Source organism: Engystomops pustulosus, chromosome 8 (genome assembly GCF_040894005.1).
Source record: "Engystomops pustulosus chromosome 8, aEngPut4.maternal, whole genome shotgun sequence".
Classification (NCBI taxonomy): Eukaryota; Metazoa; Chordata; class Amphibia; order Anura; family Leptodactylidae; genus Engystomops; species Engystomops pustulosus.
Genome location: NC_092418.1, coordinates 94,344,758 through 94,592,561, shown reverse-complemented (window position 1 = coordinate 94,592,561; position 247,804 = coordinate 94,344,758). Strand labels below are relative to the sequence as shown.

The following is a 247,804-nucleotide window of genomic DNA, read 5'->3' as shown; positions in this document are numbered from 1 at the left end:
GTCAGTGGCTTTGTGTCCCAAATCACCCTTTACCGAGGCCCTATGTGTCTGCTAGTAAAATTTAAAAAGTTTATACTTACCTCGTTCCAGAGGTCACGGGGGCGAATTGGTAAAGGACAATTTTGGACACAAAACCACCGGTCCATAAGTACTTGTGGGTGGTTCAGTGTCCCATAACTCCCTGACAGGTCCGCTTTAAGTAAATTTATGAAACTAATTTACACCATGAATCCGAACATAATTTGAATTTTTTTGCACAAATCCTATGTTTATCGTTCCTGTTTCATATAACATAGTGTATAAAAGTGAACAAGTGATCAAAAGGGGGACAGTACTGCATAATAAACTGAGTGCTTAGCGATGGTTTACAATTTTATTTCGCTTTATTTGGTTATATTTATTTGTGAAGACAAATCTATTGAGTGTTTTATTCTATACAAAAGGGAACATAAAAACGACCCTAGAACTGAAATGGAAGCTCACATTTAAACAGAACATGTAAAGTTATTTTCACTATTGTTGCTGAATATTTTTTCTTTTGGTACAAGGACAGATATAAAAAAGTAAAAATTTAAAAACAGTGAAAACACAGAGAGTCCTATTACCATGTAAATCACATGAGAATATCAGAAGTAACAATGTGTGAGAGTATGGGGTAAGGTCTTCTCCTTCTTGGTTTTGCATGCAGGACTCTCCAGTGAAACATGCTTGCATGCGATTCATTTTATACATAACTTTTTTAAAAAAAAGTGGAAAAAAAAACAATACCCTTTTTGCAGTATAAAATAGTTGTAAAAAGAAAAAAAATATTCTTGAAATTTGTTGGATGCTGACAAGTCACCATTGGATACCCAACATAAGGCTCCTTGATAAGTAACAAAAGTGAAAATTTAAGAGAACTAACTACACATTGTATGATGCACAATAAATCTCCCAATATTCATTTATCAAAAATAGATGTGCATGTAGAAACATTCAGAAAATTTCACATTACACAAAGAATTACGAAAGTTGTATTAATAAGTAGAATAAAGAGAACCACGTGGCCGGTAGATTGAGATTTTTTCTTTAGCAAAACTTTTTTTTTTTATCTCACTCTTGCTCTTGATCCACGATAGATGGCAAGGAGGCTCCTTTTTCATAGCCTTTATCTCCTAATTTATCATAATCTTATGGGCTTGGATCCTACCATACAACTGTATGGATGAAGCAGAGCTGTGTGTGTAAATGTATGGATGAAACAGAGCTGTGTGTGTAAATGTATGGATGAAGCAGAGCTGTGTGTGTTGATGTATGGATGATGCAGAGCTGTGTGTGTAACTGTATGGATGAAGCAGAGCTGTGTGTGTTGATGTATGGATGATGCAGAGCTGTGTGTGTAACTGTATGGATGATGCAGAGCTGTGTGTGTAAATGTATGGATGATGCAGAGCTGTGTGTGTAAATGTATGGATGATGCAGAGCTGTGTGTGTAAATGTATGGATGAAGCAGAGCTGTGTGTGTACATGTATGGATGAAGCAGAGCTGTGTGTGTAAATGCATGGATGAAGCAGGGCTGTGTGTGTAAATGTATGGATGAAGCAGAGCTGTGTGTGTGTACATGTATGGATGATACAGAGCTGCGTGTGTAAAAATATGGATGAAGCAAAGCTGTGTGTGTAAATTTATGGATGAAGCAGGGCTGTGTGTGTGTAAATGTATGGATGAACCAGAGCTGTGTGTGTAAAGGTGTGGATGAAGCAGAGTTGTGTGTGTAAATGTATGGATGGAGCAGATTTGTGTGTCCTGTACTTTAGTGCGACCAACAGGGATATTTTAATTGGTGTTATATATATTTTTGCTTTGTAATAGAGAATTTTAAATTTTACCACCATTTTAGATAATACATATATAGCATATACTCCGTTTACCATAAACACAAATGTCATATATTTTGCTATTTTCCATATATTTCTAATCTCCTGGAAACATCAGTTCATAAAAACTCTTTGAGCTTCATATATTGTCTACATATGTGGCTTGAAATTGTAAAGGATTGTAAATTTGGTGGGAAAAAAATAAAAATTCTACAAATTTGCATAGCACATGACATACTGCAAAATATTTTGTATGCTAATTGTGGTTAATATGTATTTATAATGTTTGATACCTTCAGGTCAATTTTACTGTAAATTATGGATTATGGAATTCTGCAAGGACACTACAAAAATATATAGAGAGATATTTAATTTACATCTTTTTAAGTTACCAGATAAAAAGATTATAAGCCAAAAAATAAACTGCAAATCCAAAAACAAGAAAAGGATACAAATAAAAGATTACATTTACCAGACTAAATATTTGGTTGGCTAAAGCAGGTTTTGATATATCAGTCCTGTAGTATATGATACTTTATATATATACAGGCAGTCCCCGGGTTACGTACAAGATAGGGTCCGGAGGTTTGTTCTTAAGTTGAATTTGTATGTAAGTCGAAACTGTATATTTTATAATTGTAGATCCAGATAAAAAAAAAAATTGCCCCAGTGACAATTGGAGTTTAAACATTTTTTGCTGTAATGGGACCAAGGATTATCAATAAAGCTTTATTACAGACACTTTACAGCTGATCATTGCAATCTCGGACTATAGTAAAGCATTCAGAAAGCTTCACCAGAGGTCAGAGGGGTCTGTCTGTAACTATGAGTTGTCTGTAAGTCGGGTGTCCTTAAGTAGGGGACCACCTGTATATATATATAAATATATATATATATATATATATATATATATATATATATATATATATAGTATATGTAAACACTTTACGCCAAACTGGATTTAAGGACAATTGATCACAAATAGATAATTTACATCTACTTGCAGTTGTAAAATTAGATTTGGATTGTGAGATTACTATAATAGATTACTATATTTCCTTGAAATATTTCTTCCAAAATAATAGGTTACATTAAATATGTCATTTTATCCCACCATACTTCATACCTACAACATGTAATAAAACGATATTGGGTAAAAATATCCTTTTGCTATAAAAGGGTAGTCCCAGTGAGTGTAATTCTTGGCCATATTTTAACAATGATAAGACAATACAGGCAGACCTTGGCGTTACGTACAAGATAAGTTTTACAGGTTTGTTCTTAAGTCGAACTTGTATGTAAGTCGGAACTGTATATTTTATAATTGTAACCTCAGCCCAAAACTTTTGGGTCTCTGTGACAATTGGATTTTAAAACAATTGGATTGTCATAAGAAACAGTATTAACAATAAATCTTAATTGCAGACACCTTCGATAGCTCTTACAGCTGATCGTTGTAGTTTTGGATTAAAATGCAGTAAATTACCAACATCCCGAGGTCCGTTTGTAACTAGGGGTTGTCTGTAAGTTGGGTGTTCTTAAGTAGGGGACCGCCAACAATTCTGGTTTTTCTTTTTATATTTTTTATAATTATGTGTTTTATTATATGTATATTTATCAGCAGCTGTTAGAAGCCTTTGGTGCTCCGACAATACGGAGGTGGCTGAAGAAAGAAAAGTCACTTCCTTTAACAAATTAAAACTGGATACCTGGTTTGGTTATGTGGATGAACATGCCAAATTTTTGACAAAAAATCAACTTCTTCTTAGACAACACTTACAACATGAAGATGATTTCAAATTTAAATTTTGATTCCCTTAAATAATAAACCATTCCACTATATGGGTTGCCAATCACTGAAATTAGAGACTCTTTCATTATTAGATTTCCAACAATTTTGTGGTAGCTGTTTTTTTTTTGTTTTTTTTTTTGCTGTGCCTTGTGCACCTTATTTATTATGCGTCGGCACCAAAAGTTAGCTTCTGTCTGACACTTATACCATTTTTTTGTCACTCTATTTGGGGCGCAACTTGTGAATCCCGACACTTTGCCTGCTCTTCTAGTTTCTCTGACCCTTTTGTTGCCACAATTTTTGGCGCAATACAAGACCAACCAAAAGCAAGTCTATCAAGCTCTATTTCACCCTCATAAATGTGGAGTCAATTAGACACTTTGCCTATTTATTAAAGGAAATCTACCACCAGGATGAAGGTTTGTAAACCAAGCACACTGACATGGTGGTGTGTGTCCCCTCTATCAGTATTTGCTCTTCTTTTAGCTTTTTAAGCTCTTGTTTTTACAAAAAACAAAAGGTTTTAAAAATGAGGGATTCATTGTCTAATTGTTTATTGTCTAATGCAGTAGCCCAATATGGTAATAACTGTCAAGATATGTAGATACTTGTAGGAGCACAATTTAAAGTCGCTTTAGAATTGTAATTTTATAAAGGATATAAATATTCACTAAAATAAACACGTTGAAATAGCCATCAGATGCTTGTGGAGTACTGACTCGGCTACAGTGCAGGCAGTCCCCGGGTTACTTACAAGATAGGTTCCATAGGTTTGTTCTTAAGTTGAATTTGTAGGTAAGTTGAAACTGTATATTTTATAATTGTAATTCCAGACAAATTTTTTTTTATGCCCCAGTGACAATTGGAGTTTCAAAATTTTATACTGTAATGGCACAAAGATTATCAATAAAACTTCATTGCAGACACTTTACAGCTGATCATTGCAGTCTGGGACTATAGTAACATCCAGAGAGCTTCACCAGAGGTCACAGGGAACAGAGGGGTCCCTCTTTAACTAGGGGTTGTCTGTACATTGGGTGTCCTTAAGTAGGGGACCGCTTGTATCTACTTTTATTTTACAATTCCTATCAATCAACTGTAAACTTCAGGAGAACCAGCAGAAAATGTTCAAGGCCACTTCAAGAGAAGGTGACTCCAAAGATTCCTCCAATAAAACTTTATTTTACTACTAATTGATTGGAGTCCTGAACTAGGAACTATAGATTGTTGAGTGTCACAAGTTTTAGATTTTGTTCTTTTAATTAATTTATTATATTATATAATAATTTATTTTTATCAGTTAGTATAAATTGTTCACATTAAATATTGTATTTCTGAAGGCTCAGTGGTTAGCACTGTCATCTTGCACTTAGGTGGTCCAGAGTCTGAATCCAACTGTAAGGTAACATCACCATGGCGTTTCTATGTTTTCCAAGTGTTGTCCATGTGTTTCCTTGGTACGACAGTCCAAACGCCATTTTCCATAAACTTATTTTAAAATTTAGTTACATGGATGATCAACCTCAACTGTTTTTTTTTGGCAATTGTGGCTGTTCCTTGAGGCTTAAATGTTCTGAAAATTTTTTATAAATATTACAAATTATGAAAAAATTCTTCTGTTGACGGTGAAAATCAGGGATTTTATGTCTCTTTCCTGTAAACAAGCCCTAAAATAGTCACAATTGCTGGCACACAGCCAGAGGTTGGGACTATTTTTCCCCTTCATGGTGAAGGGATAGTTTTCTATGATTGAATTCAGTATTTTATATAAATTGCAGTACAACTTTTGTTGTACTTATGATTTGTTCTTAAGTTGAGTTTGTATGTAAGTTGGAACTGTATATTTTATCATTGTAACCCACAGCCAGAATTTTTTTGGTCTCTGTGACAATTGGATTTTAAAAATGTTGGATTATCATAAGAACCAGGATTAACAACTAAGATTAATTGCAGACACCTGTGATAACTGTTACAGCTGTTTATTGTAACCTAAGGCTAAAGTACAGTAATATACCAACATCCAGAGGTCCGTTTGTAACTTACAGAGGGTAAGTCGGTTGTTCTCAAGTAGGGGACCGTGTGTACTGCCAGGACTTTGACTGACAACATTGTTTGTAAGAGTTTTTAAGTTGGTAGCATGGTCAATCGCCCTATGCGGGTGGGTGGAGCAGGATCGAAAAGTTTTCTTTGTGGAAAGGCAGAACTAATATGGTTTTCTTAATGTATGGTTAGGATGAAGCAGGGTATAGGCTTTCTCTATGTGAAGGAGACTTCTCGTCTTGGTAGAATTTAGTCTTTATATAACCATTTCTTAGCTGTTGTCATCCTCCTTTTTCCCTTACAAATCCTTTTATCACTCTAAAATCTATGCTGAATTCCATCTTGCAAACAAGACAGACAGAAACTCACAATATAAAAGTAGATCCTCGGCTCACCTGGCGGAGTGCATGGCCCAAGGGAAATCCACTTTCACCAATTGAAAACAGTAAGAAGCCATAAAATTAAATTTACTTAGTCGTTAGATTGCATAAAAGCAGCGAGGTCTCCCCCATGCAACACAAAGAGGGCTCTAAGTGGGAGATACTTACTACAGGCATGAGAAGCTAGAAAATGCAAGTGGCCGGAAACAGACTCGAGTACCCACACGGGACTGATTTCTGCAAAGTTTGTTAAGTTGCTAGACTTCTCACATGAAAACAGTAAATATGACCATAGTTATAATTACTGCAGCTCAGTTCTTCTCTCTTAAAATTCGTCCGGACCCAAATTATAAAAATCTCTTTGGGACCCGAACCGCCACCGGCACTGATTGAGGGTGTTAACTGTTTAAGTGCCGTTGCCAAAGTCGCCATTGCTGTTCATATAACTGCGGACCCCATTTTGGGGAGCGCCTTTGCTCCTGATTACATCATCAGGGAACCACAATCCTCCACAAAAGTGGCAGTTCCCTTCGCTGCCGGCATGCCAGTGACTTAAATGCTCAATCTTGATGTTCAGGGTTGGGTCCGGGGGACCAGAACCCATGAAGTTCGGTACGAACCTGGGTCTGTTCAACACTATTCCTCTCCCTCAGTTCTAGAGCATAGGTTGGGTGAGCCAAAAGATTGACTTTACATTTTTTAGCTATCAAAGAGCCGGATGCACTAAATTAGATATACTGTATATACTTGAGTATAAGCAAAAAATGTGCTGAAAAACTTCACCTCGGCTTATACTTGAGTCCTGAAAAAAAACACTCTACTCACCTTCCGACACCCCCCAGCAGGTCCTCTTCTATATCACTATGCTGCCGTCACAGGGATCGTGACGCCAGCCGCTCGGCACACACTATGATGTCAGCGAGCAGCTGACGTCACGATCCCTGTGACGGGCCGCGCGGGGACACAGAGCCGATGCCGGAGCACCGCGGTATAGAAGAGGATCTGCCGGGGGGAGGCGGGGGGGGGGGGGGGGTTGGTTGTCGTCGGAAGGTGAGTACAGTGTTTTGTTTTTTTTCCTACAGGAACAATACTGCAGGCATGGGTTGGGCAGGCTATATACTACGGGCAGGGGCTGGGCAGGCTGTATACTACGGGCAGGGGCTGGGCAGGCTGTATATTATGGAAGGGGCTGGGCAGGCTGTATACTATAGGGGGCTGTATACTACAGGGGCTGGGCAGGCTGTATACTACAGGGGGCTGCCAGGCTGTATACTACTGGGGGCTGGCGGACTATATATTACAGGGGCTGGCTATATACTGGGAGGCTGTGACCAATGCATTTCCCACCCTTGGCTTATACTCGAGTCAATAGGGTCTCAGCTTATACTCAGGTCAGCTTATACTTGAGTATATACGGTAGTTACCTTATATATAGTATCCTTCAAATCTTTCCTTTAAGCATGTAAATGGTAACACATGTATAGTATACAATAAAGATATAATAATATGGTCACCCATCAAGATTTTTCACTAATACCATAGATTAAAAAAGTTATAAATATACCAAGGGGATAGCAAAGCTATTTACTTGTATGAATACTGCCAAGCATGGACTAAGCTCATTACTAAAGGCCATGGCCCTTTTGTTACTCACTAACGACAAGACAAATTTGGGTTAATAATTCACTTTCAGACCTGTACTTGAACTTTAAAAACTGCTCTTAGGTGTCCAAATGGACTGTTTGCTATGTGCCTTATTCCCCCCCCCCCCCCCCTTCCCCTGTGCCTACTGTTCAGTGGCAGATCTGAATATTTGGTCACAGATGGACAGCTAAGGTACAATTTGTCATCTAAAATCAGAAACATGCATTTTGTACTTTAGAAACCTGGTAACCTTTAAAAATCTTTTGTTTTTATGATAAGTACGCCTAGTAAGTGTGACCAGTCTGCCTTTAAATCAGATTTTCACCAACATGACTTATCAGAACATATTGAGCTTGGCAGAAGTCATTCAGTTTCTTTATCTCAGAAAAGTTAAAGGAAATCTATCACCAGGATGAAGGATTGTAAACCAAGCACATGCCATACCGGTGTGTGCCCCCTCTGGCAGGATCTGCTCTTCATTTAGCTTCTTATGACCAGGTTTTTTTTTAAAGGCTTTTAAAATTATGCAAATGTGCCTGAGGGGCTCCGGTTCCGTAGGTGTTAATATAGCCTCTCAGGCTCATTTGCATAATATTAAAGGACAAGGATTGTAAACCAAGTTCCCTAACATCCTGCTTTGTGCTCCCTGTGGCAGGATCTGCTCTTCTTTAAGCTTCTTATACAGTTGTTTTTAAGAATAAAAAGCTTTAAAAATTATGCAAATGAGTCTGAGGGGCTCCAGCTTATACAGCTGATAAGTGTCGAGTTTGGGTGTCAAACTCCAGCAATCTCCAATTAAGGAGAATAAGCCTTAAGAATAAGCCATGTGTTATCTTAGGGAATTCTTCAATTGAGGAAAAAAATAGCTAACTACATTTTACAGTTTGCAATATAAATTAAGTTGGACAATAACCCTATGTAAAACAGTGGTGTTCACTGAAAGAAAATCATGTGCTCGGCTAATTATATTACAGAGACCAATCAGAGCTGTGTGTTATAACGAGCCGTGCACCTGTGTGACATCACATGGCCAGGGATATAACAAGCCGTGCACCTGTGTAACATCACATGATCAGGGACTGTTTTATCCACAGGAAGTAAACGATGAAGCTTCCTATAAAATAACAGCAAACAGAGATCTAGAAAACCTTGAGGAATTGATACAGAAAGTATTTTGGAAAATTGTATAACTTTTGGCAACTCCTGTAATTGTGGGGTGATTTCACAGCTTGTAGACTACCTTTGTGGCAGAAAAAACGGTCAGAAAACAAGTAGCAATTATATAGCAAAGGAGTAGAAGCAGCACTCTTTCTCTGGATAATATGATGTTCGGTGCACAGCCAAGGATCTGGACTAATAGCTCCTCCAAAAGTCAAAAATAACAAAGAAATGGCAGCACTCCTCGGAGTACATATATATATATATATATACCAAAGAAGAAGCGGCAGCACTCTCTAGGAATCTGAGATGCTCGGGTGCACAGCCAAGGATCTGGACTAGTGATCCTTCCAAATATACAAAATAACAAAAAAGCAGCACTCCGAAGTAACTTGCGTGAACAAAAGTACTGATTTATTCCCACATGTGCCAAACGTAGCTTGGCACATGTTGGAATAAATCAGTACTTTTGTTCACGCAAGTTACTTTGGAGTGCTGCTTTTTTGTTATTTTGTATATGCGCAGACGGCAGGATCATCGCAGACGGCAGGATCATCGGACGTGGGCGCACAGCTACGACGAGCTGCGCGCCGAAGATTTTGGTAGGCGGAACAAAAAGGCTACCGGGGCGTGGAGTAGCCACGACGTGTAACCTCAGCTCCGGCTACTCCACACCCCAGTAGCCTTGTGCGGAAATTTACATATATACTGAATAAAAGTTTGCTAAAGATTGCAGGGACGTGAGGATTAGCCCTTAAAAGGGCTTTTCTCAAGTCCTATAGGTCCACCTACCACCCTATCTACCTTTATAGGTAGATATGTGGTGGTAAGTTCCCTTTAAGTTAAATTTGTATGTAAGTCAGAACTGTATATTTTATAATTGTAGCTCAAGGCAAAATTTTTTTGTCCCTGTGACAATTGGATTTTCGAAATGTTGTCCTGTCATGGGAACAAGGATGTATAACACTGTATTACAGACACCTTAGAGCTGATTATTGCAGCTTGCGATTAAAGTAAAGCATCCAGAGAGCTTCACTAAACGGTCACATTGGGCAGAGGGGTCCGTCTGTAACTATGAGTCATCTGTAAGTCGGGTGTTTTTAAGTTGGGGATCGCCTGTAATCAAGGGAACAAGATAAATGTATCTTCCATAATCTATAAAACCTAAATCCTTAATCACCCTACACTCAACCTGTTGAGCCTTAACTAGAATCAAAACCCAAAGACAAAACAAGAATTATGTCACATACCCGAAATTATCAAGTAGCCAATACATATTTCTTTATTTTATTGAAACTATTAGCTGAAATAACGAACCTTAGAAAATGCCACATAAAGTTCCAGATTTTAAGAGGTTTAAAATAAATAAATAAATGAAAATATGACGAGTGGGGTCCCTGTGTTATATGAATGTAGAATCTGTCCATATCATGTACACTGTATCAGAGCAAAAATATAGAATTAAGACACTTTGTATGGAATATACTTTGAACAAGTCCCATACAGTGACATGCTAAGTGGAATACAATTGCTGATTTATCTACAATGTGTACATTCAAGACAGTTTGTTAATATATTATCAAAAACACTTGCATTTCTCAAAAAGACCGAGTCTACATTAACATTTTAAGGTACTATCACTTTTTTTTGTAACACAGAATTGTTAAGACAGTACACGACCGGATTTGGCAACAGTGTAACACAGCTATTTTGTCATTCACGAAGCGACAGTTTCTCTCGCATGACTTAAGGTGTCAAAAATAATTACAATCATTCAGGGAAGACGCCCATTTATTGGTTAACTCGGTTTCACCAGTGAAAAAGAATAAATGATACACCTTCTTCATCTGTGTGGACACTTCATCAAGTGATATAACATCAGTCTGTTGTCTGCAGACGCAAATCTAACCCCCTAACGTTGTTGATAAACTGGTCGTTGAACGTTGGTTGGTGAAGTACACATTGGCCGTTCTTAAGATATGGTTCCCGAAAAACATGATATTTACCTTAATCTACAGAGGGTCCTGCAAATCAGTTCTGTCCAACCATCGCAATGGATGGGCCCCTTTTGTCTTACACCCACTTTTTATTGTTTACAAAATGTGGTGCTCCTCACAGGGAGATATGTTTTGATTCCTCAATTATTTTTGTCATACATTCCACTATGGAACACTTTCGAACTGAGTGATGTTGTGCTTCAAGTGGGGGCAGTCTGAATCTTCGATGCCTACGGCCAGACGGACCAATCGGGCAAGCACAATAGGCGTTTCTGTCCTTTGGCAAAACCCACCTAAAAACTTTCCGGACTACAAAAGGCTTGTGAGATCTCAGGCACATTATGGGTCATAGAAAAGCCTTTAACTTGCTGAAACGATTGAGATGATGCGTCGTCTTCAATGACTTGCTATAGACTAGTGTTTTTTCCATTTTAAACTTTTTCTTTATAATACAAAAACCTTTATTATATAGTATCTTGCCATCTACTCACCACACTCCCTACATTGTTATATAGCACACAAATGTGTATCTTTTAAATAAAATATCCCTCTAGAAATTATATATTTATATTGAGAAGACATCATCTTCATTATACCTTTCTATCCACTTTATATATTTTTGATCTCTTGTCTCCATATATAGTACAACCCCCCAGCCACTGTATAACAATAGTCATCTCTAGTCGTGTCGTTTCATATTTTTATTTCAAATAATTTCAGATGTAAAGATGTAATATAACATGATCTAGAACTTTCCATAGATATAGACGGGAGAACTTTGTGGTTATCCGCACCCTGTGCATCAAGATGACCTTAGCGTTGGACTACTATGGTCTTTGTGTTCCTTTTCTTCATCTCGTTGTGACTTCCTCTCAATAACCATGGACACATCCTTCTATACTAATCCCCATAGAGGTGTCAATATTAAGAAGTAGCTTAGGTGTGCCTGCTTCTTACCTACTCGTGCCATCGAGTCAATGTGAACGACTTCTTCACGTGTACAGTGTGTGGTCGTCTGTATTTCTTTTTTTCGTAGACTTTGAATAATTTCCTTAAAGATTGTACTCTATCCCCGGCATACTGTAAAACCCATTTACAAAAATAGTCACATATATAAATAAATGGCCTACAAATTAAATTTTAAAAAAATGATCGAACCACTAACACAAGTCCTGTAAACATATGGCGGAATGGTAACTGAAAATGCAAACAGTGGACACAATTATTGTACTACAGTGTTTTATGTGAAACACACAAACAGTATAGGTTTGCATTCCCTTGACTGGTCCCCGACGGGCTGAGAAGCCGCTGGTGGCTTCCAGAGTGAGTGTCAACTGGTATTGAAACAGTAACCACCAGTCAAGTTTGATACACCATCTCTTGACAAGAGGTCACTGTCTTATTATAGGCACTGACCTTGAGTACATATATGCAAGAACTGTCAGTTTGGCATAGATCTCCTAAAGGAGTCCTGTTGACACAGATGGGTCATCTTCACAGGTTGTAAACAATTTGTCACACAAATGAAATAAAAATGTGCAGTTTTATTTTTTATTCTCCCTGGTATCTTTGCTTTTGTCCTCTTTTTCTGCTTTGTCCTTTTCATGTTTCTCCTTCTCGGGCTTTGTTACGCTATCGTAAGATGGAGGTGATGTTGTCGAGGGAGTCATGTCTGTCTTGTCAGTGGTTGAGTTCCCGTTAAGCTTATCAATAACCATATCTTCTTTAATAGGTAAGCTATTTGCTTCTTTCATTTTATCTTTTTTATACATATATGAAGCTTTTTTAATAGTTTTCCTTAAAAGATATTTCCGGAAACATCTCTGAATAATAAGAGCAGACAGTTCCTCTTGTTTTCTCCGTAATGTGGATGTAATTGGTTCATAAGAGACTTTTGAAGGATTGGAGGCCATAAACCTCTCCTCCATTGGTTGTCGGAGATTATCCATTTCATCTCCTTCACCCAATACACGCTTTGTAAAGGCAAATAAGATGTCGAGGCAGTGAATTCTATCACCGCTTACCATGGGAAGATCCATTGCAATAAGCTGTACATTGTTTGGTTTTGGTATACGAAGAGGTGGATCCAGTGCATCAGCAAAGTCAGGCAGTTTACTGTATTGAATAAATTGTGTTGCATCTGGATCAAACTTTTCCCAAACTTCATAGAACATCTCAAAGTCATCTTCTCCTAGAGGTTCTGCACTTTCCTCTGTAGCAACACTAAAGTTCTCCAAAATGACAGCAATGTACATGTTTACCACCACTAAAAATGATATGATGATATAACTTACAAAGAAAAAAATCCCAACAGAGGGGTTACCACAATCCCCTTTGACAGAACTTCCTGGATGTTCTGCATTTGGGTCACAGTCTGGTGCTCCACTGTTAAGAATCGGTGCTAACAGACCATCCCACCCGGCTGATGTAGTGATTTGGAACAGGCATATCATACTATTGCCAAAAGTTTCAAAATTAAACATATCATCAATCCCAGCTTCTTTCTTGACATAAGCAAAATTAGACATTCCAAAGATGGCGTAAATGAACATCACTAAGAAGAGCAGAAGACCAATGTTGAATAATGCAGGAAGTGACATCATTAAAGCAAAAAGCAGAGTACGGATCCCCTTTGCTCCTTTTATGAGACGCAAAATTCTTCCAATTCTTGCAAGTCTTATGACTCTGAATAATGTTGGAGAGACAAAATAATTTTCAATCATGTCCGCCAGAAACATACCTGCAGTGAAGAAGGGAAAATTAACATTAGAGGCCAAGTCTATTTTCAATTTTTATTTATAGTGTGACATGTGACCTTGCTGTGCCTTACCCGGTTTGTATACCAGCGGAGGAGCATAGGGCCCCTTTGTAAGAATATACTGACAGTCCCTTGCGCTAAACAGCTTATTTGCTGACTCAGCATAAAGTTATTCTACTTTGGTTCCTTGTGAAGAACTGTTATTTCCTAATAAAAATGTGTTCACTGCTTCTCTGGCTTAATTCATGGATAAAAGGTTAACAGATGGTTTTATTTTCTACCCTACAAAGTTTATAGGTAAACTTGTATTTGCACCCAAAATAGATAGGGGTATATTTATCATACACTAGCGCATCGTATGCCCGCGTATCATAAATGCCCCACCCCAGCAATTCTCTTGATACTGGCGGACAACTGCGCCCATTGTACAATTGTACGCCAGTTGCAGGCTATAGCGTGTGCTCAGGTGCAGGGCAAGAATGACCCACGCCGGCACACTCTGCCGCCGACCATGCCCCTCTTCCCGTGGAGGTGGCATGAGGGAAAAATAATCAAAATTCCTAGCTGTCTGCAAAGGATTTTGATTATTTCAGGGCTTGTGCACCAGAAAACTAGTACACTAGCCCTGATAAATGTACCCCAAAATCTCTATCTCTTGAAAAAAATAATCAAAGTACATTTAGGTAATCTGAAAAAAGTCTATGGTAATTTACACAGGAAGAAGCACCAAGTAATGCTTCAAATATTCATGGCCTAGCCGTAAAGGTCACAGCTCTATGTCCATTACATTGGATAGTCCATATGAGTGACTGTTATTGCATCTGCATGTAATAGTGGTCACCCCTTGAACCCCCCAATGAAGCATATTAAAGAGTTGCTCTGTATAAGAGACTCCTATGATGGTAGACATGAGTGTCCTCATATTATAAAGATGGTCAGTCTTCAAGAGCCACACATAACTCTACGTTTCCTCTATAACAGCCTCCGAAAAGGAAATACATTACTGGCTTATAGCATAAACTATTCTGTTGCCTATGTTGAAGAGGATCCAAGTAGCAAACCTATATTGGGGGGTCCTCATTCGAAGTGGACATTGTAAGAAGAATCAGAAATCCTCCAAGAGGTGCTATAAGTAGAATGAAACAGCAATATCCAGAAACAAGAATATTCCAACTAAAAAGATGTTAGATAAATAAATAGGGAAGTAAGAATAAAAAATTCTTGGGTTTATCTAATTCAAGGAACATAGAATTTGACTAATACCAAAGAGGGAATCTTGAAACCATGGCATTTGCTTTGAAAAAATGTACTTACATAAAAACATCAACGTCATATTAATTGACAAAAATAAAACAATTCTTACCTACAATGGACAGAATAACAACAACAAAATCAAAAATGTTCCATCCAATGGTAAAGTAATAATGGCGAAGGGAAACCAGTTTCATGACAAATTCACCAGTGAATAGGATAATGAAGACCATGTTGATCCAATACAAATTATTCTCCATCTCATCACTTTGTTCGTCTGTCTCTATCATCATTGTTACCATGTTAAGGCAAATAAGGATCATGATGGTGATGTCAAACGCCTGCCTCGTCACAATGTCGAAAACGAAGCCTTGGTATTTATTCTAGGAATGAAAATAAGGAAAGTAAGAAAATAAGAGAAAGAAAGAGTAAGAATAAAATACAAAAATAAAAAAGGAAATAATGTATTGTTCTTGTACTTTTCTTTTAATGATCTGTGAATACAATATGAAATAATGTGAAAACTACAGTAACTATTAAGAATGAAAAAATCTCCAAAAAATGTAAAAATCCTAAATGATGGCAAATAATGAACATTTGCTAGATCTAGATATTTTTATTCAGGAAATAGATCTCCAAAATGGAGTTCCTGGATCATGCGGTTAACAGCCTTTACGGACCTAACACTGTGCCAGGGGCAGAAGTACAAGTTTGGCGCTGTCGTTCTGTAAGGAAACAGAGACCCCTTGGATCATAAATAACTTTATGGGGGGAATTTATTAAGACTGGCATCTTAAACCAACCCCTTAGTAGATTCAGGAACAATCCCTGCCAGATCAGACCTAAGACCTGGTCCAATCTGAGATTTTTTCTGTAGTCTCTGCTGGTTTTTAGGGAAGGGGCATTCACATCCCTGCCAGCCCACCAACTGCCCCTGCTCCCTGCCCCATTTTGGGCATAGGTGAAAACAGCCTGAACTAGTAGGGAAGGAGTGATTTATGTGCCTTCTCTAACAGAAAAATGGTAAAGATGGCATAATAAATCTCCCGCCGTGTTTGGTCCATAAAATCTGGCCACCACTCGGTTCAGCCATCAATAAATGATTGGTGGATGTCCTAGTCCTGAAATTTTACATTTCAAATTGAAATCACTTTTAATATCATCATGCACTGCTTGCTTTCAGAGATGAAGGGCACCGGGAAGGAATCTTTTGTTTTATAAGAGCCGTAGTTATATAATATGATGACCTCACCGGTGGCCTTGGAATGGGCTTTTGTGGCTTTTTCGACCCAAGCTTCTTCATTGCATTGTAGTATTTTTTCTGTTCCTCTGTCATGAAGATGTCTTGACCTCCAAAGTAAAGAATTGAAATAAAAACTGGTTATAACCTTGTAAATATGTGGAAGGGAACTTGTTAGGAGAAATTGACCTAATAAACTGCCAGCAGTATGTTGTCAAGCAGCTTAAGGCCTTTCAAATCATGTTCCTTTCAAGGCCCAGTGTGGTGGTACACTGTAACTGATGTCCTTGTGTTCAGGGATATAAAGGAACTTGTTACCACATTTCTTACTTTTCTTTTAGCTAAAAATTGTTCACATCACATCCCCATAAAATCAGCTCTGTTATATTAACTGGCATACATTCAGATCCTCACTCCTTTCTACTCCTCCCCATGCCCCATTAAGTACTTTGTGTCATGGCACCAGAAAGATGTAATCTAAGGTCCTTTACCTATTAACATATGCAAAAATGAACCCCATGGATATATCTGATTGCATGAAATCACACCATGTCTCCATGGACTTCTATTCTTTCCCATCCTCCATGGAGGCATGCTGTGATTTCATGTGATCAGATACATAAATGGGGTAGATTTTGCAAAGAAAACTACAATTTTGCAAAGAGAAGAGATGCTGAAAATGGGGCATGGTGAGGAAAAGAAGTGAAGGCGAAAGAACATGCACTTTTTGACTTGCTGAGGACTGAATGAATGCCAGAGATAACAAAGTTGATTTTATAGAGATGTGAGGGAAACAATTTTTAGATGAAAGAAGGGTGGCATCCTGAAGGTCATTCTTGATGTCAAGGGAGCTGCCTTACAAGGTTGCTAAAAGATGTGTGGTATTCCTTATCCCATCCTCAAAAACCAATATTTTCACGGGATACACATCTAGTTATTTATCCATGCATCTATTCATGAGGAATAACAGAAATGTTAAATGTTAAAAGAAAAGAGGCTCAAACTAATTTGATACTTATCTTCTTTTTCTGTTGGTTGAAGTTGTCGATGATGACACCAATGAACAGATTCAGAGTAAAGAAGGAGCCGAATATGATGAAGATGACAAAATATAAATACATATACAGGTTGTCTTCATATTTGGGCTGATCCTCTAGCTGCAAGATATAAAGGAAATGTACATTAAATTCAGCAGTCAAATATAACATTTCATTGTCTGGGGTTTAGGTTACTCATTCGTTGTCTAGAAGAAAAAAGGAAACATTCAGTAAGTCAGTTGTAGAGAAATCTAAAAATCAGGTTTTGACAGATCAACCAATTGAACGGTTCCGGTAGCTTTCTATTAGTGATGAGTGAACTTATTGAAATTCGGGTTTGGCCAAGTTATTTCAAAGCAAAACTGTAAAATGCTGGTTCAGGCACCGATCAAGGCGGTTAACTGCAGTGGGAAGTTGAGCCAAACCCGGAACCAAACTTCTAATGAATCTGAGGTTTGGGACTGCTCAACACTACTAACTAAATTTAAAGTCCTCAGTGCTTGTTTTAAAGGAAACCTACCACTTGAAGAGGCAGGTTTCAGATGGAAATACCGAGGGTGAGGTGGTGCCGGAGCTTATTTTTGTTAGTGTTTTAAACCGCTGTATTGTGGTATAAAACACTTTTTAAACTTTATAGCCGGCGCAGGGAGGTACGTGCTCGGCGCTTACCATGCGTGCGACCGTGCGCGCGGCTACATAGGAAGTGAAGGAGAGCCGTGCACATGGTAAGCGCCGAGCGCGTACCTTCCTGCGCCGGTTATAAAGTTTAAAAAGTGTTTTAAACTGCGATATAGCGGTTTAAAACACTAACAAAAATAAGCTCCGGCACCAGCTCAGCCTGAGCTGGTGCTCGGTATTTTCTTCTGAAACCTGCCACTTCAAGTGGTAGGTTTCCTTTAAGTGAATCTACCATCAGAATTACCGATGGTAGACTACTTTCACTTACATGTGCATTATTTCTTCTTGTTTGTGGAGCTGTGTCTTATATATATCCTGAAATCCCCTAAATTTGCCAAAAAATAGCTTTTAAAAATATGCTGATTAACCTGAGGGGCTCAGATGACATAACCATGAGCCCCTCAGGTTAATCAGCATATTTTTAAAAGCTATTTTTTGGCAAATCATAGGGGATTCCAGGATTGTGGTGCCGCCTTCTTTTTTCATTTATTCAGGTGCCCACCTTGTCCCGTCCGTACTCCATACAGGGAGCCAGTGACGTCAGCCGACTCTCTGCAAATCCAGCACATGCGCAGTAGTATCTTCATTGCGCAGCTGGCTAATGTCACTGGCTCTTATTAGTATAATTTTTAATGTTGATCTTAGAAGGAAGAAGACCATGGATAATAAATAAAAGAAGATTACAACCAAATAATAAAATGTATCAGTTTTTCTAATTTATTTTTATTTTATAATTATAGATTGCTTTCTCTCTATTTACTTCCATGATTATCAAGGCTGCCATCTTGCTAAAAGGGGTTTTCCCACAAAGCAAGTTAGGCCTATCCACTGGATGGGTGGGGTTTTCAGTGATGGGACTTCCACCGAGCACTAGAATGGGGGTCTGATGTATCTCTGTCGCAACCCTGGTAGCTCCACCGAGATGGCCAGAGCAGCCAGTCGTGCATGGCGTGGCTGCCCTGTTCATCGCTGCCCTGTCAGCTCCTTAGAAATGAACAGGGCATCTGGGTGCTACAGCCATCTCGGTGGTACTACAATGAGTGCGAAGGGGCCACATCGGATCCATTCTTGTGATCCGTGGGGGTTCCATCACTTAGACCTCCACCAATCAGCAAGTTAGGCCCTATGCTTCATGGGAAAACCCCTTTAAGCTCTAGAAACAGTATTAAGTGATGTATTTCATAGCAATAGGCAACAATAGGAGCAAACTCATTGAGGTCTATAAAGAGTTTTCTAGTCATGGGGAATAGGTAGCAGTAACAGCAGCCGGACTGCCATTGCGCGTAACAGCCAGCCTATGCATAGAAACAAAAGCTGTAGACTCAAACTACCTCTGGCGTCTGTAGCCAGCAGTGATGGGCGGATTTTTATTTTAAAAATAAAATCCAGCAATATAATAAAGAATTCCTACCACCAGGATCAAGGATGGTAAACCAAGCACACTAACATTCAGGTGTGTGCCCCCTCTGGCAAGACACACTTTTCATTTAGCTTCTTATGCCATTATTTTTTATGAGAAATGGCTTTTTAAATTATACAAATGAGCCTGAGGGGCTTCAGGTTCCATTAACATCTATGGAGCCCAGAGCCTCTCAGGCTCATTTGCATAATTTTTAAAATAAGAGCATAAGAAGCTAAAAGGAGAGCAGATCCTCCCAGAGGGGGCACACACCAGTATGTCAGTGTGCTTGGCGTACTATCCTTGATTCTTGATGTCAGATTTCCTTTAAGGACTCCAATTCCAAAGGAGACCAACTCAAAATAATATTGTAGCTATTAATAACCTCAAAAGGCTGCAATTCACAACACAACCACTGGATGACGGCATAAAGGTACTAACACGATGTGACATGAAATGTGTACAGTACGCGGTGTCGTTGCAGCTTCAGTGTTTTTCTTTTGCATATGAAATCACAAAGTAACAGAACATGAAGCCGCAGTCGTGGTAATGACACAAATCATTCATAATTCATACAAACCTTCCGTGAATCGACCGCAGCGTACATGATATCCATCCAGCCTTTAAATGTGGCCTGCGAGGAAAATACATTGAACATCATTATAACGCGGTAATGAAGCAGAGAATGTGATTCACAAAAAAACCTCAAAAGCAATATATATGCCTGTAGTTATACAACTATGCACGGAAACATACAATATTATACTACTGAACTACTGCCAAACAATCTGACATTAAAGGCATTTTCACTGTCTCCTAAAGTGATCCCTGTAGGGACTGGGGCTCCACAGTGCAGGTAAAAACTCAAAATTGCCCGCTAAATTTGACCCTTAAAGGGGTTGTCCAGGGGTTTAAAAACATGTCTGCTTTCATCCAAAAACAGCTCCTACTGACCATACAGTACTATACTGACCATACTGAGCTAAGCTCCATTAATCTCTATACAGCTAAGCTGCAATACCCGCATGAACCATGGTCAGGTGTGGCGGTGTTTTTGTATTTTTTTTTACAAAAGCAGCCATGTTTTTCAACCTCTGGACAACCTCTTTAAGTTGTCATGATAGGTAGCGGTTCCAGTGGTCACCACCAACTGGTCATTTCATACTAGAATATTCTAGTGACACCACTTTAGAATATGTGAATACCCCTTTAAGGAGGATAATTTAACCCATAAATGAATATTCACCCATTAAATTGATTATGTTTCCTATCAACTGTCTAAATATAGATTAAATATCGGTTTAAATTCTATAGATGTTGTACAAGGGTAGCAGCCATAGCAGCTTCTATGGGGCCTGCAGTGTTAAGGGCCCCCGACATCAGGAGTATTTGTGTGTATTGGGGTGTGTATATGCTGTATGTCTGTATGAAGTATTATATGTATGTGTGTATTTGCTTTATGTATGTATGTGTGTGTATATATGGTTTGTGATTGTAAGTCACATGTGTGACATGTGAGTTACATAAATATGTATTTTATTTAAGAGGGGAGGGAGGCCCCATTTATAAATCCGCTAAGAGGTCCTGCCTCTCTGCGTTACACCCCTGTACTGTATTTTTTGTTGTGAATACATTTGGATATGTCATTGAGATTCAACTTTATACTTAGCAGAAACATTTAAGGAAACCAAATAAGATTGGATACACACAGCAGGTTCTGATGGAAGCAAATCATGGACCACACTTACCACTTGAAGTAGCGCAAGATAACCTGCTCCAACGTTATCAAAATTGACTTTTACGTTTTTCCATCGAGCGCTTTGATTGGCTTTTATTAGCTGAAAACATTCTGATTTATTATTAACGTCTGTATCGAGGAACATTTCACCCGTCGTAGTATTAACACAGTGGTAATACTTTCCCGCAAAAAGATTCACTCCCATTATGCTGAAAATCAACCAAAATATAAGGCAGACCAGCAGCACGTTCATGATGGAGGGAATCGCTCCGATCAACGCATTCACAACCACCTAGTATAATGATTAGGAGAAAAAAATTGTCAGTTTTGGGCAAAACAAATGATGTTGCCAGGTCACTATCAGACATGGAAAAAAAAACTAAAATAAAACTAAACAGATGGGTCACGTGGGAAGAAAACGAACAAATAAAAGTGTAACCATTTAGAAAAATAAAGACCTGATAGTGGAAAGACGGACGCACAGACATGTAAACTGCAGAAAAAAAAGAGAAAAATGTTAAAATAAATATAATAAAAGGACACAAGTCAAATCAAAAGAAACCAGAAATCATAGAGACCAAATAATAAGAGGTGAAATGAGCAAAGACAAAATGTGTGCCGAAAAGAAGATGAAAATTGAAAAAATATAAAAGATTGGAACCATAAAAACATAAAGTGTATAGTGTAGTTAGCAGACAATAATCTATAACATGCACTTATATCCTAATATATTCACATGCTCTAAAGTAGCCAGGGGAGGGGAGATGTTAGGATCGGGAAGGACATGCATTATAATAACATTACAATAATATTGTATAACATTTATGTTCAGCAGATTCTTCTCTCTGTTCCTATTTGTTACGTGCTGTTCTTTCTCATAAGGAAGCCCACTAGGCGTTTCTTAGAAGCACTCCAAGTGGGTGTGTTGGGGACCCAATTTTAGGATCCACACCAAATGTCTCTAAAATGTGGAGGTTTAGGCTGGTGCAAGGTTTAGTCTTGATAATTATCCCTAATATCAGATACGTCTAGAGCAGTGGTGGCGAACCTATGGCACGGGTGCCAGAGGAGGCACTCCGAGCTCTTTCTGTGGGCACTAGGGCCATTGCCCAAGTACACCAGACAGGAGTCAAAGAATCTTCCTGCAGTTCCAGACAACTTAAAAGATGCTGCTTTCAGTGATATTTTAACCCCTTAACGCTCTACGGCGCAGAGGTATAAGGGATGTATGGAGAGGGCTCACGGGCTGAGTCCTCTTCATACAGAGGTGGGGGTTTTTGCATTTTGCACAAAACCCCCACCGCTAATAACCGCGGTCGATGCTTGCACCGATCGCGGCTATTAACCCTCTAAACGCCGGCGGCAAAGTCGCCGGCGGCGTTTAAAAGAAGGCGGCGCCCGCCTTTTTCCGATCACCACGCCCCCGAACGTCATCGGGGGGCGGCGATCGGTAACCATGGTAGCCTCGGGTCTTCTTTTGACACGAGGCTACATGGCTTCTGCAGATTCGTTACAGTGGCTCATTGTAATGAATGTGCTGCAAAAATGCCATATATTGCAATACTGTAGTATTGCAGTATATGGTAGGAGCGATCTGACCATCTAGGGTTAATGTACCCTAGATGGTCTAAAAAATAGTGAAAAAAAAAGAAAAAAAAAGTTTAAAAAATAAAAAAAATTAATAAAATATTAAAAGTTCAAATCACCCCCCTTTCCCTAGAACGGATATAAAACATAACAAACAGTAAAAATCACAGACATAATAGGTATCACCGCGTCCCAAAATGCCCGATCTAGCAAAATATAAAAACGGTTATGGGCGGCAGTGACCTCCGAGGCGGGAAATGGCGCCCAAATGTCCGAAATGCGACTTTTACACCTTTTTACATAACATAAAAAATGAAATAAAAAATGATCAAAATGTCGCACAGACCTCAAAATGTTAGCAATGAAAACGTCGCCTAATTTCGCAAAAAATGACCCCTCACACATCTCCGTGCGCCAAAGTATGAAAAAGTTATTAGCGTCAGAAGATGGCAAAATTTTTTTTTTCTTTTTTGTACACATTCGTTTAATTTTTGAAAATGTATTAAAACACAATAAAACCTATATAAATTTGGTATCACCGCGATCGCACCGAACTAAATAATAAATTAGGCATGTTATTTGGAGCGAAGAGTGAAAGTCGTAAAAACTGAGCCCACAAGAACTGTGCGTTTTTTTTTCAATTTTTCCACATTTGGAATTTTTTTTCAGCTTCGCAGTACACGGCATGTTAAAATAAATAACATCACAGGAAAGTAAAATTTGTTACGCACAAAATAAGCCCTCACACAGGTCTGTACACGTAAAAATGAAAAAGTTATGGATTTTTGAAGTTGGAGAGCGAGAAATCAGCCGAAAAACCCTGCGTCCTTAAGGGGTTAAAGTGATGCGTCCATGGGACTGTAGGAAGAGGGAGAATGTGTAGACAGGACCAAATTATCTTTGGAGGACCTCCTGCTGGCCCCATGATTCTCTTTGTACAGAGGGACACTGGAATAAAGCTACAATGAAAAGGGAGCAATAAGTTACTGCTTTATTTTTGGTTGGCACCTCGCGATAAATGAGGGGGCTTTGGGGTTGCAGTTTGCGCACTCTGTCCCTAAAAGGTTCACCATCACTGGTCTAGAGGGAGAACATGAAATGGGGATTAAAACTGTACCAAAAAGAGAATCTGAAGCATATAGAAAATTGGATCGGACTAAGCTAAAGGGACAGCATTCAGCCGAAACCTTTATTATAGAGACTGAATATTTCCACACCTGGACCCCAATAACAGAATTCGGTAGGGTGGTGGTGGAGAACCTATGCTCATGTGCAGGAGGTGACACTCAGACTCCACTCTTTGGGCACCAGGACCATAGTTTCAGGAGAGGCTTCATCAGATAGGACCCAAGGCCCCTCCAGCCGGTCCAAGCAGACCAGATCGTGCCATTCTCAGCGATATTTTGAAGCAACATATCCTTGGAGGATGCCTGGGACTACAGGAAGAGTAAGAAGGCGCCGACAGGATCGGATTATCATTGGACATCCTGTTCTGGACCCTGGGATTGTTTCTGTTCAGGAAAAGGGGAAGGACTGAAGGGAAGCTCCAAATTTCTCCTCCTTCTTTTAATGCTATTGATGTCGTTCAGAAGCTGAAACCATTGAAAGTTGTGGCAGAGCAAGGAGCGTTTTCAATAAGTTTCTCCTTGACTTACAATCTTTGTGATAAATAAGTGGGTTTTGGGTTGCACTTTGGGCACCCGGTCTCTAAAAGGTTCACCATCATTGGCCTTGATCAGAGTTTTGGTTTAGATTTGGTCCCATATAGACTATACGTAAAGCTGCATTGTGCTTCCGTCATCAGCGTTATATTAAAATTTTGGAATGGGGTTCTAGGGACCCCTATTTTGTCCGTCTGTTCTACTCTGTCAGGGCTGTCTACATAGGATATCCCACTATTTGCCCACATTGTTTCCACTAGGTTGAATTTGTACACAGGGTCATTATATTAAGAGAAAGAGCAGCACATAATTCCATACAAATCACCAGCAGGGCCAAGTAATAGCAAAAGAGACATTAATAAATAAATCATAAAACTGGTTATGCAAATGATCACCACCCCAGCACTTACTAAATGAGGGGCCCTGGTATGTGTGCACTGATTTTTTTGACTTATTGTCCCCAATGTCTCCTCCCACAATGCCTGCAGCACGCGGATCAGTACAGTCTACGAGACTCCTGCACCCTGCAGTCCTGTTGCTTGCGTCAAGGGCAGCACACGGGATCTAGTGCTAGTATAAAGAGTATTAGAAGTACTTTCTGTGATCCGTGACACTGCCAAATCTCACTGAGTAAATGCTGGGGTACTGTTAGTCAAAGCTCTATTTGGGAGAATTCCTTTACAGAGAACCTGTCAGCCGAAAATGGCCACTACCATAATGTCACCAAGCAGCTTAACACATTCCAGATCATGTTTCTTCCATGACCCAGTGTGGTGGCATCATCCAGAAAATCTACTTTGAAGTGAGATGTAAACTAGTTGTATAAAGTTAAGGAGAAGGGGATTATAATACTGAAGTCAAGCTCTCTCTCTCTTCCTAAGAAAGCCCCCATCACTGTAATTGATGGTCCTGCATCCAGAGACATCACTATCCAAATCTCCTGAAGTCCAATGCATGATGTCCATCACAGAGGAGGAGGCGTTCAGAGCTCCCTATCTTGACTTCAGTGTTAAATTCTCCGCCTCCATGACTTTATACACCAATTAACATCTTTCTTCAAAGTTGATTTTCTGGATGATGCCACCACACTGGGCCACAAAAGAAACAAAAACTAGAAGGTGTTATGCTGACAATACTGGTAGTGGTTTATTAGGCCAGTTGCTGATGACAGGTTCCCTTTAAGAAAATGTTTCAACCATGTCATACATTTTTCAAGAATATTTTAAAGGAGGATTATTGGAAAAACCCTGCAGAATCACCATGAATTTTTTAAGCAATAAAAAGTTATATGCAATTTCATACATGTATAGGGGGGGGGGTGCAGGGCGGTGCCTTGGCTATCCCCAGAGAACATGATTCCTATGTAATATGTTGTAGTGCTGCAAAGTTTTTCCTTAATAGTCCTCCTTTAGATCAACACCCTTCATTGAATGATTACATACAGTGTCTATATCTAAGACATAAAGTGAAATGAGAATTCAGTATCTCGTATGACGGTTACAATGTGCCGCATGCATAGGTAGAAGCAGAGATTTGTTATAACTATTGATACTGTTAGAAGCCGTGTCATGCTGTGGTGCTCTCAGTTTACCGAACATGCAAAATATTAGTAAGAAAAGGTCTTTATCCCATCAGGCTACACGTCTGGAGCTTGTACCACAAGGATCAATACACATTAATTTTTATTTATTTTTTGATTGAATTGTTATAGATATTAGAACTCGTTTAGTATATACTCATATTACAGTTCTGTATATAATAATATACTAGAAATCAGTGTGCTCCAACCTTATACACATCATATACAATATTATAGAGGTTGTATATTGGGCCCACCACTATATGCAACAATATGCGGAATATCTATATTTTTTGTAGAGATGGGGGGGAACTATCTCAGGGGTGCACCAGGGGATCCACCCCTTGACCAGACCAGGGTATCCCAGGGCAGATGCAGGGAACTGTAGTATAATATGGCGGCTCTCTATTCTAGTTCATACAGTGGGAACCCCGAAATGACACCTTTGTGTCCTTATTGAGACAATGGGGAACATTTACTTACCCGGTCCGGAGGAGTTTCCGAAGTGCATTGTCCAAGGACAATGCACTGGGCCGCGATTCACAAAGATTGTACGCCCAATATTCTGCATGTGTCGCTTCCCTGCTCAGATCCACCGGAGTTCACCTTTTTCTTCCTGGTGCATGTAAGTGCATGTCTTGCCACACAATTTTTAACCCCTTAACGCTGAAGCCACTTTTCACCTTCCTGACACGGCCCATTTTTTAAAATCTGACATGTGTCTTTTTAAGTGGTTATAACTTTGGAACGCTTTAACATATCCAGTTGATTTTGAGATTGTTTTTTCGTGACACATTGTACTTCATGCTGGTTGAGAAATTTAATCAATATATTTAGTATTTATTTATGAAATAAATGGAAATTTGGCAAAAATTTTGAAAAAAACAATGTTTTCCAAATTCAAAATGTTCTACTTTTTGTAAAGTTGGTCATATCACTAAAATAACTTGATAACTAATATTTTCCACATGTCTGCTTTAACTAGGCATCATTTTTCAAACCTCTTTTCCTTTATTTAGGATGTTAGGAGGCTTATAACTTTAGGTGCAATTTTTCAGATTTTCACGAAAATCATCAAACCTACTTTTGGAGGGTCAATTTAGTTAGAAGTGACTTTATAAGGCCCACATGACAGAAAACCCCCACAAATGACACCATTTTAGAAACTACACCCCTCAAAATATTCAAAACAACCTTTGGGAATTTTGTTAACCCTTTGAGCGTTTCATGAGGGTGAAAGATAAATGAAAGTGAAATTAGAGAAATGTAATTTTATCTTACTATAGATTCATTGAACACTAAAATTTGCACCTTCACAATGGATTAAAAAGGAAAATGCATTTTACAATGTTGAGGGCAATTCCTCCTGAGTATGCCAATACCCATTTTGTCACTGTACCATGCTGTACGGGCACAGGGGGGCACCTGGAAGGGAAAGAGCGTTGTTTCGTTTTTGCAGGGCAAATATGGCTGAAAAAGTTTTCATGTGTCAGAATACATTTGGAGAGCCGTAATGGTACCAAAACAGAGGAAAGCCCCAACATGAGACACCATTTTGGAAAGTACACCCCTTGGAGAGTTTAGCAACGTGTAATTTGTGTATTTTCCCCAACAGGTGTTTGATTCAATTAGGCCCCAAAAGGGAAAAAAGGTGAAAATTTTCTAAAAAAAGTCACTTTTACCCCAAATTTTTGTTAGCCACAAGGGATAAAAGATTAAACAACCCCATAAATGTGTAAAACTATTTCTCCTAAGCACAGAACTGCACCACTTTTGCATATAAAGTGTTGTATGGGTGCACAGTGAAGCTCAGAAGGGAAAGAGGGGCTTTGGCCTTTTAGAAGCCAGATTTGACAATCATCCTTTACATGTGTCAGGATGCATTTGGAGAGCCCTAGTGGTACCAAAACAGAGGGGAACCCCAACAAGTGTCACCATTTTGGAAAGTGCACCCTTTGGAGAATTCAGCAAGGTGTAATATGTGTATTTTCCCCTACAGGTGTTTGCTTCAATTAGGTCCCTAAAAGGAAAAAGGTGAACATTTTCCCAAAAAAGTCACTTTTACGGCTAATTTTTGTATCCCATAAGGCATTAAAGATGAAACAACCCCAAAAAATGTGTACTAGCATTTCTCCCGAGTATAAAATTGCCCCACACATGCAAATAAAATGTTGTATGGGTACGCAGTGAAGCTCAGAAGGGAAAGAGGGGCGTTGGCCTTTTAGAAGCCAAATTTGACAGACATCCTTTACATGTGTCAGGATGCATTTAGAGAGCTGTAGTGGTACCAAAACAGAGCGGAACCCCAACAAGTATCACCATTTTGGAAAGTACACCCCTTAGAGAATTTAGCAAGGTGTAATATGTGTATTTGTCCGTAAAGGTGTTTGATTTAATTAGGACTTAAATAGATAAAAGGTGAACATTTTCTTATAAAGGTCATTTTACTCCTAATTTTATATAGCCACAAGGGATAAAAAAATGTAATAACCCCCCAAAATGTGTAAACCTATTTCTCTCAAGTGTAGAAGTACCCCACATGTGTATATAAAATGTTGTATGGGCGCACAGTAAAAGGAAAGGGGAATGTTTGCCTTTTAGAAGCCAAATTTGACAGAAATGTTTGACAAGCATTTGGAGAACCCTAGTGGTATAAAACAGAGAAGAATCCAAAAAGTGACCCTAATTTTTGAACGCACACCCCTTAGAGAATTTTGCAATGTGTAATATATGTATTTGCCCCTACAGGTGAATGATCCAATTAGGCCCTAATCATTAAAAAGGTGAAAATTTTCCTATAAATGTCACTTTACCCCTAATTTATGTAAGCCACAAGGGATAATATATTAAATAACCCCAAAAAAGTGTAAAACTATTTCTCCTGAGTGTAGAAGTACCCCACATGTGCATATAAAATGCTTTATGGGCGCACAGTAGAGGAAAAGAGGGATGTTTGTCTTTTAGAGGCCAAATTTGCAAGAAATCCTTCACATGTGTCAGGATGCATTTGGAGAGCCGTAGTGGTACCAAAACAGAGGAAAACCCGAAAAGTGACCCTAATTGTTGAATGTACACCCCTTGGGGAATATAGCAAGGTGTAATATGTGGTGTAGTGTAATACACGTGGTGAAATTAGCATTTTGAACATACAGGTGGTTTCCAAATATGATGTGCAATGGAGTCCAAGATGGAAATTTCAATTATTTCTGGAGAGTTCAGTGCCCGTTATGTGGCGCCCCTTATGAAATAATGGAGGGGTATAGGGAGCAACGGGACATAACAGTTGTTACAATTATTCATTTTACCAAAATTAATTCACAATAGGTTGGGCGTGAATTGTGAATGTCTAGTGTATAAGGAGGTAGAATATATCAAGGGACCAACTAAACTTTTGTCACTCTGGAGTTGTCGCAGGTCTCTTAGTAGTATGTAGTGTCCATCCTTAGTATATAGTGTCCATCCTTAGTATATAGTGTCCATCCTAACTCCTCTTTTGGAACAGACTCTTTATTGAGTCTTATCTTTAGAAGCAGCAGAATTCACCGGGAAAATGCTGTCCTGGCAAAACACAAGAACATCTAAACCAGAGGTACTGGGGCCCCGTCCTTCTTGTCCCAATATTAGTTTCCTAATATCTTCCTCTTGAAAACGGAGAAATGATACGGCAGGACCTGCACATTGGAACAGCTCGTAAGAGTTGTACAGCATCATCTGTACAATGTGCACAGCCAGCGCTTTTGTACCATATCTTCGTTTTTCGTAGGGAAATTATCGCCAAGTGTTGCTCTTATTCACCCTAGCAATGCCCATTGTGACGAATATTGCTGCTTTTGGCTGGACCAAATCGACCAGCCAATAGCGGCAAACATGGACAGAGGGGGGCAACAAAACCCCTCTGGACCGCAAGGCAAAATTGGTGGCTGTCAGGAACAGCCGCCACCCTGCCCCGATCACCGTGTCTACAGACATGGTGACCGGTATTACTGACGTCATAAGTAAATTCGCTGCTATTGGCTCATCTGAATTGATGAGCCAATAGCAGCAATAATAAACTGGGGGTGTGTGGGGGGGACGTAACCCTTCTGGTCCATGGGGAAGGATGGATGGCTGTGAGGAACAGCCGCCGTCTTACCCCGATCAGTGAACAGCTGCCGTCTTACCCTGACCGGTGTTGGAAAGTCACTACCCGCCGCACCGTTCTATAACAACGCTCGTTGGCTATAGGCTATACAATCTTTATTTATTTTTTAAGCAATTTAGACAAATAAGGGCTTATTTTTTGCGAGACGAGATGCACTGTAAAAAAAACTTTATTTTAGTGGGTTTTTAGCTTATTGAAGCAATTTTATTAACTTTTTACGTGTGGAGGAAAATAAAATCATCAATTCTTCTTTTGGATTTTTAGCATTTTTTGGGGGGGGGTGTTCACTGTAGCATAACAATAATATATTATCTTTATTCTACGGATCACTACGATTACGGTGATACCTCATTTATATAGTTTTATTTTTATTTGTCCAATTTTATTGAAGGAAAACTAGAATAGAAAAAATTGCATTTGTTTTAGTATTGCCATTTTTATAGCGGCATAATTATAGTATTTTTTGGTTTACGGAGCTGGTTGTAAGCTTATTTTTTGCGTGACAAGTTGCTTTTTTTATTGGTATCATTTTGGTGCTTGTAACTTTTTCGGATCACTTTTTAGAACATTTTTTGTAAAGCAATTTGATAAAAAGTTTTAATTTTTGACAAGTTTTTGGGGTTTTTTTTTTACCACGTTCACCGAGCGGGTCCAATTATGATTAGGATTTATTGTACAGATTGTTACGGACGCATCGATACCAAATAAGTGGGTTTTTTTTGTGATTTAGTGTTTTTTATACTTTATTACTTGTGTAAAGGGAAATGTGGTGTTTGGGGGGACTTTCACTTTCTTTTATTATTTATTTTTATTGTAAAAAACGTTTATTTATTTATTTTTCCTTTTTTTACGGTTACTGACATCTAAGCTTGAACAAGTGATCTTCTGATCACTTGTTCAAGCTTTTTTACAGGTTACACAGTGCAATACAGATGTATTGCACTGTGTAATGTAAGACACTGAGCATGCTGCGCATGCCCAGTGTCTTACAGCCGGGTCCTGCCAGGAGGCACGGACCCGGCTTCCGGAGGGAGATCTCGCAGCCCCGGGCACCGGCAGTCCCGGGGCTGCGATCGGAGCAGCGGACCCCCCCGGTAAGCGCCGCGGGGGGGTCCGATTCAACTTCAGGTAACTTTAAATGCCTCTAACACGCCGCGGTCAGCGCGACCGCGGCGTGTTAGGGGTTAACACCCGCGAACGGAGAAATCTCCGATCGCGGGTGTTAGAGGCGGGTGTCGGCTATAATATATAGCCGACACCCGCAGCTTCTGGCGCCGGCTCCGTTCAGGAGCCGGCGCCAGAAGCTTGACGTAATAGTACTGCATTTTGCGGGAACGCACCTCCCGCGATGCAGTACTATTACGTCAAATGTCGGGAAGGGGTTAAGTTAAAACCTGCGATTTGTGCGAATCTGTTGGATCGTACGACGGCCCGCCCTCCCGATTTGTCATATGAATGGCGGCACGATTGTGCCAAAATCCGATCGTGTGCAACAATTGCCTGCTATACCTATCCCAGTAGCGCGATCCCCGAAAAAGTCGGAAAACCCGACGGAAATGCGATCCGCTGACCCTTAGTAAATAAGCCCCAATATCTTCAAAGACTTGTCTGTGATTAATCCTATTAATCCTCTCCCAACCCCAACGTTCTTCTCATCTTCAAAGACAGTGAATACAGCAGATTGTGTATTTTATGTCCAATAAATTGTTGTGGACACCATTATGGTCACTGGGTGCAGTGGTTCATATTGGTGAACAAAAGTGAACAAGACGTAGACTGAAGATGATTTACACCTAAACCTTGGAATCTAATCCATCAATAAGTTACATTATCTTCCTCGGCCTGAAGAAGGTCAATTTATTATATCCATAAACCAACATCAACTTACTCTCCATAGCCTCCAACCTTCTAAAAATCAACTTTGAAAATCATGCTAATGAGCTGGAGGGGCTCTGTGGGCATTACATCCTCTATGCTGTAGCTTCACAGGCTGTTACACTGTCTCCCCCTGCACCCTCAGCACTACCCTCTACCTCTGCCTGCTATAATCTCACACAGTAGGAGGGGAAAGTGCTCCTTGCACCACGTAACTGCCTATGAAGGTACAGCACCTAGGGCCCCTGGCAACGCCCCCAGAGGCCTTCTGGCTCATTAGCATAATTATAAAAGTTTCATTTAGAAAGAAGGAGCCCATGTATAACAAATATAAGAAGATTACCACATTTAAGGGGCCTGGATCTATGAGTAAGTGTCCCTGGTTTATCATGATGGATTTTGACAATTGATTTCCCTTAAGAACACATCTGAGGACCCTCGATAATCCAAGGTTTAGTAATATATATAAATAGATCTGTGTGAGTCTTAATTTGTTTTCCATGACTCTGCTCTACGGGGTTGTTTTTCCAACTCCTGACAATGCAGCACAATCTTATTCTTATTCTAGCAATGAAGTTCCTGGAATTTCAAGACTCTTAGAATTTTGTTGCTGCGGGAAAAACATACTTATTTCTGAAGCATCAAGTAGAAAAATAAGTCATATCAGCTTTACCGTGGCTTGGTTACCATGGAGCTGGATATCTGAATTATAATGAACAGCCAGTTTAGCTAATATTCTTCTAGTGGGGAATGGCTTGTTGCTTGTAACAAAGCCAGGAATAGAAATCTGTATTGTCCTTGCTTAAAGGGGTATATGAGGAATTAAAGGGGTTGTCCACTTTCCGCAAATAATTGATATGGTTTGTGTAAGGAAAAGTTATACAATTTTCCAATATACTTTCTGTATCAATCCCTCACTGTTTTCAAGATCTCTGCTTGCTGTCCTTCTATAGGAAGCTTCTATGTTTACATCCAGTGGAAAGAAATCTGACCATGGTCACACAGGTGCACGGCTCGCTATATCACACAGCTCTGATTACTCTCTGTGATATAACGAGCCGTGCACCTGTGTGACCATGGTCAGATTTCTTTCCACTGGATGTAAACATAGAAGCTTCCTATAGAAGAACGGCAAGCAGAGATCTTGAAAACAGAGAGAAATTGATATAGAAAGTATATTGGAAAATTGTATAACTTTTCCTTACACAGACCATATCAATTATTTGCTGAAAGTGGACAACCCCTTTAACTTCATATCTATACATGTCGCCCCCAGAAATAAGGGTTCAGGGCTTATTTACTAAAGGCCCTCAGCCACACTTTTGTCGGGTTTTCCAACATTTTGCAGCTTTGCGCCGCTGGGACAGGTATTTAAGAGGGGATTGTATTGCACGTGATCGGATTGTGACAGAAAAGGGGGGGGGGTTGCTTTCGGACGATCCGACTGATTCGGACTGAGCGCGGGATTTAACTTTCAAATTGTGTCACAAGACAATGCACTTACTTGCACCGGGAAGAAGAAGGTGAACTCTGTCGGACCTGAGCGGGGAAGCGACACATGCAGGATATCGGGTGCACGATCTTAGTGAATTGCGGCACAGTGCATTATCATCGGACAATGCACTTTCGGGGAACGCGTCAGGACAGGTTCGTGAATGTGCCCCTGTGTCTTCTTCATTTTACCAAGCACAGTGCCATATGTAATAGAGTGGCTGTGGTTGGTACTGCAGCTCATCCGCATCATCACTGAAATGGACTACAAACTAGGTCATGTGAGTGAAGGAAAGAAAGGGTTCACCTCCACCTTTAGTCGTGCTCTGGAGTGCGTTTGTTGCAAATGTTTGTAAGTAAGATTCACTCCGGCACTGACGTGGCTTTTAAAAACTTTCAATCTTTATTTTCTTCCAGTTTCGGAAAATATATGATAAAACACGACCATCCCAATGGCAACACCAGTTATTACATTTGGGGGGACATAGGCCTACGCGTTTCAGGTGCTACCCTTACTTACAAACATGTGACTGAAGGACCTGGCCCCACAGGAATGGGAAGGAGAAGTGGCTGGGGTGCCAATGGTCCCCTACCATAGTGATATTGATAACAATTCAAGCAAAAATGCATTTATTAATATAGTTGTACTATCTTAAAGTGATATCTAATAAGCCAGGTACATTCAAATCCTATTAAAATGGAAGGGACCCCATTGCAGGCGTCGTATGCTGATGTCAGCAATATTGGCAAGTCTTCATCATCAGTCATAGTGCATGACCTTATCACATAAATTACCCTGATATAGTCAGATTATTGAATATATTTCGAGTTAACCTTTCTCCAGTGCCTAATGATTATTATCAATCATAAGTAGTTACTGAGGAAATAATCGCGATATTGAGTTTCTAAATATAAAGCCCTCCGGCAGCTGACGTACTTGGTTATAGCGTCTGCCCCTCTGACATTCTTAAATAAATGATGCACTGGATTTCTAAAGTTCATTCCAGATATGACTTCCCTGAGGACCTGTATACACACTGGTATAGCTAAAAAAAATTTCAGTGCGTCGATTTAGTAATATTATTAACACTAGAATATCTCTCTCTATATATGAACTAATGGGCATCAGCATCTTATTGGTTTAATGGCTCTTATAATCAGGAAGTTCTGTAATTATATGCATAGAAATGTGCAAACTGCCCGCACAGGTATTTAAAGGAAATCTACCATTTGCTTTTATGCATTATGAGCCAAACATACCTTGAGAATGCTGTAGCTACACTGATGCAGAAACATATCTTGTTTAATGTCTGATCTAAGTGGTTTTGCTGAAAAAACATAAAATTATGATACGGAGGCTCTGTGGCTCCTGTGGCTGCCCCTGCGTTCTCTTATACAGTAGTGGAAGTTACTAAGGGAATCTTGTGTTTTTGTCCCTACACTAGAGCCTACATTTTATATATTGCAATACAAGACACAACCTATGTACATAAAATTGCGCCGTTTCTCCCAGAAAATTTTATAGCTTTTTTTTTTGTCACTCTCAGACTTCCCCCTCACAATCTCTATGCATTCGAGTAACTTAGATTTGTCATTAAATCCGAACACAACGCACACTACAGTTACAATAAATGCTACATTGATAAGAAGTGAGTCATTGTAGTACAAGCTCCAGAAGCTCATTGTAATTGATGAATAGTAATAAAGTCAGAAATAAAGTTTTACAATAGCAAAATAAAAGACTATACAATATTTTTCTGCAGTGACGATAACTTTATGTTTTACACAGCAGCCGTCACCCAACAGATTATTACAACTGCTTTAGATGAAGAATATTGTAATTCTGGGGGCCAGATTTGCATTCACTAAATGCAGCCTTTGTGTTATAACAATAACATTGGCTATATCTGTAGATTCCTAGCGTCATAGGTCACCGAAAATGTCACAACATGATTTGCAAAGACAAAGGGGGAATTCTATTTTTCGGACTATAAGGCGCACCGGAGTATAAGGCGCACCATCAATAAATGCCTGCTTAAACGTCTAGGTTCATATATAAGGCGCACCTGATTATAAGGATGAATGACCAGCAGGTGGCAGACCTGTACACAGCTCAAAGCAGCTGTTGTCTGTAAGTACGGTTCATATATAAGGTGCACAGGACTATAAGGCGCGCCTTATAGTCCGAAAAATACGGTAATCTGTTCTGGAAGTTAAGGTCCATTGGCGAAAGGTCTTTCAATGTCTTCTTTAATTTTCTAAATAATTAGGTTTTTAAAAAAATATTATTTATTTAAAATAGTTTGGACAGATTTTCCCTTAGAGCAGTGGTCCCTAACATTTTTTACCCTAGGGACAAGTAGAATACATGTCACAGGAACCTGGGTGAAAAGAGGTCATGGTGGCTGAAGTTTGGAAGAAGGGGGGTAGCGAGTGGTATAAAGGGGAGTTACATGTGGTGCTGCGAAAGCAGCTGCTGACTTGCCAGGTACCTCCTCCCCCAACCAGTGGTCACTTCTGCCGTGGGAGATGTGTGGAGCAGATGCACTCCCCCCTAGGTAACTCCACCACACCTTCAGCCAAGGGTTGCTCCTGCTGTAAGTAAAGGGAAGTGTAAGGAGTAGAGACCCCTTACACTTCCCATTACCGACAGCAAGAACAACCACTGGCTGCAGCTGTGATGGTGGTGCCTTGGTGGCAGTGCATCTGCTCTTCAGAACTCTTATTACCCAAAGTAGGAGCAACTACTGGCTGAGGGTGTGGTAGAGGTGCCTGGTTTGCAGTGCTTCTGCTCCTCACACCTACTATTACCCACAGCAGAAGTTACCACTGGCTGAAGGCATGGTGGAGGTTCCTGGTGGCAGTGCATCTGCTCCTCTCACCTCCCATTACCCACAGCAGGAGCAACCACTGGTTGAAGGTGTGGTGGAAGAGCCTGGTGAGAGTGCTTCTGCTTCTCACTTATCTCAAATGACCAGTACACCTTCAGACAACTGCTGCTCCTCCCTTGTCCCCTACCACGGCCTGGTACTTTATGATTCCTGATCCAGCATTTGGCAGCTGATCAGTGGTTGGGAAACACTGCTTAAGGAAGACAGGAATGCCATAATATGAGTTATCCAAAATTCCTGGAATAAGGGGAAAAGTGCTCAGCCAAGTGTGGACTTCTTCAATTATGTTCCACTCTCCTTCTTAGCTGCAGATGGGCCCATAGAAGTTTATGACCCAACTTTCAGCTAATGAGGATAGCCAAGGGAGCCCAGTGCCCCAATCAGGGGAGGTATCAACATCCAGACCCCATACAAAATGTATAAACTGAGCTACCCCAAGTCATCTCTACAAATCAACCGGTAACATTTTTGGTGACATTTTTGGAAATATCATAACATTTACCTATATTGGTTTTACAAATTCTTGTTTTTTTTGTAATCTTCAGGCTGTAGCCAGACAGTGAGGCAACTGCACTTGATCTTGCCTGCAAAATTAAGCAGCCAACGGGTGCTGCACATATATCGGTCTCGACCACATACACTGTCCAGCCATAGCCTATGACTATCAACAGAACAAAAGACTTTGTAGCTTTGTTACTATGAATGAGCAGATGATCTTCTGTTCATGAATGTTACTGGACTTAAGAATTTGAGTGCAAGCGAAGTTGGTCTATGGCTGCAATGATATGTAAAGCAATAGTACAGAGCTGGTTGTTCATTCCTTATGACATACCACATGCATGTAACTATACATGCATTAAAAGTCCTTGTTTATCTTACCCTCATCCCTTCAAACCGTGAGAGGGCTCTTAGTGGTCTCAATGCCCTTAGGGTCCTAAGGGACTTAATAGCCCCTAGTTCTGAATATCCCAAGGCATTAGCTATTAAGCTAATAAGAGAAACCTATATGAAAACAAAAGCAACAGTTCTAATTTCTGCACCACATTCTACTATAAAACATGAGGCATCCTTTGGTTTTCCGGATAAAGATCTGTCCATTTTATCTTCTGGTTAGCTGCAAAATGAATATTTGGTTAGATCACAGCACATGATGTTCCACCCGATGACAAAGACCTGTTGACACAATGGAGTACACACCCTCAAAATCTTACCGGCTTTAAATTTGCCAAAATTTGCCAAATCTCCAGCTGCTTTTTGAAGAGTAAAATTTTACCCTGACAATAAAAACGTACCTACAACAAAGAAAATATGTGAACCTACGTGGTGTCATAACCTTGGTCTTAGCCTTACCCTTATGCCTTCAAATCTTGATAATGCACGTAGAGGTCTCAGTGCTCTCAAGGTCCTTAGAGACTTAATAGCGGCTAGTTGATCATACCCGAGGGCCACCGCCAAAAGGGATATGATTGAGATCTGTTCAGAACCAATGGTACGTTTAATTAATCAATAAACTGGTTGATAATTCGGTGTTTATTGTGTTGTCATTATTTTTTCCTTAAAGGGGTTTTCAAGCCAAAAACATTTATTACTTTTCTCCTGGATGGGTGATAAATCTAAAATCTGAGTCTAGCCACTGTTACTACTTCCTATGGTCATGGTGCATTGTCATCAGCATCCACTGTTCAAGCAATTAGCTTGGGTCCAAACAGTTAGACCCCCATCATCTAATCTTATTTCCTGAATAGAAGATAAGTGGTTTTGGACAGAATACCCCTTTAATAAAGGCCATACAGTGCAATTTTTTTAATTTAAATTTTCATTCAATTTATTTATTTTTAATCCAGAATTTGGAAGTGGACCATATATACATAATACGGCCCCTTAATGCTCTCTTGATATTATCCTAGTACTGTGGGGGTCATTTACTAAGGGCCCGATTCGCGTTTTTCCAACGTGTTACCCGAATATTTCCGATTTGCGCCGATTGTACCTAAATTGGGGGGCGTGGCCGAACGAAAACCCGACGTATTCAGAAAAACCGCCGCATTTAAAAAAAAAATAGTGTCGCGAAAATTTCACTCACCTTCATCCTGGATAGGCCGGTGTATTTCGAGGCATTCCAGCGGACTTCAGCGCAGCAGCGCCACCTGGTGGACGGCGGAGGAACTGCTTTGATGAATCCCGGCCGGACCCGAATCCAGCGCAGAGAACGCGCCGCTGGATCGCGAACGGACCGGGTAAGTAAATTTGCCCCTGTATGTTGTTGGCCAAGATGTGACTCGTTTAGCATATAATTGAGCGATGACCACATCACTATAATCATATTGGGGCATATTTATCGGACATTTACCATTATTGTTTGTAATTTGTGACCCATTAATGTCTTAAATTGTATTTATCAAGGGTTATAGACAGGGTCATTGACCCGTATTACAAATGGGGCATTCTTTGGTTTACTTTTCTGGCATACTCTCAACAAATATGTTATTGTAGACAGTCTTAAACTATGTCATATGTATTATCAGACACTTTGCTAAATGCAGTTTAAGACTGCCCTACTGCAACACTCATTGTGACTGGACAACCCCGTTTTGAAATATTCATTGTTTGGTCACCCACACACTAGACCTCATCCATACTACTTTGAGAGGGCCATCACTACACAAGGTCACTTCCATTGTGAATTCAACAAAAATCTGAATAATGAAAGTTGACGTGGTTGAGAAGCCACCAACAAACATATTTATTATTATTTCAATTGCAGTTGAGATAGTTGTGTCATTCGACATCAAGTCTACAAATTGCTCACCTTGCACTGCAACGGAGAAGTAATTCTACCGATTCCTGAAAATAGCTATTACAAATTAATTGCATATTAACTGCTGTTGGTTTTAGCAAGAAGATTAAGTAATCTAAAATCTGACATAAGAAGAAACCCAACATCAAAGGAATATCTAAGAGGACTAAGATGTCTTTACAGTGGTAATCTCAATGAAGCCTCTGAAATTCAGATAGGTGGGTATGGACCTAGTCCTTAGAAAAGACAGGTATGTTTGTTAAATTGTCCCAGACACACATACTTATCTCCACTGATGTCTTGGAATAATAATCAGCAATTATTTTCTAGAAGCACTTTAGAAATCTTAGAATTTCAACAGCCCAATCCATCAACTTGTTATCAGCCTGTGGTAGAGGCGTGCAATTGCCTCGAAACACACAGCTTTGAGATAACTTGTAATAATTCTTCATAAATGAAGATTCGATTTTAAACTATATAATCAGAGTTGCTAAATTCCATTGGGCCATCCATAGAAGGTTTGGCAGCACGGCATTGAGAAGCTCCAGCATCGCAGACAGGGGTGGATGAAGACTTCCATGGGCCCTGGGTTGTATGAATATTATTGCCCCTACAAGTCTGGAATCACTTCCCACATCTGGTTCTAGAATCATTCTTGAAGAATGTGACCCTTCTGATGCTTTCAACCTGCAGTTTCAGGACTTTTGGAGGACCTTCATGTGTACTGAGAGCATTTGTAGAACAGATATACAAGGATTTCATGGGTGAAGCTCCTTCTGATTATAAAACGTGGTAGGTGGTTTGGGTGTCCACGAGTCCCCCAGAAGACTTGGGCACAGGGCTACTGCCCAAACCGCCTTAATTATAAACCTTATAAACATCTTCGATTGAATAAATGAAGGGCCTCCAACTAGAAAGTATCATGTCATATGGGTAGAGACAACTTATAGGCCTAATAAGGCTTCTGGATCTGGGTGCAACTGTACTCTCTTCATGGCCTCAAGTTATGCCTGGCCAGTCTAAGGTCAAACTATTTATACTGATTTCTCTATGCTAAACCTCTTCCCTTTCTGCTGCCTCTCTGTTTTGGACACTACCAAGGACCCTGCTGCTCTCCAATTTTTTGGTGTCTCTCTGGAGATAGGAAATATGTTGACTTGCAGCTTGGCGTAACACTGGCCTCAACGATTACCTGCCTAGACCAATGAATGTGAATAAGTCGTCCCAGGCATTTTCATGTGGGTGTCAGACTGCAGGAAGTAAAAATCTACAAAACCTGAGCAGTGTGTTATCCAGAGCTACCATATGGAGGACCAGGTAGAGGTTTTCACACACACACACACACATATATATATATATATATATATATATATATATATATATATATATATATATATACACACACATATATTATATACACATATTATATACCCCTTCAGAAAAAAAAAACAAAATTTAAATGTATGAATGTTGCCAATACTGATATTTTAAAAAGAAAAAAAATTAACTAAACATTTAGAGAATAAAATTAATACGCAGCAAATGTCACTTCACTCAGATTAGCAAACGGGGCGAGATGAAATAATTTATAAAACAGAAGGTATAGTTCATCACAATGGTATTCATGCTGCCATTAAAGCTTCAGAGAACAGCCATCTGTTTCCTGTTGAAAGATCGATGTGTCATTAAAAGCGGCGCTGCGCAGTATAAGAAAATGTGTGGTTAGAATTGAATCACATAGCACTGGGGTAATTCAATCTACAGTCTAACTACGATATTACCAGCTGTTTATGCACAATAATATCCCCGAGGACGGCTCTGGGCACTGTCTAAGTGCCAACAGTCCCTCCACTTCCCACACGTTTAAGATCGACACTCGGGGCACATTTCTAAAAAGTGTAATTTTGTTATATAAAATGTTTATCTAAAAGTAGTGTTCTATTCAAGCGTAGTAAACCATTTTAAAAAACAAGAAACCATCTAGGGGTACTCACCTGCGCTCCTCTTCATTCCGATCCCGGCGCTGTCCTCCGCTAAGTTTGACATGTCAGGATCACCTGGCGAACTTGGGAGAGGGATGTGACATCACACGAGAGGTGTGAATTCACCATCCATGCTCCCAGCGTGGGAGAGGGAGGTGGCGAAGGCGTGCATAACCAGCAGCCTGGAGCGCCGGACATCTTGTCCCCGCTCTCCATGCTGCTTTTTATAACTTTCTTTTACCGGCATGTCAAGACTAGCGAAGGACAGCACCGGGATCGGAATGAAGAGGAGTGTAGGTGAGTACCCTTACATGATTTCTTCTTTTTTAAGATGACTGATTTCCTTTAAAACGGTTGAGTATCTCCATGCACTTCTGTATGGTGCCATGGTCAACCATATTATGGAAGTGTTTTACCATGGGAGCAATAATACAGTTCTGTATTATAATATTGGTTGCACTTCATGTACTGATTTATCATATGACAATGAACTAAATGATATAAATGTTCTGATCTAGAAAGACTTTTTCTGTAATAGAACATCTGACCAGTTTGTGTTTGTCTCATTCCATCCCCAATACTTTCAGATGCTTAATGCTGTGTCGTCATCCTCTGTTCATAGAATGCAGCTTTAGATGAGATGATATTGTTTTTTGTTTTTGATATTCCTTGATATTCTTTGTGTGAATAATGTTTTTGGTGGCTGTGTTGATTGTAACGCACCCAGTGGCTTTGCTCCAATTCATCAGCCTGTGTACCAGGATTCTGACACCACATAAAAGGTCCTGGGATACTTTCCTCAGTGCTTGTTATAGTTTACAAGCTCAACTGTATTCTGGCTGCTAATATCTGATACCTCATCACCCCTTGGCCTGTCTCCTGCTATTCCTTTAGCCTATCGAGCCTATCCTATTAGCCTTTCCTTTAGCCAACTTTGTTGGCTCTCTTTATTGTGACCTGGCTCTTGTGACTATTCTTATCTGGTTGTTCTGTCTTGTATTGTCTCGTTATTTTGGCGCAGGAAGGGATCATCCTCGGGTGGCAGGGACAATAGGAAGGGACAGCTGGGATGGTAATTACCTCACTGTATCTGACTGTATCAGCTTCAGCCATTGTGTTAGACTTATTTAGAAAATTGGAGGATTATGTTCTTGTTCACACATTTTTTTACAGCCTCCCTATAAATAAAAAAAATGAAGAGCCATGTGCATGCACTTCTACAGTGTACAACTAGACTGACACACAGAAGTGTCCTTGATTAACTTTTCTCTTGGCTTGGCATGTAGGTCATGAGATAAACAACTGTAGAACTTATTCTACCATACTGAGTCTCTAAATGATATGCTATATGTGTTTAGGTGCAACCACAAAGTGACAATCGGTGACATGTCAAGAGATTTTATTTCTTTAATTTTTTTTTTAAAAGGAGTAATTATATGTCAAAAATCAGTCTACGCTCCCCAAATGTAGCTTTGAGGTTAAAAAAAACCAGGTGACTAGATACTTAAAGTGGGCAAGGTGTTGTTATTTTGGAATATTGTTGACAATTTTTAGAAGTGTACCCCATGATATGATCAGCAAATATTAAAGAAAATCTCTACCCAGGAAACTAAATTTGACAATACATTAGACAAGAACATAAGTGGTGACTTCCATTCTGCTCCAGGTTCTTTTGCAGAGTATCTCGTAAAATGGAAACTTATTTCTTAAGGGAAGTTACCTAGTGGTGACAGAAATGTCCCCTACTATATTAATCAGAATTCAGACAATGAAGGAGTCTTCCCTGAAGAAATCTGAGTCCTTTTAAGGAGAGAATGGATCAGGAGGTGAATAAAGCAACAGAGACACCTGAAGAAGAACATAAGGCACGAACATAAGGTTGATTATTCATTCCTAATACACAGGTCAATTTTGTTTTTTGGGGGGGTTGAAGGTTATGTCCACTCTTTAATTTAAAAAAGTTACGCAACTTTGAAGATAATGTACTAATCTTGTAATGATTCCCAGGAAGAGCCTGTATTTGGCATTGATCTGCATTCAAAATCTCTTACAAGCAGCTCAATCTTGCATATAGCTTTCCCTGATTATAAGAATTCTGGGAGATGTTTCCAATGATGACCAGCAAAATTCTGATCTAAGCTCTAGGACACAATTTGTACAAAGTAAGCAATGTATATATATATATACCATATATACTCCAGTATAAGCCTAGTTTTTCAGCACAAAAAAATGTGCTGAAACCCCAAACTCGGCTTTTACTCAAGTAAAAAAAATATCAAAACTCACCTTTCCAGCTTCCCCCGTGCTGGCTATATACTGGGGCAGGGACTGGCTATATACTGGGGGATATGGGCTAGCAGGCTACATACTGGGGGGCAGGTGCTGGCTATATACTATGGGGCAGGGTCCCGCAGGCTATATACTGGGGAGGCTGTCACCGAGGGTGCATTTCCCACCCTCGGCTTATACTCGAGTCAATAGGTTTTCCCAGGTTTTTGTGGTAAAATTAGGGGCCTCGGCTTATACTTGGGTCGGCTTATATGCGAGTATATACTGTGTATATATATATACATATATATATATATATTATATATTTCACCCAAGGGATATTTTTAGCTAAACCCTCTTGCATGAGGGCAGTCATCCTCCCTAAAGACATCTCTTTACTAAAAACTAATAGTTAAAAGGCACTTTACGGCACACCGGAATTTAAGTTCACCCAAGAAAATGACTGCATGCACTAAATATTATATCATATTTTAGAAAATAACTGGTGCAGGCTTCACTGAAACACTCAGGAACAACAGAAAAGAAAGAAGGGAATCTTTGGTTTACTAAAAATTCATTAAAATGCTTCAATTATAGGCATATTCATAATTTCGCTAATTTTATACTTTCAAATGGAGGAAGTTACTTAACTTTAACCATAGAAAAAAGGTAAGTAAAAGAGAAAGGAATCCCATAGCTACTTTGGCACAATGATGTTAGGTGACTTGGACAAAATTTCAATACCACTAATACAACAAATCCCCAAAAAATCCTGATACCAACCTCACACCATACTAATATTACCCTCATATCAGAATCTCTTTCTTAATATCATTCAATCTTAATGCACCCCTTTAACAATATCATCTTAACACTGACCTCATTCCTTATAGTTTTAAAACCACTTCGATATAATGTCATCCTAATACAACCCTGATATCATATTACAATAATACCATATTATAATATCCCACTTATATCATGTTATATATATTATACCTATCTTTTATAATGTCATAATAGAATCCTCAAGCCAATGTATCTTAATTAGAGATGAGCGAGCACTAAAATGCTCAGGTGCTCGTTATTCAAGACGAACTTTTCCCGATGCTCGAGTGCTCGTCTCGAATAACGAGCCCCATTGAAGTCAATGGGAGACCCGAGCATTTTTTTGCTAAAACAGAACAGTAAAATTCTTTACTTTCCAGGTGTGCGTGCGTGTCTCCCGCTAAGTTAGGAGATGTTCAGAACATCTGGAATGTGAAGAATAGTGTTCTTTCAATGTGTTCTGCACTTAAATGCTCCTGTGTTCACTGTTTTTAATGTTTTAATTCTATTCTTCACTTTGCGGATGTGCGCGCGTATCTCCGAACCTATCGGGAGACACGCGCGCACACCTGCAATGTGAAGAATAGAATTAAAACATTAAAAACAGTGAATACAGGACCATTTAAGTGCAGAACACATTGAAAGAACAATATTCTTCACATTCCAGATGTTCGTGCACATCTCCTAACTTAGCAGGAGACACGCACGCACACCTGGAAAGTGAAGAATAGTGTTATTTCAATGTGTTCTAACAAGCAAAACATCAGGAAACATCTGTAATACTTTATTAAACAATAAAAACACTGTTCTTCACTTAATTTAATGCTCGATCGCGAGCAGGGGAAATACTCATCCAAGTACCGAGCCGGTCCGAGTATGCTAATACTCGACCGAGCCGTATACTCGGACGAGTATACTCGCTCATCTTTAATCTTAATACCTTTCTCATTCCACATGTTAATCCCATCTTCATAAGATTTCAATCTAGTACAGACCTTATACCATACATTCTAGTACCTACCTCTTATCCTCCATTCTAGTACCAACCTTATACCATACATTCTAGTAAAAACTTCAAACTATTTAATTCTAGTATCATATCATATTATTATAATACAATATATTCTAATACCATCCTCATACTGTATCACCAAACATCTTAGGGCTAAGACTTCCCATAGTCTACTGTCTACAGTGTCCTCCATATACATATCATGTATCATATTTTCTATATTTGGTGTTATTTTCAACCTCTTAGCCAGCAGTTCATACATCTCCACAAATTAACCATTGATTTCCTAAGCATATACAATTATTCAGGTATTACTGTAGAAGTCACTATTGATACATGACCCCCTGGAGGCTAGAACAGGAGGTAATACAACACTCATTACCCGAGACAAGCCACTACAGGAGGTGACAGCAGAAGTTCTGCTTCTATGGTCGGAGGGTGGGATTGTCTATGACATAATTCTTCATTATGTCTTTTTATACTGTTGAGTTTTTGTAAATTGAGTCTCTACTTTAGCGCATTGTTGTCAGCCCTGACTGACAGCGCTTCCAGGCTTTAGATCTCCAGTCTGACATTCACTAGTTTTTTTCACAGCTATACCTAACAATGTTTTACGGATCTTAAAGGGAGAAAAAAAATCACAGTTAGGAAATTTCTATCTACCTAATAATGCGTAGTAAAAAAAAAAGCAACAAATCCTAAAATAATTCAATTTATAATAAGAATACTAAATGTTTTCAGTAAAAACCTTCCTCCAAATATGTACATTGCATGGACAACTAAGCAACAGTCTATAGAAACCAAAGAGAACCCAATACCTACATCAACAATCAGGAAGTCCAGCCAGCACCAGGCATTGGTGAAATATTTTACAAATCCATAGGCCACCCATTTCAGGAGCATCTCAAGAATAAAGATGTATGTGAAGACTTTATCTGCATATTCCAGCATGGTCTTTATGGTTTTCCGTTGCTCAATGTAAATGTCTTCAAAAGCCTAAAGGAAACGATAAGGGTTAAAGTAGCACCCGAGATTTCAGCCAAGGTAACAGAGTTGCAGGTGTCGGTGCATGACCCAACCCAACTGCGGTGGTGGAAACCGACTTTCCCTTTTTCAGATTTGTTGCCTAGCCCTGTAGTTAAACGCCATGGCCAGAGCAACATAGCTCATCAGTACCACCCCAAACATACAGAACATAGAGAAAAGCCCTTTTCCCCACCTACCCCAGTAACTTAACTAGTAGGTAAAGACTCATGCATAGAGTGGTATCCAGCTTTAAGACAAAGCTAATGACCGGTTCCCATAACACTATTTTTACTATTTGTCACACTGTTTTAGCTAAATAATTGGAAATACAAACAAAAATACCAGAAACTGAACCAGCGCGTTGCTCAGTTTTGGCCAAAGTTTATTTCATAGCCAATGAAATAAACTTTGGCCAAACTATGAAATAAACTTTGCCAAAACTTAGCAGCGTGTCAGTGTATCACTACTAATAACTAAGATTCACATGTTTTGTAGCCTTATGCGCTGTGTGTATTTTTTCTATTTTGTTATATGTATGTGCATACTTTCTATCCACAGAAAATCTACTTTATAAACCTACCTGGTACCCTGCCAGAAAGAGCTGTGAGCCACAAGGGACGTAGCCTATTCGGCCAAGTTGCTGTGACCCAGTCCACATCTTTAGCATCTCCCTCATTCCCCCTTCCTTCAAGAAGCCACACCTGCACTGTGAGTAGACGGAAGATGCAAACCTATTTGCTGCTCACCGCACATGACCGATGTTGGCCATGAGTGCACAGGTGTGGGAATTGAAAAGAAGCAGAGAATGACATTGGCCAAAGAAAGGGGCGAAATGAGGAAGATTCCAGAGATGAATAAGCTACCCCCGTTGTTACTCACTGCTGCTTCTGGAACGGTGCAAGGTAGGCTTACAAAGATGATTTTATGGGAATAGAAAGTATCCATTTTGTAGATAGGAGCAGTGTGGGCAAGAGGTAGTATAGTCCTATGGGAACCTGTCATTAGTTTTTTTTTTATCTGCTGATAGGATCCCTTTAAAAAAAGTGGCAACCTCTTTGACTTGCCCTTTGCCTTTGTCTTGCTCTTGTATGCTTTAATCACAGAATTTGGTTTATTCTCATACCATCAGTGATTAGACTGGGGTTGGGAAATAAAAACTAAGACTCATTTTTGAGTCTGCCCAACATTAAACATCTGAGGATTGTTGTATTTATCTGCATTAAGTATTTGACTTGAATCTTTACTTATCTTCACTTGTGAGCGATCCATATTATTGCCTACCAGGCCTGACCATTCTGTTATCACATTGTGGTTGGGTTGTGGTCTATCAATAGACATCAATGACTTCAATGTAAACCTGCACTTACCAGAGCTCCACTGCTGAGAAGAATCATGAAGATAATGAAGGTTTCAAACCAGTTGTGTTCCACAATCGTGTAACAGGTTTTACGAAATGTCCACCATATCTTGCCATTGTTGTCATCAATGTTCACATGGCAAATTGGAAATCTCTTTACACATCCTAAAATATACGAACAATGTAAGCACAGAGAATCTGATATGAATATCTAAAATTATATCACCTCTTATTGTTAAATGAAATACAATGTTACATAAAATGAGATTATACAAGAAACTTTGTAAAATAATCTGATCAGAGGAAACATTCTTTCTCCACATATTGGGCTGTCATCACCTGCTCTCCTTCCTGATTTTGGAATCTGTGTTGAATTCTGAATTCACTAAAATATCAGGTTATTTATCTCTATTTGGTCAGTGCTTTGAAAAACGGCTATGCAGTACAAAACAATCTGTTGTCTGTTGTGACCAATGTCCTTCCCTTCTACTCCTTTTTTTTAAATAAAGGCGACGTTTGCACCATTGGTGAGTGCTGCCCCTCTCTCTCACCCCTCCAAATCATATGATATAAAAGCTTTATGAAAAAGGGTAAGGGAGGAGTGAGCAAGAGTTGAGTCACAGCAGCTAGGTTTCTATTATATAATTTAAATATGGATACAATTTCAAGAAGAAAAAAGCTATTTGTACCGATTAAAGGGGTCATCCACTTTAAAAAAATAATCAATATTGTTTGTGTGATGAAAAGTTATTCAATTTTCCTATATACTTTCTGTATCCATTCCTTGCTGTTTTCTAGATCTCTACTTCCTGTTATTCAACAGGAAGCTCCATTGTTTACTTCCTGTGGATAAATCCGGTTCCTGGTCCTGGCTGTAACACAGGTCCACGGCTCGTTATATCACACAGCTCTGTGATACTAATGAGCCGAACACCTGTGTGACAGCACACGACCAGGGATGTTTTTTTGTCCACAGGAAGTAAACAATGAAGCTTCCCGTAAAATGACAGTAAATAGAGATCTAGAAAACGGCGAGGAATTTATACAGAGAGAATTTTGGAAAATTGTATAACTTTTCATTACACTAAACATAATGGGGCAGATTTATCAAGCTGTCTGAAAGTCCGAATGTTTCTAGTTGCCCATGGCAACCAATCACAGCTCAGCTTTCATTTTACCAGTGCTCATGAATATTTTAAAGGGGAGCTGTGATTGGTTGCCATGGGCAACTAGAAACATTCAGACTTTCAGACAGCTTGATAAATCTGCCCCATTATTTGCTGAAAGTGTACTATCCCTTCAAATGGAGTATGATAACATCATGTAATTGGAGTAGTAATTTGACTGTATGAAGTATGCCGTAATTGAATACAACAACACACAAGCAACTCCTTTACGCTCAACATTAGATTACAGTCCACCAAGCTCTTTCTCTTGGTAGACTGGTTATGGTGGTATCTCTAGTGCCCCCCTAATGAAGGTGGTTCCCCTCTGCTTGACCCCTTCTATCTTACCATGAATACTATTCCTTTGAAATTCATTAGATAGCATTAAAACAATATCTAGATGAAGTTTAATGATTAAATCTGAATAAACACGATACTCCCCAAATAAGAGGTATTTCCCTGGAGTTCTAGAAGCCAATAATTTGTTTTTTTTTAACTCCACACAACATGTGTGATTTTCTGATTTACCGTGAAACTTGGGAAGTTCATCTCATTATATAATCTTGCTGTGTAGGCCAACTGCCAGCAACAAGCCGTACACATTGCCTTTAATGAGCAATGCTCTCCCACTCACCTTCTGTGAAGCAGGCATCTGGCTCCAGAGCCTCCTCTGGTTCTAAGTCCAGCAGCTCTCCTTCTCCTTCTACAACTACCCCAGGGGGTCTGATATCCACGGTGCTCCCTTCAGATGAACTAGTTAGGTTCAGCTTCTACAGATAAATTCCCACAGCAAAAAATAAGCATAAAATTAACTTACTGTTTACCGAAAACAAATACATTCTACTCAGCCTTTATCGTTACTATCGCTTTTTTGTATGTTTTTAACCATTCGTTAGACACGGCACCTGAAATGATAGCTTTTTATTACATTTGCCTTACCTTTTAGTTATAGTCCACACTTACATTAGCAATTTTTAACTTTTCATTTGTATCTATTTATTATATTCATTTTTTAATATATTTATTTATTACATAGTGATTTTGTTATGTTCTACTCTTACAAAATGGCAGACAAATTACCTATTGTACAAACCTAATATGTCTCCATTAAGACAATATAATATTTTTAATATTTAAAAGATGAAAATTTATTGAACACATGGAAGAAAGAACATGTATAAGTTATCAATAACCATTTGTTGTTTTTCAAGCAATTGCATCCATCTCTTTCAATGCACCCAAGGTCACTGTGCATTTTCAAACTACTTGTCAATCCGATATTCATACTTATTGGCATTACTGCAAAGGCAGGTCAGGATTTTAGGCAGTGACAACTTTGTCCATTTTAGGATCGTGAAAAATTGCAACTGAATTTTTTAAAATTTTTTCATGGTAATTGGTTATTGGGAAACAAGTATGAGTACCGTTCTATATCATAGTAGTTTATCTGATAGCATACACAGTCCGCATTCGCTGATCTGGTGTAATGTTATTACTGTGTAATGTATAACATCATTAATGGCGGCGCTGATAAGTAGCAAATGTACATAGAGAATGATGGAAGCATACATGATTGAAAACTGGAACAATATAAGCCATAAAACATTCCAAATAGCTGCTAACCATTGAATGAGTGCTGATTGTATTTAAGGATTCAAATATTATATCAAGTTAAATTTCATTTAAAAGGAAGTTTACCAGTAGTTCTGACCATACAAAGCTGCCGACAGTGTTAGACCTTGGTTCTGTGAGCTTACAACAGCAGGACTGGAAAAATATTACAGGTGGAATTGAGAATCATTAAACTGCTTTGATCTTTGATCTCTGTGTTCTAATTGCCCCTCCCTTCTTCTGTAATATCTAACCAGAAGCTTGCTAATCCACTCCGCTCCTCTGCTACCAGCCCTGACCTTCTGCTCCAGTACTGACTACGATTCTCTACCTCCTGTCCTGACCTTCCGCTACGTCCTCTGATCCTGTGCTGCCTGTCTCGGCCTCCTGCCTGTCCCCGTTGTCTGCCTCACAACTCTGGACCTCGCCTTGGCCACTACCGTGGACAAAGTCGTGCCTGTGGAGCGACCTGGTGGTACCACGCCGCAGCAAGTCCAATCTGCTTTGCGGCGGGCTCTACCACACTCCCAGGTGTCGGCTTACGTCATAGTCATCGTCCCCGGTGGTCATCGTCCCTAGTGGTACAGTAGGTCCACTAACCCTGATCCTGACCAGCTCAGTCTGTCTGCAGCCTTGTAAGGTCAAAACTGCTGGTAGTTGTGTTAACCTTGTTTGGTAGTGGTAGAGTTGGAATTCCCATCAACCGTTATTAAAAAAAATATTTCCACCAAAGATTAGGGGATTAAATAATTTGATTCATTATTACTGCTTTCTATTAAGTGTCCATCAAAAGAATTGTTAGTGGTCAGGTATGGTATTGGACAGTGAACAGTTCTAATGATTCCAAACAGATCCCTACTGTACAATGCATGGAATGTGTATGTTACACAAATTTGTAACAACCTTAAGACTTTAGCAATTGTAATGCTTCCATCATTTCCACAAATTAACAAACTCTGCCAGAATGCTGTAGCCAAATCAAAAGTTATAAAGGAGTCAAGGGGTCAAAAGAAAACTAGTCGCAAAACAATAAGTTCCAGTGTTTCATAAGAAAGTCAACGGATCATCTGCCTGATTACACTGATGCTTATTACAATATGGCAGATGTACATTACAGTGAAAACACTTCTATGTTCATTGTCAATAATTGAGAAACAGATGAGAAAGTTAAAGGGGTTGTCCAGGGGGCAAGGCGGGGATTCTTTTTCAGCAATCACACCACTTTTGTCCATGTGCTTTGCTGGGTATTGCAAGTCATCCCAATTTACCTAAATGGTGATTGACGGACATACAAGACACAGACCATTGGACAATAATGGTGTTTTGGTTTTGATGGACAACCTCTTCAAAAAAATGGTCTCTTAACAGCACTTCCTGAATTTTTGGAAGTGGTAGAGAATTTATTTATCACCCATAAATGCATAGTTTTCTCCAACTGCTACAGTATATTGATGGTATAGATTAATATCCAAGTGACACTTATGGTTTTATTAGTTATGGAGATTGCTAAGCATTGTATGCAGAAATTTCCATCAGCTCCATAGAGACGAACAGGGCAACTCAACCATGCATGACCGGCTGCTCCGGTTGTACTATAAGGGGTATGACAGTGGTACAGCAGACCCCATCAGAACCCCATTCTAGTGATCTGTGGAGGTCCCATCACTGAGACCCCCACTGATCAGCAAATTAGGCCCTAACTTGCGTCGTGGGAAATCCACTTTAACTGTGCTTTGGGCTCTAATACACAACACGGAGAACAGGAAGCCTCTTTCTTCCCACTCCACCATAATCTTAAAGTACAAATGGGAAGGAATGTGAACTACTGGTTGAGGAGAACCTGAATCCTAAAACTATGTAGAATTCCCCCTGCACAGGATGAATTAAGGGCCTGTCCACAGGGTAAAGTTTTGGGTATGGGTCCCAGATGTGAATGGAAAGATGGGTGTAAATTAATTTCCGAGAGCATAATAGGGGGAATTTATAAAGCCATTTTGGTCAGACTTCGACCATAATTTGTCTTATGACATATTTATAAAGGCTTTTAAACCATTTTCCCCCCTTTTCAGTCTCGTCCAACTTGTCTAACAAAGAAGTGTGATCTTTATAAAGGGGCGTGGTCTCTGGGGAAGGGGGCATGGCCAGTCTGTGCAGCAAAATAAACTAGCCGATGCTTCACATTGGGGAACACAGTTTAGACCAGCTAAAACCAGGACACCAATTGGGAGTGGTCCCTACATATACTGACAATGTCTAATCAGTGCTGCCATATCTGAAGGTTTAGATACACAACCCTTTCAAATAGGGGAAAAGTAACACCCAGTGTTCAATATAATTACACATTTCATAGCAAAATCATACAGGAACACTGTGTTCTGGAAAGGGAATCCATGGATTTGCTAAACAAAACACGTCAGTAGAGAGTCGATAGAGAGGCAATAATATAATCGATACCAGTTACTATCTTAATAAGGGACAGTTACCATGTGTATATTGCCTTGATGATGTCATTGTCTCCTAATGAACTGGTTGATTATAGAAGTCAAAGATGGATAAAAGGTTTTACAAATTCCAAATACTTCTATCCTATTATTAGGATAGTCCAGTGATATTAAATTGATGGTTGCCCACTGATTAACTCGTTAAAGGGGGAACAACAAAGGTGTGGGAACGGAAGCCACTTCCTGTAGATGGAACAATATTTACAAATATTTAAAACATCCCATTGCCTGGTTTCTGGTAGTTGGTCACAGCTGATCTGTAGATAACCCATCAATATGTTGAACTGTGTAAATCCGTTAGAAACACCTAAAAGGGATCTTGAGAATTTTCTCCCTTCCACCCCATATATCCATGTAAGTTATTTCAAACTGATTATATTAACCAAGAAGCAGAACATCAGAAATACCATTTAATTACAGAAATGTAATGTCTTAAAGTGGTTTTCCAGAAATATAATGCCCCCTTTAAGATGGCGGATTGTCTCCATGTTTAACTGTCTGTATTCTAAATATAACAATGGACCTACCACAGTTTAACTGCACCAAGTTACAGCATCAGAGATCCCTATAGTACAGTAAAACCAGGAATCCAGGTGTTAGATGAAGAATATAAAAAGATAAACAGCGCTACCAAAGAAAAGGCGTGAGGTCAAAATAACAGAACACTAGACATGTTCATATTGCCCAGTAGGGTTGTAGTTGAGTCTGGGTGGCAGAATTTTTTTTTTTTTACAAATGCTTTTCCGTAATGCGTTTTCATTCATTGTTCAGGACCAAACGTGAGCTCCCAATTATAGTGCTACTTAACCCAACCACCCAAAGTAGAACAATGGTACAGGTCACCAGCTCAGAAAGTTCTCCTTTTCCGTCTACTATCACATGCTGAGGTAGCAAGATGCAACCGGATGGCCTGATTGACTGCCGGACCTACAAGTTTTCAGCGGCAATGGTCTTAGTCATCTAAGAGGGTTGTTGCTCAAAGTGTGTAGGCCCAACGTCTACCACTCCTTGCCAAGATTTTAAAGGATTTTCCATAATGAAAGGATTTACTCATGGTGATACTACTTACTGTTTTCCTTCACACCACATACCACCTCAAACTATTTACACATCAGTCATCTCTGTTTTTTCAATTTTTGGGTATTTACCCAATAGTAGGAAGAAGATTAGAGCATGTGGTTCTTCCTTTTGGGCAGTTTTTAAATCTCAATTCATCAATGAGAACTTCTGTAATTAATTCACTTACAACAGGTCATGTACTTTTTAGTGTTTTTACCTGAGCCAGAAAAAATCCACTAGCAGAAACATACCCTTAAACCTACGAATCGAGCCAACCGAAACTGGGCCATATGTACCTACAGGCCCCATTGAGGCAGAATGGTCTACCTCGATAAAATTCAATTTGGATCAGCATATGTAAATAAATAATCACCCAAATTTTTGGATGCCACATATATTACGCTTATGAACATGTTTATTGCTTTGTGCCTAATTTTTTTTTTATATTTCTTAGAACCCCTTTAAATACAAAATATAAGTTGTCCTAAAATTGAAGCAGTGTTATTGTCTAAAAAAAAGTATTATGTAATTATTATTCTCAATCAAAATGGTGCATGCTCCATTTTTCTTTACATTTGTGATTTTTAAGCAGTATAAGTTTAGAGCATGCATTAGAAAAATGCTGAAGTTAAAATAAAATATAATAATGAAATCAAACATTGAGAGTCTTAGTACAATATTTTTATCGGCCATCTTTTTCGGCAGACCATGCTGTGAAGTGAGTCACATGACTCGGCCTAAGCCTATTAGCTGTGCATGTTTCATATTGGATTGCAATGGACAGGCAAGGGAGACAGCTGATTTGCATGCAAGCCAATCAAAATTAATCGTAATCAGATATTACTTCATTTAACCTTAGAAAACGTGGTGATACGTTGCTCTGCCTTGTTTAAAAGCACCAGAGTTGCATTCTCAGTAGCTTCTGCTTGATTTTACCCCTGTGAGAAGTAAAAAAAAAAGGGCAGGCACAAAAAAAGAAAAAAAAAAGATAATATTAACAATACCCCTAACCTTTAGGAGCCATTTTTTAAAGCGTTTAAACTAATTGTCAAAGTAGTTTTTTTCTTAAACCTTAGGATCCTGTCAAAAAATTACAAAAACTTTATGAAATTAACATCTATAATATGTTAAAACTTTGAATCACTCAGTTGTAATATATACAGTATTTTTCGGACTATAAGGCGCACCATCAATAAATGCCTGCTAAAACGTCTAGGTTCATATAAAAGGTGCACCTGATTATAAGGCGCACCTGATTATAAGGATGAATGACCAGCAGGTGGCAGACCTGTGCACAGTTCAAGGCAGCTGTTGTCTCTAAGTGCGGTTCATAAGGCGCACCGGACTATAAGGAGCACCTTTGATTTCTGAGAGAATCAAAGGATTTTTTGTGCGCCTTATAGTCCGAAAAATACGGTAGTATATTTATCTACTACTGATCTCTAAGGAGATCTAATGCCTGTAGTCACATTTGCCCTGTCCCCAATGGGCTCACATTCTAATATCAGACACACAGAGGATATTTTTTAAGAAACAACTGAATTGCTATCTAAGAGGAAACCATCAAACAGTAGAAATATTATAATACATTATAAGCAAAGTTAAAATCCATACAGGTGCTTGTATTAGTCAAAATGTTACCCAGGTTATTAAACATTGAACACAAAGATCATAGATATTGAATGTACAAATGTAGAGTAGTTTTGTATTTAAGTAATATACAATTATCCATGGCAATGTTTGTACTTAATCCAATCAGAAAACATGGCATATTCTTATTTCTGTTTTTTTATTTTTCAACAAATTTTTCACATGATAAATCCTTCACCATAAAGCAACAAATCAGTGAGGATTTTTCACAAGAAACAGATCAAAATTACGACGGTTCGGTCATCCCGACCTTTGTCAAGTTAGATCTGATTGTAAGTTGTGTAGTAGGAGGTTTTGGTGAGGCTGTTGAATGTGCAGTCACAACACGCACATTAAACAGAGTGTGAACCCAGTTCAAGTATTTCTCACTGCTTGTTTCTGTTTTGCATTTTTTTTATGCTTTTATGTTTTTAACATGGTTGTAAATTGTTGGCTACTGCAAACTAATGCAGGAAAATTATTGGTTAGTGAATATCTGAGTAATAGAAAGTAGAATAAATAAATAAATTGTTTTTTATTTTTACACTTGGGCCCAAAATAAAAAAATATACGTTGAATCCCTTTTTCTTAACTATTTTACAGTGAAGTCTAATGAATTATATTTGTTGTCAGTATGTTCTAGAAAAGTCTAATGTGCATGGCCGTATTCTAGATCAATATTGTAGTAGACCTTTGATACAACACCCATTAAAACCTTGTTATATTTTTACACGTCTCCTTGGAAACAGCTACTATAGATTTTAGGCAGATGGAATTGTGGGTCTCAATATAGCAATTGTTATTTCTTTCCAGGGTTGAGGTGTGTGTTTATTTTTTTTGAAGTTATATATTTTTCCCTTTCAAATTTTCTGAAAAGTTTGTCCACAGCCGCAGAAAATCTTGTTTTCAGACAATAGTAAAAAAAAAAATCATCCCATCTAAGACAACAATGGAAAAAAATAAACTGCATTAAAAAAATAAAAAGTGAAAGATTTTTCAAAAATGATTTAACATTTTTTACTGCAACTGTAAGATTATTTATTCAATTATTCCATATTATGCGTTAAAAATCATAGAGGTTCTGAATTACATTCAGCAACAGGTTTAGCACATAAAGGACCTAAATTTTTAATTTTTTTTTGGATGGTGCATTCTTAGGATTAGTGGGAGTCTGGGTCTCTGGTCCCCAACAATCAGTTGTTTAAAGTAGCTGTGGTGCTGGCATCTGACTCCCAAAAAATAGGTCAACATCTAAATTCTAGATGTACTCTTTGTTTATTCAGAAACATTACTTAGAACAAACCATAAATACTTGACCTGTGGAACCAGCAGAATTAAGATGTCAGGTCCATTTTACATAGTTAGCGTTCTGCACATATGCTTCTGGCTGTTCCTGGTGTGATCAATATTAAAGGCATCCTGTCAATAGGTTCTGGATCATGAAAGGACATCTACCACCAGTGCTTCAGGCTCCAAAGGTGTTAATAAAGCCTGAAGCCCCTCAGGCTCATTTGCATACATTCCTTCATCCTGGTGGTAGATGTCATTTATACCATCAGCTTGCCCTATTGAAAACTATAAATTACTACGTTTTTTTAAAGAACCATTTACGGTTATTTTCAGGACCATTTTTCTTAAAAGAAGAATTTAAGAAAAGTCAATACCATTTATTTAAAAAACTATTTTTTTTTTTTCATATGGGAAGATTGTTCATCTCCTTAATGTCTACCCTCCTCTGGTTCAATAATGTGGAGAATGGAGTATAATAATAATAATAATAATAATAGAGCATATAGTTTAACTTAATGGATTGAGTCTTAATTAAGCCTAATCTAAACTATTATTTTTGATTATTCTCAGAAAAATATCATCCCTAAGAATCATGTATTTGTGAAAACAGTAGTCAACGCACTAGTTAATACTCGAAGAAAGCAACTGTAGAAAATATGGTCCCAATAATATAGTACATTGACAATCATGTAAGCGGTGCCTGCGGGAAAGTGAAAAGTAATTAGAATTCTCCATAACCCTGAGGGGATATCGTTATGATCTCTGTTTTTAAAGGGAAGACCGATAATAATATTACGGAGATAAAATTCTTCTAATACAATGCTCTAATATGTTTAGAGTGGCTCCACCATAACGCTTCCCTTCTAATGATATAAATATAAACCTCTCCAAAATGTTCTCATTATTTTCATGGAATAGGACTATTTCAGCTCTTTCTGTACTTTGACTAAAAAGATAAAAATTGAATAAACGGGATAAATGTAAAAGATATCCCTGTAATGAACATACAGTAGTGAATTTAGGTAAGAATGCAGATGTTTTGTTTTTAATGAAAAAATTTAAAATACCATATATACTCGAGTATAAGCCTAGTTTTTCAGCACAAAAAAAACTCGGCTTATACTCGAGTAAAAAAAATGGTTTTTCCAGGTTTTGTGGTAAAATTATGGGCCTCGGCTTATACTTGGGCCGGCTTATACTCGAGTATATACGGTATTATATAAATGATAATAATAAAAATAATTAAGAAGCATTTAACTGTAAAAAATACATTTACAATAACAAATAACACAGAGGTTTACTTGTTCCTGGGCCAGATGGGACTAAAATTTGTATGCTACATTTCCAAAAATAGAAAATATTCATTTAATTAGAATTAAAGTAATAAAGTAGTAGAGTAATAATAATTAAAACTGACTTGCTTTAAAAAAAATTGCACCTATTTTTTTTTAACTATGGTATTTAAATTTTATAAAGTATAACTCCATCATCTATTTTAATGTGTACAGTTTAAAACTTAAAAGAAATCAACCACTCAAAAAAACCCTAAAAACCTAGAAACTTCTGCTCCTCTTCATCTTGATTCGGGCGCTGTGCTCTGTTAGTATTGACACACCGGGATCACCTAGAAAAGAAAACTTACAATTTGCAGCAAGGAGCTCGGGGACAAGATGTCCAGTGCTCCAGTGTACTAATCATGCATGCCCTTAACACCTCCCTCTCCCATGCTGGGAGCATGGGAGAGCAACGTGACGTCACAAGAGAGGCATGAATTTATGCCTCCCGTGTGATGTCTACTAGCATGGGAGAAGGAAGTGGTGGAGGAATACATAATTAGCAAACCTGAGCACTGGACAGAGTTTCGGCCTGGTGTCCCAGAGTTTCGGCCTGCTAATTTTAAGTTTTAATTTTCCTGGTGTTTCAAGCTTAGCGACAGACAGCACCGGGATCAAGTTGAAGAGGAGCAGTTGTAGGTATTTCTAGGTTTTATTTATTTATTTTTTTTGAGTGATTGATTTTCTTAAAAACAACATCGGATTAAAAAACTATCGTTTCCTACTTTTTCTTACTATAGGTTATAGTAGGTGTACGTTCCCTCATGTAAAACTTTAAAATGTGGGTGCTATTATCTATAGTTGAGCAGGTGAACTCAAATAACGATTCCATAAAATATTAGTTTTAGTTTTCCATATCAAGCAGGTAGAATCAGTTCTCATTCTGTCTATAAAGAAAGCCTTGTAGACTAGACCTATCTAACAGGACACTTATGGTTTCACCTGAAAGATTGTTGCATATGAGGTTCCTTCAGGCAAGACTGGTAGCTTTAATAAAGGTCCAGTCAGTGTTTATAGTACAATTAGTCCTCAAAAAGGGATTGATTTCCAACACAAAGAGAAAACTTGCCCTCCAAAAACCAAAGAAATCTGAGTCTCTGTAGGCCACCTTCACCTTCTACAGTCCATTGATGGATAATTCTTCACAAACTAATTATCTAATGGAGAGAGCATAATTCTACCAAGAAGACGTTACTCAAAACATTGATAGATACACAAAAATGTTAAAAAAGTTTGAAGCCTATATTAATATCACTTTAAAGGATATTTGATCTAGTAATGCAGATCATAATTTATTGAAATCCCAAAAATACATTTGAAAAATCTAATATAATTAAAAAGTAAAAACCATTTCCTTACCTCTTTACTTTCTTCAAGGTCAGACTCGCTGCTAAAATCCTCCGTGTTGAGATTTTCAAAGTCAGATTCGCCGACAGCAATGGGGACAGTAACGGTGAGGCTTGGATTATGTATGAAGGACATGTAATCGCTCTCGTCGATAATGTACTTCTCCACACTGCTGCCGACTCCACTGGTAGTTCCGTTGCCACCTTTATGATAATCTAGGTCTTTATTTATATCGACTGCATTATGGTTATAGAGGCAACTTTCTTTACGGTTGTGAAGCTCCTCCAGTGGTTTGATTTCATCTAAAGCTTTCTGTTTCTTAACAAAGGCTTTTTGGAGGCATTCACGGACTGTTTTTTTAACAAAATCTATCCCCCTCTGTATCCTTCCCACAGCAATCTGAAGATTGTTCATTTCATTATCATCGTCTGTAGCTGTTAGGTTGTCAGAACTAAATGAGCTCAGCAACAAGGCCAGGAACAAATTCAAAACCTAAGCAGTACATAAAGAGATGAGTGGTTACGAGTTCATATAAAAGGTGTACCAAACCCTCGAAAGCACCGAATGCAGTCAGAGGCCTAGTACACATTTGTCATTCAATTCATGATTCATTGAATAGAGACTTTGATAGTACAAGATATTGCAATACATAAAAACCAGCCGATATTGTCTGAATTGTTGGTTCAATTGACCATCTAAAGGGGAGATACGTTGGAATTCAACTGCCGATTTCTTTTGTTGTGGTGAGGTAATCTGCTGCTAGACGATAATCATCTTCTTGACAACCTCTATCTAAAGTAAAAGATGGCAATGGGGGCAGTAATCAGCTGACCAGCCATTTCCACAGTTTCAGGCAGGACAAGGAAGAAGAGCCAGTGTGGTAGGGGGTCAGTGACATAAATATTCAAGTCTTTTAGATTTTTTATTCTACACTGATGATTCTTAAAAAATGTGCAGCTTTTGGGATGTAAAACAACTTTGCCTATTATCTTTGTTACCTCTATGCAACATTTCCTTTGCTATCCCCCTCAGATTATCTCAGAGTTGCAGTAGCTGCTTCCTCTCCATGTGCTGACAAGCCCTATGAATCCGTACTTTGTTTACACTTTGTTTCTCAGATGGTTTCATGGGAAGGGAGGGGCTGTTGCTCCCTGCTCACAGGGGAGGAGGTCACGTGACAGTGAATGCAGCAGAGCTGGATGTGTATGCAGATGTCTCCTGCACAGAATAGTGAGGTACAAGATCTCTCTGTTCCCTATAAGTCCCTCCATCCCAGTCTGTGATTGTACAGAACGTTGTCTGTCTCTGCTTGTCATGTTGTTCCCTTCCCCCACCTTGTTATCGCCAGTATAGGCTCTGTGCAGATAAGCTATTAACCCTTAGTGCTCACACAGCATAGGCTATAGACTTCATGTACTATACATCCTTTATATTATGTGCATGTCCTCTGCTCCTCCATGTGATGGAAAGCTGCCAAGCTGTCACCATATACATCCTGTATGTGCTGTGCATGTTCCCTGCTCCTCCATGTTTTGGAAGCTGCTGGTCACCACATACATCTTGTATGTGGTCAGTACAGTGTTCAGTGGATTTACTTGTGGGAAACTAAATGGATTTAATGCTAAATTACTTTGAGAGAGAACACAAGGCATCATAGGATCTGTGGGCAAGCTAACTGGCCTCAGCCTGAGGGCATAGACTGACAGACATTAGTCCCCGCCTACTTCACCTCTGGTGGGAAAGATTTCTGTCAAACACTTTCAGAACAGAAATGCCAGCACTTTGGAAAGAAAAGGGCGAGCAGCACAATATGGGCATCGTTCTGTTTGTTTTCAAAGGGGGAATCACATATAATAATTAGGTAAAATCACTATAACTTTATAGTTATGCTTTAAGGAACGTTATATCTTATACTTACCACAAGATTCCCAATCACCATCACTAACATGAACACCAGTAGGCACATGGATTGTCCTGCCACCTCCATACAGTCCCACATGGTTTCAATCCATTCTCCACATAGCACTCGGAACACAATCAGGAAGGAGTGGAAGAAGTCGTTCATGTGCCATCGGGGAAGTTCACAATCATCCGAGATTTTACAGACACATTCCTTGTAGCTTTTACCAAACAGCTGCATGCCGACCACAGCAAAGATGAACACGATGATGGCCAACACCAAGGTCAGGTTTCCCAACGCTCCCACTGAGTTTCCGATGATCTTGATCAGCATGTTCAGGGTAGGCCATGATTTTGCCAACTTGAAGACACGAAGCTGTGAAGATAAAATGCTAGTATTTTATAAACCCTTACTTAAATTACATTAATTCAGTCGATTACACTGTATATTGTCTATCATCTCCAGTCTGGAAACATCTAGCAATGCTTTTATAATAGAGTAAAAGAGTTTTATAATAAGAGTAGAAGCTGCAATAAAGAGACAGTGGAAAAACTAGTGGAAAACTGCAATAGTATAAAATAACATAATACTAAACTGTAGATGTCTAGATATCTGAAAATAACCTAAAGTAATAGCTTTTTATCCAATTCAGTTTTAGAACAAAGGAATTCTTACCAATCTGAATGATCTCAAGACTGATAATCCTTCCACATTAGCAAGGCCCAGCTCCATCAAACTCAGGCTCACTATGATACCATCGAAAATGTTCCAACCTTCTTGAAAATAATAGTATGGATCGAGGGCAATCAGCTTAAAAACCATTTCCGCTGTGAAGATTCCGGTAAAAACCTAGAATAAATGGAAATAGATCTCGTTAGTCTGATTTACCGGTCATTACATGTAGAAGGGCAGAGAATCATCTTGTAAATTACAATCTACATTCAATGCATAAAAGGCAGACACCAGACATGTGCTTTACATATGTATTTTATAAATCATTTAGCAAAATTTTCTCATTCAGTGTCTTTTGTTAGAAATAGATATTGGTAGAACTGGTAGTCAGTGGAAAAGAGCCAGTAAAATTACAGCATTTTTTTTTTTGTAATTAATAACATGTTTAAATATCATAGTGTAGAATGTGAAAATTATAATAACTACTATCACAGTTATAGAATTTCGAACAACCTTTGCAACTGATCACATTACCGTAATACATTGTACCATATGTCCCTTAAAGCAACATTAAAGAGAACCTGTTACTTCTTATGTGGTTGTTTTATCACACTTGGTCACAACAGCTATAAGTGGTTAAAGGGATTGTCCACATTTTATATTGTTTTAATCTAAAAAGTTGTATATACTTGCCTCCCTCCCCCCTTCCGGTTCAACTGCAGAGGCGGTCATGGCCACCAGGTTTCTGTTTGTTTAAAGAGGCTGGCAATGCCATACCGACCACAGACACGCGCCTGCTACATCATTAGTTAATAGATGTGCACTGTGGTCAGGATGGCCCTACCAGCCTTTGTAAAGAAACAGAGACCAGGCTCTGATGGCCGGTGTCACTGCTGAACAATAGTGGCAGAGAGGTAAGTATGTTATTATTTTAAAAGCTCCCCAAACACATATTTAAAAAAAACCTGGACAACCCATTTAATAGACTGGTACACATTTTGTATGGTTAAGCCTCATCCCCTGAACCCTTTATATATACCATTCTAGAAATCATGTTCGGGAAGGGAAGGGATCAGATAACTGCATTCCAATGAAACATCTAGTCGAGGACATTAAAGTCCCCATCAAGCAACCCCAATAGTGTTACATTGTGTTGAGGTTGAAATTTCTTCAGAAGCCATTTTGTACAGATCTGCACGGACCCTAAGTGTCTTATTATCCTACACATTCTTGCAACTTTAGAAGAATTTGTAACTTTTCTGTTTCCATTTTCCATCTAGCACATCTTTCATTGTCTTCCGATTTCTTCACAGCATCTCCCCACGCTGGTCTACACAAATTAGTCTTGCCTTTTAGAATAATTTCTTGTAAACTACCTTTCTTTGAATGAATCTTCAATATGCCGGTGGGATGCCGGATAAAGACTTAACAATTATTTTGGTTTACCCATCTACTTATCATTGTGGGAACATTTTGTTAATTGCTTCTCGAAATTACCCCAAACAATTCTAAATACCATAGCTATGTAGTCACAATGAAAATGTTAAACTTCTATACAGAACTTCTAAAAGATCTAACAGTATGGGTGTCACCAATGGGCTGTTAGCCGGCATGGTGTGTTTTACATTAACAAATGGCTGGAACATTATATAAGCCTCCTTTGTGTGCATCAACCCCACCACGTAAGACTTTAGTGAGAATGGATGTTCATAATTTTCAAACAACTGCCAATGGTGGCCATAAAATCTTAATTATAAGTACATGTTCCTACACACTTCTCTAGTCCTGATGGCACCTTTTGTATTCTCTCTTTGTTTGGCATTTGCACAGGTGACATTCACAAGTATTAAAAACACCAGATTTGCTGCTGCATCCTTCTTTGGTGCATCAAGTATCCAGAAGTTCAGGCGGGATACGGAAACACAAAAAAATGGACCATGGAGCACTGCCGAATGGTGGGCCCTGAGAAGAGCCAAGTCAAAGGAAAAGTTTTATCCACACTATAAAAATGCATACAGATATAGTACCAATTTTATCTCAAAAAACAATTGAATAATCTATCTTTTGACTTGGCTCTTCTCAATAGCCCCCATCATGAAGTGTTCCTTTGTGTATGCTTTCCCAACCTAATATTTATGGTCAGCTTTAAGCTGCCCAAAACGTTAAATATAAGTCATCCATATCTCACCTTACCGGAGCCCGGGGGCTATCTAATCTGTATAATGGACTATTTAACGGTGATAAGATGTTGGAAGGAAGAGGGATGGCATCAACATACACAAAGCTTTGTACCCAAGTGGGATGAGTCAATTATTTTCTCTGAAGCTCAGCTGAGTTGGAACTATCAAGTATATACCATAGGTAATACAGAATCACGTAACAAGGGTGTGTATTAAGTGCAATAACACTGATATCGTTATCACTTTACAAATCGGTGTAGATCTTCCTATTGACAACTTTTTTCACCTGGTCTTAGGGGATCTACTTCCACTTCCATCCTGAAACTGGAAGGTGCTTCCTTCTTCTCTCTCTGCTAAAATGTGCTAAAAAGTGACCGACTGACTCAATTGACGAGCTAGACTAACACCCCCCTCCATCATGGCTAACGAAGCGACAAGGACTAGTCCCTTCATCAGGCCACTGAAACACGGAATTGGGGGAATGTTCCTGTTATGTCATAACATGTAAGAAAGTGAACACCTAGAATCGGGAGAGGGGGTCTACAATAGAAGAATGAATTCAAATCTTAAAAACAAATTATATTAATAAGTGCAATTCTATAATATTTTACACACAGTAGAATATATATTTTTTGCTGGACAACCCTGGATGGATACAACTTCCCTGAGGTTCTTGTACCATTCATAATAATTATTTTCAAAGATAATTAAACAGATCTCGTTATAACACTACTGCATCTAATCCTTCTTTCTCATTAGTATTGAACACGTTCACATTCAGTAATATGCACTAAGAACTTAATCTCATTTGCTTTTCACCACTGGCCCTTTGTACTGCTGTAACTCCGCTGGCTCATCATAGAAAGCGGCACTTTCACAATTTGAAAATGCAGGATTAATGGGGGCTTTTTAAGTTAAAAATTGATTTTTATTGGGGAAATCCTGATTATACAATTGCACAAAAAATCAGTTTCATGTCCTGTGTATACAGAATAAACAATGGACATGCAAAACTCAAGAATCTTATCACATTGATCCAATCTTGGAGCAACATCATTAAGGGGAGAATGTTATATACTTTAGAAAAAGATTCCATATAGGCTTTAGATAGTCCTATTCAGCTGTTATTCAGTCCCTTCCCAGGACTAAAGTCTGTATACAGAGATACCTGTCCGCCACTTAGTAGGAGCATCCACTACACTCCTACGTTCAAAATGAGCAGAGATTAGTTGAATGTTTTTTCAGAAACTCCTTGTACCAAACACTTGCTTTGGAGCTGTATAAACAGACCATATAGTTGGCTCTGTGCAGGGGCATAACTACCAGGATGCTGACATAGCTGCTGCGGGGCCAGGAGTGTCAGGGGGTCCGGCCAAGACTGAGACACTGCAAACAATGGAGGAAGTGCATCAGTGTATACATATTCTGCTGCACGTCTTCCAGTAAAGCTATTTTGTATCCAGCTCAGATGTAGAAATACTGAGAGAGGTGGTATGTATATGATGTGTATATACTGTATGAATATGCTCTGTATGTGAGTGTATATGATCTGTATATACTGTATATATTTGTATAAATGATGTCTATATACTGTATGTGCATGTACATGATGTATTTATACTGTATGATGTCTATACAGTATGTGCAATGATACATATGTACTCTATGGGTGTATATATTATGTATGTGCATATACATGTAGTGTATATGTTGTATGTGCATATATATAATGTGTATCTACTTTTATAGGTATATACTGTATGATATGAATATACTTTATATGAGTATACATGATATGTATAAACTGTATGTGTTTATATGAGGTGTATATACTTTATATGAGTGTATATGACATATATATATACTGTAGGCACTGAATATACTTTATATGAGTACACAACTGTACTGTTGTATGGGTGTATGGGTATATGATTGTGTATATGGTGAACCTTTCAGAGACCAGGTGCCCAAACTACAACCAAATCTCACTTATTTACCATCAAGTGCCAACATGACAATTTAAACAGTAACTCATTTCTCCCTGTTCTTCCACAACATTCAATCGTATCAGCATCCTGAGTACACCAATATAGTTGAAAGCAGGAGGACAAAATCAGATGTCATTGTAGCTTCTCTCCAGGGTCTCTCTGTACAGGAAGAATCATGGGGCCAGCAAGGGGACCTCAAAAGATAATCTGGCCCAGTTCACACCTTCTCACTCTTTCTCCAGTTCCAATCAGTCAAGGATGTGTCACCTTAAAAGAGCTTTGAGAGCAGCATCTCAAGTTGTCTAAGACTGCAGGTAGACTTGAGTCTTCTCTGATGAACTCTGTCCTGGGGCGACAGCCTGGGTGCCCACAGAAAGGGCTCAGAGTGCCACCTCTGGCACCCATGCCATAGGTTCGCCATCACTGGTATAGAGTGTATATGCTGTACATATGCATGCATGATGTGTATAAATATCTGAAAGTGTATAAATGTGTATAGAAATATTTTTTTTGAATGTTTAAGAGGAAGAGGGGCCCCATGCACAGGTCTGCTATGGGGCCCAACCACTCCTAGTTACACCCCTGGCTCTGTGTCATATCAAGGTTCCTGCCAACTGCTTCTGGCTCTGTTTATGTGACTCTAAGCAGCTGGCGAAGAGACTATGTGGCGACCCCCTCTCAATCAACTGTCGATGGCTCATCCTGACAATGGACCATCAATGATAATTTCTGGAAAGAAATTTAAATTCAAATAAGCCAATCAAGTGTTAATTTCTACTCATAGGGTCTCTAGAGAAATAACTTTTTTTGCTTACCAGGTTACCAGCAGAGAGGACATAGTTAAACTCATCTGTCATCGGGTAATGCTCCATAGCCATAAACAGTGTGTTCAACACAATGCAGATTGTTATGGCCAAGTCCACAAATGGATCCATCACAACCAATTTCACTACGTGTTTTATTTTCAGCCAATCAGGACTACAATCCCAGATGAGGAACACGTTTGCAAACTTGTACCAACATGGTGGACACTTCTGCCTGGATTCTTCAAGTTCTGCGAAAGAAAGAGGATGGGTTTATTACTTTTTATTCTGGTTCTTATTGGAATTCTTTTGGTAATTGGTGATGACCCAATGGGGCAGATTTACTTACCCGGTCCATTCGCGATCCAGCGGCGCCTTCTCTGCGATGGATTCGGGTCCGGCCAGGATTCACTAAGGTAGTTCCTCCGACGTCCACCAGGTGGCGCTGCTGCGCTGAAAAGCATCTGAACGCACTCAACTTCACCGAGCCGGACCAAGTGAAGGTAAGCGCGTCCCAAGAGACACTTTTATTGTTTTAAATGCGGCAGTTTTTCCGAATCCGTCGGGTTTTCGCTCGGCCACGCCCCCCCGATTTCCGTCGCGTGCATGCCGGCGCCGATGCGCCACAATCCGATCGTGTGCGCCAAAATCCCGGGGCAATACAGGGAAAATCTGCGCAAATCGGAAATATTCGGGTAACACGTCGGGTAAACGCGAAGCGGGCCCTTAGTAAATGACCCCCAATGTGTTTTACTTTCAAGTACATTGCAGCTTCACATAATATTGATAATGCCTACTAAGAAGTGCCCTGCACTGAGCTTCTCCACAACCTGGTCCCTGTTCTATGACTACTGGCTGTGTCAGCCAATGGTGCCATACCAGAGTAAGGGGCAGATTCAGGAGCATTTCCAATTTTTGATGACAGGTTCCCTTTAAGCATTAGGGATCACTTCGGTAGCACTCAAACCTTTTGAAAATGCCTTATGCAATACAGTAAAATGGCAGGTCAAGAGTCAGCCCTGATGCTCAATGTCCAGGGGACTGTCGAAAATAGTCCAGCACCAGGGGCATAATTACAGGGATAGCAGCTATAGAACGCTGCTACAGGCCAGAGTGTCAGGGGGCCCAGCCACATTAACTAACGGAGGAGGTGCACCATTATTTACAGTGTACTGTATGTAAGGGTGTATATTCTGTATGTGTAATAATAAGATGTATATAAACTATGGGGAGTATTTACCAAGGCTTCGGCAGCACACTAGCTTATTGCTAGCACTTGCAATTATTTCTCTCTTCCCACCATCTGTACGCCAGGAGAGCGTGGAGGGGTATGAAGGAGGGAGGCATGGCCGGCGGGCCATGATGCATTGGCAAACGAGCATCGGCGTGTGATAAATATCCCCCTATATGTGTGTATACTGTATGTATCAGTGTATAGATATATGTCAGTGCATAAAATTTTTTAACCCCTTAACGCTCTGCGCTGTAGCTCTACGGCGCAGAGGTACAGGGAATGTATGAAGAGGGCTCACGGGCTGAGTCCTCTTCGTACAATGATGGGGGTTGTTGCATATTGCAGCAAAACCCCACCGCTTATAACCGCGGCTGGTTAATGTACCCTAGATGGTCTAAGAAATAGTGAAAAAAAAGAAAAAAAAAAGTTTAAAAAGTAAAAAAAAATTATAAAATATTAAAATTTCAAATCACCCCCCTTTCCCTAGAACTGATATAAATCATAATAAACAGTAAAAATCACAAACACAATAGGTATCGCCGCGTCCCAAAATGCCCAATCTATCAAAATATAAAAACGGTTACGGCCGACGGTGACCTCCGAGACGGGAAATGGCGCCCAAATGTCCGAAATGCGACTTTTACACCTTTTTACATCACATAAAAAATAGAATAAAAAGTTATCAAAATGTCGCACAGACCTCAAAATGAAAGGAATGAAAACGTCAGCTCATTTCGCAAAAAATGACACCTCACACAGCTCCGTACCCCAAAGTGTGAAAAAGTTATTAGCGTCAGAAGATGGCAAAAAATTTTTTTCTTTTTTGTACACATTCGTTTCATTTTTGAAAATGTATTAAAACACAATAAAACCTATATAACTTTGGTATCACCGCGATCGTACCGAACCAAAGAATAAAGCTGAGGTGTTATTTGGAGCGCACAGTCAAATTCGTAAAAACTGAGCCCACAAGAACCTGACGCACATGTTTTTTTTTTCATTTTTTTCCACATTTGGAATTTTTTTCCAGCTTCGCAGTACACGGCATCACAGGAAAGTAAAATTTGTTACGCACAAAATAAGCCCTCACACAGCTCTGTACACAGAAAAATGAAAAAAAAAGTTATGGATTTTTGAAGATGGAGAGCGAGAAATTAACGAAAAAACCCTGCGTCCTTAAGGGGTTAAAAGAAGAGGGGCCCCATTCAGAAGTCTGTTAGTCGGCCCTGTCTTTCCTAATTCCACCCCTGCCCAGCAGATTGCAAGTAAACGAAGCACTAGAATCCATGCTTGACCTGACACCTCTAAGTTATGGAGAAGAGAACCACTGTTCATGTGACTGGTGGTGGTTCCAGCGGCTGGACTCCCTCTGATAAGACTATTATCCTCTCAAAAGGATTGAGGATAACATTTAAAATTTTAGGACCAACAAGTGGACAGCCCAATTCCACCTCTGAACCAAGTAGAACCAACCAATTCTTAGTAGGCATTTCACAAGCTCCTGCCTCTGGCAGATTGGGGAACGTTTTTAAGCATGATATTCCCCAACAATTCCATGAGTGTGTAGGAAGTTTTTCATGCAATAACGCCCATTCATTGCAGCTGCCATAAAGCTCACTTACCTTCCATGGTATTGGTCAAAATGCTGGCAACGCTCAATGCTCTCTGCCTCATGGCCGTGGGATCTTCTAACAGATCCATAGATACCTGATAACAGCTCGATTTCCTTTTCCTCATCTCCGTTTCTGTCGTTGTTCCCTGAAATAAAACTATTCATTAATAACCAAAAGCCATGCAGTGCGATGTGATCTTTGCATTCAGTCTCTCGTATCCGTTTTTTTTTTGCCTTGTGTTTTATATAAGTTTTGTCATCTTTACTGACTACAGTAGTCTCTGCATATAATACAGAATGATCTATGAAGCGTGATGGGCTAAGCATGTGGCAGGGAGGTGATGAACTGTGCATATACATATATCTATATGTATATCTTTTGAAGAGCAAGAACAATTATGATGTCACATATTTTGGATATTCAAAATATTTTTTTTTTTAAAGCGGAATGTATAACATAACCGGCAACAATGGAACAAATGAAAATCAAGAAACGCACACTGCATTATGCTGAAAGTTTCTATTTTTTAATGTAATTTGTATAAATCCCATCCACTTTGTTGGCACTGTAAGTCACTGTGGGTTAGCCATTGGCAATGAAACCTACATACAGCGATTACATTGTGTCATCTCAATAAGCAAGGGCAGGAGAACATTGCTTTTTGTCCACTGGAAACTTCTCCCCCTTCCATATTGGGTAAATGGAAAAAACTAAAGTCCTAAATCTACCCCATATGGATTTAGGGCAAGTGTTCCTGCTCAACTATTTCTACTTTCACTTCCATTGAAGTTGTAGGATTCTTACAAGATGGATTCAAGAGATGAGTCCAGGTCAAACTTTTGCACCTACGCTAGATTCAGGACTTACGATCCCCGGGGCCTTTAGGATTCCTAGCAGTTAGACACCACATTGACCCCCTATCCCGAGGGATTGGTTTGAGTATCTATTGCATCCAATAGACTTTGAGGACTCTAGATGCCTATGACTTAGCAACAAAATACCACTGTTTTGTTAAAGGGGTTAAAAAAACATGGCTGCTGGGATATGGAATCCCTGGATCACTTTGCAGGGCTCCCCTACCCTTGAGAGAGCTTTAGTATTATCACCCTAATGATCTCTCAGTAATTTCATGGTTCGGATGCGTCCTCAACAATTAATACCATCCTCACACACTACATTTACACCAATTTTGTCATAAAAATTTTGTTTTTTCTTGCCACCCCTCCCCCAGTGTGACCCTACCCCACCGCTTACCCTTATACTTTATTGCTCAATTGATACAGTAGCTGGCTATGTATCCAATGAGACTGTTGTATATTTGATCTTTTCGCTTATTGATCAATAAAGTTTTGTTGAAACTAAAAAAAAACATGGCTGCTTTCTTTCCAAAAACTGCTCCACCTCTGACCTAAGGTAGTGTGTGGTATTACAGCTAAAGAGCAATACCTACACAAACTATGGTGAGGTGTGGCACTGTGTTTGGAAGAAAGTAGCCCCCCCCCACTGACAACCCCTTTAAACTACCTGTGATGAAGCATTTTGAAACGGCAAAGTAATGTTCTGCAGCCAAAAGTTAATTTGTGGATATAGCTGAATCCCTGCACTTGCCATTGATGAGTGTGAGGTATGAGATTTGGAAATTTCACATTAAACGCTGTGATACATGATAGCTACTACTTTAGCCGAAAATGAAGCAGCTGCTTAGCAACAATGAGCAATTAGCGGCAACCATAGAAAATAATAATTTGCTTCATTTTCCCCTTAGGGAGTTCTCTCCACAGACACATAATCTGTCATAAACAGTTGTACTGTCAGAAAGTAGGGTATTTTTTAAAAATATTGTTTTATGATCGTCATTTAGATATGCAGTAATTGTAGTGCCTGAAAGTGGAATTAAGGGCCCCCTTAAAGGGGTTCAACATTAGGGTCCCTGGCAGTGACTGTTACGTGTTAGAAAAAGTTAAAAAAAAAACTTTTTAATATACTTTAATATACTTGTATTTAGGAATGTGTTTCCAGTTTCCACATTCCCTGCTGTACACTAGAAGCAATGGTCGGGGGGAGGGGGGGGGGGGGTTGTGTGAGAGTTGGGGGAGACCAAAGGCAGATCAACATTGCCAATGGCCTTGGTTATATGGTAATTGTGGGCCATCCACTATTGTTAACCATCTACATATGGTACCAGAACTGAGCTTCTAGAGAAAGTCACTTCTGTCAGCTTTTAATTCTTGAATTTCAAGGAAATCCATCAGAATCCATTAGGATAAACCAGGGACACTTTCTCATCAGATTTCATTTTATAAACTGTGGGAAGATAAAAGCTGAGCTCTGGTTGGTTGCCATAGGCAGCTTGAACAGTTCTGCTCTAAGAGACTGATGATAAATCTTCCCCATAGAGTAGACTGTGGATGTAACTTTATGCATTAATGTCACCTTTTAGTACCTAAGGTTTTATTTCCACTTTATGCACATGTATATCCAGCATGCAGACACTCAAAAAGCTACCAAATAATGTTAATAGCTAAAGCTGATAATATGATGTTAATGGGAAACTAGTAAAATTCATATTTTGCAATAAACACATTTTAGATTAAATGAAGGTGCATAACTATGCTCTGCCCAATGTTTGATGCCATACAGACACGTGTCCAGAAACTTTAAAGGGGTTGTCTACTTTAAGCAAATAATTCACTTTGTTTGTGTAATTAAAGTACAATTTTCCAATATACTTTCCGTATCAATTCCCCATGGTTTTCTAGATCTCTGCTTGCTGTCATTTAAGAAAAATCTTCATTGTTTACTTCCTTCAATCCACGGTCATGTAATGAGTAATCAGAGCAGTGTGTTATAATGAACCATGCACCAGTGTGACCTGACATGACCAAGGATATAATGAGCTGTGCACCTGTGTGACATCACATGACCAAGGATATAATGAGCTGCACACCTGTGTGACATCACATGACCAAGGATATAATGAGCTGTGCACCTGTGTGACATCACATGACCAAGGATATAATGAGCTGCACACCTGTGTGACATCACATGACCAAGGATATAATGAGCTGCACACCTGTGTGACATTACATGGCCAAGGATATAATGAGCTGCACACCTGTGTGACATCACATGGCCAAGGATATAATGGGCCATGGACCTGTGTGACTTCATATGACCAGGGATAAAATGAGCTGTGCACCTGTATGACATTTATATGGTACAGCAAGGTGAAAAACTTATAAAACTTAACATTTATTACAAAAATTACTTAAAAACCACTATATTCGTGAAAAATATTACATCAACATCAACAACAATGGGTCACTGTGCTGTATATAGTGTCAAAAAGCACAGGGCCCATAAAGTAGTGCCATCTACACCACTAGTCACAAGTAAAAACTATGTACACAAGGTGATACACGCCAGGTATCATGCCAGACAGCATAAAATAACATACCTGGCGTGTATCACCTTGTGTACATAGTTTTTACTTGTGACTAGTAGTGTAGATGGCACTACTTTATGGGCCCTGTGCTTTTTGACACTATATACAGCACAGTGACCCATTGTTGTTGATGTTGATGTAATATTTTTCACGAATATAGTGGTTTTTAAGTAATTTTTGTAATAAATGTTAAGTTTTATAAGTTTTTCACCTTGCTGTACCATATTTATATAACTAGGTGATTGGTATAGTCCCCTCCTTATTGTGGATCTAAGAGTAAGCATAGGGCCGATCCTAGCACCTGTGTGACATCACATGACCAGGGATATAATGAACTGGAGCTGTACACCTAGGTGACCTCATATGACCAGGGACATAATGAGCTGTGCACCTGTGTAACATCACATGATCAGGGATATAATGAGCTGTGCACCTGTGTGACCTTATATGACCAGAGATATAATGAGCCGTGCACCTGTGTAACATCACATGACCAGAATTGGTTTGTATTCACAGGAAGGAAATAATGAAGCTTCCTATAGAATGACAACAAGCAGAGATCTGGAAAACGGCAATGAATGGGTACGGAAAATACATAGAAAAATTGTTTAACATTTTTTCTACACAAACAATATCAATTATTTGCGTAAAAAGAAAGACCCCTTTGAGCTGTGCCCGACTACTATGGTCTTTACCAACAAAAGGCTATTACTTTAAGGAAAACTAAGACATATTTATAATTCATGCAAATGTGAATTTTGCCATTTGTTTCCCAAAAGATTGTCATAATACTTCTATCTGAAATATGAAGGTTATGTACAAAGATGAGCAAATTTAACTCAGATTAGAAAGGGGTCATTGAGACCAGACCTCACCCCCATATCACGGGAGATCAGTGGTGATCTGACCAGTTGTGTCCCCAGTGATCACGTGGATTCCTTGTACTTTGCATAATGATGCTTTGGTTTGGCAGACGCTCCGTTCAGCGATACTTTAGGGAATGGTATTTTTCACATTCCCATAGAGCTGATTCGTGGTGCGTCCCATCTGTATGACCATACACTTTGATAAATAGGGCCTCCAATCTCAGGATCAGTGGGATTTAAGTAGTCAGATAGAGGAACAGTCAATAATAATGTGTAGCATCTTAATTTCTCCTACTAATGAACACATTTTTAAATATGATTTGCTCATCTTTAGACACATTATAGCAGTGATGTACTAACGACGTGCGTGTTGAAGCAGCCGGGGACTATTCACACTAGTATTAGTGTCAATCAGGTAATTTGTGGAGAAAAACAAGCATACTCTATTTTCTGCCAAATACCGCATTTTTTGTACTATAAGGCGCACAAAAACTTGAACTGTGCACATGTCTGCCACCTGCTGCTCATTCATCCTTATAATCAGGTGCGCCTTATAGTCCAGTGCGCCTTATATATGAACCGTACTTACAGACAACAGCTGCCCAGGTCTGCCACCTGCTGGTCATTCATCCTTATAATCAGGTGCGCCTTATAATCCAGTGTGCCTTATATATGAACCTAGACATTTTAGCAGGCATTTATTAATAGTGCGCCTTATAATCCGGTGCGCCTTATAGTCCGAAAAATACGGTATACCCTTAACTTGACAGGTACAGGGGCATAACTTGAGGGGATGCAGAGGGAGCAACCGCAAACGGGCCCAAGAAGCTTAGGGGGCTCATAAGGTCACTTTCCCTGATGAGAAGACTAGTGCTATACACTATACATTATAGACGGGGCCATGGCACAGACTTTGCACTGGGGCCCATCTGCCTCAAGTTATACCGCTTGGCAGGTACCATGTAGTACATCAAGATTCAGCCGATTCTGAATCCAGCATGACACTAGTGTGAACAGAGCATTGGGCAAATAACAGGGTTACTAAGGAAAAAATGTTAGAAAATGCAGGGAATAATGGAACAATATGAAAGGGGGTATTTGTGGTGGTAACTATATGCAGAGTTTCAAATTTTGGCTATATTAAGAATTTTTTTTATAGGATTTTACCTTTAAAAGTATAAAAGAAATTTCCCATAATCACATGAATCAAATACAATGACTCTGACGAACATCTCAAACCTCTCATCACCACCATCTTCCTAGTATCAGTAGTCAGTTCTACATATACAATTTTTACTTCCCCAAATTGGTGGTGGATGAAAGGGTTGAGAGACCAATTTTTTTGATTTTGTTGGAAAAATCAATGTACAAATAAGTAAAAAAACACTACAACTTAGACACAACCAGACCCAGGGTGGTCACTAGATCCAGTTGTGAAGATAAAAGATATGTGGTATTAAGGCACCACCATGCCTAGACTACATAAATCTTCCTTACATTGTCATCAGAAGCTGGTTTATCTATTATCACCTCTGGAAGTAGTAGTCCAACAGGCGACGTTGGGACAGATGGACCACCAAGCAGAGAGACCACTCCGTTGCAGTCCACGGTGCTGTGCATCTTGCCGTTCGCTGGAAGCATAGGTATGGTCTTTGATGCCTTGCTGGTCTGGCTTATGTTACTGTTCCGCCTTTCCGTGTGTCTGTGAGGTACAAACAAGGAGCCTCTCCTGCTTTCATTGTCCTCGAAGGTGCTGTGTTCATCGTCTGCAAAGTCATTTTCGGAACCCATGTCTTTTGCACGATTTCTAAAGCTGAACAGACTGGCTCTACTATTGCGTCTTGGAGAAAAGAGAGATCCACGGATGCTTAGCAATGACTGCAACACAGAAGAGAGTGGATTATAAATGAAGAAATTTAGGACTCAGACACATCGTTATATGAGAGGTTGATCAACAAATGTATTCTGACTGTCCATAATCTTTCATGGCAACATTAAAAATTCAGAAACTAAAACAGTCTTCTGCTCCCTAAAATATGCCAAATATCCTCCTCATGGTTATTTTAAATAAAATTCCCCCTCACACCCTATGGATTCATTAGATACAGCCCCCTTCACCCCGACAGATTGTTTTATGTGGGCCCCCCAACAGCTCTGGCACCGGCAATTGCCTGGGTAGCCCCAGTGCTGGCACTGACCCTGCCACTGACCACAAGAATGGACTCCCACTGATCATGAGCATAGAGTTTTCTCCTCCCTTATTGATGGAGTGGCAGGTCAAGCACTGTTCCAGTGTATACTATAGAGCAGTGATGGCGAACCTTTTAGAGAGCGAGTGCCCAAAATGAGACCTAAAACACACAAGCTTTTCCCAAAGTGCCAACACGGCAATTTAGGCAGTAACAAACTTATTGCTACCAGAATCTTTGAGCTCCAATCCGACCCTGTCCACACCTCCTCACTCTTCAGACAGGACCAAGCAGCACAGGATGGGTCAGTACTTGGACTGCAGGAAGGTGTCATGTCAGGCAAACTCTGTGCCTGGGAGACAGCCCGAGTGCCCACAGAGAGGTCTCAGAGTGCCATCTCCGGCACCAGTGCCATAGGTTCGCCACCACTGCTATAGAGTGTCCAAATTGTAGAGAACAGCTCTCGTGTATCTCCGGCACTATCTTAAACTGAACGGAAGTGTCGGAGATACCTAAGCACTATGCCCATAGTATGAAATTGAGTAGCAGGACTCAAGCTTCCACTCCATAAATAAGTGAGAACGGGGCCCCCCTTCTCATAATCGGTGGTGGAGCATTATCGTTATTGGAAGGGGTCCCAGCAGTCAAACTACCAACAAAAAGATTGCTATCTCCTATCCTGCAGGGGAAAGCAATTTAACTTGGGGTAGTCTCTTTAAGGCCCCCATAAATATAAATATCATTTGTCATGTATCTCTCTCTTTATTTCATGCACATGCTTAATTGGAGATAGTGACAGCAATATATTTCCTGAGGATGAAAAAAGGATTCTAACTTGCCAGATCCAATTTGCACCCCTTATCGACCGCCGGAGGCCCCAAACAAATGCTTTGAGCCATTCTATATCTAACATACTGTATATTTATTTTCATGGCACAAAAGACCTGAAATATTGAAATTTTTTTAAGCAAGCCATTAGAGTAGCCAATAGCTTACATTTCCTGTTTTCTGTGGCTCATGTTTTTATTATATTTTATTTTGTAATTAAAAAGACAATCAAACATAGACATGGTGCACAAGCCAATCCTTAAACAATTACACATGGTCTGTGGTTCATTTTTAAGTCTAATACAGACGGTCCCCTACTTAGGGACAACCGACTAATAGACGACCCCTAGTAAAAGACAGACCGCTCTGCCCACTGTGACCTCTGGTGAAGCTCTCTGCGATCTTTTCTTTAGTCCCAGACTGCAATGATCAGCTGTAAAGTGTATGTAATAAAGCTTTATTGAGAATCCTTGGTCCTATTACAGCAAAAATGTTGAAAAACCAATTGTCACTGGGACAAAAAAACTTACATACAAATTCAACTTAATAACAAAGCTAAAGAACCCGGAGACTGCCTGTCGTAACCCGGAGACTGCCTGTATATACAGCAGATGACAGTGTCATCTGTTATAGGCCATGTATGCAAGTTGATGATGGGTCGCAATATGTATAAACCAACTAGTCAAATAAAAAAAATAGGAAAAAGACTTCCTAGTGTTTGAGAAAAATTTGACCAATCAAGATTTTCAACCTGCAATTATATTTTTGGAAGATATAGGCTGTTATTTGCCACCTTTAATTATCATTCATTTTATTTTTGGAAGCATACACAGGTGGTCCCCTACTTAAGGACACGACTTACAGATGACCCCTAGTTAAAGACGGACCACTCTGCCCACTGTGACCTCTGGTGAAGCTCTTTGGATGCTTTACTATAGTCCTAGATTGCAATAATCAGCTGTAAGGTGTCTGTAATGAAGTTATATTGATAATTATTGGTCCCATTACAGCAAAAAAATTTGAAACTCCAATTGTCACTGGGGCAAAAAAAAAAAATTGTCTAGAACTTCAATTATAAAATATACAGTTGCAACTTACATACAAATTCAACTTAAGAACAAACCTATGGACCCTATCTTGTACACAACCTGGGGACTGCCTGTACTGTTATACTTCTGAAAACTTAGAAAGGAAGGACAGCAACACCCCTGAGCAGAACCCCTGCCAGCTGCTGGTTTCGGGGGGAAGGGCAGTCATCTCTTCCTGGAGACTGTATAAGTCTATAGACACATCGAATAATGCTCAATCATTGTCTTATAACACACCATGATATGTTTTATAAGAAGACACTGGGGGGAATTTATCAGCAGGTTGTGTGGTTTCTTGTACTTTTTTTGAGCCTTTTTCTGTCTCAATTTAACCTTTTTTGTCTAATTTTTTGCCTCAATTGAGACTAAAAAGTCTCAACTGCAAAAAAGTTTCAAAAAGTAATGCAAGAAACTAGATGTTCCTATATGGTAACTCACAGGAGATTGTGCTGTGGACAAACTCCATATGAAGATCCTATATAATAAAACAGCAAAAACTCTACCTGGTGTGGAGAGGAAAACTTGTTTTCATAAGTTAATCGATTTCCTTCAATGGAGAAACGGAAGCCTTTTCTTTTAATACTGGTTTCAGATTCGGACTTTGGAAATTTTTCATCGTCTCCTTTCTCCTCATCTCCTCCTCGCCTCTTCTGCCTTATTTTATTCTTCCGATCTTTGGCGCTTTTTGTACTGAGCTTGGAAGCTACGGATGAACTTTCTGAAAGAGGTCCAAAGCCACCGTCTTCACTGTATTCCCTCGACAAATTTAGGGCTGCGGCAGCTGCGGCCTGGTTCAAAAACAGAAGACTTTGTTATTCTAACTTATATTAGTTATTTTATGTGAAGCCATCAAAAATTACATTATTCATGGTATATCATTCTAATTGAATTTTAATAGGATAGATTTCAACTTTAATATTTATAGTCCAAGCTAAGGGATCTTCCAAGCAAAACAAATTGAAAGTTTGGGATGTAGATAATTATTTTATTACCATATCAAACACACAGCTGGATATGTATGATTGTACCTGAGCTTCTTCTTGTTGCTTTTTAAGCTGTTCTAACATTTGCTGAAATTCAGCTTCCTTCTGCTCGGCTTCTTCCAGAGTTGCTTGGTTCTGCTCTTCATAAGCCATGGCCACAACAGCCAGGATCAAGTTCACCAAATAGAAGGAACCCAAGAAGATCACCAATACGAAGAAGATCATGTAGGTTTTTCCAGCAGCTCGAAGGGTCTGAAAAAAGTTATTCAATATTATTAGGTAAATGTTCAGGATGTGTGCTACTGCTGAGTCCTGATTAATCAGATATACCCCATAGGGAAACATGTAGTGCCACCACAGGGGAGTTATTGTGTAATGACATGACCATATAATAGACATACCATCTGGGTCCCTCAAAGCAAAAAACAATATTTGCAGTTGCTCTTAATATTGAAAAGACAATGAAGGTGCCCCCTATTAACTATTAAAAATAATAATAATAATAATAATTCCTTTATTTATATAGCACATTCTGCAGTACTGCACAGAGCTTGCTAAATCTCAGCCTCACAGTCTTATCAACCTACCAGTATGTTTTTGGAGTGTGGGAGGAAATCGGAGGACCTGGAGGAAACCCACGCAAATATACAAACTCTTTGCAGGCGTTGACCTAGATGGGACTTGAACCCAGGACCCCAGCACCATTGGTCTGTTTGGCATGATAGATTTCCTTTTAAAAAAACTTTTCACCACCACCATTAACGCAAATAATTTTCACTCCTTAATAGGTGGTCACCCACCAATTTTGGTGTAATTGGCATCTTCTCTGTAATTCTGAAGTTCAAAAATAGTGACTTAATGACCTAAGAATGGTAGGCTCAACAGAAATAATTCTAGCTGTGCCAGATTCAAGGGAACATAAGGATCTACCGAGTTTGGGTTGGTGAAGATGGTGGAAGGTTCCTTTTAAGAGGGTATTTGAAGTTGAAATCTCTTGAATAAAAGACTTTAAGTATGCAGAAACTGCTAAATTTATTTACTTCACTGTCCTATACACATGCCCATAATTTGAATAGGACAGGGACCCCTACTACTGCCAAAAGAGTCCAAACTATAGAGAAAAAATAGAATACACCATTAACTTTTTAAGTTAATCAGATGGGCTTTCACTTCCCGCAAAAATGAGTCTTCAGCAATTACGACCCCGTGCATTTGTTCATCAGATGTTCTTCCTTTGTCCATTTTTTAAAGGTACTATCCACTTCATATTGAAACAAGAACTAAAATTATAGTTCTGTTCTGATCCAATTGACTAGTTTTGACAAACTGGCACCCTGTTAAAGGGGCTGGAATCTACACTCGCTCATTTCCCCAGATTTTGGTAAAATCTTTTTGAGATTGGTTGTGTTAATGTAATTTGTAAATTTACACAGCAAAATACCCACCAGTTGATACAAGTTCTCCCAGTAGTCCTGCGTCATCAGCCGAAATAAGGATAGAAATGCCCAGCTGAACGTGTCAAAACTTGTGTAGCCGTAGTTCGGGTTTTTTCCAATTTTAAAGCACGCGTATCCTTCTGGGCACTGACTAAACACAGAAATAAAAAAATGCTAATCCATAATCTATACACAAGTATAAAAGGAAATAAATATGGTAAACTTATTAAAATTAATAAATTAAAGAAAATCTACCATTTAATTTGATACATTATGAAGCAAACATACCTTGAGAATGCTGTTGCTACACTGATGCAGAAACATATCTTGTTTAATCCCTGAGCTGAGTGGTTTTGCTTAAAAACCTATTATAAAATCCAGGATAATGCGTGTCTGGCGCTCCTATGGCTGGCTCAGCGCTACTCTTATACTTTTCAGGAGGGTGATGTAATCACTGACTTCTGCCTGAAGACAGAAGTAATCAATCACTGCACCATCCCCCAGCTTCTATGTATGAGTGATCCAGCTCAGGTTGATTAGCCCTGTCTAGACACTGCAGACAGCTTATGTGATGTGTTTATGTACTGCAATAAGCATGCAATACAGCTTTCCCAAGGTCTTGAATGTCATAATTGTTTTTCAGCAAAACCACTCGGCTCAGTGATTAAACAAGATATGCTGCTGCAGAAGTGTGGCTACAGCATTCTCGAGGTATGTTTGGTTCATACTTCATCAAATCAAATCGTAGATTTCTTTTAAGTTATTAAACTACAATTTTTGGTATATATTTTTTGTAAATTGCCTTATATTGGTCCACCTTATTTGAAGTATACAGTTACACTGTCACGCTGTTACACTCAGGGGTTTATGGTCATTGAATAAATTGAGGTAAATTATAACTTTGAGAGATCATGCGTTTATCATGTGCCTTTTGTGGTGTCACCAACAGTGGTGACATCCATCTAAGAAGAAACTAAGATCCCCATGGTAGCTGTCACATTCAGATTTGATGCACTGGGCACCCACCTATTCAAACAATTTTTTATTACAGGCGGTCCCCTACTTGAGGACACCCGACTTACAGACAACCCATAGTTACAGACGGACCCCTCTGCCCACTGTGACCTCTGGTGAAGCTCTCTGGATGCTTTACTATACTTCCAGGCTGCAATGATCAGCTGTAAGGTGTCTGTAATGAAGCTTTATTGATAATCCTTGGTCCAATTACAGCAAAAATTTTGAAACTCCAATTGTTACTGGGACAAAAGAAAAATATTTGTCTAGAACTTCAATGATAAAATCTACAGTTTCGACTTATATACAAATTCAACTTAAGAACAAACCTCTGGACCCTTTCTTGTATGTAACCCGGGGACTGCCTGTACTTACTAAAACATTTTTATTTTATCTGTCTCTTTCCATTATTTCTGCCCTATCTTTCTCTCATTCACAAACATATTGGGGAGAGGCTATGATTAGGCATGAGCAGATCTAAACCAGCCAGAATCCGGTTTCAGATTTGGCGTTCAGGTTCCCCTCCCGTCACCCCACTGCAGTGGAGTCAGCACTACCACCATCAAGGAGCATAACCAAGGTTGGCTTGTAATTAGGACCTCATATTAGTTGGCTTACTTTATGCCCGAAAACTGCAAAAACTTCAAAAAAAGGTTTTCCCCCCCAATAAGCCACACCCCCTTTTCATAGGCCATGCCCCTTTTGTCAAGCTAGTTGTAGGAGTGCCATTAAACTGTCTAAACCTCTTTATAAATGTGGTGAAGAAAGTTTTTTTAGTGCAAAGTATGACAGAATTTTGTCATGGACAGATGAATAAATCCCCCGATAGTTGATAACTACTGTTAACTACTCTGATGGGCATTTATGGTCCAGTGTTCTTTTCTCATCTGACAAATGTTGGTAGTTTATTATCCAAAATTTTTATAATTTCCATAGAGGAAACTAAAGGGTTTTGTTCAGTTGAGGAAATACCACAATGTTTAATCTAGTTTAGTTTTACACAAATTATGGGGTTTGATGCAATATTTTAAACTAACTAAAACAGATTTCATAAAAACACCTTACCCTGCATCTGAGGAGTTCCCACAGAGCAAAAAGTCCCTCTGTCCTTCCAGTCTGTACAGGTGAGCTGTGGAAACAGAGGAGAAAATTACTTTTAATGATACTTCTTTAAATAGAAAGCAGGGGGTTTGGCCATTCAGCAAACCCCCTGGGTGGATAGAAACCCCATCCAAAAAAATAACTAAATACTTATTCTAGCTGCTCTTTTCAGGGCTGCGGTAGGGTTCACCAACACATTCCCTTCTGGGTCCCAATGATGTGACACAAGAAAAAACACAGGGTTGGGCTAACTGATTGCCGTACGCCCTGTAGCTTGACTATTATAGCCCAGTCAGAAGCCACAGCTTGGCAACACAGCTTATGCTTTATTTTTATGGTTTGCAGAACATTAAGTCTAATGCTCCTGGATTTTCCATAGCCTTAAGGTGTATCAGGGTCCTGAAGTTACCAATACAGTTTACACCCCACAGGATAGGGTTACAGGTCAACTTCTAAACCAGCTGTGTCAAGGCAGCTTACGAATTATCCAGACAAACAGTCCTGCCCAAAGGGGCCACTATTTCCGAAGTACATAGGATTGTGAGAAATCTCTGGTGCTCTCTGTAATGTAATAGTGGCCAGGACTGTTCTTATAGACAATTTTTGGAGTAGAGCTGTCGAACGGGGCTCCTCCACAATCTATCTTTTTCTCTTTCTCACATTTTATTGAAATTCACTGGAACTCGGCCCAAGACATCTCATAAGTAAGACCAGTCATTTCAAGAAAGACCTCTGCTAATTGTCATAGGAGTTTTATGTCGATCACACGGTGCCCTTTAGAGTACTACATGTGGCGCCATACTCAATTGTACTAATCAGATTCTGTGTACAGCTCATTAGGTAGATCTGCCACTTGTGGCAGTAATCTCAGCATATATGTGTATATATATATATATATATATATATATATATATATATATAAGTCCTTTCTATATTACTACTAATGCATGTCAGCATACATTGCCTAAATTACAAGGATTGACTATTAGTAACAACCCCTATCCAAATCTTATAATAAGGAATATGGACTTCAGAGAAGCGTAGTCCCTGGACAGTGCATCCTTTTTTTTGGAAGACTGAATGCCACCATATACCATATTCCATTATAATGGGAACCATGGTGTAACTAGTGGTATCTGCTCTGTAGCATTATATTAATGGTCAAATGCCAGGACTCCCTTTTGGCCTGAGCCAAAGAAGCCACACATTTGGTTTAGTTCTCAGTGTCAACACTGACTTCAATGACTTAGATGAGTTGAAACAAACAGAATAATACATTCATTAACGGAAGAAATATGAATTGTATGTGACAGGTAGAAAGCTGTAGCCTCACAGTAAAGCCATTTGCTTTTATATTTTATGAATCTTTCTTGCAATTTTCATGCATAAGTAAAAAGCACAGACACGGTATGATATCAACATATGTAGTTGTATTGATGCAATATGAAAGATCACCAAAAGGGGTCTAAGCAGGGGCGTAACTTGAGGGGGTGCAGAGGTTGTGATCGCACCCGGGCCCAAGAGGTTTAGGAGCCCATAAGCTCTCACTTTCCCATATGAGAAGACTAGTACTATAAACCATACATTATAGTCGGGGACTGGCACAGACTTTGCACTGGGGCCCATCAGCTTCTAGTTACGCCACTGGTCTAAGTCTTGCAGCTGTAATATTTACCTCCTAGACCAAAGACTGAAACTATTAGACTGAAACTAAAAGCATGTACAAGATGGAACTGAATGTAGGTAAACATACTGCAAGTCTGCAACAATACTAAATCTCTATAAGGGATACTTAAAGTTTTGGTCAATCCTTTTAAAAACTTGAATAAGACTGAGATCATGATAACAGGACCATACCATAAAGAACATTAAACAACTACAGAGAACTACCATCAAGATATAGTAAAAGAAATGTCAACCAAACCTAATTCTATTGTTATATATGAGAAAAACCCTTCAATGAAGACACAACAGATCACCATTTATAGCCCGACCATTGCCTGTATTCCCATTACACAAAGACTCTGCCTACCCTGACCTTGGCTTGTTCCCTGACTATTTCTCAGTTTATCTCTTTGAAGCCACACAGCAGGATCTGTTGACTTACCTGGCTCAGCTTCCACTAACTACAACTATTCTTTGGCATGGTGACCTGGAGGGTGCCTGAAGCAACATCCAGATGCATTTTTGTCACCAAAAAGACAATTGATATGTTTTCCTACTTTTTCCATACCATGACATAGTCAAGAAATCATAAATTTGCTTACATGGGTCTTCGACGTATTCCTGCCAGTCAAACTCCGGAGGAGTAATGTTGAAGAATGTGCTATTTGTATCCAATGTGCCGTTGATGTTGTATGTCATATTGATTCTGTGATTATTGTATAGAGGCGGCCATAGTAAACATTTATTCCTTAGGTGTCCCATAAATAGCTGCAGTCCTATTAGTGCAAACACACTCAGACAAAACACTGTGAGAATCATCACATCCGAAAGCTTCTTAACCGACTGGATCAGGGCCCCCACAATGGTCTTCAATCCTAGGGTCAAAACCACGGCATTGTGTTTTTTCCATATGAACACCATCATAGAACTGATAACATCATCACAGTACAGTGAATTTTTTGCATGCAGAAGCCGGGACAAACACTTGAATGTTGACACAAAGCAGTTAACACAATGGACAGCCTGAAGCTGATGGAAAACAGTGAAATGAGTTGAAGAGACGTGGACAATTTGTGACTCTTACTGTGCCTCACAGAAGATGATGCACTTTCAAAATGGCCGCTGGTGAAATTGATAAGGCTATTTTTTTTGCTTTTGTTTTTAAAATTATTTTCAGGTAGTATTGTTATAAAAGGGAGAGTAACAGTGTAAGGGAATTTGTAGATATTACTTTTCCGTTTTTATGTCACATCATGTTAACTCTTAAGAAAACACTTTATAAATACAAGTTGCTTCAGGTGACTTCAAACAAGAATTTTATAACCTCACAAATAGTGTCTATCTCATATGTATTTATTCATCTAATTCATTATATCTATCTATCTATCTATCTATCTATCTATCTATCTATCTATCTATCTATCCGTCTATCATCTTTCTATCATCTTTCTATCTCATGGGACATTCCTGCCCAGTACCTGTGCCCTACAGTCTATAGCCCGTGCCCAGATTGACATAAAACTGCCCCATCAATGCTGCACAGCCACCCACTGCGATTTATTAGGAGTCCGGAGCCTCCAAACAGATTTGCCGAAAGCTGGGGTGGGTGCAAAAACACACATGCTGGGTTACTTAGTGCCAGAATATGATATATGTGCCCCTTTATGTTGTTTTCATTTTTTACAAAGAACCCGAAAACTAAAAAAAGTCAGTTTCAGTAAATAATTCTAGAACATATCTTCTTGTATTTCTACATTGTGACGTTACTTGGTGATTCTTCTTATGATCATTATATTGATGGGCAGAGGTTCTCAGAATTCAAATCCATCAAAATCCAAATAATATTAATATTTTGAAAATATTCTTTCTTTTTTGTTGTAAATAATACTTATATTTCCTATTAAATATGTTTACACAGCATGTAAGCTAACTTTTTGATAAGTTGATCAGTTTGATCAGATTTTTTTTCCAATGTACAAATAGGCTACCATAGAGTTTAGCTATTAGAACCACCAGAGATCAGTGATCATCACAGGTTAAAGTTTTATTTGTTTCAATATTGCCCCTTCAGGATAAATTTAGTATTACATGCTGGTTCTTCAGATCAGGAGTTGTGGCAGAAATTTTTTTTTTTGATGAAACCATATTATTCATCAAAAATCCTGTGTAGGAAGCCCCTTCGTGATGTCAGAATAACCTATTAGAATCCTTCATTATATTGATGGGCAGAGGTTCCCAGAGTTCAAATCTATAAAATCCAAAATATTGAAGGATCCTAAAAGGTTATTCTGACATTACAAAGGGACTTCCCACACAGGATCAGAATTATCTTTGATGAATAATATGGTTTCATCAAATAAATTTTTTTCGGCCACAATTCCTTATGGCCCCTTTCACACTTGTGTTTTTCACGCGCGTTTTCTGCGCATGCTTTTGACGCGCAGAACTTGCATTGCACTCTGACCTATTGTAACCAATGGGTCTTTTCAGACTTGCATTTTTTTTTCACGCACGCGCGTTTTTTTTTAACGTGCGTTTAAATTTCAGCATGCTCTACTTTTGCAAGTCACGCGCGTGAAAAACGCACCATACAAGTCTATGGAGATGCATCAAAAACACATTGCACTCTTAGACACTTGCAAGTGCAATGCAAGTGCAATGCGTTTTTCATGCATCGATTACCATAGAAAAGATAGAGCTCAGTCCTGAGTCCTTTCACTGAGACACTGAACAAACTCTGACTGAAAACTGATTGCACTCTGATGCAAAATGCGCGTTTTTCACTGACCAAACTCTGATCTCACCCTGATCAAACTCTGATGTGATCTGCAACGCAAGTGTGGAAGGGGCCTATCTGGAGAACCGGCATGTAATACTAAATTTATCCTGAAGGGGCAATGTTGAAACAAATAAAACTTTAACTTGTGATGATCACTGATCTCTGGTGGTTCTAATAACTAAACTCTACTAATTATACTAATTATAGTTGTGCACTAGTTGTGAGTGTTATACAATTTTTGTATCTTTTCTCCGCACTGAAGCAATTTATAATCTACAATAAGTTTTCTTTAACTGCTGAATGTCTAATTCATGCATATTTGCACTACCCTGCCAAAAAGAAAATTATTTCTTATCTGTTTTGGAAATAATACACTTTTCCAAAAAGATGTCACATGCAGCTGTCATGCAGTCAGAAAAAAAAATCATCTACTACTATATTTGCAACGGAATCATAACTTTAATACTGGAATGTGTAAAATGACATTTTTTAATTAAAAAAAACATTATTTAAAAGTAGGGAAACGCTTTTTATTGTATTTTTTAAGGACGCCATTCTAATCTAAAAAAATACAGATTTTTTGGGAGGTGTAGTAAAAAAAATCTAAATATCTAAAAATGCAAATTACACAGACTGAAAATAGCAGAGTCTCATGCAAGAAAGTGTTCGGAAAATTGAAAAAAACTGAACTAAAAAGGTAAATTAAAAAAAAAAGCTAATGCTAAAAAAAGCTAGGAATCTTTAGGGTCTCTCTGGCATTGCTCATCATGATTCCTGCTTTTTTTCTGATTCTTAGCAAAATGAGTGGAAACAACAAGGCTCTATGCTCATAGGATGTTGCTTATACTTCAATGGAGCAAAAATCAGCCTGCGTATTTAACCTGTCTCTCACCTGGAATGACTGAAATTGTTTTCAATGCTCGGAGAACTCTGAATGTTCTCAATGCTGAGACATTGCCCAGGTCCACAAACTCTGTCACATATCTGCAATAGGGGAGTTCACACACAAACACAATGACAGACACAAAGAAACAGTTGGATGTACAAGGGGCCTAACACCTCACACCAATTACTTCTTACCTGGAATTACAGAAATAGTTTTCAAAGCTCTTAATACTCTGAAAGTTCGAAGAGCTGAAACATTGCCTAGGTTTACAAATTCTGTTACATACCTGTAGGATTAAATCAGAGTTATTCAGGATTTAGGAAGATATTATGTAGCACCGGTCTTCTAGAAAGACCGTGCTGGTGTGACTGATGGAGGGGTGAATACGAGACGTCTACAGGAAGAAGCTGTGCGGAAAAAAAAGTCTGGCCATATAGTTTATGAAATTTTAATGAGATCGTAAAATTTGTTTTATTTTTGACTTTTGATTTCCAGTATTCGAAGATTCTTTGCTAAAGATGCCCAAAATGAAGACCTTCTGGTCTTCAAGAAGAACTAATGCTAACGAGAACAGAAAGAAAGAATTTCATTGAGGGTATTGGTCTAAGTTTAGATCATGGATTTACAATCATGTAGGCTTCAGACATATCTAATAACACGTCCAAAGATTGGTAAAGTAAAAAAGCCCTTTAACTCAATTAACGGGATGAAGGGGTTTTAACAGTACAATTTTTTAAATATTTAATAAGAGACTTTTAAAGTTTATAGATGTCCCATTTCATTTTGTCATTTCTTACCTAGGGTAGAAAATGTCTACAAAGAGCATCTACAATGGATGACTGTGGCAAAGGCCACTTATAACAAAAACATTGGTCAAAATCGACAAAAGTCCATAAAACTAAATAATAGAACTAATTATCAGTTATTAAAATATATATGGTCTTACATTGGATTTTATACTTTTCAGATACTTCATGGGAACTTTTGTGGTATTTATGAATTTCTCTAAAATCATATATTCCTCGGATAAAATTTACCAGAAAGAATGTTTTTTGTTTTGTATTCATTTTTTTTTACTTTAAATAAAAATGTCATTTTCTTTTATTTTTTATCTTTAAATTATAATTTTTTTCAAATTCCAAAATTTCCTTGATTTGTATTTGTTTTCCTTTTTATATTGTTAGGTTAATATATTTTTTTAATGCCTTTTTAAAAAAACCATTTTAACAAAAATCTAAATAATATTTTACACAATTTAGAAGTAGAGAAAATTAGCTGTGAACAGTGAGGAGACGAAATCGAAGAAACAGAAAGAATGAGGCTACAGTATATGTGGCCTACTTTTTAACGATTCCGTAATATAGGCACTTTTATGGAAGCAGATAGAGCAGAAGCGATTTCGAGAGACATCTCGGAGAGCAATTTAATGTAAAACAATGCACTGATATTGCAGCATTGAACGTTAACTATTTCATTACTGGTTCTAACCACTTAATTATTTTCATATTCACACAAAAATTCTTAGTTGACTACAAAATCTACTAATCAAATAGATTTCAACAATTTACTTTGGAAAACCCAAGGGTGTAAGTAATAGAAATGCAATAACTTATAGAATTTGTTTTAGCCAAGTTTTAATGCTCCAAACATTTCATATTATGTGTTAAGAAATTCTGAGGATGACTCCGGTGTTAAGTGCTATTTTCTCCTAGTTTTTAGTGAAGAGTAGTTAAACAAAGTGTCTTCCCGATCCTGCATTATTCAGGCCATTCATTAAATTGCTCATTTTCATCTGCGCTGCAGATTTCCCAATCGGTAATATCTGACTGTTGGATGTCCCAGCAGTGGGAACTTTGTGATCAACTGATATCCATTGACATATCTGAAAGGTAGAGACTGTCTAAAGAGAAGAATTCCTTTAAATATTACATAGGAATGGATTTGTTCTTCATTGGTTAACACCTGCGATTGGTCTCAGCACTGATCGCAGGTCATAACCAGTGGTTAATGCCGGTGGTACGTGTGATGTCATTGGGAAGCGCCAATCCCAAGATAAAATCCATCTAAATGCCTTTGGCAGTGACATTTGTAGGGTTAACACCTGCATTCACCAGCAACAATCACAGTTGTTACTGTTGGTTGTTGAGATTGAACTTCTGCTTAAAATTCACGTTCAGGTTTCGAAACCTGATTCATTTTACTTTCTTTAATGAAACGTAAACGGAACTTTTATGTCACAAGTACTCAATTTTTTTTCGCACACTTCAACGCTGTGGAATTAGGTATTGTTGCAGCTGTTCGACTATAAAACCTTAAATTCTAGGGAAGAAAATATTGGGGGTTAATTTGAAGTCATTCACTGAGCTAATGAGATGTTGTTTAGTCTATTTCAATTCCAAGCACAAAATTGTTAATAAAAATAATAATAATTAGAATTTTAAGTTAATTTAAAATGATTAAAGTTATTATTATTATTATTAAAGTTAAAATTATTAATAAAAATAATAATAATTTGCATTTTAAGTTTTTAATTTACAGAGAAATACAATTATCCCAAGTCAAAATCTACTGACTGAATCGCCTAAAAAAAGGTTACATTTTATGACATACAATTGCAAAATGGCCGATGTAGACAACTTATGACTTATCCCACTATTACAATACATTTAGCTGCTCACTTTTATAGCTACAATTAAAATTTTAAAGGTAATGTAACTGCCTGACTGTGCAGTCCTTTGTTTTGGTAGTAGCCCTGGTGCTTGTATGTGTGTTGTGATTTTGAGTTCAGAATTGTACATTCTTGAAGTTTAATGGAGTTGTGCTCCTAGGTCTCTACATTGAGCTGCTCCGCAAACCCTCCCCTCTGAGTAAAAGTTGTAGCAGGATTTTGGTTGAGTGTTATAGAAGGCACTTGAGGGGGATTTATTTCTATGTTGTTTGGTTTTTGAGACTTTTTTTTGTCCCAAATGAGACAAAAAGTCTCAATTAATACAAATACACCGTGGTGTATAGCAAAAGGTCTGTGGAGAAGTTGAATGGGCACAGAAGTGTGAGGACACCCCTCTGGGAACTTGGAAAAGTTACAGTCTTGTTATATAAATTATAAAAAAAGTTATATTAAAAAGTTCCCAGTTCTGTTGCTACTAAAGGTATGATCCATGATATATATGATGCATAACACTGCCTGAAAATTCCCTCATAGAGTTTGTTTCTCTATATTTCAGATCCTGAGAATGGAGACCAAAACATTACAAATCCTAAACTTGTTATTGAACATAGTTACGGTGGAGTGGATATCTATTCCAGGTTTCTCCATGACTCGTGTCCTATGGGTCAACAGGTTAATATACGGTTTATCCAAGGCCTGGGGAAAGGGTTTATGAGTAAGGCACCTGCTTAGGGTTCAAGCTAATCGGGATGGAGGCACAATGATAAAAGGATGTCCGATATCTGACAAAAGGCATCTGGTAAAATGTATTAAAATACTGGTAGACCCAAGGCCAACCAATGGTCTTTGTTTACTTGGCTGCAGCGATGCCATGCCCATCTACACAAGATACAGCTGCAGATAGTAACGGGCCTCGGAGGTGTTTAATTAAAGACTGCTCAGATGTCCACAGGGCAGCCACTGTAAGGTGAGTATTTAGTATATTCTATTCACTGATCTTGATCCCCAAGTTATCTAATTTTGGACAAAGACCCTTTGTGGCCAGTGTTTTATCAGGTGTTTATGGTTAGAGCTCATCTTCCAGCTCTGATTATTTTTTTTCTGTCTTTAAATTCTTATCTGTCGAACCCTGGTGATACACTAGGTTTTATCATGAGACCAGAAAATTCATCTTCTAACCTTCAATTAAATTTCCTATCATGAGTCTCAGGTAATTAATCTGCTCCATATACAGTAGTTAATGGCAGCGTTGATTAATTGCTGATCCCAGTAGATGTCGGACAATGCCATGCAGGATAAAAAAAAGTCAATTACAATGTAGAATTTTTGTGACTTATCTTAAGCAATTAACTTCTTAAAATAACTTTTGAAATTTGTTTTTAAACTAATGATCAGTCCACTTTGCCCACATAGGCAGTGAGTGTATTGGGCTCAGTGGCCGCTAGATGCTTCGAACATACTGTAAATTGGAAATGTACTGTATCAACTAGTCACAAGTAAAAAAAAATTGATGGGTTTTCATAGTAATCCGAATCTACCAGAAAATCTGAATTCTACCAGAAACCGAACCTGGTCTTCAATCATAAATTCGGATTCAGCATTTGGACAGAATGATTGGTGCTGGTATCTGTTCAGCCATACTAGTAACATCAACTTTGTAATTTTTTTTCAGATTTTCTTGGGGGAAACCAGTCCTAAAGAAATGTGCACTAGAATTTTTACATTTTTAAATATCTACTAAAACAGATGCTGGGAGTGGTGAAATGTCCTCTTCTTTTTGTGAATGGGGTTCCTCTCTTATCTAAATTAGTTTTTAATCACTGTATAGTGAAATATTCTGCAACTTCCTCTGCATCACTAAAGTGCAGGGAATTGAGTGCACATCCTCATGCTCTTTAGGGCCACACATAGCTTTGTCTAAAGAAATGGAAGGACCAAAGCCAAGTTCAAGGGGCATGGATGACCTAATTTGTAGGGTGAAGTCTACTGCAAAAATATTTTTGGCTCGCCTGTTAAAACAAATTCAACAGTCCCATCAAAGTTGGGACTGTTGCCAACAGCTCTGCTATACTGTTTTTGGGTGTTGAATAGCAATGTAACCACAGCCAAACAGTATGAGTTTCTACATGAACGGTACAGCTAGTACAGAATCTTTTATTGACTCTCTGCTTGTGTTTTAGAAGGCTGCTCCTCAAAAGGAGGACTGGAGATGACTTCAAACACGGTGTCCCTATACTTACACCACTGTTCAGTCATATCATTATCAACGTGGTGTGCTAATATGCACTGATCTTGGTGTGAATAGTGTTGTCGGAAACCACTAGCTACTACAGGTTGCGTAAAAGCAAATGTTAGAAACTTTCATGCCAGTAGAGTAGTGACCTCCCGTCTATCGTCTATACCGCTAATATACACCTTCAATCATATAAAATATGATACTTACGCCATAACAATTACACTGAAATCTAGCCAGTTCCATGGATCTCGCAGGAAGGTGAATTTTTCTAGGCAGAAACCTCTTGCTAGGATTTTTATGAGAGATTCAAATGTATAAATTCCAGTGAAGGTGTATCTGCGAAACCACAAAAACAAACACTTGGGACTAATAGAATAAGACAAATCATCTAGCATTTACAACATCCAAATGCTAAAAAAAATCAAATACAAATAAGAAATGACAAACCCATGTGCCCTGGTCAACTTGGTGTTTGTCTTTTAAATCCATCTAAAAGATATGGCCCATGGAAGTGTATATTTGAAGCAACTGTTACTAGCCAAGTGGGAGGTAATTCACATATGAACTTCTGTGGTTAAAGCTTAGGATCAAGATAACATAATAAATACAATGTATAAAGTCCATGCAGATGTCTATTAATTGAACAGTAGAATAGTGCTGGCAGGTGGCCGTACAATTCAGTAATTATTAGGCAACTTTTTGCCACATTACCTATTGTCGCTTATGAGGGACTTAGCAGATTGACAAATAATTTTATGGTAAGATTCTGTATAACTTATATTTTAATTAATTCCATGGTCTTTCTAGGTTGAACGGTCCTTATGAGTAACTGGCTTCCTCAAAATATAATATAATTGTGGGTGTTACTAATGGGGGTGAGCATTTGGCTTCAGTACCCGAACCTGAGCAGAATTTCAGGTTTCGTATTGGTCCGATCTTGAATGGGTCCATTATATATAAACACATGGAATCCCGTGATTAAACCTAAACATAGAACAACTAGGGATTTATATGAAATTTAAGTAATCCTGACCCCCCAAAAAACTATATATCAATCTGCTCAGCTCCTTCTGCTCTAGCCGCACTGCGTGTTCAATGGTGTAGGTTTCTTTTAAATATGGTCAAGATATTACACAACTTAATCAGATGAATAAATAAATTAAGATGTAGATGTAATTCGAGTTGTATACAGTTTCCCCTATTTAAAATATGTCATCAAGTAAAGATTTGGGATTTTGGGGGCCAAAAGGAAATTTATGGCTTGAGGCACCCCTAATCTAGACTAATCTAGACTTGTTATGACATGGTGCAACTTGGTCCCACTAGCATTGTCTCTGTTTTTGTTGCCCTTGTTCTGACAGTACTTGATAATTCAGTGTTACTATGAGAAAGAAGTGAAACTGAGGGGAGAAGGGAAGGCTATACCATGTCCCGACAAGGAGCAGACATTGAGGAAGCCGGTCTTCATCCCGCTCTTACTTGATTCCCTGAACTGATTGTTAACAGCCTGCATCTCACAACTTGGTGGAAGCCCTTGGTACCACCCAGTTGTAAGGGGTTTCCATTAAAGGTAAATTTACTGCTTCATTTCTATGTATGCTTTAAAGTGAAGCTGCCACCAGGCACCCTTTTTGAGCATCCTCTATGTCCCCAATGACAATAAATATCAAAACAGTTTTTATAAAAATTCTACCATTAATGGTAAACTAAGTTTACCTTCCTCCATGCAAGATCGTGTCCTGTGTCGATGGGGGGTGTTCAGCCGGGAGCCATTCCCCGCCCTCCTTTCACACCCCCACCCTGCTCCCCCTTCCCCTCTCCGATTTGCCTTCATTGACGGCTCACTTTGACTGCAAGCTCTCTTGCTATTGCTATATACCTTGCATCTAGGTATTGTAGGTAATTGCTTTTTCTACTCCTTTATAAGTGAAGGCCTGCTTGTTACTTTGGCAGTGGTTAGGATCTTACAATAGGAGGGGGAGTGGGTGTCATGGGAAGTTTTGTTGCCTAAACAAATTTTGGGTGGGACTTAGTAGGACGAAACATTGCCTCACTAATTTATGACAAAAAAGTGGGGTAAACTACAACTAAAACAAATACCAGAAAATATGATTTTCTGCTACAGTTGTAAATTAAGCACATTTCTTCTGGCACAGCAGCATTCTGGCAGCATGCGTTGCGAGTGTGATGCGAGTTCATCGCATCACACTTGCAAGTGTGGAACGGGCCTAACTCTTGATAAATTTCCATAGCTATTTTTTTTTTGTTGGAATTAGTCTGCTTTAACACATGAGACATCAGAAGCCATGTCATGTCACTTAAACCATCAGCTTAATGTATAATCTTCCCCCCGCACAGACATACAAAATTGGCATTTGGCTTTGAGAAAGCTTTGAAGGACAAAACTTTATTGAATCACTTCCTCCGCTTTCCTTACAGCCTCTTCTCGGAGATGACAGAGCAGCTGAAATTAAATGGCCAATAGCACTTAAGTTAATATAAATAGCATTCTCCGGGGACTGTAACCTTGCTGCATTACTAAGCAACTGGTGCCATTATTATCCTGCAGAGAGATTTTTATATCATACACGCCGTCTTGTGCAAGCCATAAACGTAATAGTAACCCTTGAAAAGATTTAATATCCACAAACTGCCATATAACTTTCATAAGTTGTTTTTGTGAAAGAAAGTGTGAACATCCCCATGCCCAACAATCATCTTAAAGGGATTTCTTACTGTGATTATTCCGTGCTGTTTGCTCTGACAATCAGGAGCAGATTAACAGGGCTGTATAAAAAGTTTAATGATCTTTTAACGGTTACTGCCTACTAACAGTACCAGAACCAAGCTTCATGGGAAAGGCTTTTTTTCATCTTTCAGTTTGGTAGTTTAAAGGGATTGTTTTGACTCTAAAAAAATAAAGCTTTAGTCACCTACTCTGTTGCTGATGTCCCTCGCAATGGTCCGTTGGAGCCGTGTTCATTTACATGGGCATGACAGCTTCACTGTGACTACTTCCGACGGCCTTGCAAACCCACCCATCTTGTGGACCAGGCGTCCAGAAGTTGCCGGAGCAGAGCTACTGTGCCCTTGTAAACAAACAGGCTCCGAAGGGGAGCATGGGACAATGTCAGCACCGGAGGAGATGAGTAAAGCTTTATTTTTTTTAAAAGCCCTCCCCAGCCATTTTTCTAATAGTAGGACAAGCTCTTTAAGGATCTTCAAAGAGAGTGGAAAAGCTCTGGACATGTGTCCAGAGCTTGTCCAGAGCTTGTCCAGAGCTTTTCCACTCTCTTTGAAGATCCTTAAAGAGCTTGTCCTACTATTAGAAAAATGGCTGGGGAGGGCTTTAAAAAAAAATAAAGCTTTACTCATACAGTAAGGAATCCCTTTAAGATGATTGTTGGGCATGGGGATGTTCACACTTTCTTTCACAGAAAGAACTTTTATGGCAGTTTGTGGATATTAAATCTTTTCAAGGATTACTGTTTCAAGGGCCATCACAGTGTGAGGAGTGCAGGGCTGGAGGTTCCACTCTTTTCTTTCTTTACAGGGAAGTATCAAACTTGGTGGGTGATATAGGTGGCTATGAGCCTATTAGGAGCCTATTAGGAGCCTTGGACCTCAGGCTGCCACTAAAACTGCCCATATCCAGGATTTCTCCCATGCATTCCCCATACTCTGGAATTCTCTACCAAAAAATGTCATTTTGTTCAGGACTGCCTACAAGACACAATAACTGCACTGCTCTGCTCCCTTGCCTCCGGTTTCCATCTTGCCTCCCATATACATTGTGAGTCCTCATGGGCAGGGTCTTCCTCCCACTTGTTTCCTGATCATTATAGTTTTTGTATTTGTACTTGCTTTTGTTTTTGTCTTATGAAATGTATGTCAACTCTTTATTGTAGAGCAACTATAGAGTGATTGTAGAGTACCATGGAATTAACAGTGCTCTATAAATATAAATAATAACAATAATGGCCGCTGCTGACAATAAGTAAATGGGAGCTGAGACAGTAGTTATAGCTACCAGCCACAACAGGGACATGGAGCCAACTGTGTTCACCCAACAGCTGTTCAGTTCAGGGGACTGGTTTTGTCCTTTAAAAATAAAATTTTAGACCAAAAAAACCCTTTAAAGGGTTTTCCCACAAACACAACTTGCTGATTGGTGGGGGTCTTACTTGTGAGACCCACACAGATCACGAAAACGAGGAGTCCGAGGAGTCCATTGTGGCCTCATCTACATTGTTATCCCCCATGAATTCCAGGATCGTAATCCCTCCATGGGCCATATTTCCAGTTATATTGGGCATGTAAAACTATGGAATCAATAGGGGCAGATACACTATGAAATGAGGTCTTATACAATATAAAAACTCATTATATGAAAATATATTTACTGCGCTATATTTTGGCCCATGTTTTGATATTTTATATGACAATTACATTTTTTTCATTTTCACTCTTTTATCATTTCAGACAGGCATCCTATTTTTACCAATTACTTTGTTACTAATGACTCCAAAAATGCTGTGTTTTATGTCAATAAAATTCTACGGATAATGAAATCGGCAGCCATAAAATTATAACCAACGCAATTTAACAGTAGATAAAGCTAATACTTACTCTACATTCTTGGTCCACTCCGGGGGATTACTCATGGTCATGAACACGCAGTTGGTCAGAATAGTGCACATTATGAGCATGCTGAATAATGTAAGGGTTAGTCAAGGAGAACAGCAATGGAAAAGTCATGTTATAAGTACATTAATAATAATAACATTATACCCAAAAGTATAAATAATAAAGCCATTTTTGACATAGTAAAGATAATAAAAAAAATCAAAAATACTCCCAAAACCATCAGGGCAGGTGGCCCTTCATATAAAAAGCAGCAGCAAAGAATGTTCCCATATTTATTTATTGTTTGCCTTTTGCCTTTGTTTGAGACAAAGAGATAATTGTTAGAATTTTTTTTATCACTTCAGTGGAATTCTACTGATACATTTCCAGTCTAATCTTTTTAATAGCAATGCTTTATACAGTGAAATTTACAACTGAAGAAGTGGACATGCAAGCGGTCCCCTACTTACAGACGACCCCTTGTTACAGACCTAGTTATCTGCCCACTGTGACCTCTGGTGAAGTCTCTGGATGTTACTTTAGTCCCAGTCTGCAATGATCAGCTTGTCACCTCATTTTCACTAAAGACAGGTTGCAGAAACTTATTACACCTGCAGTGCAAATCTGCCTTTCCGCCTTTTCTTAGCATTTGCATTACTATATAATTGTGTGTTATAACTTATCTTGCATACGGACAAAATCCTTGAGTAGTTACAAGGGCTGAACTTTGGTTTGGATGCATTTAAAAAAACAACATGTGCCTTGTCTGTGTTACTCACTCCTCAGAGCTTGGCCTCCACCTTTGTGCTCCACCTCCTGCTCCTTCTCAGAGGTCACAGCCTGGTCAGCCTGACATCAGTGGGGAAGAGACAAGCTGTACAGGAGCACAAAGATGGAGGCAGCCTGCAGCTCAACACAAGTCACATGTTGTTTATTGAAATGCATCCAAACCAAAGCCCAACCCCTGTGACTACCCTAGGATTTTGTCAGGATGCAAGAGTAAGTTATAACACACAATTAAATTGTAATGCAAATGCATGGAAAAGGCAGAGAGGCATTTTTGCACTGCATGGGCTTTTACAATCTATCTTTAGTGAAAATGAGGTTCCCTTTAACGTGTCTGTAATTAAGTTTTATTGATAATCCGTGTTCCCATGACAGCAAAAATTTTTGAAAATCCAATTGTCGCAATTGTGAAACAACATTTTTTTTTTGCCTATAGTTACAATTATAAAATATACAGTTTCGACTTACATACAAATTCAACCTAAAAACAAACCCAAAGAACCTATGTTGTACATAACCCGGGGACTGCCTGTATAGATACGTCCCAAATGAATGGTGATGTTTTTGTCATTCTGTCTTTAATTTGCTGGATCTGAAAAAGCATGTAAAAGACATACACAGAATGTATAATAGGTCAAATCGATGTCTGGCGATGTCTGGTTGGGATTTCCTACTTTATAAGTCACCTGTTGGTTAGAGAAATATTTGGCCAGAGTTGGCTTCCTTCGGCAAAACCCATTTCTGATAGACAACTCATGCTACACTACTATCTATGACCGCTAATGATTTATGTTCCCTACGACACAATACAAAATAGTTTTTACTTACATCCTATCTCCTAGCACTACAGCTGCTGAGCATAATGGACCATCTGTAGACCGCTTTCGGCCTTGAAGGTCAGGCTACAGCTGGGTGATCCTATTGCTAATGTTCACATGCTTGTAAAGAGACTGAGGTATTGATCGTCCTCTCCTAGTGAATAAAGACAGATCAGAGACACAAGAGGGGAAGTCAAATGACACTACCAGGAATTATCCCTGGTAAAGAGGAAGTTTAGCCATGCATGTAATAGGTTGACTGAAGAACAAGATTATGATTTTCGAGATTCTGCTTAAAAGGTTTCTTCTCAGTTTGATGTCATATTTAGGACCTATAAGGCCCCTGTCCCGACCTGACCCAACATCTTCCAAAACAGAAACCGGTCTGTATTCTCTATATTTCTTCTATAACGTTCATGGTGAACCTTCTAAAGACCAAGTGACCAAACTACAACCAAAACTTGCTTATTTGTGGTATGGTGCCAACTTGGCAATTAAAGCAGTAACTTTCTGGTTCCTGTTTTGTCACAATTTTAAATCCAATCGGTGTCCTGAGGACACAAATACAGTAGAGAGAAGGCTAAAAAAAATTTGGATTATAATTGTATCTTCTCTCCAGGATCCCCTGAAAAGAAGCGTCATGGGGCCCAGAGCAAGAGCTCCAAAGACAACCCAGATATGTCCACAATTTCTCACTCCTCCTTCAGACCCAGACAGTTCCGGATTTGTCACTTTAAAATAGCTTTCTATAGTGTACTAGAGTGTAATAAATGGAGCTGAATTCTAGGACACAGATGTCACCAGAATGTGGACCTGTTAGTGCCCCTCGAATGATCAGTGGAATGGCGTGCAGATGTGCATGCTCGACCAGATTCACTTCTTTGAGTTTTAGGTCTTATGCACACGACCATGTGTTTTGGCTGCCCAATCTAGAGCTAACTCAACACCCCATGACAGCACTTCCAGATGGCCGCAGGAGCTGAATATCAGAAACCAGGACCTGGAGCAAAGTACACCAGGACCCATTAGCGGCAACCCTTTCATATAGAGGAAGTCCCCGGGTTACGTACAGGAAAGTTTCTGTAGGTTTGTTCTTAAGTTGAATTTGTATGTAAGTCGGAACTGTATATTGTATTATTGTAACCCCAGCCAAAATTTTTTTGGTCTCTTTTTAAAATGTTGGGTTGTCATAAGAAGATTAATTACAGACGCCTTTGATAACTGTTTTAGCTGTTTATTGTAGCCTAGGTCTAAAATACAATAAATTGCCAACATCCAGAGGTCCCTTTCTTAACTAGGGGTCGTCTGTAAGTCGGGTGTTCTTAAGTAGGTGACCACCAATTCCTAAAAGAAGGAGCCGGGGATACATATCTAAATGTAAACCTGCACCTACCAGTAAAAATCTGCAGTAAAATGAATGCAATGGGGCACATTTACTAAGGTCCTTGCGCCAGTTTTCTGTCGAACATTGCACATTCTGGCTTGCACAGGTATTTAAGATGTGTCCACGCCACATATATGGCGCATGCGACCCTTTTGTGTCGCAGCAGCATTATTCTTCAAACAAATTTCGTCATTGGAAGGGGCGTTCCGATGCTCAGTCGGACCATACACCACATTTATCATGCAAAGTCTGACACAAGTGTGTCGCACACCTCATGTTAAAGGTGCAACAAAAGAAAGTTAGTGTAGGGGCAGTGCAGATGGGGCCAGATTCATGCAGAACATGCAGCACAAATGCTGAATCTGGCGCCCCCTGCACACTACACAGGCAAACTGCACATAGTACAAACTTCACTGTTTTCAGTAAATGTGCCCCAATGTGTCATCGATGAATAAACCAGAAAGAGTCACTGGGGGTCATTTACTAAGGGCCCGATTTGCGGTTTCCCGACGTGTTACCCGAATATTTCCGATTTGCGCAGATTTTTCCTGAATTGCCCCGGGATTTTGGCGCACGTGATCGGATTGTGGCGCATCGGCGCCGGCATGCACGCGACGGAAATTGGGGGGCATGGCCGAACGAAAACCCAACGGATTTGGAAAAACCGCCGCGTTTAAAAAAAAAAAGTGTCGGTGGACACGCACTTACCTTCACCCACGATAGGACGGTGAACTCCAGTGCATTCCGATGCTCTTCAGTGCAGCAGCGACACCTGGTGGACGGCGGAGGAACTACCTTAGTGAATCGCCGGAAGACCCAAATCCACCGTAGAGAATGCGCCGTTGGATCGTGAATGGACCGGGTAAGTAAATCTGCCCCATTGTCTTTCTAAAATCTGTGCGGTAGCTTGTAAATTTTTATTATCTGTCATGTTATAGTTATCTTGAAGAAATTTATGACATTTACACTAGTTATGTCTGCTTCCCCCCCCTAATACCTGAGCATACAAAGATAGCTGCCACCTATAAATGTACATAAGGAGCCTATTACAGATGCTTATAAATTATTTTCCTACACAGCTGTATACATCTTTCCATCGGGCTCTCCTGCTCTATAACATGCTATGTGACAATAGAACTGCATGTTCCATGTGACAGTTTATCTTTCCATAGAACAAACACCGAAACAAACACCAATACAACAAGTCCATAGTAAAGGATATGAATGTACCAAAACCTTAATAGCTATTTTTCTAAGGGGGTTGAAAGGAGTTAAAATGTACAAGGCAGACGTGGCACTGAAGCGGAAGATTGCCTTCCCTCTATTCAATACTATAAAAGTCTGTAAAGAGAGAGAAACAATCAATCAGTTACAGGTACAACAAAGATTCACAAACCTTCAGTAACAAGGAGTAAAGTCCCATTTACATGAACAGCTTAATGGTCACATTCTAATGCAAATGAATGTGTGAAGGTCCTGTCAGCGGTCCAATACATGCACAGTGAGTATTATAGGTTTGTTTCAGCATTGTATCACGCAGGTATCAGGAGCACCAAGAGCTAAGAATAGGGGTTTTCTTAAAGGGAACCCGTCATCTCCCTAAAGCCCTCCAACAGTATCTTCTGAAGTATAATCCATGTCCCCTGGATGTCCATTTTGGAAAATTCTATATGCTGGCACTTTGGATAAATCAGCTTTTGTGTGTAATACACAGTCAAGCCGGTAGGGCTGCTCGTGCAGGCAGTCATGCAGCCCCACCACCTGATCACCATATGCTATGCCCACTCCAGCATCATTGTAGCTAGCTCTTCCTCCGAACGACTACCCGTCATCTCTAGTGATCTCGGAGCTGCATGGAGTGGATGTCAGAGTGGGTGCCTCATTATTGCATAAGTAGCCCCTTTATTTTTACATTAGTTTGTTAATGTTTAGTATAGTGGTGCTATATCTGTATGGCAGGTAGAGAGTGGGAAGTGGGAAGCCCTGGGAGATGTAGAAACACACAGATATATGTACAAGAGATGGTATTTCTCTGATGACGTGGTTCTTGGTCTCCTGCTAACCCGATACATCTATACAAAGGATTCCCGATCCAACACATCTATACAAAGGATTCCCCAACCCGACACATCAATACAAAGGATTCCCTGCCCGATGTCTCCTCTGAGGAATCCCCTTAGACAGCTATTTTGAGTCTATACAACAGCAGAACTCATTCAGTACCGAAAATTACAGAATCCAGTTACAGAATCCAGTTATTATCCAGTCAACTGTACTGAGTATGAAAGTTTTGCAAAAGTATCGCACACTTAATATATTTGAGATTTGCAGCATAGTGTGATTTTTGGCACTCTGGGCAGTCCTTTTTTCCTGTCTGGATTACATCTCAGGGGCTTTTTTTTTATAACTTTGTCTTCTTTTAACCTGTCTTAAATACAATTTGATCATGTTTTTACATTATATTAAAAGTCTTCTTTTGTGATGGATTTCTCTTTTGTGGGTATTTACAGATTTTGGTTGTAGAATGTAGAGAGGCCTGCAATTTTACATACATTAGGTCACTTTTTATGTTTAGTTCTGAAGTTTAGTGAGAAACCATTTATAGTTTGTCCTGGCCTAAATTTTGCCATCTTAGAAATGAGATAGCTGTCATTGGATATGACCATGACTGCACTCATCCAACAGTGGCCACCCTACTACTAGTGAGCCCTATCTGACCACCTGGATTCAGCATTTGAATCTGTGGGACGTGCAGTAACTCCCAGATATTTCATATGCAATTTCTTTGTGTAATCATTTCAGCAGCAGTGGTCGTATCCAAGGACAGCTCTCCTCTGCTTCTAAGGGACAATATGGCTACATTTATGGGAAATTATCCTTACACAGGAACATTATTTTTAATAACATCCAATTAAAGAAATGTATGTATATGGTAGAAATATGTGATTAAATGTGAACGCCAAGATAAGAACACAGAAAAAACATTGTATTCTTTATATCATGTCCACATGGCAAACTGACATTATGCTGTGCCCTATAAATAAAACTAAATACAATATCAAGGTAGTAAAAATAGGCAAGACCTTACTTTTTGATTATAATAATATGGGTCTAGGTCCTCCAGCGGTTCTGATACCATTCCCGGAGGTATATCCCCGTATATGAATGGCAGACTTTTGCCTGCCTCCAAGTCACTGCTCGGCTTGGGGCCATTTTCATCGTCATCGTTAATGTTCTCTTGTTTGGGCTTCTTTGCTTTCTCCTCTGCAATACGTTTCTCGATTGCTTCAAGAGACTCCCTGGTAAAATAGCGGAAGCTGTCGGGCCCTGGTGGTACAAGTCGTGCCTGCGCCATCTTTTCATCCTGCACCTTTTAATTTACTGCTTAGCTCCTTTCATAATGGAATCCTGAAATGAGAGGAGAACAGAATTGTTAGTGTACAGCATGAAGATTTTTGTAATACCAGGAATTACATTTTTTGCTGGTTACAGATTCCAATAATGTTATAGTGATTTTAAAAATCAGGATGAATATCTGTGAAATGGAGATCCCGTGGACCACAATACCTGGGGGGCTGAACACCAAGTATTGTGGTCCACGGGATCGCCCTTTCACAGATCTTCATCCTTTTTGGGGTCTGACATTATTTTAAAAAATTGCATGTTTATTTGTAGTATTTACTTGTTTAACTTCTGTGTCTGGGCATGAGTTCTGTTATGTGGCGCAGTACACATTACTGCCATTAGGCCTTTGTACTACTCTGTATACAGCTGTGTACCCTTACCTGGGCTGTTCATGCATTGTCTCTCCTGGAATTTTTTAGTACATTTTAAAGAATTAATTTGCTATCAATATCGTTTCTCTATTTTTTTAAGATTATCATTGGCATGGATTTCCCTCTTTCCAGCTAGTTTTTGGTGGTTATTTAATATTTGTGAGGGCCACCTCTGACCACTCTGGCATAGTGCAGTAACTTTTATGATTAGGTCCTAAGTGACCTCTGTTACTGTTAGTACCGGTAACTGTTGTTGTGTTGTTTTGTTATTTTGAGTTTCTTCTTCGATAAGTTTAAAGACCGTGCTGGTCTTTGATCTTTGATCAACTTGTACTTGACTCAATATGTCGGACAATCCAATTTGAGTGACTCCATTATATCAAGGAATTTGTCACAGTTGTTGACTATCCTTGCCTTAGAAAAGATCATCAATTTTCTTATTCTGCTCCTATGTCAGAACAGAACAACAAAATTGACCGATTCAGATATGAACACAACCTATATGGGAAATATCCACCTCCCGCTCTTTAGTTTGCATGCAAATCTACAGATGTAGCAGTGGTAAATCTGTCATAATGCATCACACCCGCTTCCTGATAACTCTGCCTTAAAATGATGTGCTGCCATCACCTGAAGTCTCCGTAAAACCACAGAGCATACATTTTGTAATTGCAACATTTTTCTTCACAATATACAAATTCTACATTTTAGAAACTATTCTGTAGCATTCCCAGCTCTGCTACTTATGTGCCATATGCAAACACAACAGGGAAATCTATGGCTTATATTACCGTGTTACATTCACTAATGGGATTACTCTTTCTTTCCAGCAAAAATAATTCAGCCTTCTCTAAATAATACAATTTCATATTTCCTAATTTTTGGATTTCCAAACATAATATTTTATATCTTCTAACTTTTACAATTCTTTTTAAATTCTAAATACCTTGTGCACATCAATGATTTTAGGCTATTGCCAAAAGTCATTGCCAAAGTTTTGAAAATCCAATTGTCCCTGGGGCAAAAAAACATTTTTGTTTGGAACTACAATTATAAAATATACAGTTTTGACTTACATACAAATTCAACTTAATAACAAACCAAGGGACCCTATCTTGTACATAACCCGGGGACTGCCTGCAGAGAGAAGCGATTTCTACATAACACGAAGTATAAGCCTATTCGGGCTCATTGACCCGAATGAAAACCGATATATTTCAGGATTATTTTTTTCATTTACAGTAGAGTTCCGATTTTCTATGCAAATATTGAAAAAAATGCTGCAAAATAAAAATACTTTCAAAAAGAGAAGTTTACATAACGAGAAATCTACAAAAGGGAAATGTAGATCAAATATTTGGTGTGACCATTCTTTGGGCTTTGCCAGATGTTGCAGAAGAGATATTGGGGCTCATTTACTTACCCGTCTGCTGGAGTTCACAGAAAGTGCATTGTCCGACGATCATGCACTCTGCAGCGATTCACTAAGATCGTGCGCCCGATATCCTGCATGTGTCACTTCCCCGCTTAGGTCCGACAGAGTTCACCTTCTTCTTCCTGGTGCATGTAAGTGCATTGTCTTGCCACACAATTTGAAAGATAAATTCCACGCTCAGTCCGAATCAGTCTAATCGTCCGATGGCCCGCCCACAGCTGCACCAAAAATCGATCACTTGCGCCAAAATCCCAGCGCAGACACCTGTTAAATACCTTTCAGAGCCGTGTAATTCCCCAAAAACAGTGCACAGTCCGATGAAAGTGCGAACCGCGACCCGTAGTAAATGAGCCCCAATATGATTACCACAGAGAACTGATCATCAAGTCTGCCTGGGATTACATGAAGAGACAGAAGAATGTGAGAAGTGATCAGCGGAACCGTTAAAATTAAAATTTTGAAATCCTGTTCCGGGATTGGGTTCCAATATTGGGCACCAATAGGGGGTGTTAACAGTTTAAATGCCGCGGGCAAAGTCACCAGCCGCATTTGAACTACTGCGGCTGCATGCATGCTGGTACTAACATGCAGGCGGCACGCCACCATTTTGGGGAGGGTCGTCATTTCTGATGACTTCATTGGGAGCGACAACCTTCCCCAAAATGGATGCGCCCAGGGACATTGACAAGTTAATGCAGGCGCAATGTCGCAACAATCTAAATTTAGCTGATGACTTTGACAGTGGCATTTAAAGGGTTAACGCCCGTGACTGGTGCAGACATTAATTAACCCGCCCTTGTCCCTAAACTTCTAATGAACCCCATGGTACTGATCTGTACTTAGTTCTCTAAGATGTTTGGAACAATCTCCCTGCAGGATTCTTTGAGACATTCTGAGTAAGTGTTTCTAGCAAAATTGACTGTAGATAATAATACAGACCACAACAGCAGACTACTGGGAATTATACACTTTCAGATTATTCTTAATAGTAAATTCATTTGTGCCAAATTATACAAATTGATATGAAGCCTAAACTGCAAAAATCTACATGGAACCTGATGATTCATAATCTGATGCTGAAATTCATTCCCCTGCAGACTGTAAAACCAATAAAGTGATCCGAGGCACATAAGCAGCAACATGTTTCTCAATGTTTGGGAAAAAAAATACAAAACTGTGACGACAAAAAGCCTGATTTATTTGTAATTTACATCTAATTTAATAGAAGTCGGAGTAATTCATATCCATGAAGTTGCTCCCAATCCTCTATGCCTCTGCTACATTGTATCATCCATCATCCAGGGATGTTCTAAATTATAATCTTAGACATTATGAGCTTTGTTAAGATTCCACCTTCTTTTGTTCAAATTCTTCAGCGTAATTTCTAAAAATATCCAATTTGCCCAAAATCTAAAGCCAAGTACAAGCTATAAGTAATGGGAAAAAGTTACAACTGTATCAATTACCGCGATTGTTCAATGGGGAGGTGGTTTCCTAAACTACTTAACAAATCTACAGGGGCAGCTCTCCTTGAGCTCCTGATAAATGAGATTGCATTTGGTTTGATGCATTGTAGATGTTGTCATGGATTGTGTTATTTTTTATATGATTGTTCACAGTTTAAGTAATTGAGGTTTTTTTGAGGTTATTCCTCAGGTGGACAGTGGGAAATCAAACATTTTTGCCAAATTCAAAATGGAGCCTCATGTCTACCGATACTCGTCTCATCACCCCAAATACTTTCATTAAAAACTCTACAAGAACTGATTGTGCTACATATTCGGGTAGAGAAGCTCAAAAAGAAAGGAGTCTGATATAGAAAGTGTTTTTATATTTAGTGTATGAAAATTTCTGCGGGTTAAAAATTAGTAAAAGCAAAATACTTTCCAAAAATCACTTTTGACTCAAATATCTTTTGTTCCAAATAGGAGTGTAACTTAAGGGAACCTGTCATCAGGATTTCACCATTAAACTTAACAACAGGTTTCGATATACAAGTCTTCATATTGTATAAAAATCCAAAGCTCAGATCTAGCTAAAGTCACTTTTGAAAATGTTGCTTTCTAGGAGACTCATAATTCATGAGGGGCATGTGTTTTTCTCTTCATTTTGCTCAGTCCCCTCATTTCCCACTCCCTCAGGAATGAGGGAGATGTTGGGTCTGTGTGACTGGATAAATACCTCAGAAATGAGGGAGATGTTGGGTCTGTGTGACTGGATGAATTCCTTAGAGAAGGGAGAATGAGGGAGCTAAGTGAGATATTGACTGCATGTGACTACCTGAAGAGAATTCCTCAGGAGTGGGGAATGAGGGAGTTGAGGGAGAAGTTGGATGTGTGTGACTCGCTGATGATAATACCCTAGGGAGGGGGAATGAGGGAGTTGAAATAGCTTTGGCTGTTTGTGACTCAAATAAGCACCCTCATTCTCACATCATGCTGTATGTAGGTGTGGCTGTGAAGGAGTCTTAGGAGTATGCTGGACTCATTAAGGAGGAAGACACAGATCAGACTCACATAGGGTGATTTGCATAAATGGTCAGATAACTTTGGAAATGTGAAAGCTTAAACACTTGAGGAGAAACAATTTAGGGAAGGTTGCACTGCTTCTAATAGCAGTTTCTAAAAATATGTTTAAATTTACTGACAGGATCCCTTTAAGGGAATGGCGAGGGCTCAGGAACCTTAGGAGACCTATAAGGTATTACTTTCCATTATGAGGTGACAAGTTCTCATAAAAATAAAATATGAACATGATACAAGGTTCAATTTCTAAGGAAGCTGTAGCTTTTTCTACTTGATTTTGGTGTCTGTGAGGAAACCCAAGAATATCTGGGAAAACATATTGATGTAGACCTTTGTCTGATTTGAATTCAGGATTCCTCTGCAAGGCCAAAATTTAATTCCCTGAACCACCCAGAGTTGAAATTTGACTCTGGGTAACTGCATAGGACCCTGAAGATTGGGGAACACCCACATACTGTAGAGATTCTGGTTTATCAAAACCAATGGGTATCGGGAGACGCAGAATGGCAACACTGCATAGGATCTTGAAGATTAGGGACCCACAGAGTGTAGGGATTCTGGTTTATCAAGAATGATGGGTATTGGGAGACGCAGAATGGCAACATTGCATAACACCTGGATGATAAGGTACCCATAGAGTGTAGGGATTCTGGTTTATCAAGAGCGATGGGTATCGGGAGACCCAGAATGGCAACACTGCATAGGACCTTGAAGATTAGGGACCCACAGAGTGTAGGGATTCTGGTTTATCAAGACCGATGGGTATCGGGAGATGCAGAATGGCAACACTGCATAGGACCTTGAAGATTAGGGACCCACCGAGTGTAGGGATTCTGGTTTATCAAGACCGATGGGTATCGGGAGATGCAGAATGGCAACACTGCATAGGATATTGAAGATCAGGGACCCACAGAGTGTAGGGATTCAGGTTTATCAAGACCGATGGGTATCAGGAGATGCAGAATGGCAACACTGCATAGGACCTTGAAGATTAGGGACCCACCGAGTGTAGGGATTCAAGTTTATCAAGACCGATGGGTATCGGGAGATGCAGAATGGCAACACTGCATAGGACCTTGAAGATTAGAGACCCACCGAGTGTAGGGATTCTGGTTTATCAAGACCGATGGGTATCGGGAGATGCAGAATGGCAACACTGCATAGGATATTGAAGATCAGGGACCCACAGAGTGTAGGGATTCTGGTTTATCAAGACCGATGGTTATCGGGAGATGCAGAATGGCAATTCACATTCCTCAGTACACCGATACAATTTATAGTCAGGTCAAAGAATGGTGCAGTGGACTTCATGAAAACAGTCTGGAGGTCTTCATACACGTAAAACTGTCAAAAGATTGCCATGTGTTAACAAATATTGTATTTGTAGGACCAACTTAAGATACACATCTCTCCATGATATGGCTTTGCCTACAAAGCTAAAATGCCATGGAGCCCTATTCAATATGGCGACTCTTTAAGAATAACACCTCATGCCCACGGTAGACGTGCAGTGTAATATGACACAAAATTGAGACAGAAAAAGTGTGAATTAATGCAGCGCAAACCTTTCACCATCATCTCTCATCACAATAACAAGCAGACACTAATAAAAGGCACATACGAAGCCACGGGCAAACAAAATTATTCAATACGCTTTGAACGCTTCTATTTTTGGAAAGCTCCGAGGTCACAAAAAGGAGAGGAAGAGTTTCTAAATTTACTCACGAAATTTACATCATGGTGAGTAAGTATCGTGACACAAGTCAAACCCTTGACTAAGGTGACAAGGTGGACCCCCTCCCCCTACATACAGTACGTCGTGTAAGGATGTGACACGGTAAGTACTAACTGCGTTTGACTTTTAATGTAATTTACTTTTTGGAAAATCTGATTTAGACATCTCCACATAGCATTCCCGCTGCTTCCACACAGATTCACAGGTTACGAGACCCTGCAGCGGTTGCCCTCATGCATATGTTAATAGAGCTCACTGTTCAGTAGCTTCATCTAAGAATAAAAGGTACAATCACAGCATGCTTGATGAATGTGCATTTACAGTAGCGGATGGTGGAAATGTCCGCACTTATCCCCCCACTTCTAATGTCTCTGTTTTATAGGTAGTATCATTTTTAACATTATACTATTTGTATTCTATACATTTATTACTGAAGGTTCTTAAGCTTAGGAAGAAACCAATGTCCGCCGGCAACTCCAGGTCAGTGACATTCTCACCAGTTTGTTACACTATTTAGCACTCTTCAAACTTCCTTAAACTAGTCAGGCGTAATACTGCTCAACCCTTATTCCTAAAAGCATAACCATAGGGTCACATCTCTGTCTTGGGTTGGGTGTCTGTTGCATCAAGAGCAGCTTCAAGAGTAAGTTCTAGAGCATGAAAATCCTACAATTATTTTGTTCTTGACTGGTCAGAACCAGGTCCTTTTGCTGGACAAGTAAGATAAGAAGGGATTCAAGGGAAGAAACAGAGAACTCGGGGCCCTTCTACAAGAACAACTTTTGTATCCCTTTCAGTAGGAAGACCATACAGTAGGACAACCATATAACATATAAGAAGGACCATATGACTGTATTGTGTTTCACTAATACAATCAAGTGCTGACCTTGCATACTGACCATTTAACAACATCTGGCTTTTGGGTCAGGACCATATATCAGTATATACAGTTGGACTATATAATATATAAGAACCACCATGTAAAAGTATGTTTAGTACAGAAGATGTGCCCTGTAGCTACACATGCTTTCGTGTTTTGCCATTGTATTGACCTTGCCTACTGACCTCATTAAAACATCTAGATGTTGGGTTAGGACCATAATATAGCAGTGTATACAGCAGGAGGAACATATAATATATAAGAAAAAGCATACAACAGTATATACAATACAGAAGATGTGTCGATTAACCATTAATTCATAGTTTTGTGTTTCGCCTTTGCCCTACACCACCACAACCAAGTGTCTGACCTAATTATAACATCTGGCTTTTGGGTCAGGACCATCATGTAACAGTATGCACAGTAGGAGGACTGCAAAAAATATCAGAAGGACCATAAATCAGAAGATGTGCCCCCTGGCTTCATGTTGTTTTTGTGTACTGACATTGTCTTTGACTACAACCACGCACTATGATAGCCTGCATAACCTCTAGCTCTTGGGTAAAGTCCGTTTAGCAGTATACATAGTAGCACTAGAGGTTACCTGGAAAAAATAAAATGACTTCTGGTTTCTTGCATTATAATTCAACCATCTTCAACCAGGTGGTCTTTGATGGTTGCCACAATAGCTTCATGGTCCTTGGATGCAAGCAATGCCAGGCAGTGAAGTATTAATTCCCCAGTAAAATCCACAGTGCACCGAGTCACACTGAATGATTTGTCATTGCAATTTTCATTTCAAGAACCAATTGCTGAGGGGGCTGCCCAAACTGTCAGCTCTCATGTCTTATGTGGGCGAGCCCCTCCCGACACGGCTTCATTATAACAGGTGACACCGCGGCTCATCCTTAAGTGATATCCCTGAGCTACAAACTGCTGTTTACATCGAGCTTTTATGGAGCGTAATGATTACAGCAAAGCATATGCTGACCATACGACCTTGCAGTAAAGATGCCGGCACAATAAGACAGAAGATCGTCTCATCACTTTACTACATTTCTGCTACCGAACAATCATTTAATATGAGCAGCTCGTAATCCTAGATTGTAAGGTTGTAAGGTGTAGAAATGTAAAATATGGGACCCTTTCCTATTGAGAGAACAGGACAGGAATCAGAACAACTGCCTCTCCCTTCTGAATTCAGTGCAATGATGGCCATTCTATGGGAGTTACAGAAAAAACTATGGGAAAATATGCAAATAAGTTTTCAAGGATAGATATATACCCAGAATACCCTAGTGGTGCGTCAAAGGGTACAAGTCTCCACACGCCTACAAGGCGGCCTTAATTGGCAATCTGCGTAAGGAGAACTCTTACCTCCCGACCCTAGAAAGAGCTGTGGTATTTCCTGTGTCTCTTTTAGATAAAAGGTAAATCTAAAATATGCCTAATACTAAGAGTGCTTTCAAGAGCCCGTGCAACTCATTTAACCCATATCAACTCCTTCCCCAACCGTAATCGAAAATTTTACAAACAATAAAAAAAAATTTAATTGTGTCCTTTTTCCGGAACTTTCAGTAATAACATAGAATTTTTAGGGTAGGGTAACAGAAATTGTTGCCACTTCAGAGTCAATGCAAGGGATGAGTGGCATTTCATGGTTCCTAATTAGAATATTACATAATTAATTCAAGAGTCCATATTATTCTTCCCATCAACCCCTCTCCCACCCATTAAAAACATGCCAATGATATTGTGTCCCATTGAGGAGACTCCCAGTAATCGCATGTGATTTAAAAGGGAGCTTCACAGCAAATGTTGCCTCATCTGCACGAATTCAGGGGAAAAGCAGCATCGCATGGTGCCCATTGATAAATATGAAAAGACATGTTAGGTTGTCTATACATGGCCACTCCAGTCAGTTGATGTTGATCCAGGGAGATTTTCTGACGGCCATATTTGGGGTTCAGGAAGATAGTTTTCCCTAATTATGAACTTATTATTTGCCCGTCCTCTGGATCGACACTTTATGAGGTTGGAATTGATGAATCTTTTTTCACCTTATCTACTATGATATTATGATCTATTATGGTAATAGATGGAGATTACCTCTCTATTAGCTTTGAGTTACTAAAGAGTTAAAAAATTGTGCATTTCTACTAGGGACTAGGAATAATCGGACCGGCATGGAAAAGTTCGGGTTTGTAAAAAACTTTGGGGTCCCCCAAACTCAACCCCAGATTTCATTAGAGGTCCACAACCGACTCAAAAGACCAACCCACAACGCCTGCAAGCAGTGCTGGCACCGATCAAGGGTGTTAACTGTTTAAAATCCCCCGGCAAAATCGACAACTTAAATTGATATGGCATGCGCCTATATTTTCGGGGGGTGAATTGGTGCTGCCTAATGACGACTTTACTGGTGGCATTTAAACAATTCAATTTACTGGGTGCGTGTCCTGGTCAGTACCGGACTCAACTTAAGTTGGGTGTACTCGTCCCTACTAGGGGCCGATTTTGATAGCGATGATAAAACAATAGTAATGTAGACTGTATCTACAGTAACTGAAACACAATCTGTGATCCAATGGAAGCCTACAATCTCCAGGACCAACATTAGGACTGTCTCCTACCCTGCCGGTTAACACCAGAACACTCCGAAGCCTACATGTATTATTTCAGTCACTGCAGCTTAGCTACAATTCAAATGAATGGAAGCTGATCTGCAGTAAGCAGGTCTGACCACTAAACACAGAATGGATCTGTCTGCTCTGACAACAACTGATCTGGGAGGTTGCTGGATGATGGGATATTAAGGACCAATTCTATGGATATGTTATCTATTTTCTCCCCCAAAAACACCTATAAAAATCATTGACTAACTGAATATAGAATATAAACCATCCAGCAAAGAGTCACCAAACCAAACATATTGTCAATGCACATAAAGCGTTACAATATGCTAATCTACAATATGCAAATTCAGCCACTAATTCTGTATGATAAATAGTCAGTGTTGTCCATGTGCAAGCGGAAGGGATTTCACAGACTGCTGCGTACTAGCAGTTTAGAGACATTTTGCCCAGGGCTTTACTTTGTTCCCTATTACAGTCCTTTCTGTAAATCACTGTAGCACATAATTAGCGGAGGAGAGTCATTGGGGCATTTATGTAAATGGACGGCTGTAGCTTAGATAAAACAATAAAGCTACAATGTAAACAGCCTTACAGGACCGAGCCCGGATTCCTTCCTTGGAAAGCACATTGCCTTCCAACACGTCGTAATCCCATTACCTTACAATATATTGCATTACATCCTATTGGCCATCCTTGATATGCTGCCTCTCCGGAGACAACACAGCTTTCCTGCTTACATCCTGATGTATCGTAATATTTGACCCATGTGGTTCATGCACATGGTAAATCAAGTAAGAGAAACAGTTTTTCCCTCTAACACCTCTATTATCAACATCCTGGTGGTAAATGCAGGATATTGTTGGCAACCGAAGCGGGGAAAGGAATGTATTTACGGATTTACAAGTGGATTCATTATTTAAAGGAGGCTATAGATGTCCTTTAGGACAGGTCAACAATATAGAAATAGTAGTGGTCCAACACCAAGTATTTGGACATGATTATGGCCTCATCATTGCTTGTCAAGCACAGTGCCAAACATTGAATAGTCTGGTATTGCAACTTCACTTGAATTGGATTGATAATTGCCACATCAAAGGTTTGGGAAACAGAAGGACTGGAGAATACCACTGGCAGTTTGAGGATCTACTCATTGGGTTGATAGGTTTTGGATCCCAACTAATATTGAAAAGTTATCCTATTTAGTTATACGCGGACCCGTTAAAATTGAGGTTCTGAAGAATTTTAAAAACCTGTTTGGTTCCGTGTTTGGGTACCGAACCTGGACCCCAATCAATAACACGCATGACCAACACCATCTGGGGGAGTTAACTCTTTAAATGCTGCTGGCAAATTCGTCTGTGACATTTAAATCTCTGTGGCCGCATGCTAGCATTTTGGGAAGGGGCGTCACTTCCGCACTGATCACGGACATAAAAGGATTACAGGAATAAGCATAATTCATATTCAAATAAATCTTTAAAATATAAGCTAATATGTAATTAGTTGTTGTTTAAAATTCTGCTTCCCTTACAAAAATGATGTGCAAATACAATATAATGGAGAATTAAAATGTTACTAGCCCTTTAATCAGTCCTGTGACTTTGTCGAGTTGGAGGAGACATAGGACAGAAGATGGCCGCTGGTCACATGCCCACATCACATGTCCTGCAACTGCCTGGACAGGTCATGTGATCATCACTATGTTTGGCTGCAGTTGGTTGCTTCCAGTGCATCCAGTATGACCAGTGTTGTGGCGAGATGTCATCTCAGCGAGGTAATGTACAGTGATGGCGGATACACATCATTATGGTAACAGAGTAAGACATTCTGTTAGATCATCACTGGGAGGAGAGCTTGTGAGGGAGGAACTGAGAACTGCGGGATCATGGGAGTTGTAGTATAATGTGGTGGCCATCTTGGAGATAACTCCATCTACTTTTTTAGATGCCTTAAAATTTAGCAAATCATAAAAGTAAACTATTTAAGCTGTATTCTTGTATTTATAGCATTATGGTTTTTTTGTATCAGACGTCCATATTCCCGGAATACTCTGGACGGGTTTGAGCCAAACCCAGCTCTGAACTTCTAGAAGAGAACAGTGGAACAGTGGACCCGAACTTTGCAGATTGGGTCAGCTTAACACTAATCCTAATGGAAGGTCATCATTTTTTTTATTCTTGGAGAGGTCTCAAGAAGACATCTCCTATCCAGATATCCCAAGGAGTGATTAATATCGATAAAAAACATTTGTCCTATATAATAAAAACACTCTTGTTCCCAAAATATGAAACCATGGAACTTAGCCTAGATAGGTCTGGTGCACAGTATGACTCTAGTTTTAGCTTTTTCTTAAATAGTCATCAATAGACATCATTCTTGAAATCCATCTCATTTTGCTATTGAAAATTTTTAAAATCTTACAACAAAAAAATCCGGACAAATTATGTAATAACAATTCCAAATTCTGGTGTCCTCCAAATGTTATATGTCCTCCAAATACCCCATACAAAAAAACTCTGGATATTTTTTAACCAAACAATTGGTCTTTTTACGATTACTCTCCTGGGTAAATTATTTTGCACAATTTAATGGTAAAGATGGTAATTTTCTATGTAAATGACTGTGAGCGATGCTGTAAGATGCAGGGAGAAATGCTTAATAAAATACCAGCTCTTACAACATGCTTGACTTCACTGACTAAATCCCTGAGGAATTCCGGCCAAGACACTTAAATAATTAAAATATCCTCAGCACGTCTCATAGGAGGTCCTACAAGGCCAATGTCCACTGAGATTGTAGACTTAGGACAGATCTTTCAACCACTAGAATTGTTGACGATTACATCCTAAAATGTAACAGAACCATAAAAATAATAACTACCACAAGATGAAAACTCAGTTGAAAGATCAGTTGATTTTTATGTTGAGTATAACATAGATTGGTGCACTCATATCATTGGGTATTGAGGGACTAAATGCTAAAATTTGGTTGCAAATCGGTTGTTCTTTCTTCTCAAATCTACATTTTTGCATCAGTTTTACCATCACTTTTGCCTATGCTTAAAAATGGACCATAAGTTATTAGGAAGTAAATAATATGCCTTGTAGCATATGGTTTAATCATTGGCGGCTAGGCTAGGGGATGATAATCATGGTTTGCCACATCACACCAGATTTATCCTACCCAAATGCGAAGAGGGGTTCAGTGCAACCAGGAAAGAGAAGGCCCCATAGCAGACTTCTGAATGGTTCCCACTTAAAAAAAATATAAATATTTGTATACTCACACATGTGAGTTAGAATCACACACATTTATATAATCATATATACACAAACCATTTATATACTTATATATACATACACATACATCATATACACACATATAGCATAAACATACATACAGTATATACACACCATATGTTCGTACATACAGCATACACTCAAAAACATACAGTCTATAAACACAATATATACATACATGCAGCATACACACAAATACATACAGTATATACACACCATATATACATACATACAGCATACACACAAATACATACAGTATATACACACCATATATACATACATGCAGCATATGCACAAATACATACAGTATATACCCACTTACAGTATATACACACCATATATACATACAGCATACATACAAATACATACAGTATATACACACATACAGCATGTACACACATACAGCAAATACACACAAACATACAGTACCATATACAGACATACAGTATATACACACACAACCAGCACATACAGACCACACACACATCAGCATATACATGGGGCATGGGGCATCTGGGGGGACACTTTAGTTTCTGGCGGAGGTTTCACTAAAGCTCCTAGTGGAGGTTATAGCAAAATTCAAATTCATCCAGGTGCACAATTGGCTGAAACCTCTTAATATATCCTTCATAATGTGCACTGGTGGGGGGATTGATGCATGATTCTCCAGATTTTCATATAGCCCACCATTGACTGTTCATACATTCACAAAGTGTAAAACCCTACAAAATTGGACACTGTGATCATAAAATGATTTCTGTATTTTTCTGGTCAGTTAAGGTGATGTAGTGTTTACCAATTCACGATTCTTCCTTCACAATCTGAAAAGATTGCTACTACAAGCTGAACTAATTCTTAAATTGATCCTGCACTGCTGGCGTAGTGTATATGCTAATTATACCAGTAGGATTTCCTCTTAATCCATGTTTCAATGAAATTATATGTAGGGGAGATTTACAAATAAATAATGTTTTGCAGGCTGCCTACAATTATAGTCATCTGGAAGAGTTAAAAATGCATTGCAGTGAATGCATGCAATACACACACAATGTAAGGACATTTTAGAAAATGTCATTTCCAAATTAGATAAAAACATGAAATACATACCAATGTTGAAATTTCATATTATGGCCTATATTCATAAATTTAAACCATGGGGCAGACATAACTTGGCAGAATGTTATAGAGCATGAAAAATTGGACAAATTAAAAGATTCAAAATAATTTGTAATTCACTAATTGAAATTGTCATTGAAGAATGATTTACAGCTAATTAAGCAGGGGCAGTAAATGACTAAGTAGGACCACCCACTCGACTCCTAAAAACAAACATTGTTTTAGTAGATAAAGGTATATTGGATCTGTTCCCATAAAACTATAAAGAGCTATATATATTGGCAGGGCCGGATTAAGAATGGTGGAGGTCCCTGGGCACAAAATCTGGTGGGGGCCCCAATGAATGTATCCAAAACATTGACACACATTACTATTCTAAATTATTATGAATATTCTAAACTTTCTCCTACTTACATGTTAGCCTAGCTGGCACAGTGGCAGTAGTACTGATTTGGCGGGTGGAGGAAAAGTAGGCCGAATGATCGGTGCTGACACTGATTGACTTGGACTTGGCTGGTAACCAGTTCAGCCTACCAGTGTTAGTTGGTGCTGTCAGCTGCCTGTTGGACATTGCTGGTGGGGGCCCGTAATGTGGTGGGGGCCCCAGGGCATGAACCCCAAGAGCTCTTCCCATAATCTGACCCAGTATATTGTTGATTAAAAGTCTATAAACCTCAGAATCTTCTCAGTTTCAGCCAAAATTTGACATAAAACTGCATCAGAATTTCCTCATAGTAGATAACAAAAAGAACCCAATCAAAAAATGAGCCACCATTGATTAATTTAATTAATTGATTAATCAAATCTAATGCTGCAAAACTGGAAGTGGGAAAAGTATGTGAACTTTAAAGATTAGCATATAATTGGATGGTGAAATAAGAGTCAAAGGTTATAGGTAATAGTCAAAAATCTGAAGAGTATATCAAGGCATACAGAAGATTTCAGAAGATTTGTTGTCTCAATAAGGTAGTCCTGTCGGGTGACTGGGCAATGCACAAGTTGAACGAAAGGGAATGTATTCCAGCAGACGTCAAATCTTCTTAAAACAAGTACATTTTATTCCATGAAGTTAAAAACGCAAAGTCACGTCTTGCATGTTGACCAATATACGATCTACGCGTTTCGGACTGTTAGTATTTAGTCCTTATTCATGATCTACGTGGCAATACCAGGATGAGAATTAAAAAGGAAGTGACCAGGTGTATCGGCACACAGGTAATTAGCACATGCGCAGAGACGTAGCGGAAGTGGGATGTACAATTGGCATCTGCCTCATGTGTTGCCTTCTAGAATGACCTAGAAGGATTATTATTTGGACCTGATGGTCCCGTGTCATCAAGTAAAACGGTTGTGAATGTTGAAGACCACATCCACCACTTTCTGTAAATCTATTCTGCGTGAAAGACATTCTCTAAAAAAATTAAGACATAATTACTCTTATGATTGCTTCCTTAATGAAATGTCTTGTAAATACACGATAACATAATCAGATTATCAAGCGGTTACAATGTTATCTGTTTATCTGTGCCAACGGTCCCTGGACAACGCAGTATGCAAAATATCATTCATTTAAGATGTAAAAATTAGACCTCAATATTTCAAGATAGTTAGTAAAGGTACTTTTTTTTCCCCAAAAATTTACTTTATTTCTATTTTTTTTCATTTATATGGCAAATACATATAAAACATTTTTTTTTTGTCACCCTCTCCACTCTCAAATAGGGTTTCAGGAGGATAAGATTTAGTAGCTAGATTTACTAACTTTCATGGCAGAAAACTTTTGAGAATGCTTTCCTACCTTGGCTGTATGCTTAATTTAGTCCTGTATCAGAGAAAGAGTGTATCAAAATTAGCATGAGAAATTGTGGTTGTCTTATTTTTCATTTGTAAGATGAATGAATATTGTGGCATTGGCATTGATTTTGTGCCATATTTCACAAAATGTTGCACAATACAACAGTATGTTATCAAGTATAACCCAACGCAAGTATGTCCAGTAGCCTCCCCTCATCAATAAAATGTCCAGTAGTCTTTCTTCATGAATGAAATGTCCACAGCAGCCCCTCCAATTAATAAAATGTCCAACAAAGGGCTCCCATTATTATAATGCCCAGTAGAGTTCCCCATAAATATAATGTCCAGCAGAGTACCCCGAATAATATAATGTCCAACAGAGTACATGTATTAATATAATGTCCAGCAAAGTGCCCCCATTAATATAATGTCCGGCAAAGTGCCCCCATTAATAAAATGTTCAGCACAGTGTCCCCACAAATATAATATCCAGCACAGTGCCCCCATAAATATAATGTTCAGCAGAGAGCCCCCATTAATACAATGTCCAGAAGAGTGACCCCACTAATATGCTGTCCAGCAGAGTGCCTCCAATAATAAAATGTCCAGCAGAGCGTCCCCATTAATAAAACATCAGCAGAGCACCCACATTAATATAATGTCCAGCAGAGTGCCCCATTAATATAATGTCCAGCAGAGTTCCCCCAAAAATATAATTTCCAGCATAGTGCCCCATTAATATAATGTCCAGCAGAGTGCCCCCATTAATATAAGGTCCAGTAGAGTGCCCCCATTAATTCATGTCCAACAGAGTACCTCCAATGATAAAACGTGCAACAGAATACCCCAATAATAAAATGTCCAGCAGAGTGCCCCCATTAATACAATGTCCAGAAGAGTGACCCCCACTAATATACTGTCCAGCAGAGTGATCCCATTAATAACATTTCCAGCAGAGTGCCCCCATTAATATAAGGTCCAGCAGAGTGCCCCCATTAATTTATGTCCAGCAGAGTACCTCTAATGATAAAATGTGCAACAGAGTACCCCAATAGTAAAACGTCCAGCAGAGTGCCCCGATTAATAAAATATCCAGTAAAGTGCCATCATTAATGTCCTGCACAGTTCCCCAATAATTAAACGTCCAGCAGAGTGCCCCCATTAATATAATGTCTAGCAGAGTAGCAGAGTGCCCCCTTAAAAAAATAAACTTAGTACTCACCCTCCAGTGTCCTCTTCTCCTCGCAGCACCTCTATGGGTTCCCCACTGGGAAGGTGCACGTCTATGCGATCTGCTGGCACAGAAACTATGATGTCAGCAGAGGGCGACACTGTGCCATAGTTTCTGTGTCAGCAGATCGCATAGACATGCATCAGCCAGCCAGGCCCGGAACCCAAACAGGTGTTGTGGGGATAAGAGGACGCTGGGGGTCATTTGAAAAAGTATGTGCCCCTGTTATTCAAGGTCAGGGAATGGACTGGGGACACAACAAAGACAATGGGCCCTGAGACTAAAAGTCCTTCTTTGCTGTCCCTGCCTAATTGCCTGGTATACAATACAATATAAACAGAGAGGAATAGTGGCCAAATACACATAGTACAAAATCACTAGGCAATTGGATAGTCAAGAATATAAGCAAGGGATCAAAGCTGATAAGTACAAGACTATAACAAGCAAAAAGCAATATTCCAGAGATTTATGAGATGCCAGAGTTCCTTGGCATTGGGAATAGAGAGATTTTTGTCAATCACAGCAGGTTAGCTACAAGTGAAGTAGAGCAGAGTTTGCAGGAGACAGATCAAACAAAAACTCCCCCAAAATTAAGAACCTGCCTAAGATTCGACAATCACTATAATACTTCATGACTTCATGGAAAGAGAAATAACAGTAGGAATATGCTTATGAAATATGAACGGAAGGCATTAACTCAATGAAAATGTTTTTCACGCTTAGAATCGAACCCAGGATCTAAGCAGAAGTCCTAGGGTTACCATATATTTTTGTACCAATTATTAGTAGTCTATTGAATAAGAATGGTTTAATGTTTAGAATAGTCAAACTCTTTCACAATCCCCTGTTTGGTGGGAGGTCAACCAGGCACTCGAAAAAAAATCTTGACCGATGCTGTAACCTGGTTAAGTTCTGTTGGCTGGTTTGTCTTACTCTACATTGAGTACATGTAGCCTCAATTCTTATCCTTGAAGTAGTCTGAGAAAATATATTTGAAAATACAAGAGTGGGAAATTTGTTATAGTTGGCCATTTGGGTGTGTCCTGTCATAGTGTGTCACTACCCAAATGAATAATCTTCAATAAGTTCTTCCAGTATCAGATTGTTTATGCATATATGGTAAACAGGGAACACCCACTTGACTAACTACCCACTAAAAATACAGAGAAGTTGCGTAACAGAGAGATAATAAAAAGATGAAAACAGCATCTAAAGCAAGATGAAAATGACATAACATATATGGATTACTATACACCAGTCTAACAATACAAAGTGTCCAGGAAGATTGTTCCTTTATTTATAAGAAGCTTAGAAGGCGATACATGACTCAAGCATAATATAAGAGTACTGCGTATCGATCTGGAGTCCACAGAGCCATCCTGCCCACACAAACAAAGACTTTATGTTGTCTTATGTATCTCATCCGCTGCTTGCTTTTTTAAGCATCTTCACCCACTCAATAATAGATGGTGATGTAACCCTTTAACAGACCCTCAACTGGTTACATAATGGCTCCTAACCTTCATCACAAATTGCTTCTCTTTCCTTTACGTTATAGTTATTCTGTCCTGTACAAGTAGCAAAATATAGGTAAAGATATATACATATATACCGTGATACAGTATGAGTGAAGATGTCCTCATGCCTCTTGGGTTATATTCTGAAGTGGAGAAGGGATCTGTGCACAGGTCAGGGGTGTAACTACAGTGGTAGCAGCTGCTATGGGGTCCAGAGTGTCAGAGGGGCCCCAGCATCTGACCAGATAGAGTCACTTCATGTCATGTGACCAGGGTGATGTCATCTAAGGTCTTTTACCCTCTAATATTTGCAAAATCTACCCCATCTGATCACATGAAATCACAGGACACCTCCATGGACTTCTACTCCCCATCCTCCATCAAGGCTGCTGTGATTTCATTTGACCAAATACAAACATGGGGTAGATTTTGCAAATGTCACATGATTGGTGAATGGTGAGAAAGAGGCATGGGGAGGACCTCTCCGAGCAGGACATGCCTCCTTCCCCCTGACTCCAGCTCAGGGAGGATAACAAAGTTGGTTGGTGGTGAACATGTTGTGACAGGTCTCCTTTAAGGGTTTTTCTTGCACTAAAGTTACTAGTCCATTCAAAGTCCAAGACACAGAGTTCGTCTATCTTCTTCAGATATACAGAGATTGCATGTGGATAGGTGATAAGTATGTTTTTGTTTTTTCCAAGTAAACGAATTAGAGTGAGGTCCATTCTACGATGTATTGCTACCGACCCCATTACTGAAATATACTGACATCACTGTGGTCCCAGCGTCATGTATATTGGGCCATGAACAGCCCTTAAGGTGTCACTCATTAACCAGGGACATACTGCATTTCATACATAGTAGTCATGCAAATAAGCTCACAATGTTTACAATGAGTTACCGTGCAGAAGGCTATACAAAAGGCTGCCCATTTTACTAGGCAAATTTGCTTTTTGACACCTAAAGCCCAGATCTCAATGTCAAATCATTTGTACAAAATTATAAGTTTACACAATGCTAATAAAGGTATCACATACCGTAGTCTAGACTATAAGAAATGACAGTGCACATTACTACAATGTGCCCTGCTAGCTGCCATCCATATAATAATTCAATATGATCATCTTTATGACTCCTCATTGATACCCTTACTGTTCCATAATCCAGTTCCATGTAAAAACAGGATTCCGTTATTTAAATCAGATAGCTTGGAAGGTTCCAGAAGACAATGACAAGGGTATACGGTACCCAGATAAGAAAAAGCCAAGGAAGTTAACATTAGGATCATGGAGCTGCTTTATTTAGACAATAGGGCTCATTTACTAAGGGTCCGAACGCCGCACTTTCGTCGGGTTTCCCGAATATTTCCGTTTTGTGCCGAATTTCCCCGGGATTTTGGTGCACGTAATCAGATTGTGGCACATCGGCGCGGGCTTTCATGTAACAGAAATTAGGGGGACGTGACGTCGGACAACACTATGGATTCATAAAAACTGTGGAATTTAAAAAAACGATTTGTATCGCAAGATCAAGCACTCACCTGCACCAGGAAGAAGCAGGTGAACTCCGGCAGACCTCGGCACAGTAGCGACACCTGCTGGATATCGCTCGCACAACCTTAGTGACTTGCAGCAGACCCGAATCCTCGTTGGACAACGCGCCGCGGGATCGCGACTGCACTGGGTAAGTAAATGTGCCCAATGAGTCAGGCCCTGAATTCCTTAAAACAGATCTAGCTATGAGTAAGATCCTTACACTATTTAAACCAGTCCAGTTTTGTATAGTCATGACTAAGGAAACTGGATTGGAAATGCGTTGGATTGCTGTTTTTGCCTTCATACAGAACTGGATCTCATGTATCTACTGATTTAAATAAAGGAATCCCGTTTTACATGGAGAGGGATCATGAACTTTCCTTCCATCAGTTAATTTTACAATATACTAGCTGTAGATCCCGGCACTCCCTGGGATAGGAAGTAACTGCTCTTAGTATGGGTTAACAAAAAACATTTTTTATGTATCTATCTAGCTCTCTGTCTGACTGTCTCTCTCTGACTGTCTGTGTCTCTGTATCTGACTGTCACTTTATCTGGGAAGACTTATCAGAAGTGTCTGAGAGCAGAGCTGCTCTACTTGCCATGACAACCAATCAAAGCTCAAGTTTCATTTTTGCACAGCTGTTTATAAAATTACAGCTGATCTCTGATTGTTTTCCATGCGCAGCAGCTGGGGCAGCATCCTGCAACTCCACAAAAACCTGCTCTTCATTTCTGGTTATACTGATCTCTTGCTACTTGTATTTCTTTCTTCTCTAGTTCAATATTGGTGAGTATTCTGACCTTTGCTTTATCTGACTATCCTTTGCCTAATTATTCTATACCTCAGGTTATCCTGACTTTGCTTGTGCCTGTCTATCTTTTTGTCTCTCTCTGTTAATTAGTCATCTTTAGTAATGAGAGAACCAGGCCAAACCCAAATTTTAAAACCATTTTTGAACACCCCTGATGCGATTATGGGTGTTGAAGGGGTTGTTCAAGAGCGTGGTCTAAAGTAAGCAGCGCCTAGTGCTAAAACTAACACAGCAATGTTACAATGTTAGCGTTAGTGGAAACCACAGATAACGCTAACTAACAGTGCTGCGCTGTACATTACAAACGCCGGCACTGCCTCTTCCCCGGACTTTCCCGCTCACTCCATAGGCTGATGAGCGGCAGTCACCGCCCCTAATCCCGCCCCCAATCATGCCCCCTCATGAATACGCCAGACTACTTTGAGAGCGGTCCGGCGTTTGTAATGTACAGAGCAGCAGTGTTAGTTAGCTTTAGTTTCCAGCTCCTAGTTCCGTTTTTCTGGGTGACAGGTCCTGTTTAAGAGATCCAACTTTTTGATAAGCAATAAGGTTGGGGAAAACAAAGCTAAAATCTGGAACAAGGGAAAAAAATGCTGTACTCTATAGTTAGTAGACGATCTCTGATATACCATAACTCTTTTGGATACATAGAGAGCACTTAGAGCATAAAGGAATAAGCACACAGACCACAATGTTTAGCATTGAAAAGAGCAAAAATCAACTTTTTTGGATTTTGGTCATTGTATAATGGTTGTACTTGGTTGCTGCTTATCTCTTAGCTGCCTGCTAACACCTCCGAATGCACGTACAGACAGTAATGTATACGTAGCAATAGCTCTTTGGTGCATGAGATGGCATAGGCACTACACTGTAGGTCCCTCTGGGAGGAAACGTATGCCACTGGGCTGCCCGGTAAACCCCACAGCTCTCAGGCGGTTCCAAAGGAAGATAAGAATTCTCAAGGCGAGACCCTGTAGAGGTAATTACATGATGTTCATGCTACACAGGATTAAATAGCTGTTATTAACAATGATTTCCATTTCACAATAACACAAACCATGTTTAAGTCATGTTTGAGGAGACAGTAGTGCTTAAAATATACCCAATACTAATTTTAGAAGGAGAGAAAATAAACCCCTCATTCAACAAAGGGACTAAACTTAGTGCCTGCAAAATATTTGTCTCGCTGATCTGAGCCGTGATAATGTAGAGGTGCTACAAGTGCAAGAGATTGAAGAATGAATTACATAGAGTTAATGAACAAATGTATAGCAAAACAATATTTGAAAATGATTAGGCAGATTTTTTCCCCAAATCTTCTAAAAAAAAACCCATAATAAACTAATAGAATGTGTGTTCTGTATTATTAATAAATTATTGGAAAATAAAATTCAAAAAGTTCAATTCACGCGGTGGATTACGATTCTGATTATGAATTTACTGTCGTATTGTACAGTATTTAAGTCATTTGGCAAAACAGTTGCATAAGAAGTGCGTAGTATTTGACCATAGCATCCTGTAGAATAAGGAGGCTGCCGCCGTCAGTTACTGCAAAATGGGTGGTGTCACCTGATTGGTTGGTGATTGCATCATCTGTATCTTCAAAAAAATGTCCCCCAAAATGTTGGGGATCTTGATTCTTTATAAAGTTATAATCATGGATATCAAAGGGGTTGGATGAAAAAACATAAGTTATCACCTCTCTATAGGGATGGAGATAGATTTTTGATAATTGGTGTTGAATTGAATTCCTACCAATCCCATTAAGAGATCACTTGACTTTTCATAAAATTGAGCAGCAGGTTTTCAATTAATTTCTATTGGGTCTGCTTCAGGCAGGTTCTGAAAGCCCAAAATAAAGATTCATGGGTGATTTCTAGGGTACACAAATGAGACAAATTTCCTGGTACTACTAACTGGACCCTCTGGTATTGGCAAGTGGGAAACAATTCTGTAAAATATTGCTATCTCTAGGGTACACAAATGAGACAAATTTCCTGGTCCTACTAACTGGACCCTCAGGTATTGGCAAGTGGGCAACAATTCTGTAAAATATTGCTAGCTTGGTCAGAAGATGGGCGTTGCAAGTGTCAAGTAGAGTAGAAAATGCCAATACAATTAACTAGTGTGAAATTCAAGGGTGTAACTTGAGGGGGTGCAGAGGTTGTGGTCGCACCCGGGCCCAAGAGGTTTAGGGGGCCCTTATGGTGTCACTTTCCCATATGAGAAGACTATTACTATAAACCATACAGTATAGTCGAGGGGCCTGGCACAGACTTTGCACTGGGGCCCATCAGCTTCTAGTTACGTCACTGGTGAAATTTTTATACATCATGAAATATTCTTTGATTCACTGATGGTCGTTAAACTCACAAGCTCCTTTGGAATTCTTCTTCTCTGAACTTCTGTTATTATAATCCTGAATGGCAATCTTTTGCCAAAATAGAGTTCTAAAAATTATGCAAATTGGTCTGAGGGGCTTACAGTGCAAGAGCGAGCATCTCTAAATGCCTCGGCTTATAATTTATAAACTCCCCCTCACTCGTGCTGTCCTGCCTTGTCCCTCCAGGGTCTGCCCTTTTAGATTGCAGAGAGACAGAGATGTCAGGGACAAGTCCGGACTGAATGATTGAGGAGGAATGAATAAATTATAAGCCAAGGTGCTCTGGGGCACACTATTTAGTTGAGGTTGCGCCGTTTAGAATTATAATAAAATAAGAAGGAGAATTCCGTAGGAGCTTGTGAGTAGTGAATCTGATGGTAGATGTTCTCTAACAATGGGGTTGTCCCAAGTTTGATTGTTGTGCCCTATGAGCAGAACTACAAGAAAGGAGATCCTGTTTCCTCCAATTGATGGAGTGGAAAGTCATCTGGGATCTGTCTCCCAAGGACATTGAATAAAGCAGTATGATGCCTGCTTGCCATTTCTTTCAATGATTTAGTGGAAACCCCATTTTTTTAGTGTTATTTCCAGCTATTAAACCACCACCAATCAAATTGTTATCCCCAATGATATAAAACCAAAAAAGAATCAAGAGTATTCAGGTCCAATTCATATTGTGTCTGGAACTAGTAACTGTGAAAAACACAGGAAACAAAATTACTCAACCAATGATGTGGATAAAGAATAACAATGAAACTTCGGAGAAGCCTGTTAATATCCATGTTAATATTTTCCACGGTTATCTGCACCATAAAAGTGGCGCAAAAAAGACCAGGGAAAAAAATGGTCTGAAATCAAAATTTTTTTAAAAAATAAGGCGCAGTCCATGTAAGATTTTGGCGCACATCTCATTTGTGTCGGCATTTTTATGGCGCCCGACTGATTAGTTCCATCTGCGCATTAATTACTTACAGCTGTGCACTGCTTCAATACATCGGGCTATGCATTCTGTAGTCTGATTTTAGATGCCGACTGCCGAGGTTGCGACAGAATTAATAAATCCCCCCCATTGTCTCGGAATATATTTATTAATTACGTCTTCATCTATAGAGTTTACGTCTGCAGCTGATATCCCCTGCACTTCTAGCATGGATTTCCTTGAGAGCTTTGGTTGGAGAGAGCCTCATCGGATCTGGAAGGCCCCTGATTGATCTTTCATGTAATGAGAACAGAAAAGCGGCTTAATAATTCTCCTCTGACATATCTAGGAACCGTACCGTAATGAAATGCACAAATGTTATTCCAATGGTGCATTACTGCAAGTACGAAAAAATATCTTAATGTGATTATGAATCGGTACCGGAGGATGACGACAACTGAATTATTACTGCGTCAACTCATTCCCAAACTTCTCTCATGTTCCAGAAGAATATCACAATAAGGGGATGACTCCAAAATATTATAGGGTGATTCAGGTCCCTACACAAAAGAAATTGTGATGCGTCCAAGCATGTGCTGGCTGCAGCGTCCGGCGTGAACGCTGTGCAACCGGAACTGAACTCAGTCCTGGTTGTCAGTGTCAGGCAAGATTCTATGTACATTGTTGTAAAAGGTGAATCTAAGAAAATCATCTAGTACACTGCTCCTCCAGTATATAGGTATCCAGTATCCCCCCTCCAGTATACAGCACACTTCCCTCCAGTATACAGCACACTGCCCCCATTATATAGGCATTTAGCACACTGCCTTTAGTATATAGGTATTTAGCACACAGAAACCCAGTTTATAAGTATTCAGCACACTGCTCACCCAGTAAATAGGTATCCAGCACACTGCCCCCCCCCCCCTTCCCAGTATACAGCACTCTGCTCCCGGTATACAGAACGCTGTCCATCTCGTATACCTCACACTGCCCCCCCCCCCCAGTATCCAGCACACTTCCTCCAATTTCCCCCATTATATAAGTACCAAGAACACTGGCCAGTATATAGGTATCCAGCACACAGCACCCCGCTGTATACAGCAAACTGTCTCCTCAGTATACAGTACACTGCCCACAGTATACAGCACACTTCCATCCCCCAGCATATAGGTATCAGCACACTGCTCCCCTGTATACAGCACACTGTCCCCCAGTATACAGCACACTTTCCCACAGTATAAAGCACACTTTCCCCCAGTAAATAAAAAAATAAATTGAATACTCACCTTCAGACGCTGCCTGCGACTCCTCTTCTCCTTCTTCCACTTTAGCGCTAAATGGGCTGCGTCACGGTGTGCAGGCAGGCAGAGAGTTACTAATTTTATTTTCTTTTGCCGATTCTGTAGACTAAAGTGCATATACTATGAAATATATATATATATATATATATATATATATATATATATATATATATATACACACATGTATACATTTTCTTGCTTAAATGAGTATCTGCCCTTTTAATATAATGGGGGTCATTTACTAAGGGCCCGATTCGCATTCTCCCGACGACTTACCCGAATATTTCCGATTTGCGACGATTTTCCCTGTATTGCCCGCGGATTTTGGCACACGCGATCGGATTGTGGCGCATGGGCGCTGGCATGCACGTGACGGAAATCAAGAGGCGTGGCTGAACGAAAGTTTGACGGATTCGGAAAAATCGCCGCATTTATAAAAAAAAAGTGTTGCGGGACTCGCTCTTACCTTCACTAGGAATAGGCTGGTGAACTTCAGTGCATTCTGGCGGGCCTCGGGGGAACTTCAGCACAGCAGTGCCACCTGGTGGACGTGGGGTGCTGTGGTGGTGGTCAAGCCTCTCTCCTGTTGTTTTTTCATCATGTCACACCCGGGTGGGTAATACGAATTTGTAGATAACTTGGCATACAATTTTTGGGCCATTATAGTGGAGATGCGTTCACGTTGATTGACTTTTTGGACCACCACCACACTCTTTTGTGTCTTGTGGAATATGTTATATGTTTTTAATATTATGTGTCTTGATTGCTGTAAATATTTATAATAAAGATTGTTTTCATTTTGATTCCCAAACAGTTCTCTGTCTGCCTTTGGGATAGATTGTTGTCCTATATGCCTCTTTTGGTATGATTGACGTCGGAGGAACTGCCTTAGTGAATCCAGGCCGGACCCGAATCCACCGCAGAGAACGCACCACTGGATCGCGAATGGACCGGGTAAGTAAATCTGCCCCATTGTGTAGGTAATTTAGTCTGATAACATTTGTGGACTTGTACATTAAGACTGACAATAATCCCATGCATGCTATAGAAAATGATGACAATTTTACAACTGTGGTGAAGTATTTTTTCATGTTGCATAGACTAAATGTTTCATTTGGAAAGCGTAAACCTTTTTATCCAGTAATGAAAAGGGAGTTTTTTTTCAAGTGCAGCTGCCCAGGGAATATGAGTTTTTGCTGTTTTTTTGCAACTATTTAGGTGCAAAATAATGATTGATGCAGTGTAAACATCTGCAGAACAGCCATTCACTACATCAGATAAGTCACAAATTAGAAACAAATCTCAGACAGACAGACAGACAGATAGATAGATAGATAGATAGATAGATAGATAGAAAGATAGGAGATAGAGAGAAAGTGATAGATATAACTAGACAGATGGATATATGGAGATATAGATGTATAGATAGATAGATGATAGAAAGATACATAGCAAAAGATAGATAAATAAATAGGAACTAGACAGACCTATAGATAGTTAGATTTGAATGGATAGATACTAGTCTATTCTATACACAGTAATTTATTACAGATACTGATGATAAATCCTAAAGGTAGAAGACGGAAAGGTTCCCCGGCTTCTAGGATCCATACACAGAGATTTGTTACCGTATTATTGTGATTATCTCCCCCCACCATCCCCCCTGTCACAACAGAGAGACGCTGCTCGCACATTCGGGAGCTTCCTCTATTCCTGTATTGGCAAGAAAGCAATGGAGAAGGTAAAGTAAGGAACACATCAGTAATTAGAAGACCGTACATCTGTAATAGCCTAGTCCAAACACAAGCTCCGGAGACAAGACTAAGAATTCTGGAAAACACTACAGGCAACACAGAGATCTAAGAAACAGTCAAAAAAATCATGTAAATCATTACTGCCTATAGCAACCAATCACAGCGCAGCTCTAGTGCCATATTCTGCTCTTTAAAAATGAAAACTGAGATGTAATTGGATGTTTTGGGCAACAAAGACAGTTTTCCATTCGCACATGGTAATTTAAGAAATCCTCGGACTCAAGGAACACATAGAACAGGGAAATCATCTAGCGCCAAATCAATTAAAGGAACGTTTAAAGATAAAGAATATCCCTTTAAGTAATTTATACAATGCACGGGTTACTATATGTAGTGATCACTAAACTGCAGCAATAAGGATCACGTGGGTACATTTATATTTCGGTAGCATATTCCTAAGCAGTGAGAGAAAAGGCATTAGCCGAAAACAAATCTATAAATCACAGAATAATCGATGCAATTATCTCTGCACATGGCGGCCTCAGGGTCCTATTACAAGGGCAATTAGCTGCCAAAACAAGCACCAACCAATGACATAACAGGAAGATTGCTGCCTTTTTTAAATGGTCTTTACGTGGCCCAGTGACGACCTGAATGGGGAGGAATCATTGTCAATATTATCTACAGTTCGCACACAACGGCATCACGGCGGGCAGCACCTACCCCCTTTACATGGGGAGATGTCCTGCCAACAACATTGATTTTTGGGCTAAGATAAAAGATGCAATCAGTCCACAGCATTTGCTTATCTGCTCGTTGATTAGAGGGTCTTTACATGGTCAATAATTAGCCCACAATTTACATATTCAGTACCGTGCAAAACTTTTAGGCAGGTGCAAATATACATAGAAGTGTTAAATATTTATTCCTGCATCACGAAAACAATTCCAAACATAAAAGATATATCATTAAGAAATCTGCATAACAAAGGATTCCTCAAAGTGAGGCATTGGCCCTTAGAGTCCCAAACTGAACATCATCGAGTCTTTCTGGGATGACATGAAAAAGCAAATTGATTTTAGCAAATTTACACAAGATCTGTGCTACAAGATGCTCTACAAGATGTTTGGAACGACATTCGTGTCAATTTCCTTCAAAAATTGAATCAATATCCATAAACAATCTGATTAGTTCTGCAAGATTTTTGAAACAACTTTCCTACCAAATTCTTAAAAGAAAAATGTAAGCAATTTCCACAAAAGGCTCTGTGCTTAGTTGTACAGGATGTTAGGAACAACCTCCCTGCCGAGTTCCTACAAAAATTAAAGCAATATCCACAGATTTGTGCTTTGTTTTACAAGATATTTGGAACAACCTTCCAACCAAGTTTCTTCAAAAATTTAAACAATATCAACAGAAGATCTTTGCTTAGTTCTACAAAATGTTTGATATACCCCCTCACCGAAAAATTAGAGCAATATCCACATAAGATCTGTGTTAAGCTGTAGAGGATGTTGGGAACAACCTCCCTACCAAATTTCTTCAAACATTGGAGCAATATCCACAAACGATCTGTGCTTTGATCTACTAGAAGTATGGAACAACCATCCCAACCAAATTCCTTAAAACATTTGGAGCAATATCTCAAGAAGACCTGTGCTCAGTTTTACAAGATGCTTGGAACAACACTCCTGCAGACTTCCTTCAAAAATTTTGTCCAAATTTTTTTGTTCTTTTGTTTAGTTTGTATCGTGTTTATCAATCAAAATAATCTATGAACTCTCCATTTTTTTGTAACCATTCCTGCTTGAAGCTTTGGGATAGCACTGCATATATTTTTTGAATATTTTTGTTTAACAGCAACTAAATTTACTATTTTTTTACAACATAGTTTCCCCTTTTCAGCAGTTTGCATGTTCAGTGAAAATAAACCTTAAAGGGCAAGTATGTAAAACAAATTGGGAATTTAGTTGTTATTAAAGGAAAGAAAAGAACAAACCGAATGAAGCCCCTTATCTCCCGCATGTGTAATGACTTTAATGTGTCAAGGCCCCAAGCACAATACAAAGGCGTCTTCACACACAGTCTGCGGTTACATTAAATATTCAATAGGGAAGTACATTACTAACAAATAGCCGGAATGAAATCTTTTTCTTCCCTGAATTTTTTCTGGCTTTGTAGGTTTAGATAAGGCATTTGCATCGAGAGATAAATTTATCAGCTGAAGTTAAAGACAAGGATGAAGAAATATAAAGAATGAAAAAAAAAAAAAGATGGTGAAAAGTCTATGAATAATAAAATTGTAAAATTATTTTGAGTTCTCTTTATCTTTGTTCTTATTTCTTTTCATATCCGTATATGTAAAGCAGATGTTATGACTGTAGCCACGCTGTGTGGTCTGTAACAAGTCCAGATGTGACTTTTGCTGTACGGTTGTCCCCCCTTAACCCCAGTCGCAAAGGCTAAAATGTGATTTTCACCTTGGAACCTATTTATGGCTCAAATATTAATTGTAAACACCTTAAAATCACTCAATGAGGACTATTATTGATTACTCTAGACACACATACAGTTATTGATAGTGAGAGTCCACACATAATTATTGACAGATTTCCCTTTTATCAGAGTGTGAGGTGTATGTGCATGGTAAGCACTGTGTGTGGGTGGGGTAATCAGGACTCTCACTGTCAATCACTGTGTGTGGGAGGAGTAATCAGGACTCTCACTGTCAATCACTGTGTGTGGGTGGGGTAATCAGGACCTTCACTGTCAATCGCTGTGTGTGGGCAGGGTAATCAGGACTCTCCTTGTCAATCACTGTGTGTGGGCAGGGTAATCAGGACCTTCACTGTCAATCGCTGTGTGTGGGCAGGGTAATCAGGACTCTCAATGTCAATCACTGTGTGTGGGCAGGGTAATCAGGACCTTCACTGTCAATCGCTGTGTGTGGACAGAGTAATCAGGACTCTCACTGTCAGTCACAGTGTGTGGACAGGGTAATCAGGACTCACTGTCACTCACTGTGTGGGTGGAGTAATCAGGACTCTCACTGTCAATCACTGTGTGTGGGAGGGGTAATCAGGACTCTCACTGTCAATCACTGTGTGTGTGTGGGAGGGGTAATCAGGAGTCTCACTGTCAATCACTGTGTGTGGGCAGGGTAATCAGGACTCTCAATGTCAATCACTGTGTGTGGGCAGGGTAATCAGGACCTTCACTGTCAATCGCTGTGTGTGGACAGAGTAATCAGGACTCTCACTGTCAGTCACAGTGTGTGGACAGGGTAATCAGGACTCACTGTCAATCACTGTGTGGGTGGAGTAATCAGGACTCTCACTGTCAATCACTGTGTGTGGGAGGGGTAATCAGGACTCTCACTGTCAATCACTGTGTGTGTGTGGGAGGGGTAATCAGGAGTCTCACTGTCAATCACTGTGTGTGTGTAACTACAATCATATAGACCCAATCTTATTTCCCACTATTATGCCCTGATTAGTTTGCTTTCATAACTATACCACTATACAGCATTTAAACTACAGTGCTACTTTTTGCTTAACTTTACTAAAAAAAACACCAGCGCATTATAAGCCTGTGCACAATATTGTGTTAAAACAAGCAATTTACTGATTTACAAATGGCCCCTGCACACCGGGATATGATTTATTTTCTTGACAAGTGTATATGAAACAAAAAGAATTAGGGCAAGTGCATTGTCAGGACTGGATCTAACTAGGACACGGCTCCTAGGGAACTGTTAACTAGCTCACAGCTGGAGGACATATAAAACACCGCCTTCCAATATCATCACTTTCACCATTGTAATAATAGGAAAGGAGCAACACTGATCTATAGAACCGATTAACCACTGAGAAAAAAATGGCTGAGGTATATATATATATATATATATATATATATATATATATATAGTAGAATAAAGTACCCTCTACAGGGTATATGCAAAGATTTCTATAATCTAAGACATCTAAGAATTCACTTTCTACCAAGCACAGCGCCATTGTATAGTGGCTGTGTGTGGTATTGCAGCTAACTTCGATGGAACTAAACTACTACAACACTATGGGGCACATTTACTAAGGGTCCACGGACCGCGATTCTGTCAGGTTTCCCGACTATTTCTGTATTGCGCTGAATCGCACCGGGGATTGTGTCGCACGCGATCAGATTGTGGCGCATCGACTGATTCAGACAAACCGCGGAATTTAAAATTCAAATTGTGTTGCAAGATCAGCACTCACATACACCGGGAAGAAGTTGGTGAACTCTGGCGGACCTCAGTGGGGGAAGCGGCACATTCAAGAAATCAGGCGCACGCTGTAAGTGAATCGCAGCAGCTCCGAACACTTCTTAAATACCTGTGCAAGCAGTTTGCACTGAAAAATAGGGCAAAGTGCGACAGAAAACTGGCACACAGCCCTTAGTAAATGTGGACCGGAGTGCTAAAAGATCCCAAATATGAACCTATATGCACCCAGAGGTGTAAGCAGTGGTGGATTTGCCATTTCTTGGCCCCTCCTAAATACAGCTTAAAAGGGTTGTGCTAACTTTTATAGTTAGGAATAACAATTTCATTGGTGGGGGTCTGACCCCACGATCACAAAAATGGAACAAAAATGTTTACGAGAATGGAGGTCCTATTCTCACTAATTAATGGAGTGTGTATCCTACTGCTCCATCCAATACTATTGAAGTGTCGGAAACTGCCGGGCACAGCATTCACTGCCTATAACCTAGCACAGTGCTTGGCAACTTTTGACACTCCCATAGAATTGAATAGAGCGGCTGGACACATGTTTCATTCATAAGTAAGAACGGGACCACCATTCTCGTGATTGGTGAGGGTCCCAGGAGTCAGAGCCCTACTCAGTAAATTGTTATCCCCAATCCTGAGAACGGGGGTAACAATCAACCCCTTTAAAACATGACCTCTGTGGGGTCAAAATCAATTGCACAGGTTGCATTATGGGTAATTTCACCCTTGGGTTAGTCAATCAACATGGTTGTTCATCTTCTCTTAACTTGACTTTGTGACCCCATTACTGTGCTGAGTGTTTCTGGTCTATGATTAGTATAAAAGTGGCGCTTGTTGTTGACTTTTAACGCTTTTATTTAAGGAAATGTTACAACAAAAAGCAGTTCATTTTTTCTTTGACCTTGACTGTTCCTCCGAGACACACGACAGTAATAAAAGAGGATGGATCTATCTTGGCAGTCAGCCGAAAATTCTGACTCAGTGGTATGAAATACAGGATTTCTAGGGTTTGAGGTTGGGCCACGTCTTTTTATTTTTTTTTTGTTCATTGTGACATAGTTACTGACATCAGTAAGAGCTCCGGAGCCTCGTGGTCAGTGAATCATTATAGTGTTTGTCCATGATCTACTATAAGGGCTACACTATTATAATCGGAGTCGGATGGTGGGGGCCCTTACCACAATGGGGGTCATTTACTAAGGGCCCGATTCACGTTTTCCTGACGTGTTACCCGAATATTTCCGATTTGCGCTGATTTTCCCTGTATTGCCCCGTGTTTTTGGCGCACGCGATCGGATTGTGGCGCATCGGCGCCGGCATGCACGTAACGGAAATCGGGGGGCATGGCCGTACGAAAACCCGATGGATTCGGAGAAACCACCGCATTAAAAAAAAAAAGTGTTGTGGGACACGCGCTTACCTTCACCAAGTATAGGATCGTGAACTCCGGCAGGCCTCGGCGGAATTCAGCGCAGCAGCGACACCTGGTGGACGTCGGCGGAACTGCCTTAGTGAATCGCCGGAAGACCCGAATCCTCCGCAGAGAATGCGCCGCTGGATCGCGAATGGGCCGGGTAAGTAAATCTGCCCCATTGTGTTTCAAAAAAGTAAATGTTTCTCCCCCAGAAATCATACTGCTTCCCCAGAGATCCCAGATAACAACATTACATTGATATTGATATATGATATATAACTTAACTGCAGAACCACATGATACACACTTCAGCTGCTGCAGAACCTCCAATTACACAACTTAGCTGCTGCACAACATCACCTCACAAAACATCCTTCAGCTGCATCTTCTGCAGAACCTCACAATACAGACCACAGCTACGAAGGAACCTCATAGTACAGACCATAGCTGTTGCAGAACCTCATAGTACCCTCTGCAGCTGCTGAAGAACCCCACAGTACACACCACATCTTCTGAAGAACCTCATAATTCACACTGCAGCTTCTGCAAAACCTCACAGTACACACCAGAGTTACTAAAGAACCTCACAGTACACCCCGCAATTACTGAAGAACCTCACAATACACACCACAGTTACTGAAGAACCTCACAGTACCCACCACAGTTACTGAAGAACCTCACAGTACCCACCACAGTTACTGAAGAACCTCACAGTGCCCACTACAGTTACTGAAGAACCTCGCAATACACACCACAGTTACTGAAGAACCTCGCAATACACACCACAGTTACTGAAGAACCTCACAATACACACCACAGTTACTGAAGAACCTCACAGTACACCCCGCAGTTACTGAAGAACCTCGCAATACACACCACAGTTACTGAAGAACCTCGCAATACACACCACAGTTACTGAAGAACCTCACAATACACACCACAGTTACTGAAGAACCTCACAGTACACCCCACAGTTACTGAAGAGCCTCAGAATACACACCACAGTTACTGAAGAACCTCACAGTACACACCACAGTTACTGAAGAACCTAACAGTACACCCCGCAGTTACTGAAGAGCCTCAGAATACACACCACAGTTACTGAAGAACCTCACAGTACACCCCGCAGTTACCGAAGAGCCTCAGAATACACACCACAGTTACTGAAGAACCTCACAGTACACACCCCAGTTACTGAAGAACCTAACAGTACACCCCACAGTTACTGAAGAGCCTCAGAATACACACCACAGTTACTGAAGAACCTCACAGTACACACCACAGTTACTGAAGAACCTCGCAATACACACCACAGTTACTGAAGAACCTCGCAATACACACCACAGTTACTGAAGAACCTCACAATACACACCACAGTTACTGAAGAACCTCACAGTACACCCCGCAGTTACTGAAGAGCCTCAGAATACACACCACAGTTACTGAAGAACCTCACAGTACACACCACAGTTACTGAAGAACCTAACAGTACACCCCGCAGTTACTGAAGAGCCTCAGAATACACACCACAGTTACTGAAGAACCTCACAGTACACCCCGCAGTTACCGAAGAGCCTCAGAATACACACCACAGTTACTGAAGAACCTCACAGTACACACCCCAGTTACTGAAGAACCTAACAGTACACACCACAGTTACTGAAGAGCCTCAGAATACACACCACAGTTACTGAAGAACCTCACAGTACACACCACAGTTACTGAAGAACCTAACAGTACACCCCGCAGTTACTGAAGAACCTAACAGTACACCCCGCAGTTACTGAAGAGCCTCACAGTACACACCACAGTTACTGAAGAACCTCACAGTACACCCCCAGTAACTGAAGAACCTCTCAGTACACACCACAGTTACTAAAGAACCTCACAGTACACACTGCAGTGACTGAAGAACCTCACAGTATACACCGCAGTTACTGAAGAACCTCACAGTACACACCACAGTTACTGAAGAACCTAACAGTACACACCACAGTTACTGAAGAACCTCACAGTACACACCACAGTTACTGAAGAACCTAACAGTACACACCACAGTTACTGAAGAGCCTCACAATACACACTGCAGTTACTGAAAAACCTCACAGTACACACCACAGTTACTGAGGAACCTCACAGTACACACCACAGTTACTGAAGAGCCTCACAATACACACTGCAGTTACTGAAGAACCTAACAGTACACACTGCAGTTACTGAAGAACCTCACAATACACACCGCAGTTACTGAAGAACCTCACAGTACACACTGCAGTTATTGAGGAACCTCACAGTACACACCACAGTTACTGAGGAACCTCACAATACACACTGCAGTTACTGAAGAACCTAACAGTACACACTGCAGTTACTGAAGAACCTCACAATACACACCGCAGTTACTGAAGAACCTCACAGTACACACTGCAGTTATTGAGGAACCTCACAGTACACACCACAGTTACTGAAGAACCTCACAGTACACACCGCAGTTATTGAGAAACCTCACAGTACACACCGCAGTTACTGAAGAGCCTCAAAATACACACGGCAGTTACTGAAGAGCCTCACAATACACACCATAGTTACTGAGGAACCTCACAATACACACCACAGTTACTGAGGAACCTCACAATACACACCGCAGTTACTGAAGAACCTCACAATACACACCGCAGTTACTGAAGAACCTCACAATACACACCACAGCTGTTGCAAAACACTAGGTGCTCATTATCAATCACATGAGTTTCAATGTAAATGCATCCGGTCTAAACTCCACCCACATACATTTGCATTGTGTTTCTAAATGTGAGTGTGAATGAAGCCTGGAAAGTTGAGTGGTTCAATCTGCAGATCACTGTTGGTCTCAGCTGTAAGTTGAGTAATGCTGGCCTAAGCCAATAAACTGCTGGGGGTGGCATCGAGGGGCTTGATAAATTCCCAAGACTCAGTTCACTCTGGCCTGGTTATACTTTCTCCTGTGACACACAGGCCCAGATTTACTAAAGCCACTGCACTAGTTTTCTGTTGGACTTTGTGTCTTCTTTTATGTGCCTGAACCCCAACCTGATCCAGAACCACTATTCTAGAACCCTGAACGTGTACTCAGAACACTGTTTCAGAGCTTGTACCCTGTTCTGAACTTGTACCCTGATCCAGTGTCTGTTCTCTCATATGTCTGCATATATATTACAAATTTTCATGAAAAAATCTGTAACAATGGAACTTACCCGTTCCTTGGAGTTCACTGAAAGTGCATTGTCCTACGATAATGCTTTCTGCCGCGATTCACTAACACCGTGTTCCCGATATCCTGCATGTGTCGCCTCCCGGCTCAGTTCTGACAGAGTTCACCATCTTCTTCCTGGTGCATGTAAGTGCATTGTCTTGAATCTTAAATCCTGCACTCTTTTTCAAATCAGTCAGATTGTCCGACGGCCCACCCCTGATTTCGTCACATGAAAGCCGGCGCAGCTGCGCCACAATCTGATTGCGTGCGACACAATCCCAGCACAATCCCCTGTTAAATACCTGTCAAAGCTGCGCAAATTCCGAAATCGGCGCACAGTCCTACAAAAGTGCGATCCGAGACCCTTAGTAAATAAGCCCCATTGTGTTTAGAAATGGCGGCAGTCATACAGGGGCAGTTCAAAATTAGCTCAATTATACAAAACCTGGAGAGCAATGTTAGGGTTCCATTTCACCTCATTTATATTTTTTGCTTAGCACAAATGTGTTTGTTATTTGCAATTTATTCAAGCGGTTGTGTTATTCGGATATTTCCATTATATGAGTCAGAGGCTTATTTGTGAATCTCCGTGGAGCTGTACACTTGTGTATGTTCCACCTTTAAGTGGATGCCAAAAGTCCCATTATTTCCTATATCCAATAAACAAAACGGCCGCTGTATAAATGGATTTCCTGCTTTGTCCTTAGACAGTTCTTGTGTTGTTACCGAGATTCCCAGAGCCCCTGTATAGAATATATATATGCATTAGAGATGACCAAATCTATTTGTTGATTCCTAGATGAATTTTCTGGCATCAAACTGAATCAAATTTTTCTTCTGATTCGCTTCAGACCGATGTTGCCCAGTACCACATTTTTTGCACCTTACTCTGGAGTGCTGCTCATTTTTTCTACATATTGTTGAGGAACCTGAAGCTCAGTTCATTTCATCATCTAATCATTTCGGTTCATCTAATATCTATAATCTATCTATCTATCTATCTCACTATCTCACTATCTATCTATCCAGGGGTGTAACAACAGCGGTAGCAGCCATAGCGGCTGCTATGGGGCCCACAGTGTTAGGGGGCCCTGGTATCCGCCTTAACACACTAAAGAATGGTGAATGTGTACTTTTATATACATATTATGCTGCACATTGTACATCACAATAGTCAGGACCTCGGATAAAAAATGGCAGGTGACGACTAGGGATCTTTCATCTCTAGCTTCCTGCCATCTTCTTCCCCCATGGGGTTTGCAGTTACCGGGACAGATATATGGCTTTACCGCCTGGGATAAGAAGACTGCCTGGCGGAGGGGTAAGGGGGGCCCCATTCAAAAGTCTGTTATGGGGCCCAGTCTCTTCTAATTACGCCCCTGTATCTATCTATTATCCATTTATCTATATATCATCTATTTATCTATATATTATCTATTTATCTTTATATCATCTTTAATTTGTCATATATCTATCTATCCTCTATCTATTATCTATCTATTATCTACCGACTATCTATCTATCTATCTATCTATCTATCTATCTATCTATACTGTCTTTTATCCATTTATCTATATTTCATCTATAATTTGTTATGTATCTCTCTATCTATAATCTATCTATCTCAATCTAAAATTTAACTATCTTTCTATCTATCTATCTATCTATCTATCTATCTATCTATCTATCTATTATCTATTTATAATTTATCATCTACTGTATATCTATCTATACACATCTGTTGAGTTAGTTTGCTATGCTACATGTTATTATGATATACATCCCAGCATATGTTTTAGATAATGAAGAGGTTTCTCCAAGGCCATTAGGATTCCTGCACCGCTGGGGATTGTCTGTGCTCCACTAATGATCTTTCTCTGTAGATTCCAGTGTAAAAAAAGAAATCCCGCACTCACAACAATAGGAAAGACAAAAACAAGTCTCCTGTCTGATCCACTGAGCCATTGCCGATATTTCTAAATATAATTTCCAATACCATCTTCTACTGTTGCTGGTCAAGTTAGATAATTACAGACCTAACAAGAGGGCGGCTAAAGCTCCCAGACTCCTTTCTGCTGCTATTACAGCTATTTGTTTTGAAGATAAGTTTGTACTTACCCTTGGAGGACAGGGGCGCTCTCACTGGTAATGTCTGTTTAATAAAGTAGTAATGTATACAGGCAGTCCCCTATTTAAGAGCACCTGACTTACAGACGACCCCTAGTTACAAACGGACCTCTGGATGTTGGTGATTTACTGTACTTTAGCCTTAGGCTACAATAATCAGCTATAACAGTTATCACAGGTGTCTGTAATGAAGATTTATTGTTAATCCTGGTTATTATGACAACCCAACATTTTTAAAATCCAACATTTTAAAAAAAGCTTCTCCTTTAAGACAATACTATATATATATATATATATATATATATATATATATATATATATATATTCAGACAGGTGAATTGTGCGCAGCATATTGTTCTTCCCCCCTGTTTGTGTACGTGGTACATTCAGGAATTGCCATAAGAGAATTAGCAGTCTCTGCACACACAATGACGCTGTGGCGAGGGAGCTGACAAACAAGCGAGAACACCACAAGTTGCTATAGCAACACGTATATGTCAGGCAGAACGCAGCCTTTTAAGACGGAACTGGAAATAATAGGAATCTGATACTGTATCGCTCTGCTCGGGATATGACTATGTCTGCATTATGTCTACATTAAGGTCATTCCTATATAAGGGGCTTTAATGGGACTGGTAAATTCCCTACAATAAATAGATAATAACGCTACCTCGAAACATCATATAGGAATTTATAACACCTGTCTTCTTTCCTACTACCATGGAAACGCATTGAAAGGGTTAACATCAAGACCCTCATTACGATCCCCCTTGTCCAGGGAAGTTGGAAATCACCCACAAGTAAAATAAGCACTGAAGTGGACGTATAATAAGCTTTTTCGACATATGGGGGCGCATTTACTTACCCGATCCCTGCACGATCTCCGATCAGGTCCGCCGGAGTTCACCTTTCCGATCATGTGCGCCAAAAACCCCTTTTAAATCCCTGTCCCAGTGGCGCAAAACGGAAATCTTCGAGATGTCCGACGAAAATGCGGTCCACGGGGCCCTTAGTAAATGGGGGTAAGATTTATCATAGGTCTCTTAGAGCAGAACTGTTCTATTTGCCCATGGCAACCAATCAGAGCTCAGCTTTCATTTTCCCACAGCTGTTAATAAAATTAAAGCTGCGCCCTGATTGGTTTCCATGGACAACTAGAACAGTTTTACCTCAGAAACTTGATGATAAATCCCATATTTCCTATTTCTCCATGATCTGTCTAATTTTAGAAAAAAAATCCAATTTTATGCAATCTGTAGTAGTTTCCCGGTTTCTTGATACACCCATTTCTTTTCTTAATGTGCCTAAACACCTCTTTAAACAATGATTGACATCTTCACACTACAATGCAGAAAGAGAAAACAGGTGCACCAGCCGACAAAGCCACACCCCCTGTGCACCGAGAAGCTCCCTTTCATAGAGATGAATTTTCTCTTAAATGACAGAAAACAGGCGAGAATTTCGAAAGTGTCCTACACAATGCTGTTTCTACATGTAGGATATCTAAGGGGCTGGTAGACCCCCTTCAACCCTTAAAGGCTAACACTGTTCTGCTAATATAGAGGAGGGGTGGGGCTCTGTAGGTTTATCCTACAAATAGAGAAGAGGGATGGCGTACAATACCTCTCCTAGTCAAAGTCTGAATTTAGAACAGACATCCTAAAGGCAAGAAAATAGCTTCAGTCTTGCAGGTTATTTCCAAAAAATTGGAAAATTTCCTTGAATAATTGTTCATTGTACATTGCAGCCAATGTTGGAATGGCCCACCAGTGTACCCGAGGATCCTTCTATAGGGCCATGCTGCAACCCAACACTGGACCCAGAGGCCAAGCAGAAGACAACAAAATTTGGAAGCTAGGAATTTATGTAGGGTAATACCCCAAAATAATATCATTGGTGTGTCCCAGGAGCCCTTGTCCAAAACCACTTCTCCAAGCCATCTCCCTGATTTTATAATATAATGTTTTTACAGATTCTAAAACGATAACAACAGAAGTCGAGCGGAGGTTGGGTAAATTAACAATTACGAAACCATGAAAATCAAAACGTCAAGAAACAATTTAACTGAATCATTATATTTCAGTTATTACCGTATTTTTCAGACTATAAGGCGCACCATCAATAAATACCTGCTAAAACGTCTAGCTTCATATATAAGGCGCACCGGGTTATAAGGCGCACCATCAATAAATACCTGCTAAAACGTCTAGCTTAATATATAAGGTGCACCGGATTGTAAGGTGCACCAGCAGGTGGCAGACCTGTGCACAGTTCAAGGCAGCTGTTGACTGTAAGTACGGTTCATATATAAGGCGCACTGGACTATAAGGCGCACCTTTGATTTCTGAGAAAATCAAAGGATTTTTTGTGCGCCTTATAGTCCAAAAAATACGGTACCATGTATACGAGAGTAATCTGAAGCAAATCAGAAAAAAAAAAATGATTTTATTTGGTGCCTTAAAACTGAAACTGACTTACTGGTATCAGGTCTAGGAATCAACAAAAAGCAATATTGACTATTGCATTTTTTTAACCAACATGATGGGACACCAAGAAGATATCAGCATTACCAACGACACAGTTAAGGTCCTGTTGCAGATTTTAGCCAGGAGTCTCAAGTTATGCCAGTGGTCCACTTACAGTTTCTTTCTTAATAGGATCTATTTTGCTAAATTTGTAACTTTTGCATGTATATAATGTTTTCAGTGATTTTCAGTGATTGTAATACTGTGTACTGAAGGGCGTTAGTAACTCATGAACTTGTGCACTTTTGGATAAATGTTGGATGTTTGGATAAATATCATCACTCAGCGCTTGTCATATTGATGTGAAATGCGTCATTTGACTCAAACCTCTCCATTGTGAAGACATCAAGTATATCAATTGGATCGAGATATCATGAGTCACATTGCATATCCATGGAAGATCTTTTCCACTCTGTTCAATGATTTGGAATAACAGCATTGACACAAACAGAGAAAAAATATATCATAACCTAAATTCAATTAACCGTGATACTTTCAAAAAAAAGCTTGAGAAGTTTTAAGGGATTTTTTACGAAATTGATAATACCCGGTCAAAACAGCAAATGGTTGAAGGAAACCTACCATCACAGATCTACAAAATAAGTTAGAACGGATGGCAAGTTCCTAAACTGTGCCCCGCCTTATGCTTTTTTTTTTGGTTAAACTTTTAGAGTACCAGACCCTTAAAAAAATGTTATATTACATATATGCAAATTTTGTCTAGAGGCTACTGGGGCGTGGAGTAGCTGCTCCATGGAGCGGAAGCTACGGCTACAGATCGAAAGAGGTTACTGGGGCGTGGAGTAGCCATAGCTCCCGCTTCACGGCCTTCAGTAGCCTATAGACAAAGTTACTCTAAAAGTTTGAACAAAAAAGCATAGGAATAGGACACAGTATAGGAACCTGCTATAGTATTCAACCTATTAGGAAGATGTGTGATGGTAGATGGACCTGTCAATAGAAACGGAATAATGGGCAAGTTCCTGAACCTGTTGGAAGCAGGAAAAATTGTGAGGTCCAAGAAGCATAATGACTTTGCCATAGCTGAACAACTGGAACAAAATTTCTCCAAAGTGGCAATTCTTGTAGTGTGTTCTTGGTCTGCCTTTGAATTTGAACTAGCCCAGTACATCAGAGTATTCCCAATTGGGGCCAACCACTAACAGAATAATGAGGGAAAAAGGTCTAGCAGAAGACAACCCATTTTCAACCAATGGTCCCCTTACAAATGGTGCATGTTGGAAGCTGCCATGGTGGCACATGGTAGAAAAACAAGTGTAATTTGGGAAGGGCCACCACCTAAGCTTCAAAGGACACCTTCAGAGGTCTTGTGTAGTTCATGCCCCAGTGGATTAGTGGTGGGATGAGAAGGACTATGTGATATAAGGCAAATTGTTTTAATACTATGGTTGATACATGTATACTCTCTTTTACAACCCCCACAACATTATATGCTCCGATGGTTCTCTGTTGCCTGAAGGCCTTTATTTATTGTGCTGCATCAATGATTTGTACTCAACATGTCACTGTGGCAAATACTTTAATCCCAATAGTGATATGGAGGCCATACTGAAAATTTGTCATGGGGTCATTAATCTACAATCTGGTTTTGAATGTGACATTATCAATGCAGCCTTGTGATCAAAGACCGATAGAGGCCACATAACTTTCTGCATAGGAGTAGTGGTTGGGGGGGGGGGGCTGTTTATTATCTTTAGCCCTATGCAGGATCCAGAAGGGTTTTTCCTCACAACAATTGTGTGGCTCAGCCAAATGTGAATGTCTAAGAAATTGGGGAACTACCACATCTTTGAGGGTGGCTAATATTCTCTCCAACTAAACATACCTGATTTTTCTTTGCCCCCTATATCTGCCATCAGGAGAAATCTTTCACACACAAATGTTGGTTGGCCGGTCCTGTCAAATTATGTGGGTTCAGCTGAGATTTGTCTAATTTGAATGGGCAAAATAAATGTTGGAAACCGCATCTCAGAGCATAAAACCAACTAAAACATCGATGGTAGGAGAAAAAAATCAGTCTTCTTCACAGGAATCCAGGTCACAAATGCATATACATAAACTTTTTATTAGACTACTAGAGATGAGCGAGCACTAAAATGCTCGGGTGCTCGTTATTCGAGACAAACTTTTCCAGATGCTCGAGTGCTCGTCTCGAATGACGAGCCCCATTGAAGTCAATGGGAGACCTGAGCATTTTTCAAAGGGACCATGGTTCAGGAATAAAATGTGTTATTTAATTGAAAAAGAATGTCTTCTGATAAGTTGACAGATGTATGCAAACATCTGCAATCTATTCTTCACTGTTCCGCGCATATATTATCTCCCGACAAGTTATCAGATGTGAAGAACAGTGAAGAATAGAATAAAAACAATGAACACAGGATCATTTAAGTGAAAACCGCAGTGAAGAATAGATTACAGATGTTCTGCACATCTGCTTACTTGTCGGGGTGATACGCTGTCCCGGGATCCGCTCCTCTTCTTCCACTGAAGTCTCCCCGTGCTGCCCGATGTCTCCCCGCGCTGCCCGATGTCTCCCCCGCGCTGCCCGATGTCTCCCCCGCGCTGCCCGATGTCTCCCCCGCGCTGCCCGATGTCTCCCCCGCGCTGCCCGATGTCTCCCCCGCGCTGCCCGATGTCTCCCCCGCGCTGCCCGATGTCTCCCCGCTGCCCGATGTCTCCCCCGTGCTGCCCGATGTCTCCCCGTGCTGCCCGATGTCTCCCCGTGCTGCCCGATGTCTCCCCCGTGCTGCCCGATGTCTCCCCGCTGCCCGATGTCTCCCCGTTCTGCCCGATGTCTCCCCGTGCTGCTTGATGTCTCCCTGCTGCTTGATGTCTCCCTGCTGCCGTTCCGCGCGTATCTCCCTACAAGTAAGCAGATGTGCCGAACATCTGTAATCTATTCTTCACTGTGTTCTTCACTGTGTTTTTCACTTAAATGATCCTGTGTTCACTGTGTTCACTGTTTTTATTCTATTCTTCATTGTTCTTCACTGTGTTTTTTTAATTAAATGCTCGATCTCGAGCAGGGGAAATACTCGTCCGAGCAACGAGCCGTTTCGAGTACCTTAATACTCGAACGAGCATCAAGCTCGGACGAGTATACTCGCTCATCTCTATAGACTACATATTACAGGGTAGGATTGATCCCTCCTTTGGTAACATGCTAATACATACCGAATATTTATAAGAATGTCTTTGCAAATGGTAAAAGTATCACCAAGTGGTAAAAATATTATGTGACGATAAACTTATTACATGTGACAGGAAGTGCAAGACTACCAATTACATGTGACAGGAAGTAGAAGACCATCAATCACATAAGACAGGAAGTGGAAGACCATCAATCACATGTGACAGGAAGTGGAAGACGACCAATCCCATCTTCCAGTAAGAAGAAGACCAATCACATGAGCTATCCACTATATCCTTTTGTCCTTCTTTAATTGGATACATGAAGCCCTAAACTTTTGCAGGGTATTTGTTGAGGTTCCTAAACTTAAGAGTTGCTTTGGTTGACACTAAGCCTGTTTGTGACATTTAGATAAACTATGACCACGAAGCCTTCAAACTATGATCTCTATTTTATTGTATGTTAGACTCTGAAAATGACTGGTCCCTCTTTAAAAGTAGAAGCAATGACTTGCATTTTAGGCAGGGGCGTATTAAGACTGTCATGGGCCCTGGGCTGTATGAATAGTATAGCTGCTACAAGTCTGGGAGCACTTCCTACATATGGTAATAGGATCAGCTACTTGGGGAATGGAGCATGCGTCACTTCTGTCTGCTGTCAATCAGGACCTTTAGAGGACCTTTAGTACATGGCTCTTGAGTACCTGTGTATTGAGAGCAGGAATAGATGTATGAAGATTTCATAGAAGAAAGTCCTTCTTAGTATAAAGGTTGGTGGGTGGTTTGGGTGGTTTGGATGGCTATAAGCCCCCTAGAAGGCTTGGCCCCCAACCTATCGCCCAATCCACCTATATTATAATCCACTACTGGTTTGAGGATACCATCAAACAGTTCCCCCAAACTCAGATACCTTAAATCCTATGGCTTATGGGTGCAGTAAGACCACATGCATCAGGCTGTGTGTTTTTTACAGGCCCTGTGCGTTACAGCAAGGCACTTTGATTTCCAGAATCCTTGTCTGGCTTGTTTCTTTTCCTTTATTTCACTTTGTACAGGAAGGTATACATTAAAATACTGTTTGTTTTATTATTCTGTCTTTGAATATGCAAAAAACCTGTGGCTGCAGTGAGCGATTTTGCATATAATAGTCAGCAATACATATTTCCCATTCAACAGGACACTACGGACATATTGGTGAAGTTGCAGAGGTGGAGGTTAACCAGTAGTTGATGGATACAGTGAAAACCATTTGAGACCACCAACATTTCATTGAATATTGGCCTTCTAAGTGGTGGTCCCATTACAGCAGGTAACTAGTATACTAAATTAATTGTCAAACTTGAAGTATACAATTTAGGTCAAACAAATATAAATAAATACCGTATATACTCGAGTATAAGCCAACCCAAGTATAAGCCGAGGCCCCTAATTTTACCACAAAAACCTAGGAAAACCTATTGACTCGAGTATAAGATGAGGGTGGGAAATGCATTGGTCACAGCCTCCCCATTATATAGCCTGCCGGACTCTGCCCCATAGTATAAAGCCAGCACCTGCCCCCCAGTATATAGCCTGCCAGCCCCCTGCCCCAGTATATAGCCAGCCCCCTGCCCCAGTAAATAGCCAGCCCCCTGCCCCAGTATATAGCCAGCCCCCTGCCCCAGTATATAGCCAGCCCCCTGCCCCAGTATATAGCCAGCCCCCTGCCCCAGTAAATAGCCAGCAGCGGGGGAAGCCGGAAAGGTGAGTTTTGATATATTATATTTTTACTTGAGTATAAGCCTAGTTTGGGTTTTCAGCACATTTTTTTGTTATTATATAACTATTCAGCCATCAAGGAAATGAAGTAAAATCTCGTAGCTTTACTCTTACTATTAAAAGTATCCATCCACAGAACTAACCAAGTTTAAGACTCTTTGTCGAAACGCGTTGGTATGATGTGTTCAGTTACTGTGGGTGATTTTACTTGATCTTCTTGAGTGCCGGATAATAACTTCTACTTTTCTACTGTATATGATGGGTTACGAGCTACACATTGCACTGGAGAGAGCGGAGGGACTACATATTGAAACTGGGCAAGCTGCCATTTCTTTTTCATATAATTTAGGTCTTCCTCAAAATGAACAATACTGTTTACAAGTGTGAGCTATTCAGTTTATATCTGAATGGAGTTACCTAACTAACCTAACCTAACTAACTTACCCATTAAGTGGAAATAGAAAGACACAAAATTTCCACCAGCTCGCCATAATTATGTTTACCACTGTGTGTTCCCCTATTAAAGGATTGGAGCTACCATCAGGGATAGGCCTAAACTGTCTGCTGCCTGAGGCGAGCTATATAATGGAGCCCCGTCTTCTCCATCCAATAGTAATGAATCAGGCAATTTTTTTAGTAAATGGGTTCTCTATGAGTGTCTCATGCCCATACTGAAATCAGTCGAGAAGAGAGATTATTAATTGTTAGGTCTTGCTTTGTAGCAGGTGACTGTTCCCCTGATGCTAGTCCCGATCTTGCTGCAAGTGGTGCTGCCTGAGGCAAGAGGGTCAACTCGCCTCATGTCTGGTGCACTATGGTAAACTTTGGACTATGGTAAATTACTTTAAAGAATGTACTATATGTCATAAGGCTATAACTGAACTCCACGCTGGAGGATCCTAGACTTCCTGGTCCAATACTGCTGCACCCCTGTTAACTAGAGAGTTTCTGCTCCCTGCAAGTAGTGTGCGGAGAGTCCCTGGTTATCATAAAATGGTTTTTATTTTATTATCTATACAGTAGAAGTGATAATTTTCTTATTATTGTCAGTCTGAACCTTCTAATCCCCGCAGATCATGGGGGTCTGTGGTTTAAAAGTATTTGCCCCTGAGCTGAATCTGCTGGATCCAATCATCATAACCCACATGACAATCTCCAGGGAAATGCTGTCTTAAACATCTACCATAACATATGACTCACAAGAGATATTGCAGTCAATTTCAGAGACAATTGTTTGACCTGCTACATGACCAATATGGTGTTTTCAAGATGGCCGCCTTGTTCTGGATATAGCCTAAAAAATAGGCCCTCTGACCCATTACTTGTTCGGGTATTAATTCTGTCCTTTTTCCTTTTGTTTCCTGAATAGAATGGTGTCCTGGGACCTTTGACCTTTCCTGTAAATGTGCCCCATAAAATTTTGTTTGCATTGGTTAATAGTTTGTTTTGTTTTCTTTGTTCTTTTTTACACTCCATTACGAACCTTTTAGATAAGTGACCTGACCCATGCAAAGGCTAAACTGATAAAAATACATACTGCCTTCTACAATCACTCCTAATAAGATGCTTTAATGAACCAGAAGCCTGGAAATGTCATCGTAATAGGAGCACAGGGTTTATAATGATTGGGCAGGAGGCCAGAAGGGCTTTGTAGACTTGTACAAAAAATGATTTTATTACCATGAGACTGGGTGAATGAAAGGAATGAAGTCAGCCCATTAAGAACAGTCATTTTTCATCAATAAAATCCATATATATATGATTTATAATGCTCTTTTCTTCTCACTTTTAAGGAGAAAAAGATGGACCACAGGTTTACATTTATAGTTAACTAGCTGTAGATAGTAAAATAACTGTTCTTAGCTATAACAAAATCAGAATCAGCTAACAAAAAATATTGTATATCCATATATGTATCTATTTGCCTCTCACTCACTCTCCCTGCCTGTCTCTGTCTCTCACTCACTCACTCTCCCTGTCTGTCTCTCTATTATTCACTTATTTGTTTTCCGTCTGCCTCTCACTCTCCCTGCCAGTCTCTCACACACTCTCCCTCCCTGTTTCTCTGTCACTTACTCGCTCACTCTCCTTGTCTGTCTCTCTGTCTCTATCCCTATCCATCTTACCTCACACATAAGTTGTCTTATGCTCATTGCCTATAGTAACCAATCAGTAATATTGGCTACTATCATATAGTAATAGTAATATCAGAGCTCATATTAATGACCTGTGGCAGAACAGCAACCAATCACGGCTCAGCTTCTAACTGCCACAGCAGCAGCAGACAATGGCTCCTGTATATAGTGGGTAATATGTTTTTTTGGAAACCGTAGGGTGAAAAATTTAGATTCAAAACCAGAGTCTATGACATTCCTTGAGTCACAGAGAGCGGCTGTGCAAAATTTAGTGATTGTAAACACGACAGTACATACATACATACTCTATTAGATATTCTGTAGAAGACTGAAAATGGTCACGGTAACTCCCTCTTATGATCTACAATATAACTTTAGCAGAACCTCAGCTGCTCACATAATATGGGGCCCTCACACAAATAGCCACTCACCATAGGATGTCTCGGTGTCGGAGACATCGGTTGGTTTTCTTGAAATTTTTTTCTGAATAGTTAAAGTTCCTTTCCAAGACAATATCCAAGGAAGTTCTCAGCTCCTTTACTTTGTGACCAGGCTGCCCCTATTGTACATGTCCTTACACCATTATTTAAAACACATCAAGACAAATTATGGACACCTAAATGTTTTACACTGCTCTGTCTTTCTACACTTACAGCCTTACTTTACTCCTGGACTGTAATTGCTCATATTCCTCCCCGAGCTGTCAGGACGTTGTCAACGTTGTCTTAGATTTTGCACTTACAACTTGGATTAGGACAAAAATGCTACAAAATGACGTCAATTCCTATCTAGAATAGACCAATAAATCATGTAGAATGAGACACTTGATAGCTTTTGGTCCTCCTAGATAATGCTACATTAGACCAGATGGATGATGACCATATGCATCATTTTCTGCTCAGGTCGGTAAGCTTTTGCAAGCTCACAATCACATTGATGGTCACTAAGGGTCAACGCACACTGTAATTAACTGCAAAATGAAGACCATCTCAACCCCCTACTCCTATAACGAAATCTAAGCAAAATCAAACATAAAACCATTGTTAAGAAGCCAAGATCACAACAGTTTATACTTCTACACCCTCATTAGGTGCTAGGATAGACCAAATATAGACCACTGTCTATGAAACTTGGTCCTTTAAACACATCCCAAAAATAATATATATGATCTATAATTCCTGACCTGTGTAGGTAGGGTAGAAAAATATAACCTTAAGAAGATACGCCTCATAAATCTCCCTCCCCATACAGACCAATACAAATTCTCAGCGCAAATGTTGGGAATATATGGTCACCTTAAAGGGAATCTTTATGATTTTTTTTATTTATGACTTTGTCTCAGGATAGGTTATTAATAGAGATGAGTGGACCAGACTAAACAGGGCTATGATTGGCCAGAGGTGTCCCCCTAGCAACTAGCTATGTCTATGCTTTGCCAGGGGTGTCCTCCTAGGAACTAGTCATGGCTATGATTGGCCAGGGGTGTCCTCCTAGCAACTAGCCATGGCTAAGATTGGCCAGGGGTGTCCTCCCAGCAACTAGCCATGGCTATGATTGGTCAGGGGTGTCCTCCTAGAAACTAGCCATGCCTATGATTGGCCAGGGGTGTCCCTTTGGCCAATCATTGCTAAGGGTAGTTGCTAGTAGTGTCATTTTTCCAGTCTGATTGGGTGGCCCAACCCAAATGCAAGTGTCAGGTCTGCTCATCTCTAGTTATTAATATTGGATTGGTGGAAAGAGTAGCAGATGCGGCAATAGGATATCATAGTGTAGAAAGACCAGAACAGAGAGATCCATACACTCTGTGGTCGCCAAACTAAAGCTCGGCTCTTATTCACTAGAGTGTAGGAAAGCTGTGTGTAGGACCTGAACTGATCTGATATTGATGGCCCAAACTATCTGTATCAAGAACCTAGAGAATTATTTTAAATCTCCATGGTACACGTAGCAAACTTGTCCCTTATACACAGAAGTGCAAGTGTGAATGATCAGTCCGGACTCCATTCACTCTTATAGGGTTGCTTAAAGTAAACCTGCCACCAGGAAGGTAATTGCGGTGCTTTTTAATAGTTTCTTTAACAATACCTGGCTCCCTGCCGGGGGGGGGCCTTTATAATGAGAATCACTTGCATCACTGAGCTGACGTAAGCGGGGCTGGCGCATAGGAAAGGCTGGGGGAGGGCAATCCGACGTAAGCGGGGGTGGAGCGTGGTAAAAGCTGGGGGAGGGCAATCTGACGTAAGCGGGGGATGGAGCGTGGGAAAGGCTGGGGGAGGGCAATAAATGAGGATTAGTCTAGGAGAAATTGAGGAGAAGATGACTTATGAACCATATGTGCCGTATGAACTGTCCCTCCCCCCGGGACTCAACACTGATTATTCAGATGCACGACAAAGGCATTTTTGGAAACCAACATGCCGGAGGCTATTGGAACCAATCATCCTCTCTGTTCAACCTGCCTGCGGAAATGGGGAGGCAGACCCCTGTTCTTGAGGTGGGACTCACATTCAATGTATTCATTGCATATCCTGTTAATATGTGATAAATATTAAAAACCAGAATACCCCTTTAAGTCACCTTTTACTTTTGTGATAGGAAAGGCGTTGCCATATACAATGGTATGAATTTACAACATAGTTGAGCTTTGCTTTTCCTACTTGGAGAGGACACCATTGAGTGTGGGTCATTGGGTTTGCCTAACTTTTACCTAAACTTTATGGATAGCTTCCAGGATAAAAAATTACATATAATACATTCAGTGACTGTCACTAAGCAGAGGATATATCAAGAGCTTTACATTTCTCCAAATCATCTATAACAAAAAAAAACATAACGCAACGTTGTGTATTATTTTAATTAAAAATTTCCTTTATTTACAATCTGTTTCTATGGTAATAGACTCCAAACAAACCCTCTGCGTCTCATCCTGCAGTCCTTACTCCTTTCCATCTGCCCAGATTTCTTGCTAATCTACCAGATGTATGTGTCTGATTATATGACTGCAGGAAGGGGTTACACAGGGCTTGTTTGTAGTCTGTTACCATGGCAACTAACTGGCCTGTATCAGAGCTGTGTATACAAAGTGATAAGAAACGTTTAATTAAGGTTATCTGCAAAGCTGATACAGTTTTTCTTTTAGGTGCACTGAAACAATACAAATTAACCTGTTGTATGACGCTTGTGAACAGGCCTGAAAGCTGTTGTTTTTTTCTTTTTGAAATGCAGTATTTATTATTACTAAGTGCTGTGTCATAGAAACCCATGGAGAAATAACCTAACGTGAGCTAAGAAGTAATAGGGTAGGGTGTGCGAAATTTACGCAATAGTGCAGGAAATCTACCAAATTCTATCAAAAGAGGGGGGGAAAGAACTGTCTTACTAACTATGGCTGCATTCACACTGCTATATGGGGGACGTATATACGGCCGACATATATACATCCAATATACCTCCCCCCATAGATGGCAATGGGCCCACGGCACCCTATGGGAGCAGTACGGTGCAGTACAAGTGCGGCACGGTACCGTTCCGTACCCTGTGAAAAGATAGGACATGTCCTATCTTTTCTCCGCATACGGCGCTGTGTGCCATGTTCCACCATGGAGAGGGGTGAGGGCGGCGCTTACCCCCTTCTACTCTGCCCGCCGTGCTATGGTACAGTAGGCACACGTGTGTGTTCATACAAGGTATCTCCTTTCCAGGGATAGTAACAGTGTACATGTATAGAAATGAATGGAACAGCAAAGCACTTGATCAATCATCCCTCCATTCAGATTATTGAATACATGACCCTAATGTTTGTGACCAAAGGGAATCTTATCAACTTACAAGTCAACCTTATTGTAGCCCCAGATCCATCTACTTTAACCTTTGTCTGTAGTTAAAGGAAGAAATCCAATATGGCTCCAAAATTACATCTGGTACAGTGGTAAGAGAAGCTCAGAAATTAATTTATTCCTGAAAATTCAGACATACATGACAAATGACATAACTAATACTAAAGCAATGCCATATATTAAAGGAAATCTACCACCAAAATCCATCATGATAACCGAGGGACACTTACTCATAGATCCAGGCACCGTGACTATGGTAATCTTCTTATATTTGTTTACCATGGCCTCCTTCCTTCTACAATCAACTTTTAAAATTATTCAAAAGAGCCTGAGGGGCTACTCTAAACCATGAGGGGCGCCAGCAGTGGGCATTCCCAGGCAAGTGCCGAGGCCCAGAGCTGCTGGGGTCTGTATATAATGAATGCATAAGGAGGTGAGGGGAGCTGTATCTAAGGAATCCATAAAGGGTGATGGGGCTTTATATAAAATATCCAGAAGGGGGCTGTTTGCTATCATAAACTATGAAATATTTTAGGGAACAGGAGGCTGTTTAAGTTTCTGAATTTTTAATGCCGCCACATGAGTTCACTGCAAAGAGGCCCACTGAGGCTCTGTCACCCAAGGGCCTACTGAATTCTGGAGCCGCCCCTGCCCTAACCCCTCTGTGATCTGGCTTTACAGATTGTTACATTGTCTCGTCCTCCCCCCTGAAAGTGTCACTACACAAGTGCGGAGGAAGGGGGGAGGATGAGACAGCCTGTAAAGCCAAATCACAAAAGGGCTAAGGAAGCCCTTCAGGCTCATTAGCAATTTTTCAAAAGTTGATTTTAGAAGGAAAGAGGCCATGGATAGCAAATATAAGAAGATTACCACAGTCACGGTGCCTGGATCTATGAGTATCTGCCCCTGGTTTATGATGATGGGTTTTGATGGTAGATTTCCTTTAAGGCAGGTCTACATGTGACCTGCACCAGTTATGGCTACAGCTTTATGTGAGCCATACAATCTTTAACACTAACCAAGGCACTGAAGCAGAACTGACCATCACACAGATAAGTTAGGAAACCTCCCCTGACATGGGCACAATTACAGCCACATTAATGCGGATGGCGTGAATGATGATCAGTAGCCCCAGGGCAGAACTACAAGAAAGGAGAAAGAAAAGGCTGCAAACAGCAGAGCGATATTACAATTCCTCCCAATCAATACAAGATATGAGAAATTGCTGAGTTTCTGAGGAATCAGTCACTAAATAATTCATCCAAGTAGATTTAGTAAGAATCTAATAGAGGATGTTGTGAATGATTTGTAAAAGTAGCGCCATAGCGTGCATTACTCACTGAGATGTTATTGATGCCATTATAGCCTGGTGTCCAGTATTTACAGGGGATCGTTCACCTCTACTGTATATGTTAGTGAATACCTATACTTCCCATAAAATGACAAACAAAGTGAACCTGTCTCCAGCATTGCATTTGTCATTGTTCTGAATACTGCCACTACTTTATAAAACTTTATTTCAAATTACCTGGAAGAGGGGGAGGGAGCTGCAGCCGGTGTCTTAGTCAGCTTATGCCTTCTTCTTCAACAGCACATCCTCCCTTCCCTTCCCTTCCCCTCCCTCCCCTCCCTGCTCAATGCACATGACAGGAAGTGGGGAGGGGAGGAGAGAGCTGGATGGGTGTAGAGGAGAGGAGACTGACGCAGGAACACACAGGCTGCAGCTGGCCCCAGCCCGGGGACTCACCACAAGGATCCAGGTAATGTGAAATAAAGTAGTGGCATTATTCATAATGCTGACAAAGTCATTATTGAAGTCAGCTAAGCAAAGGCTATTGGAATCTGTTGCCAGCTAAAAAGACATTCCTTGTGACAGGTTCCCTTTAAGGAGGAGTTTTTTCTTATAACTCCTTGATGTGCTGTTCTTCTGTTATCCCTCCTTGAATTATTTAAATTAATTGACAACTAGGTGTTATAATTTTTCTTGTCAACGAGGTGTGTCCTAACTGTGTTTGCTTTACTTTAGTAGGCCTCGTGCACACGTCCAGATTTTCCCCTTTCAGTACTTGCTGTACTTACAAACCGCAAATACAGACTGTAAGACACTGGTATGAAATGTATGTGATCCGTATGTGCAAAATATACAGCTCTGATCCTCTGCCAACCCCTACCAGACTATGCAGGTCACCCTGGAAACCATGCGCAAATACGGGTCACATACGGCTCCAAAATTGTGTGTGCTGTATGCAACCCATATTTTTTAAGTTCCCATGGACTTCTATGTGACTGAACAGGTCCAGATGTAGAAAAGAATCAAACATGCTCAATATTTTGCGTACCGTGTATGCGGTACCATAGGGACGTGGCCCAGGTTCCGCACTTGCGGCTAGCACATGGCCCAAATATCTGGGTGTGTGCATGAGGCCTTAGACTGTGTATTGAGACGCCATTGACATAAACCAAGACATTCTTCAGAGTTGTCGATGCTTCTATTGTCAAAATGTTTTGACAAGTTATCCTGTGGATTGGTGGATAACAAGCTGATCAGTGAGGGAATGCTGGGATCCCCAGCAATCATAAGAATGGGACCCCATAAATTCAGAGAACAGAGGCCTGATAATCCTTGTTTGTGGCCATTGTGTGACATCGGAGTGTGAGTCTCGCTTACACGATGATGACTCTTCATTCCACAAACTAGGACAGTAACGCCTCCTGCCCTGAGTCTTGTGTCTGGGGAAGTCCGCTCATACACAGGGTCATGGAAGGGCCCATTCAATTTGTTTTATGAGCCCATTAAACAACATTAAAATGTATGCGAGACGCAACAACAGAGGCAACAACGTAAGTCATGCAGAAATTCAAATTAGAAGTCTATGGGAAAAAGATGACACGCATGGGGTCTTTGTATATCATGTGACACTTCATGAGGCCAGTGATATCATTTCATCATTTCATTTTTTAATTTCCACATCCAAAAAAAACAGATGACATACTGATAACACGTGGACCATTTTGCGGATGTAAGACTCAGAAACTAATAAAACACGGATCATGGGATCTGTTGTTTGGGGCTTGAGAACAGCACACAAAGCCTAAGCCAAACCTTGAATAATGACACCCGTGGACAATGTAGGAAAATCTGTGATCCCCTTAGTTTTGAGTGGGGGGCCTCAAAAATAAACTGTAAAAAAATGTCTGTTCTGTGAAGCTCTGAGAACTCACAGTCCTTCGGTTTAACTACATAACAGAAGAGGAAAACTTTGAGGGATTTACTGGAAGATTAAAAAAGTTTTCAAGGCCAACTAATTTGTCCTTAGGGTCATGGGTTCACCAGATATGATGCGAGTTGAGCCTCTTGTCTCAGGCAGCATCAGGGGCGCAGTTACCTGCTACAAAGCAGGTCACTTAAAATATTGGGGGTCATTTACTAAGGGCCCGATTCACGTTTTCCCGACGCGTTACCCGGATATTTGCGATTTGCACCGATTTCCCCTGAATTGCCCCGGGATTTTGGCGCACGCGATCGGATTGTGGCTTGAGATGAGCGAGTATACTCGTCCGAGCTTGATGCTCGTTCGAGTATTAAGGTACTCGAAACGGCTCGTTGCTCGGACGAGTATTTCCCCTGCTCGAGATCGAGCATTTAAAGGGCACCTACCACCACAAATCTACCTATAAAGGTAGATTGGGTGGTAGGTGCATCAATGGGACGTGAGGATAGACCTTTTAAGGGCTAATCCTCACGTCCCCTCACTTTTTTGGTAACTTTTATTCCATATATATTTAAATTTACTTATGTGGCTACCGGGGCGTGGAGTAGCCGCATATGAGATTACATGAGGCGGCTACTCCACGCCCCGGTACCCACTTTACCCCTCCTACTCACCCATCTTCGGCGCGCAGCTCCGCGTAGCTGCGCGCCCTCGTCCGGCGACCCTGCCGTCTGCGCATGCGCAGAAGAGCAGGCCCGCGCCTGTTTCGGAGCAGTGACCGCGCAGGCGCGGGCCTGCTCTTCTGCGCATGCGCAGACGGCAGGGTCAACGGACGAGGGCGCGCAGCTACGCGGAGCTGCGCGCCGAAGATGGGTGAGTAGGAGGGGTAAAGTGGGTACCGGGGCGTGGAGTAGCCGCCTCATGTAATCTCATATGCGGCTACTCCACGCCCCGGTAGCCACATAAGTAAATTTAAATATATATGGAATAAAAGTTACCAAAAAAGTGAGGGGACGTGAGGATTAGCCCTTAAAAGGTCTATCCTCACGTCCCATTGATGCACCTACCACCCAATCTACCTTTATAGGTAGATTTGTGGTGGTAGGTTTCCTTTAATTAAAAAAACACAGTGAAGAACAATGAAGAATCAAATAAAAACATTGAACACAGTGAACACAGGATCATTTAAGTGAAAAACACAGTGAAGAATAGATTACAGATGTTCTGCACATCTGCTTACTTGTCGGAAGATACGCGCGGAACGGCAGCAGGGAGACATCAAGCAGCACGGGGGAGACATCAAGCAGCACGGGGGAGACATCAAGCAGCACGGGGGAGACATCGGGCAGCACGGGGGAGACATCGGGCAGCACGGGGGAGACATCGGGCAGCACGGGGGAGACATCGGGCAGCACGGGGGAGACATCGGGCAGCACGGGGAGACATCGGGCAGCACGGGGAGACATCGGGCAGCACGGGGAGACATCGGGCAGCACGGGGGAGACATCGGGCAGCACGGGGGAGACATCGGGCAGCAAGGGGGAGACATCAAGCAGCACGGGGAGACATCGGGCAGCACGGGGGAGACATCGGGCAGCACGGGGGAGACATCGGGCAGCACGGGGGAGACATCGGGCAGCACGGGGGAGACATCGGGCAGCACGGGGGAGACATCGGGCAGCACGGGGGAGACATCGGGCAGCACGGGGGAGACATCGGGCAGCACGGGGAGACTTCAGTGGAAGAAGAGGAGTGGATCCCGGGACAGCGTATCACCCCGACAAGTAAGCAGATGTGCCGAACATCTGTAATCTATTCTTCACTGTGTTTTTCACTGTGTTTTTCACTTAAATGATCCTGTGTTCACTGTTTTTATTCTATTCTTCACTGTTCTTCACATCTGTTAACTTGTCGGGAGATAATATACGCGCGGAACAGTGAAGAATAGATTGCAGATGTTTGCATACATCTGATCACTTATTAGAAGACATTGGGGCACATTTACTTACCCGGCCCATTCGCGATCCAGCGGCGCGTTCTCTGCGGTGGATTCGGGTCCGGCCGGGATTTATGAAGGCAGTTCCTCCGCCGTCCACCAGGTGGCGCTGCTGCTCTGAAAATCTTCTGAACGCGCCGGAATGCACCACCTCGGACCAGGTGAAGGTAAGCGCTTCGCAAGCGACACTTTTCGGGTTTTTAAATGCGGCGGTTTTTCCGAATATGTCGGGTTTCCGTTCGGCCACGCCCCCCGATTTCCGTCGCGCGCAAATCGGAAATATTCGGGTAACACGTCGGGAAAACGCGAATCGGGCCCTTAGTATATGACCCCCATTCTTTTTCAATTAAATAACACATTTTATTCCTGAACCATGGTCCCTTTGAAAAATGCTCGAGTCTCCCATTGACTTCAATGGGGCTCGTTATTCGAGACGAGCACTCGAGCATCTGGAAAAGTTCGTCTCGAATAACGAGCACCCGAGCATTTTAGTGCTCGCTCATCTCTAATTGTGGCGCATCGGCGCTGGCATGCACGCCACGGAAATCGGGGGCGTGGCCGAACGCCAACCCGACGGATTCGGAAAAGCCGCCGCATTAAAAAAAAAAAATGTGTCGCGAAAATTGCACTTACCTTCACTCAGCCCGGCTTGGTGTATTCCAGTGCGTTCCGATGCTCTTCAGCGCAGCAGCGCCACCTGGTGGACGTTGGAAGAACTGCCTTAATAAATCCCGGCCGGACCCGAATCCACCGCAGAGAATGCGCCGCTGGATCGCGAATGGGCCGGGTAAGTAAATCTGCCGCATTGTCTTTTCCACATCCGATGACATCATTTACTAAAAAACTAACCTAATATATTACTACTGGAAGGGGAATAATTCTATATGGGGAACTATAAGGGGCACCATACTATAACTCCCCTTGGGCAGCAGAGAGTTTAGTCTCACCCCTGCTTAGGATAGGTCATTTATATGAACACCAGGCACCCGCACCTCACCAGGTGATAGAAGAAGCACCTGTTGTGCTGGTATTACATAGTATGGAGCTAGACACAGACAACTCCATCCATTAGGTGGTGGCCATGAAGACTCACTGCATGTTTTTCCCTAAGTAGTTGCCATAAACCTCTACTACACATTGAGCTGAGCCATATACTTTAGGCATTGTTGAGTAGCAGGGGTGTCTGGTGTCACACCCCTATATATGATCTATCATAAGGAAAGGAAAGGGGGGCCTATTGGGATGTTCCTCTGTTATTCCTGTTATTTATAATTGAATTGACAACTGGGTGTTACCATTCTCGTTTTAATGGTGGGATATCACTAAACAGCTGGAAACTTTCAACACTGATTGGAAACCATAAAGGACACACCCACAAGTGGCTCCACCCAGTTGTCCCCTTATATAAACCTTTCCAGTAGGAATAAAAGAGGGTTTCATTTGATATCCTTTAGTTGCCCTAATGTAGAGTATGCTGAAATATGTGATCATCCTATGATGGTTGTCAGGAATTATCATTGTGCCTATGGCCCCCTGTACTCATAAAGCTTCTACAAATGTCTATCTCATGCTTTATAAGAGATTTGAGCTGTATCTGAAGATGAGTTGTTACTATTACGACAGGCTGGGATACTATTTTGTAGTTTTACCACAGGTTCTTGTATCTGTTGTATAAAGTATGTGAGATAAGGGCAAGGCTGTAGCCATGATAAGTGGAGTACAGTTGGTCCCCTACTTAAGAACGCCCGACTTACAGATGGCCCCTAGTTACAGGTGCCTGTAATTAAGCTTTATTGTTAATCCAGGTTCTTTATTGTTAATCCTGGTAAAATCCAATCTACAGACATCAAAAAAAAAAAAATTTGACTGGGGTTACAATTATAAAAAATATACAGTTCTGACTTACATACAAATTCAACTTAAGAACAAACCTACAGAACCTCTCTTGTACGTAACCTGGGGACTGCTAGTATATAGATATTGGGTCACTGTGAAGGTAGGGAGCATTATGTTTGCATCCCCCTCCCAATCCTCCTATTCCTCCCAAACAATCCTAGTCATCAAACGGCGCCCTGTACCTGCACTCAGGAGAGCAAACAACCAATATAATAGAATACAATTCAATACACTGTGATTGTCCTACACACGCCCTAAAGATAAGCATCACAACACAGGAGCCCGGGCCCCATCCAACAAAGGTACAGCGCATTGTATTATTATAGTTATGGATTTCCATAGTCCGAGCTCCTGCAAGTAATTGTCCAAAAATATAGAACAATCCCATTATTTAATTTAATATATTTACTCTTTTTATTCCTCTCTCCTTTAATTTATTCCAACAAAAGATGTTCTCTAGCACCATGGAATTAATCCTGCTTTAAAATAAAAATAATAATAAAAATAATAATAATAATACAAATATCTGATTCTATCCAATGTAGACGGTTGTCATACATTCACTATCTGGGCAGTTCTGTTTATTCCACAACAGAATTCTATAATTATGGTAAAAACTTGCGTTAGGTAACAGCTCTGTTTCTATTCTTTATGTAATGGGACAAAAGTTTCAGAAAGCCAATAGTAGAATGGAACTCTATTCCAGAATAATTTACATTCCTGCTCACTTTAGGTTGAGGCATCTAATAGACAATGGGGCACATTTTTACCCGGTCCTGTCGCGATCCAGCGGCGTGTTCTCCATCGAGGATTTGGGTCTTCCGGCGATTCACTAAGGTAGTGCGCCTGATGTCCACCAGGTGTCGCTGCTGCGCTGAAGTCCGCCGGAATACGCTGGAGTTCACCATCCTATCCTGGGTTCAGGTAAGCCCGTGTCAAGCAACACATTTTTTTAAAAAAATACCGTGGTTTTTCAGAATCCGTCAGGTTTTTTCGACGGCCATGACCCCCAATCTCTGTCGCATGCATGCCGCCGCCGATGCGCCACAATCCGATCACGTTCGCCAAAAACCCGGGGCAATTCGGCACAAAACGGGGAAAAGAGCAATTCGGGCCATTAGTAAATGACCCCCAATGTGATTGCACTCAGAAATAGCTGTCAATCACTGAGTAGCACCACCCACATGACTCTTAAGCCCAGAGTGAGCAGGGATTCTTGTTATATTTGGAATTGGAAATAAGTTAAGCATCCAATTTGTAGAAGCTTTGTTGAATTTTCAAAAGATTTGGTTCAGTTCCGAATGCAAATCTGTCAAAATTAATGTTGCTCCGTTTGTCTTGGTGCCTTAAAAACAGCAAATTTGTACAAAATCTATGAACCAAGGAATAGATTCACTCATCTCTTATTGGAATCAATACGTTACCCGCGGCTCTATAATATGCTCCTTGCCAATTGGACTGCATCTTTAATGGGAAAAGTCAGGTTCAATGGATGCATTAGATAGGTCCATTTCTTCATTGATAACATTGACAAGTAGTATACTTCTATGTTTCTCTACAGCGATAATTGGATAATATTTCATGTTCTTAAAAATATCTTTACTATGTAAGCCTGTGCACTCATAAACGGAGCCCAAAATTCCAGATTCATAAATGTTAAGATAAAAAACTGCCCTATAACTCAATAAACATGTTTTTAATAAATATAAGGTATAAAAACATAAACCGCTTCAATCAAACCGCAATTATCAATAAGTGATCTGTAAATCGTTTACGGGATATGTTGCTGCTTAAGATTTATTACTATTATTATTATTATTATTATAACTGAGATCACAATTTAACGCCACATGTGATATCAAAATAAAATTGATTTTAATGTTTTTTTTAAGACAGAAAATAACAATAATAATAATAATAATTAAAATAAATAAATAAATAAGAAAAATTGAATCCCGTAGTGGATGGGGTTAATGACACAAGGCAGTATAAATTTGTTTAGAGGATGTGTACAGCATTGTGTTTCCTATAGCTAATGTTGACATTCACATCCGAGGATGTAGATACTGAGATCTCTGTAGCCTTGGATGTGATGTATATGGTTAGAGCAGCAGGGCCTTCCTATATTTCAAGGCCTTTCTAGTGGCTATAGTAATAAATTGGTGCCTATATGATCTGTAGCTACATAAAAATACATTAGAATAAATCTGTATCAAAATATACCCCGCCCATGTTCTATAGACGATAAATCCCATAGTAAATGCAGACGTTATTGGACGTGTTATTGGCCTGGAAAGGGTTACACCTCATCCCCAGCTCCACAGATTCATGTGACACTTGTCCTAGGGATTTTCTGACACGCTCCTCTGATGTCATTGAATCTTTTTTAAGTAACACTGTTTCCAACAATACAACAAGAATCAGGGGGTCATCCTATGTCCCCGCACATAGGAGAATGGGATAGGAGCCTGTGCAGAGGTAACTCCCTACTAAATCGATCCCTGACACCATTTTATAAACAAGGCCTATGGTTCCGGTACAGAAAATTAGTCTTCAAGGGTATCTCACATTTTCTATTGGATTAATTTACATCATTTGGTGACGACCCCCCCAAAAAAATAAGACATAATTAAAGACCCTGGGTAATTGACATCCATACATATTGATGCTACCTATGTATTATTTATACCATATGACATAACCACGCTATATGTATCTATATATAGTTTCCGGCTGATCCCTGCACTAAAACCAGTGGCTAGACCTAGATCCGGAACAATGATCATTACAGATCAATGACCCTCCCCCCCAAAAAAGGTATTGAGGTCTCAGACCCCCCCAAAGCAATTCCATATAGGTGACCTTCAAAATGATTTCTGTTTTCGTTTTCCGTCAAGCTCATGGATGATGTGGGGGATCAAAAATATAGGAAAAAAAAATCAATCACTCTCTTGGCTTTTCTAGACGAGTCATTTCTAGAAATGGTCTCTGTCTCCCCCGTTCACATTCCGTCAAGGAAGGAAGAGGGGGAGGGAGGAGTGACCATAGCGTGCAATAAATGCAAATTCAATGGCACATATAGCAGACCCTCCTGGATGATGGAAAGGCCTGCGATCAGATAGAGCGAGCTCGGAAAGGGTTAATTCATTAAGGCAACATAATGACCAAATCCCTACAATTGTCCCCTTCTTCTCCTCTTCCCTGGTACCCATTCCCATCCCCCGTCACTGGATATTCAGGAGTGGATATGTGTGTGTATAGGTCTATCCGGATACATGTTTCCATATTTACCTTATCATAGATACATTGTTACATTTCCCTATAATAACAGATACATTTGTTTTGATAAACAGCCGCATCCATCATTCTAGACGGCTAAATCTTTCCAGATTTCAGCAGAAAAGGATCTTTTTTTTTTTCCAGCTAGGAAGGAGATGGGAATGATGGAACAGGTGATGATCCTTGATATGGATCCATGCAATACTCACCAAAGCAAAGGAACAATGCTCTCTCCTCTCCTTTGCTTTTGTCCAGATGAGCCTCCCACAGGATCAGGGATCACCTCTATTTCTCTGCCATCAGGACACAGATGTCATGTAATTCCAGGGCTGGATTGTGGATGTCTGTGCCTCTGCTCTGAGGGTCTTCTCCCTCCTATGGGGCTGAGATGCTTCTGTGTCCCCCCTTGCACCAGGCGTGTCTCCTTCTTTGGATCCTGGATGTGCAGAGGGAGGAGGAGGAGGAGGAAGGATGCTGAGCACAGAGCAGGTGCAACACAAACAGCTCACAGAGGCAGGAGACACCTTCCCAGGGGCTGGAGGGAGGATGGATGGAAACAATAGCAGGGCTTGGGAGGGCAGGAGAGGGGAGAAGGAGAGATGCCTTCCTAGTCCTGTCTATGAGCAGGGGTGTGTGTGTGTCTGTGTGTGTGCAAAAGGCAGATGTGTGCAGCTTCAAAGCCAAGACCTCGTGTCATGGCGCCCCCTGCTGGCAGCTATGTGCTTCCTGCTGACTGACTGCAAGGATTGGCTGAGAGCATTAGAGATAGGGAGATGTGACCACGCACAGATCAGGAGGATGTCATATATATTCTGTAGAATCCTTATATACACACATAGAAATTCATATCCCATGTGACAGCTAATATATAGCAAATGTATCATATATAAAACTAGAGGCATGTTAAATTAAAAAGTCCATTGCCATGGCTGTAAGTTATCATTACCTGTCTATTATATAGAGGTAAGTCATTTCCATCTTTGTGAAGTGCATACAGGCAGTCCCCGGGTTACATACAAGATAGGTTCTGTAGGTTTGTTCTTAAGTTGAAATTTGTATGTAAGTCGTAACTGTATACTTTATTATTGTAACCCCAGCCAAAATTTTTTTTGGTATCTGTGACAATTGGATTTTAAAAATGTTGGATTGTCATAAGAACCAGGATTAATAATAAAGCTTTATTACAGACACCTGTGATTACTATTATAGATGTTTATTGTAGCCTAAGGCTAAAGTACAGTAAATTACCAACATCCAGAGGTCCGTTTGTAACGAGGGGTCGTAGGTAAGTCAGGTGTTCTTAAGTAGGGGACCGTCTGTATTGTGGAGGGTTTGAAATATTTGGTACTTTCCTGTTCCGCTGCAGAACATTACATTATACACAGAGCATTACAATATACATCAAAGTGAACACCTCCGCTGCTGCAGAACATCATAGTCAGCATGTCAGAGGTAGCAGAACAAGAATTACAGCTTACTGCTGCTGCAGAACATTATAACAGAGACTTCGCTGTTGCAGAACATCATAATTAATACTTTTAATACTGCAGATCATCCTAATACACCGTGCACCCCTGCACCCACACAAAAAACTGGTGTAGTCCACCCCGGCTTTACTACACGGTCGCTGTACCCATGGCACTTGTGAATTGAAGCCAGGATGTACTGACAGACCCCTATTTATGGACACCAGACTTACAGATGACCCCTAGTTACTGTGACCTCTGGTGAAGCTCTCTGAGATGTTACTTTAATCCCAGGCTGCAATGATCAGCTGTAAGGTGTAGCTAAATCATTGTTCCCATGACAACACAAAATTTAGAAAATCCACAGGTACAACAATTTTTTTTTGTCTGGAGTTAAAATGATAAAATAGCATTAAAGAAACCATATGCCAAGTAGCATAAGACTTTATTCCTATACAGCAATTAAAAACAATTAAAAAGGGGGGTGAAAAGTACCCCAGATAAGCATAAGGGGAGCTAGGACACCTGATAATGTGCTGACAAAGAGAGCATCAGCAGCAAAAAGAAAGTCCCAAAACAAATATAAAACCCGGCAAAAGAAATGTATATATACACAATACTTGAAAAAAACGTAAAAATGATAAAATACACCTGTTCCGACTTACATACTAATTCAACTTAACAATAAACCTAAAGAACCTATCTTGTACATAACCTGAGGAATGCCTGTACACCTTTAGTATCCTAAAATACTAACTAAATTTAAAATGACAACAAAACTGTGTTTGTAGGTGCAATTGTCGAGAATTTATAGCGTTCTGATTTGTGCCACTGCCATGACATTTATACACATGTACAGGGTTTATGCAATGTATATAGCCTTACAGCAGCCGTGATAGGGTTTAACTACACCTTCGGGGGCAATTAGTTAACTGTAAGACATAGGTATGAGACATATTGGAACCTTATATGGTATTATAAAGCATTCATAAATTTTGGGTGACTACTAGTTTGAAGGTGTTCAAGATACCGTAGACCATCATAATCCTTTGGTCAGTGTCCTGCAGGATCACATCCAGCCATCAAGCAGCATTCATGAAGACATTATATAAGCAAACATATAGTACAGTGGGTGTAGGATATAGGATATTAAGTGAATGAGTCCCTGCTGAATAATACATAATGTATAGCATCTGCAGCTGCACCTTCTTCCTCTTTTAATATCCTGGTTGATAATCCATTATGAGAATGTGGTTCTAGACACTCAGGGAGCATGGTGTTTGTAAGGGCCATTATCACCTCATTAAGGGTGCGCTGAAAATGTGTGTAAGGCACTTCTGAGATTTTACTTTGGACAGGAATCTATAGGCTTAATACACAACAAATTACAGATTTTGACTTTGGCCCCAGGAGCTTCATATTACACCTTTAGCTTGTACAGGTCAACGAGACCTGGTTAGTGGGGTCCCACCACCAACACTTTTGGTCTAGAAGTCAAATTTTCTTTTATAGTCTTCTAGCTTTCATTATCTAAAATACATAGTTATACACAGTTCAGTGTATAAATATTGAGTATTATCCACCTGCAGGCTATAGATAAATTTGCAGCCTCAATAATGTTTAATAACAGAACTAGAATTGGACATCACTCCAGACTTTTTCACAAATGATGGATTATGGTTCTCGCATCTCAATGTCTGTTCCCAGGGCAGTTCTATGTATTCCATGTATGGCTGTGTACTGCGGCTGTAGCTCCATGTATGGCAGTGTACTGTGGCTGTATCTCCATGTATGGCTGTATACTGCTGCTGTAGCTCCATGCATGGCTGTGTACTGTGGCTGTATCTCCATGTATGGCTGTATACTGCTGCTGTAGCTCCATGTATGGCTGTGTACTGCTGCTGTAGCTTCATGTATAGCAGTGTACTGGGACTGTAGCTCCATGAATGGCTGTGTACTGCGGCTGTAGCTCCATGTATGGCTGTGTACTGGGGCTGGATCTCCATACATGGCTGTGTAGTGTGGCTGTATCTCCATGTACGGCTGTATACTGCGGCTGTAGCTCCATGTATGGCTGTGTAGTGCGGCTGTATCTCCATGCATGGCTGTGTAGTGTGGCTGTATCTCCATGAATGGCTGTGTAGTTTGGCTGTGTCTCCATGTTTGGCTGTGTAGTATGGCTGTATCTCCATGTATGGCTGTGTAGTGTGGCCATATGTCCATGTATGGCTGTGTACTGTGGCTGTATCTCCATGTATGGCTGTGTACTGCGGCTGTATCTCCATGTATGGCTGTGTACTGTGGCTGTAGCTCCATGTATGGCAGTGTATTGCGGCTGTATCTCCATGCATGGCTGTATAGTGTGGCTGTATCTCCATGAATGGCTGTGTAGTGTGGCTGTATCTGCATGCATGGCTGTGTACTGTGGCTGTAGTTCCATGTATGGCTGTGTACTGTTGCTTTAGCTCCATATACGGCTGTGTACTGCGGCTGTAGCTCCATGTATGGCTGTGTACAGTCGCTGTATATTAATCTATGGCTGTGTTGTGTGGCTGTATCTCCATGTATGGCTGTGTACTGCAGCTGTAACTCCATGTATGGCTGTGCACTGCGGCTGTAGCTCCATGTATGGCTGTGTACTGCGGCTGTAGCTCCATGTATGGGTTTGTACTGCAGCTGTAGCTCCATGTACGGCTGTGTACTGCGGCTGTAGCTCCATGTACGGCTGTGTACTGTGGCTGTAGCTCCATGTATGGCTGTGTACTGCGGCTGTAGCTCCATGTACGGCTGTGTACTGCGGCTGTAGCTCCTTGTACGGCTGTGTACTGTGGCTGTAGCTCCATGTATGACTGTGTACTGTGGCTGTAGCTCCATGTATGGCTGTGTAGTGTGGCTGTAGCTCCATGTATGGCTGTGTAGTGTGGCTGTAGCTCCATGTATAGCTATGTATTGTGGCTGTATCTTCATGTATGGCTGTGAAAGTGTGGCTTTAGTTCCATGTATGGCTGTGTAGTGTGGCTGTATCTCCATGTATGGCTTTGTACTTGGGCTGGTTAGATTGTACAGTGTCCTGTCTGGAACAGTTTTCTGCTAAGGGAAGCAAAATGTTACAATTACACATTAGCTTATACTTTAAGGACCCATTTGTATATTAATTATGCTGATTCCTGTAATACCCCTTTAAGTAATTTTCTCCCCTTTAATTGATCAGTTCATACACAATGACACAAGACAATTTCCCAGGGTAAACTCTCATATTCCTTTGAGAAAGTCTAAACAACCTCGAGTTATAGTCAGTTATTCCTCTGGCACAGTCTTATCTGGCAGCTGGAGATATTAATCACTTATCTTTGACTCCTTGCAATCTAAGAAGTCAGTAAAGCGACGTATTAGGAGATAGACTCCTCTCGCCTCTAACTGACACATATAACACAGCTCCTTTCCCTGAGAGATAAAAAGTTACATTTCCTATTCAGTCACAGAATTATCACAAGGTCAAGTGTTAACGCAATGTACCAAATGAAGAACCACAAGGACACAACTCTTATCTAGAGGCTTTTCATCATTTTTAGTAAGTTTTTTTAGTTATTTAGTAAATATTTGAACACATTTTTATTGCTGCCTCTTATCAGTCACGGCCTAAAAAAAAAATAGTTTTCCTAAAAGTTTAAAAAAAAAAATGCTTTGCTACATTTGACTTCTTTAGATGAGTCTTCTCTCATTTTCATAAGTTTGTTCTCTTTGCAGAGAGATCCCTCAAAGAAGCAGCTTCACACATCTTACTTCTGTTTGCTTTATTGATTATTAACAAGGAATTTTCTTGGCCATTTAACTACTGATGATCTGTCTATAGGAAGTGGGAGCAGAGAGCACTGCCCGTAGTGTATCTGATGGTGAGCGGAAATGCAAAAGCAACTCTAATTCACTTATATAAAATCTGCCTTCTGTGTACAATCAACTCTGCTCCTCCTGCTCTATAACATGCTGCCTGCAAATACAATACTTTGTACAATCAACTCTGCTCCTCCTGCTCTATAACATGCTGCCTGCAAATACAATACTTTGTACAATCAACTCTGCTCCTCCTGCTCTATAACATGCTGCCTGCAAATACAATACTTTGTACAATCAACTCTGCTCCTCCCTCTCTATAAAATGTCGCCTGCAGATAGGACACTACATACATGACGTGTGGATGTGGGATGGACCCTTACTTTATTTTAAAAACAACTTAGACAAGAGTAAACACAGAGGGGCACATTTACTTACCCGGTCCTGTCGCGATCCCCGAGGTGCGTTTCACTAAGATCATGCGCCCGATATCCTGTATGTGTCGCTTCCCCGCTCAGGTCAGACGGAGTTCACCTTCTTCTTCCCAGTGTATGTAAGTGCATTGTCTTGCAACACAATCTGAATTTCAAATCCTGCGCTCAGTCCGAATCAGTCGGGTTCTCTGACGGCCATTTGACGATATGAGTCACATGAAAGTTGGCGCAATTGCACCAAAATACGATAGCGTGTGCCAAAAACCCCTGTTAAATGTAGCGCAAATCGGAAATAGTCGGGAAACCCAACAGAAATGCGGTCAGCGGACCCTTAGTAAATGTGCTCCAGTGTCTGGAAAAAATACACAACCACATAACTTAATGGGACAAAATGGCCACAGCTTTATTTGAATCACTGTAATAAAACAATCAGAGGAGGAGTCAGGTGACATGCTAGAGGTGGGATTCCCCAATACCCCAATCCACAGCTGCCTGACATATAGCACCTGGCCAGACAGCAATAAAGGGGGGGGGGGCGGCACACTCTGGCTGCCATTCTAGCAGATCCAATACACTTTAAGGGCACCAATGACCCTAGTGAAGATTATCCATTGTGTGCTTCACCACCGTGCCCGCCCCTGGCTGCTTTTACCATTACCAGACCCTTGAGGCTGGCCACTTCCAAAGCTCAGGCTGTTCACCACCAGGAGGTTTTACATCCTCTATAAGTTAAATTAGTTCACCAATAACTTGCCTGCACCTTCCACCTGACTACCCCCACCAGACTACCCCCCCCCCCCGCAAAATAAAAGCTGCAACAGATAAGAAAAAGCCATACTTCATGGCCTAATATTGACTCCCATTTTATTTTGTTCATATACATATTTTGTATATTTTTCTATTGACATAGTTTTTGTTTAAAGGGCTATTCCACGAATATGAATTTCTGATACAAAAACTCATGATGCTATAAATAAATGAATGTAATAAAACTCAATGTCAGCGGTTACAAAATGGAGCTTAAATAGTTTGATTTTAAGTTGGTGAAGTTATAACCAACATGGCCGCCACTGGAAACTACAAGTCCCATGATCCTTTAGTTCTCAGTAACTCCTCCTCCGTCTTATTTTCTGCTCCCAGTGATGATCTAATAGACTGTCCTGCTCTGTTACCATAGTAATGATGTGTAACTGCCATCACTACACATCACCACAACACTGGCCATACTGGATGCACTGCAACCAACCGACTACAGCCAAACTTAGCGATGATCACATGACCCGCCCAGGCAGGTGCAGGACATGTGATATGGACATGTGACCAGCGGCCTCTTCTGACCTGTGTCTGCTCCGCGCGGAGGAAATTAATGGACTGATTAAAGGGCCAGCAGCAATTTAATTCTCTATTATAGTCTATGTCAGCAGCAATTTTCTGCTAAGGGGAGCAAAATTTTAGGGTGAACAACTAATTACATATTAGCTTATATTTTACTGACTCATTTGTATATGAATTATGCTGATTCCTGGAATACCCCTTTAAATATATATTTCCGTTTTTAACCAAAGCCATGAACATATCATTGAAAATTTTTAATGTCCAGGCAGAAAATTTAAATGTGTGCAACCTCTGACTCACAAAGAGTCCTCCCACAGTGCTCAGGAGAGGAAAAACGCCCTGTAGAGGAAACCTCTAGGGAACCATGGCTGAAGGATCGCACTTCCCCTGGGCTTAGAAGGGCGGGTGGGAGGGAGATGTTTCTTTCGATTCTTTTAGGGAGAGAAAGAGAGATACAGGACAGGAAGTGACATCTACTCCTGAGCCCCTCCCCTCTTACATCACTACACTATCCCACCCACTCTGTTCTTACATCACTACACTATACACCACCTACTCTGTTCTTACATCACTACACTATACACCACCTACTCTGTTCTTACATCACTACACTATCCCACCCACTCTGTTCTTACATCACTACACTATACACCACCCACTCTGTTCTTACATCACTACACTATACACCACCTACTCTGTTCTTACATCACTACACTATACACCACCCACTCTGGTCTTACATCACTACACTACACATCACCTACTCTGTTCTTACATCACTACATTATACACCACCTACTCTGTTCTTACATCACTACACTATACACCACCTACTCTGTTCTTACATCACTACACTATACACCACCTACTCTGTTCTTACATCACTACACTATACACCACCTACTCTGTTCTTACATCACTACACTATCCCACCTACTCTGTTCTTACATCACTACACTATCCCACCCACTCTGTTCTTACATTACTACACTATCCCACCCACTCTGTTCTTACATCACTACACTATCCCACCTACTCTGTTCTTACATCACTACACTATACACCACCTACTCTGTTCTTACATCACTACACTATCCCACCCACTCTGTTCTTACATTACTACACTATCCCACCTACTCTGTTCTTACATCACTACACTATACACCACCTACTCTGTTCTTACATCACTACACTATCCCACCCACTCTGTTCTTACATTACTACACTATCCCACCTACTCTGTTCTTACATCACTACACTATACACCACCTACTCTGTTCTTACATCACTACACTATACACCACCTACTCTGTTCTTACATCACTACACTATACACCACCTACTCTGTTCTTACATCACTACACTATACACCACCTACTCTGTTCTTACATCACTACACTATACACCACCTACTCTGTTCTTACATCACTACACTATACATCACCTACTCTGTTCTTACATTACTACACTATACACCACCTACTCTGTTCTTACATCACTACACTATACATCACCTACTCTGTTCTTACATCACTACACTATACACCACCTACTCTGTTCTTACATTACTACACTATCCCACCTACTCTGTTCTTACATCACTACACTATACACCACCTACTCTGTTCTTACATCACTACACTATACACCACCTACTCTGTTCTTACATCACTACACTATACACCACCCACTCTGGTCTTACATCACTACACTACACATCACCTACTCTGTTCTTACATCACTACACTATCCCACCTACTCTGTTCTTACATCACTACACTATACATCACCTACTCTGTTCTTACATCACTACACTATCCCACCTACTTTGTTCTTACATCACTACACTATACACCACCTACTCTGTTCTTACATCACTACACTATACACCACCTACTCTGTTCTTACATCACTACACTATACACCACCTACTCTGTTCTTACATCACTACACTATACACCACCCACTCTGGTCTTACATCACTACACTACACATCACCTACTCTGTTCTTACATCACTACACTATACACCACCTACTCTGTTCTTACATCACTACACTATCCCACCTACTCTGTTCTTACATCACTACACTATCCCACCTACTCTGTTCTTACATCACTACACTATACACCACCCACTCTGGTCTTACATCACTACACTATACATCACCTACTCTATTCTTACATCACTACACTATACACCACCCACTCTGGTCTTACATCACTACACTATACATCACCTACTCTGTTCTTACATCACTACACTACACATCACCTACTCTGTTCTTACATCACTACACTATCCCACCTACTCTGTTCTTACATCACTACACTATCCCACCTACTCTGTTCTTACATCACTACACTATACACCACCCACTCTGGTCTTACATCACTACACTATACATCACCTACTCTATTCTTACATCACTACACTATACACCACCTACTCTGTTCTTACATCACTACACTATACTCCACCTACTCTGTTCTTACATCACTACACTATACACCACCTACTCTGTTCTTACATCACTACACTACACACCACCCACTCTGGTCTTACATCACTACACTATACATCACCTACTCTATTCTTACATCACTACACTATACACCACCCACTCTGTTCTTACATCACTACACTATACACCACCTACTCTGTTCTTACATCACTACACTATACACCACCCACTCTGGTCTTACATCACTACACTATACATCACCTACTCTGTTCTTACATCACTACACTATACATCACCTACTATATTCTTACATCACTACACTATACACCACCCACTCTGGTCTTACATCACTACACTATACATCACCTACTCTGTTCTTACATCACTACACTATACACCACCTACTCTGTTCTTACATCACTACACTATACACCACCCACTCTGGTCTTACATCACTACACTACACATCACCTACTCTGTTCTTACATCACTACACTATCCCACCTACTCTGTTCTTACATCACTACACTATACACCACCTACTCTGTTCTTACATCACTACACTATCCCACCTACTCTGTTCTTACATCACTACACTATCCCACCTACTCTGTTCTTACATCACTACACTATACACCACCCACTCTGGTCTTACATCACTACACTATACATCACCTACTCTATTCTTACATCACTACACTATCCCACCTACTCTGTTCTTTTAACAAGGACCACCATCTCACCTCAATACTAGTACATGAAATTCAGCCGTTATAGGTCCCCCGTTACCACTGTCATGTTCCCCCTTTGCCTATGGCTCCGGTGCTGTCAATCAACTCTGATCCTCTTGCTCTATAACAGGGGTCAGGAACCTTTTTGGCGGAGAGAGCCATAAGCGCCACATATTTTAAAATATAATTCTGCGAGAGCCGTACAATGGGGCTTATTTACTGAGGGTCCCGCGGCCGCATTTTTGTCGGGGATCACGCCACCCCCCGCAGAACATTATAATACACACGCCACCCCCCGCAGAACATTATTATACACACGCCACCCCCCGCAGAACATTATAATAATCACGCCACCCCCCGCAGAACATTATAATAATCACGCCACCCCCCGCAGAACATTATAATAATCACGCCACCCCCCGCAGAACGTTATAATACACACGCCACCCCCCGCAGAACGTTATAATACACACGCCACCCCCGCAGAACGTTATTATACACACGCCACCCCCCGCAGAACGTTATAATACACACGCCACCCCCCGCAGAACATTATTATACACACGCCACCCCCCGCGGAACATTATAATACACACGCCACCCCCCGCAGAACATTATAATACACACGCCACCCCCCGCAGAACATTATTATACACACGCCACCCCCGCAGAACATTATTATACACACGCCACCCCCCGCAGAACATTATTATACACACGCCACCCCCCGCAGAACATTATTATACACACGCCACCCCCCGCAGAACATTATTATACACACGCCACCCCCCGCAGAACATTATAATACACACGCCACCCCCCGCAGAACATTATAATAATCACGCCACCCCCCGCAGAACATTATAATAATCACGCCACCCCCCGCAGAACATTATAATAATCACGCCACCCCCCCGCAGAACGTTATAATACACACGCCACCCCCCGCAGAACATTATAATACACACGCCACCCCCCGCAGAACGTTATAATACACACGCCACCCCCCGCAGAACATTATAATACACACGCCACCCCCCGCAGTACGTTATAATACACACGCCACCCCCCGCAGAACGTTATAATAATCACGCCACCCGCCGCAGAACATTATTATACACCCGCCACCCGCCGCAGAACATTATAATACACACGCCACCCCCCGCAGAACGTTAGTATACACACGCCACCCCCCGCAGTACGTTATAATACACACGCCACCCCCCGCAGAACATTATTATACACACGCCACCCCCCGCAGAACATTATAATACACACGCCACCCCCCGCAGAACATTATAATACACACGCCACCCCCCGCAGAACATTATAATACACACGCCACCCCCCGCAGAACATTATTATACACACGCCACCCCCCGCAGAACATTATTATACACACGCCACCCCCCGCAGAACATTATTATACACACGCCACCCCCCGCAGAACATTATTATACACACGCCACCCCCCGCAGAACATTATTATACACACGCCACCCCCCGCAGAACATTATTATACACACGCCACCCCCCGCAGAACATTATAATACACACGCCACCCCCCGCAGGACATTATTATACACACGCCACCCCCCGCAGAACATTATTATACACACGCCACCCCCCGCAGAACATTATAATACACACGCCACCCCCCGCAGAACATTATTATACACACGCCACCCCCCGCAGAACATTATTATACACACGCCACCCCCCGCAGAACATTATAATACACACGCCACCCCCGCAGAACATTATAATACACCCGCCACCCCCGCAGAACATTATTATACACACGCCACCCCCCGCAGAACATTATTATACACACGCCACCCCCCACAGAACATTATTATACACACGCCACCCCCCGCAGAACATTATTATACACACGCCACCCCCCAGCAGAACATTATTATACACACGCCACCCCCCAGCAGAACATTATTATACACCCGCCACCCCCGCAGAACTTTATTATACACACGCCACCCCCCGCAGAACTTTATTATACACACGCCACCCCCCGCAGAACATTATTATACACACGCCACCCCCCGCAGAACATTATTATACACACGCCACCCCCCGCAGAACATTATTATACACACGCCACCCCCCGCAGAACATTATACACACGCCACCCCCCGCAGAACATTATTATACACACGCCACCCCCCGCAGAACATCCCAATACACATTTGTTAAAGTGTCTGCGCCAGTTTTATGTGGCGGCTGCTCTGTGTCCCACAAGACTGCTAGACTGCTGTTACTGCTAAGCCGGACCATGTGCCACATTTATTACTGACGTGCACCACACTTTTGTCTTAGGTCCTAGCTATTTTGTATCTCAGCTGCTGCAGAATCTCACATTAATGTAGAAATGCAGTGGTGGGGGAAGATATGAGGGGATGATGCAGAGGGGTCTGTAAGGGACACTTAGGAGCTTCATAGCTGCTCCTGCACACAGGACACTAAGGGGTTAGTGCAGAGTGTGAGGAGACACTGGGGGGAGGGAGCACTTATCTGTGGCTGATCCCTGGCTGCTGACTCCTTCTCCTCAGGTGCTGGATGTCTCCTCAGTATGCAGCTCTCTGGTCTCCTCTGTCTGAATCTCCCGCGCTGCTACATCCAGCCCCGGGATTGGCTGCAGGCAGACAGTCTCCTCCCCTCCCTCTCTCACACACGGAGGAGACTGCTGCAGGGAGGGAGAGAGAGGCGCCGCCCCTGAATTAACCCCCCGGACCCTGCGCTGCTCTGCGGAATACATCCAGGGGCATTACTACAGCCGGGGGCACAACAGGAGCCAGATAAGGGCCCCTGGTCTTGACAGGCAGCGTAGCAGATGCCACGGCTGTAGTAATGCCCCTGGATAGGAGCCCTGGCTGCGAGCCAGATGCGGCCATCAAAAGAGCCACATCTGGCTCGTGAGCCATAGGTTCCCGACCCCTGCTCTATAACATGCTCCCTGCAAATACAGCACTGTGTACAATGAGCTCTGTTCTCCCTGCTCTATAACATGCTCCCGAAGACAGGACACAATAAGGGGAAATTGATTCCCATCCACTTCCCGGCTTTTTTGACCCCAACGCCACTTTTGGCGTAGACAGGGAATTGGGGCGGCTGGGCAGCAGACAGGGTGTGTGAACGCTTGTCTCCCAGATTTACCATAATCTTGCGGGAAAACCCGGAAGAGACTTTAACAGAAGACTCCAGATCAAACCTGATCTATAGCTTCTTAGTATATATGGGCGACGGAGCGCAGACATGCTATGTACAATGGGGGGGGATTTATCAATGTGTTAATGAATCTGGTGCAGGATAAGACTGTCGGTTTCCAGTTTAGACCATTTTCCGAAGGCCAGTCAGACAAGTGGGAAAATGGCTAAAAACAGGTATAAAAGCCTTGATAAATGTGGTGTAAGGCTTTTCACACAGTTTTTTTGGCACAGAACTGCCAGAATTGTGGCGCAATCTGTTTAGCTCCTCCTGCTCTATAATTTGCTGCCGGAAGATAGGACACTATGTACAACCTGCTGAGCTCCTCCTGCTGTATAACATGCTGCCTGAAACTAGGACACTATGTACAATCTGCTCAGTTCCTCCTGCTCTATAACGTGCTGCCTGAAGATGGAACGCTCTGTACAATGGAGGGAATTCATTAGTGCCGCTCGACAACACTCGTCTTTTGCTGCGATAGATTCATTACTGTGATGATGAATCTGTTTTATTCAAAGAGTGTTGAGTTCTAATCTCTGATTTGCTTTTTCAGCGAGTCTAAACTGTGGAACACAATGTGGCCCTCCTTCCTTCATTTTTTGGTGCACAGACCATTTTACACCCGACAGCGACTCTTTTCCCGAAGACCACACCCCTTCCCTGACGGTCATTTCCTCTTTGTCCGACGAGTCAGAAAGACTTCATAAATTTGTCAGAAGACGGTTTTGTGGAACAAGTTATGCCAGAAGTCTGGCTAAAATGGCATCATAAATTCCCACCTAGTTTTCTCAACTACTCCTGCTATCTACAGATAGTACTCTTTGTACTATGTGCTCAGCTTCTCCTGCTCAATAACATGATGCTTCCTAATAGTACACTATGTACTCAGCTATCTGCTGAGCTCCTCCTGAGCTCCTAACATGCTGCCTGCATATCGGACACTCTACAAGCAGCTCAGTTCCTCCTGCTCTATAACATGCTGCCTGCAGATCGGACACTCTGTACCATCAGCTCAGCTCCTCCTGCTCTATAACATGCTACCCACGGATAGGATACTATAAACAAACTACTCAGCTCCTCCTGCTCTATAACATGCTGTCTGCAGATAGGACAATGGGGCACATTTACTCAGCCGGTCCAGTCGCGATCCAGTGGCGCATTCTCACAGGAGGATTTGGGTCTTCCGGCGATTCACTAAGGTAGTGCGCCCGATTTCCAGCAGGTGTCGCTGTTGCGCTGAAGTCCGCCGGAGTTCACGATCCTATCCTGGGTGCAGGTAAGCGCATGTCAAGCGACACATTTTTTTAAAAAAAATTCCGCGTTTTTTCCGAATCCGTCTGGTTTTCCGAGGGCCACGCCCCCCGCTTTCCGTCGCATGCATGCCGGCGCCGATGCGCCACAATCCGATCACATGCACCAAAATCCCGGGGCAATTCAGGGAAAAACTACGCAAATCGGTAATATTCGGGAAACCCGACGAGAAAAAGCTATTCGGGCCCTCAGTAAATGACCCCCATTGTACAATTTGCTCTGCTCCTTTTGCTTTATAACATACTACCTGCAGATAGGACACTATGTATGACCAAGCCCTGAGGGAGGCCGCAGAATTGCCATTTGCAATGTGGGTGACTAGGGCACCGACCCAAATCACCTACCACAAGCACAGACCTGCCACTGGCAAGTCCCTTCTATGTGAGACTTACAATGGGGCAGATTTATCAAGCTGTCTGGAAATCAGAATATTTCTAGTTGCCCATGGCAACCAATCACAGCTCAGCTTTCATTTTACCAATGCTCATGAATATTTCAAAGGGGAGCTGTGATTGGTTGCCATGTGCAACTAGAAATATTCTGACTTTCAGACAGCTTGATAAATCTACCCCAATGTGTTTCAAAGATGCCATTGATCTGTAGAGCCACGCAGAACAGACCCTGCTCTGTACACTCTGGAGGACCCAGGTGGTATGTGACCCGGCAGAAAAGGCGGGAGAAGAGGAGAGGGCAGCGAAGTAAGTATTTGTTTTATTATTTTAGTAATGGCCATATCATTCATATACTAGGGGGAGTGTACACAGTGATGGGGGGCACTGTATAAGAATAGGTGAATTATAAAGGGCTGCATATAAACTTTTTTTGGGGGACTGTATAAATAGACTGCGGGGGGACCTGTACAAACTGTTGGGAGGACTATATATATAACAAGTGGCTGTATATATACTGTAGGAACTGATATTTAAAATCTGTGGGACTGTGTATAATCAGTGGGAGGGGGTATATAGAAACTGTTGGGGGGTTGTATATAAACTGTAGGGAGACTGGGAGACACCGGGGTCTGTATATAGAGTGTTGGGTGTCTGTTAATAGACTGTGAGGGGGGCTGTATATAGACTGTGGAGGGGGCTGAATAGAGACTGTGGTTGGGTGGCTATATATAGACTGCGGTGGGGGCTGTATATAGAGTGTGAGGGTGGGGGGGAGCTGTTTATAGACTGTGGTGGGGGCTTTATATACACTGTGGGGGTCTGTATATAGACTACTGATGTTTTTGTCATATGATGCATTTCTGTTGTTTTTGAAAGTTTTTGGGAAAAGTTCATCATCAAACACATACATTTCATATTAGTAGGAACATGAATTTTACATTGTTGATCCTTAGTACTTATAATGTTGAAAGACAAAACACTTGTTTTTACTTATTTAGGTAACTTACACATATGCCTTTGGTAATTTGTTTTGCCTTGTATGTTGGCATGTAAGTGCATGTAAGTGCTTGATCTTGCGACACAATTCCGTTTTTCCGCAGTTTGTCCGCGGTTTGTCCGAATCCGTTTGGTTGTCCAATGGCACGCCCCCCCCCCCCCCCCCCGATTTCTGTCGCGTGCAAGCCGGCGCCGATGCGCCACAATCTGATGCCGTGCGTCAAACTTCCGGGGCAATACGGCGCAAAGCGGAAATCATCGGGAAACCCGAAGAAAATGCGCTCTGCGGACCCTTAGTATATGAGCGGTTCCTGTATGTAAGCACTGTTATCGAGGTGACATTATACTGTAAGTGACTGCAGTATTTTTAGGGGCACAGTGTGGATATGTCATAATGAAGTCCTCTTCCTGATGGAGCAGATCGTATCCTGTTAGGTACTAGATGCCACTAATGTCTGTGTCACTGACTGATACTAGTGTGTTGATGGGGTTGATTGTCTCCACATCCCTCAAAACAACATCCCAGAAGAAAAGCAGGAATGGAGTGATGTGGATTTATTTTGTATCCTCTGGTTAATTCCTACACGTGGAACTCATACAAATGTACAAAGCTTCATAAAGAAAGGTCAGCGATCAAACAGAGTACTGAACCTAAGAGTCGTGGGCTGGGGGAGATGTGAAGTGTTAGGGGGGGTTTCATCTTTTGTCAGCCCCTACATTTCTGTGATTAATCTCTGATATATTCCTTGCATCTCTTCTCTGATTTAATTGAGATCAGACGTGTCTGCGATGCATCAAAAGACATGTTATTTAGTATGTTCAAAGCACTTATACACTGTCACACCTTTACAAGTTGGAAGTACAGAAACTATAGCACTTAGGTTGTTATGGCAACAAGTTGAATTGAGATAAGATGCTGCAAGCCACGTTACATTGTCTATGAGATTACCACGTAGCATTGCTTGGGTAAACAAAGTGTTAATGTGCTGGGATCTGACCTTTTTTCTGATGGAGATATACATTGTTATACCAGCTTCCTATAGGGGATTTAATAAAGAAAGGACATATCCCAAATCAAGTGAAGAGTGGAGATGGGTCAGAGGGTTAGGATCTTTAGGATGGTCTTAGCCAGGGGCGGGAAGAGGGGTAGGTGAGGGTAGGTGATTGCCTAGGGTGATAATAGGGATGTGTTGTGCCAGGTGCAGGGCTACCTATACACTGGGGGAATGTGCTGGATAATGTTAATGCTGGGGGGATTTCCTGGCTTAAATTTATACAAGGGACATCTGCTGGGCTACCTATGTACAGGGGACAACTGCTTGATTACCTATATACTGGGAGCATGTGCTGGGCTACCTTTATAATGGGGCAAGTGCTGGGCTACCTATATACTAGGGGCATGTGCTGGGCTACTTATATACAGGGGACAACTGCTGGATTGCCAATATACTGGGAGCATGTGCTGGGCTACCTTTATAATGGGGCAAGTGCTGGGCTACCTATATACTAGGGGCATGGGCTGGGCTACTTATATACAGGGGACAACTGCTGGCTTGCCAATATACTGGGAGCATGTGCTGGGCTACCTTTATAATGGAGCAAGTGCTGGGTTACCTATATACTAGGGGCATGTCCTGGGCTACTTATATACAGGGGACAATTGCTGGATTGCCAATATACTGGGAGTCCTGGTCTACCTATAAACTGGGGGAATGTTCTGGCTAATGTATATACTAGAGGCATGTCCTGGCTTACTTATATACAGAGGACATGTGCTGGAATACCTATATACTAATGTATATACTGGGAGCATGTGCTGGTATTCTATTTGCTCTAGATTTACTGCATGTAGTCCAATTAGTAGATGACTCTATAGCAGTTGGCCCCTTTTTATCAATTGGGGATAGGGAGCGATTCAAATTTTCTCCTCAGAATCAGCCCCAATTCTGCCACGTTTTTGCTTGTCTACTTAAGGCACCAAAATGCCCTATCCCAGGCCTGGTCCTAGTTACCAGAGATTGGACCTGAAGATCTGGTACAAAATATGGGATTTGCAAAAGAACATTATTCGGCATAGATTTTCCAAAATTTTTAGCTAATTTTCTCTCCCATTGAAATAAATTGGAGACACCATGGGGCTTATTTACTAAGGGTCACGCGGCCGCATTTTCGTCACAGATTTTTCTGTGATTGTGCCGGGAATTGTGTCACACAATGATCGGATTTTGGCACATCGGCGCCTGATTTCATGCGCCGAAATCGGGGGGGAGGGGGGTTGTCAAATTTAACTTTGAATTTGTGTCAAGCACTTACAAGCACCAGGATGAAGAAGGTGAACTCCGACGGACCTGATTGGGGAAGCGACACATGCAGGATATCGGGCGCACGATCTTATTGAATAGGGGCAGCTGTGCATTGGAGTCGAGGAACGCACCTCAGGGATCGTGCAGGGACGGGTAAGTAAATCTGCCCCATGTCTTTAGTTCCATTGCCTACTAGTAGAAAGATGAACCAATATGTCCAATGTTTGGAAGGATGTCATTGACAACACAGGATACTGGATGAGAGTCAAAACTCATGTTGGAAGGCAAATGAGTCAGATTTTCACAGGGAAAGTCCAGATCAAATACTGTCATATAAATATATCCTGAATGTAAACTACTTCTTGTCTGTTACTAATGTTAAAGGAAATCTACCATCAAAATCCATCATGATAAACCAGGGACACTTACTCATAGACCCAGGCACCGTGACTTTGAAAATCTTCCATGTCCTTCTTCCTTTTAAAAATCAACTTTTTAAATTATGCTAATTAGGGACACAATTTTTACTAAACTCTGCATTATCTTTTATTGAATGCAAACATTTATTTTCTAAATCAGACAAACCCTTTATATGGTTAAAGAGCCTTTGGAAAACACACACTATACTTGTTCCCTTACACCCACCTTGAAGAACCATTTAAAGGAAACCTACCATGAGGAATGTACTATGAGAAGTAGATGTGATGGTAGATTCCTCCTGCCTCTGCCCTAATCTGTAATTTAATAATCCTGGAACCTAACTTGTTAAAAACTTTAATTTAGTAATATGTAAATTACATGCAGGGGCTCCTGGGGCGTGGAGTAACCTTAGCTCCCAGAGCCCGGCCAGGCTAGTACACGCCACAGTAGCCTCTGTGGCTAATTTACATGTTACTTAAATAACGTTTTTTAACAAGTTACGTTATGTTCCAGAATGATTAAATGACAAAATATACAGAGGGAGGCGGGAGGAATCTACCATCAGATCTACTTCTGAAAGTAGATTCCTCATGGTAGGTTTCCTTTAAAGGCATTTATCGTGTGTTATCTGCAGGTTAACCATTGGAATACATAATGATGGGTGGAATTACACATTGGAGCATCAGAGCCAATTAACCAAGAGTCATATCAATAGGGATAGCAATATTTGACTTCATTAATGCCTGATTAACCCACATTAAACCAGAATATAGTTGCTATTACAGGACCTAGAATGAACCAATCAGAGGTGAGGATTGTGCGTGGAGCTAAGGCGAGGATTGAAGTCCGCCAGTGCTGGGAAGTCACCTGTTCCACATCTTCTCCTTGTGTTTTGAGCCACGTGCCTGACAACAGCTCACATGGGGGATCCTCGCAGCTCAGTGACATGCAGCAGGCAGACGCTCCACATGATCAATGTGAAATCCATAGAGATTGCTTTGTATTCCAGCCAGCACCATGGACAGCACCGGCAAGGATAGAATAGGATTTGCATTTGGTATTGACAAATTAAGAAGAATAAGGAAGACTGAACATAGATAGAAAACAAGAGACAATCACACTTGTACATCAGATTATTGGGTCATAAAGTCTTAAAAAACATTGTTTATTTACCCTTTTATAGGATTTGGGATAAAAGGGTTTTCCCAGGCTAAAAGTATTGATAAAATATCCATAGAATTGGTCTTTACTATCCGATTGGTGCAAGTATAACACCCAGCATCCCCACAGATCAGAAACAGAGAACAGAACGTGAAGCAGACAGCTCCATTGTATGTTTAGTGGTCAGACCAGGTTACTGCAGATCCACTCCTATCTATATGAACAGTAGCTATGCTGCTAGTGACTTGGGACAGCCTGAACACAGAAAGACCGGATCTGTCTGTTCCTGATCCATTCGCTCTTAAAGGGAACCTGTCACCAGGGACCTCATTTTCAAAACAGGTTCCAGAAGCCAATTGCAGCTGTATTGCAGAGATGTCATTTCAGTGCATTTGCATCACAATATAATTGTGTGTTTTAACTTAGCTTGCACCCTGACCGAATCCTGTTCTGAGACCCAGGTTTGTTTTGGTTTGAATGGATTTAAAAAAAAAAACACTTGTCTTCTCTGTGCTGCTCACTCCCCAGCTCTCAGTCCCCCTCACACTTTCTGCTGTAATCTCACACAACTGGAGGGGGGAAGTGCTCCTGAACCGTGTAGCAGCATGTGAAGTTGTAGCATGCAGGGACTCTGGTAACACAGCCCCCCAGAGCCTTTCTGACTCATTAGCATAATTATAAAAGTTGATTTTAGCAGGAAGGATGGATAACAAATATAAGAAGATTACTACAGTCACGGTGCATGGATCTATGAGTAAGTGTCCCTGGGTTATCATAATGGATTTTGATGGTAGATTTCCTTTCAAAATATCTACATGATTGTTAATAATTTACTTATCAGGTGGGAGGAAGTCGGAATTCCATGGATCCTGAGTAAAGGCAACATGAATATCCACAATTCTGCTCCATTCATTTTCTATGGAATCAACAGAGACAGACGAGCCCCTCTGTGCCAACCCCTTTATGTCTTTTTACACCTAAATAACATTGCTGGTTATGTTATATAGAATTGTTTTTTCCGAAATCCCTTCCTCATCCAATCCCTTCCCTTCCTTGGTTGAACTTGATGGACATGTGTCTTTTTTTCAACCGTATAAACTATGATACTATTATACCCTTTATTCACGTTTTTTATTAATTCATTTTTTAAGTGTTTATTGCTCCTCTGGCGTATGAATTGTATAATGTTACCGCTCAGGTGCCCATGGGGTCCACAGCTGGCCAGATAATTGACAAATTATTTTAGCATATGGTAAACACACATTACAGTTTTAATTGGTGGATTCTCCCAACTGGAATATGTATCTGGAAAAAAAATACACTGTAAAAATACATAAAATACGATTTGTAACATCTGCTCCTTTCCAGTCCCTGGGACGCAGATATGTGGCTGTAATAATGTTGGCTTGTGTTTAATTAATAATGGCTCTTCCATGTGAAGCCTAGAGAGCAATCATATGGGAAATCTTCCCCGAGCCTTGTGTTCATGTCAGGTTTTAGTGGAAATAAACCTACACTGTAAGTAAGGATATCTCCATGTAAAGGACTAGGCATGCTGTTTCACATTATGTGCAAAGTAGTAGGAAAAGAGGAAAAAATTATCATTATTTAAAGGGCTTGTCACTACAAGGGGGTAAATTACCTATTGGTGGGACCACCCCATATCACTATTGCACTGATGGAAAAAAGAGAAGAATTGCACTTGACAATCACAGTAAACGCCATCATGTGTGACCATAGCTTCATATGTCATCATCTCCCTGGGGTTGATATATGTGGGGTCACACCACAACTGACCACACTTTGCCCCCACATACATCATATATACCCCTCACACCACAACTGACCACACTGTGCCCCCACATACATCATATATACCCCTCACACCACAACTGACCACACTGTGCCCCCACATACATCATATATACCCCTCACACCACAACTGACCACACTGTGCCCCCAAATCTATCATATATACCCCTCACACCACAACTGACCACACTGTGCTCCCACATATATCATATATACTCCTCACACCACAATTGACCACACTGTGCCCCCTACATATATAGCCCTAACACAACTGACCACACTGTGCCCCCAAATATATCATATATACCCCTCACATCACAACTGACAACACTGTGCCCCCACATATATCATATGTACCCCTCACACCACAACTGACCAAACTGTACCTCCCCATATATCATATATACCCCTCACACCACAACTGACCACACTGTGCTCCTCACATATATCATATATACCCCTCACACCACAACTGACCACACTGTGCCTCCCCATATATCATATATACCCCTCACACCACAACTGACCACACTGTGCTCCCACATATATCATATATACCCCTCACACCACAACTGACCACACTGTGCCCCCACATATTATCATATATACCCCTCACACCACAACTGGCCACACTGTGCCCCACTGCATATATCATATATACACCTCACACCACAACTGACTACACTGTGCCCCCACATATATCATATATACCCCTCACACCACACTTCTACACACTGTGCCCCCACATATATCATATATACCTCTCACACCACAACTGACCACACTGTGCCCCCACAAATATATCATATATACCCCTCACATCACATATGCCCCCACATATATCATATATACCCCTCTCACCACATCTCTACACACTGTGCCCCCACATATATCATATATACCCCTCACACCACATCTGACCACACTGTGCCCCACTGCATATATCATATATACACCTCATAACAATAACTGACCACACTAAATGTAAGTAACTATACACATTTGTCACTATACACAGTGATGTCACAGCACAGGGGATTATTACACAAGCTGATGTCCCAGTATAGGACATTTCTACACAGTGATGCCACAACATCCCCAATTTCTATAGCATAAAAGCCTACGCGATTGCGCAAAAATCCGTTTGTATGCAACACAATCCCCTCCTAAATACCTATCCCAGCCGTACGCATCCTGAAAACGTCAGAAAGTCAGACGGAAATGCAATCTGCGTACCCTTAGTTAATTAGGCCCAATGTTGATAAAGTTTTCCCACCTTTGAATATATTTATGGATTGAAATATTTATGTCAACCACCAGGGACATTTATAAGGGCTTTCTACAAACCCTGAAAAAATAATCACAATTCCTTGTGCAATGCCAGGTTTATTCCTCCCTTTAAGGCACCTCGAAAACAAGTGGCCGTGTAGAAGCGTTGAGGTGGGCGTGCCGGTGGTGGAGTGGGCTGGTACCCTACATTCCTGCCCTTTGCCTGTGCACTCGCTGTAGCTTGTGACCATTCAGACTGGAGAACATGCAACAGAAGACCTTATGTAAACTACCTGTAAGGGCACTTTAATAATTTACCCGTAACACAAATATCAGTAAAATTTAAACATATAACTTCCAAAATATGACTTCTTGCTGGGTGTAAAATTAGGTCAAAGCTTAATTTTTTTATATATCAACCCGTAATATCCAAAAATCAGGCACTTGGAAGCTGTACGCCTAGATGGACTCCCAGCCGGCAAGTCGGCCAACCGAGCAACCACCATCTCAAATCTTCCACCATTCTTCCTGCTTCGACTTGAAATGAACTATAAAATGTAAAGGTAAAACATTACAGAAAAACCCCATCTCAATAACATGGGAAGGGGGGAAGCTTAAACGTTGCCTCAAAGAGGGAGATAACATTGAGTGATCATCCATATTAACCCTCCACGTCCTGTAAGAGGGGAGAACATCATGAGGTAAGCAACAGGGGAGGAGTGAGAACACATCTTAAAGGCACAGATCACCAACCCTATTAAAGTGCAATAGTACCCAAAACTTTTTAACCCTTTTGCATCTAATAACATCAGCCCCCAGTCTAGGGGTACCTTGCTTAAATAGTCAGGTGTATCCCACAGGCCTGCTGTATGTCAGCAAAGTCTGATCTTCCCGATGTTTTTGGTGCAGCAGAATGAACGTTAAAATTTTAGCTATTAATAATAAGGCATGGAATACAATTCTAGTAACGACGTCTGAACACTTTCCACCATTATCTTCCATTTGATTCCACATTTTCCCCTTTAAGTGACTTCCTCCACGATTGAAGTGCTCCGTGTTATACACTTCTGTGGTTCGCTGACTGAGGATTTTCTCTCACTTATATTCCCAAGGAACTGACATCATGCTTTTAAAAAAATCATAAACTGGCGTGATGAATTATTCAGGACATGTATGTGTGTGTGTCTATGTGCTCCAGTGTCCCTCGCCACACGTAACCATGAAATAGACAGGCACATGCGGCCCGTACTGTGCGGCCCATAAACACTGCATCCTGGTGAGGAGATAAAATTGTGACTATGATCAATACATGTGAGGCCTAGTCACGCACGCAGCCTTGCTAGATTTCCACATACCAATACCCCATGTAGAAGATGGATCCTGTATCTAGGAATGACTCTGCTGCCTCAGGAAACAAAGACACTTCACAATTTTCATTAAAACAGCGCAACATCTCCAACTCCCACATAACTTTAAGGAGGCTTCTTAAAATAGAGTAGGCCGGGGAAGTGGGCAAATCTTGTGTACGCATAACCCAAAAAAGAGGCATATCAAGAACCATATGGGGTGTGAAAAAGGGGCATGATAATCCCTGACAGTTTTTAGTGGGATGATCCAGGCACTATTCTTTCCATTCTTCTGGAAAGCTATGGGTTTAAGTGGTCCTGCGGGTGATCGGCTTTATGTAGCAGTGCTCTGCTTCAGCTAATATCAGACAGGGACGCCACTCTCTACTACCCATATATGCTATTTTGGAAAATTGCAAGGGGATAATAAGCCCCAAAGCAACTAGTGAAGGGACGGGGGACTGTAGGGGGTGGGTTTTAAGCCCTCTGGAAGACTTAGGGGATTGACCCTTTACTCCTCCCGTGTGAGGTCACCGGAGGCGGTCCCAGGGGCGGGTAAGGACCCCCCGGGGGATTTATAAAATCCGAGTGCACGTGGGGGGGCCTCTTTCCTTCTGCCCCCTAGACCGAAGAGGCAAGAAGTCACCCTCCCACCCTGCCCTCAGATTTAATTCTGGCTGTTTCCTTCTGTTTTCCTACAGATGTCACAGCAAAGGCGGAATTTACACAGGCCCTAAGGCGCTGGAAGTTGCCCACATGCCGGCTGCCGGGCCGCAGCCGCCATTTCGGGTGAAGTTGGTTTCTGAGATTCTCAAGAAGCCAAGAGGGCCTTGCAAGTTGTGAAATGTTAAAAGTTATAATATTATTTAATAATTTATTTTCCTGTTAATAAATGCTGTGGCCTTCCCACATTACAGGGTCAAGTACCAGATTTGGTTTGGAGTTTATCAATCCCTACAGTCTTAAAAAAATCCTTAAAGGGGGCATGTTGGCAATGTGAGGAGCTGTAGATAAGAGTTGTGTAACCATCCCTAAAAGTTGTGGGAATAATCTGGCTTCAAATCAATAGGAGCTCAAAACCTGCTGCCGAAATCTGCTTGTAAATATTCCGAAGTGGATATTTTACTCTCCGTCTGAACATAAATTAAATAAACTATAGACCAAGTTAGAGATGAGCAAATCATCAATTGTTTGCTTTGCTGAAGCTTTACCTAATTTTTCAACGCTTTTGATTTCGAAATGTTTCCATCCGTTACACTTCATCCATTAACAGGTTCAAATCATCAAATCAATTCTCTGATCTTTAGACTGGAAATTTTTACATTTTGTAATAATTGAATGTTTGTGCCTAAAGAAAAACTAGCATCAAAATCGAGCCTGATAAACTAGGGACACCAGACCCTCATCCATGCTGTAACTTCACAGGCTGTTACATTGTGCAGAAGCAACCCCCCCCCTACACTGCCTGCTAAAACTGCCTACTGCCATAACAGGAAGTGCTCATGCACAGTGTAACAGCCTGTGAAGCTACAGCATGAAGGAGACCGCACTGCTGTGTCAGCACAGGCGCATGAGGTAGATGGAATCTGCACAATATCAAAAGGCAGTGGTGGGAGGTTGGTGTATTTCTTACCATTTACATTCCCTTGTCTTTAAATTTCATACAGCTGGAGCCCATTATAAAAGGGAAACTGTCTTATACTTTTTACTCTTCCCATATTTGAGAACTGAAAGCTCTTATGATGAGTAGAGATGAGCGAGTATCCTCGTCCGAGCTTGATGCTCGTTCGAGTATTAAGGTACTCGAAACGGCTCGTTGCTCGAATGAGTATTTCCCCTGCTCGAGATCGAGCATTTAATTAAAAAAACACAGTGAAGAACAATGAAGAATAGAATAAAAACAGTGAACACAGTGAACACAGGATCATTTAAGTGAAAAACACAGTAAAGAACACAGTGCAGAATAGATTACAGATGTTCGGCACATCTGCTTACTTGTCGGAAGATACGCGCGGAACAAAATAGTATGTGAAGAACAATGTATATGTGTGAAAAACACATTGCAGAACACGGGGAGCAGCACAGAGACACCGGTGAGCAGCACAGAGACACCGGGGAGCAGCACAGAGACATCGGGGGAACAGCAGCACGGAGACATCGGGGCAGGGACACAGGGGCAGCACGGAGACATCGGGCAGCATGGAGACATCGGGCAGGGGCAGAACGGAGACAATGGGGCAGCACGGAGACATCGGGCAGGGGCAGAACGGACACATCGGGCAGGGGCAGAACGGAGACACTAGGGCAGCACGGAGACATCGGGGCAGCACGGACACATCGGGCAGGGGCAGAACGGAGACACTGGGGCAGCACGGAGACATCGGGCAGGGGCAGAACGGAGACACTAGGGCAGCACGGAGACATCGGGGCAGCACGGACACATCGGGCAGGGGCAGAACGGAGACACTGGGGCAGCACGGAGAGAGTGGGGCAGCACGGAGACATCGGGCAGGGGCAGAACGGAGACACTAGGGCAGCACGGAGACATCGGGGCAGCACAGACACATCGGGCAGGGGCAGAACGGAGACACTGGGGCAGCACGGAGAGAGTGGGGCAGCACGGAGACATCGGGGCAGGGGCAGAATGGAGACACTGGGGCAGCACGGAGACAGTGGGGCAGCAAGGAGACATCGGGGCAGGGGCAGAACGGAGACACTGGGGCAGCACGGAGACACTGGGGCAGCGCGGAGACATCGGGCAGGGGCAGAACGGAGACATCGGGCAGCACAGAGACACTGGGGCAGCACGGAGACATCGGGCAGGGGCAGAAGGGAGACACCGGGGCAGCACGGAGACACTGGGGAGCAGCAGCACGGAGACACCGGGGAGCAGCAGCACGGAGACACCGGGGAGAAGCAGCACAGATCCCGACAAGTAAGCAGATGTGCCGAACATCTGTAATCTATTCTTCACTGTATTTTTCACTGCGTTTTTCACTTAAATGATCCTGTGTTCACTGTTTTTATTCTATTCTTCACTGTTCTTCACATCTGCTAACTTGTCGGGAGATAATATACGCGCAGAACAGTGAAGAATAGATTGCAGATGTTTGCATACATCTGCTAACTTATCAGAAGACATTCTTTTTCAATTAAATAACACATTTTATTCCCGAACCATGGTCCCTTTGAAAAATGCTCGAGTCTCCCATTGACTTCAATGGGGTTCGTTATTCAAGACGAGCACTCGAGCATCAGGAAAAGTTTGTCTCAAATAACGAGCACTCGAGCATTTTAGTGCTCGCTCATCTCTAATGATGAGCTGAAACATTGTTCCCTGTGCAACACCCCTGCCAATGCATAGGCAAGGTGGTTGTTGCAAATAGCGCTCACTCCATGTCAACAGCTATTAGGGAGACTGATCAACTCTCTAGTAGTGATGTATCATTCGCGAACAAGAGCCGAATCTAAGAGCCGGATCTAAGAGCCGGATCTAAGAGCCACCTCTTGTTTGTGAATGACGTGAGGCGGCACTCGTCAGTGAGTCGATGGCTCACTTAAACCCGTCTCTAACCTGCTCACCATGCCCCCTTCAACCCAATATAATCAGGTTAAAAGAGGAGTGGCGTGGGGTGATTGACTGGCCTGCGGCTCCCTATTATATATTTAATAGGGAGCTGTTCAGGAGCCAGAAGAGCCGGCTCTTCTTAGTGAGCGGAGCCTAATGAGCCAGCTCACTAAACTGAGACGTAATTTCCATCACTACTCTCTATAAGGTCTCTAAATACTGGAGAACTTGCAGTTGTAGCCATTGCCTAGTAAGGCAACAGTTAACATTGTGAAATGTTCCTCTCCAATGACATGTCTTATGATATTGTAAAGCAAGCTGGAAGCTGATTGGAGGAGTGCTTCCATCTGACCAGGAGCACATGGTCTGTTTCAGTCAGAGTGAGAGACTCCATGTTGGAGCACATGTCAGCTCCATTAAACAGATGAAAGAGCAGAACATATGTGTACTGCACCAACCAGTGTCTTAATACCAGGAAGCAGAGGTACCTCAGGCTATTGCCTGATACCCTGGGCAAGTCCGGAGACTTAAGCCCCAGAGCTGAGAGCCACCATCTGGACTACCTGGCCATGAGCAGCCTACCTGAGGACCTGCTACCTCCATCACCAGCTCACCAGCTTGCTGAATCTGCTGATATCGTTTGTCGTTATCTAAAGATGTAAACCAAAGGAAATTGAAAAAAAAACTGTCGGTAGTGTAAAAATATGTTATTAGTGCCATACGCTAAGATGGATGGACTGTGTCTGGTTATACAATATTCTGGCCAATAAGAGGTTAATCGCTGGAATACCAGTATCACAGCAGCAAAACAGCAGAAAACCCAAGGGGAAAATCTCAATCCTCAGTGGGTCATTTCTTGGAAATCTAACAGTCAGTGGTCGCCATCAAAAGCACAGAGTGTGAGCACAACAGAATGATAATGTTGTGAGCCGCTCCTATCCAGTCCAAGTGGTAAAAGCAGGCAAATCCCAACGCCCGGAATATCAGAAATCCAAATATATAAAACAAACCACAGATCCGAACCCTTAGAATTCCAGCAGGAGGGACAACAAAAAACACCTTGGTAAGACGCAACACCGACCAGCCTGTTCACACTCTCATATTCTTAGCTGGAACTCCAAGGTTACAGATCCGGGTTTTGCTTTATCTATTTTATTCAATTAAATGTCCAGCACCGGACTCTCCCCCCTCCCCTTTTACTTCTTATTACAGAGAAACATCTGCTCTACAAATTTTTTACTGGATATTTATTCTCTTGCTCCAAGCTTGCATGGACAGCTCCACTCGCTGTGTAGTGGCTGAACTGAGTCACTGCAGCTTAGGTGCAGAAAGCTGATCTGCAGTAACTTGGTGTGACCACTACACAGAGAACAGAGCTGTCTCCTTCCTGATCCATCTTCTGTTAATTAATTGCTTAAAGGGGTTGTTCACCTTAAGCTCATTCTAGCAAATAATTGATATTGTTTGTATAATGAAAAGTTATACAAACTTCCAATATACTTTCTCTATAAAGAGTTTAAAATTTTTAGATTTCTTCTTGCTGTCATGTAACAGGAATCTTCATTCTTTTACTTCCTGTGGATAAACAGCAGCCCCTGGTCATGTGATTTTACACAGGTGCACAGCTCTTTGTATCAAATCGAGTAATCAGAGCTGTGTGATACTAACAACATGTGCACCTGTGTGACATCACATGACCATGGACCAGTGTGTTTATCTACTGGAAGTAAAAAGTAAAGTTTCCTGTTGCATGACAGCAAGAAGACAGCAAGCAGAGATCTCGAAAAATGGTTAAGAATTGATACAGAAAGTATATTGGAAATGTCTATAACTTTTCATTACACAAAAAATATCAATTATTTGCTGGAATGTGCTTAAAGTGGACAACCCCTTTAATAAAACTGTTCTGTGGTGTCCTGGGAGTTTGACCCCAACCATTCCATAGCATATTCACAGAATAGGTCTTTAACCCCTTCACGCTCCGTGGTGGATATATCCGCCACAGAGCGCAGTGACTTAGCGCTCAGTGGCGGATATATCCGCCACGGCGCTTATGCCGGCTCGGCTCTGGATCAGAGCCGAACCGGCATCGGGAAACACGGGGTGCCGGCTGTAACTAATAGCCGGCACCCCAGTGTAACACCCGCGATCGGAGTTGTCTCCGATTGCGGGTGCTTAACCCGTTAAATGCCGCGGTCAGCGCGACCGCGGCATCTAACATGCATCTGGGGGATCTTTCCCCCACGATCGGCCCCCCCGAACCGTTTTCGGGGGGCGCCGATCGTTGCTATAGCAACTCTGGGGTCCGATCTGGACCCCAGAGTTACTTGCAAGAATTGCCGGTAAGATGGCGTCTGTGACGTCATCTTACTGGCACAGTGCCAGCCTATGCAAGTGTATAGGCTGACACTGATAATACTCTGCAATACATCAGTATTGCAGAATATTATCATGAAGAAGCAATCAGAAGATTGCTTGTTCATATCCCATGGTATAAAAGTGAAAAAGTTAAAAAAAAAGTCATAAATCACTAAAAATGCCCCAAATCCCCAAAACACATAAAGAGACATATAACTCAAAAAAAAGTCTAAATCATAACACAAACCCCACATATATAGTATCACCGCGTCCGTAACAACCCGTAGAATAAAAGTAAATCATTATTGAACCCCCACGATAAACGCCGTAAAAAAAAACTGTTATAAACCCTCCAAAAATTATGATTTTTACCTTTTCAATCCCACAAAAAATGCTATAAAATGCGATCAAAAAACCATATGTACTCAGACATGATACTGGTGCAAAGTACAACATGTCCCGCAAAAAACAAACCATCAACCAGCTCCGTAGCCAAAAAAGTAACAATGTTATGCCACTTGGAAGATGGCAATACATAAATGATAGATTTTTCCCCACATTAGGGTTTTGTTTGACAAATTTAGTAAAACGTAAGAAAATATATTCATGTCTGGTATCCCCGTAATCGTATCGACCCATAGAATAAAGATAACAGGATTATTAGTCTATACGGTGAACACCAAAAAAAAAAAAGTAAAAAATCCTGTACAGAATTGATGCTTTTCTACTCCTGCCCTCAAAAAAAGTTCCTAAATTTTCAACAATAGGTGATACCAACCCCAAAATGGTAACAATGGAAAAAGCATCTCGTCCCGCAAAAAAAATGCCGTCACATGGCCCAAATAACGAAAAAGCGAACATTTTATAGCCTTCAAAAGGGGCCAATGAGGAAACTAAAATCCTGGCAGCTGCAGGGCCCTCCTTCCCTTCTGCACCTCGCTGTGCGCCCATAAAACAAGTCACGGCCACATGTGGGGGGTCTCTGCACTCAGGAGAAATTGCAGAACAAATTGTAAGATGAGTTTTCTCTTTTTATATTTTGGAAATGTGTAAATTTTAGGGCTAAATGAACGTATAAGGGAACAATATGACCATTCTAAATTTCACCTCTAAATTTTGATTCAATTACTATGAAGATCTCAAGGGGTTAACAATCTTCGTAAAAGCGGTTTCTGATAGCTTGAGGGGTGCAGATTTGAAAAAGGGTAGATTATATAGGGGGTTTTGATGCTAAATATGTAAAATTTCATTCAAAACTTTATTTATCCCCAAAATAGTCAATTCTGAAAATCCGGAAAATCGCTATTCGATTTGTAAGCCGCGTGACATCAAAATAAATTATCCAGACATTTCAGAAATTATGAAAATGTAAAGTAGACAAATGGGAAATGTTATTCTGTAACTTATTTAGGTGGTAAATCTATCTGCCTGAAAACGCAATGATTTAGAATTTCGAAAATGGCAAATTTTTCTAAAAATTTATCATATTTTCTTTTTTTTTGTAAATAAACGCAAAACTTATCAGCCAAAATTTACCACTAAAATGAAGTACAACATGTGAGGAAAAAACAATCTCAGAATCGTTTTGATAAGTAACAGAGTTCAAAAGTTATAACCATATAAAGCGACGCAGGTCAGAATTCAAAAAATAGGGCTGAGCCTTAAGCTACAAAATGGCTGCGTCCTTAAGGGGTTAAAGGGGTTGAAAAACATTGCTGCTTTCTTCTAAAAACAGCGCCACCCCTGATTATGGTTTGTGCTGGTACTGCAGTTTAGCCGTATGGAAATGAATAAAACTTATTTGCAATACCACTCACTACTCAGCTGTTATTGGAAGAATGCAGCCATGTTGTTCAGCCTCCAAACCTTCTTAAGCTTAATAAACAAAATAATAATGGATTTAACTATCTACTTTAGTGAATACTTGTTTCCCCCGGCAAAAAATTCTACAACAATTAATTGTTCCTATGTTATTCTTCTTGTTTTTTTAGTTTTTTTTAATTTGACAATTTTTTTAAATTTGGGTCAAATTTAACATACACCAGAAAATACAGTGTCACAATGCATAGGAAGACCCTTCCTATAACACTGAGTATTATTCTTACATGCCTAATAGGAGTAACAGAGGAATAGCACATTGCAAAGTTATAAGAAAAGATGTTTTATTAAGTGAGATACAAATATAAGTTAAACCAAACATGTCATGAAGTGTGACAGGTCCTTTTTAATGCTCATTTTGCCTCTTTTGCACAACTATTAAATTGCACAACGTTGTTACTTGTAGGATTCATTCATTGTCTGGGATTGAATGGAAGGCTCATTGCTGACCTCTGGTGGTAAAATTGAATATTACATATTTGAAAATCAATGTAAAAAATTGGTTGCTGTAAATGTTAGAGGAGGGGGACATATTATTGAATTGCTGTCTATATGCACTGCGCCATTGCAATATGAAGTACAGGCCGTCCCCGGGTTACGTACAAGATAGATTTGTCCTTAAGTTGAATTTGTTTGTAAGTCAGAACTGTATATTTTATCATTGTAACCCCAGCCAGAATTTTTTTGATCTCTATGACAATTGGATTTTAAAAACTTTGGATTGCCATAAGAATCAGGATTAACAATAAAGCTTCATTACAGACACCTGTGATAACTGTTATAGCTGTTTATTGTAGCCTAAGGCTAAAGTACAGCAATTTAACAATATCCAGAGGTCCGTTTGTAACTAGGGGGGGTCGTCTGTAAGTCAGGTGTTCTTAAGTAGGGGACCGCCTGTACATCTGATATATCTCCATAGCTCTACACGCTAATATCTCTATTCCCTTACAATGGACAAAACTATCTTAGCTTCTGACGTATTTAGCTGCCAGAATATGCAGAATATAACTTAGACTAGAAACAATTGTACAAAAATGGAAACATTGTGAAAAATATTTGGCTCATTGAATGTACACAGAGATCAAGGACATAGTTGGGAATAGCATTTCATCAGCAAAATGTGCCAGAATTCTAGAACCTGTTGCAACAAACTTGTCCTAAATTCTTTGTGCCACGTTTATAAAGTGTCCAGAATACAGGGTGAAATACTGATAAGACGTATATTAAAAGAAAAGCTTATGTGAGTTTTTGTGAAAAAGATAAGAGGTTTTTATATTGTGACAAATTGCGAGACTAAAATTGTCAGCAAGATTGTAGCAGTTTCTTCTCTGAACTATATTATAGGAAATCTAAAATTAGTTTTTATGTATTGTAAATCAAACATAACTTGAGAATGCTGAAGCTACAATGATGCATAAACATATCTTGTTTAATCCATGGATTAAAGGAAACCTACCATTTAGAATGGTAGGGGTAAGCTGTAAGTACCGGGCACCAGCTCAGGGTGAGCTGGTGCCGGTACTTACTTTCGTTAGTGTTATAAACCGCGGTATCGCGGTTTTAACACTTTTTAAACTTTAGAGCAGAACAGGCTTCGGCGCTGCGCGCGACCTTCTTACCGATGAGCGCCTCCATCAGTTCATAAGTAACAGAGACAAGCAGTGACAATGGGAGGCCGGGGAGTGATATTACATTACTGTAAAGAGATGTGTACACTCTGCGAGGGCCAATATACTGCATGGAAACACCATGTATAGGTATTACATAGTGCGGGAGTTAGTAAGGGGCAAGGAGCACAAAGTCCAGAAGAATTAACTGTGGGGGCATTAGGGATGGCATAATAAAATTGTGGTGTGGAGATACTTGGAAGCTAATAGAGTATGCAAGGACACTAAGAGGGGCAATATCCTTTATGGGGCACACGGAAGCTAGCTGGGCCAAACGTGCTTGTCTAGTGGGGTGCATACAATACAGCGTCCTACAATGGGGAATTGATATATTTAATAAAGTTATCGGACAAGGTTCACACCTCCTCAAGGCTTTTCAATTTTTCTTCTGAAGTCTTGTTGACAAATTTTTCTTAAAGGAAACCTACCACTTGAAATGGCAGGTTTAAGAAGAAAACCCCGAGGGTGAGCTGGTGCCGGAGCTTATTTTTGTTAGTGTTTTAAACCGCTGTATCGCGGTTTAAAACACTTTTTAAACTTTATAGCCGGCGCAGGGAGGTACGCGCTTGGTGCTTACCATGCGCGTGGCTCTCCTTCACTTCCTATGTAGCCGCGCGCACGGTCGCACGCATGGTAAGCGCCGAGCGCGCACCTCCCTGCGCCGGCTATAAAGTTTAAAAAGTGTTTTAAACCGCGATACAGCGGTTTAAAACACTAACAAAAATAAGCTCCAGCACCACCTCACCCTCGGTGTTTTCTTCTTAAACCTGTCATTTCAAGTGGTAGGTTTCCTTTAAAGGGGTTGACCACTTTAAGTGTGTGGGAAGGATAAGAGGTAATTTACAATATACATCTAGTAATAGTTCTGCTCCGTTTTCTTGATATGTAAAGTGAAGCCTCCGGTCTTTTACCTCATCATCCAGATATTCCTGACCATAAAATGGCCACAGATGGAGGGTCATGTGATTTCTATCTGTCCATGAACAATCGGCAACAGTGTTGCAGTTCATTCCGATTCTTCACCACCACTGCCGGCTGAGCTGTAGGTGCCGAGGGTCATAAATGATGGGTGGCCTCACAATCGGAGACACCCACAATGCAATGACCAAGAGCCGGAGCAGTGTGTGAATACTTTTGTATATTTTGTATTTTCTTTGATTACACCTGCCCCAGACTGCAAGGGGATTTCCTAGGATTCCCGGGGAAGCTCTTTAAATAATACAATCCAAACAATCCACATATATCCCTCCGCCTTATATCCCCATATATCCATATATCCCTCCGCTTAGGACAAGCCATTGGCTAAAGCCCCCTCATTTTCATAACTTATAGACCAATTGATCAATTGTAGATAAAAGATTCCAAAATATTCTAAAATTCAATGTCCGATTACCTATACCATAAATTTAGAAAGTTCTAAAATTAAGCAGAAAGTTTCAAAAATATGGTAAAAAAATCCAATGACTCATGCGAGGAGCCATTAGCGGGTGGAGGGGGATGTTTCACCGCAGGAAAGCCAGACATTAATTTACTTTGTCCATTGAAATTGTAAATGCTTTATTACCATCTATCATTAAAGCAGAGGAGTACATTCACAATCAGGAGGGGGCAACGTAATCTGCGGAATAATCACGGATTCGCTGGATGATTCATTCTCACGGAGACATTATGCAGCGGAGACAATTCCTACCTGCGATAATCACTTAAGACAATAGGAACTGGTATAATACCTACAGGACAAAGGCGGACTGGAGTGTTTGGATTGTACACGTTAAAGGGGAATGGGCCACATATGCTGCATCCGATCACCTGCACCAAAATCATTGTCCTTATGGTGCATTTATTAGGCGTTTTATACATCGTTTGTATCTTTTAGACCATGCATGAAACATAAAGAGATTACGGCTAAGCAAAAAATGTGACTTAAATCAGTTTTTCACGGAAGTCTGAAAACCCCTTGGGTGCTGGGGTGGTAAAATAACAAAAAAAAAACTAATTATATTCACCCTGCTTCGGCTCCTGATTATCACATTGTTGAGCATCCAGCATGAATGTCCAAGAAAACATCTCCTCCGGATATCACAGAAACAAGGTTTCAGCGACCTGATGGAAAGTCTCTCGTCTACAGCCACAAAATATGATATGACTTTTCTTAGTTTCTTTCCTTAGCGCAATTTTGAGTGATAACTAGTTAGAGCAGTGTATACTTCATAAAGTGGCAATGCCAGAACCCTAAAAGTAGAGCTGATAAGGGAGAACGGGTGTCATTTTCAGAATCAGGGCCCCAAACATTCTTAACACCTAAAAGACTTGCAACATATTAGTATGTCACAAGTCTGTTATGGCGTATGGCGAGGGCTCATGGGCCCTAAAGTTGCATATTACAGAAAACACCCACAGGTAACACCTGTGATCAGTACTGGCACTGATCGTCGGTGTCGACCCTTTGAATGCCGTTGGCGAAGACGGCTGTATTTAGGCGTTGTTGCAGATCTGTAACAGTGTGCCAATGGCACACTTTTACAAATCTATAGCGGTTTCTCCATATACTTCAGTAGATTAGTGTTACAGTATATGGTAGGAGAATCTACACTAAGGGGTCTAAAAATAGTAAAAAATACAAATAAAGTTAAAGGGAACCTACCACCACCGATATACCTATAAAGGTAGATCGGGTGGTAGGTGCATCTATAGGACGTGAGGATAGCCCTTTTAAGGCTTCAATAACTTTTATTTCCCTAATATGCAGATTTTCTAAAGAGGCTACTGGGGTGTGGAGTAGCCGGAGCTGCTCCACGCCCCAGTAACCTCTTTGACCCTCCTATCAGATGTCTTTGTCTGCGAAGCCTGCCGTCTGGCAGACTTTGCGGACAAGGATGCGCAGCTCCTTGTAGCTACGCACCAAGACATCTGGTAGGAGAGTCAAGGAGGCTACTGGGGCGTGGAGCAGCCACGCCTTGTAGCCTCAGCTCCGGCTACTTCACGCCCCTGTAGCCTCTTTAGTCCCTTTTCCCTAGAACTGATGTAAAAATAAAGTCATAAGCATGTTAGCTAAAGTCCTGATCTATCAATATATAAAAACGTTTATTCCTGGCAGGGAACCCCATAACGGAAGATAGCGCCCAAATGTCTAAATGACACTTTTTGCCATTTTGTAAGATGTAAAAATGTGATCAAAAGTGATCAAAAAGTCTTACAGTCCCTAAAATGGTAGCAATGAAAACTATAGCTCTTCTCGCAAAAAAATTACATCTTATACAACTCTGTAAACTGAAGCATGAAAAAGTTATCAGTGTCAGAATTTTTTTTTGTACAGAAGGTGTTAATTTTTATTTAAATGTATTTTGTATTTCTGTAATCGTACCAACTCAAAGAATAGAGAAGACATGTCATTTGAAATGCACAGTGAAAGCCGTATAAACCGAGCCCACAACAAAATGGCGTAAATGTGTTTTTTCACAAATTTCACTGCATTTGGAATTTTTTCCCACTTCAAAGTACATGCCATGAAATGTTAAATACCATCACTACGGGGTACAATTTGTTATGCAGAAAACTAGCCCTCACACAGCTTTTTCCATGGAAAAATAACAAAAAGTCAAGTTAATTTTTGAAGTTGGGTGAAAAATGGAAACATCAAAACAAAGGGCCAAGATGTTAAGGGGTTATAAATAGTTGCAACTTTTAAGCCACCAAAATGATTGTTTCCCACTGTAATTAAATACAAAAAACGGAATTTTAAAAACGCATATTAAAAATGTAATAGTAGATTTTTTGCACTTAATAACTAAATAAATATAATTGACACATTTCATTTATGTAAAACCCAGTTAATATAAGGTAAGAGTTGATACAAGTTAACACCATTGTTAGAGATATAACAGAAGTTTGTACCCTACTGGAAAGTCTTTTATCCTCATTATTCTGGTTTGTTTTTTCGCATTGTATCCATGGAAACAGGTTGTCAGTAGAGATATTTACTGAGGGGAGACAGGAGCTTTAATGTTACAAAATATATTCTGAATATCACTTAACAGGTAGATGTGCTATTTGGTTTATGTTGACGGAGTAAACTGCTTAACTCTCAAGCTATGGGGGCATTTAGACATGAAACGAGTGGAAGCTATTACCCATGCTGATGACCGCTCTTCCCCACATATTTAGGGTAAATGCACTGCTTTTCTAAGGCAATTTATTTATTTATTGAATTTGTACTGAGATTGTCTTCTTCTACACCTAATGGACTCATTATTGTGTAGGATCCTCTACCCACAGGAAGGCAATGATAAGTTTTCTGGCATAAAAGCAGTGGAATAATAGCCTGGCACGGGGGTGGGCATAGGGCATTCCCGCCCCGTGCCTGTGTTCTTTTTCGAAACCAGCAAACTTTAGTTTGCAGTTTTTTACTGGCGTAGCTTTGCCTTCCGCCCGCTAGGGCGCCTGTGTATGATAAATCTCCCCCACTATTGCAGTAACTCCCTCCATCCCTGAGAAGACACCCCCCACCCCTACCCTTTACCAACCAAACAACCCCCCTCTTCTCGAGGCAACTGCGTCATCTGTATGAGCACACTTGGGCAGATTTACTTACCCGGTCCAGTCGCGATCCAGCGGCGCGTTCTCCGACGCTGATTCGGGTTCTGCCGGGTTTCAGTAAGGTCGTGCACCCGATGTCCCCTAGGTGTCGCTGCTGCGCTGAAGTCCGCCGGAATTCACCTTCTCTGTCTTGCTGCATGTGAGTGCTATTTTTGCGACAATTTTTTTTTTATTCCGCGTTTTTTTCTGAATCCATCGGGATTTCCGACGGCCACGACAATGCACCACAATCCGATCACGTGCGCCAAAATAGTGGTGCAATTCTGTGCAAATTGGAAAAATTCAGGAAACCCGGTGGAAAAACACGATTCGGACCCTTAGTAAATGTGCCCCATTATCTCACATGAATATGTCTTCATATCAGACCATTTCAAGATACAATATACATGTCCGACCAACAGAGACAGAAGAAAGCTTCTAGATTTACAAGAAAGCATTCAATGGATTGTGTCAAAGGAAAGAAGAGGGGAGATTAACTTCATCCATCCACGGAACCTACAACTTTTTGGAATTTCTTTGAAGCCTTACACTTACAATACACCCCTAATAAAAAGTATTCCTTCTAGAAATGTATTCCTCTACTGTTGGCGCAACCAATATTGAGCAATTAACTTTCGGGCTTCATATAACATCCTGCCTATACTTATAGAGACGGCATTCGTCAGGTCTTCACCCAGGAGACCCAGAATACAAACTATGGGGGAAGCCAGTAGGTTTATGCTGTGTATCTTAAGAACCAAAGCCTGAACTTCCTTCGAATAAGAACCCAATTTTGGGCCTCACCACATCATTGTTCTAATGTATCTAGTATAATGTCTCATGAAGGTCCTGCGCCCGATGTCCACCAGGTGTCGCTGCTGCGCCGAAATCCGCCGAGGTGCCCCGGAGTTCTTCATCGTGGTGCATGTGAGTATGGCCCGTGCGACCAATTTTTTTTAAAAATGCAGCGGTTTTTCCGAATCCGTCAGGTTATCGTTCGGCCACGCCCCCCGATTTCCGTTGCGTGCATGCCAGCGCTGATGCGCCAAAATCCCGGGGCAATTCAGGGAAAATCGGCGCAAATCGGAAATATTCGGGGAACAGGTCAGGAAAACGCGAATCGGGCCCTTAGTAAATGACCCCCACTATGTTGTAAAGGGAATTTCTATATATAAAAGTGAGGAAGAACAGGGGACTCGGAACAAACAAAACAAGGTTTTTGATGCAGAGGATGGAAGCCACTTATACTTTGTATATAACAGTTTTTTCAAGGTTTACTAAAAGAAATAAAGATCATTTGTACCAAGGAATTCTCTGGTGAGCCCATAGCCTAAAAATGGGACACCCAAAATCCCACAGACGGGATTCCATTTTGGAGCCAATTTTTTGCCACTATTGTTGAACTAATTCATTAGAAATATTCTCATAGATAGTGGGGCTTATTTACTTTATACATGTTCCACTGATGCCTCTATCCATGGGATTAGAGACGCCATTCTTCTAAAAAAGACTTTTATTGATATCCTCTGTTACTAATGATCCAATCATGGAGCCTGGGGAGCTCAAGCATACAGTCAAGCTACCCTGCCTCCAAACTTACGCTGACACTGCTAACCTGACCGACCTCAGAATTGAGGGAGCTCAGAGTTGTACCTTTATGACGCTTAAGAGAATTCCTGAGGGAAAGGTAAATAAGAGGGTTGAGAGAGGCGCTGCTGTGTGTGACTTGAGGAAGAGAGATCAACTCCCTCAGCCCTTCTCCCTCAGGAATTCTCTTCAGTGAGTCACAGAAAACACAGTTGCTGTGTCTTTCAATCTAAAAGGTTTCTCTAGATTGATAGTGTTAAAGGGGCAACTTGTTCCATAAACACAGTTTGCATATTTAAAAATATCTATATTAATGTTTGGCAAAGCATCTCAAAATGTCTTCTTAAAGGAATGTTGATTTCTAACCTAAAGCCTGCAGAATTGTGAATGCATCTGTGACGTATTATACAGGATATGATGGAAAGTGTTTATGTTCATTTATAATTGACCGTTACTACCCTATAAACGCCATGTCAGTTAAAGAAAGCGGGGGGGGGGGGGGGGGGGAGTGATGTTTATTATATGATTTTTTGCTGTTTTTGTATGTCAAAGTGGTCATTCCTTGTTCTTTGTGCTCAAGATTTCCCAAACAATATGACATTGGTGGGAAATCCATACTCAGAGATTACAAAGGGGGTATTTAGTATTTGTTACAAGTCGTACGACAGCAAATGCTTGGACTCATGGTACTATGTTCCCTTTAAGGTAGATGTTAGCTAAAGTTCAAATCAAGGAAGGGCAAGGCATGAATTTTTGACATTTGAGCAGCGGACCAATTCAGGTTTGGGTTTGCCAGTTCGGCCAAACCTTTAAAAAAGGTTTAGTTAGAATGTGCCGGCACTGATCGCGGTTGTTAATCCATGCGCCGCGTCATTCCCCATTATGTCATTGTGGAGCAATGATCCTAAGGAATGCGGTGTGCATTTATGGCGGGACCAACTGTGGGACCAACCATTTTTCGGAAGATTCTGAACAGATGAGAATGCCAGTGGTGAGGAAGCCAGAGCAGAGGAATAGTGGGCCGCCATTATCACTATCCCTTACACTGGTTCAGTCTGTACAAATAATTGAAACAAATCTGATCTGTGCTTACAAACATGTTGATCTTATGCAAAAGCTCCTCAAGTTTCCGGTCCTGGGTAATTTGTAGGTACTCCTTGTTGACCTTTGATGCAAGGTGTAAAGTCCATGCCTAAACGTTTCTCTCTCCGCAGTTGGCAGAATAGTTGGCGTTTATTTGTGTGTGGACTGTGGCTTAGTGTTTGTATTAACTGAGCCACACTCTGCTCCTTGCATTTCAGACCTGCCCAGCAAGGGTTACTAGCCTGATGGTCAGTTCCCCCAGTGTGCTGCTGGAGGCGTGTCCGGGAACTGCCCTATTTACTATTTACTGCCTATTTCCATCATACCTGGCTGGTTATTTCAAGTGTTATCTGTGTATCTAGTGCTCTTGCTATCTTGTTTGCTATTCTGTGTATTGTATCTGATTCTGTACCTTTGCATCCATCTTGGTTTTGACCCGGTTTGTTTGTCTCTGTTTGTCTGCCTGTTGTTTGTCCCTCAGTATCGTTTACCTCCTAGTGTTATTCCGCTTTCCCTGTCTCAGACCTGTGTTAGTATTCTGTGCACCAGTGTGAACACTGGTCTATTCCTGTATTCTGGTTACCTGTCCGCTCCACCATCCAGCAGCTGTAAGACGAAGAAAGTCTTCCTGTCATCTTGTAGGGTCACTCAGGGACCATCAGATAGGTTCCTGATAGCGGGTTGTCAGGGCGGTTTATCTGCTTTAGGCAGGGCCTTAGCCCGCAGGGACGTCGCAGGGTGAGTTCGCCACCACTTACCTAGTCTGACAGCTAGCGCCAAGCCTGGTTGTGGTTGTGCGTTTGCTGGACGGGTGCTGACACAAGGTTAATGAAATTTAGGAAGGTGTACAGTTAATGTCTTCTCAATTAGGTACTATGTAGCATGGGTTTAGCTTGAGAGGATACAAGGGCTATTACCAGACCCAAGCCTATGGTCATAATGGGCCCATAAGGTGTGTCATTACCATATTAAGAGACTAGTACTATAGACCCTACATTATAGATGTGGGCCTGGTACAGATTTGCATTGGGACCCATATTCTTCATGCCTTTACTTTAAGTATTATACTGAATGTGTATAAATAGATTCTATATTGTGAATTTATATGTGATTATTTGCTGAAGCTTAGACCAATAGGTTTTATCCTTGAATGTCTACTTGTTCTGTTCTGATATCAGAGAACACAATGAAGGAAGATCACACTTCATGTTGCAGAAATGTTCTGCTATAAAGTCAGCGAGCGCTGAGGAAGTATCTCTATATTGGATAAAGATGGCATACAAGAAGTGTGTACTGTCTTTTGGTCAATGCTCTTGTGTTAGAGGGGATGATAGAAGCCAACACTATGGGCTCTGTGACACCTCTGTCCTGTAATCTGGAGCTGTAACTACATAATAATTGTATAATGGAAGTACTGGGGCTATAATAGGATCTTATCTATCTCTTCCTGTAGGTCTATTTTACAGAATTCTCAGAAAGGTTATTGAGGAAATGACCTGAATTGATAATAAAACAGTATATTGTGCGCAGTATAGAACATATCATCTCCGAGGCATCTAGTCTGCAGGAAATTACAGTCCACCATGGAGAATAAAGAGACATGTAATATGGAGAATCTAATATACACCTCTTCCTCCCACCTAGAGGAATGAAATGATGTACGAATTGTACATTTCACCATTACATTAACTTAGTTAGTGTTAACAAAGTTAACTCTTTGTTTCATTGCAAACAATTGGCTGGATCAAAATATTTGTTTGCTCATTAATGTACATTCTGCCCCCATCTTGATTAGGAAAGGCACACACCGCACGTCTCACAGTGCATGTCAGGGCACATGAGAATCAAGAGGTCTAAGGAACTGCCCAAAGAGCTCTGAGACAGAATTGTGGCAAGGCACAAATCAGGCCAAGGTTACAGAAGAATTTCTGCGGCACTCAAGCTTCATAAGATCACTGTGGCATCCATAATCCTTAAATGGAAGAAGTTTGGGATGACCACAGCTCTTCCTCACCTGGCTGTCGAGCCAAACTAAGCAATCGTGGGAGAAAAGCCTTGGTGAGAGAGGCAAAGAAGAACCCCAAGATCACTGTGGCTGAGCTCCAGAGATGCAGGAGGGAGATGGGAGAAAGTTCAAATCAAATCAATCCACGAAGATTCTTCTCAGAGCAAGACATATGAAAGCCATATACAGTTTGCAAAGGACTCCCAGACTATGAGAAATAAGATTCTCTGGTCTGATGAGACCACAACTTTTTAATGTTACTTTAAGCGGTATGTGTGGAGAAAACCAGGGAATGCTCATCACCTCCCAAATACAATCCAAGCAGTGACACATGGTGGTGGCAACATCATGCTATGGAGGCAGGGAAAGGACCACTGGTTATAATTGAAGGAAATATGAAAAAGTGGTGGATTCAGAACATCTTTGTGACCATTCCTGACTGGCCCAGCCAGAGCCCAGACCTAAATCCAATTGAGCATCTATGCAGAGACTTGAAAATCGCATCCACCAACATTCACCATCCAACCTGAGGGAACTGGAGAGGATCTGCAAGGAAGAGACAGAAGATCCCCAAATCCAGGGGTGAAAACTTATACTAAAAACAATACTGAGCAAAGGGGCTGAATTATTATGACCATTAACCCCTTAACACTCTGCGCCGTAGCTCTACGGCGCAGAGGTATAAGGGATGTATGAAGAGGGCTCACGGGCTGAGTCCTCTTCATACAAAGGTGGGGGTTTTTGCATTTTGCACAAAACCCCCACCGCTAATAACCACGGTCGGTGCTTGCACCGATCGCGGCTATTAACCCTCTAAACGCCGCCCGCAAAGTTGCCGACGGCGTTTAAAAGACGGCGGCGCGCGGGCGCCGCCATCTTTTTTTCGATCGCCACGCCCCCGAACGTCATCTTCTTCTTTTGACACGAGGCTACATGGTTTATGCAGGTTCGTTACAATGAGCCAGTGGCTCATTGTAATGTATGACCTGCAAAAATGCCATATATTGCAATACTGTAGTATTGCAGTATATGGTAGGAGCGATCTGACCATCTAGGGTTAATGTACCCTAGATGATCTAAAAAATAGTGAAAAAAAAAAGAAAAAAAAAGTTTAAAAAATAAAAAAAATTAATAAAATATTAAAAGTTCAAATCACCCCCCTTTCCCTAGAACGGATATAAAACATAACAAACAGTAAAAATCACAGACATATTAGGTATCGCCGCATCCCAAAATGCCCAATCTATCAAAATATAAAAACGGTTACGGCCGGCGGTGACCTCCGAGGCGGGAAATGGCGCCCAAATGTCCGAAATGCGACTTTTACACCTTTTTACATAACATAAAAAATGAAATAAAAAATGATCAAAATGTCGCACAGACCTCAAAATGGAAGCAATGAAAACGGCGCCTCATTTAGCAAAAAATGACCCCTCACACATCTCCGTGCGCCAAAGTATGAAAAAGTTATTAGCGTCAGAAGATGGCAAAAATTTTTTTTTCTTTTTTGTACACATTCGTTTAACTTTTGAAAATGTATTAAAACACAATAAAACCTATATAAATTTAGTATCACCGCGATCGCACTGAACCAAAGAATAAAGTAGGCATGTTATTTGGAGCGAAGAGTGAAAGTCGTAAAAACTGAGCCCACAAGAACGTGACGTTCTTTTTTCAATTTTTCCACATTTGGAATTTTTTTTTCAGCTTCGCAGTAGACAGCATGTTAAAATAAATAACATCACGGGAAAGTAAAATTTGTTACGCACAAAATAAGCCCTCACACAGGTCTGTACACGTAAAAATGAAAAAGTTATGGATTTTTGAAGTTGGAGAGCGAGAAATCAGCCGAAAAACCCTGCGTCCTTAAGGGGTTAAAAATGTCAGTTTTTGTTGTTTAATTAGCAAAAATATTGACATTTTTTTTTTCTGTTAAGATGGGTGCAGAGTGTAGAGTAATGAGCATTACTAAGAACCTTTTTTTTTTACCTTATGCAACACCCTCGCCGATGCAAGGCAGAGCTGTGTTTGCAAATACGTCCCACCATGTAGCCTGCACCCTGTGTAGGGTCTGATTAGCCTCACAGCATGTCACTACATAACACTAGATAACACAGATGAACTCTGCAGTGGTAGATCCTGCCTGGCAAGGCAGGAGTTAATTCTTTGATGTGATGTAAGATGTGTCATCCAATCACATGTGTTATCCTAATGTATTGTAAGCTGGGATGTAATTGGAGGAGTAACCACCACATGACCAAGAGCTGAGAAAAAGTGACGGTTGGAGATTTCCAACAGTCAGTTCAGTCAGAGAAGTGAGTCTGACAGGATTCAGTCAGAAAGACTAGCCAGTCAGACCAAGCAGCGAGTTAGACAGAGAGAGGAAAGGGGTATCATCCTACCTTCCAGGGTGATACCTGAAGCACTCCAGGACAAGCTGAAGCTTCCTATTAGAACACAGATACCTCCCAGCCTGCCCTCTGCATCCAGGCTGGCGATCTACCTCCTGTGGCTCCCTCCAAGTACATCTCAGCAATCCACTACTCTGTTAAAGGCACGTTGCTGCGGTTCCTGTCGGTTCCAATAAAGAACTGTAAGTTGTTTTTGTTCAACGTCTGCCTCCGTCTGGTTCCTGCTACTACGGCTGTCACCATCACGGCACCCTGTCCACTACACAGAGACTCATACTCTAGACACCAAAGGGTTGCCCCAGGGAGATCCGCTATAGCAGCCTCTCCCTCATCATTTCTTGCCAACACCACCCTGCTGGAGACCTGCCAGGCTGTAGGACAGCTCTCCGGTTCCCCATACCAAGCACCGTGACACTAGCGTGTCTAGGCCGCAACCGCCAGCCACTCAGGTACTGCGGGCCCCGGCTGACTCCAGGCCCCGAGAAAAGGCTAGGCCCCGGTGGGGGATGTTACACTTACAATGAAACAAAGAGTGGAAATTTTAAAGGGTTCTAAATACTTTCTGTACCCACTGTATATGCAACTTACCTGATGTGAGTCCAATGAGAGTAATGGAGTCCAAAACATGCAGTGTTTCCTGCAATACTTTATCTCTTTGTTCCTGATAGACAAATCTTTTTGCTACAGAACATGCTGCCTTGACTAGTACTTAGGGACTGTCTTCCTAACTACATGTAGTCAACTACAAACATTTACAGCTCCTTTTACTTTCCCCTTCAGGGGCAGTGGAAATTTGTGCACAATCCCTTGCTGAAACCACACAGTTGGTGGTTGTGCGACTCAGCACTGGTACATTATTAAGCACTCCCTCAGAAAGGTGTGGGCTGAGAGAGACCTAACTATATGAAAAAAAATCAACCTTAAACTGCCTTCAGGAATTGTCTTTAGATAGTCACATGTCATGTCATTTATGAGGGGGCCTGGTTAGCTTTGCCATCGTCCATATGGAGGTGCATTATACAGACTGTATACTGCAGCTATCCACCTCCCAGAAGACATCAATAAAAATATTTTTTAGGAGAATGCTGACTCTAATCCCAATGGATAGAGGCATCACTGGAACATGTATAGATACATCTAAAAAGTACCGTGTGCAGTTTATGGGGGGCTCTGGTAACAGGTTCTTTTTAAATTTGGTTTCTGGTGAAGCCAGGAATGACATCACGGTGCAAATCGTGCAGAAATATCTCAATATAGAGAGTCAAAGCAGGAGGCGTGCGATGAAGAGGAATGACATTGGATGTGACCTACAGGTTTCTCTCTGAGTGTCTTTCAGGAGATTCACTTTGTAATGTTAGGAAATTATTGCAGTAATTTCTCTGGAGAATTGCTTGAAGAAGAAGAGGCGAAGCGACGGTAAAGATAAATGTGAGAGCCGCTCAGGGCACGCTGACAAACTGGAAAAAGTCGAGCCCTCCCTGATCCTCTTGTTATTTCCTCTCCTGTAGGTAGAGGATAACTTCCTAAATTGGTACAAACTCTTTAAGGCCAAAGCTGAAAAACTACTTGGTGTGGGAGACAGATGTTGCCCCTCCCCCATTTATTAGACATTGTCAGCTTATCCTTAGGATAGGCTATCCAAAAAATAGTACACATCCCTTTTATGTGTTTAAAGGGAGCATGGCATTCAAATTAACCCACCCAAGATAAATTTTTCATTAAAAAGTATGATAAAAAGCATTGCCCTTATGCCTAAATGCTTCCTCTCCGTGGCTACATACAAAAAAATCAGTTTGTATACTTATACGCAACTCACCTGAGATGAGTCCAATCACAGTGAGTGAGTCCTGCATATGCATTGTTCCCTGCACTGCCCCGCCTCCCTGTTTGACAGGTCGCGCTGCTACCAAAATGCTGCCAATATGGAACTAGAACGTATGGACTACTTGCAATATTTAACTAGAAACCTATTCAGCTTCCTTTACTTTCCCTTGCAGGGGATATTTTCAGGGGTAAGAAATGCTACATGATGCCTTGCTGGAAACTTGAGAGAGAGACCTCTGTGATGCAGAAGAGAATTACTGAGGACGGGGTGAGAAGCAGGTTTGAGAGAGAGAAAGTGGATCTATGTGACATGGGTTGGCTATATCATTGTCCACTGCCTCAGGAAGGATGGGGCGAGAGAGACACTGGCTATGTGAAGAGAAATCAACCTTGTGCCTCACCCCTCTTTCAGGAATTCTCTTTAGTCGGGTTAGCAGTATCAGCATCAGTGAGGAAGAGGATGGGTGGCTTCATAGTATACTGCAGCTCCCCACCTCCATGACTGGAAGAGTGGACATCAATAAAAGTCTTATTTAGAAGAATGGTGGCTCTAACCCCATAGATAGAGGCATTAGCGAAATCCCAAATCTTGCACTATCTGCACACTGCTCTCTTAAAGAAATATTGTGGTTATATAAAATTCTCCCCAATTCACCACTAGAGATCCCACTGATCATTATCATTCAATTACATATGGACTTCTATAACAATTCAGTGATAGCTGTATTAGTCTACATGTAATCTACTGCCCCTAGTGGTGACTGCAGGTAAATGTCATGGCTGTTTACTAGGAAGTAGGAGAAATAATTAGGGGCCCTATAGTAGTCACATGATCTGTCCCAGTGATATTTCACTGTTTATGTGCGACAGGAATTCAATATAATTTTTTTACCACTTCTTCAGTTTTTCGGTTTTGGTTTCTTGTCTTGTAAGTTTCTTGTTTCTTCACAAGACAAAGTCTCGGTGACTTCTTGACTTTGGAAGTGTAAGTTTTCTTATGATTTTGTCATATCCACATGATATTGCTCCCTGTGGGTGAGAGTCAGCTCTGCAGAAGATACAACAGGTCCTCCTGGCCTGACCTACTTCAGATATATGTTTGTACTCGCAGTAATAATCTTTCATGGCTGTAAGAATCTTCCCATGAATTCTTCTAGCAGTGCAGACAATACTAATATCTCTGCTCCAGAGAAAAACATCCAATCTGCCACAAACATTTAATATTTTGCTTTATGGTCAAGGAATGATAGATGGTTAGAAATTGCTCCCCCCCCCCTCCATAGAGAAACATGGCGCATGGCACCGTATTCCGGGGAAAGATAGGACATGTTCTATCTTTTCCCAGGGTATGGAACGGTACGGTGCCGCCCATTGCCGACCTGTGGGGGACTTAAATACGACGTATATACGCCGGCCCTATACGCGTCCCCCAACTGCCGTGTGGATGAAGCCTAAAAATGTTATTTCCGGTATTATATAAGAGTATTCCGGGATAATGGAAGTGTCCTCTGTTTAAGATCCTTATCTTTCAGTGTTAAATGGGGTCATGGATGTTCATAGTCCTCCTAACCATTCCTGATCTAGCATGGTGGTCTCCAGCGGGTGCTATCCCACCGCCACACTGCTGAAACGGGGATTATTCTATTGGGTGGGGGGTGATTTAATGTGAGAGTGCTATTTGTGGTTATTATAACATGTGGAGAGATTAAATGGAATAATTATAATTATTACCAGGGGCGTAACTACAGCGGTAGCAGCCTTAGCAGTCGCTATGGGGCCCACAGTGTCAGGGGGCCCCGTCATCCGACCTGACACAATAAAGAATGGAGGATGTGCACCATTATATTTATATTGTACTGCACATTGTCTAGCATAATATGTATATAACATATACTGTGATGTATATATGCAGTATCTGTGATGTGTATATGATGTCTGTATACACTGTATGTGAGTATGTTGCATATGTCACTGTATGTGTGTGTATATGCACATGAGTGTATCTATATGTGATTGTAACTCGCATGTGTGAGTATACTAATATGTATATTTGTTAAGTGGGAAGGGGGCCCCATGCAGTAGCCTGCTAAGGGGCCCTGTCTCTCCTGGTTACGCCACTGATTATTACCTCTATGTGGGTATCATACTGTGTGGGGTGCTAAGGGCATTATATTTAATGGGGACACTGAAGCATTATTCTATGTAGGGACACTGGGAGGGTGTTATGTGCCGGGTCTGAAGGGACATTATATTTTGTCTGGGATGCAAAACGATATTATTATCCAGAAAAAAAATCAACAAAGCACTTTTTTCACGTAAATGCTGCTTAGACATTGGATAAAAGACATTGGATAGGTTCTATAGGTTTGTTCCTAAGTTCAATTTGTATGTAAGTTGAAACTGTATATTTTATAATTGTAGTTCCAGGCAAATTCTTTTTTTTTGCCCCAGTGACATTTGGAGTTTCAAAATTTTTTGCTGTAATTGGACCAAGGATTATCAATAAAGCTTCATTACAGACACAATACAGCTTATCTTTGCATTTAGAGAGCTTCTCAGTGGGCAGAGGGGTCTGTCTTTAACTAGGGGTCGTCTGTAAGTTGGGTGTCCATAAGAAGGAGACTGCCTGTATACTTATTTTTTTGCGTCTGGAGCCACACGTTCCTTTTTTGTCCCTTTTTTTTTAGATTTCTAACGCACTGAAAACTATTGCATTTTAACGTTTGCTTGCATTTGGTTTTTTAAAAACACAATGCAGTTTTTGCTTGTAAGCGCGTGCGCTTCAAAACGCAAACCACAAACGCTTGTGTTTTCAAAAAACACAACTGCTATGGAAGGCACAATGCAAATGCACCTCAAAAAAACGCAGACACAAAAAACGCAAAGTTAAGACACTTTATCCAAAAACCCATTTAAAAAGACAATGGGGGTCATTTACTAAGGGCCCGATTCGCGGTTTCCCGACGTGTTACCCGAATATTTCCGATTTGCGCCGATTGTACTTGAATTGCCCCGGTATTTTGGCGCACACGATCGGATTGTGGCGCATCGGTGCTGGCATGCACGCGACGGAAATCGGGGGGCGTGGCCGAATGAAAACCTGACGTATTCGGAAAAACCGGCGCATTTAAAAACCGAAATTATGTCGCTTGGGACGCGCTTACCTTCACCTGGTCCAGCTCGGTGTATTCCGGTGCGTTCAGTTGATTTTCAGCGCAGCAGCGCCACCTGGTGGACGGCGGAGGAACTACTTTCATAAATCCCGTCCGGACCCGAATCCTGTTCAGAGAACGCGCCGCTGGATCGCGAATGGGCCGGGTAAGTAAATCTGCCCCAATATGCAAAACTGATGTGTTTTACAAGGATGCAAAAACGCAATTTTGTGTTGCTTTGGTTTGTTCTGGGAACAGCTACAGACGTTAGGGATCAAAGATACCAGCTAAGGGCAACAAACTCTGTAGGCCGAAGTCACTATAGTGGTCTGGGCCAAATGGAGAGAAAAAAAAAGAAAGTGTCTGCCCCTAAATGACCTATGGAATGACAATTCTGGAAAAGTCTCTGAAAAAAACATATTGGGGCACATTTACTTACCCGGTCCCTCGGAGTTCCCGAAAGTGCATTGTCCGTCCGTCCGCGATTCACTTAGATCGTGCGTCCGATTTCCTGCATGTGTCACTTCCTCGCTCAGGTCCGCCGGTGTTCACCTTCTTCCTTTCGGTGTATGTAAGTGTTTGGCTTGCGACACAAGTTAAATCCTGCTTTTGTCCGAATCCGTTGGATCGATGGCCCACCCCCCGATTTGTGTCGCATGAAAGCCTGGCGCGATTGCGCCAAAATCCGTTCGCATGCGCCCAAAAAAACTTTTAAATCCCTGTCCCAGTGGTGCAAATCAGAAATCGTCGGGATATAAATGTAAATTTAGTAAATGAGCCCCATAATACTGGCTCCATTATGGTCTATTGGACAGGAGCCACAGCAGTATAGCAAGTACAGACAGAAATAAAGAGAAAACCTTTACAAACCAGGAAATAGAAGCTATTGTATTTAGATGATAATATATAAAGTATATAAAGCAGCAGTACTGACCACACTCATCAGTTATTACGATTGTGTTGTCCTTTGCTTCTTTACATGATTCCAAATATGCAAAAGGTGTGGAACATTGGGGGTCATTTACTAAGGGCCCGATTCACGGTTTCCCGACGTGTTACCCGAATATTTCCGATTTGCACCGATTGTTCCTGAATTTTACTGGGTTTTTGGGGCACACGATCAGATTGTGGCGCATCGGTGCCGGCATGCACGCCACGGAAGTCAGGGGCGTGGCCGAACGAAAACCTGACGGATTCGGAGAAACCAACGAATTTTTTAAAGTGTCGCTGGACAAGCACTTACCTTCACTAGGAATAGGATCGTGAACTCCGGCGGACCTCGGCGGACTTCAGCGCAGGAGCGACACCTGGTGGACATCGGAGGAACTGCCTTAGTTAGTCGCCAGAAGAACTGAATCCACCGCAGAGAACGCGCCGCTGGATTGCGAATGGACCAGGTAAGTAAATACCCATTAAATTGTTACTGACCTTCTATTTGTGACTTTAAGTATATAAAAATATATCAATGTTTTCTTTTTCTTTGTTTCCTGTTGTTTGTTGTATTGGAGCTTCCTATAGTATTTACTGATGTAAAACAAATGACCAGATACATTTTTCATGGTATGTAGTTACAGTGCAGTACATGTACTTTAGGATACAGGTTAATTTACTTTGTATATAGTCATATACTGAGGATCATGCAGATCCCCAAAATCCGGTAGTGCCCCACTGACTCTAGGACAGTAGGTAAGTAGGTATACTGTACTATTTCCTGGTAACCTTTAGCCAGAATATTCTGGTAGTTTTCCCCCTCATTTCAAAGGTTCTAAAGAAAAATGAAGCATTTAGTCATTTGAGCCACTGGAGGGCGCACTTGTATCACACAAAACCTGGAAGATATTCACTCGTTTCTGAACGAAAGTTTTCATCATGCAAATACTGTACAAAATTATATAATATTATAATATTGAAAGGCCAATACAGGCAGTCCCCTTCTTAAGGACACCCGACTTACAGACGACCCCTAGTTACAAACAGACCCCTCTGCCCCCTTTGACCGCTAGTGAAGCTCTCTGGATGTTACTATAGTCCCAGGTTGCAATGATCAGCTGTAAGGTGTCTGTAATGAAGATTTATTGATAATCCTTGGTCCAATTACAGCAAAAAATTTTAAAACTCCAATTGTCACTGGGACAAAAACTATTTTTGTATGGAACTACAATTATTAAATATACAGTTCCGGCTTACATACAAATTCAACTTAAGAACCAACCTATGGGACCTATCTTGTACATGGGGACTGCCTGTATACTAAGTTGCTTTGCTACATTATGCAGTATCAGTAGTATTACTATTGGGTAACAGTTTATGTTTATTTGTCACCCAAATAATTTCCTTTATTGTTTCATTTTTTGATACATTCTGCATGTAGATTGCATTTGGTCTGATAACCTGTTAGGAAATTTTGATTCATCAAAAAAGGACCATTTTTTAAAATTTCGGAATATCTTGAAAGTTTTGATTGTTGTGCAGTTACATGTCTTTTACTTATAAACTACTTCATGTTCAGACTTTACTGTAGTTCTATTTAAAGGGAACTGGGGCAATGGCTTTTACTATACAAAATTATTATACTAAAACTCCAGTGGATTTTAATGGATTGGGGGCTTATTGTTCCAAATAGTCCAATAATACATAACTCTGTCTATAACTTTATTAACCCCTTAATGACCGCCGTATCGGCTTTTTACGGCGGTCATTAAGCGTCAGAAGAAGATTTCGGGACACCGGGTCTCGCTGGTGCCGGTGTCGGGCTGTGATCTTACAGCCCAGACCCGGCACTAACACCCGGGGTCGAAAAAACTCCGATCCCGGGTGTTTAACCCATAAAAAAATGCTAAAAATCCAAAATAAAAATTGATGATTTTGTTTGTGTCCCCCTTGAAATAGTTAATAAAATCTCATGAATAAGCTTTAGACTCCCAAAATGAATTATCTATACATTGAATCTCATCCCATAAAAAATAAGCCTCATATGTTCACATTACCAAAAAAAATAAAAATGTATAGGTTGTACAATGTGACAATAAAAATCTGCTGTACATGGCGCTGCTTTGATCCTATGCACGGCCGTGCGCCCATACAGCAGGACACCACCACATATGGGGTATCAGCACTCGGGAGAAATTGGGCATCAAGCGTTGCAGTACGTTTCATCATTTAATTTATTCTGAAACTGTAAGTTTTGGCCTAAATGAATGTATTTTCCCCCAAAATTCCATAGTTTCTAAATCGCAGGTCCATATTGTTTTAACCCGTGTGAAACACTTAAAGGGTTAATAGACTTAATAGAAGTTGTTTTACATATGTTGAGGGGTGAAGTTTCTATAGTGGGGTAATTTATGTGGTTTTACTATTATTTAGGCCTCTCAAAGTCACTTGGAAGCTGAGTTGTCCCTCAAAATGTGAGTTTTGGCAATTTCCATGAAAATAAGAAAAATCGCACCTAAAGTTCTGCGCTTCATAACATACTAGAAAAGTGAGAGGATGCATAAAATATCATCTCAACATAAAGGAGACATTCCGTAAATGTTAATTATCAAGCTTTTTGGGTAGTTTTACTTCCTGTCTGGAAAGCAGAACATTTCAAACTTGGAAAATGAAGAATTTTTACAAACTTTTGCCAAATTTTCACTTTTTTTCAGAACGAATCGCAAAACTTATCACTTAAATATTATAAATAACATGAAGTACAATGTGTCACGAGAAAACATTCTCAAAATCACCGGGATATGTTAAAGCGTTCCGAAGTTATAACCAATTATCGTGAGACATGTCAGATTTGAAAAATCGAGTCAGGTCATTGAGCTGAAAACTAGTGTCGGCGATAAGGGGTTAAAATAACTCGACTCCTGCTACTCTGGCATAAATTTAGAAATGCGGAGGCGTAAACCTTTCTTTGGAAAATAACTCCATAGACACATGGAGGTTGGTCCAATGAGACTTATTGGACTTACCTATATGTAAGTACAAACATTATTTTTTATTATGTCAATGGTGATAAGTAAGGACAAGGCTATTTGCTACATTAAAGGGGTTGTACCAACTTTACAAGTTATCCCTTATCCACATGATTGACCCTAGAGATCACCGCAGAGGTTGCATTAACGCCTGTACAAGTGTCATAGGGGAGTTCCCTATCTTGTTCCCTATCTTGTACAGATATTTTTACTCCTTAACAAAGGCCAATACACATTTAAACAAGAGCCATAGCAGGACCTTTAAAGTAACTCCAAAGGTCCTGAATAGAGATGAGCGAGCATACTCACCCGAGCTTGTTGCTCGTTCGAGTATTAGCATACTTGAAACGGCTCGTTGCTCGGACGAGTATTTCACCTGCTCGATAATGAGCTTTCACTTAAGGAAACACAGTGAAGAACAGTGAAGAACATAGTGGAAACAGTGAACACAGGATCATTTAAGTGAAGAACACAGTGAAGAACACATTGCAGATGTTCCGTACATCTGCTAACTTATCCGAAGACATTAGTGCAGAACGGTGTTCATCACAATAGTATGTGAAGAACAATATGTGTGAAGAACACATTGCAGATGTATGGAAACATCTTCAATGTGTTCTTCAGTGTTCTTTCAATGTGTTCTTTCAGTGAAAAATGCTCGAGTCTCCCATTGACTTCAATGGGGTTCGTTATTCGATACGAGCACTCGAGCATCAGGAAAAGTTCGACTCGAGTAACAAGCACTCGAGCATTTTAGTGCTCGCTCATCTTTTGTCCTGAACTACAGATCGAAAGCGAACAGAAAGGACAAGATCTGAAAAGAGTTTGTATGTTCTCTCTGTGTTTGTGTGGGTTTCCTCTGGGTCCTCCGGTTTCCTCCCACACTCCAAAACATACTGGAAGGTTGATTAGATTGCTAGCCCTATTGGGGATAGGGACTGATTTGGCAAGCTCTGTGCAGCGCTGCGTAATCTGTGTTATTATCCTCCAAGAAGCTTTATTCGAGGGGCTATAGTATTCATACAACCCAGGCAGTCTTAATCTGCCTTTTGCGAGAGGCTTGGGCTGTCTCTTAGTGAGGTGTGACCCCTTAGTCCCCTGAGAGGGGCAGCTGCTTGGGGCAAGGGTGAACAGTTACATCAGGGACATATCTTTGATATCTTTGGGAGGCTGTGGGACTAGCAGGGTCACCTATAGAAATACATGTATGCCACACTCCTGGTTAGTCCTTCTGCAGGATGGGGGTCAGTGGGGCATCATTCCCAAGATAAGGTCTGGTCCCAGATGTAGGTTCAAAGGAAATTTCTAATTTAATTGCTGCATATTCTCTATGTTCAATGCTGAGGTGGAGTCCTCCCCCCAGTGCAGGTTATGTCAGGCCTCATACGCTCCACTATATGTACATTGCAGGCCGCAAGCAGCCATTGTCTGTGGCCCGTATGATATTGTCGTGTGGCACCGCTCACCCCGTCCCGATTTCTAGCACGTCACGGTGCAGCAAACAAAGTGCATGAATTGTGCCTCTAATACCATTATGGCATTTTTGCATAGAGGATGCTTCTAGCAATGGTTAACCTGCATAAAATAGCTGGTAACTTATATGTTTACATGTTATTTTTTTGGTTTACTATTATTTAAATTTTTTTTTACTTCTTTGCTAAAAAAAAAAATCAGAAATGCTCAGAAAAGTATTTTTACTCTGTCTGAAAATTTTTTTGTGTGACCTCTGACCCTCAGCGATCTGGGGAAAGGTAATGCTATGCATCACTCTGCTCCAATATAGGAGTGTCAGACATTGATGAATGCTCAGATATTTCCTGTATTCTCAAAGATAGTAAATAAGAGATACCACAGCATTGTGCTCAGCAACTTCTGACAATCCCGTTCTGTTGAATAGAGTGGCCTTACCCATTTCCTGAATTGCTGGGGGTCCTGTCCTCATGATTAGTGGGCTTACAGTCAGCCAGACACCCAGGGTGCACACAGCTTGCCAAATCGAAATGTTAGTAAACCCTTTAAGCCTCATCCCTAGGGATCTATCTGTGATTTAGTATTCCAAAAGTCTCTGACAGGTTCCCTTTAAGAACAGGAGGCAGAGGCTGAACAGATGCTACATGCTGGGGAGCGTTACTATGTATAAAGTAATAAAAAGATACAAGAAAGTAAAATGTTATTATCACATATAACTAATATTACACCCACTGCTGCAGTGTGAGACGTGGAGGGGATCAGAACTGTACAGTACATCATCCCGTGACCTCTGACCCTTCATATTGTTCTGTATTCTGCAAAATCTGCATTTACCGATCATCTTTAATGCAGTTCTTGTTGTTATTCCATGGTATACGGCATGGATTCTGTTCAGACACATGAAAAGGAACAAACGTCATTGTCACAAAAACACTGCAGAAATGTGCGGTCCAATGAGGGGATCGCTCCTTAATATATTCACTGTACGAGTTCCCCCGACTTTCAGTCCATGGTAATTTTATCCAGAGGGGATCATATATTTTTAATCAGCTTAGCATGAAAACGGGAAGTCCTGTACTACCGCAGCCACAGCAACCCATGGAGGCTCATCTGGCACATCACTGTGACATCACTGTGTATATTATCCCTGTGCTGTGACATCACTGTGTATTATCCCTGTACTGTGACATCACTGTGTATATTATCCCTGTGCTGTGACATCACTGTGTGTATTATCCCTGTGCTGTGACATCACTGTGTATATTATCCCTGTGCTGTGACATCACTGTGTGTATTATCCCTGTGCTGTGACATCACTGTGTGTATTATCCCTGTACTGTGACATCACAGTGTGTATTATCCATGTACTGTGACATCACTGTGTGTATTATACCTGTACTGTGACATCACTGTGTGTATTATCCCCATACTGTGACATCACTGTGTGTATTATCCCTGTACTGTGACATCACTGTGTATTATCCCTGTACTGTGACATCACTGTGTATATTATCCCTGTACTGTGACATCACTGTGTGTATTATCTCTGTACTGTGACATCTCTCTGTATACAATCCATGTGCTGTGACATCACTGTGTTCACACATGCAAATAACAAAGTTAGTACTCCCTTTTACATTTATTACACTTGGGCTATAGACTATGTAGTCTAGAAAGTATCTATCTATCTATCTATCTATCTATCTATCTTCTTTCATCTTTCTAATCCATCTCCCTATGTCTATAATAAACACACGTTACCGCTTGCATTAGAACATTATGACACATGGCGGAGAATCCCTTTTCAATTTGGAGATTACATTTTTACAAGATACAAGACACAGGAGCGGAATCCTAAAAATCCCCATGAATAGGATCTTGAAAATGAAAAATGAAGTTGTTCTTTGGTTTGGCATCCCAAATTCTTGCGGGCAGTGAGGAGCGTCTCTCGGTGTGATGAGAGCTTAGGGGATGATGCGCTATAAACACCAGAGACGCGGACACAGCATTCATGATGTAAATGGAAAGATCGCCTGGGAATCCACAAAGACGGCTGGAAACATTAAAGACATCGGGTATTAAAGGACTGACAAATGGAGGAACGTATCTTCTTGACTAATTCAACTTTACAGGATTTAACATGAATGTTACTCTGGCATTCAGTGGTTGGGGGTATAATACAAACTTAAAAGTAACAATTGCTGTCGTAATAGTTTTTGGTTTCTAAGTACTTACCTTTTATCTTTGACGCTGAGAGATTAGGTATGAATGAACAGTACCGTATTTTTAGCACTATAAGGCGCACTAAAAATCCTTTGATTATCTCAGAAATCAAAGGTGCGCCTTATAGTCCAGTGCGCCTTATATATGAACCGTACTTACAGACAACAGCTGCCTTGAACTGCGCACAGGTCTGCCACCTGCTGGTCATTCATCCTTATAATCAGGTGCGCCGTATAATCCGATGCGCCTTATATATGAACCTAGACGTTTTAGCAGGCATTTATTGATGGTGCGCCTTATACTCCGGTGCGCCTTATAGTCCGAAAAATACTGTAATTGGTTATGACACTGAAGATTTAAAGGGGTTGTCCAGATCGAACACAAAGCAGTTTTATTGCATCTTTGTGTATTAATAACTAAAGGGTTTTTTTTGTAATGGGTGTGTAAGTGGGGGGGGGGGCATATTAGATAATTTACCAATATACATCTATTAATAGTTCTGCTCCGCTTTCTTGATATGTAAAGTGAAGTCTCCTGTCTGTTACCTCATCAGTCAGACATTCCCGACCATAAAATGGCCGCCGATGGAGGGTCATGTGATCTCTTACTGTCATCTTTCAGTCATATCAGCAAAAATGATTAAAATCCACTTGATTAGAAAAAACAAAGATTAAAAACATCAATAGACGTCTATTGTGAGTGTCAAAATCTGACGCGTTTCGAACCAGCAAGTTCTTTAGTCTAGGCTACGACTAAGAACCTGTTGGTTCGAAACACGTCAGAATTTCACACTTACAATGGACGTCTATTGATGTTTTTAATCTTTGTTTTTTCTAATCAAGTGGATTTTTAACCATTTGTGGTCTCCCTGCCATAGTTTGCTCTAATGAACTGGAATTGGGATGACCTATTATTATTTATTTATAGAGCACCATTATTTCCATGGCGCAGAACAATCATACATTACATAACAAGTACAAATGCAAAAACAAAACTACAGAAATATGGAACAAGTAAGGGGTTAAATAAAGGGATATTTTGCATTGTTGTTGGCAGCTATGTGTGACTGTGATAGGCTACAATAATAGATTTGTTGCCGGCCGTCTCTGCCATTGTTATATATTTCCCGATCCCGTTTGGAGGCATGTTTTATTGTTCATAAAGTTACTAGAAGAACACATATGCCGGATGCTGGACCAGCTGGCAGCTGCCTGATTGCTTTATAAATGGATGTTGAGAGTAGAAATGTGTCAGTGTGGCCAGTGGCGTAAATCACTCTTTTCGGGCCCCTGGTTTATGAGATATGTTTATAAATGTGGAGAATTTTGTTTACTTGGGAAAGTTGGTGACAATGTGATTAATATACATCTCAGAGAAGCTAAGGCTGCACATATGATACAATATTCACTTGTGTATAGGAAGCACTGGCACCGGTAACCCAATACCTGATGTAGGTGAGACATGGTGCATCATGCCATTAATAAGGTCCATCATCATAGAATCTGGTGCCATGGTCCAGAACCCGAATTTTTGCCTGGGCAAGCACACAGCCTTCTGCATGAGACCTAAGTGCGGAATACTGGCATGCTAGCCACCTCCAAACCAAGTCTAAGGGGCATGAAGTGGGCCAATGTGGGGATACCCTGAACCAGCTCACTGCCTATAGCCTGCTCCAATTCCTGATGCATATTAATATTGCAATTTTATACCAGACATGAGCAGAGCCTCAATATGGGGCTTATTTACTTGCCCAGTTCACGAAGTACTGAGTGTCCGACGATTATGCACTGTGCCGCGATTCACTAAGATTGTGCACCCGATATCCTGCAATTGTTGCTTCCCCACTCAGATACACCGGAGTTCACCTTCTTCTGGTGCATGTAAGTGCATTGTCTTGTGACACAATTTGAATCTTAAATCCCGCGTTCAGTCCGAATCAGTCAGCTCTTCCGATGGCACGCCCCCTGATTTCTGTCGCATGAATGCCAGCGCAGCCGCACCACAATCTGATTGTGTGCGACACAATCCCTATTTAAATACCTGTTACAGCGGCGCAAATCCCGAAAACGTCTGAAAAACTGACGAAAGTGCGATTAGCGAGCCTTAGTAGTTAAGCCCCTATATATCTAACGTAACTTGTAACGTGGGGAGTACATCAATGGCTGGCGCACGATCCACGCTTCATCCCCCCTATATCTATTGTAAAGGCGCAGTAGGGACCCCACATGAAATTGTTGGGTAAATTGGTGAATATTACTCTATTCGGTAGCTACATATTACTTGCCTTTGCTACACTCTCAAACAGGTAAAATAGCAGAAGAGCTGTAAATCTGTCATCTCTCTGCACTATTTTCCGAGGTAAAGTCCTCTGCTTGCAGGATGACAGTCGTAATGAAACATTTATTCTGTGCCGCGCTAATATCAAAGAAACGTTCTGACAGGTGAAATCAGTCAGATTTGTATAGTCTAACACAAAGCCAGCTGTAAGCAGAAATCCGAAATCCGAGTTGGAAACGCCTTGTACTTATCAACCTTCACCCCGCTGTGGTCAGAAAGGTAAAGGGAATGTCTGACTTTTGTTCAGTTTCAATTATTAGATGTAAAACTGAAAAATGTCATAATTTTTTTTTCCAATCTCTAATTTTCAAAATGTTCCCTGGGACCTCAGCCGAAATATACACTTCCTTCTTGTCTTGTCTATACAGACAGTGCAGTGCTTAGACTAATACTGTCTCCAGGGGGATCAAAGAAGGATAGAATTTAGACTTGACATCAATAAAGGGGTTTGTCAACTATACAAAAGTGTATAAGAATAAGTACAAGACCCTGATAGATTCACCTAAATTGTACATATGTTTCTCTGCTGTCTGTGGTCCTTAGTCACATGACGTGTTGGCAGCAGGGCTCAGGAGTTCCTGTGGTGATTCCGGCAAATCACGGGGGCCCTGAATTCATTCTGCAACATCCCTGCCAGGCTGGTAGTTGCAAATAGCACCCTCAAGGTCAGGAGCTGTGAGGAGGATTGATGATCTCTCCAGGATGTTTCTAGAACTTGGAATATTGAGTAATTGCAGCTGCAGATAATGCTTGGTAAGGCAACAGTTAATATTGTGATATGTGACTGTCCAATGATGTTCTCGTATTACAAGCTGGAAGGTGATTAGAGAGGTGCTACCACCTGACCTGGGAGTATATAAACCCCTGTCTAGTCAGAGATTGAGTCTGCAGACAGAACCAGACCTTATTGTCTGTCTGCCACAGACAGCGTCCTAATTCCAGGAACTTCAAATGCCTCAGGCCGACTGCCTAGCACCCAGGGAAGAGACCAGAGACTTAAGAGTCCGCATACCATACCTCCCAACATTTGTGGAAGGGAAAGAGGGACAAAATGGCCCGATCCAGACCGTCTGACGAAGATGAAGTCCAGCGCGATTCACCAACATCATGCTCCCGACATCCTCCATCTGTCGCTTCCACGCTGAGGTCCGCTGGAGTTCACCTTCTTCTTCCCGATGTATGTGAATGCATGTCTTGCGACACAATTTGCAATGTTAAATCCTGCGTGTTGTCCGAATCCATTGGATCGTCCAACGGCCTGCCCCCTGATTTGTGTCGCTTGAAAGCTGATTGAAAATATGATTGTGTGCTCCAAAAACCCCTGTTAAATGCTGCGCAACTCGGAAATCGGCAGGAAACCCAGCGAAAATGCGGTCCGCGGACCGTTAGTAAATGAGTCCCAGTAAATGTGCCCCATTGTTTTGTGGGTGAAGGGTCACTTAAAAGGGTTTGTACAAGTTAGAAAAGCATGAGTTTCTCTAAGATAAAACACAACCTGTTTTTGGGTTGTATCTAGTCACGTGTGGTGCTGTGTTTAATAAAAAGCAGCCTTGTAAGTTTAATTCTGAACAATCCCTTTAATAAACTATGGAGTTGAGTTACTTTTCTTACACCTTTAAGAAAGCGACCTCAAGTAGGTGTCACAAGTAAGATCTAAGAAAGCTTCCCTGTGCAAAAGCAATTTACTGAGTAAACTCACAAACTAAGAGACCTTTAAAGTATAGCCAGTTCTCCTCAAAGTTCACTTCAATGGGGCAAATTTACTTACCTGGTCCTCTTGTGATCCCCGAATCGGACGGTCCGATGAAGATGAAGTCCGACGCAATTCACATAGCTGGTGCGCCCGAGTTCCTGCATCTGGCGCTTCCCAGCCGAGGTCCGCCGGAGTTCACCTTCTTCTTCCCGATGCTTGTAAGTGCGTGTCTTGCAACACAATTTGAAATGTTAAATCCCGCGCGTAGTCCGAATCCATCGGGTTATCCGACTCGCCCCCCGATTTGTGTCACGTGCTAGCCGATGCGACAAAATCTGTTCACTTGCGCCAAAATCCCCTGTTAAATGGAAATCGAAGGAAATCGTAGGGAAACCCGACAAAAATGCGCTCCGTGGAACCTTAGTAAATGAGCCCCAATGTATCTGAGTTGCAATACCAGACTCAACCACATCCAGGTGTGGCGCTATTTACAAAACAGTAGCATGTTTTTCGAATCCTGTGCAATACTTCTAACACAGATAAATCATCTTTCCATGTAACTACTGATAATTGCACCTTGTGGTAGTGACACCTTGTATGTGCGGTATAGAGGGCCGTATGTCATACAATTACAGCATATTGACTTGATCCTCTGGCAGCGTAAACACCAATCCTTTCTTCTAACATTGAAAAACTTGAACAGAGACTCGAGGGGAAAGTGGAAAAACAACTGATTAATTACCGATACCTAATTACTCACATGATTCACAAATGATTCTGTCACAAAGTCACAAAAGGAAAAAAACCATTACAGTAATTACTGCATTGTCATGAAGCCTTGATTACCGCTAATTGTGAAAGATAATTTGTATATTCACAAGGTACGCTAATTACAGCCCGCAAATATATACTTTTGCTATTATCATAGAAACAGCAAAATTGTCTCTGCCAAGTGATTGTAGCAATAATTAGACCAATGAAATCCTTCCTCCGTGGAAGATGATACATTGTATTTCCTACAGGAACTTTCATCTTCCATTATATTCTATGAAGCCAAGAAATAACAATATGACAGCATAAAAGACTTGAAATAAGAGGGAAAATCCGAATTCATTTAGAATTTTGGGTCACGGTTACTGATAATGTCATAGATTTTAACAAACTGAACAGAACACGCGCCAGAGCTGTAACAGCGATACAAATGGAATGATATGGTAGGTGTGGTGCATGTTTCATACACTGTGGCCCAGTTTTCTGACGGACTTTGGGCGTTCTTTCATGTGCAAACTGCTTGAGCAGGTATTTAAGAAGTGTCCAAGACTCATTTGTGGTGCGGCTGCACTATACTCAAAGTAACACAAATTTCTGCACTGAAGGGGGGCGTTTCGGACTGTGTGCCACATTTAACATGCAAAGTCTGGTGCCCCCTGCACTGCTCCGGCAGAATGCACCAACTTTTTTTGGTGCTTCTTTAACATAGGGTGTGCTACACAATTCTGTCGGACTCTGCATTATAAAACTCTGACTGTGCACCGGAACGGCCATTTCTGTGCAGAAAAATATAGTGCAGCCACAAAACAAATGTGTCGCGGACACTTTGTATGCCCGAGAACACTATCCATGAGTAGTCGTACTAGTAATCGGCTGGCTAAGCAAGGGTTGTTCTCGAGACTTGCAAACACTGTCATTGGCTATCGGCAATGAACAGGCGGGACAAGGGGGTGAATATCAATTGGCGAGGGGGGCGTGCATATTTAATGGAGGAGCCAAGAGGCCCTGAGTGACATCAGCCTGAGCGTCTCTTGCTCCATAACATATTTTTGTACAGATAATTTCAGCAATAAAAAAAACTTCAGAAATTGGTAAAGAAGATGCCATACCCCTACTCTCAGGAACGAGGATTACATTGTGGACAATCGACCAGTTAAGCTGATGGTAGATGTCCTTTAAAGCTGTAGTGTTCATAGTGATAAGGCCAATACATGCAATTCATGGACATTGCCAACCATGGAAGACATAATGGGGTTGGGTCAGCCAGCGGTATCTATAACAGCTACATGCCCAATTAAGTCCTATGGACTGGGATACTTCCTTCTACATGAAACAACCCTTGCAAATGACAGTAAATTTATAATAGATAAATGTGCCAATGAAATGACTCAACTACATCCTAACATAATGCCCGGTGCCAATATTTCTACAGACACAGCGTGGGTGCATTTCACAGCTAATGGCTTGTGTATCATTTCTGAACTCTGTTATGGTAAATCAAAGTGCAGAATCATGAAGCAATATATAAGTAGCATAAGGCCAGACCTGATATACTACTACTAGCAAAAGATGGCTGTCATAATCCTCTGGTACATAGGGGGGAGTTTTTGTCATAAGCGCACATAGGTATTCACTTAGACAGAAGGTATATTGTAGAAAATGTTTTATTCAGTATCTCTGGAACACAATGTGTTTCAGTGTCCAGTATGACTCCTCTATCGAGTGGAAAAAGACTGCGGTGTGGGTGAGGGGTTAATTGCCCAGAGCTCCAGCAGAACACCAGCCAACCTGCCCTGGAGCACTTGCTATCTTGCCAGCCTGCCTGGAGCACCAAGTATCCTTCCAGCTTGCCCTGGAACACCAGCTATCCTGCCAGCCTTCCCTGGAGCACTAGTTATTGTGCAAACCTGCCTTGGAACACCAGCTATCCAGCCAACCTGCCCTGGGGAACCAGCTATCCTGCCAGTCTGCCCTGGAGCACCAGATATCCAGCCAGCCTGACCTGGAACACCAGCTATCCTGCCAAAGTACCTGGAGCACCAGCTATCCAGCCAACCTGCCCTGAGGAACCAGCTATCCTGCCAGCCTGTCCTGGAACACCAGCTATCCTGCCAAACTACCCTGGAGCACCAGCTATCCTGCCAGCCTGCCCTGGAGCACCAGCTATCCTGCCAGCCTGCCCTGGAGCACCAGCTATCCAGCCAGCCTGTCCTGGAACACCAGCTATCCAGCCAACCTGCCCTGGGGAACCAGCTATCCTGCCAGTCTGCCCTGGAGCACCAGCTATCCAGCCAGCCTGACCTGGAACACCAGCTATCCTGCCAAAGTACCTGGAGCACCAGCTATCCAGCCGACCTGCCCTGAGGAACCAGCTATCCTGCCAGCCTGTCCTGGAACACCAGCTATCCTGCCAACCTACCCTGGAGCAGCAGCTATCCTGCCAGCCTGCCCTGGAGCACCAGCTATCCTGCCAGCCTGCCCTGGAGCACCAGCTATCCTCCCAGCCTACCCTGGAGTATCAGTTATCCTGCCAGCCTACCCTGGAACACCAGCTATCCTGCCAGCCTCTCCTGGAGCACCAGCTATCCTGCCAGCCTACCCTGGAGCACCAGCTATCCAGCCAACCTGCCCTGGGGAACCAGCTATCGTGCCAGCCTGCCCTGGAGCACCAGCTATCCTGCCAGCCTCCCCTGGAGCACCAGCTTTTATTCCAGCCTGCCCTGGAGCACCAGCTATCCTGCCAGCTTCCCCAGGAGCACCAGCTATCCTGCCAGCCTGCCCTGGAGTACCTGCTATGCTGCCAGCCTGCTCTGGAACAACAGCTATCCTACTAGCATGCACTGGAGCATCAGCTTTTATGCCAGCCTACCCTGGAGCACTTGCTATCTTGCCAGCCTGCCCTGGAACACCAACTATCCTGCCAGCCTGCCCTGGAGCACCAGCTATCCTGCCAGCCTCCCCTGGAGCACCAGCTTTTATTCCAGCCTGCCCTGGAGCACTAGCTATCCTGCCAGCTTCCCCAGGAGCACCAGCTATCCTGCCAGCCTGCCCTGGAGTACCGGCTATGCTGCCAGCCTGCTCTGGAACAACAGCTATCCTACTAGCGTGCCCTGGAGCATCAGCTTTTATGACAGCCTACCCTGGAGCACCAGCTATCCTGACAGCCTGCCCTGGAGCACCAGCTATCCTGACAGCCTTCCCTTAAACACTTTATTTTTTGTTGCTTTGCTTTGTTTTCTTGTGTTTTCTGTTGCAATAAATGTTTTTTTTAATTTTTAAAAACATTACAGAGGCAATGCCTTCATTTTAACACTATCACCTCCCACTAAAGAAATAAGAAGGGGCAAATGCAAGATAATAGATTCACATTCCCAGTATGGATTTACTAACATGAAGCTTTCTATATAGACATATTATACAAAGAAATACTTGATGTCACCAAACTTGCCGAAAGTGATTTTAGTTCCTACTTGAGAGCCTTAGATAGATTGATGATGGGTGGATAGATACATGGATAAATAGATGGACGGATAGATAGATAGATACATAGATAGATAGATAGTTAAATGGAAGATAGATGGATAGATAAAAATGCAAAACTTCAGCTTCTCCTCCCCAAGGACTTTAACAAACACTGCGGCAGGGAGCCAGGTAATGTGAAATAAAGTTATATAAAGTGCTGAAATGATTTCAGAATGCTGACAAAGGCATTTTTAAAATGGTTCCTGTATGGAGGTATAATTGGTTATACAGTATTTATGTTTGTCCAGGTAACAGTTACTGAAACAGTGAGTGAACTACAGTCTGTCGATGATCAATATGAATAAAAACCTTGAGTGGCCTTTTAAGGCAAACTTAAACTTGCCGCTTTATATTTACAGTTTACAGTAAATTTCAATGAGTTTTATATCAGGTTCAAGTTTTTTTGTTTTTTTTTACAATCAGCTTTGCACACTGGTACATTACTTTTTTTTGACCCAATGGGGCAGATTTACTTACCTGGTCCCATCGCGATCCCGCCGTGTGTTGTCCGACGTGGATTCGGGTCCGGCGTGATTCACTAAGATCGTGCGTCCAAGTTCCTTCCTGTGTCGCTGCTGCGCCGAGGTCCGCCGGAGTTCACCTGCTTCTTCCTGGTGCATGTGAGTTCTTGATCTTGCGACACAAAACCTTTTTAAATTCTACGGTTTGTCCGAATATGTCGGGTTGTCCGACGGCCACGCTCCCGATTTCTGTCGTGTGCAAGCCAGCGCCGATGCGCCAAAATCAAATCCCGTGCACTAAAATCCCTGGAGAATCCAGGACAAAATGGAAATATTTGGGAATATTTTGGGCATTAGGACCCTTAGTAAATTAGCCCCAATATCCCTCTATTATTTCAATCCAGGATTCACCATAGATGGATAACTAGACTTGAGAAACATAATGGATACAAAGAAAGATGGACAGATACATAGGTGGAGAGAGAGATTGATAAATGACAGATAGGTGCCATGCCACTTTTGACTTTTCAAAAATTTACGTTCCAAAAATGATGAACTCATGATGACAGCTCCAATTTAAACACACGGCCTGTGTTATTGTGACATCCCTGTCGCTTGGGTAAGTGAGATGAGCCACACTTCCTCTGCAATACAGATGGAGACAGGATGTGAAGCAGCTTGGAATAACAGCGTGACAAGTGCAGGATCAGGTTTATAAGAATTTCTAGTAAAGATTATTAACTGTTTGTGCATGTATGAAACGCAAAACAAGTATCTAGATAAAAAATGAGTCGCATGTGTTCTGCTATAGTTTAAGAGGTTAGAAAATATTGTTTACCTATCCTAAGGATAAGTCACTGCTGTGGTCTCTTCACTCCTTATAAAGAATAGTTGTGTACATTTTATAGTGGCTGCGCTTCGTATTGCAGCTCTTTTCAGTTGAATCTGGGAACAGTCCTTGAAGAACTGTGAGGATGAAGCTATTACCGTAAACCGGATAGTTGAGAGTTGGATAATGGATCCCCACCGACAGTATATTGGATGGATAATGGATCCCCACCAACCATATATATATTGGATGGATAATGGATCCCCACCGACAGTATATTGGATGACCTTCCAAAGTGAACTGATGCAATGGAAAATATGTAGATGAAAAGTTACTTAGTGAAAATTTATCAATGGAACATTTTGAGGTGAGACAATATACAAGGGAGATGCATGATCTGAGCCGGCTCTAAAATGGAACCCTCTTGAAGCATCTAGGCTGGCCGAGGCATGAATGAAAGAAAACTTGTGGAGAATATAGCAACAAACTTGGGCAGTTCAGATCTGGTCTAAATATCAGAACTGGCGGAGTTTGCGCACATATTCACTAAGCCTCTCAGTGTATAAGGGCGCCGAACCATCGGCAGAAGAAGTTTGAATCTCCCCTAATGAGCTAGAGCAGAAAACGATGGTGCTGCTTCTTTTAGTAAGTATTCCATTTCACTCCATGACAGTTATGCCTACAAAGTCGGCGTCATGTGCTTTATCCTACTGTGCATATGGATGTATATTTGGAGTCAGAAAAGTCTTGTTTCACTTATCTCCTCTGTACCATGTTTCCTTCACAGATGACTTACTGTTAAAATCCTTCTTCGAGGAAGAGATTAAGATGAATAATCTGATCACTAAGGGATCAGATTCCCTCTGTTCAAATCCTTCAATGGGCAAGAGATGAAGTGGATTATTGATGCAGTGAGAAATCAAATTGCCAATCAAATTGCCCATGAAGGTCTGTGATGAAAAGAAGTGAAGGAGGAGGAAGCAGCTGCATACAGCATGAGAGAGACAGATAGAAAGAGATACTGCTGCTTCTTTTAGTAAGTGTTGTATTACACTCAGAGCTGGATTTACTGCTTGCACATGTATTTATAAAGTGTGAGAGACACATTTGTATCACGGCCGGCTTCTACCCGACGCAACACAAAATTTTGCACTGAAAGGGGCACAGTGGGTCAATGCAGCACATTTATTAGTGTCTGACAGAAGTGTGTTGCACGCTCTATTTTAAAGGTGCACAAAAAAGTTGGTGTGATCTGCCGGACCAGTGCAGGGGGCGCCAGATTCATGAAGAAAGTGCACCACAATTCATGAATCTGGCGCCATTTGCGCTATACAGGCAAACTCTACATTTTTAATAAATGTAGGCCAATTTCTCATAAAATTAAGTTTTTAAATAAACTGGAATTAGACATTGAACCTGTAGAGTGCTAATAAACTGTTCATAAATTCTGGATAACAATTATACATTGGCCAGAAACATTCACACGATGGGGCACATTTACTTACCCGTTCCGCGGAGTTCACAAAACTGCATTTTCCGACGATAATGCACTGTGCTGCAATTCACTAAGATCCTGTGCCCGATATCCTGCATGTGTCGCTTCCCCGCTCAGGTCCACCGGAGTTCACCTTCTCCTTCCTTGTGCATGAAAGCCGGCGCAGCTCCACCTAAAACCGATCATGTGCTATACAATCCCCAGTTAAAAACCTGTCCCAGTGGCTCAAATCCAGAAAATGTCGGAAAATCTGACGAAAGTGCGGCTGCGGACCATTAGTAAATGGTTACACTTTATATCAGTGCAGATGTTTATATGAAGAATAAAATCAATTAACGCTAATAAATAGGCAAATATTCCTTTAAAACAAACATTCCTATACAAACCCCCACCGCTTCATGTAATACACACAGAAACACTTTGTCACCTTGGAAAACACTTTACTTCTTTGAATTTATAGCAATAAATAATGTTTTTACTAAATCTACAGCTCTAAAGAGAAATAATTGGCTGAGCCTTGAAGTTTATTTGTTCCACCCCCACAAAGTGGGAATGAGGTTTACATAAATAGCTTCGCGACACGTGAATGTGAAGCGCTAATTGTACGGAATAAATTTACCTTCTCGACAAGGTCCACATATGGTAGACACACTGCGGGAACACGTAAAGTGAGAGATGTAAAACACTTATGTGTCAAACACATAGGAATAAGCTGATTTCTGGAAGGAAGATTGAATTTGGTAAATAAAGGGGCATTTGCATATCAAACAGATGGTGGGTGTCAAAAAAAATTCTAAATTTAATATGTTCTATTATTATTAACATTTTAACATTTACTATTGCGCTCTGCTCTCCGAGGATTTTTTGGCCTCGAAACAGGTTACAAGACATATTTGCCAGTATTTGCCTTCTTGGTCGGAAAGCAGTGCGTGATTATGAATATGAACACGGAGTAAAAAGATATCTTGGGAATTACGGTAACTCAGATGAATAATTATATTTTTTGGGATTTATTTTGAGACGACAGAGATGGCAAGGCTCAGGAGGGTTGAACTTAAATGTTTTTAAGAACAGGAGATAGCAATGACTATGGTTTAATAGAATAGTGTTTAAAGCTTTTCAGGATTTAGAGTCAATTGTTTGTTGCTATTAAGGTCATGGATTATACAGAAACAATGGCCCAGATTTATAAAAAGTGCCGCTATCTCACTTAGTGCAGTTTGCCTCAATAATGTGCAGGTTGCGCCAAATAATTAAACAGTGACGCACGGTGTTCAATTATCTTTCACCATCTGCATTTTGGAAATCCCGGAAAATGTAGACAAAGTTGAACCTTTTTCATTTTGCTGCATCTTTAATGTACAGCGTGCAACACAATAAACACAATAAATATATTGCAAACTCTGACTAACACGCCTCGTTAGGTGCACAGTTTTTAAAAGTGTCGGACACAGTGCAGCCGCGACACAAAACTGGCACAAACACTTGGTAAATACATGTGCAAGCTCCAAAGATGGGGGCAGGTTTATCAAGCTGTCTGAAAGTCAGAATATTTCTAGTTGCCCACGGCAACCAATCACAGCTCAGCTTTCATTTTACCAGTGCTCATGAATATTTTAAAGGGGTGCTGTGATTGGTTGCAATCGGCAACTAGAAATATTCTGACTTTCAGACAGCTTGATAAATCTGTCCCATGGTCTTTTTAGTGCACAATTAGACAGATATAATATACCTGATATACCTGATATACCTAATGTGTGTAGCGGGACTATGGAGTGTGGGATGTTGGAAAAATAGAATGTGGACATCATGGAGGTGACGGCAGAGATTGGCTCTTGAAATCCTGCAGATGACATTGCGATTTACTGCTCTTGTTCAGTGATGAATGGACCTGTTCCGGTTCAGGTTTGCAGAGTTCAGCCAAACTCTGTAAAAAGTTTGGGGAATTCAAATGCTGATTGTGCATAGGAATGGGTACACTCATCACTAGTCAACACCCATGATCGCAGGTGTTAACCATTTATAATGGAACCGGCTTGTGCTTTTAAATGATGCCGGTGCACGTGCACAATGTCATGTAGGGAACAGCGATCCTAGGGAAAATGGAGGTCAGCGACTTTGGCTTTTAAAGGGTGCTACTGATAGGTGCTAAGAATGGACTCATGTTGTCCCTTACCCTAACAGCAATATGCAATCTCTTCGTGGGTAATATCAGGATTGGTTGTACTTATATTTGGATGGTATTTATCCTTGTTATGGGACCGACCACCACCACATTTTGTTATTCATGATTCTAGATGAATGTTATTATGGTATTAATAAAGTTTGTCTTTATTTTAATTTTTTTCGATTGATTCTTTGTGTACCTCATTCCATATACTGGGGCTTATTTACTCGGGTCTCGGATCGCAGTTTTGTCGGACTGTTCGCCGGTTTTGGGATTTGGGCAGCTTTGACAGGTATTAAACAGAGGTTTGCACTGGGATTGTTTCACACGCGATTAGATTGTGGAGATTACATGTAGCTATACTTTATGCGGAGTTGGGAAGGAATAATAAAACATGGCGTCCTTTATTCCACACTCCATGGGTTATGTCTGTTGTTGAATTAAATGAGGTAAATCACAGCTGAGATGAGAATAACTCTATTCCCACCTCTCTGATATACCTGCTGAACAAGGCTATTCAATGGTTTTTTTCCATAACACCCATGGCCATTACAAAAATAGTACATTAGTGCCAAAAATGAAATTTTGTAAATCTTATCAATCATGTACCCTTCATAGAAGGGTAAAAACCTACAAAGAAATGATATATAACAGTATATTAGAGAAGGATCTACATGTGGCGCTGTTTCTACCATGGACAACCCGTTTTGTAACATAAAATATTATTGTCTTGCTAGAGAAGGCATTTGGCAGCTCCTGACTTGTAAAATTTTTCTCTGAAAGTTGCTAAAGTTTAACGCAACATAAGTTGCTGCAGGCAACTTTCCCTGTTAAATAATACATGTCCCAAAAGAGGCCATAGCCAATCCCATCAAGCTCGGAGGACTTGTTGAACGTTCGCGAGGCAGCTTAATCAAAGCAATGGTGGGCGCTGCTTGTCACCGGCTGCATTTTCTTGATGGCAGATGCTTTTTCATCCAATGTCAGTTTTAGATATAGAAGAGGAGGATTTCATCACTCAAAACTGGAAAATAAAACATGGACTGTTGGAAAATGAAATCATGTAAGATGACTGTCAGACCGAGAGTGAAAAAATATGACCTTCTCCGCTGACTGCAAATGTTAAAGATGGTAAGAGACGGACAGTAAACAATTGTCATGGGGCGGCTAAACACTGTCAATTAGATTCCACATTAGTAACTCTCCAGAGTTTGCTAACACAGAATGGCTTGATTCAGTATTTCCACTTTTTCTGTACCAGTTGTCATTGCAAATGTTTCCTGATTCCGCCAACCACACACAGGGCACATTTATCAAAAGAAGTGCAAAGTGTACATGGTCCAGTTTGCATGTGGATTGTGCAGAGTGCGGCAGATGAGTAAAAACTGGTGCACGGTCCTCATTAATCTTGTGTCCCTTGCACTGCTTGGGAAGTGTGCACCAGCTTTTTTTTTTGGAGCACATTTAATATAGAGCGTGCAACACAATTCTGTCAAGTCGCAGTAATAAATGTGGTGCACAATCGGCTCTGCACTGGAACGCCCATTTAGGCACAGAATTTTGTGGCACGATGGGCATACAATACTGGTGCAAACAGTTCATGCACAAGCTCCAAAGACGTTCTTTTCAGACAGAAAACTAGCACAGCCAGTTTAATAGATCTGGGCCACACAGTCCTGCTTCATCCAGTATGACTGGGAGAAGATCCATCACTATGTACTAAACCCCTTAACACCGTGTGCTGTAATCGGATGGTGCGTGTCGGGTTCAGGTACATAGAGAGGGCTCACGGGTTAAGCCCTCTCCATAGCTAGTAAGTCTTTGCTGCATGTTGTAGCAAAGACTTACCAGTAACACCCACGATTGGTGCTAGAACCGGTGCTAACCAGTGCTAGAATCAGTGCTAAAGCCTTGCGGAACATCGTCGTTACCCATGACATCATTGGAGAGCGGTGATCCGTTGCTATGACAGCCTCGGGTCTTCCAAAGCCTCGGGTCTTTGTGCTGCTCTTCCTTTTCTTTCCAAAGTAAAGGCATTTTCTGTTCTGAAAGTGTTTGACAAAAATCTTTCTCACCAGAGGTGAAGTGGGCGGAGACTAATGTCTGTCTGTCTATACCCCCAAGCTAAGGCCAGTTAGCTAGCCCACAGATCCATGATGCCTTGTATTCTCTCTCAAAGTAATTTAGCATTAAATCCATTTAGTTTCCCACATGTAAATCCACCGAACAGTGCACAGTGCACATATCGGATGTATATAGTGACCAGCAGCTTCCATCACATGGAGGAGCAGGGGACATGCACGTTACATACAGGATGTATATGGTGACCAGCTTGGTAGCTTCCAGCACATGCAGGAGCAGGGAACATGTAATAAGCAGAAGAAATCATAAATAAACCAGTTACACAAAGTCTATAGTCTGTGCTGTGTGAGCACTATATAATAGCTTATCTGCACAGAGCTCAAAGTGATGACAAGGTCAGGGAAGGGTTGCAGCATGAGATGTAGAGACAGAGAAAGTTCTGTAGAATCACAGACTGGGATGAAGGAACTGATAGGGAACAGGGGAGTTCTTGTACTTCAATTTTCTGTGCAGGAGACATCTATATCCACAGTCTTGGAACACATCCAGCTCTGCTACTTACACAGAGAGAGCTTTGTCACATGTCCTTCTCCTTTGTCAACAGGGAACAGCAGCCCCTCGCCTCGCATAAAACCATCAGATGTGCTTATCAGCACATAGAGAGTAAGCAGATATTGCAGCTCTGAGGTAATCTGCGAGGGGATAGCAAAGAAACTGCTGAAAATAGGTAACAAAGATAATAGGCAAAGTTGTTTTACATCCCAAGAGCTATTAATTTGTGAAAAAAAACCTTTACAGTTACTCTTTAATGTAGGTGCTAATTTAATGCCGGGGGTTTAAATATTGCCCCCTAGGTCTCCATTCATATAGGACAAGCGGTATAGAGGTCGAGGAGTTTAAGGGGATGTTATGCAGCTTAGGAAAACCATGTAAGTGGTCTACCAGTCAAGGCCTCTAGCGAAAGACATGTTGGGTCTGTCGTTGTTTTATTGTGAGTATAGGTGTCCCATGCTTCTATATAAAGTATGGATATGCCATATGATGCTGGGGTAGGTATACGGTGCTGCGGGTGCCTCCTATACCTAAGCAAGAAGGGGCGATGACTGCTGTTGGGGAATAAGGAAAGATATTTTTTGTGTTTTAACTGCAAAATGGTTGGAAGGGGGACATCAGTAGAAGGAAAGCCTACAAAAAGGAAAGCAAAACAAAGTGGTTGAGCGATAAAAAACTAGGAGGCAAAAGGTGTGGGAATAAACAGAATTGAGAAAAGGTGTTGGAGGCATACGGACAACATAGAGGGAGCATTATGCGTTGGGGGGTGACTGAAATGGGGGCAATATAAGTGACTGCCATAAATACTTTGTGGGAACGATAGTGGGCCTTAAATACATAAACTGGTATGACAAATTTTACTGCAGCGTACAGGAAAATGTAGTTGTCGGTATATATCTCATTGCACTATGGTCCTTTATACTGTATACACTATGTATATGTGTAATCAAATCTATCTCAGTGCTAGACAATATTTAAAAATGATGAAGAGACAGATCAAAACATCTTAAATACAATCCATACCTATCTCTAAGCCAATGATCGAGTAAAAAAAAAACCCGGACAGGATTGGCCAACTTGAAAAAATTCCTTCTCGACCCTGAGAAGAGGCAATGAGGTCTAGACTCTCCCCCTTGTATCTTTGTATAGCAAAGCCTCATCCAATCCAATATTTGTATATTGGCCATGAGTTCCAATGGTGAAACGATGGCAGATGTTCTACATATTTATTTGCAACGAATAAAGTGATAGAACCTCCAATAACAGTTTGTGTCACCCAAAGATGTATCCTTATATTAGTATTCAAGGTACAACAATTCCTATTCCCACACATTGGGGAACATTTACTTACCCGATCCGCAGAGTTCAACAAAAGTGCATTGTCCGACGATCATACACTCTGCCGCGATTCACTAAGATCGTGCGCCCGATACCCTGCATGTGTCGCTTCCCCATTCAGGTTTGCCAGAGTTCACCTCCTTCTTCCTGGTGCATGTAAGTGCATTGTCTTGCGACACAATTTGAAAGTTAAATCCCGCACTCAGTCCGAATCAGTCGGATCATCCAATGGCACGCCCCTAGATTTCTCTCACATGAAAGCAGCACAGCTGTGCCAAAAACCAATCCCAGCACAAACACCTGTTAAATACCTGTCAAAGCCGTGTAATACTTGAAACAGCAAACAGTCCGACGAAAGTGCAGCGTGCGACTCTTAGTAAATAAGTTCCATTGTGATTATCTTCCTCAAAGCTCCAGCATATGGATGTTCACATGTTAGATACCTAAAGCTGCCCGATTTCAGTATTTATCATCAACCAAATTTTCATCAACCAAATTAAGAGATTCTGGTCAAGACTGAAAGGATATCATACTTTACAGCTGCAAACAGTAGACTTGGAGGGTAGGAATCTGTTTTGGCACAAGGTTCCCTGAGCAAAATCCAGTAGAGCTTTTGTCGTATCAGTTTCCTCGCTCCTGGAGCCTCTTCTCTTCTTGTCTTCATATATTAAAATGGCTATTTGCTGCCTCAAGCATCAGTTGACATGGGACATCATGCGATTGGGGCCACAATGGCTGGCTCCATCAGATGATGTTGACCAGAAGGGACGTTATGCTGAAAATCAGAAGAAATGACTTCAATATGGCAGTCACATTGGTTAGCACCAAGGCTGTGAGGAGCAGGGTTATTAAGGGAGTTAGACCCGGTTGCAGCACTTGGAAATGAAAAGTCACACATATTTTAGCACTTCAATGGCAACTTTTCAATATTCTGCTTCCTGTTTGCGATTCTTATGAAGGGAGTGGGTGGAGGAGGGAGTGAACTCTGCTAATTTACTATAATTTATGGCAAAAACTGCAATAGATCATAGCTTTTATCTACGCCTGTACCCTTAGAGGGCGAGAGATGCGCCTAATTTATTAAATGTGGGCTACTTAATAAATGACTGCATTTCACTCCAGCGCATGGGATGAAGACCTGTCTATGAAATGCCGGTCTTGATAAATTCTCTCCTTTTCGTTTTGCTTATTGTAGGACGTGTCTATGTGACATTAGAGAATTACATTGTGGTATTATCGTTAATCCTCGCCTCGGATATTGTGCTGTTTATTAAAGTTATTTGTACAAGTTCCGACCTGACAAATTGCTTCTAGAAAAGCAATTTACAAGCTGTAAATTTTTTGTCATAGGAGACATCACAGTTAAATCTGTGGTAGTAAAAAAAGTGAAGAAACAATAAGAATTCTCTGGATTCTCGTGATGAAGAGGAAACACTTAAAAGAAAAGTTACAAAAGCTTCTGGGAGTATTGTGATGGTGAAATAGTGAATGACAAGCTTCCCTTAGACCATCTGATGATATATTACTATTGTACAACATGATATTTGCACTTAGTGAGGATGTTAGTGTTGTACTATCCATTTGCTGAAATTATGACGTTGTGATGGATGATGACTAATAGTTCAAAACTATAAAAGCATATGGAGATGTAGCGTAGAAATCATGGGTCCTATCCATTACCTGTTGTATGGTTCTCTACCTTCTGTGTAACATTTATAACCCTGGCATCCTCTTATGTGGCATCTCAAAAGTTGATGTCTGACTTGTAATTTTGGGTCTGAATGGTATTTATTAACTCAATGGGGCACATTTACTTACCCGTCCCATTGACGGCGCCGATCCTGAATGTCCGACGAGGATTCGGAGCTGCCAGGATTCACTAAGATTGTGCGTCCAATTTCCTGCATGTGTCGTTTCCCCCGCTGAGGTCCGCCGGAGTTCACCTTCTTCTTCCCGGTGCATGTGAGTGCTGATCTTGCAACACAATTTCAATTTTGAATTCCGCGGTTTGTCCGTATCAGTCCAGTTGTCCGACTGCCATGCCCCCCGATTTGTGTCGCATGAAAGCCGGCGCCGATGCACCACAATCCAATCGCGTGCACCAAAAACCCGGGCAATTCAGGGGAAATTGGAAAAAATCGCAAAACCTGACCGAAATGCGTCTGATGGACCCTAAGTATATGTGCCTCAATAAGTGATATTCTGCTCAAAATCTCTTACTTTTCCTGGAACATTAATTCTTGGGTCCCCGATAGTTGCTCATCCCAGTTCTGCCCCGAAACACAATAAATGTATGCTCAGCAAATCATTAATTGAGTGTCACTGCTGAGGTCACTCCCTTTAATTGCACTGACAATTATGAAATCATGTACAAATGAACCCGCAGAAATACAGGCCCATATATTACCATGAATGCATTGAGAAAACACCAGGTCGCTCCCGTCTTTACTGTATAACAATAGACCTCGGTTCTGGGAGGCTGAGGGCTAAAACCAGTAAAATGTCATACAAAATACTAGAGGAAAGAAGCAGAGATTATTACCTATAAGATGAGATAATATACACATTACAAGGACATTACAGCTTGCTGCTGGATGGAGGGAGATTTACAGAGAAGCCATTGTTTGCAGGGAATGTTCCCTCAGCATGGATGAAGTATTAAAGTGGCAATGGTCTAATTAAATAAAATGTGATGTGGCAAATTAATGTAGTGTAAAGTAATACAGGCTGATAACTTCCGCGTACTTCACAGGCCGCTCTTATTTTTCATTTATAGAGCTCTTCATTAAGAGCATTATCCACGGCCTATTTTCTGTCACAGCACATCAAATGCAGCCAAGGCATGCACAATCCATTTACTTATTTTATTTATTAGTTAGCACAGTTTTTATTCTCCATGTCCTGATATTCAGCAGAGAAATATTTCATAATATTCCATGACAATGGTATTGTCAACTCCTTCACTCCCCATTAACTCACATCCGACCGAACAAGAACAGTAAATCCTGAAACTGAACCCCCAAACTGTCTCTGCCTACTTACTGGGTCCACCCTAACCAGTGGCCATTAAAAGGGCTTTGCCCATGATGTGACTCTCTAACCAGACACTTCATGATCCCTCTAGTGCTATATGCTGAATGTTATAATAGTTTTTTCAGCAAAACCACTCAGCACAGGGATTAACCAAGATATGATCCTGCATCAGTGTAGCTACAGCATTCTCAAGGTATGTTTGCTTCATAATGCATGAAATCAAATGGTAGGTTTCCTTTAAAAAAATATTTTTTGTGCTTGGAGCAGCCGCATTGTATTAACCATGGTGTAAGAATCATGGCTGATACTTCTTCATTTGTCAAAGTTGAGGCAAACAGTTCTTCCCGTACTCCCGCTGTTATAGCCACAGGGACTGGTGAAGAGGCTAAGCCACAGATCCCTCTATAGTCTCCTTATGTTTGTCTGCTTCCACCCCACCGACTGTGCGCTGCCTGCTGATCACACATCACTCACCATAGGGAAGCTTTCACGTGTCAAAAGGTATCGCTTTAAAGAATCAACGCTTCTGGTAAAAATATCTTATAGACCGAAAACTAGAGTAGGGAATAGAATTTCACAAGATGCCCATGAAAACGTATCACTATGCCTTTTTATCATACTTGTGTTCAAAAATTTGCCATAATAAATGTCTCTTATTAAATATTAAAATATTAACTATGAGGATGAATAGTTTTATTTATTTTGTTTCAGTAAATACGATTTTCAAGCACTTAATCGAATCCTAATATTTGTTTACACGATAATACGGGAAGTGTTAATAATGGATCTTTTAAAATGTCAGTTTGGTGGTTGTTGTCTGTTTGTACCACGTCTGTTCGGCTTCCTTTATCGTTGTCTTAGCGAAAAAGAAACATTTGTAAAAAATAACGTTTGAATAAATTCAATGAAACAACTTTTTTTTAATAAAAACCTCTTTTTTTCCTAGAGGAGGTCATATACCAATTTCTAGGACAATTAAAACAACATTTCAGACTGAATTGATTAGGACTTGTGAATCTTGCAAAAAATTTGTCAGAGCTTCATTTAACAAAACTTAGATGATATACGCATCACTAATCCCAAGTCCTGTCTATAGGGAACAGTTTTTTTTACAGTAGCACCAAGAAAGACTTATGGCAAGTACTGAAAAGTGGGAAGACAAATCTTCTATGCAATATCAGAGTCTCAGTCCAGAAAGTGATTGGAGGAGGCATCTGTACATCACAGCTAGCTTAACTGTCTACAGTCCAGAACAAAGTCAACAGGAAACATGTGTGCTGGAAATCTATTAAAACAGCTAAGAGTGAAATGAGGCAGAGTTCGGACTAGATCAGGGCAGAATGGTATTGGAAGGACAAAATCACACTCAGCCATACTTTACGGGCAGAGGATGACTCTGAAGCCTTAGCAGACAAAGATATTACAGTCAAATTAAAAATCACTACAGGGGTTTATTATAATTGCTGGCCCTTTGCAGTCATGTAACCAAACTTTTTTTGGTGCACCTTTAACATAGGGTGTGCAACAAATTTCTGGCGCATGGTCCAACTGTGCACTGGAACACAGTCGCAGTGGACACTTTAAAAATACATTTGCAAGCACTAAAAGTTTGCACTGAAAAGAACATGCAAAGTTCGACATAAAATATTAATAAATATGGGCCAAAAACTTACGCCAAGAATCCATTATCTAATATAACCGTATACCATGGAAAGGCTTTTCTAACTGCAATGGACACAAGTAATCCATCTTCATAGCTTAAAAATAACGTAATGTTTAATGGAGGAGGGAACCATCTATAATGCTGATGAAGATACCTCAGTGACGCTCATTGGGTCAGAGCTTTCATGGGGCAGGATTTCCGAATCTCACACAGCACATAGTCATTAAAGTAAGATAATCGCGTCTGAATTTAGAGAGTAAAGAATTTTATTGAATCTGTCACTTCTCTTTTCCCAGCGGAAACCATTAACATAATTCTTACTTTACCATTTCTCAGAATTTGTAAAAACTTGAAGAAAAGGTTTTGGGTTGAAAAAATAAAATTTGAACGTAGTTGAAGAAGCGAATCTACGCACCAGTGGGGGCAGAGAATGTGCGAGACAGGAGCTAGTCTCAAATAATATATTCAAGAGTAAACACCAATTTATAAGGGAAATATAATGAGTGGGGAAGATGCACTTGATCATCTTGGAATATAAAGACAGTTGTCTAGTTTTCTTGTCCTCCGCCTCCTCAGATGGAAATACACATTGACAGTGAACAGATCAAGGATACATTTTACCATAGCTATTTTAATTTTAGTTGCCGTGATTAATAATACATTCAATATTTTTTCTAGAAGTGATGAAAAAATGTATTTTTAGGATACAATGGCTGTGCTAAGTACTAACTGTACTAAAGCTGTAATGACAGGGGGAGGAGATTTGGCCCGGAAAGCAAGTGATCATAGTATCCATTTGAGTGTTTTGGAGTTAATACAAGCATACTATACCTCCCAAGTTGTAGAGGATTGAATGTAATGAATGTTCTGGGCAAGGACAAGAAAAGGAAGACAAAGGCAGTGGGCCTGCCTGATTGCCTCAGAAACCCTTATTGCATGGAACAACTAGGAGATGGTGTCAAGTGAAACCGAACCACAAAATATAGATTTCGTTTGGTTCAATTAGCAGATGTTTACTTGTTAAATCATAGCTCCCTGATGAAGTTATTTGGAGCGACAACCCTCTCCAAAATGGCGGTGTGCTGGCCACAGCCACTTATATGTCCCTGTCAACTTTGCTAGCGCCATTTCAACATTTAACAGTTGTTCCTGGTTGGAGTCCATATTTGGTACCCGGACCTGAACATGATTTTAAATTTCTAACGTTTCTGCTTATCAATGCTAGGAGCCATTCCCTCACTGCGCCAAAGTGCAAAACATGGATATTAAAACAAGGCAAATAAATACATTAGAATATTCTCCAGAGCACAAAGGTCAAACACAGTACAAAATCTCAAGAGCAGATGATAGTCTAAACACATGCCTATAGTCAGAATACAAAGTGACAGAAATCTGAAACACAGGATAATCAGGGCTTTGATAAGAAACCTTTATAACAGGCAAATAGTATAGATGAGGAGGAGCTTATCTCAGTGGGTTATAAGAACCAGAGAAGAGTTTGCAAGAGACTGATGGATGTGATACAAAAACAA

The 247,804-nt window shown here is 40.9% G+C and overlaps 1 protein-coding gene across 5 annotated transcripts; it reads right to left on the bottom strand.

The window, feature by feature from the left end:
* Positions 1-10,144: 10,144 nt before the first annotated feature.
* LOC140075670 (sodium channel protein type 2 subunit alpha) lies at positions 10,145-166,754 on the bottom strand. Of its 5 annotated transcripts, none has more exons than XM_072121825.1 (27): positions 166,286-166,754; positions 103,678-103,997; positions 101,813-101,930; positions 97,605-97,695; positions 93,183-93,311; positions 88,266-88,357; positions 85,009-85,281; positions 82,706-82,769; positions 80,636-80,777; positions 79,236-79,442; positions 78,711-78,995; positions 75,600-75,980; positions 69,801-69,936; positions 66,957-67,195; positions 61,977-62,150; positions 61,320-61,676; positions 59,414-59,893; positions 49,265-49,400; positions 47,475-47,629; positions 45,904-46,077; positions 37,545-37,667; positions 20,980-21,261; positions 19,812-19,865; positions 17,137-17,274; positions 16,130-16,234; positions 14,990-15,260; positions 10,145-13,608 (listed from the first exon to the last, which is right to left on the bottom strand). In XM_072121825.1, exons 2-27 carry the CDS (start codon positions 103,942-103,944, stop codon positions 12,413-12,415), a joined length of 6,069 nt encoding a protein of 2,022 aa, XP_071977926.1. In that variant the 5' UTR covers positions 103,945-103,997; positions 166,286-166,754; the 3' UTR covers positions 10,145-12,412. The 5 variants fall into 5 exon arrangements, with proteins under 5 accessions (XP_071977926.1, XP_071977925.1, XP_071977924.1 ...); XM_072121824.1 differs by lacking the exons at positions 37,545-37,667; positions 88,266-88,357 and adding exons at positions 37,074-37,196; positions 88,078-88,169; XM_072121823.1 differs by lacking the exon at positions 37,545-37,667 and adding an exon at positions 37,074-37,196 and having other exon boundaries at positions 166,286-166,753.
* Between the last annotated feature and the right edge of the window lie 81,050 nt (positions 166,755-247,804).

Excerpts from the sequence above, each read along its gene's own strand:
- LOC140075670 (XM_072121825.1), bottom strand. The coding sequence starts at position 103,944 with ATGGCGCAGGCACGACTTGTACCACCAGGGCCCGACAGCTTCCGCTAT. Across the intron at positions 88,358-93,182 it reads TTCAGTGTAATTGTTATGGC|GTATGTAACAGAATTTGTAA; the intron begins GTAAGTATCATA and ends TTAATCCTACAG. Across the intron at positions 46,078-47,474 it reads TTCTCAGCAGTGGAGCTCTG|GCTTTTGAAGACATTTACAT; the intron begins GTAAGTGCAGGT and ends CGTTTCCTTTAG.